The sequence below is a fragment of the Amblyraja radiata genome, chromosome 18 (assembly GCF_010909765.2).
Source record: "Amblyraja radiata isolate CabotCenter1 chromosome 18, sAmbRad1.1.pri, whole genome shotgun sequence".
Taxonomy (NCBI): Eukaryota; Metazoa; Chordata; class Chondrichthyes; order Rajiformes; family Rajidae; genus Amblyraja; species Amblyraja radiata.
Genome location: NC_045973.1, coordinates 9,461,546 through 9,749,903, shown reverse-complemented (window position 1 = coordinate 9,749,903; position 288,358 = coordinate 9,461,546). Strand labels below are relative to the sequence as shown.

Below are 288,358 nucleotides of genomic sequence, written 5' to 3'. Positions count from 1 at the left end.
AGGTGAGGAGGAACTTTTTTAGTCAGAGGGTAGTTAATCTGTGGAACTCATTGCCACAGAGGGCTGTGGAGGCCACGTCAGTGGCTATTATAAAGGCAGAGATAGACAAATTCTTGATTAGAACAGCTGTCAAGGGTGATGGGGAGAAGACAGTAAAATGGAATAAGGAGGCAGAGTTCAGCCATGATTGAATGGCGGAGCAGACTCGATGGGCCGAATGGCCAAATTCTACTCCTAAAACTTGAGAACTTGTGACCTTAGACTGTGGTCCTCCCTTACACAGCCTTGGGGTTGGCTGTAGTTGATGACCTTCCAGCAGCGCTTGAGGTCCGTCTCCGAATGTGTCCCTGGGAACAGTCCGTAAATCAGAGAGTCCTCTGTTGTGAAGCTATTCGGAATAAACCGTGGCTGGGACCCTTGCAAACTTCTCCAGACTCTCTTTGCAAAATGTTCGATTGGGAACTCTGCTGAGCTTTGTTTTGGCCCCAATGATGCGAACAGCACGTGACAGGAAATAAAAGCGGAGATGGGAATGATTGGTGTGAAAAGACAAAGTAAATGTTTGTTAAACTCCTCTTCCATGCTAATTCCCGTGATCGTGTCACCGAAGCCGACCAAGGAAACGATGGTCAAAACAGGAAACAAACAGAAGCAGATGTTCTTTGCAATTATTTTTAAAATAGGCTGGTGGTGGTAAAGTTTCCTTTCTTGCTCAAACGGCTGCTGTCCTCAGCTCTAGAAAGCTGCGTTTATAACAGGTTCAGTGTAACTGCTGGGGAGTAGTCTGAAGAGCTTTGCATTCAAATGGCACAGTTCTCAAGGTGTGGAGGAACAGAGGACATAGTTGCCCATCCAAGTGGTGGCATAGACTCGAGCTTCCAGAATAGGTCCGAACCTTCACCGTAATCCTGACTTGCTAAACTTGATCATCAGCATGTGACAGTTTAAGCAGTGGAACCTTTTTTTTTTTAAAGAAGATATAATTAACAAAGGCGGTACGATATAAGGAAGGTACAAGGAACAATGGAGGATGCAGGAAGGAACTGCAGATGCTGGTTTAAACAGAAGATAGACACACAAAGCGGGACAGGCAACATCTCTGGAGAGAAGGAACAGGCGACGTTTTCTGGTCAAGACCCTTACATGCTCATTCCCTTGATTGTGTCTGAAGAAGGGTCTTGACCCGAAACGTCGCCCGTTCCTTCTCTCCAGAAATACTGCTTGTCCCGCTGAGTTACTCCAATATTTTGTGTTGCAGTAAATCATCTTCGGAACAATGGAGGATCCAGCGTGGGGGGGGGCGCTACCGTGAGGGTGGGGAAGACAATGGACAATGGAGGACACCCTCTGTAGCCACTGGACAGTCAGGCATTTAAAATGGTCCCAGTGCGCGGTGCTCTTTGCATGTTCTTCCCTACGATCATCTGATAAAATGGCTCTCCACTTTTAAATCTCTTTTCCACCTGCAAATCTCCCCTTTGCTCATCTATTGTACTTAGCGTCGCCAACTTTCTCACTCCCAAATAAGGAACAAAAGGTCAAAACAAGGGACAAATTCCCGACGGCAATTCGTTGACCTACTCGGCCGTGGCTGGGTGAATGATGAATTGGCCCGGGTACTGGACTGTACACAAAGCCCAGCCGGCGGGCCAGCTGAGGAGTTTTGGCCCGGGCGCGCAAAGTCCGGCACCCCGTCCAACTCATGAACCGATGATCGGCCATGAGAAGGAGGGGTGGTGGTGGTGTCGGCAGTATGCGAAGGTCCGAAGGTCGGACAGCTGCCGACCGACGGGGCCACGGGCGAGGCGCTGCTGCTGCTACACTCCTTGGGCTGCACTACGTTGGGACGGGTGAGGCGGGGCCGGACGCGGCGCTCCGACCCAACAGTCCCCTCGACCTGAGTAGTAGCAGTCAAACTCGGGGCAAAGCTATTCATTCACTCTACCTCGGTACACGTGACAATAATAAGCCTAAACCTAAACCACGGATGGCAATGATAGCATTTAAACTGCTGTCTTTGCCGACATCAGTTTCATTTCTGCAATCTCCTGACTGTTGTGTCCCTCTGCAAATTGGCTTCCAAGATGGTGCCCAACCCAGGCGACCATTTGTGTGCCAGCCCCAGAAGCAGATCTACAATCGCACATTACAATCGCTCAACACTTTTAAATCTCTACTCCAACAGCACCATTTCTTCCATACACTGTAAATGGCTCGATTGTCTGCTCGATGAGCAGAATTAGGCCATTCGGCCCATCAAGTCTACTCTGCCATTCAAGCATGACTGATCTATCTCTCCCTCCCAACACCATTCTCCTGCCTTATCACCATAACCTCTGACACTCGTACTAATCAAGAATCTATCTATCTATCTATCTGTCTCTGCCTTAAAAATATCCACTGACTGCCTCCACAGCCTTCTGTTGCAAAGAATTCCATAGATTCACCACCCTCTGACTAAAGAAATTCCCCCTCATCTCTTTCCTAAAAGAACACCCTTTAATTGTGAGGCTGTGACCTCTAGCCCTAGACTCTCCCACTAGTGGAAACATCCTTTCCTCTAGCAAATTTATTTTGCTGTGTACCCCCCAAAAGCAAAGATCCTATAGCGAGCAAGACAGTCCACTCGACAAAAAAGACATAGTGCGGTCATGGGCAGATTCATGGGTAATTTAAGGCCCCATTTCCGTAACCGGCTTCCATCTCCGCACCGAAGATCCCGTAGGATATTAGTGCGGAGACAGAACCCGGTTACGGAAACTTCCTCGTAAAAATAAAAGTGAATTGGTAAAAAATCTTCTCCTCATTTTCAGAATTTTATTTTATTAATGCAAACTGTTCCTCCCGCAACGTTGATTACACTGCGGGTCGGGTCCGGTCCGGTTACGGAAATTGGATGGGAAAAAAAGGCCCACGTTCCGTTGCGCACTACACGTCAGCCCATTGCATTTAGCAGGAGTGGTCTATCTTGCTCTGCTATAGGATCTTTGCCCAAAAGCTCCAAAGAATTAGTTTATCTGTCTCCATTGGCCAGACTTGAACACTGACACTGAACACCAAAGATCTTAGAGCAGAGCCGGAGTGGTCTATCTTGCTCTGCTCTAAGATCTTTGCTGAACACAGGGGTGTTGTGTCATCTGTCTTTCCTGACAAACCCTTCTCATGTAAATCAGAAATGCAAAGCTTGGTGCAACAGCCATGCAAATCTTCGGCAGGCTAACGTACTAGTTTGAGCTTCTGCAGCAGCTTGTTCTTTAATCTTCATGGCGTATTCATGGGCAACATTTCAGAAATGTTCGTTTTTTTTAAATCAAAATAAATGTTATTCAAATTTTTTTTTAATGTGTACAAGCCGTGGGGCGGCCACTGTGGCGCAATGGTAGAGTTGCTGCCTGACAGCGCTCGCAGCGCCGGAGACCCGGGTTCGATCCCGACTATGGGTGCTGTCTGAATGGAGTTTGTACATTCTCCCCGTGACCTGCCTGGGTTTTCTCCGAGATCTTCGCTTTCTTCACACGCTCCAAAGATGTACAGGTGTATAGGTTAATTGGCTTGGTGTATGTGTAAATTGTCCCTCGTGTGTGTAGGATAGTGTTAATGTGCGGGGATCGCTGGTCGGTGCGGACTCGGTTGGCCGAAGGGCCTGTTTCCACGCTGTATCTCTAAACTAAACAGAATCTGCAAAAAATTCTACCGACATTCTCGGAGGCTATACATGCTTTCAATTCGTTGTTACGTGATGTTTTCCCAATTTTCACAATCTTTGAGAATTGTCAGTGCGTGTTTGCAGGTGTTGGAGGGTTTATTCTACACTACAACCCACTTCCAACCAAGCATATACACTTGCATCTGAACTTTTACTCATGGGAATGCCGACAAGCCAGCAACTGGTTGTCTATTTTCATTTGAGCTACTGTTGTTGTCTCCCAGGACACCATAAACATTCCTTCCAGTGGGAAATAATTGGTCACTTCATGGCACGATGTTGAATTATTCACCATTTCAACCATTGCACGTTTATTTGCAATAGGAAATGATATGCAATACGCTTAACATGAGTTACGAGGCTGTCTTAACTCTGTAGATGGGGAACAGCCTGGGGAAAATTCAATTGAAATAGACACCAAACGTTGGAGTAACTCAGCGGGCCGGGCAGCATCTTTGGAGAAAAGGAACGGGCGACGTTTCAGGCCGCAAACTCTGAAACGTGGTGCACTCCGAATGCGCTCCCAAAAATATGTTGGGGAAAATCCGAACCTAATTTCAGCATCAGGCTTCATAGAACTGCAGATGCTGGTTTGCACCGAAGATAGACTCAAAGTGCTGGAGTAACTCAGCGGGACAGGCAGTATGTCTGGAGAGAAGGAATGGGTGATGTTTCAGGTCAAACATTGATTTCTCTCATTTCAAGTAACCCCTGCATTCCCTCTACCTTCACCCCTCCCACGCCCTTGTCGTCCTGCCAGTTCCACTGTTCACATCCATGCATCCCTTTGTTATCACCTCTTCCACAGCCAACAATGGACCATTGTGGGCTCCACCTTCCCTTGGTCATCGCTGCTGACTCTAATTTATTCAGAACCTTTTCATACCTCTAGTTTCCCTCTCCCCAGACTCTTAGTCTGAAGAAGGATTTTGACTCGAAACGTCACCTTTTCCTTCTCTTCAGAGATGCTGCCTGACCCGCTGAGTTACTCCAACATTTTGTGCCTATCTTCGGTGTAAACCAACATCTGCCTTTCCTTCCAACACAATACTATACTTGTGTGGAGAAAATGTGGATTTAAGTTTCTGGACCTTAAGTCAAAGAGTTTTGTTCACCTAGAATTACTTGACTCGGTTGTTTCGTAGTTAAATAACACAGAGGGATATTGTCTGTATTTGGCTTTATTGCGTTTAGCAAGTCTGGCAGTAGAGAATGCGACACAGGCTTTGGCATCCCAGACGAAGAATGGAAAACAATCCAAGATCCCTTCCTCCATAGTTGGAACAGTGTGTGTTCTCTGACCAGAGACCGTGGGCTCCGTGACATTATGTCCGCAAACACCCATGGCTGGAGCTTCGAGGTTGATCCCTGGCAAAAAGATCTCTCAAAATCGGTCTCCAGCAAAGACCGGCAACTCCTCGATGTTAAGCCGCAGTGTGAACGAAGATACGATACGGAAAAAAATTGCATCTCCGTCGACGTAAGAGATTAGAAAAAGTTCCCCCCACCTCCCACACAAAACAAGCTAATCACCACTAAAAACATACATTTAACACATACTAATTAAGGATTAAGAAACAAAGAAGGAATGGACAGACAGACTGTTGGCGAGGCAGCCATTGCTGGTGCCACCATTGTGCTCCAAAGCAGAATAAGGAGCCAGATACAACTCCTTGTCTCATCTTGTGTTTGAGGGTTAGCTGATTAGGAATGCACAAGCCGCAGCAGACTCTACCAAAACAGAATGATGCCTTCAAGGAAGGAGGACTTGGTGAATGCAGGCACCAATGAATGCCTGTGTGTGCGGTGTACTCTCTAATACTAGTGATCTGGTTGGTGTTGATGAGTGGAACTGCCAGAGAATCGAGCAGCTGAACACTGAGAGATAAGGTAACCTTTCATCTTCTTACTGGTTGTAACGTACTGCCAATATCTCTATGCTGTACCTGGTTCTGAGACATGGCTATTCTGCTGCTTGTAATGAGCTCAGCTGTGTGTCTGTTTGGATGCCCGATTAGACCTTGGAGATACAGGGCGGAAACAAGGCCTTCAGCCCACCAAGCCCACGCCAACCAACGACCCCAGTTCACAAACACTATCCTACACACTGGGGATAATTTTACCAAAGCCAATTAACCCACAAATCTGCATGTCTTTAGAGTGTGGGAGGAAATCCACGCGGTCACAGGGAGAACGTACAAACTCCATACAGACAGCACCCGTAGTCAGGATCGAACTCGCGTCACTGGTGCTGTGAGGCAGCAACTCTACCGCTGCGCCACTGTGCCCAGCTCTGCGCCAGAATGTATCTCTGCCAGCCATTTCTCCCACTAGATATTCCTCGGCCCCAGATGATATCAATGCAAACACGCATGGCAACAGGAATATAGAATAATGGTGTCTGGAAATTCTTTCCTGATGGTAATATTGGCTCAGCTGTAAACCCTAAGACTGGTGCTGCCAAGGTGTAATGATTCTCTGGATCATTCATGCCAGCATGTTTTTGCTTAAATATGTTTTTCCATGGCCAGAAACTCAAAATAACACAGAATGATCCAACGTATACCTAGTATGCCTGATTTGTGTTTGAGTTGCTGGATGTAAATAAACTTCATACTTGATCATTGGTAACATCAAATCCCTTGGAGTTCATTTAACCTTGCACACCAAGTTGCTGCCTTACAGAGCCAAAGACCCGGGTTCGATCCCGACTATGGGTGCTGTCTGCATGGAGTTTGTACGTTCTCCCCGTGACCTGCGTGGGTTTTCTCCGCGATCTTCGGTTTCCTTGCACACTCCAAACACGTACAGGTTTGTAGGTTAATTGGCATGGTATAATAAACATGTAAATTGTCGCTAATGTGTGTAGGATAGTATTAATGTGCGGGAATCGCTGGTCGGTGCAGACTCGGTGGTCCAAATGGCCTGTTTCCGTGCTGTATCTCTAAACTAAACTTCCTTTGTGGTAGCACAATCCTAACACGCATTTAAAGATTGGTTTGGATTGTATCTCTAAGCTAAACTAAAGTTGGGGAACACCTGTAAATAAATGAAGACTTGATTTTAATTTCCGTGTGCTATCCAGTGTCCAGTTCTGTGTTGGCCAGAGATGTTGCCATCATCAAATGACCAGGGGGAAGCAGTAATATACCAAAACTCAGTGAATGGGACTGGCCAAATCAGTGGCGGGTTTATTAATCTTTGAACTAGCGAGCATTTTTCATGAATGAACAGGCAGCTCCAGCGGAGGTTTGCAATCGATGATTCCACTGTCCGCTGTGAGAATCAAATGATCCCAAAGGGACAGGAATCGATAGACAACGTGCAGCATCTGCGGACTAACGTCCCTCTATCAGATGGAAAACCTGAGAGACAGAGGGAACGATGTTGTGCAAGAATGTATTAAATGTTTCGCTCAGTCAGAAGATCCAACTCCCTCCTCCCATGTGGTTAATTCAACCAGCCGTGGTAATTAGCACAAAGTGTTTAATATGGTAGAATAAATTAGTACATTTTTACGTGAATTTAAGGATCTGTTGCCTATCAGCAACAAAGGGCTATTTCCAGACCTGTGGTAGTTTCTTGATTTTAGGCCCTTGTGCTTAATTCCCTTATCATGCATTTGTACATAGTGGATAATAATAATAATAATGGATGGGATTTATATAGCGCCTTTCTAATACTCAAGGCGCTTTACATCGCATTATTCATTCACTCCTCAGTCACATTCGGTGGTGGTAAGCTACTTCTGTAGCCACAGCTGCCCTGGGGCAGACTGACGGAAGCGTGGCTGCCAATCTGCGCCTACGGCCCCTCCGACCACCACCAGTCACTCGCACACATTCACACACAGGCAAAGGTGGGTGAAGTGTCTTGCCCAAGGACACAACGACAGTATGCACTCCAAGCGGGATTCGAACCGGCTACCTTCCGGTTGCCAGCCGAACACTTAGCCCATTGTGCCATCTGTCGTCCCAGATGGATGGCTCGATTATAATCATGTATCATCTCTCCGCTGACTGGTTGGCACGCAACAAAAGCTTTTCACTGTACCTCGGTGCACGTGACAATAAACAGAACTGAACAGTGCCAGAAAAGACAGGGAAAGCCTTGCACCTGTGTACAAAGTACCAAGTACCTGTGTGCAATGGCCGCCTCCGCTGTTAACATGGGTGTTAATCTTGGCCCTGTTGGTGCGAGGGAAATCGGCTTCCTTGTCCCTTGCTGAGAGGTGTATTTGATTTCTCTGGTACGATGCTTCACACATATTCTGCCATGATGCATTTCGTTGTCTCTGTACTGTACACTGACAATGACAATTAAAATTGAATCTGAATCTGAATCTGAATGATAGAGCAGCGGTAGAGTTGCTGCCGCACAGCGCCAGAGACCCGGGTTCGATCCTGACCACGGGTGCTGTCTGCACGCAGTTTGTACGTTCTCCCTGTGACCACGTGGGTTTTCCCCGGGTGCTCCGGTTTCCTCTCGCCCTCCAAAGGCAAAGTGTTTGCAGGTTAATTGGCTTCAGTAAATTGTAAATTGTCCCTAGTGTGTAGGATCATGCTAGTGTACGGGGGGGGGGGGGATCGCTGGTCGGCGCGGACTCGGTGTACGGGGGGGGGGATCGCTGGTCGGCGCGGACTCGGTGGGATGAAGGGCGTGTTTCCTCGCTGTATCTCAAAACTAAACTAATATATTAATCTGGTTCCAGTCACTTTAGAAATGAAACAGGATTTGCCAGGAAGCAAGAGTAATAATGTTTAATGCAGTCCAAGGGCAAACAACGATAAGGGCATCACCTGCACTGAGCAAACGGTTTGGAACACTTGCAGAAAATAGTAACGATTTTTCTGCTCATTTTAATGCAAGTGCAGACAGACATGAATTGATTTCTCAATGAGAGAATATGAAAATACCTCAAAATTACAAAACGCCATGGGCTTATGAGAATTATAGAAACAATAGACATGATGCAATATTCCTTCCTCCTGCATCGAATAGGATTTAATAAACCCAGTGTCGTACTTTATCCTCCAGTAAAGCACTGAACCCAAACTATGGGATGGATTCTCGTGAGAATAGTCTATTCCCTCATTCAGGTTAAAAACTTTATTGCAAGAGGGCTGGTATTATGGAACCAACGAAGCAATAACTAACTAGCGTTAAATGACATGAAACCATTTGCAAACACTGAATTTTACAGCTTATATACAAACTGGGGGAAATAAGTGAATTTTGAAGTCTTGTGTTGAATACATTTCTCTCAAAATTCTGATTAGAGTGTATAAAATCATAAAATGTATGAAAAGATCGGGTAGGTGCACAGAGTCTCTTGCCCAGAGTAGGTTAATCAAGCACCAGAGGACATAGGTTTAAGGTGAAGAGGAAAAGGTTTAATGGGAATGAATCTGAGGGGTAATGTTTTCATACAAAGGGTGGTGGGTGTATGGAACAAGCAGCCAGAGGAGGTAGTTGAGGCTGGGATCATCCCAACATTTAAGAAACAGTTAGACAAGTACATGGATAGTTGTTTAAGAAGGATCTGCAGATGCTGGAAAAATCGAAGGTAGACAAAAATGCTGGAGAAACTCAACGGGTGCAGCAGCATCTATGGAGCGAAGGAAATAGGCAACGTTTCGGGCCGAAACCCTTCTTCTGGATAGGACAGGTTTGGAGGTTTGTGGACCTAACACGGCCAGCTGGGGCTTGTGTTGCTGGGCCATGTTGGACAAGTTGGGCCTATGACTCTGAGGGAATACAGTAAACGTTGTAACGGACCATAGGGGGAGAATGGTGTCCATTGATGCCGATTTGTCCGCTTGGGTGATCACTGGTCAGCGCGGACTCGGTGGGCCGGAGGGCCTGTTTCCGCGCTGCTTCCAAAACTAAAACGAACTTGAGGACAGCTCAGATTTCCAAGTGTTTTGCTTGAAAACACAGAGAAAAGATAAAGGATAGGTACACAAAAGTGCTGGAGAAACTCAGTGGGTGCAGCAGCATCTATGGAGCGAAGGAAATAGGCAACGTTTCGGGCCAAAACCCTCCTTCGCTCCATAGATGCTGCTGCACCTGCTGAGTTTCTCCGGCACTTTTGTGTACCTTCGATTTTCCAGCATATGCAGTTCCTTCTTAAAAAAGATAAAGGATAAATCTCCTTCCTCCCACCCCCTTTGCTTCCCCTCCCCACCACCCTACTTGTGCCTGGACTGGTTGTATCCATGTCTGAGGATTGGTCCCCTGATTGAGTGCACAAGAAAACAGAACGCAGGCAGTCGAGGTTGGAGGAGGGGGGGCATTCTAATGGTGGACCTGCCCACAATACATTGGATACATTAGACTCCGCAGTTCTAGTCTAGCACCACTCAGCTACCACCAAAGCACACACCTATTCTCCAATTAGTTTAGTTTATTGTCATGTGTACCGAGGTACAGTGAAAAGCTTTTGTTGCGTGCTAACGAGTCAGTAAAAGACAATACATGATTACAATCGAGCCATTTGCCGTGTAGTGATACATGATACTTGTTTTATGAGAGTTGGCAGATCAATTTTCCTTCTGGGATAAATAAAGTTTGACTTATCGTAATAACGTTTTGTGTGCAAGGTAAAACCTGTAAAGTCCAATCAAAGATAGTCCGAGGCTCGTGAGTTGTCCAAGTCTCTTCCTCGCCTTTCTTATCCCTTGCGCTGCAGTCTTGCGCACATCAAATTGCACCTTTTATGCTTTTTGACACCAGTGGACGTGCCCCGGTGCCTCAGGTCCTTAATAGGTTTTCTGAAATGCATAGAAGGTGCTGCATTGTTTGCGGGTGATTAAAAGTTCTCACTTGACTCCCGCTGTAGATTAGCAAAGGATGGAAATGAATGAGGCTGCATTTTCTGTCGAGCTATCAGTAAAATGCAGACTTTGCTTTCCAAAAAAAAAAAAGGCCGTGCTGTTTTTGATTGTTGTGACAGCAGCTGCCTTTCATGGAACGTGACCTAAATTTATCGCAGTTCCCCCAGGGAAAGAATAAATGTGTAGGAAAAGCATTGCTTCATACGGGAACAATAGAACCTCCTGTATTCAAGTCGTCACGTGCCGAACAGACCCGTGTCCCTGGTGGCCATCAACCCCCCTGGACTTTCAGCAGTTTTCCGAGGATCTTCGAAGAATGCTACCGCTTCCACAGAAAGTGATCTAATGAAGGTTCTTCTGCAGTTGTATAGGGCTCTGGTGAGACCACATCTGGAGTATTGCGTACAGTTTGGGTCTCCTAATTTGAGGAAGGGCATCCTCGTGATTGAGGCAGTGCAGCGTAAGTTCACGAGATTGATCCCTGGGATGGCGGGACTGTCATATAAGGAAAGATTGAAAAGACTAGGCTTGTATTCACTGGAGTTTAGAAGGATGAGGGGAGATCTTATAGAAACATATAAAATTATAAAAGGACTGGACAAGCTAGATGCAGGAACAATGTTCCCAATGTTGGGCGAGTCCAGAACCAGGGATCACAGTCTTAGAATAAAGGGGAGGTCATTTAAGACTGAGGTGAGAAATAACGTTTCCACCCAGAGAGTTGTGAATTTATGGAATTCCCTGCCAAAGAGGGCAGTGGAGGCCAAGTCACTGGATGGATTTAAGAGAGAGTTAGATAGAGCTCTAGGGGCTAGTGGAGTCAAGGGATATGGGGAGAAGGCAGGCATGGGTTATTGATAGGGGACGATCAGCCATGATCACAATGAATGGCGGTGCTGGCTCGAAGGGCCGAATGGCCTCCTCCTGCACCTATTTTCTATGTTTCTAATGTGGTATATTTGTTTAAGAAGGAACTGCAAATGCTGAAAAATCGAAGGTAGACATAAATGCTGGAGAAACTCAGCGGGTGAGGCACCATCTATGGAGCGAAGGAAATAGGCGACGTTTTGGGTCCAGACCCTTCTTCAGACTGATCAATGTGGTATATTAATGCTCAAAATAATTCTGGTGGGTTTGAGTTTAGTTTATTGTCATGTGGACCGAGGTACAGTGAGGAGCTTGTGTTGCGTGCTAATCAGTCAACGGAAAGACAATACATGGTTACAATCGAGCTGCCCACAGTGCACAGATGCATGATAAAGGAAACAACATGACTAACATTTAGTGCAAAGTAAAGTCTGGTCAAAGATGGTCTGAAGGTGTCTGATGAGGTGGATAGTTCAGGGCTGCTCTCTAGTTGTGGTAGGATGGTTCAGTTGCTTGATAACAACTGGACAGAAACTGTCCCTGAATCTGAATGTTTTTTTTCAACTCCTATACCTTTCTGCGTGATAGGAGAGGGTAGAAGGAGTGGCCAGGGTGTCACTTCAAGTAGAGAGCCACTAAATTTCCCATTCTGTTACCTTTATAAAATAGCCAGATTCACCTACAGCACAGAAACAGGCTCTTCAGCCCAACTTGTCCACGCTGACCAAGATGCCCCATCTAAGCTAGTCTATGTTTCTATGAAACATAGAAACTTAGTCAATAGATGCAGGAGTAGGCCATTAGCCCCTCGACCCATTCAATATGATCATGGCTGATCCTCCAAAATCAGTACCACGTTCCTGCCTTCTCCCCATATCCCTTGATTCCTTTAGCCCTAAAAGCTAAATGTAACTCTCTCTTGCAAACATCCAGTGAATTGGCCTCCACTGCCTTCTGTGGAAGAGAATTCCATATGGCCCATATCCCTCTAAAACTTGTCTTATCCATGTACTGGTCCAAGTATCTTAAATGCTGTGATAGCAGTTGCCTCAACTGCCAACTCTGGCAAAATGTAGTAACAAAGAACTACAGATGCTGGTTTATAGTGTGAATTCACAGGAGGTCAAATGGTCAGTGTGACCCACGGAGTCTCTCAAGCGTTCTGGAGGACAAGCAAGCCTCCGTCATACACTCGTTACTCACGCAACGCTTACTATTGTACCTGGGAAATACCGGCAAAATTGTCAGTTTTTGTGCTGTTAAAAATACCATGCCCATGCAATTTTGGCGGACATTTGGAAAGCATGTGGCAGTGATTATAGATTGCTTCAAAGTATTTTGTAATAGACCTACGAGTTTAGAGGCTCGTGCCCGGACTTGGTCGAACTATAAACACAATAACACCATCAAATGTTTGATAGGTGTAACACCATGTGGAGTTGTTTAATTTTTATCTGCAGCATGGGGGGGGGGGGGGGGGAGAGGGAGAGGGGGGGGGGAGGGGAGGGGGAGGGGGGGGGCAGAGGGGGGGGGGGGGAGAGGGGGGGCGGGGAAGGGGGGGGGGGGGGGGCAGAGGGCAGAGGCACAGATAAAACAATCACACCTTCATCTAACTTTTTTGACCACATGCTCCCTGGAGATGTCATTTCAGCTGATCGTGGTTTTGACATAAAAGATGTTGCCGGATTTTACGGTTGTGAAGCAGAAATTCCTGCATTTACAAGACGGAAAGCACAACAATCTGTGCTGGATGTGGGAAAAAAACTCGTGAGATTGCACATTTACGCATTCACGTGGAGCGTGTGATTGGTGCTGTCAGGCAAAAATACCTGATTCTAAGTCATACTGTACCACTGGAGTACATGATAACCAACTCTGAAATTCAAGTACCCAAAATTGATAAAAGTGCAAGGTTTTGTTGTGCACTTTTCAACTTAAATGAATCCATACATAGTCTCACAGCAGGTGCAGATGGCTGTGTGTTCGTATAGGGGGCACATACGAACAATCAACACTTACAAAAAAAGTAACTTGGCTCATCAGCGCTTCCTATGAATAAAACTGTAGGCAATTGGCAAATCATTGAATCACAAGCACAGAAGTAAAAGCACACTTTGTAATTTTAAGAAGATAACAAACTCAAATTCCATTCATGTTCAATTAAAATGTTTCATCGTGCAATTTTGGCTGGTGTCTCTTTTATGAGTTCACGGCAAGGCCTGGAAAAAAAACTGCTCAATTCGCTTTGGCAATTTTGACATCAAGCACACTTGAAATAAAGCATTTTTTTCTCCCATTTTTCTGAGAAAGCACACTTATTTTTATATCAATTGACAGTTTGACATTTTTTTCACACACACTTGAAAGAAAGTCCAGTTTGCCTCCACAGCACTCACTTGATAATAATAATAATAATAATGGATAGGATTTATATAGCGCCTTTCTAATACTCAAGGCGCTTTACATCGCATTATTCATTCACTCCTCAGTCACACTCGGTGGTGGTAAGCTACTTCTGTAGCCACAGCTGCCCTGGGGCAGACTGACGGAAGCGTGGCTGCCAATCTGCGCCTACAGCCCCTCCGACCACCACCAATCACTCACACACATTCACACACAGGCAAAGGTGGGTGAAGTGTCTTGCCCAAGGACACAACGACAGTATGCACTCCAAGCGGGATTCGAACCGGCCACCTTCCGGTCGCCAGCCGAACACTTAGCCCATTGTGCCATCTGTTGTCCCGTACTTGATGTACCTTTGGCATAGAGTTTATACTTCAAAGAAAGCACCATTACTCTGCGAATTCAATGAAAGCACACATTCATGTATGATTTTCTTAGGCATACTTCAAAAACACAATCTTTTCTTAAACAACACACTAAAATCAAAGAAAGCACCTTTTTTTATTAAAGAGAGCACGCTCAAATTATTTTGGTATCTCTTTTTGTAATAGCATTATTTGATGTTTAAATTGCAACATAACAGACCCTATGCTAAAAGGGAGCATAGTCATGTTTAACTCTGCACATGATCATTTTCCCACCATCCACTTCCTGACAGTAGAACCATTTTTGTTCGTCCTGGTCATGACATACTCTGACATATTTCTGGGAGGTAAAATGCTTACCAAAAAACTCCAGCGACAATTCAACGGCTGCTGGGACCATCGACGGTCCCGCTGTACTGGCAGCCACAGTAATCAACACACTCGTGCTCGCCTCCAGTACCCCGCTTGTCCACCAGAAGGCGTTGCGTGGCAACAGTACCGGTCAAGTGTCAACCGTGAAATCACTCTATACCGAAGCCCACCCTGCCCGAGGTCATTTGTGGCTGGCCCTGATTTAATCCTGGTCTTTTCTCTTCTCTGCCTGTTCACCCCACCCCATATTTTTAGTCTGGAGAAGGGTCCCGACACGAAACGTCACCAGTCCTTTATCTCCAGAGCTGCTGCCTGACCCGCTAAGTTACTCCAGTACCTTGTGTCTATCTCTACCTCCTCTGACAGCTCATTCCATGTACCCACCAACCTCTGAGTGGAAAAAAAGTTGCCCCTCTGGTTCCTATTTAATGTTGCCCCTCTCACCTTAAACGTGTGTCCTCTAGTTTTTGATTCTCCTACCCTGCCTAAAAGACTCAGCTTTCATGGTTTTATACACACTAAGAATCAGCATTGTATCCATGTCCTAATACTGTTACATTGTGAAAGGAGCGCTACTGAAATAAATTGCAGCGGTTCCTATTTCCATATTCTTTCAATTCTGTTTAAGAATTGCTAATCACACAAACATCCTGTTGGTTTTGAGAAAACCTCACTGCAGACTACTGATAAGTAAGTAAGCATTCAGAGCAGGGAGTCACTCGAAGTTACACATGCAATCTCATCAGGTGCTGGAAAGTCTGCAGATATATGTACATGGAAGTCGATTGTAGTTTTTTTTTTAGCAGTGTGCCTCCTTATTTGATAAACCAGTGCATGCGAGGCAAACTTTAGTTTAGGTTATAGGTACAGTGAAAAGCTTTTGTTGCGTGCTAACCAGCCAGTGGAAGACTGTACACGATTACAATCGAGCCATTCGCGGAGTACAGATACATGATAAGGGAATAACGTTTAGACTAAGGTAAAGTCAGATCTGAAGAAGGGTCTCAACCCGAAACTTCACCCATCCTTTCTCTCCATAGATGCTGGTTGTCCCGCTGAGTTACTCCAGCTTTTGTGTCTAAGTCCGATCAAAGATCGTCCGATAGCAGTTCTGAAACTGCTCTCTGGTTGTGATAGGATGTAGTCTGAAGAAGGGTCTTGACCCGCAATGTCACCCATTCCTTCTCTCCAGAGATGCTGCCTGTCCTGCTGAGTTACTCCAGCTTTTGTGTCTATCTTTGGTTTGAACCAGCATCTTCAGTTCCTTCCTACACAGGATGGTTCAGTTGCCTGGTAACAGCTGGGAAGAAACTATCCCTGAATCTGGAGCTGTGTGTATTCACACTTCTATACCTTTTGCCCGATGGGAGAGGGGAGAAGAGGGAGTGGCCAGGGTGCGACTCGTCCTTGATTATGTTGCTGGCCTTGTAGAGGCAGCGTGAGATATAAACTGGCTTTAAAAAAAATCAAAATAAACTTAATTCACAAAGAAAAATAGATGCAAAACAATATCTGTACAAAAACCCTTCCAACAATCTCAGTGTCATTACGTACATTCATTAGCATTGTATATGGTAGTGTTCACAGAATTATCATTATACTAGGCACCCTTGCTACTCATGTGCCCCCCTGGGGTGATATCCCTTCCCTCACTTCAGGGGTTGGTTCAGGACAAGAAAGAGCCTGTTGGATTAAGAAATGAAGGGTGATAAGTGGGAAGGGAACACCTGCTCACTTAAGCAGTGGCGAGGGAGTTAAGATCCAAAAACACATTCAATGTCACTCCAGTGTTTTTCGAAAGCCAGCCTGGAACAAGCTAGTGTGGTATCAAACTTCACATTATAATCTTCCGGTGGGAAGCTGGGCTCAATTTCCCTGCTACAAGATGGAGAATGAATAAAGACCAGCTCCTTTGCGATTTATATTGTGGGCGCACGGTGGCACAGCGGTAAAGGTGCTGCCTCTACAGCGCCAGGGACCCGGGCTCCACCCTAACTGCGGCTGTTGTCCGGGTACGCAGTTTGTACGTTATCCCCGTGACCTGCGTGGGTTTTCTCCGGGATCTCCGGTTTCCTCCCACACTCCAAAGACGTACGGGTTTGCAGTTTAATTGGCTCCGGTAATGATTGTAAATTGTCCCTTGTATATGTAGGGTATTGATAGTATACGGGGTGATCGCTTGTCGGCATGGACTTGGAAGGCAGAGGGCCTGTTTCCACGCTGTATCTCTAAACTAAATATGTAGTAACAAGAGGGCTTTTTTTCGAAACACAAAATGCCAGAGCATCTCTAAGAGCAGCTTATCTGTTTATGTTTAATATTATTGGAAACCCATTTAACGTAACTGGGATTCATCTTACTGGCTGCGTCTGGTGCATTTGACTGGATGTGCCAGTGTTCAGCCAGGAGCCCAGACCTGCTGTAAATGCAGGTGCTGTGTCAGTGGAGGCCAACGATAGCCCGGTAATTATGCCAGGATATCCCACCGAAGCACAGGCGCAGTCAAAGTGAAGGCTCTATGGAGGACACCCGCAGTCTAGGGTCCTTCCGCTGCTGGGCATTGAGGGGCAGATTTCCACACCGACCGAGCCTTTCATTATTCGGTACGTTTGAACGAGGTCCCCGCTCATTCGTCTAAACTCCAGCGAGTACAGGCCCAGTACCATCAAGCACTTCTTCGGCATCAGTAAAACAAAGTGGCTGGTTAGTGAGTTCACCGAGTTCAAGTACAAGTTACATTTGTTGTCACAAGCACCGATTGGTACAGTGAGATTTGAGTTGCCATACAGCCATACGAATAAAAAGAACACAACACACGATAGATAGATAGATATAATTTATTGCCACACAACCAGGGTTGGTGGAAATTTGGGTTGTCAGCAGCAGTACAATAATAAAGAACACACAATAAAACTGTAACACAAACATCCACCACAGCATTCATCACTGTGGTGGAAGGCACAAAAATTTGGCCAGTCCTCCTCCATTTCCCCCCCGTGTACAGGACCAGAGTCCAGTCAGTCCAGGATCGGCTCTTCCTCACCGGAGACCGCGGCTTTAGATTGTTGTAGGCCGCAGGCCGGCAGTCGAGACCCAAAGTCCCCGCCGCAGCCAGAAGCACCGTAGACTGCAGGGCCGGCGGTCGAAGCTCCCCTCCAGGGGTGATGGTAAGTCCATGCCGCACCCGTGGTAGAAGTTGGCCGCGGCCGGCAGTGATGGCTTCTTCTTCCCCCGGGTCCCCCACGAGGGATGCCGGGCTGTAGACGCCGCACCAGCTGGAGCTCTGCAGACCGCGGCTTCAGGCTGCGACTTCAGGCTGCCGGCTGCCCCGGGCCAGCGAAACGGAGCGCTCCCCTCCGGCGAGCCCCAGCGAGGGCTCACCCGCTCCACGCCGAGAGTCCACGCTGCGCCCGCCGCTGAAGCCCCGGGCGCGTCTCCGGGAAAGGCCGCGTCGATCCTTGATGTTAGGCCACGGGGGAGGCGACCTGGAAAAAGTCGCCTCTCCATGGAGGCGACCAAAGCGGTTTCCCCCTTACCCCCCCTCACCACCCCCCACACAAAACACACGAAGAAACACAAAATACACACTTTAAAACATACTAAAAAATAAAAAAAAAGCTGGAAACACTGACGCGCTGCTGACATGGCTGCACACAGAGGAGCGCCCCCTACAGACATAGAGTTTAACATGAACATCCCCACACAGCGGAATCAACGTTCCCACTGTGAGGGAAGGCGCTAAAGTTCAGTCATCTTCCTCTTTGTTCACCCGTGGTCGGGGCCTTTGAGCCCTCCGCAGTCGCCGCTACGGACGGTCCGATGTTCAGGTCCTCTCGCCGGGATGATCGGAACTCCGGCGTCGGAACGGAAGAACACTCTCCGTTGGGGCGGTGAACAATAATATGACGATTCTACCATCCAATGATCCAAGATTACTTTATTGTCACATGTACCTAGGTACAGTGAAATTCTTTCCTTTGTATACAGCCCGGTAAAACCATTCAACAGACCTTGGCTTAGCTGTACAAGTGTCGCCACGTCTGTAACGCCGGCAAAGTTACAAGAACAAGCGCGTAGTCTGGATTGGTGAAGCTCGAGAGCTTCAAGTTCCTCAGTGTAAATATCACCAACAATGTGCCCTTGTCCAACCTAATGGCCAGGAAAGTACACAAACACCTCTACTTCCTCACAAGACCAAGTTCATTCAGCACGTCTCCAATGACTAATTTCTACAGGTGCACTGTTAAAGCATCCTATTCGATGTATCACAGTTGGGTTTCGCAACTAATCTGCTCAAAACCACAAGATATTTCAGAGACACGAATGCAGTCCTATCCATTACACAAGAAAGTGCACAAACACCTCTATTTTGTTTGCTTAGAAACAGTTGAAATAGGTGCGGGAGTAGGCCATTCGGCCCTTCAAGCCAGCATCGCCATTCAATATGATCATGGCTGATCATCCAAAATCAGTACCCTATTCCTGCTTTCTCCCCATATCCCTTGATTCCATTCTTCCACCCCCCCAACTATACTTCTTGTTGCCAAGGGAAACCAACTATTATGCTCAAGGACCAGTCATGCTCTCTTCTACCCTCTATCATCAGGCAGAAGGTACAAAAAACGCTTGAGAGCACATACCACCTAGTTCAAGTATGGTTTCTTCCCCACTGTTATCAGATGCTTGAAAGGGCCTGTCATCTGTTGGGGATCAATTGCCGATCTTCCAATCTGCCTCATTGCGGCTGTGGCACTTTTTTTATACCTGCACTTCTTCTGCACACTGTTTATTTTCTCTTGCATCACCTACAGTTCTTGTACATGGCGCGATTTGCTTAGTTTAGCATGCAAAATTTATGGTACTTATGAAAATAATAAACCAATACCAATATCCAGTTAGAAAGTGGAAGGAACAGCAAGACAGAAATATTTAAAACAGTTGAAAAAAATTTTTAGTGCTGAAGTTGAAAGATTTTTTGTGGTTACATTTGTTTAGTTTTGTTTAGAGATACAGCTCGGAAACAGGCCCCTCTGGCTCACTGAGTCCGTGCCCACCAGCGATCACTGCACAATAACACTATCTTACACTAGGGACAATTTACATTTATACCAAACCAATTGACCTACAAACCTGTTCAAAAGGGAACTGCAGATGCTGGAATATCGAAGGTACACAAAATTGCTGGGGAAACTCAGCGGGTGCAGCAGCATCTATGGAGCGAAGGAAATAGGCGACGTTTCGGGCCGAAACCCTTCTGGGTTTCGGCCCGAAACGTCGCCTATTTCCTTCGCTCCATAGATGCTGCTGGACCTACAAACCTGTACGTCTTTGGAATGTGTGAGGAAACTGAAGATCTCGGAGAAAACCCATGCAGGTCAGGGGAAGAACGTAGGGATAAGCACCTGTAGTCAGGATCAAACCCAGGTCTCTGGCGCTGTAAGGCAGCAACTCTACCACTGCGCCACCCTGCCGCCCATAAGGAGGACAATTACCCACTGAGCTGCAACTACCAGCGTAAAGCCAGCATCTTTAAACATTAGGAAAATGACCTCTGAGATGCAGCATGTTTCCACGGAGTCAAATTCCACAGCTGGTGACGACCAACAGAGAACCACATAATGGGTGCCTTGCAGAATCCTGTCAAAACCTGTTATCAGTGTCGGCAGCTGGGTATTTGGCTGCAGGGCAAGTATAGGGGGATGGTACACAAAATTGCTGGAGGAACTCAGCGGGTGCAGCAGCATCTATGGAGCGAAGGAAATAGGCGACGTTTCGGGCCGAAACCCTTCTTCAGACTGATAGGGGGTGGGGAAAGAAAGAAGGACAAAGGGAGGAGGAGGAGGAGCCCGAGGGCGGGCGGATGGGAGGAGACAGCTAGAGGGTGAAGGAAGGGGAGGGGGGGAGGGGACAGCACGGGCTAGCCAAATTGGGAGAATTCAATGTTGATGCCAAGGGGACGCAAGGACCCCAGACGGAATATGAGGTGCTGTTCCTCCAATTTCCGCTGTTGCTCACTCTGGCAATGGAGGAGACCCAGGACAGAGAGGTCGGATTGGGAATGGGAGGGGGAGTTGAAGTGCTGAGCCACCGGGAGGTCAGGTAGGTTATTGCGGACTGAGCGGAGGTGTTCGGCGAAACGGTCGCCCAACCTACGCTTGGTCTCACCGATGTAAATCAGCTGACATCTAGAGCAGCGGATGCAGTAGATGAGGTTGGAGGAGATACAGGTGAACCTTTGTCGCACCTGGAACGACTGCTTGGGACCTTGAATGGAGTCGAGGGGGGAGGTGAAGGGACAGGTGTTGCATTTCTTGCGGTTGCAACGGAAAGTGCCCGGGGAGGGGGTGGTGCGGGAGGGAAGTGAAGAATTGACGAGGGAGTTGCGGAGGGAGCGGTCTTTGCGGAAGGCAGACATGGGGGGAGATGGGAAGATGTGGCGAGTGGTGGGGTCACGTTGGAGGTGGCGGAAATGGCGGAGGATTATGGGGGAGCTTGATCACCACAGGTTTAGTTTAGTTTAGAGATACAGCGCGGAAACAGGCCCTTCGGTCCACAGAGCCGCACCGACCAGCGATCCCCGTACATTAACATTATGCTACACACACTAGGGACAATATTGCATTTATACCAAGACAATTAACCTACAAACCTGTACGTCCTTAAGGGCCTGTCGCACGAGCATGCGACTCCATGCAGCAAGCGCGACCTAACGTGGTCGCTTGAGCCATACGGCCTCGCGGGGTCGGTCCCACTTCGATCGCCGGAGCCGTATGGAGTTGTGCGGAGCTGGTCCCGACATCGCGCGGGGCTCCGAAAAACTGACCGTGTTCAAAAATTCCGCGCGGCAATGGCCTGCCGACCCGCAGCCGCCTGGACGGGCGTGCGCAGCGTCTTGCCGCCGTACGTCACTCGCGAACTTCCCACGGACTTCGCTCGAACTTCACGTCACTCACTCGACCTCTGCGCAGCCCCCGCTTCCGGATTGGTCGTGCTCGCCGCATGGTGGGACCGGCCCTGTACGTGGATCACTCGACCTCCGCGCGGCCCCCGCTCCCGGTTTGGTCGCGCTTGCTGCATGCAAGTCGCATGCTCGTGGGACAGGCCCTTTAGCGTGTGGGAGGAAACCAAAGGTCTCAGAGAAAGCCCACGAGGTTACGGGGAGAACGTACAAACTCCGTACAGACAGCACCCGTAGTCAGGATCGAACCCATGTCTCTGGCGCTGTGAGGCAGCAACTCTACCGCTGCGCCACCGTGCTACCCTCGTTGGATTACTCCAGGATGTTCAATAATTCTTTGGGTGCAGGCACTCAGTTTGGTTTTTATGTTTTGGTTCCCCTCTCTTTACTTCCTCTACTTGGGGGCAGCACAGTGACTCAGCGGTAGAGTTGCTGCCTTACAACGCCAGGGACACCAGTTCGATCCTGACTGCGGGTGCTGTCTGTATGGAGTTTGTACATCCTCACTGTGACCTGTGTGGGTTTACTCCGGGTGCTCCAGTTTCCTCCCACAATCCAAAGACGTGCCAATTTGTAGGTTAATTTGGCCTCTGTAAATTGTCCCTAGTGTGTAGAATTCAACTGGTGTACAAGTGATCGCTGGTCGGCCTGTCTCCATGCTGTATCTCTAAACTAAAGAAAACGAAGAGCAAATGTGACCACCTTTGCTGAGTTCAAAGTGAGTCACCATGTTATTAAATCTTCTTCATTTAATTGGCAACACGATTGAGAATTCTTCGACCAAGTGAATCAGCCTCACATTGTATTGTTCCCAACTGGTGACTGGATTAGAAGGAGCTGGATTCCTCTTGGTCTCCCGGCAGAGCGAGATGTCCGTCAGGGAATGTTTCCGACTGGCACGCTCCAGACTGCAGGAGTGTGTGCTGAGGGCACGCACTGAAGTTCGGTGCAGCCAACGCCAAGGCTCTGTGGGGGAGGACCACAGTCTAGGGTCCTTCCGCTGCTGCACATTGAGGGGCTGAGACCCAGTGAGGAAACGGGCCCATCGGCCCGCCAAGTCCGTGCCGACCAGCGACCCCTGCACGCTAGCACTGTCCTACATGCTCGGGACAATTTACAATTCTCACCAAAGCCAATTAACCTACAAATGTCGGTACGTCTGAAGAAGGGTTTCGGCCTGAAACGTTGCCTATTTCCTTCGCTCCAAAGATGCTGCTGCACTCACTGAGTTTCTCCAGCACTTTTGTCTACCTTTGGTACGTCTTGGGAGCGTGGGAGGAAACCGGAGCAGTTGGAGAAAACCCACACGGTCACGGGGAGAATGTACAAACTCCCTGCAGATAGCGCCCATAGTCAGGATGGAACCCTGGTCTCTGCCATTGTGAGGCAACAACTCTACCGCTACACAAAACCCATGTGATCTTCCACAGTACGCAAGTTAGCCGCGGTACATCCACACGAAACATCTCCGAGGCATCGTAATGAAGCCTCCATTCTATTTTTCCCATCGTGTTCTGAAGTAATCCGAGTAGAATTGCAGCTGTGACTGTGAGCAAGATGAATGCCCCAGTCTGAGATTCCATTGCCTGACTATTGCGAGTGCCTGTGAAGGCATCAGCTGTTAGCTGCGAGGACGCACAATGTATGGAGACCAGCAGCTGGCTAACAGAAGGATGCCTGTTGGTCAGGCTGGCCTTCCCATGCACGCCAAGGATATGGTTAGTGAGTGGGATGTGGGCGTGGGAGGAAAGGAAAGCATCGGTGACATTTGGAACTGGGTCCTTTTCATTGTGGTGAAAATCTCCACGCACTATGTTACTGTCTGCAAACCGTACATGGATCACACCATCAAAGTCCAGGACTGCTCTTGATATGGCCGGAGGAACAGAAAATTGCCCTGGTCTTCTCACGAGTCTCTTTGTGTACAGATTGAGAATGTATGAGAGAACAACTTTTCAAAAGCATCTTTAGACTTCAGAGACAACAGTGTGGAAAACAGGCCCTTCGGCCCACCACGTCCGTTCTGGCCAGCGATCGGCCCATACACTGGCACTATCCAACACACTAGGGGCAATTTACATTTTTACCAAAGCTAATTAACTGACAAACCTGTACGTCAATGGGAGGCTGAATCACTTGGTTGAAGCTCCCTCGATCGTGTCAAGTTTATTAATGAAGAAGAGCAAAGGTGGTCACATTTGTTCTCAGTTTAGTTTCACTGAGAGATACAGTGTGGAAGCAGGCCCTTCGGCCTACTGAGTCCGTGGCAACCAATGAACCAAACGTCTGTAGCCTCATTTTGTTCTGGTATTTTATTTCATTCACATGTTTAAACTGTGACGTTTTATTATTAATGTTTTATGTGTCATTCTTAATTGTTACTGTATGTCTTGTTTTTACTTGCGAGCGGAGCACCAAGGCAAATTCCTTGTATGTGTACATACTTGGCCAATAAACTCATTCATACATTCATTCATACACAAGCACTATCCTACACAATAGGGACAATTTACAACTTTACAGAAGCCAATTATCCTACAAACCTGCACGTCTTTGGAGTGTGGGAGGAAACCGGAGAACCCGGAGAAAAGCCACGCAGTCACAGGGAGAACATACAAACTCCATACGGACAGCGCCCATAGTCAGGATTGAACCTGGGTTGCTGGTGCTATAGGGCAATAACTCTACCACTGCCACCCTGTGCCTCCCAAAATCTTGCTTTTAGATCACAGATTTTAGAAACAAAGAACCGCAGATGCTGGTTAATCTACAAAAGGAGACAAAATGCTGGAGTAACTCAGCGGGTCGGGCAGCATCTGTGGAGAACGTGGATAGGTGATGTTTCGGGTCGAGGTCCTTCTTCAGAGTCTAGTCTTCCAACTGTCCATTATGCAGTTAGTGACTCGGTGATACCATTGTGTTAGTTGGCCAACTTGAGAGTCTGCGGAATTAATGCATCTAATCCTTCTCGGTGCTAAAATAATTCAGGAGCGTTGTTGCAGGAGCTTTGGCAAGTTGCAACAAACGTGTTTTGGCGCTGGTTCCTCGCATTGCCAGGTGTGGAGGGAGTGAATGACCAAACTAGACTGCTCCAAAATCATCCTCCATCCAGTCCAGACTTCCCTACTGTGGTTAGTCAACCTATTACTCATTACTTTGTGTATTATGTATTTAAAACATATCATCATTGACATATCTACAATTATTAAAGAGAGCATCAAGATAAAGATGAATTTTTGATGCTCGTAATTTCTGAATCTGGATCAATTGGTTGATGTTGTTTAGTTTAGAGTCAGCCCGCCGAGTCCGCGGCGACCAGCGATCCCCGCACACTAACACTATTCTACACACGCTGGAGGCAATTTACAATTAGAGCAAGCCAATTAGCCTACAAAGCTGTACGTCTTTGGAATGTGGGAGGAAACCGGAGAAAACCCACGCAGGTCACGGGGAGAACGTACTAACTCCACACAGACAGCACCCACAGTTAGGATTGAAGCAGGGTCTCTGTTGATGTAAAAGCCCTGTCCCACGGTACGAGTTCATTTCAAGAGTTCTCCTGAATTTGCCCTGATTCAAACTCGGAGATTTACGGTACTCGGGGCTCTGGTGGACATTTTTCATCATGGTGAAAAATCTTCACGAGTCTTCCCGTGCTTACCTGCCGTTAGCGAGTCCTCCCGAGTACCTGCCGTTAGCGCTAAGAGACGTCCCCGAGCTCCGACGTGCCCGCTACGTTCATTCTCCGTGCTTACCACAAGTTTGATTTTTTTTTTAACTCGGGAGAGCTCTTAGAATGAACTCGTACCGTGGGACAGGGCTATTAGGCTGTAACTCTCCCACTGCACCACCATGCCGCCCCAAACTTGACTTGGGGACATTATTTTAGACTCTGCACTACTATTGTCTGTTTATATGTCTTTATTAATATATACTGAACTTTTTGTTGTTATTTATTATGGGTTTTACAGAGTACTTTGTTTACATATCTGCTGTGCTGCTGCAAGTAAGAATTTCATTGTTCCGTTTCTGGACATATGACAATAAAACACTCTTGGCCCGACATTCCTGATTTAATCAGCTTTGTTGGTCTGCCCTCTAGTGTTCGTTGCCATAAATTATAATATGAAAACAAAATGAACGATTCATAATTGTCTCAATTTGTCTCTGTAATTAATTTAACAGAAACATAGATGCAGGAGTAGGCCATTCAGCCCTTCGAGCCAGCACCGCCATTCAATATGATCATGGCTAATCATCTAAAATCAGTACCCCGTTCCTGCTTTTTCCCCATATCCCTTTAGCCCTGAGAGCTAAATCTAACTCTCTCTTGAAAACATCCAGTGAATTGGCCTCCACTGGCAGAGAATTCCACAGATTCACAACTCTCTGGGTGAAGAGGTTTTTCCTCATCTCAGTCCTAAATTGCCTACCCCTTATTCTTAAACTCTGACCCCTGGTTCTAGACTCCCCCAACACTGGGAACATTTTTCCTGTATCTAGCCTGCCCAATCCTTTGAGAATTTTATATGGTTCTATAAGATTCCCTCTCATCCTTCTAAATTCAAGTGATTACAAGCCCAGTCGACCCATTCTTCAATCATATGTAATTTGTACTTCTGAAGATTGTCCATTATGATGATGGTGTCACTAACAATACTGTGCAATGATGTTGAAGTATAATAATTCATTCAGGAACATAACTGTAGTGATGGCTCAATATTGTTCAGTCTAGGAAGTGTATTTTCCCTAAGAATCAGTTCTGGGTTTTTCTTTCACCTAATTTTTATAAATGACCTAGACTTTGATGCAGAAATCAAAGTGAAATGAATAGCAAATACAGTGCTGAAAGAATTGAACAATGCACTTTGTAGACACTAAGTGCTGGAGTAACTCAGCCAGTCAGGCAGCATCTTTGGAGAAAAAGGATGGGTGACATTTTGGGTCGGGACCCCTGCTGGACAAGTTTTTTTATTTTAACATAATGGTGGGTGCCCAGAACACGCTGCCAGGGGTGGTGGTGGAGGTTGCTATAAGAGGGGAATGTAAGAGGCTTTTAGACAGGCACATGGATATGGAGGGAGATGAATCACGTGTTAGCAGAGGAGCTCAGTTTAACGTGGCATTGTTTCCACACTGACATCGTGGGCCAGTTCGAGTGTTGTATTTTTCCATCTTCTATGCTATGTTCTGAAATAACCAAGATACATTCCATAATAATGCAGTGGGGCATCAGCATGTGTGTGGCCTGACAAACCTTGCAAAATTCTCAAGCCACTGTAGAGTTGTTGCCTTACAGCGCCATAGTCCCCGGTTCGATCCTGACCTCGGGTGCTGTCTGCACAGAGTTTGTGCCAACTCCCTGTGGCACAGGCATTGTGGGCCGAAGGGCCTGTCCCTGTGTTGGACCGTTCTATGTTCTGTGTTCTATTGCTAACTTCGATATCTCTAAGGCATAATGGTCACTCCTGTGCTGTCTGTGTTGGTAATTATTTAATAATGTAAATAGTTTGGGGGAAAGTGAGATAAATTTTAGTTGCTAATTTGGAAAACTTTTGACCAGGGTGATCTTTGAGGCCTGAGATAATGTGACACAGTAGTAGCCCCCCCCCTTGGTCATGACTGACCATGGGTGATGCATCCTGGTCAGATGCAAGCCTGGGCGATGTCATATGGAGGACAGGCTATTGCCCATGCAGCACGTCCCCCCTCTCCACGTCGCTGATCGATCCAAAGGATCAGCAGGGCCATTACAGTTTGGCACCAGCGCCGTCGCAGGAGCTGCCAGAGCGAGGTTGTAGACAACGACGAACTGCCTTAGGGACTCCGACTCCAGATTTTCTTGAGGTTTACTCCTAGAGTCTTTTCCATGACTGGATATGGCCACAAGGCAGTGGCGGTTTTGAATCAGAGTTTTCCCTCTAATAGATGGACTGCCTTCCCAGGCTGACGAGCCCCATCTGGTCATAGTGTTCATGTAATGCCCTGGAATAGCTCTCTAAAGTACAGTGGTGGATGAGCAGTAGACAGAAGAGCCCCCCTCTACTTGGGGGCAGCACAGTGGCTCAGCGGAGCAGTTGCTGCCTCACAGCGCCAGAGCCCCGGGTTCGATCCTGACTGCGGGTGCTCTCTGTACGGCGTTTGCACGTTCTCCCCGTGACCTGCGTGGGTTTTCCCCCGGGACCTCCGGTTTCCCCCCCGCACTCCAAAGACGTGCAGTTTTGTTGTTTAATTGGCTTTGGTAAAATTGTAAATTGTCCCTAGTGTGTGTGGGATAGTGCTGGTGTACAGGGATCGCTGGTCGGTGCGGACTTGGTGGGCCGAAGGGCCTGTTTCCTCGCTGTAACTCTAACCTAAACTTAAAAACGAAAGTATTAGTGTTTTTTTTCCTTAATCCTTGGATTCCAATAAATCTCTCCTGACATTGCTTAAATGGACTTCTCTCTTCAATTGATTCTTGCCGTTCCTAATTATTCTGAGCTACATTTTCTTGATAATTGTTTTTTCGCGCTAAGAAATCTTTTGCCGGTAGCACAGAGTGATTTGCAAAGCGAAGGCTTGGTTTATTTCTGGCCAATTTATCTTTTCATTGCTATTAAAGTAAAATAAAATTATGGAGGTGTAAGATTGACTGTTAAATCACTATCTTTCATTTGGTATTACTATTTGAAGTTTAATTTCACCCTTCATATGTAACGGTTTGTGAATCTTGACAAACATTTTCTTTATCTCCTGATATTTCCATAATTTTTTTTATGTCGTTTCTGCAGGGTTTTGATTGATTTAAAAGATGCACGTGCACACAGGCCCTTCGGCCCACCGAGCCCATGCTGGTCATCGATCACCCATTCACACTCTATCTGCTTTCTCCCACTTTTACATCCACTCATTACGCACTCGGGACAATTTATCTACAAACCCGCACGTCTTTGGGATGTGGGAGGAAACCACAGCATAGAAACATAGAAACATAGAAAATAGGTGCAGGGGTAGGCCATTCGGCCCTTCGAGCCTGCACCGCCATTCAATATGATCATGGCTGATCATCCAACTCAGTATCCTGTACCTGCCTTCTCTCCATACCCCCTGATCCCTTTAGCCACAAGGGCTACATCTAACTCCCTCTTAAATATAGCCAATGAACTGGCCTCAACTACCTTGTGTGGCAGAGAATTCCACAGATTCACCACTCTTTGTGTAAAAAATGATTTTCTCATCTTGGTCCTAAAAGACTTCCCCTTATCCTTAAACTGTGACCCCTTGTTCTGGACTTCCCCAACATCGGGAACAATCTTCCTGCCATCTAGCCTGTCCAACCCCTTAAGAATTTTGTAAGTTTCTATAAGATCCCCCCTCAATCTTCTAAATTCTAGCGAGTACAAGCCGAATCTATCCAGTCTTTCTTCATAAGAAAGTCCTGACATCCCAGGAATCAGTCTGGTGAACCTTCTCTGTACTCCCTCTATGGCAAGCACCTGGAGGAAACCGAGAGAACGTGCAAACTTAAACGCAGCAGCGCCCGAGGTCAGGATCGTACCCGGGTCTCTTGTGCTGCGAGGCAGCAGCTCTCCCAGCTGCGCCAGGGTGCTGCCTTTAATAATGACCAACTTCCACCAACTGTTCAGACTGTAACAGCTACCTGTGTTGGAATGTCAAAAGTTTTATTGTTATATGCCCCAGATAGAACAATGAAATTCTTACTTGCAGCATCACATCAGAATATGTGAACAATATAACACTGTCGTATAATAAACGAGAGAGAGAGAAAAAAGTTCAGTGTGTGTGTGTGTGTGTGTGTGTGTGTGTGTGTGTGTGTGTGTGTATAGATATACATTACACACTTTAAAATGTTTTTTTAATATTTCTCTTCTTTGTCACGGAAGCTTTAAATCTGTCTTTTCTGATTGCTGACATTTCCTCCACTGGAACCACTTTTTTATGTTCGATCAAAACTCTTCATGATTGTAAACGATCTCAAATCTTCCTTTAACCTTCTCTGCCCAGAAGGAGAAGAACCCAGCTGTTTCCCCTCCTCTGGGGAACGGCAGGCAAGCTCTTATCTCTGGTTCCATTCTAGTCAATTACATCAGTATCCTCTCGCGGGATCTGACCTCCCTGCTGAAGTGTGAATGTGGGCCGCAGTCCTGTGCAGTCGGGAGTCAAGAGAGTTTTATTGTCATGTGTCCCAGATAGGACAATGAAATGTGCACGTTTTCCCTTTGTAACCAGTGCCTCCATTTAGAAATCCTCTTCCATCAGACAAGAAGCACAGAAGTGTGAAAATGCGCACCTCCAGATTCAGACAGAGTCTTTTTCCCCAGCTGTTATCAGGCAACTGAACCATCCTCTCACACACACCAGAGATAGACACAAAAAGCTGGAGTAACTCAGCGGGACAAGCAGCATCTCTGGAGTCAAGATAAGGAATGGCTGACTTTTCGGGTCGAGGCCCTTCTTCAGACTGAAGAACTGAAGAAGGAAGACTGAAAAAGGTTCTCGACCCGAAAAGTCAGCCATTCCTTCGCTCCAGAGATGCTGCCTGTCCCGTTGAGTTACTCCAGCTTTTTGTGTCTGTCTTCGATTTAAACCAGCATCTGCAGTTCTTTCCTCTCAAACCAGAGCAGTCCCGACCTCCAGTCTACCTCATTGGAGACTTTCAAACTATTTTTAATCATTCTTTACCGGACTTTATCTTGCACCAAATGTTATACCTTTCATCCTGTATCTGTACACTGTGGATGGATTCATTGTAAACATGGTTTGCCTTTACACTGACTGGATAGCAGGCAACAAAAATCTTTGCACTGTACCTCAGTACACGTGATAATAATTAACTAAACTTAACTAAACATTCCAAATATCTTTATAACAGTATCATCTCCAAGCTTTCGGAATGACCTCATCCCAGACCCTTTCATCCAATAGACAATAGGTGCAGGAGTAGGCCATTTGGCCCTTTGAGCCAGCACCGCCATTCAATGTGATCATGGCTGATCATCCACAATCAGTACCCCGTTCCTGCCTTCTCCCCATATCCCCTGACTCCGCTATCTTTAAGAGCCCTATCTAGCTCTCTCTTGGAAGTAACCAGTGAACCGGCCTCCACCGCACTCTGAGGCAGAGAATTCCACACTCACAACTCACTGTGTGAAAAAGTGTTTCCTCATCTCCGTTCTACTTTTTAAATTGCAGCATTTAGCTTTGTTTTAGCTTCAGGTTCAGAGACGCAGCTTGGAAACAGGCCCTTCGGCCCACCAAGGCCCCGTTGTCCAGCGCCAGTTCACACTAGCTCTATATTAGCCTGCTTTCGCATCCACTTCTTGCCACAATTTTACAGCGGCTGATTAACCTACAAACCCGCACGCCTTTGGGATGTGGATCGAAGCCCACACCTATGGCTTGATAGAACCGGAGAACCCGGGAAGAAACCCCACGGGGTCACAGGGAGAACGTGCAAACTCCGCACAGGCAGCACCTGATGTCAGGGTGGAACCCGGGTCTCTAGAGCTGTGAGGCAACGGGCCTACCAGCTGCGCCACCGTGCCGCTTGGTTAATATTGCTTTTCCTCATTGTTTCACACACACTTACAATAGGATACGATAGGACTTTATTTATCCCAGGAGGGAAATTGCTCCTCGCGATCTCCTTTTTCATCAGCCACCATTCTGCTTCTATCTTCCTGAAGTTTGTTTATTGCTTTCCACATGATTGAGTTTTGCATCATCTGCAAAACCTGGCTGCAGATTCTGGGATCTGATAGTTGAAGGAAAGTTGAAGAGTGGTAGACTAAAAATGTAGAGTGGGGGCAGTTGGGTACAGGGATGTAATGCTGAGTGGCTTTATCTGCTCAGACCGCATTTGGAGTATTGTGAACAGTTTTGGGCCCCATATCTGAGTAAGGTTGTGCTGACTTTGGAGATGATCCCGAGATTGTTCACGCGATTGATCCCAGGCACGGTTGAGTAAATATATGTCGGCACTGGGCCTGCACTCGCTGGAGTTTACAAGGATGAGGAGGGGCCTCATTGAAACTTATTGAATAGTGAACAGTCTGGATGAAGTGGATGTGGAGACGATGTTTCCACAAGTGGGAGAGTCTAGGACCAGAAGTCATAGTCTCAGAAACAAAGGGCGTTCCTTTTGAAAGGAGACGAGGAGGAATATCTTTAGTAAGAGGGTGGTGAATCTGTGGAATTCATTGCCACAGACGGCTGTGGAGGCCAAGTCAATGGATATTTTCATGGCGGAGTTTGACAGATTCTTGATTAGTGAGGGTGTCGGGGGTTATGGGGAGAAGGCAGGAAAATGGGGTTGAGAAGGAAAGATAGATCAGCCATGATTGAATGGCAGAGTAGACTTGATGGGCCGAATGGCCTATTTCTACTCCTATAACAAACTTCTGAACAACAGAGGGAGGAGAGAGGTGAGTATGAGGATCCAGTGAGAGGGGAGTGCACGGAGGGAGGGGGAAGGCACGAAGTGATGGGGAGATGAGGGGATAATGTGTGAAGTACGAGAGGGACCTGGTTAGATAAGAGAAGAGAGGAATGGACTGAGTGGGGTGTGGGTTACCTGAAATTGCAGAGTTCCAGGTGTATGTCCATGGGTTGTAGATTACCCGAGTGGAATACGCGGTGCTGATCCTCAAATTTGTTCCCCCAGTCTCTATGTGCATTTGCTTATTCACAACATAACCTCAGCACTGATCTCCAAAGCTGCTACAGTGATTTAGAGGCCATTAAAACTCTGATGTGCTGGGGGGGGAAAAAATACGTTGTCTTTGAAAAAAACGAGCAAGGAAATAATCCTTTCGCAATCACCATCCAGCAAAGCTTCAATTAAACTTTATGAGGCGCAAACCTCCTGGGGCATCAGAGAAAGAACCAGTAATTTAGCTTGTGTTCACTGCTAAGATCCACTAATATCGTGTAATCAAGTAGCAGGCATTTTGAGAAACCTGAAGGGTTTTGGATGTAGATAGACACAAAATGCTGGAGTAACTACAGCAGCCACGGTGGCGCAGTGGTAGAGTTGCCGCCTTACAGCGCCGGAGACCCGGGTTCGATCCCGACTACGGGTGCTGTCTGTACGGAGTTTATACCTTCTCCCCGTGACCACGTGAGTTTTCTCTGAGAACTTCGGTTTCCTCCCACACTCCAAAGACGTACAGGTATGTAGGTTAATTGGCTTGGTGTATGTGTAAATTGTCCCTAGTGTGTGTAGGATAGTGTTAATGTGCGGGGATCGCTGGTCGGCGCGGACTGGGTGGGCCGAAGGGCCTGTTTCCGCACTGTATCTCTAAACTAAAAAAATATACTAAACTCATAAAGGACAGGCAGCATCTCTGGACAGAAGGAATGTGTGATGTTTCAGGTTGAGTCCTTTCTTTAGACACTGTGGAGCGAAGGAATGGGTGAGGTTTTGGGTCAAGACCCTTCTTTATACGTTGCCTGAAGACAATTCCTCGTCTTCTATTGTGTGAGCCAAAGTGGTTTCAGAATAATTATTATATATTAAATATCACATGACACAAATCATCTGAATCATTTACAGGGGTATAAACTTAAAATATTCTTTAATATTTTCACTGTTTGTTATGTTGTTCTGTCTTAGAACCTTGCCTGATACACAGAAATATTTTTGTATGCTCGTGGGTAATAATCCATTCAACTTGCTAAAAAAATGCAGACCTAATTATCTGTTTTTTAAATGATAATCATGTTAAACTGTATTTCTTATAGTTTATCGTTTAACTGCCTTTACGTGCATGTGCGTGTGTGCGTGCGTGTGTATGTGCAGTTGAGTTTAGTTCATTTTCACGTGTGCCGAGGTATCGTGTAAAACTTTTGTTGCGTGCTAACCAGTCAGCGGAGTGTGTGTGGGTGTGATAACGAGGTGTTTAATTGTGGGTGACATGGCGGCACAGAAGTAGAGTTGCTGTCTCACAGTGCCAGAGACCTGGGTTCGATCCTGACCACGGGTGCTGTCTGTACGGAGTTCGCACGTTCTCCCCGTAATCTGCGTGGGATTTCCCCAGGTGCTCCAGTTTCCTCCCACACTCCAAAGATGTGCAGATTTGTAGGTTAATTGGCTTTGATTAAATTGTCCCTGGTGTGTGTAGGATAGTGTTAATGTGCGGGGATCGCTGGTCGGCGCGGACTCGGTGGCCGAAGGGTCTCAACTAAACCAAATGACATCAGCTTCTTCAGCTTTATTCCCTTCTTTATGCTTTTACATAACTAGATCTGAATAACACATGCTAAAGGCCACAGGACAAATCTAATTACACCTGACTCTTAATTCACGTTAGAAAATGCATGCGCACAGACAGTTGATTAAAAAATCAAGAGACTCAACGAAGCATATTTGTGTAAGAAGGAACTGCAGATGCTGGAATAATCGAAGGTAGACAAAAAAGCTGGAGAAACTCAGCGGGTGAGGCAGCATCTTTGGAGCGAAGGAATAGGCGACGTTTCGGGTTGGTCTCGACCTGAAACGTCGCCTATTCCTTCGCTCCATAGATGCTGCCTCACCCGCTGAGTTTCTCCAGCATTTTTGTCTACCTTCAGCATATTTGTAGGTATTTCAGTGTTAACGGATAAAGTGCAATAATTTCCGTATATGTCCATTTGAACAAAAAGTTCATTTAAAGCTCCCGAGGAAAAAGGTGCAATTAATTAAAATTGGAGATCGGTTATAAGAACTCGGACAAAAAGGAAAATATATTTGGTATTTGTTTATTATCATGTTTACTTAGATACAGTGAAACTTTTCTGTTTCTGTGCTATCAAATATAATCAGGTGGTTGTTACATGAGTATTGCCAAGCCAAACACATGTACATATAACGGTCTGAAGAAGGGTCTCGATCCAAAATGTCACCTATTCCTTTTCTCCAGAGATGCTGCCTGACCCGCTGAGTTACTCCTGCTTTTTGTGTCTTATCTTCGGTTTAAACCAGCATCTGCAGTTCCTTCGTACAGGTAGTGCAAAGAGAAAAAATATCCGAGTATATTTACAGCATTGTAATGTTACAGTTACAGAGGAAAAAGTGCAGCTTCTGCAAATGAAGGTAGGCTGGAAGATTGAGACTACCCTGTAATTTATGGACTGTTCAGTAGACTGATAACAGCCTTAAGTATCCATGGAGCCACAAGGAACCACAGATGCTAGGATCTTGCATAGAACACAAAATGCTGGAGGAACTCAGAGGGTCAGGCAGCATCTCTAGAGGACATGGAAAAGAGTCCCTACCCAAAACATCATCTTACCCTGTATGAATGTTAGTTTAGTTTAGAGATACAGCGCAGAAACAGGCCCTTCAGCCCACCTGGTCTGTGCCAACCAGCGATCACCCAGTATACCAGCACTATCCTACACACTAGGGACAATTTACACTATTAGTAAAGCCGATTAATTTAAGTTTTTGGAGTGTGGGAGAAAACCGGAGCACCCGTAGAAAACCCACGCGGTCACAGGGAGAACGTACAGACTCTGTATAGACAGCACCCTTAGTCAGGAACCCGGGTCTCTGGCGCTGTGAGGCAGGAGCTCTACCGCTGCGCCACAGCGCCCTATTTTACTTATAGATACTGTAATAAATATATTTTGCAAATGTGTAACAAATTTTTGATTGGAACGGGTGTTGAGGGTTATGGGGAGATGGCAGGAAAATTGAATTAGGAGGCAGAGATCAGCCGTGATTGAATGGCGGAGTAGACTCGATGGGCCAAATAGCCTAATTCTACCACTATAACTTGTGAACTTGGGAACATAGTTATTGTACAAAGGGAGCTGTTCTGAAATATAACTTGTTTAAGAAGGAACTGCAGATGCTGGAAAATCGAAGGTAGACAAAAGTGCTGGAGAAACTCAGCGGGTGCAGCAGCATCTATGAAGCGAAGGAAATAGGCAACGTTTCGGGCCGAAACATTGCCTATTTCCTTCGCTCCGTAGAAGCTGCTGCACCCGCTGAGTTTCTCCAGCACTTTTGTCCACCTGAAATATAACTTGACTTTTTCAAACCGATTTCTGTTCTAAATATAAATATTTGCATCATTTATATATCAAATGCCACCATAATGCTGAATGTTAAAGATTACATTGCTCTAAATACAAATGTCAGTTCTGAAACTCTGCTTTAGGAAAGAAAAAGAGTGTTGAAGGGTCACATCAGTTATTTTCCTTGAAACCTGGCCTTGAGTATCAGGTGCGTTGCTGGAGGCCAAGTAAATGGGAGACAAGAATTATTCAATTTCTAGTGAGATATTAAATTAAAATGTTGAGTCTGAATTGTAATTAACTCATTTACTTTTGCAATGGGGAAATCATGTTAATCATACCCCTGCATGAAGCATGGACATCTCATAATGTGAACATCAATTTTATCTAATTCAATGTAATGTTGGACTGACTAATAAGATTATCCAACAGTTCAATGCCCAGAACCCATCCCAATTATATCTCTCGTCTTTGCAAAGTGCCTTTTAAGCCTTTCATCCATACTAAGGGGCAGTTTTTAGTCACCAGATGTGGACAGCACCGTGGCGCAGCGGTAGAGTTGCTGCATTACAGCTCCAGAGACCCGGGTTCGATCCTGACTTCAGGTGGTGTTCGTACGGAGTTTGTACGTTCTCCCCGTGACATAGAAACATAGAAAATAGGTGCAGGAGTAGGCCATTCGGACCTTCGAGCCTGCACCGCCATTCAATATTATCATGGCTGATCATCCAACTCAGTATCTTGTACCTGCCTTCTCTCTATACCCCCTGATCCCTTTAGCCACAAGGACCACATCTAACTCCCTCTCAAATAAAGCCAATGAACTGGCCTCAACTACTTTCTGTGGCAGAGAATTCCACAGATTCACCACTCTCTGTGTGAAAAAAAATAATTCTCATCTCGGTCCTAAAAGATTTCCCCCTTATCCTTAAACTGTGACCCCTTGTTCTAGACTTCCCCAACATCGGGAACAATCTTCTTGCATCTAGCCTGTCCAACCCCTGGAGAATTTTGTAAGATCCCCCCTCAATCTTGTGGGGGGACCTGTGTGGGTTTTCTCTGGGTGCTCCCTCACTCCAAAGATGTACAGGTTTGAAGGTTAATTGGCTTTGGTAAAATTATAAAAAGTTGTCCTCGGTGTGTAGGATAGTGCTAGTGTACGGAGTGATCACCGGTCGGCACGGACTCGGTGGGTCGAAGGATGCAGTCCAGCTAGGTCCAGGTTGCTTGCATGACGGAGGAACAAAGCTTCACAGGCTGCTAAGGGCCCACAACCCGACAGATGTAGGGGAGGACCACAGTCTCGGGTCCTTCTGCTGTGATAGGACTCTTCAGGGGGCCACATGAGTGGCAAGGGTGCGGGTTATGATATTTAATATGATATTAAATGATATTTTATTATAGACTGCAACGACCAGGTTCAGGAATAGCTACTTCCCCACAGCCATCAGGCTATTAAACCTGGCTCGGCCAAAACTCTGAACATTAATAACCCATTATTTGTTATTTGCACTTTATCAGTTTATTTATTCAATGTGTTTTGTAGTCAATGCCTACTATGTTCTGTGTGCTGAAGCAAAGCAAGTATTTCATTGTCCTATCAGGGACACACGACAATAAACTTGAACTTGAACTTGATATTTTTGTGAACACTATGATACAATGCTAATGAATTCAGTCTGAAGAAGGGTCTTGACCAGAAATGTCACCCGTTGCTTATCTCCGGAGATACTGCCTATCCCGCTGAGTTACTCCGGCATTTTGTGTCTAACTTCGATTTAAGCCAGCGTCTGCAGTTCTTTCCTACACAACGCTAATGAATATACGTGTAGCCTCTGAGAATGTGGGAAGAATATGTTTGCACAGTTCTTGTTTAACATTTTTTTTATATTTCGTTTTTAAAAAGTTATCTTTAGATGCATTCTCCCCAGGGAACTTCTATAGAATGAAAATACAAGCTCTCAACTAAGCAAGAAGCAATGTCTCTTGATTAAAATAGCATTATTTTAATAGAACGATTTTGAGACCCAATTTCTAGGGTTGTCTTGCAATCCTCTTTAGATTATGTATTCTGCAGGTGTGAATTTTTTCTTTTGTGCAGAATACTGTGTCAGCATTTTTTCTTTTTTGCCCCCAAAGACTATTAGAGCTTTTGAAGTCAAAATTTGCTAAATATAGAAATCATGTGCCTTAAGCAGATAGAACCTCAAAGGTGATTGTTATGCAAAATACCAGCAACAGGAAACCAGAACTGAACTGGTCATGCAAGTATTTTAATGCCCTGAAGAGGCAGCCAAGTTTCCTCAAAGACATTCTGTCCGATACCAGGATCCAGGTTCGATCCCGACTACGGGTGCTGTCTGCACCAGTTTGTAAGTTCTCCCTGTGACCGCGTGGGTTTTTTCCGGGTGCTCCGGATTCATCCCACATTCCAAAGACGCACAGGTTTGTAGGTCAATTGGCTTCTGTAAAATTGTCCCTAGTGTGTGGGATAGTGCCAGTGGATGGGGTGATCGCTGGTCAACAGGCCTGTTTCTGCACTGCATCTCTAAACTAAACTACAAGAGAAACAAAAACAAATGCTGACACTCAAAATTTGAAGTCTCGACTGAAAATATTCCAAGTGGCTAAAATGGGGGAAATAATTAACTTTTCAAGTCGATCACCTTTAATGTTGATCACAATGTGGTCTTCGACTTTTCGAGTCCTTTTCATCCTCTCTTCTCCTCCCCCCCCCCGCTCCCCACACCCCCTCATCCCCTCATCCATAATGAACTTTTTGTTTTGCCCACCTCAGCAATTGTTCTGTTCTGTGCAGGAAGGAACTGCAGACTTGGACAATGGTGCCAAGCATGGTGCCTCTTGCGTGCGGGCTCAGTAGACCAAAAATAGCTGGTTTACACCAAAAATAGACACAAAATGCTGGAGTAACTCAGCGAGACAGTCCGCAGCATCTCTGGAGAGAAGGAATGGGTGACCTTTCGGGTGGAGACCTTTCTTCAGACTGTCTAGGCGTTCTGTTCTATTCAGCTCACTTTTTCTCCCTCTTGTACCCAGCAACAACAACCCTTTCCAAGGTTTCTCAATTTAAAAGTACTGCAGTAGCTGGCCTTGCAATGCGTGGACTCACTGGCCGGCAATCTTTAATAGAAAAAAGAGCTCTATGGTTACTCTAACATCAAGCAGGCTTTCCTTTGAAGCGGGTTTAATGCGTTCAAATAGAATGGTAGAGGATAGACAAAGGTGCTGGAGAAACTCATCGGGTGCAACAGTGGAAATAGGCAACTTTTCTGGCCGAAACCCTTCTTCAGAGGAAGGTGGTAGAGGAATTTGGTCCCATCAGGATTTATACAAGTAGGACCTAGTGATTCTGTTTACTGGCTAACAATTGCATAGGGGGGGGGGGACAAGCCAGTTGGTGGTGACGTTTACTGTAGAGATACAGTGCGGAAACAGGCCCTTCGGCCTACTTAGTCCGTGCTGATCCCCGCACACTAACACTATCCTACACACACACTGGGGACAATTTAGAATTTTACCAAGCCAATTAGCCTACAAACCTGTACGTCTTTGGAGGTTGGGAGAAGACCAGAGCACCCGGAGAAAACGCACGTGTTCACAGGGAGAACGTGCAAACTCCGTACAGGCAGCACCTGCAGTCAGGATTGAACACGGGTCTCTGGCGCTGTGAGGCAGCGACTCTACCACTGTGCCACCTGTATTCAGAATAAATTGAATGACTGTTGCTGGAGCCAGTGTGTGGTGGCGCTGTTTGTATTCCTGGCATTGATTCCTGACAGCGGTTTGTAGCCCAGAGTTGACGAGCAGGATTTGATGCTCCCACGTGTGAGTCGGCAGCTGTTCGTCACATAGTTGCCGCAAGCAAACAAGAACGGCCTCTGTGTGGCTGGCTCACGCCTGTTTGTGAAATGGTCAGCTGCTGAAGCCTGAAATGACCTGATCAAAGGGATGGAATTCAAGGGATATCTCCAAGAATACGAGGTTTGGGTGTGGAATCCAGGCAGCTGAACACAAGACAGACGTGAAGCTCACCGTTTGACCTGTTTTTACAAAATGTTAAATGGTCAGCTCGACATAGATTACAAGACCTACATCAAACCCAAACCAATTAGGAGCAGACGAGGGCATTCGATCCAATTTGTGATCCCAGCTACAAAGACAGATGTGTACAGCAATTCGTTCTTCCCCCGCACAATTAAAGCATGGAATAATCTCCACCCATCTATAGTTACCCAACCAGATGCAACTAAATCTAAAGTAGCTCTTTTTTCCCCAATAACCCGTTCTGACTTAAGTCCTCCCTTCACCACCTCCAGTTTAAATTCCATTTGGAATATTTTGGAGGACCAAGAAACCAAGAACCAAGAACCAAGAACCATACCAGGCTGATCCCAGGGATGATTGGGAACATATGATGGCTCCACGCCTGGGCTCGCTGGAGTTTTTAGGATGAGGGTGTGTGGGGGGGAGGAATCTCATGGAAACCTACCTGATAATGAAAGGCCTGGATAGAGTGGACTTGGAAAGGATGTTTCCAGTCATGGGAGAATCTGGAACCAGTTAGTTTTATTCTCACATGTCCCAGACAGAACAATGAAATTCGCACAACCTCAGAGTTAAAGGAGGTACTTTTTAAAATGGAGATGAGGAGGAATTTCTTTGGCCAGAGGGCGGCGAATCTGCGGAATTCATTGCCTGTGGAGACCAAAACATTGGGTATTTGGAGGTTGATAGGTTCTTGATTAGTCGGGACGTCAAAGGTTGCAGGGAGAAGGCAGGAGAATGTGGTTGAGGAGGGAAAATCGATCAGCTATGATCAAATGGTGGAACAGCCTCGATGGGCTGAATGGCTTAATTCTGCTCCTCCCGTGTCTTATGGTCATGAATAGTTATGGTCAATCTCTGACCGTGGTGACCAAGAATAACATCTGGCGGTTATCTTTAAGGGATCTGCATAATAGAGTGATAAACCATTGTGGCTCCTAAAGTTACCAGATGTGATCTTTCTATAAACACAGGCACGTTCCAGCTGCTGCTGTGGATAACATTCTGCAGTGTGCATACAATAAATTCAGCTAACTGGCAGGTTTGGAGGGATACGGACCAAATGCTGGCAGGTAGGACGAGTGTAGCTGGGACATTGTTGACCGATGTGGGCAAGTTGGGCTGAAGGGCCTGTTTCCACGCTGTATCACTCTATGAGTCTCTGACTCTAACTCGATACGGGGTCCAAATCAAACAGTGGACCAACTAAACTCTCACCTTGGATAAACATCCCATTGTCTTTATATCATTCCGTTGCTTTTGAGGTCAATGTAGTGGCTTGAACGATGGGAAGAACGCAAAGTGCTAGAGTAACTCAGCAGGTCAGGCAAGATCTCTAGACGACATGGATAGATGACAATTTGGTTTGGGACCTATCTTCAGACTTGCTCAATGAGGAAGGCAATGTAGATCAACAAACACAAGCGTGTTGCATGCTGCCGTTTCTCATAGTTGGATGATTTCTAAGACGGTTTGGTTAATGTCTGGGCCTCTCTTGCCTTTGTTCACTCTGGTATTTTTGATCTCATGAGTGGACTTTTGTTCTCATGTTTGTGCATCGTTATCCTTCGGCACGGTTTTTCAATGGTGCATTACTGTCACATGTGCGAAGTGCAAACGCACAGTGAAATAATTTTGTTACACACTGTCCAGTAGAGTATCACCGTACCACTCCCGATTAGCAGTTGGACGTAAATGGTCTGCTGAGCCGCAAGCAAGAGGCGCCAGGTTTGGCACCATTGTCCAAGTCCAGTCCGTTCTCCGGTTGTTATGAGTGGCGTACGTTTCAGGTAAGCACCAGGCTCCTGCAGGGCCTCTGATCATTGCCTTCCCTCAACAAACGCCCTCGTAGACCAATCTTCAATCTTTGACTCGACTCCTATGACAGAATGGAACACTTGGACTCGCACAAAGCCACAGCATATGCATTAAACCACAGTAACCACTCGTGCCAAAATGGTCATCTATTCCCCCAAGCCATTCATGCCACAAATGCCGACGTACATAAAAGTGGTGGCATCTTACAAGCAGGGCGACACGGTGGTGCAGCTGGTAGAGCCGCTGCCTCGCAACGCAAGAGTACCAGGTTCGATCCTGACTTCGGGTGCTGTCTAAGTGGAGTTTGCACGTTCTCCCTGTCACTGCATGGGTTTCCCCGGGTGCTCCAGTTTCTTCCCACATCTCAAAAACATACGGGTTTGTAAGTGGCCCTCTGTAAATTGCCCAAGTATGTAGGGAGTGGATGCGAAAGAGGGGTAAAATAGAACTAGTATGAATGGCTGATCGATGGTCGGCGTGTATCTGTAAACTAAACAAAATCATCCATTGCCTTGTTGCTTATACTGCAAACATTTAAACGTGGTGCACATTAAACATTTTGTAAATGCCTAAAATCTGCTAACTATATACTAGTGAAACAGCACGCAGTATGCACTATTGAAAGTAATGCCCATATTTCATAGAGATTGCAGCCTTTTGCCCAGATTCATGAATTACGTGCTCCCTTGCTCCACTCAAATCATTCGTAACTTCTTTTGATCGTCCAGGTGTTCAGCACTTGTAGCAACGTGTCACAAAATAAATCTCCTGAAAATCCACAGAGATTTTCTTTATACTCAATAAAATGTGCAGAAAATCTGCAGGGGCAATCCTTCTTTTGTTTAAACTTAGTTTTTATTTTAAATTAGCTGAAGCTAAAACCAGAACAAGTACTTGTGCAGTTAAGCCAGCTATCATCCTGTACCGTACAAACTGAGGTGAGGAGTCCATTTATGTATCAAGCTAGATTTATATAATTGAGCTCGTCATTCACAGTTAGGTTGACTTGAAACAAGTGCCTTTTGTGAACCAAACTGCTTTGATGACCTTCAACAGGCAACTGAACCATTGTAGCAACAGCTAGATAGCAGTTCTGAGCTACTATCTACCTCATTGGAGACCCTCAGACTATCTTTGATCGGACTTTACTGGACTTTACCTTGCACTAAATGTTATTCCCTTTATCATGTATCTGTACTACTATCTCACGAACCAACACTACAGCTTAGGATATTCTTTTCTCCTCTATCTTGACTACTCTCATTTTCTGTTCTATTCTGCTAAATTTGAAAAAAGAAGTTGTACATGAACTGTATTATCTCATTATGGATTAGATACTTATGTACTACATTATTGTGCTTATTTCTAATTTAAAAAAATAATTTAAAAAACAATTTTAAAAAATCACGTATCTGTACACTGTGGATGGCACGATTATCATCATGTATTGTCTTTCCGCGGACAGGTTAGCACGCAACAAAAGCTTTTCACTGTACCCCGTTACACGTGACAACAAACTAAACTAAACTAAATACATGTAAATTGATGTATACTGTAAAATAAATAATTATCTGTATTTAAATATAAACTGCAGAATGTAAATGGAGGATCATGCGATTAAAATATAATTTATTTTATAAAATTGGGAAAGATTTCAAAACAATTATAGACCTGTTTTTTTGTGGTAACTTTAGGCTTTGGACTCTTCCTGGTAAATATGTAGATCAGTTTCTATTGAGAGACTTCCTGATTTCTCTGTCACCTCTGGCTTTTTACTGACCCTGGGCACCAAAACATCATTGAGGCACAAGGAACTGCAGATGCTGGAAACTTGAGCAAAACACAAAAGTGCTGGAGGAATTCAGCTGGTCAGGCAGCACCTGGGGTGGGAGAGGGATGTGGTGTCCAAGGAAAGAGATGGCTGGAAGCCTGCAACAGCCCGGGACTTGCATAGACCAGGCACCGCTCACAAGAACTAGGACAGGGTCTTTGAAGATATGATGATTGACATATGATGAGCGTTTGACAGCACAGGGCCTGAGCTCGCTAGAGTTTAGAAGAATGAGGGGGGGACCTCGTTGAAACATACAGAATAGTGAAAGGCTTGGATAGAGTGGATGTGGAGAGAATGTTTCCACTAGTGGGAGAGTCTAGGACTAGAGGTCATGGACATTCATTTAGGAAGGAGATGAGGAGGAATGTCTTTCATCAGAGGGTGGTGAATCTGAGGAATTCTTTGCCATAGAAGGATGTGGAGGCCAAGTCAGTGGATATATTTAAGGCAGAGATAGACATAATTAGTGCAGGTGTCAGAGGTTATGGGGAGAAGGCAGGAGAATGGGGTTAGGAGGGAGAGATAGATCAGCCATGATTGAATGGCGGAGTGGACTTGATGGTCTGAATGGCCTAATTCTGCTCCTATCACATGATCTTATGATCTCATGAAAATGGTGGCAAAACATGGCGCCTCTTGCATGCAGGCGCAGCAGACATAGAAACATAGAAAATAGGTGCAGGAGTAGGCCATTCGGCCCTTCGGGCTTGCACCGCCATTCAATATGATCATGGCTGATCATCCAACTCACTATCCTGTACCTGCCTTCTCTCCATAACCCCTGATACCTTTAGCCACAAGGGTCACATCTAACTCCCTCATAAATATAGCCAATGAACTGGCCTCAACTACCTGCTAATCGAGGTATGGCAATACTCTGATGGAATGTTTGTTTGAAAAGGAGATTTTCACTGTGTTCGTACTTCATACACGTGACCTTAAAGCACCATTGAATGGACAGGCAATGTTTGGCATCAGGACCTTTTGTTCAAACTGGTGAAGCTGTTCTCACGAGGCACAACAGTCATTAAAAGCTATCCTCCTTCATTGCCCTTCAAAGCCACCCAACCTTCAACATCTATTTATTAGGCACATAAAGTGCTGCTGGTTTTAGTTTATTCCCCATTACTGCCTTTTTGAAGGAACAGTTGCAATTCCTGACGTGGCACCACCACTAATCCAGCCAGATTTGTGCAATCCAAATTGTGTGAGAGCAAGAAATAATATGCATAAACTTGTGCTTTGTATAATACATCCATTTGGAATTTGTACAGCACAGACATCCTGCCCTGAAATGTTATATTGTGGGAAAGAACTGCAAGTGCAGTTTTTTTTACCGAAGATAGACACAAAATGCTGGAGTAACTCAGCGGGTCAGGCAGCAGCTCTGGAGAGAAGGAGTGGGTGACGTTTTGGGTTGTGACTCTTCTTCAGACTGAAAGAAAGAGGTCATAGAGTGAAACAGTGTGGAAACAGGCCCAACTCGCCCACACCAGCCAACAATGTCCCAGCTACCCTAGTCCCACTTGCTGTGCTTGGTCCATAACCCTCCAAACCTGTCCTATCCATGTACCTGTCCAACTGTTTCTTAAACAATGGGATAGTCCCATCCTCAGCTACCTCCTCTGGCAGCTTGTTCCATGCACCCACCACCCTACCCTCTGTGTGAAAAAGTTACCTCTCGGATTCCTATTAAATCTTTTCCCCTTCACTTTGAACCTATGTCCTCTGGCCCTCGATTTCCCTACTCTGGGTAAAAGACTCTTTGAGCATCTACCCGATCGATTCCACTCATGATTTTGGTTGAGGGGGGTGGGGGCGAGGGGAGGAACTGGAGGTGAGAAAAGGCCAGAACAAATCAGTGCCGGCAACAGATGACCTCTGGAAGGGTGGTGTTCACAATGGCCCATTGTAGGGTGGGGAAGAATGGGCCATTATGGACTCCCATCTTCTCCAGCCAACAATGGGCCAAAAGGCCCGAAACGATGCCTATTTCCTTCGCTCCTAGATGCTGCTGCACCCGCTGAGTTTCTCCAGCATTTTTGTGTACCTATTATGGACTCCACCCTTCCTGAGGTCTCTCTCATTAGCATGTCCCATTCATTCCCTCCACACTCCAAAATCCAGTCCTGGAGAATTTTTATTTGATGCTGGCTCTGGATTCATCATACAGCTATCACACCATCTGCGCTACCAGCTGGAGGCCACGCTTTGACAGACTTTTTGAATTCCCTCTAACATCTAATAGGCAACATAATGAGCTGCTCATCTATCTGCTCACACTGAGGAATACCTTGGCCTTTCACAGAATGTATAAAGCTTTTATTTTTTTTAAATATAAACGAATCCCGTGAATGTGGGTTCCATTTTACAGACATGACCTGCTGACTGAGCATTTAGAGTCGCAACTTTACAACATGGCAATGGGCACTTTGGCCCAACTCATCCACACGGTGGCGCAGCGGTGGAGTTGCTGCCTCACAGCGCCAGAGACCTGGGTTCGATCTGTCTGAAGAAGGGACTCGACCCAGTACCTTGCCTATTCCTTTTCTCCAGAGATGCTGCCTGACCCGCTGAGTTACTCCAGCTCTTTGTGTCTGTCTTCGATCCTGACCAGCTGTTTGTCTCTGTGACAACAGCTCACAATGGCCTGAGCTCCCTGTCACGTGCCTGCATGTTTAAGGGCACTGGGGCATTGACAATTGGCTGCTGTGATATTTGTTTGGTGGTGGTGTAATACGGTGCTGTCGAGAGGGCAAGTGTGTTAATGAGTATGATTCAAGCTCATAAGTGATAGGAGCAGAATTAGGCCATTCTGCCCATCAAGTCTATGCCACCATTCAATCATGGCTGATCTATCTCTCCCTCTGAACCCCATTCTCCTGCCTTCTCCCCATTATCCCTGACACCCGTACTATCTATCTCTGCCATAAAGATATCTATTGACTTGGACTCCACAGCCTCTGTGGCAAAGAATTCCACAGATTCACCACCACCCTCTGACTAAAGAAATTCTTCCTCATCTCCTTCATAAAGGAGCGTCCTTTAATTCTGAGGCTATGTTACCTCTAGTCCTAGACTCTCCCACCAGTGGAAACATGTTCTCCACGTCCACTCTTTCCAGGCCTTTCACTATTCGGTAAGTTGCAGGAATAAAAAGGGTGGTGTGTTTGAGTATGTGGATTTGCACGTGGAATTAGAATAAGCCTGATAGTCAATCTGCATGAATGAATGAGTTTATTGGCCAAGTATTCACATACAAGGAATTTGCCTTGGTGCCCCGCCCCCAAGTGACAACATGACATTTCCTGAGACACTGGCATGACCTCTTTGGACTATGTCCGCAGACATTGATCACAGTGGCTGCGTCCTTCGTCCTGCCTTTTTCTCCAGGAATGCCGTGTGACTTGCTCAGTTACTCCAGCAGTTTGTGGGGGGGTTTTCTTCGGTATAAACCAGCATCTGCAGTTCCTTTCTACACAAACCTACAAACCTGTACATCTTTGGAGTGTGGGAGGAAACCATTTAGTTTATAGATACTGCGCGGAAATCAGCGCTTCCGCCCACTGAGCCCGTGCCAACCAGCGATCACCTCGTACACTAACACTCTCCTACACACGCAGGATAATTTATAATTTTACCAATTAACCTACAAACCTGCATGTCTTTGGAGTGTGGGAGGAAACCGGAGCTCCCGGAGAAAACCCATGCAGTCACAGGGAAGAACGTACGAACTCCATACAGACAGCAGCTGTCGTCAGGATCGAACCCGGGTCTCTGGCGCTGTAAGGCAGCAACTCTATCGCTGTACACTCTGCTGCCTCAAAGTTACTCTAGCACTTTGTACTACTTCTTGTAAACCAGCACCTGCAGTTCCCCTTATTTCTGTCAAATCACTGCACTGCCCTCAAACAATGCACTAATAGGTGGCATCCAAAGTATGAAACCCGAGCCTAGTCCCAATGAACTGCTCAGGAGCAACTGCATTAAAATATACTTCATCATAGTTGTGACATTGCAGTCAGCAATGATATGATGCGGAAGAAATGAGGAAGGAATATATATCAAATTGGAAGGGTTGATGGATTTTCCAATATGCATTTCCTTAAAAGCACAACCTTTATAATGTGCAGGATCAGCAAATTTAATGACACCAGATCCAATCTGGAGCAGCCAACAACGAGAAGCAAATGTGACTGCAGAATGGTCTGGTGCCTTCCAAGTGCTCAGGTTAAGGATGCCTTGGAGTGACTGTTGGGCTTTATGAAAGGGGAGGCTGAGACTGGGGTGCATGTTGGTGCCAACAATGTTGGTAGAAGAAGAGATGAGGTCCTAAGTTCATAAGCAATAGGAGCAGTATTGGGTAATTCGGCCCACCGAGTCTACTCCATCATTCAATCATGGCTGATCTATTTTTCCCTCTCAACGCATTCTCCTGCCTTCTCCCCATAACCCCTGACACCCGTACTCATCAAGAATGTGTCAATCTCCACCACAAACATGTCCAATGACCTGGCATCCACAGCCGCCTGTGGTAATAAATTCCACAGGTTCACCACCCCCCTCATTAAAGAACTTCCTCCTTTCTAAAAGCTACATCCTTTTATTCTGAGGCTGTGTCCTCTGGTCCCGGACTCTCCCACCAATGGAACTATCCTCTCCTCATCCACTCTATCCAGACCTTTCACGATTCGGTAAGTTTCAATGAGACCCCCCCCCCATCCTTCTAAACTCCAGCAAGTACAGGCCCAGTGCCGACAAACGCTCATCATATGTTAACCCTGTCTCCTCTGGGAACTGGAACATATAACCATATAACCATATAACAATTACAGCACGGAAACAGGCCATCTCGGCCCTACAAGTCCGTGTCGAACACCTTTTTTCCCTTAGTCCCACCTGCCTGCACTCATACCATAACCCTCCATTCCCTTCTCATCCATATGCCTATCCAATTTATTTTTAAATGATACCAACGAACCTGCCGCCACCACTTCCACTGGAAGCTCATTCCACACCGCTACCACTCTCTTGGTAAAGAAGTTCCCCCTCATGTTACCCCTAAACTTCTGTCCCTTAATTCTGAAGTCATGTCCTCTTGTTTGAATCTTCCCTATTCTCAAAGGGAAAAGCTTGATCACGTCAACTCTGTCTATCCCTCTCATCATTTTAAAGACCTCTATCAAGTCCCCCCTTAACCTACATGAGGGAGCTAGGCAGCTGTTCAATGACCAGGCAGCCCAAGGTTGCTATCCCTAAACTGAAACTGCCAATTTGGACAGAAAATTTGGGCAGATTGGCCCAGTGAGGAATTTATTCCCTGGAACACACGAGTCTGAGGGGTGCATTCACACAGTCTTTTTTTCCCAGAGTTGGGGAATTTGGGTTCAAAATTGGCTTGGGAGTAGAAGTCAGAACATAGCAATGGAAGGTGCTTTTTTCAGAGTGGAGGCCATTGAGTGGTGATGCGCCACAGAGATCGATGTTGTTTGTCATTGATCATAACGATTTGGATGAGGATGTAGTTAGCATGGTGGTAAGCTCGAAGATAACGTCAAGACTGGTGGTATAAGGGTCCACATAGAAACATAGAAAATAGGTGCAGGAGTAGGCCATTCAGCCCTTTGAGCCAGCACTGCCATTCAATCTGATCATGGCTGATCATCCAAAAATCAGCACCCTCTTCCTGATTTTTCCCCATATCCCTTGATTCCGTTAGCCCTCAGAGCTATATCCAACTGTTGTAAACATCCAGTGAATTGGCCTCCACTGCCTTCTGTGGCAGAGAATTCCACCGATTCACAACTCTCTGGGTGAAAAAGTTTTTCCTCATCTCAATCCTAAGAAGAATCTAGATGAACTGGGGAAAGCAGGAAGGGGGTACTGATGTAGGATGATCAGCCATGATCAGATTGAATGGCGGCGCTGGCTCGAAGGGCTGAACGGCCTTCTCCTACACCTATTTTCTATGTTTCTATATTTCTAAGTGCGTCAATGAATGGCAGATGGTATTTAACTTAAACAGGTAGGTAGGTGTGAAGTGTCGCACTTCAGTAAGTGAAACCAGGGCATGACTTTAGACTTTGCTTTTAGATTTTAGAGATACAGCGTAGAAACAGGCCCTTCGGCCCACCGAGTCCGCGCCGACCAGCATTCACCCTGTGCACTAACACTATCCTTCACACTAGGCACATATTACAATTCACAGAAGCCAATTAACCTACAAACCTGCACGTCTTTGGAATGTGGGAGGAAACCGGAGCACCCGGAGTAGGCTCGCGCAGTCTCTGGGAGAACGTGCAAACTCCATAGCGACAGCACCTGTATCCAGGATCGAACCTGTGTCTCTGGCGCGGCAAGGCAGCTGCTCTACCGCTATGATAGCTGTGACCAGCGGTTGTGGTCATCCCTGCTGTAGTAAAAATGGCCTTAAAGAGGAAAGAGTCCAGACAGAATTTACAAGGATGTTGTCAAGATTCGAGGGCCTGAACTCCAGGGAGAGGTTGGGTAAGCGAATACTTTATTCCGTGGAACACAGGAGGTTGAGGGGTATTTTTTCCCCCAAGGTTGGGGGAATCAAGAACCGGAGAGCACAGGTTTAAGGTGGGAGAGGAGAGATTTGATAGGAACCTGAGGGACAACATTTTCCACACAAGAAGGTGTTGGGTATATGGAACAAGCTGCCAGAGGAAATGTTTGAGGCAGGCGACATTTAAAAGACATTTGGACAGATAGAAACATAGAAACATAGAAAATAGGTGCAGGAGTAGGCCATTCGGCCCTTCGAGCCTGCACCGCCATTCAATATGATCATTGCTGATTATCCAACTCAGTATCCTGTACCTGCCTTCTCTCCATACCCCCTGATCCCTTTAGCCACAAGGGCCACATCTAACTCCCTCTTAAATATAGCATAGTATACAGCATTAAAGATACATAGATAAGAAGGGTTTAAAGGGATATGGGTCAAATGGGGGTAAATTGGATTAGCTTAGATGGGGCATCTTGATCGGCATGGAGTCGCAGTCCCAAAGCACGGAAACAGGCTGTGGGCCAAAGGTCACGTTTCCGTGCTGAATGACTGTGACTCTGCCTCTTCAACTGCAGAAAATGCACGAATATCCTAATTGAGTAGGATGAAAGGAAATTTAAATTTGCTAATCTCTTCAATGTCCTCAATTTCCTGCTCTCCACATCTGAACACATGGGCTAAGTGACTTGTTACCTAATCAGCTTGGAGCTGGTTATATTTGAGCGCTGCAGGATGAGGGTTATTAGCGATGAATCATGATTGCCCAGCCTACTCTCGTATTTAAACTGGGCTGAGGCTCATCCTGCAGAGAATGTTCATCAACACCTTTCACGTCATAGCGACTTGGAACCAAAAGTTGGGAGATAACATCTGTTTCCTAAAAATGAAAAACAGCCCCCTTGAGATCACGAGAAAGATCAAGTCTTGAATATCAGCTGTCAAACTGCATGGGAAAGATGCAATTAATGAAAGCTGGAATCCATTTTTTTGTTTCGAGTAATTGGATTCTGGAGTGAAGATAGACACAAAATGCTGGAGTAACTCAGCGGGACAGGCAGCATCTCCGGAGAGAAGGAGTGGGTGATGTTTCGGGTCGAGACCCTTCATCAGGCTAATGTCAGGGGGAGAGAAAGATACATAGATAAGGAAGTGTAAGGTGTGAAAATGGAACAAAGGGAATGGAGCTCAAGGAACGTAGAGAAGATTATTTTTAGCTGGAAGAAGGTAACATCAACAAAGGAAGGATCTCAACCTCACCTTACACTTCCTTCTCTATGTATCTCCCTCACCCCCTGACAAACAGAGCAAGTTACCAGTGGCGCAGCGGTAGAATTGCTGCCCTACAGCGAATGCAGCGCCGGAGACCCGGGTTCGATCCCGACTACGGGTGCCATCTGTACGAAGTTTGTACGTTCTCCCTGTGACCTGCATGGGTCTTCTCCTTCGGTTTCCTCCCACACTCCAAAGCTGTACAGGTTTGTAGGCTAATTGGCTTGGTTAAAATTGTCCCTCGTAGGTGTAGGTGTAGTTAATGTGCGGGGATCGCTGGTCGGCGCGGACCCGGTGGGCCGAAGGGCCTGTTTCCATGCTGTATCCCTAAACTAAACTGAAAGATAACATATAGTCAGAGACAGTAAGTGGTCGGAGAACTGGGAAGGGGGAGGGATGAAGAGAGACGAAAAGAAGTCCTGGAGTGAGTGAAATAAGTGAATATTGTTTTATATGGACTCCATAGAATTGGTCATAATTCCCTTGCTTTGTGAATATTGACTGAATGGCGTTTTGTCACAATAGGTAATTTTCTCAACAGGACTTATGAAATATTGATTGGCAGCACCATCTGTGCCTGTATCACAGCACATTTGAAAAGAAAGTCATTAGTTACAATTTTACACATGATGGGCTCAGTCACACTATTTAGAGGTTGTCAGTCATAGTAATTTAATGTCGCTCCAACAGATTTATATAGAAACGGCTGACATTGGTAAAAAGGTGAATACATTCAATCTGACGACAGGCCCAAAATGCTGGAGTTACTCAGCGGGTCAGGCAGCATCTCTGGAGAAGAGGAATATGTAAGGCAGGGGTCGGCAACCTACGGACCCCGGGGCCGTAACCCGAAATCAACCGGCCCGCAGGCGGATTTTTTTCCTGTAATCATCCGGTGCGCCTAGCACCGGCTGTACCGCATCCTGCGCAAAGCCGCTGGCATGGCCGCGCACCTGCTGTGAACACGTTTAAGAAAGAACTACAGATGCTGGAATAAATCGAAGCTAGACAAGAATGGTGGAGAAACTCAGCGGGCATGACATGCAAGGATTGCACGAGGCTGCCCCACCCGCTGAGTTTCTCCAGCATTTTTGTCTACCTTCTGTGAACACGTGATTTGATGCCTGCTATCCGGGGCGGGATGGGGGCGGGATCCATGTGTACACGTGATAGATGTGGCCCGCCATCCGCTCACAGACATGCGTCCCGGCCCCTATGCAGAACAAGGTCGCCGACCCCTGATGTAAGGCTTCAGGTCGAGACCCTTCCTCAGACTGAGAGTCAGGGGAGAGAGAAGCTAAGGGTATGAATTGAATACTTTGTCTCAAGTGACAAGTTACAGTGAAATTCTTTGTTTGCACACCCAAGGTGTTGCCATAAAGGGCGCTTACAATGTACCCTGCGTCAAGCCCCCCTTTGTTCTCCACCCCCCCCCCCCCCGCATCTTCAAGGTGGTCCCCCCAATGCCAGGTCCCCATTGTTCTCCGCCCTCCCTCACGGCTGTCCCCCCATGCCGGGTCCTCCTTTATTCCTTCCCCCGTCCAGGTTCAGAACAAATCGGAGACGGCACCGATGACCAAGGAAAGTTAGAGCCCACAATGGTCCATTGTTGGCTGTGGGAGAGGTGCTAACGAAGGGGGCGCGTGGATGCCAACAGTTGAACTGGCAGGATAACGCGGGTGGGGGAGGGAATCTCAATCTGTTCTTTTAAGCAACAGTGTAGTTAGCAAGCTGACAAAACTCACTGGGCGGTTGGATTTACAGTCCAGCTGTGGGAGGAGTTTTATTTTCTCTTTTTCAAATCTGGTTGGCTTTCAGGGAAAAGGTCTCGTTTACACTGGAGATTTCCGAAACAGATTTGCAGCTGAGCGAAGGCTTTGTGCCAAAGCTAATATATGCTCTGTTAAAAAAGATCTTTGTGCAGCTTTCCTCAGCCTGGGACAGTGGAAAAGGGGAGCAGTTTACTATTTTATTTTCCAATCAGTTCAGGAAGACCTGGCCTACAGACACGGAAAAAAAACTTAATTAAGCCTCGAACTATTTGTTAGCAGAATCACCTCCAAACCAAGAGTGTAATTGGGTCTGCCACTAAGCAACTTCTGAACTGTGCAACAGATTTAAGATGTTGATTATTTTGGTGTAAAACTCTCAAGTGCTGTCATTAACAGTGATGTGGGAGCACCTTGTATTGTGCTCTTCTGATGAACGTTCTCTATGCTATTGTTCATCAGGCTGCAACAGTAAGCTTTCATAACTGACGTTACATCCCATTTATCTGCCTATGTAGTAATCAGCCGCATAGTTTGGATGAACAGCAAGTTCGCTTTCTTTTCCTGATGCTGCCTAAGTGATTCAAGATGATCCTCAGCAAAATATTTGCCCGCTTGTGTCCATTTCTCACGGAGACACCACCGTTAGACTTGGAAAAACTGCATAATAACATTTTCCTAAACAGGCGGTTTCTGCTCCAGCCCCATTCCAGATCCATGTGGTTTTTTTTTTCTGTCGGCAGGCAGGAAATTAGGAAATGAGCACGTAGCCCGTTTACAGCACTGACTGGGCAGTCGCTGGGGTTAGAATAGATTTTAGTCTATGAGTTGTTAGCTTCGGAGTGAGCAGTGCAGGAGTTTTCTCTGCCACAAAAGACATTGGCCTTGCTTCAAGCAACGCTGGGGCATGCGTTGGAGTCTACCCAGGAAGTGCTCTGAAAGGAGAGCTTGTTTAGAGTCCGACCTGTTTCTCTATATCTCCCCGCACTTTGTGTGGTGCTCCAGTATATGCTGAGGTTACCCTTCAGCCTAACAAGCTCGCAGTTATATTTCCAGCCTGGCTTTAAAGAACCAACTTGCCTTTAACTCCTGAAAGAGGGAATTTTTTATTTTTTTTAAAAAGAGATGGCTTCAACCTTCATGTGTGGAATGGAAGATTTGCTGTATAGTGGCAGTCGTTTTCTGTGGACTCTGACAATAACAGCTTTGAGAAGGTGGTACACAGAGAGAATGCGGTCTTGTGAGCAAATGCTAAGGACTTGGTGCGGACTACGTGAGATTTACCAGGTAAAATAAACCCCCTTATTTTAGCGCATGTGGATATGTATTCAGATTACTAGCAAGGCCTGATGTTCGTTACACTGGTTTTCTTTTACTGTCCATGTCTACCTTCTTCAGTTTATCGGCACGAGTACCGAGGTACAGCGAAAAGCCTTAGTTGCGTGCGTGCTAACCAGTCAGTGGAAAGACAATACATGATTGCAATCGAGCCACCCACAGTGTACAGTCGCATGAATGTATTTTGCTACCACTTGGATCTTGTAAAACTGACCTAATTTTTCTGCTAAGAAAGTTGTTTTGTTAGTTCGTGCAGCTTTGTCATTAGTGAACACATCATTTCTCACTGAAAGGATTTCAAGTTTTACCTAATCGAGAGCTGAATAGCTGATTCATCAGCTGATTAATTGTTCACACCTCAGTTGCTGGATTTAAAAACCTGCGTTAAAATGCCAAAGAAAACACAAGCATGTGATTAAATGATAGGTGAAGCCAGCAGACCAAAAAAAATCACTTCTTTGAATCTCTGATTTCTTTTGAATTATATCCCAAACTGCATCAAAACTTGTGGTTTATAATAGTTTTAACGTATCTTCACTCCAGCTGGTCTTGAATGTGAATGTTATTTATAGAAGACCTAGAACTGAAATAATATTTTCAATAATCATGAGTCAAGTTTATTGTCATATGACCCTAAACGAAACAATGAAATAATAATTGCATAAATTTGTTAAATGAAATAATTTCATAACTTTTTTGCATATCTTTCATTCTCTTGTTCTCTGCCTCTCTCTATATCACCGTCTATATCTCTCGTTTCCCTTTCCCCTGACTCTCAACCTGAAGAAGGGTCTCGACCCGAAATGCCACCTATTCCTTCTCTCCAGAGATGCTGCCTGACCAGCTGAGTTACTCCAGATTTTTGTGTCTTAACTTCAATGAAATTCTTACTTGCAACAGCACGACAGGTAGTAAACACCATAATATACAACAATTAAATAAGTTTATGTATAAAAACTCAGACTAATACATAGACAATGATAGTGTGAAGTCAAAACTAATGTCCCTAAGTCTATCGAGAGATACTGTCTGACCCGCTGAGTCTAATTCTCGAAGGGCCAAATGGCCTCCTCCTGCACCTATTTTCTATGTTTCTATGTTTATATCGAGGTGAGGACTTTCATTTCAAGGCGACTGATTAATGATTTGTACAATGTGTGATATAATGAAAAAATACTTTGATCAGTAGAATGTTGTCATTGGATTAGCGTGCTGACATGCTCTCAGTTTCACACTTGAAGTTGGTGTTACTGAGAAAACATAATTATTGTGGAGTTGTTTATTGATTAGCTTCTGAGTATCAGGATCAGACATTCACCACATCAAAGGGAATAAGGAAGGAATAATCTCGCAAACATCTTGATGGACCACGTGGGTAACGATCAGGAACTCGGGGAGAGCGAAAGCAGGCTGATTTATTTCATCGAGGAGGAGTCTGAAGAAGGGTCTCAACCTAAAAGGTCACCCATTCCTTCTATCCAGAGATGCTGCCTGTGAAGGCTGCGGTACTCCAGCATTTTGTGTCTATCTTCCATCTATTTCATCTCCTTGCTGGGAAATGTTCAACCATGAAGGTGGAGGGAAAGAGATAACACTTAAAAGGTCAGAGTAACAAATAATGTAAATGTCCAGTGTGTGAAATATCCTTACAACTTGCCCAATAATTCAGAACCTTTACAGCTTGTGAAACAATTTTTCCTTTGCCCGTCTCTCCACTCATGTTGGGGATGCTCAGAGATTTACCAAGTTTCCCGTATCCATGGTGGATGGAGGATGTTTCCACTTGTGGGAGAGTCTCGGACCAGAGGGCACAGCCTCAGAATAAAAGGACGCACCATTAGAAAGGAGATGAGGACGGATTTTTTAGCAAAGAAGTTGGTAAATCTGTGAAATTCATGGCCACAGATGTTGGTGGAGGCCAAGTTATTGGGTATTTTTCAAGCGGAGATTGATAGGTTGTTGATTACAATGGTAATGTTATAATGATACTTTATTTGTCATGTGCAGTGAAACTCATTATTGTATATAGTTCAGTACGTATCACTATAAATAAGCACAGATACACCTTAGATAAGCATCTCAGAAACCAAGTATCAGTAGTGCACTGAGACAGTGAACAGTCACCTGATTTTGGCACCATTTTCAATCGCAGTTTGTAAATGCAGGATTCTTGACCTGACCATGAAGGCTCGTTGTCCAGTTGGCATTGCAGGGTTGGCCTGGTAGGAGTGTCAGAGATTGCGGGGTGAGTGGGGTCGAGAGGGAAGATCAGATCAGCCATGATCGAATGGTGCTGCAGCCATGGTGGGCTGAATGGTCTGCTCCTACATCTTATGGTAGAATTTCTGAATGTTTAAAGATGGGTCCTGACCCAAAACATCGCATATACCTTTTCTCGAGAGATGCTGTCTGACCCGCTGAGTTACTCCAGCTGTTTGTGTCAACCTTCGTCTCATGGTCTTATATATCCTGCCCAATCGGAGATACTTCATGTGGGGTTCTTGATAATTAATACATGTGGAGTATTTGAGAGGAACCCCTCCTACATCAGGATTATTATCTGCTGTCCAGCCTAGGCCACTCCTGACCCTGGTTTGAGCATAAACCGTGAGATCTCTTTGCCTTTGAGGTAGGTCAACTGCGTTGTTGGATAACTATTACCTCAGAGTGCCCAATCTATATGCCTCAGAATCAGCTGAGATGACGCACCACCGAGATGTGCAGAGACATTATCTTAGCTGATCTATCATATTGATCTGGAGTAAATAATACAATGAGCATTTCTCCTTGTGGGCATGACATCTTACAGAATCTTTGAAAGGGAAATTGGCCTTAGGTTCTATCAAGAAAAGCAGTCTTGCACTTCAAAGTTGGCTTTGCAAATCAATGCCAATTTTTCTTTTAGATTTTGGTTCACAATATTTATTGCAAATAAAATTCAAATAATATTACTTCAGGTTATTCAAAAATATAATTTGCAATGCTATCAATGCCATGGGCAGCATGATGGCACAGCGGTAGAGTTGCTGCCTTACAGTTCCAGAGACCCGGGTTTGACCCTGCCTACGGAGTTTGTTCATTCTCTCCGTGACCCGCGTGGGTTTTCTCCGGCTGCTCTGGTTTCCTCCTACACTCCAAAGACGTACAGGTTTGGAGGTTAATTGGATTTGGAAAAAACTGTAAATTGGCCCTAGTGTGTAGGAAAGTGCTAGTGTGCGGGGAGATTGCTGGTCAGCGCAGACTCAGTGGGCCGAAGGGCCTGTTTCTGCGCTGTATCTCTAAACTAACTAATATGGATATTGTATGTATGGCAACCCATCTATATGTCCATTGCCAGATGTCTAATGACATAGTGAATCCTTGCTCGCCACAGATTTAATCCACATCATGAGATGCTGAAGGATTTCCTGGCTGATAAATTAATGCTGTAGTTTGAATAATGAGGCAGATAATTTGAGGTGTACTGCCCACTGGTGCTGCCCAATCCCATTGCCCTTGCATGGAGGAGACAGGATGTCACAAGAGTCCGAATGCTCTAATTCCCAATTAATGCAGGGCGATTTACAAACTAGGGAAAGTAACACAACTCGGACAAACCAGCAACATTCAGAGGCAACAATTTAGGTATTGTTGGTATACAGTGGGGAAGTGAGTATCCCTGGGTGCAAGTCCAACCATTTCCCAGCTCTTCTTTCCATTCCCTGCGATCACAATGTTATTTGATGGGACTGCTCTTTCTGTCATTCTCAATAGAAAAGCCTTTTCCCCACTACTGGAGAAAATCGCGTACAGAAAGCAGTGCAGTACAGGAACAGGCTCTTTGTCCCACAATGTTTTATGCTGATCATGATGCCAAATTCAACTAATCTCTCCCTCCATATCCATGTGCCCATGTAAAAGCCTCCCTTGTACGCCTTTATAATATCTGCCTCCACCATCACTTCTGGCAGCACGTTCCAGGCACCCACCACTCTGTGTAGAAAAAAATAAAAACTTACTCCACCCATCTCCTTTCAACTCTGCCCCTCTCATCTTAAAAGTGTGTCATTCAAGTGGTTGGCATATCTACCATGGGGGTTAAACGGTCTGACAGTCTACTCTGTCTATGCCTCTCATAAATTCCTATACATCTATCGGGTCTCTCCTCAGCTTTCAACACTCCAGAGAAAGCAATCCTAGTTAGTCCAACCTCTTCCGTAGCCGAGATCCTTCCTCCCATTCAACAGTCTGGTAAAACAGTTCTAAGCTCTGGAGATATCAGTTGAGAAACGGCAGGGATATAGACATGGGGAGAATCTTTGTGCTAAGTCATGACCATCTCCAACTTGAGGGTATCTAATCGTCTACTCCTGACGTTCAATAGCATTTGCTTTATCAGTTCCTTCAGCATCAACTTCACCTGGACCAGCCTCACACATGGCAGTCTGAAGAAGAGTCTCAACCCGAAACATCACCCCATTCCTTCTCTCCAGAGATGTGGCCTGTCCTGCTGAGTTACTCCAGCAATTTCTGTCTATCTTTGGTGGAAACCAGCAACTGCAATTCCTTCCTGCACACATGGCAACACTACAAGAGCAAGCCAGAAACTAGGTACCCTGTGGCACATGACTTACCCCCAGCGCCAGAGCCCTGGGTTTGATCCTGACTACGGATGTTGTCTGTACGGAGTTTGTAGATTCTCCCTGTGACTGCGTGGGTTTTCTCCGGGTGCTCCGGTTTCCTTCCACCCTCCAAAGGCGTGCAGAATTGTAAGTTAAAGGCTCATCTAAAATTGTCCCTGGTGTGCAAGGATGGTGCTAGTGTATGTGGTGATCGCTGGTTAGTGTGGGCTGAAGGGCCTGTTTCCATGCTGTGTCTCTATAACTAAAACTAAATCTTGTCAAAGATATGGAGAAACGCTTCAGCAACCCTTGACAAAAGTGAAATATCAGTTACATATACTGATGTACAATAATTATATTTGCTGTCTGATTAAGGTTCCCAACCCAAAACATCACCTATCCTTTTTCTCCAGGGATGCTGCCTGACCCGCTGAGTAACTTCAACATTTTGTGTCATTCTTGGGTATAAACCAGCAGCTGTAGATCTATGTTTATGTATATACTAAATACTCATTTAAATCCAGTTTAGTTCAACTAGTTTTGAAAGCTCAAAAAACAGAGGCACTGATCCTCAAAATAATATTTTGAGACTTAAAAAAAAAAAAATCACCTCTTCAAACTCAGTGATATATTTTGAAACTATTTATAAATCAGATCCTTATTTCAGTCCTAACATTATTCTAAATACAACTTAATTATTGTGCCTCCATTCCATCAAGCTTCAGTATATTTCCTCGTTAATGATCATCAGCTGCAGAAGTAAAAAGAGCCACTATTAGCCATTCTCTCCGTCTTCTAAAATATTTGGTCTGACGATGCCTTTTTATTAATAATTTTAAAAAATTCTGACTTTTCATGAGCTTGCCGATGTCCCTGTCCATATTCATTGATCAACTTTCACCGTGATCTATTAATTTTTTACACCTACTTGAGCATCATAACCACTATCTCCCGGTCTTTATTACTATGCTTTAAGGTGAGAGGGACAAAGTTTAAAGGAGATGAGCGGGGCTAGTTTTTTTTTTCTACACAGAGAGTGGTAAGTGCCTAGAATGCCCACAGAATGCATGTCGACCAGCGATCTAGCGACAATCCTTCGCACTAATGACAATTTTACAGAAGCCAATTAACATACGAACAAGTCGTTGTGGGAAGGTGGTGGTTGAAGCAGATACGTTAGTCCCGTTTAAAAGGCCATGAATATAAAAGAACTGGACCAGCTAGATGCAGGAAAAATGTTCCCAATGTTGGGGGAGTCCAGAACGAGGGGCCACAGTCTAAGAATAAAGGGGAGGCCATTTAAAACTAAGATGAGAAAAAATGTTTTCGCCCAGAGAGTTGTGAATTTGTGGAATTCTCTGCCACAGAGGGCAGTGGAGGCCAATTCACTGGATGAATTTAAAAGAGAGTTAGATAGAGCTCTCGGGGATAGCGGAATCAAGGGATATGGGGAGAAGGCAGGCACGGGTTACTGATTGCGGATGATCAGCCATGATCACAATGAATGGCGGTGCTGGCTCGGTGGGCCAAATGGTCTCCTCCTGCACCTATTTTCGATGTTTCTATGTAAAAGATTTTTCGATAGGCATGTGGATGAAAGGATATGGGTTATGTGCAGGTAGATAAGTGATGGTCTTAGCATCATGTTCGGCACAGACATTGTGGGCCGAAGGGCCTGTTCTTGTGCTGCACTGTTCTATTTTCTTTGCTCTACGCACTCAATATCTGTCCCTTCCAAAATTCCTTCCTTGGCTTTAGCGATACACACTAGACCATGCCAGAGGTACACAGCAATACCGTCACTTCTTCCTAGATTCCATTACAGAAGGGGAAAAATAGAAAAATTGCACCTTTTCCTCTCCAATCCAAACTAAAATATTACATTCTGTTTAAAATAACCCATCAATAGTGCCAATATTTTGCCGATAGTGAATCCAATTTTATTCTCATGATTTATTCAGCCACAACCATTGGAAACCAACAGATCGTTAGAAAAGGTAGTGCCTTATAAATAATATAACTCCTGCTACTGAGCAGCCATGCTAAGTCACAGGGAGGAACTATATGTGTTAATCAATGTCATTATAAGAAATGCATTTGCATGGATATCAGGCCACTGTACATCACATACCCGCTGAGTTTCTCCAGCATTTTTGTCTACCTTCGATATTTCCCGCATCTGCAGTTCATTTTTTGTTATTTATTCATGTGTGTGTATATATTTATATAATGGTATATGGACACACTGATCTGTTTTGTAGTAAATGCCTACTATGTTATGTGTGCTGAAGCAAAGCAAGAATTTCATTGTCCTATCAGGGACACATGACAATAAACTCACTTGAACTTGAACTTGAACTTTTAAAAACTCTACATCACATTATTATGTATGATGTACTCAAAGTGTAATTGAAATCAGGGTTTTAATGCAAATGCTGCCAAGTTTAGAACTGCTCATTCCTGTGTAAATGGACTAGGAAGTACATTTGGACACTGCACTTTCCAATGGTAATGGTCAATGGCCAAAGATGCTCTTATTGCCACATGTGCCAAGTGCTAACATGGTGACATTCTTTATCTTGCCAACAGCCCAGTAGAGTATTGCCATACCCTAGAGTAGACACTAAATGCTGGGGTAACTCAGCAGGTCTGGCAGCATCGCTTGAGAAAATGAATAGGTGGCGCTCCTATTCTTCAGACTTGAGAGTCAGGGGATATTGAAACTAGAGGTATCAAAAGGTTCAGAACAAATCAGAGCCGGCACTGATGACCCAGGAGCCCACAATGGTCCATTGTTGGTTGTGGAGGAGGAGATAACAGTGATGTGAACAGTGAACCTGGTAGGATGTCTTGGGTGGGGGAGGGATGGAGAGAAAGGAATGCATAGAAACAACGAAAATAGGTGCAGGAGTAGGCCATTCGGCCCTTCGGGCCAGCACCTCCAATCAATATGATCAAGGCTGATCATCCTAAATCAGTACCCCGTTCCTGCTTTCTCCCCATATCCCTTGATTCTGTTAGCCCTATGAGCTATATCTAACTTACACCATTTTCAAAGTCCACGCTCTTTCCTATGAGCGGTGCCTGCTCCAGGCGAGTCCCCAGCAGTTGTAGGCCTAAAGCCATCTCCTTCCTTGGATGCCGCGTCCATCTCCTCGCCCGTACACCTTTGTTCCCAGGGGGTGCCTCCCGCAGCCAACAACAAGGGCAAAGTAGGCCAGACCCTGGTTCCCTCTCCTCTCCTTCCAGCCTCAATGCTCGTCTGTCATCGCACAAATTCAAAGTACCTGCTCATTGTCCTCCACCCGAACGTCCTACATACCAGGGGCAATTCACAAAAGCCAATTAAACTACAAACTCGCACATCTTTGGAGTGCGGGAGGAAACCGGAGCACCCGGAGAAAACCTTCGCAGTCACGGGGAGAACGTACAAACTCCGCACCCGTAGTCAGGATCGAACCCGGGTCTCAGGTGTGGTGAGACAGCAGCCCTTTTTATTTTGTTCGGAAGGAGTAATAAAATCATCGGTTGCCTTTATCACATGAGGTTTGAAGAACAAATTAATTAGTTTCCTTCCAGCGGTTGAAGTCTGCATTTGTAATGTGGTGGCCGATTAAATTGAATCCGCATTCTAGTTTTTTTGTTAATTCCGGACTGCATTCATGAGGATGGTCGTGTTGCTCATATCAACCTAATAAATATACACTTGGCACATGAAGCCACAAGGCACATGTGTGACTGATTAGCAGACCTTGACGCTGCGTTCTTTGATCTATTGCATTAAACACTGGATGGAACCTGAGTGTTGTCTGAGTCTTTCAAAGGAATCAATATGTCATGCTAATTAATTAAATGCAGCCAGTCCAGGGAATGCTTCACAGATATCTTTTGGTGTATAATTTACGATGCTGTGTTGGCTCAGCTAGTTTAAAATGCTCGGAGTCCAATGCTCGGAGTCCAGTGGGTCCCTGAGTTACTCCAGCTTTCTGTGCCCATTGTCAGCTATGTTTGCCTGGCAGTTACAGATTTGCACTAATTCCAATAGATTTCTCACGTAAAAAAATGGACCCTTTATTTTAAAACTGAGATCGGATTTAATTGCTGCCACTGCCCGTTACCTGATTTAAAGCCAGCAATTACTATCATTCTGTTTTCATGCACATCAACAACAGTGCAAATCAAATATAGCGTTTAGAGTTTAGAGGCACAGAGGTCCTTCGGCCCACCGAGTCCGCGCCGACCAGCGATCACCACATACACTAGCACTATCCGACACTCAAGGGACAATTTGTCAAAGCCAATTAACCTAGCAACCTGGGTGTCGGAGGAAACCCGGAGAAAATCCATGCAGGTCACGGGGAGAACGTGCAAACTCCATGCAGACAATACCTGTAGTCAGGATCGAACCTGGGTCTCTGGCGCTGTGAGGCAGCAACTCTACCGCTGCCCCACTGCACCACATCACAGTTTCAGATATGCCACGAATATTATCTTGCCTGGTAGGCTGGTTTGGAAGGTTAGATCACATGGGATCCAGAGTGAACTAGCTAATGGGATGTAAAAATGGCTTGTGGAAGGAGTCAGAAAGATTTGGAAGGGACCAGTGTGGCAACCTTTTCATACGCAGTGCGGTGCTTAAATTTAGCAAGCTGCCAGAGGAGTCTGGAGAGGCGGATAAAATTATAAAGTTTAAAAGATATTTAGGCGGGTACATTGAAAGTAAAGATTTCAAGATATACAAGCTCAATATGGGCAAATGGGACTAACTGAGGGAGACATTGTGGTTGTCATGGATGAGTTAGGCTGAAGAGGCTAGATCTGTGCTGTATTTCTCTATGTCCCAAGACAGCAATTAGATAATTCTTAGTTTCTCTTATAATGTGGGTGCAGGATAGTGTTAACGTGCGGGGATCGCTGGTCAGTGCGGACCCGGTGGGCCGAATGGCCTGTTTCCGCGCTGTATCTCTAAATTAAACTAAACAAAACTAAATGTAGCTGTTATCCCCCTACATTTGTGTTATATTGAAGTTGAATAGTGTATCATTTCATTGTTCCTTCAATACTTTGTATTGAATTTCTAACTACTTCATGTTCAAGATGAATTTGACACCAGTTTAACATCAGTTTATCAGTAAAGTTTCATTTCCCTGACGTATTTTCCACAGAGCGATGACTTTATTCTAATGTTTTAACCATCACAAAGTAAAAGATGGTTCTATAAAGGGTAATAATGTTGTGATCCATGGCACATTATGAAATGTGTAGGAAGGAACTGCAGATGCTGGTTTAAATCCGAAGATAGACACAAAATGCTGGAGGAATGGGTGAGGATCCGTTCCCTCTCTCCAGAGATGGTACCTTATCCTGCTGAGTTACTCCAGCATTTTGGCTCTATCTTCACATTATGAAATCACAGGTTTTCTATGCAGCACGGATTTGAAGTAGAACTGATGTATCTTTAACCGGCTTGTTATCTGGAGTCATAGAGGCATTGCCTGCGAGTAGGCCCTTCGGCCCAATTTGCCCATGCCAACCACAATGCCCCATCTACACTAGTCCCATCTGTCCACATTTGGCCCAAGTCTATGCTAGCCAGAGAGGTCAGGAACAAGCTGCATTGACAGCAATGCAATATTTTATTGCGATGCATCACAGCATGGCTCTATCCAAGAACACAAGAAACTGCAGAGAATTGTGGGCACGGCCCAGGCCATTACGCAAGCCGAACCCTCCCTTCCATTGACTCCATCTACACTTCACGCTGCCTTGCCAAGGCCACCAGCGTAATCAAGGACCCGTCTCAGCCCGGTCACTCCCTCTTCAGGCAAGAGGGACAGAAGTGTGAAAACGCACACCTCCAAATTCAGGAACAGTTTCTTCCCAGCTGTTATTGGGCAACTGAACCATGCTCTCATCAACTAGAGAATGGGCCTGACCAGTCCGAAGAAAGATCTCGACCCGAAACGTCACCCATTCCTTCTCTACAGAGATGCCGCCTATCCCACGGAGTTACTCCAGCATTTTGTGTCTATCATCGATGTAAACAGCATCTGCAGTTCCTTCCTACTTATTGGAGACCCCGGGACTATCTTTAATTGGACTTTGTTTAACATTATTTTACCCTTAATTCCCATTAATCCTGTATCTGCACACTGTGGGCAGCTTGATTGTAACCATGTATAGTCTTTCTGCTGAATGGAGAACATGCAACAAAAAAGGTTTTTCCACTGTACCTCGGTACATGTGACAAAAACTAAACTCAAACTCAGAATCAGCATCGCAAGGAAGGCTTGATTGTAATAGTCTTTCTGCTGAGCGGAGAGCACGCAACAAAAAAGCTTTTGACGGTACCTTGCTACACGTGAAAATAATAATAAACTAAACTAAATTAAAGGAACATGCGCGTCAGGGAAGATTGAAGAACTTCCAGAGGCAGCAAAGATTTAACAGCCTTGCTATATCACATCTCGTGTGATATAAGTAATTGAATGCAGGCCAGCAAACCAAATGGGCTGCGAGAACAAATTGAATTCCATTTGAACCATTCTTTCGATGAAAGCAATCCTGTAACATAGTTGAAAGTTTCTGCGAAACCGCTGAAAATTGAGCAGTACAGCTGATTTAAAATGTGTCTTGCTGTTTGACGACGGGCCCATTGCTATGCGGTTCAGTCTTGAAAACTTGAATACATTTTAATGTCCATAATTTGTTACCTTGCTTGTCAAGCTACTGAACATATACACTGCTCGAAGATCATGAAACCTTTCCATCAGCAGAATCTATTAAATGTAATAAATGTATCCCAGGCATGCTTGCACTTCTTCTCATCCAAACTTAATGTTAAAGCAATGTTCTGGACACATTTGTCAAGTCCAAGTCTAAGCCTAAGCTTTGAGAAGAGCACAAATCATTCAAGGTTATTTATTTAAGACATTATTATGAACATCTAACTCAAATCAGCTCATCCAAAAAGGGAGGACTGTAGGATCTTAGACAGGTGCATGGATAGGGTGGGTTTGGAGGGATATGGACCAACCGCAGGCAGGTGGAACTAATGTAGATGCGACATCTTGGCTGGTGTGGGCAAGTTGGGCCGAATGGCCTTTTTCAACACTGTATCACTCTATGACTCTATCTTTGTCTTTGAACATACTATAGAGTGTATGGATCCATTGCTGTTTTGATGAAGTGTGGGGGGGAAATTTCACATTGAACACATTTATTTATTGAAATCATATTCTATGTCGCTCTTCCAGGGAGATGCTAACTGCATTTCGTTGTCTCTGTACTGTACACTGACAATGACAATTAAAGTTGAATCTGAATCTGGTGCCTTGGGTCCCTCTTATTAAGGATGGAGTAACTCAGCGGGTCTGACAGCATCTCTGGAGAAACGGAATGTGATGTTTCGGGCTGAGTCTGAACAAGGGTCTCGACCCAAAACGTCACCCATTCCTTCTCTCCAGAAATGCTGCCTGTCCCGCTGAGCTACTCCAGCTTTTTGTGTCTATCTTCGGTTTAAACCAGCATCAGCTGTTCCTTCCTACACATCCCCTCTTATTAAGGTCTTATTTCCTATCCACAGATACAAAACGCTAGCAATATTAAATGGAGCTTCAACCACTTAAATGTTTTCAGTTAGTTTCGATATACAGTGTTGAAACAGGCCCTTCGGCCCACCAAGTCCATGCCGACCATTGATCACCCGTTCACACTCTGAGCAATTTACAGAGGCCAATTAACCTACAAACCCCTGTGTCTTTGGGATGTGGGAGGAAACCGGAGCACCTGGAGGAAACCCACACGGCCACAAGGAGAACGTACAAACTCCACCCAGACAGCACCCAAGGTCAGGATCGAACCTGGGTCTCTGGCGCTGTGAGGCAGTAGCTCCACCACCGTGCCGCCACTGGGCTCGTCTCTTTGTTTTAGGCACAAGGTTCTCCCTCTGGTCCGTACGTTTGTTGGTCACAATTCCTGGTCTCGGAAACGAAAATTCCACGGGCACCAGGATGAATGAGTAGTTGGAAGTATGAAGTCTGCGCTTATTCTCGTAAAATGGTCTAAACATGAATCAGAACTCAGTGTGTTGTTGTCATAATTGGTCAACCCTCTGGTTGAGAGTAACACACGGGGCCTGAATCAGCATAGGATGTAACGTACATACTATTAATTACCGGGGTGTAGCATTTAGACTCGTGAATGTTGCAATGCATTCACCAGGCTTGTAAATACAACATATTTCGTGTAACCACATTTAAAATCAAACAAGTACTGTTTTTTTTTTTTTTAAAGGAAATTATTCTAGAATGAAAGCTCGCAAAACTCCTGTTCAAGCTGTGCAAACTGCCAGCGGTTGTGTTAATGTAAATCAAAGCACAAAATATCATGTATTTGAAAGTCAGAGGCAAATTGTTACTGGTTGAAACTGCAGGGTACTGGACTTTATCTTGCACAAAACATTATTCCCTTTATCCTATATCTGTACACTGTGGATGGCTCAATTGTAATTACGTAGTCATTTCACTGACTGGACAGCATGAAACAAACAAAAGTCTCACTGTACCTCGGTACACGTGTCAATAATAATCTAAGCTGTTTTTTCCCTGTTGACTTAAAAATCTCTTAATGGCCAAACAGAATTTGGGATCTATAAAAAGCAATATAAATCGTTTGAGGTGGCACAATGGCGCAGCAGTAGAGCTGCTGCCTCAAAGCGCCAGAGACCCGGTTCCGATCCAGCCCTCAGTTGCTGTGTGTGTGGAGTTTGCACGGTCTCCCTGTAACCGCGTGGGTTTTCTCCGGGTGCTCCAGTTTCCTCCCACATCCCAAAGATGTGCGGGTTTGTAGGTCAATTGGCTTCTGCAAATTGTCCCTCGTGTTTAGGATAGAACTAGTGATCCCTGGTCAGTGTAGGCCGGACAGCCTGTTTCCACACTACAATCTCAGTTTGAGTTCAGTTTAGTTTATTGTCACGTGTACCGAGCTACAGTGAAAAGCTTTTGGAAAAACTGTATCTCGAAGCTAAACCAAACAGAAAGGCAAAAACTGCTGAACTAATTAAGAGGAGAATGTATTGGATATCAAGGTCCACATTAACAGACTATAAAACCCAAAACGTATTTTAAACAGAGCCGACTTATCCTTAAGCAAACATTTCCACAATACCCTGTGATGAGATGAAAAATCGTTTGTTTATTATTTGTAAAGGCTAATAACTGTACTGAACAAAGAGGACGTGTTGACATGTTAATGCTTCTCAATTTCGGTCCGAGTTTGTGCAATATTTCGGGAGAAGTCACTGAATAAAGGGACTTAGCTGCAATGATAATGACATTAGCAATAAATCTCTCCAAATCTGCAAGCAATTAGTGCACATATGTTATAGTTCTTTTTTGTTTGAAAACTTTGTGAGCTTGATATTTGTGATGAATGAAAGCTGGTAACAATAAAAGGTCGATAACGGACCCGAAAACATCATCCTTCTCGTGTATCTTTTGTGTTTCTGGAATTTATTTTTGAACGGCTTGCAGAATGTAATTGGAAATGAAATGTGTATGCATTCTGGATACCATTGACTCTGGGGTTATTAAAAAGAAAAGGTTCTGTTGCTGAAGCAGAGTTATTTGATGAAGGTTTTTCCTTATTAATAAGGAAGATGATAAGTGCAGTGGTGGGAAATAACCTTGACTTGACAGATCAAAACTTTAAATGTGGTTTGAACTCAGAAATCAAGGACAGTAAAGGCTGGTTTTGCGTGATTTAGTTCAAAGATACAGCGCGGCAAATGGCCCTTCGGCCCACCTGGTCTGTGCCACCCAGCGATCCCCGCACACGAACACTATCCTACACACTTGGGGCAATTTGCATTTATACCGAGCCAATTATACCAGCCTACAAACCTGCACGTCTTTGGAGTGTGGGAGAAAACCGGAGATCTCGGAGAAAGCCCACGCAGGTCGCGGGGAGACCGTACAAACTCCGTACGGACAGCACCCGTAGTCAGGATCGAACCCAGGTCTCTGGCGCTGAAAGGTAGCAACTTTACCACCGCGCCGCCCAATTTACTGCCCGTAAATTGTAGTTGTAATATTGGGCACGGCATAAATCAGAAAATTGGAGCTGCGTGTTACAGAAGGAATACAATAATTATAAGAATCTGGACGAGTCAAATTTGTTGTGATGATGGAATGTATCTGGGAGGATGTCCTTGATCAAGAGTTCTTGCAGAAGAACTTAGAAAGAGGCACAAAAAGCTGGAGTAACGACCGCTAGGAGGTATTGAACATAATATGATGTTTCAAACTGCAATTTGCGAGGGAGAAGGTTAAATCAGAAGTGTCAGTGTTGCAGTTGAACTAAGGGGACTGTGAAGGCATGAGAGAGGAGCTGGCCAAGGTCGACTGGAAAAGGATCCTAGCAGGAATAATGGTGGAACAGCAATGGCAGGAATTTCTGGGCATAATCCAGAAGATGCAGGATCATTTCATTGCAAAGAAGAAGAAAGATTCTAAGGGGAGTAAGAGGCAACCCGTGGCTGACAAGGGAAGTTAGGGATGGTATAAAACTAAAAGAAAAGGTGTATAACACAGCAAAGTAGCAGGAAGCCAGAGGAACTTTCAAATGACAACAGAAGGTAACAAACAGGGCACCTTAAAAGATGAAGTACGAGGGTAAACTGGCAAAGAATATAAAGAAGGATAGTAAATGCTTCTTTAGGTATGGTAAGAGAAAAAGATTAATAAAGTCAAATGTGGGTCCCTTGAAGGCAGAAACAGGTGAAATTATTATGGGGAACAAGGAAATGGCAGGAGAGTTGAACAGGTACTTTGGTTCTGTCTTCACTTAGGAAGCCACAGAGGATAGAGGGTCGAGGGAGACAGAGGAACTGAAATAAATTTGCATTAGGTGAGAAATAGTATTGGGTAGACTGATGGGTCTGAAGTCTAATAAATCCCCAGGGCCTGATGATTTGCATCCCAGGGTACTCAAGGAGGTGGCTCTAGAAATCATGGACGCATTAGTGATGATTTTCCAATGTGGAATATTACAAGAGTCTCTGCTTCTATAAAATCATGAGGGGAATAAATTGGGTAAATGCACTGAGTTCTTTACCCAGAGTAGGGGGTTCAAGAACAAGAAGACATTGATGGTCCATGATTTGAATGTATACACTTAATTGGTAAAAACCATGCTGCCAATATTAAATGTAATACGACGCATCACCGGTGTGTTAACTCATTCAGCTGAGCCAGACTGAAGCTTTGCTGAAATACTTGATAGCTGAGTATCAGAACTTGAGGAGTGGTGTTTAATTTAGTGACACAGTGCGAAAACAGGCCCTACGGCCCACCGAATCCGCACCGACCAATGATCCCCGCACATTAACCCCACTCTCACCATCGACGGCACCACTATCTCCCCATCTCCCCAGGCCCGCAACCTTGGCGTGATCTTTGATTCCACCCTCTCCCTTGAGCCTCACATCCGCCATGTCATTAAAACCTCCTTCTTTCATCTCCGCAACATCGCCAAACTCAGACCCTCTCTCACACCGCCCGCTGCTGAAAGACTCATCCATGCCTTCATCTCCTCCCGACTGGACTATTGCAACTCACTTCTCCTTGGCATCAGCTCCACCTACATCAACCGACTCCAACTGGTCCAGAACGCAGCCACCCGACTCATCACCCACACCAAATCCTGGCATCACATCACTCCAGTCCTCAAACAACTTCACTGGCTTCCCATCTCCCACCGGATCACCTACAAAATCCTGGTCCTCACCTACAAAGCCCTCCACCATCTGGCCCCCCCCATATCTCGCTGACCTCCTCTCCTCCTACCAATCCTCACGGTCCCTCAGATCCACATCAGCCGGTCTCCTCTCCATCCACAAGTCCAACCTCCGCAGTTTTGGGGACAGAGCCTTCTCCAGGGCAGCTCCCAGGCTCTGGAACTCCTTCCCCCAACTGATCCGCAATTCCGTGTCCCTCACCATCTTCCAGTCCCGCCTCAAGACCCATCTCTTCACCTCTGCCTATCCTTAGCCCCACGTCCCCGTCCCTTTTCATCTGTGCATCAATTGCCTCATACTGTGTTTTGTATTGAATTCTGTCTTTACTTTGTGTACTAGTCATGTCTCTACTATTTATTTCATTCCCCTTACATGTTTTTCCTCTACATGCTCAATTTTTGTAAGGTGTCCTTGAGACTCTTGAAAGGCGCCCATAAATAAAATTTATTATTATTATTATTATTAACACCTACCCTTACACACACTGGGGACAATTTTTTTACATTTACACCAAGCCAAATGACCTACAAACCCGTGCGCCTTTGGAGTGTGGGAGGAAACCGAAGGAATCTCGGAGAAAACCTGCGCAGGTCAATGGGCGAATGTACAAACTCTGTGCAGACAAGCACCCATAGTCGGGATCGAACTCGGGTCTCTGGCGCTGTAAGGCAGCAACTCTACCACTGCTCCACCGTGTCTTTTATCACGAGGGTACAGTCGATGTCGCCAGCTGTATTGCCAGACAGGGTGGGGACAGAGACTTCATTCCCTGAAGGACAGGATTTTTACGAAGTCCAGTAGATCATTAATGTTATTGAGGCTAGCTTTAAAAAAAACCCCACCAGATGTGTGTCTCAGCCATAAATGTTCCGTGCCTGCATCCCATTGGCAATATCTTCCCATCTAGGCAAGTAATTGTTCCCAGGCACTTGCTACTGAACGTCCCGAATAATTCCAGTCAGAATCTTTCCTTCCTCTGTTCCACGTGGCACTCAATCCAGCAGCTACGCACAGTCGGCCCTTGGCGTCTCTTGACTTCTCTCTTGAAGCTGGAAAAAACTCACTTCAATAAACTTGGCAGAACTGCGACACTAACATTTGTTTTTTAAAGAATTTCGGACTTGGATAGAGTGGATGTGGAGAGGTTGTTTCCACTTGTGGGAGAGTCTCTCTCGGACCAGAGGCCATAGCTTCAGAATTGAAGGGCGCATCTTTAGAAAGGAGATGAGAAGGAATTTGCTTGGTCAGAGGGTGGTGAATCTGTGGAACTCATTGTCACAGACGGCTGTGGAGACCAAGTCAATGGATATTTTTAAGGTAGTGATAGATAGATTCTTGTGTGTAAGAAGGAACTGCAGATGCTGGAAAATCGATGGTACACAAAAATGCTGGAGAAACTCAGCGGGTGCAGCAGCATCTATGGAGCGAAGGAAATAGGCAACGTTTCAGATGAGAAAATCTGGTCTCTGGAATTCTCTGCCACAGAAGGTAGTTGAGGCCAGTTCATTGGCTATATTTAAGAGGGAGTTAGATGTGGCCCTTGTGGCTAAAGGGATCAGGGGGTATGGAGAGAAGGCAGATACAGGATACTGAGTTGGGTGATCAGCCATGATCATATTGAATGGCGGTGCAGGCTCGAAGGGCCGAATGGCCTACTCCTGCACCTATTTTCTATGTTTCCATGTTTCTATAAAGCTCGGCTTTCATTAAATATGTTGTGTGTATGTGCCTTTTTATGGACGAGGTGCCATGATGGACCATGATGGTCTATGGTTGATTGCCCCCTATTTACAGGTAGCCTTCCATAGGTTTCTCAGGCGGTCAATGTAGCTGGTGTAACCGAACTGCTGTAAAATCAACATAGAATTATTCCTTCCAGCACATCATGCACAAATAGTAGTTCATAGAATAATATTCAGCTGATGCTAGAATCTCAAGAAAAAACACAAAATGCTGAAGTAACTTAATGGTCAGGCAGCTTCTCTGGAGAACATGGATAGGTGACGTTTCGGGTCAGGCCCCTTCTTCAAAACCCACTGAGTTACTCCGGCACTTTTGTTTTTATTTTTATTTTGTTTTGCTCATGAATAGTCATCATTCTGTGGAGAGATTCTGATGTCATCATCTCAGGGAAGAAAATTAGCAAAAAATTTGCTGGAAAAGCTGTTATATTATTTAAACTGTTAAATATTATACAAAGGCAAAGATTTTTCAATTCTTTAATGTGGTTCGCCAGATCTAATCACACTTTTATCCCTTCCTTTGGCAATGGCCTTCAGGACATAGGGTGGCGTAGCGGTAGAGTTGCTGCCTTACAGTGCCAGAGACCAGGGTTCGATCCTGAACACGGGTGCTGTCTGTACGGAGTTTGTACATTCTCACTGTGGGTTTTCTCTGGTCTCCAAAAACGTACAGGTTTGTAGGTTTATTGACACGGTATAATCGTAAATTGTCCCTAGTGTGTGTAAGACAGGGTTAATGTGGGGATCGCTGGTCGGTGCAGACTCGGTGGGCCGAAAGGCCTGTTTCCGCGCTGTATCTCTAAACTAAATAAATTAAACTAAAATCTCGAGCTAATGTATGATAATGGATCCTATATTAGTTTTATATTGCATAGATCATGCATAAATATCTGAGATGTAATAATGGATGTGATATTCAGAGGTGAATCACAAAGACTTGGAATACACATAGGATAGAATTTGGAATTGGAGTTTGAAGAAAGGTCTTGACTCAAAACATCATCCGTTCCTTCTCTCCTGAGATGCTGCCTGTCCTGCTGAGCTACTCCAACATTGTGTGTCTATCTTTGATGTAAACCTGCATCTGCAGCTCCTTCCAACACATATACAAAACACTGCAATTCAGTTTAACCTAAGCTGTAACGATCAATATTTGTTTATGCTATTGTGGTTTAATTTAAGAAATATCTCCCCCAGTGTATAAAATAACTGATTATTCCAGTCCCCCATCTCTGAGACGCAGTTTTTACTCTGATCAATGGAAAGAATGCACTTAAGGAAAATCAAAAATACACACTTCAATTGGAATGTTTTTTCAACAAAAAACGGCTTTCAAAAATGGAAAGGATTCAAGGTTAAATTAAATCCAGCTGTTTGCAGTATTCGGAGATATATTTTGTAAGTGGTTTGAGTACAGTAGTGCCTTTGTAGAAGAGTATAGGTCTGGTGTTTTCCTCCTAAACTCTGTCACTTTAGGTTCAGGAGTCCATTCTCCTTTGCTGCCAATGCTTTAAATGTAGTTATTCTTCAATGATTAAACACCTACAAAAGAATTGCTGGATCGTCAGAAGAATCCATGACTTTAACCTTCTGCAAAGAATGAGTTTTATCAGAACCTTTTGAGTTGAGTTTAGTTTATTGTCACGTGTACCGAGGTACAGTGAAAAGCTTTTGTTGTGTGCTACCCAGTCGGTGGAAAGACAATAGATGATTGCATTCGAGCCGTCCCCAGTGTACAGATACATGGTGACGGGAATAATGTTTAGTGCAAGATAAAGCCAGTAAAGTCCAATCGAAGATAGTCCGAGGGTCTTCAATGAGGTAGATAGTAGCTCAGGACTGTTCAATAGCTGTTGGTAGGATGGTTCAGTTGCCTGATAACTACTGTTCATGCAGCATTGTAAATGCTGAATTATAAAATATGTATTTCTTGTAAAAGGTTAAGGGATTTGTTAGTTTCTGGACAAATTTAGTTGAAGAGGGACTGAATTACACATTAGAAGCAAGGAATTGCTGATGCAGGTTTAGTAAAAGAAAAAGACACAGTGCTGGAGTAACTCAGCGAGTCGGGCTGCCTCTCTGGGGAACATGGATAGGTGATGTTGCGGGTGAAGACTGATGATCATACTACAGGCAGGTCCCGAATGAAACGTCACCTGTCCGTGTTCTCCAGAGATGCTGCCTGACCAGCTGAGCTACTCCAACACTTTGTGTCTGAAGAAAACAGTGCTGTGTCTTGGCATCAGTCAGATCGCCTGCAATTCATTTTTCAGTTGTTCAGTTCAATAGGAAGGTGTGATATTTTTCCATTAAACATTAGACATGTTCTATTTAGTATTACTGGTTTTATCTCCTGCATCATGGCATAAGTTAGCTTTAGTTTAGTTTAGAGACATAGGGCGGAAACAGGCCCTGTGGCCCATGGAGTCCGCACTGACCAGCAATCCCACACACTAGCACTGTCCTACACATACTAGGGACAATTTATCAATTTTACCAAGCCGATTAGCCTACAAACCTGTACGTCTTTGGCGTGTGGGAGGAAACTGAAGCACCCGGAGAAAACCTAGGCAGGTTCACAGGGAGAACGTGCAAACTCCGTGCAGAGAGCACCCATAGTCAGGATCGAACCGGGGTCTCTGGCGCTGTGAGGCGTCAACTCCACCTCTGCGCCACCATGCCGCCCTCATAACTTTTATCCAAAACTCATAATGCTGTTCATAATGCTGTTGCAAACTAAATTGATTTGGGAGAAGCCGAATATCTAGCTCTGACTTATTTAACTGCAATGCCAGAGAAATGGTGTAAAATGAACCCAAAGAATCCACCGCCTTCAGCTGGGTCTGTTGCCAGGGTCTGTAATTTTGTCTCAATGAAATGCTGCCTTGTGTGAGTGTATTTATGTGGCCTGAGACAGCTCTGTGCATTTATTTTCAGTCTGCTTCTGAAACTCTGAGTACAAAATGAAACAAAGTTAGAATTGGTGTGGAATTGTACAAAAACCAGACAGCGTTGCTGAGCCTAACTATAAAACTGTGCCAGCTCTCAATGTTTAAAGGGTTGACTCAAAATAGCACTATGAAGTCAGTGCTCTTAGAAGGAATCGTTGAAGAGAAAGTGCCTTTGAAATGTAGGAAGGGAGAGAAAATTGGTTGGAAATGAAAAAAAAAATCTCCATAGGGTTTGATTGATTGATTGATTGGTTGAAAGATATAGTATGGAACAGGCCCTTCAACCCACCGAGTCCACACTGACCCGTACACTATTTATTTTATCTTGCATCTGCACACTATAGACTATAAGGGCGGTCATGGTGGCGCAGCGGTAGAGATGCTGCCTTACAGCGAATGCAGCGCTGGAGACCCGGGTTCGATCCTGACTATGGGTGCTGTCTGTACGGAGTTTGTACGTTCTCCCCGTGACCTGCGCGGGTTTTCTCCAAGATCGTCGGTTTCCACACACACTCCAAAGACGAACAGGTTTGTAGGATAATTGGCTTGGTAAATGTAAAAATTGTCCCTAGTGGGTGTAGGATAGTGTTAATGGGCGGGGATCGCTGGTCGGCGCGGACCCGCCTGTTTCCGCGCTGTAATTCTAAACTAAAAAACAACTTGATGGAAATTATGTATAGTCTATCCGTCAACTGATTAGCACGCTATTAAAAGCTTTTCACTGTACTTCGGTACACGTGACAATAAACGAAACTAAAACACTAATTCTATGTTATCCCACTTTTGCATCCATTCCCTACATACCAAGGGCAATTTACATAGGCCAGTTAACCTACAAACCTGCATGTCCTTGGGATGTGGGAGGAAACCAGAGCACCCGGAGGAAACCCACACGGTCACAGGGAAAACATGCAAACTTCACACATTCAGCGCCCGAGGTCAGGATCGAACCAGGATCTGGCGCTGTAAGGCAGCAAATCCACCACTGTGACACCGTGCCACCCTCTTGAGAAAATGGATTCTTTAGATCCATGCTGTGGTCCAATTATCAAGGCACCGTATTTGCCCGCTCTCCGCTCTTAGAGTGTATGATTGTGACATTTCCCCAATATTGTGTATTTCATTCGGATGGCCATTTTCACAATTTTCTGACATTAAATTTATTTTTCTGCGCCGTATGTGGTTTATTTACTAATAATTGTTGAAAATGGCTCGCCAAAGATATCCAGATGGTCAGTATCTGGAGCTCAATGCCAGTTCAGCCAAAGGGCTTTGGAACATGGCCATCTTCCAAGATTTCTTTGTGTCAAAAGCTGGTGGTGTAATATAATTTCTAAACTTCAATACTTAACCCTTCCTGCTGATATCTGATTTCAGACTGACCTTGAAAAATGACTGGGGACAGTCAGCATTGAGGCAATCCCCTCTTCATGGACAATAATTCAGCGTTGTCATGACTTGGGTCACGCATCCTGTCATCTAGAGTGCTATTGACCCACAACTAATCAGCCAGGAATCACAGTTAAACTTTCCTTTTGTGGTCCCCACTCTTGACAGTGCAAGGAGTGATGAGAGAGAGAAATGGCAGTGTCAGCATTAGTTGGCAAAACGAGGAAAGTGAAGTCTGAAGCAAGGTCCCGACCTCAAACCGTCACCTATTCATTTTCTCCGGAGATTCCACCTGACCCACTGAGTTAAGGGCCTGTCCCACTTTCACGACCTAATTCACGACCTCTGCCGAGTTTGCCCTTGACTCATACTCGCAGCATAGTCGTAGGAGATCGTAGGTAGGTCGTAGCAGGCGTGATGCTGGTCGTAGGTACTCGTGGCATCAAGTAGGTCGGGGCGTTTTTTCAACATGATGAAAAATGTCCACGAGTAAAAAAGGTTGTGAATTATGTCGTGAAAGTGGGACAGACTCTTTACTCCAGCCCTTTGTGTCTGTCTTCCGAAGAAAGTGAAGTGCTGGTATTAGTAGAGAATGATAGAGAGTCTTTGGATTGAAAGATACAGCATGGAATAACAGGTCCTTCGGCCCCCTGGGTCCATGCTAACCATCCCACTTTCTCATCTGCTCTCTACACACTGCGCCAGAGATCCGGGTTCGATCTTGACCTCGGCTACTGTGTAGAGTTTGCACGTGTCTCTCTGTGACCATGTAGGCTTCCTGCGGGTGCTCCAGTTTTCTTGTACATTCCCAAAGACGTGCAGGTGTGTCAGTTAATTAGTCGGTGTAAACATGGTGTCTAATATGTAGGAAGTGGATGAGAAAGTGAAATAACATGGAACTAGTGTGAACGAGCGATTGATGGTCAGCGTGGACTTGGGGGGTGGGGGGGGTGGGGGGGTTGGGGGCTGTTTCCATGCTGAACTAATCAAAACTAAACTAAAAACCAGGTTGGACACAAAGTGCTGGTGTAACTCAGCGGATCGGGCAGCATCTCTGGAGAAACACGATGGGTGACATTTTAAATGATGAAAGCGTCACCCATCCAGAGATGCTGCCTGACCCGCTGTTACTCCAGCACTTTTGTGTCCATCTTTGGTATACGCGTAGAGGGGATCTTATTGAAACATATAAGATTATTAAGGGTTTGGACACGCTAGAGGCAGGAAACATGTTCCCGATGTTGGGGAAGTCCAGAACCAAGAACCACAGTTTAAGAATAAGGGGTAAGCCATGTAGAACGGAGATGAGGAAACACTTTTTCACCCAGAGAGTTGTGAGTCTGTGGAATTCTCTGCCTCAGAGGGCAGTGGAGGCCGGCTCTCTGGATACTTTCAAGAGAGAGTTAGTTAGGGCTCTTAAAGATAGCGGAGTCAGGATATATGGGGCGAAGGCAGTAATGGGGTACTGATTGGGAATGATCAGCCATGATCACATTGAATGGCGGTGCTGGCTCGAAGAGCCAAATGGCCTACTCCTGCACCTATTGTCTATTGTATATTGTCTGTTGTCTAAGCCAGCATCTGCAGTTCTTCGTTTCTGGAAACCAGGTTGGCTTGAGAAGGTGGGGAGGGAGAAGTTCAGAAGGCGTTGAGGTGGTTGAAAGGGAACCATGTGTATTATCATGAATTGGCTGGAAGGTTGGAGAGGGTACAAGGTTCCATTGATCTGGATCCAACAGGACTATCTCCTTTGCATCGGGCGGGATCGCTGGCGAGGATGAATGACCCTTGGAACAGCTTCTGTGAAGCACTGTATTTGCTTTGCTTTACAAAATCTGCCAACAGCTCCGACCGGAATATTTCAGCGGGCACCAAAGAACAGATGTGGTTCACTATCGACAGAAGGATCCTGAATTAAAAACATCTTTCCATCAGGAATAGATCATCGGCCGCAAATATTGAAACGTGTTTTAAAATATGGCAGAAACCAACTCATTCTCCAGTGGCAACTTTTGAACTGCTTCAGCCTTGAGAAAATGGAATCATAAATTTTAACACGTTGAACAATGCATGGTATGAGGTGTGAAATTGTGTTAGCGTGCTGTTAGATTCCATTGGAAAATAGTACAGTAACTATAACACTTGTATCCATGTTTGACCATTAACTACTGTACCTCGGTACACGTGACAATAAAATAAGCTGAACTGAACTGATAGATACTGCCTTCCTGAGGCAGTGCCTCGTGTAAATGCTTTTGAAGGTGGGGAGGGCTGTGCCAGTGATGGGCTAGGCTGAGTCCACCACTATCTGCAACATTGTGCTTTCCTGTGCATTGGAGTTACCGGACCAGGCTATGATGCTGACAGACTACAGGACCTCTGCAAACGTTTGTTAGACTATTTGGAGACCTTGATGGACATGTCTAATGTGCCTATAAAGCTGGAGCAAGTTAGAATGGAATCGATCCAGTTCACATCCAGTGCATTTGTCAAATAAACATTCTTGATCTTGAACTTGTCTAGAAGGCTAGTGATGTGCCAGCGGGTTTCTAAGGAAAGGAGAATTAACTGTAGGTTTGACAGAAGGGGAAACCATTTGAAGATGAGAAGAAGTGTAGATGGAGATGATAAGGAACCAGTTACACGATCAGCTTGCCCTGGAGCCTAGACAGTAAATTATAAAACATTTAACTTCATAGTCGTTCTACCAATGTGCGTATTTCCCCTTGTTTCCTCTGCCGCTGACGTTGCTTTCAATTAAAATATCCCTGAAAGTTGTTTTGCTCTTTAACGCAAAATCAGACAGGTCTTCCATCCTTTGTTTAATATAAAAGTAGTATTTAAGAATGTAAAATTAATTAAAATATTTTGAACAAATAAAAAATGGTTTCTTCCATTATATGATCAGTTAATGTTGCTCCTACAACATATATTGGAGGTACTATGTCAGAACTGTTGTTGTGCATAATAGAACACTTAATAAATTGCATGTATATATGTGTGTATATATATATATATATATATATATAATATGTGTGTGTATGTGCGCGTGTGTGTATATATAGAGTGTATGTGTATGTTCATATATAAAGATGTCAAGAATGTTTTATTGTCATATCACACAAACACATATATAGATCATATATATATATATAGTACAATAATATTAGTGCAATAATAACAATAACGGTGGTGCAACGGTAGTGTTGCTGCCGTACAGCGAATGCAGCGCCGGAGACCCGGGTTCGATCCCGACTACAGGTGCTGTCTGTACGGAGTTTGTATGTTCTCCCCGTGAACTGCGTGGGTTTTCTCCGAGATCTTCGGTTTCCTCCCACTCTCCAATGACGTACAGGTTTGTAGGTTAATTGGCTTGATAAAGGTAAAAATTGGCGCTAGTTGGTGTAGGATAGTGTTAATATGCGGGGATCGGTGGTCGGCGAGGACCTGGTGGGCTGAAGGGTCTGTTTCCGCGCCGTATCTCTAAATTTAAAAATAATCTATGTAGTTCAGAGCTTATTTGAGGTTGTATTGTTTAATAGCTAAATGGTTGTAGGGAAGAAGCTGTTTCTGAACCTGGACGTTACAGTTTTCAGGCTCCTGTACCTTCTTCCGGATGGCAGGGGTGAAATGAGTGTGTGGCCAGGGATGTGTGTGTCTCAGATGATGCTGGCTGCCTTTTTGAGGCAGCGATCCCTTTGATGGTGGAGAGGTCAGAGCCGGTGATGGGCTGGGCAGTGGTCACAGCTTTTTGCAGTCATCTTCGCACCTGGGCGTTCAAGTTGCCAAACCAGGCCGTGATACAACCAGTCAATATGCTCTCTACCGTACACCTGTAGAAATGTGTGTATGTATATGTATGTTTATGTATATGTGTGTGTGTGTGTGTGTGTGTGTGTGTGTGTGTGTGTGTGTGTACGTGTGTGTATGTATACGTTATGTGTTGTAAGATGTTGTGCATAATGTCTTCACAGAACATATTGCACAGTGTGTGTTCATGTATATGTATGTGTGGAATATATATATGTGTGTGTGTATATATATTTATATATAGTTACTGAATGAATTTTCCAGGCACGATTATATCGATACATCGCAGATTTCCCACACAACTGTCCTGCCCATAAGATCCCAATATAGTTTTGCTCTTAAATACTCACTCAATGTCTATGCATATACATAGACTACAGCTTGAATACTAGCTATGATGTCATTTATCTTTCTGTTGGACCTATGGCATTGTAAACTTGATGGTTTCTGTACAAGAGGAGTGGGCACTTTTATTGTCCGGAAATATTACCATCTGGTTTGGGAATTGCTCTGCCCAGGACAAGAAGGCTCTGCAGAGAATAGTGCGTTCGGCCGAACGCACTATGGGAACTACACTCGCCCCTCTGCAGGAACTATACATCAGGAGGTGCAACTCCAGAGCCAATAAAATCATGGGAGACCCCTTCCACCCCGGCAACGGACTGTTCCAGCTGCTACGGTCAGGCAAACGCCTCCGTTGCCATGCTGTGAGAACGGAGATGTTGAGAAGGAGTTTCTTCCCAGAGGCCATTAGGACTGTAAACTCCTATCTCACCAGGGACTAACTTTACTGAACCACTCTACTACTTTTTTTTAAATTGCTGTTTTTTTTCCCTTTTTCCTTCCGCCCACGATATTTAATATGAAAAAGAATATGTGATTCTGATTGTAGTTTGTTTGGTTGTTTGTTTGTTTGTCTTTTTGCACAAAGTCCGCGAGCATTGCCACTTTTCATTTCACTGCACATCTCGTATGTGTATGTGACGAATAAACTTGACTTGACTTGACTATTTGCGGTTAATCAAAGTGAAAAGTCCAGAGTCAACGTTGTGAATGCTGGATTTTAACAAGGGGGCCATCTGTCAGATGGAAGCCACATGCTGTTAGCCTGGGGGTTATGTTAACTATGCTGCTACCAAGACAGAACCCCTGAAATGTACAAATGTCATTTACAACATACCAACTTGTCAAAGCTATAAATCCATCTGTTCTGCTACATTGGTGCCTTTCCTTAATTCTAATAAGATAATGTGAATAAATAAAATGTTTATTCTTATCTGTATAGTTAGATATTGCTTCTTTATGTTTCTCATCAATTAATAAATTAGCATAGTTTATTTTATCCTAGAGCTTAACTTAGTGTTTAGTTTACCTTAGCTTCAAGATACAGTGTGGGAACAAGCCCTTTGGCCCATCAAATCCACGCCGGCCAGCAATCCCCGCACACTAACGTTATCCCACACACACACACACACACACACACACACACACACACACACACACACACACACACACACACACACACACACACACACACACACACACACACACACACACACACACACACACACACACATTTTTTACCATGCCGGTTAGCCGACAAACCTGTACGTCTTTGGAGTGTGGGAGGAAACTGGAGATCCCAAAGAAAATCCATGCAGGTCACGGGGAGAACGTACAAACTCCACACAGACAGCACCTGTAGTCTGGAGTGAGCCTGGCGCTGTAAGGCAGCAACTCTATCACTGTGCCCCCGTGCAACCTAAAATTTCAGAAGCATAGGCACCACAGAAGACTGTTCAGCCATTCATGGTCATGTCGGCTCTTTGAAAGACCATTCCAATGTCCCGTCCATTTTACCGGCCCCATCCCCACCTTCTTCCCCTTGGCCGAGCAAAGCTCAAATGACGCAGAAAATGTGCTCTTGACAGTTTCTCCTCAGCATTGCATTCTGATTCCTAGAACTAGCTGATGAATATTTTCCCAACTCCCTCTGCTTTAGAATGACGGCCTCTGGTCCTCTCACTGGAAGCAAATCCCACCTTATTTATTCTATCGACCCCTGCTATTCTTGAACAACTCTGCTCTTGTCGGCTTTCCGGAGAACAATTCCAACTGCTTCTGACTCAACTCATAACTGAAATATTCCAATCCTTTGTACCACTAGAATATATCTTCTACATCCTCTCCATTACCAGGGCTGCCAACATTGGGTGAAAGTTGGGAGTGAGAAATTGTGAGAGACCAAACCCGTGGGAGCGCAGCGACTGGGGGGGGGGGGGGGGGGGGGGGGGGGAGAGGGAGAGGGTATGGGAGGGGGTGTGTCCCCTCCCATTGGTACAGAGCTTTTGCCTTTTTCAGCTTGAAATTGTGGAATCTGGTCCATACTGTAGCGAGTCTTTTAACTTGCACTTGAATGCAATATTTATGCTTTAAATTGGATTAGCTATGATAAGGTTAGGCTAAATTACATTCCTAATTACATTCCACAGTCGAGCCAGGCTCTGATCAACAGGTGCAGCACATGAATGATCTTAGTGTATTCATGTATGGAAATCAGATTATAATCAAGCACGTGGCCCATGTTGAGCAACCTGGGTCTCACTTCACACCTGGTACTAATCCTGACCCTGACTCCGGTTGCATACCTTCTCTCATTCCTGACCCCGAGTCCAGCCTTACACCTGGCCCCCTATTCTACCCTGATCATAGCTGCTTACCTGCTTAGGTTCCCAGTGCTGAACACTCCCATTGTCCCAGCTTTGACTGCACAGCTAGTACTATTCCAGACCTTGACTCTGGATGCGCACTTGGCCTTGCTCCTTGCCCCTCTGCACTGACAATATATCTGGCCCACACATAAAGCCCCATACCTGACCCCCTGGACTTAACCTATTACGTTCAAGTCCACAGGTGCTTATCTAATGCGGTAATCTTCAATCAATCAATCAACATCTTGAAACCGTGGTCTGCGGTGCTTCTAGCAGCGGGCTCGGCGTGGACTTGCCAGCCGGAGCGGGATCCCACTCCGGGGATCCCTGGAGAAGATCTCCAACCGCCAGCCTGCGGCCTACATCATCTTGAAGTCGCGGTCTCCGGTAGGGAAGCACTGATTTGGGACTTACCTTCCAGAAGAGAGGACATGTACATCTGGCTGCCTGCAGCGGCGACTGCGGAGGTTTATGGCCCCGACCACGGGGGAACAATGGAGGAGGATTGACTGTACTTTGTGCCTTCCACCACAGTGGAGAATGCTGTGGTGAATGTTTGTGTTAAATTTTATTGTGTATTGTGTGTTCTTTTTATTGTACCGCTGCTGGCAAATTCATTTCACTGCACTTTATTGTGTAGGTGTTGAATAAATCTGATTGATTGATTGATTGGTTAATTGGTATAAGTATTCTGTTACCATTTCCCTCATTTTCCTAACAAACTGTCCTGAAGTCATTTACACCCTAAATTTTTTCCGTAATTTGCTGTCTTCCTCTCAGCTGGGACTTTTCCGAAATGCAAAGTCCAATAACTATATATTTAAGCAATAATATTCTATTTAATGTGATCTTGAGAGTACATAATATTTTCTGTGGTATTCATAACACAACAATAATAAAAAGATCTTTGTTTTGATCGCACCTACCAACATGCATACATTATTATATCTGAAGAAGGGTTTCGGCCCGAAACGTCGCCTATTTCCTTCGCTCCATAGATGCTGCTGCACCCGCTGAGTTCCTCCAGCAATTTTGTGTACCTTCGATATTCCAGCATCTGCAGTTCCCTTTTGAATACATTATTATATTACAGTTAATATGTACCGAGGGCAAATTTTTGTTCCATTGCTCCCCATTCCCAATTACTTTTACATTGAAGTGGTTGAAATCCAAGTGAAGTTTAAATGGCACCAGAAAAATAAAACGTCCGGTTACATTAAGTGAAAATCTAGCAGGCAAGCAGGATGCTTTCTCCAACCACCCCCATTGGAAGGTCACTATCTTCCACTGCTTCTACCCAGTGCTTGGTACCCACTTCCAGCAGCCACAGGTTGTCCTCCAGGATGCACCGAGCCACACCCTGGTCCATGCCGGTCACCAGGGCGAATTCGGCACAGAGACTCTCACAGCAGCGGCGCAAGTGGACGGGACGTTGGACAGCCCTGAGTCTTGCACTGAGGCTGCTCCATGGCCAGTGCTGCAGCGAGCAACTCGCCAGCCCCGCAAACACACGCCAGCCCGGCAAACAATCGCCAGCCCGGCAAACACTCGCCAGCCCCGGCTCCCCATCCTCATCTGCCCCTGCTGCTCCATCCCTCCATCCATCCCGGCTCTCCAACCCCCACGGCCCATGCAGTTAATATTAGTTTTGAAATTCTCGTTGAACACAGAATTTCTCACGACAGAGCGTGAGAATTTTGTGATCAGCGTGAGAGCGTGAGAATTTGACGAAATGCGTGATTCTCACACTCAATGCGTGAGAGTTGGCGGCTCTGCAGTACCTTGATATTTTTCCTGAACTGGGGTGCTTCTATGCTCAGTGTTTTAGTCAAGGCCGGTACAATATTTTTTAAGGAGTTAACAGTTGCCTTGTAAAACCCAGGAACTGCAGATGCTATTATTGCACAAAGGGACACAAAGTGCTGGAGTAACCCAGCAGGTCAGGCAACATACCTGGAGAACATGGATTGGTGATATTTTGGGTCGGGACCCTTTATCAGACTTATGGCGGTGGGCTGAATGGCCTGTTTCCGCGCTTTATCTTTAAACTAAACTAAAATCAAATCAAATGGTTATTCCTCTCATTTGTTCTTTCAGGCCATGCTCTGTATAAATAATGTCTGAATTTCAAGTTAATGTATTGTAAATATTTAGCTTTGAAATTCTCTTCAAGGTAAATAATAATGTGCTAATAGTGCAAATATTTTCCTTCCCCTCTCTCTGCATGTTTGAAGATTGCAACGTCTGAGAAGTTACATTTAAAGAAAAGTTGCAACTTAATCTAATGTTGAAAATAGTAACTGTAACCAAAGGAAATAATGCTGATGGATAAAATAAAGGAAATCCTTGGAGATAGTGAAAGGAAAACGAAACAAATAAGAAGATAAGGAATCCTGTGAAATATGATTGCATCATAACTGAGTGTAAATGGATAATCCTGTGCTAAAGGTCATCCTTAAGGGCCTGTCCCACTGTACGAGCTAGTTCTCCTGAGTTCCCCCCGATTCGAACTCGGAAAATTACGGTAGTAGCCGCTCATAGGTACTCCGGGCTCTCGTGGACATTTTTCAACACGTTGAAAAAACCTCACGAGCTTACTGCGTCTCCCGAGTACCTGCCGTTAGCGTTACGAGCCGCTAAGAGTCGTCCCGAGCTCCAACGTACCCGCTACGTACATTCTACATACTTACCACAAATTTGATTTTTTTTAAAATCTCGGGTGAGCTCTTGGGTAAACTCATGTAGCGGGACAGGCCCTTAAGTAATGTGTACTAACTGCACACACAATACTGTATGCAGATTCAGACAGAAGATGCTGGAATAACCAGGTGGACCGGGCAGCCATTCTGGAGAACATGGATAGGTGAAGATAGGGTCTGAAGAAGGGTCTCGACCCGAACGTCACATTTTCCTTTTCTCACTGCTTGACCCACTCAGTTGCTCCGGCTTTTTGCATCTGTCTTTGGATAGGTGACATTTTGGGTCGGGACCCTTCTTCAGACCAATTATGCTGTGAGGGGCGGAAACTTGAAGAGAGAAGAGGCAGGTCAACACCTGGGCAGTGTATGCACTATTATTCAATCTCGACTCTTGGAATCAAAGTTAAATTTCTATCCTTTAGATGTGGAAGAGGTAGCTTCATGGTTAAATCGCTAAACTAATGTCGTGTAGGCTGGATTATTGATATAGGCGGCATGATGTATGGCTCCACATTCGCTGCTGGGGAGTTTAAATTCAATTCAGTAGAAATCTTTTACATGTTCAGATTGGTTTAGTTTAGAAATACAACGTGGAAACAGGCCCTTCGGCCCGTCGAGCCCGCTCCAACCAGCCATCTCCGTATACTAGCAATATCCTACACACTGGGGGCAATTTACAATTTTTACCGAAGCCATTTAACCTACAAACTTTGAAGTGTGGGAGGAAACCTGAGCACCTGGAGAAAACCCACGTGGTCACAGGGAGAACGTACAGACTCCACACAGACAGTAACCGTAGTCAGGATTGAGTCCATGGCACTGGAAGGCAGCATCTCTACCGCTGTGCCACTGTGGCCACGATGAAGTGAAACTATTTGATAGTTATATAAAACACTGAATTCTAACGTGCATTCTTTTTACTTTTTGTAGATGGCGGAAGGTCGACACTGTCAGGTTAACCTCCTGGATGACAGAAAACTGGACCTACTCGTTCAGGTAGGATATCTCCCTCTGACTTGAATAAGGAGAGAAAACTGCACCAAAAAAGCACAATAACAGTGTAATCAACTATTTCTACTTGTAGAGACAAATAACTCCAGATGTTTTGTGGAGGCCATGTCAGTGGATATTTTTAAGGCAGTGTAAGGTGTGAAAACTACCCCCTGCCCCATCTAGACTCGTACCAATTTCTCCATAGTTACATAGATAAGGCGGTGTAAGGTGTGAAAACAGGACAAAGGGAATGGAGATCAAGGAAAATGTAGAATAGATCATTGTTAGCTGGGGGAAGGTAACAACAAAGCAAACAGAGATAAAATGTAGTAGTAGACAGTAAGAGTGGTCGGAGAACTGGGAAGGGGGAGGGATGGAGAAAGAGGGAAAGCGAGGGTTACTTGAGGTTAGGAAAGTCAATGTTCATACCGCTGGGGTGTAAGCTGTCCAAGCGAAATATGAGGTGTTGTTCCTCCAATTTGCGCTGGGCCTCACTGTGACAATGGAGGAGGCCCAGGACAGAAAGGTCAGTGCGAGAATGGGAGGGGGAGTTAAAGGGTTGAACAACCGGGAGATCAGGTAGGCTTAGGCGGAATGGGCGGAGGTGGTCAGCGAAACGAGCGCAGAGCCTGCGCTTGGTCTCGCCGATATACAGGGGACTTTGATTCTCTGTCCAAAGACGCTGCCCAACTTGCTGAGTGTTTGCAGCATGTTTGGTGGTTTTAAGAGTGTCAGAAGAAACTGCAGTTGCTGGAATCTTGAATAAAGCACAAAGTGCTGGAGGAACTCAGTCAGGCAGCATCTCGGGAGGGAATGGCCAGTGACGTTTCGGGTCGGTGCCCTTCAGAATGATTGTAGTAATGAGGGGGGGGGGAGTAAGGGTCCCAAAACATCATGATTAATCTGAAGAAGGGCCCCGACCCAAAATACCACCTGAACATTCTCTCCACAGTTGCTGCCTGACCCGTCGAGTTCCACCAGTACTTTGTGTTCTGTTATCTTAGTCCACAACCGGGGATTGGCCAGTTGTGGGAAAAGCCTTGAAAGAGACAGCATTTCAAATTTGCCCACTTTCCCTGGCGTGATAACGGGGTTAGGAAGCAAATTCGTTGCACGATTCTGCAGAGGACAAATAATAATTTACAAGTCCTATTAATTTAATGCCTGTGGAATTTTTGTTTTAATTATCGCAATGGACCAGGACTCTGCAGTGACAATGGATCAATATAATGACATGCTTTATCACCAAGCCACAGATAATGTCCTGAGGGTTCATTGCTGTACTGTGTCACGTGGGTGACAGCAACAGCTCACAGAAATGCCTTCATTTCTTGGCATTAAATAGCATAGAGAAATACAGCACGGAAACAGGCCCTTCAGGCCCTTCGGATCAGCATGCCCATGCCGTCCAAGATGTCCCACCTACACTAGTCCCATAGGGCTTTCAAAGTTGATGCTGCAATTGGAAAGTGACATTACAATATAAAACTTGATGAAAAAAAAATAACATAATAAAAAGTTAAATAAAAGGGTCTATCACAAAATGCATATATGCAAACATTGCATGGTTTTATTATTACAAACTTAGACATAGACATAGACATAGAAAATAGATGCAGGGGAGGCCATTCGGCCTTTCGAGCCAGCACCGCCATTCATTGTGATCATGGCTGATCGTCCCCTATCAATAACCCGTGCCTGTCTTCTCCCCATATCGCTTGACTCCACTAGCCCCTAGAGCTCTATCTAACTCTCTCTCAAACTTACATCAAAAGGAACTTTCAGTTGAATAATAATTGCGAGTAATCATTGCAAGTAAAATTTTTACAGATGTGTAAACAGTTTAGTTTAGAGATACAGCATGGAAACAGGCCCTTCGGCCCACCAAGTCCAAGCCGGCCATTGATCACCCGTTCACACTAATTCTATGTAATCCAACTTCATTCATCCGCTCCCTACGCACTAGGGGCAATCTACAGAGGCCAATTAGGGTGTCATGGTGGCACAGAGTAACATTGCTGCCTTACAGCGCTTGCAGCGCCAGAGACCTGCGTTCGATCCCGACTACAGGTGCAGTCTGTACGGAGTTTGTACGTTCCCCCCGTGACCTGCGTGGTTTTTCTCCGAGATCTTCGATTTCCTCCCACACTCCAAAGACGTACAGGCCTGTAGGTTCATTGGCTTGGTATAAATGTAAAATTGTCCCTAGTGTGTGCAGGATAGTGTTAATGTGCGGGGGTCGCTGGTCGGTGCGAACTCGGTGGGCCGAAGAGCCTGTTTCCGCGCTGTATCTGTAAACTAAACTAAAGTAACACTAAAAATTAACCTACCAACCCGCACATCTCTGGGATGTGGGAGGAAACCAGAGCACCTGCAGGGAATGTGCAAACTCCACACAGCCAGCACCCAAAGCCAGGATTGCACCTGGGTCTCTGGCGCTGTGAGGCAGCAGCTCTACCGCTGCTCCACTGTGATGTTGAACCGGGCAGGTTTCTTTCTCCCCAACAAATAACCCTGCACCTTGATCAAAATACTGGAGGAGAATTTATGGATGTGACTGTTTAGGATCATCCCACTGCCCATTTAATTTTCATAAACCTTTGCATGGCAAATAATTCTTGGTAAGAGATAGAAATGGCACATTAATTTGCAATCAGACCCAGTAGAACAGGCCAAACAACTAGTTACAGGGAACTGCAGATGCTAGTTTGCAAAAAAAGACACAAAGTTCTGGAATAACTCAGCAGGTCCAAAGACATACAGGTTTGTAGGTTAATTGGCTTGGTAAATGTAAAAATTGTCCCTAGTGTGTGTAGGATTGTGTTAATGTGCGTGGATCGCTGGTCGGCACAGACCCGGTAGGCCGAATGGCCTGTTTCTGTGCTGTATCTCTAAACTAAACTAAACTAACCTAAACTAAGGTCAGGCAGCATCTGTGGAGGACATGGAGGTCTGAAGACGTGTCCCGATCCAAAACATCACCTATCCGTGTTCTCCAGAGATGCTGCCGAGGTACAGTGAAAACCTTTTGTTGCGTGCTAACCAGTCAGCGGAAAGATAATACATGATTACAATTGAGCCACACACAGTGTACAGATACTGTAACATGATAAGGAAAAATGTTCCCAATGATGGGCGAGTCCAGAACCAGGGGCCACACAGTCTTAGAATAAAGGGGAGGCCATTTAAGACTGAGGTGAGAAAAAAACTTTTTCACCCAGAGAGTTGTGAATTTGTGGAATTCCCTGCCACAGAGGGCAGTGGAGGCCAAATCACTGGATGGATTTAAGAGAGAGTTAGATAGAGCTCTAGGGGCTAGTGGAATCAAGTCATATGGGGAGAAGGCAGGCACGGGTTATTGATTGGGGACGATCAGCCATGATCACAATGAAGGGTTCGAAGGGCCGAATGGCCTCCTCCTGCACCTATTTTCTATGTTTCTATAAAGGACCCGCTGAGTTACTCCAGCATTTTGCGTCCATCTTCGCTATCATCATGTGATGGATCTTCTGTTCCTTCCTCACTCCGAGCGTTTCTCACCTCCCCTAAACCACATCTTTCCAACATGAAAGTACCTCTTTTCCACTTTCTATCACTTCTCAAATTCCTAGTCTCATTTCTTAGCCTTCTCTAAGGACGCTACAGTAGTGGACACGTGACATTTTTTATCCATGGTACAGGATTCTCATCTTCCTCCTTACTTCAATGACGTTGGGCACATTTCTAAACTTCGGGAGATTAATCTGAAACTCCTCATCTTTACTGTTCGGAACACTTAGTTTATTAAGATGATAGACACAAAATGCTGGAATAACTCAACAGGACAGGCAGCATCTCTGGAGAGAAGGAATGGGTGACGTTTCGGGTCAAGAACCTTTTTATGACACCCATTCCTTCTATCCAGAGATGCTGCCTGTCCCGCTGAGTTACTCCAGCATTTTGTATCTATCTTCGGTGTAAACCAGCATCTGCAGTTCCTTCCTACACACTTAAATAATATACTTAATAAACTTGTAGGAAGGAACTGCAGATGGTGTTTAAACTCAATATAGGCACATAATGCTGGAGTAACTCAGCAGGACAGGCAGCATCTCAAGAGAGAAGGGATGGGTGACGTTTTGGGTCGAGACCCTTCTTCAGAATAAACGCTCAAGCATTATGTGCCGATCTTCGATTTAAACCAGTTCCTTCCTACAGTTTATTAAGTTTACAAATGTAATTAATAATAGTTAATAAATGTAAAAGTAAGTTTATTAAAGCAGAAACATAGTTCCTAACAGGCTAACGGGCCAAGATGGAGAAAATGGTTGATGGATGCTTTTGCTTCCTCTTCACATTAGTGGCTTTTCCTGTTAGCCAGTATCTCTGTTTGCTCAGCATTAAACATCTGTCATGGATTCTACCCGATATATGTGAGTTGCATTGGCTTGGAGCCCTATCCAGTTTTCCAACCAACGTCAGTCACTTATCGACCCACCTGTTTGCCTTCTATATCTATGCAGCTGTGGACTTATCTTCCAATTTATATTTGACTGAGCAATGAGCTGTTATCAGCTCTGCAAATGGCGCACAAAATGCTGATTAGTCTCTTCCCATGCTAACAAAATAGAGTGATGACAGTCCCATTTTTAGAACTGGCAGTCATTCAGCTATTAATTCTTTGCGCCCTCTATTCTAAAGACACCAGCGTACATCTTCCTCATTATTCTATTACGTGGAAGGGGGGCCGATAATGCAGCTTAGCAACAGTACAACTTCACTTTTCCGACGCCTCACTCTTCGTATTTGGTTGGTTATATTTGCAGCGTTTGCTACATGTTTGTGATTATTACTTCACTATTTAACGCACGCTTATTTGTGCAAAATTAGGTTAAATTCCAAAAGCGGTGGTATTTCGACTTTAGAGATACTGCACGGAAACAGGCCCTTTGGCCCATCACGTCCACGATGACAAGCGATCATGTCCACGATGACACATACAATAACACTATCCTGCACACTGGGGACTATTTACAATTTAACCAAAGCTGGGCAGTAAACGCAGGCTTTAGCAGCCAGCAACGCCCACATCCCGAATGAAAGAAAGGAAACAAAGGCAGCGATATGTTGCAAACTCCTGGTGGATTTGAACATGAGTGTGTTTCCTATTGGTGTTCTGCAGTCCACACCTACTTTAATGCTGGGAAGCAAAGTTTCTTCTTTTTAATGTTCTTGTAATAATTCAATTTTTATGTTTCTAAATAACCAGAATAATTCAGTGTGAACGTTTTAGGGAACCCTTCAGTTTAGTTCAGTTTAGTCGATTCTCACGTGTACCGAGGTACAGTGTAAACCTTTTTGTTGCGTGCTATCCAGTCAGCAGAAGAGCGTTACATGATTACAATCAAGCCCTCCATGGTGTGCAGATGCAGGATAAAGGGAATCGCATTTTGTGCAAGGTAATGCCCAGTAAAGTCTGATTAAAGATAGTCTGAGGGTCTTCAATGAGCTAGATTGTAGCTCAGGACCACGCTGTAGTAGGTGGTAGGATGGTTTAGTTGCCTGATAACAGAAATTCCTCCTCGTCTCCTTTCTAAAGGTACGTCCTTTTAGTCTGACCCTATACCCTCTGGTCCTCGATTCGCCCACAGGTGGAGGCATCCTCTCCGCAACTTCACCACCCTCTGACTAAATAAATCATTCCAGGATTTTGACCTTTTGCGTGCTACTTTAGAAGTCTTTTCCATGTTGACTAAAATTGTCACCGTAAGGCCCCAAAATTAAGAAACGGCATTGTAACATAAATATATCGAATGAATGAAAAAAGTAGGCGAGTACTTTAGAAATGTACTGTGTGGTAGAAGGGGCAAGTTGGAAATGTGCTTTTTGGTGAGACAAGATGACAATAACTATCAAACTTAATGCAATGAAAATAAAATGACTTATTTTTTTCTTGAACTGCCCATGTTAAACTAATTGTCTTTTTTATATTTTCAGCCTAAGCTTCTGTCAAGGGAGCTGTTAGATCTGGTGGCATCTCATTTCAACCTCAAAGAGAAGGAATATTTTGGAATAACATTTATTGATGACACGTAAGTTAACAATATTAAATACTAGGTAGACACAGAATGCTGGAGTAACTCAGCGGGACAGGCAGCATCTCTGGAGAGAAGGAATGGGTGATGCTTCGGGTCGAGACCCTTCTTCAGTCTGAAGGGTCTCGACCGGAAACATCACCCATTCCTTCTCTCCTGAGAAGGGTCTTGACCCAAAACGTCACCCATTATTTCTCCCCAGAGATGCTGCCTGTCCTGCTGAGTTACTCCAGCATTTTGTGTCTACCTTCGATTTAAACCAGCATCTGCAGTTCCTTCCTACAAATTTTAAATATTAAGCAGCTAAGCTGCGTACCACAGTTGATAGTTTTTTGTTTTGTTTATTGTCATGTGTACCAAGGTACAGTAGAAAGCTCTTTAGATGTTTAGTTTAGTTTTAATTTCGAGATACAGCCCGGAAACAGGCCCTTCGGCCCACCGAGTCTGCACTGACCAGGGATCCCGCACATCAACACTATCCTGTACTGGGGACATTTTTTACATTAATACCAAGCCAATTAACCTACAAACCTGTACGCCTTTGGAGTGTGGGAGGAAACCGAAGTTATCAGAGAAATCCCACGCAGGTCACGGGGAGAACGTACAAACTCTGTACAGACAACACCCGTAGCCAGGATCCATCCTGGTCTCTGGCGCTGAAAGCTCTGTAAGGCAGCAGCTCTACACCGTGCTGCCCATGGCATTGAGAGCATTGCAAATTATATTGCAGGCTATCCAGTCAGCGGAAAGACTGTACATAATCATATGATAGAGACATCCACAGTGTATCCACATCCATAGCAATGTGTTATTGTTGATTATAGATATTACTGTTAAAAATAGTTCATGAGCAATTCAGCAACTTTGAATAAGAATTCTTATCAGCATTCACAGTGTTCATATTGTCACTAAAAGGAACATGTAACCAGTTGCAATCTCAGGACATAGCCATCTTTGCGCGATATATATATATAAAAGTCAGTATTGTTGGTTTGAAACACGATATCCTGCTTTTTCTTCACAGCAGAAAGGATATTGTTTTCATAAGTAGCATTACCTATCTTATAAAACATGTCAAGAAACGACTGCATGTGTAATTTGAGCAACGAAAAAAAACCAGGCTACCTTTAATCTTATCAGCATGTTTATGCAGGGGCTGTCGTTCGTACAGAATCACAGTTAAAAATAGACACAAAAGTTGGAGCAGCGGAGCCAGTCAGGCAGCATCTCTGGAGAAATAGAATAGGCGATATTTCGGGTCTGAAGAAGGACCTCTGATTTCTCCCTCCCCTGACTCTCAGTCTGAAGAAGGGCCTCGACCTGAAACATCACCAATTCCTTCTCTCCACAGATGCTGTCTGACCCGCTGAGTTACTCCAACTTTTTGTGTCTCTCTTGAGTTTTTAGTTTAGTTTATTTCACGTGTACTGAGGTACAGTGAAAAGCTGTTTGTGGTGCATGCCATCCAGTCAGCGGACAGACTGTACATGATTACGATGTGTCTATCGTTGGTGTAAACGAGCAACTGCAGTTCCTTCCTACAAGCGGTCACGGTGGCGCAGCGGTAGAGTTGCTGTCTTACAGTGAATGCAGCCCCGGAGAGCCGGGTTCGATCCCGACTACGGGTGCTGTCTGTACGGCGTTTGTACGTTCTCCCCGTGACCTGCGTGGGTTTTCTCCGAGGTCTTCGGTTTCCTCCCACACTCCAATTGCGTACAGGTATGTAGGTTAATTGGCTTGGTAAATGTAAAAAATGTCCCTAATGTGTTTAGGATAGTGTTAATATGCGGGGATAGCTGGTCGGCGCGGACCTGATAGTCAGGATCGAACCCGGGTCTCTGGTGCTGTAAGGCAGCAACTCTACCGCTGTACCACCGTGCCTGCCGCCTGATTAGTGAGGGTGCAATAGTTATGGGGAGAAGGTGGAGAGAGAACGATAGATCAGCCATGATTGAATGGCGGAGTAGACTCGATGGGCCGAATGGCCTAATTCTGCTCCTATGAACTTAGGAACATGCAATCTCAAGCATCTGGGAAGTAATAGAAACATAGAAAATAGGTGCAGGAGTAGGCCATTCAGCCCTTCGAGCCTGCACCACCATTCAATATAATCATGGCTGATCATCAAAAATCAGTACCTCATTCCTGCTTTCTACCCATATCCCTTGATTCTGTTAGCCCTAAGAGCTATATCTAACTCTCTCTTGAATACATCAATAGTGTGTGAGAATGCTACCACTATCAGGCCTTCCAGCAAACTGCATGGTATCCTGCCTCAGAACAATATTGCCGTTCTGTGATTATGACGGGCTCCAAGTACCAGAGGCCTTTGCCCAAGTGCACTGTGTGACCACCTTTGCAACACATCGCAAGGAGGAGGCAGGTCACCATTACTTTCTCAAACACAATCAGGTCTGGGCAGTAAATGGAGGCTTTAGCAGCTACGCCCACATCCCGAATGAAAGAAAGGAAACAGAGGGCAGCGATATGCTGCAAACTCCGGGTGGATTTCAACATGAGTGTGTTTCCTATCGGTGTTCTGCAGTCCACACCTACTTTAATGCTGGGAAGCAAAGTTTCTTATTTTTCATGTTCTTGTAATAATTCTATTTTTATGTTTCCAAATAACTGTAAACCAGAATAATTCAGTGTGAACGTTTCAGGGAACCCTTTAGTTTAGTTCAGTTTAGTCGATTCTCGCGTGTACCGAGGTACAGTGAAAACCTTTTTGTTGCGTGCTATCCAGTCAGCAGAAGAGCTCGACATGATTACAATCAAGCCCTCCATGGTGTGCAGATGCAGGATAAAGGGAATAACGTTTTGTGCAAGATAATGCCCAGCAACGTCTGATTAAAGATAGTCCGAGAATCTTTAATGAGGAAGATTGTAGCTCAGGACCACGCTGTAGTTGGTGGTAGGATGGTTCAGTTGCCTGATAACAGCTGGGAAGAAACTGTCCCTGAATCTGGAGGTGTGCGTTTTCACACTTCTGTACCTATGGGAGACGGGAGAAGAAGAAGTGTAGATGGAGTCAATTTAAATAATATTGGTTTAACATTTAATAATTTAGTTACGTTTTTTTTAGTTTAGAGAAACAGCATGGAAACAGGCCCTTCGGCCCGCCAACAACACTCTGTCCATCGATCACCCGTTCACAACAGTTCTATGTTATCCTGCGTTCTCATCCACTCCCTACACATTAGGGGCAATTTGATTATTACTTCACTATTTCACTTCAAGTTCAAGTTCAAGTGAGTTTATTGTCATGTGTCCCTGTATAGGACAATGAAATTCTTGCTTTGCTTAAGCACACAGAAAATAGTAGGCATTTACTACAAAACAGATAAATGTGTCCATATACCATGATACATCAAGCTGGAGCCGCTCCCACCACACCAAACTGGTTGACACAGCCCTCAACGACACCTGCCGCATTATCACGGGATGCATAAAGACAACGCCAGTCCCGTGCCTCTAAGCCCTAGCTGGTATTGCCCCCCCCCCCCCATATCAGACGATCCATCGTCGCCCAAGACGAGCGGAGAGCACAGGAGATCGATACCAGGCACCCCCTGCACGGACACACAGCACCTCCACCCCGACTGAAATCCAGAGCCAGTTTCTTGCAGACAGTCCCACCTCTCCAGACAACCAAAGAAACAGCAAGGACCAACATCTGTAAAGATGAATGGAACCAGCTCAACACACGAGCCCACGACTGGATGGAGAGAGGAATCACTCCGACTGAATGCCTCGCCAGCGGGCACGACCTCCCATGGCCAACCTGGAAGACCCTCAACAGATTACGAGTGGAGCAGGGGAGGTGCAAAGCACTTATGAAAGCATGGAACTACCAGGCAGAAGACACATGCAGCTGTGGAGCAGCACAGACAATGTCCCACCTACTGGACCTAGTGTGACCACGCCCCCCAGTGCAGCCCCCAGGACCTGGCTGAACCGACCCGACCAACTGTGACCTGCGCCAGATACTGGCAGAACGACATCTGAGATTGCAACGGACTCGAAGAAGAAGACCATGATATAAATATATACACACATGAATAAATAAACTGATAGTGCAAATAACAGAAAGTGGTTATTAATAATCAGAGTTTTGTCCGAGCCAGGTTTAATAGCCTGATGGCTGTGGGGAAGTAGCTATTCCTGAACCTGGTTGTTGCAGTCTTCAGGCTCCTGTACCTTCTACCTGAAGGTAGCTGGGAGATGAGTGTGTGGCCAGGATGGTGTGGGTCTTTGATGATACTGCCAGCCTTTTTGAGGCAGCGACTGCGATAAATCCCCTCGATGGAAGGAAGGTCAGAGCCGATGATGGACTGGGCAGTGTTTACTACTTTTTGTAGTCTTTTCCTCTCCAGGGCGCTCAAATTGCCGAACCAAGCCACGATACAACCGGTCAGTATGCTCTCGACTGTGCACCTGTAGACGTTAGAGAGAGCTTATTTGTAGTAATTTACAGAGGCAAATTAAGCTACAAATCCGCACATCTTTTGGGATGTGAGAGAAAACCAGAGCACACTCATTTGCAGGGAGGACGTGCAAACACCACACAGACAGCGCCTGACATCATGATTGAACCCAGATCTCCGCTGCAGCTCTCATCGGCTGTGGCATTGTGCTGTTATAATGAAATGAAATGCTATAGTAGATAAAGTAGGTAAATTGCCTTGTCAATTAATCTGCCCCAGTGTAAAAATGAGCATCTGAGATTTTATTCATTCAGTAATTCCATGTTCCAATGGCCTCACATTCAGGGTTCAGTCCTGTTTATACATTTCAGTCTGAGGAAGGGACCCGACCGGAAACATCACCCATCCTTTTTCTCCAGAGTTGCTGCCTGATCCACTGAGTTGCTCCAGTGTTTTGTGTCTATCTGTGCTGTAAACCAGCATCAGCTCCTCTTTGTTTCAACTTATACATTTAATTGTTCTGAAGTGTGAAATAACAACTCGGTTTTCATTGGCTTGATGTGCAGGAAGGAATTGCAGATGCTGCCTTACACCAAAAATAGACACAAAATGCTGGAGTAACTCAGCGGGTCAGGCAGCATCTCTGGAGAAAAGGAATAAGTGACGTTTCAGTCTGAAGGAAACAGTCCAGTCAGCCCACCGAGTCCACTCTGGCCAGCGACCATCCGTACACTAGATAAATCCTACACCATCGGGCCAATTTACTAAATAAAAAAATTAATGTACAAACCTGCACACCTTTGGAATGTGGGAGGAAACCGGATCACCCGGAGAAAACCCTTGCGTCACAGAGAATGTACAAACTCCGTACACACAGCACCCGTAGTCAGGATCGAACCTGGGTCTCTGGCGATGGAAGGCAGCAACTCTGGGTTACACTTGCAGTGGGCTGAGTGCAATTTGGTTTTGGACTTTGACAGCTCTGTGCGAATGTTCACAAAGATTAATAACCTTATTTGAAAAATAAGTAAGCTAAGAGGTGAATAGATTTACTTCTGAATAGAATAGACAGTGTCTGCGAAGTGTTGCATGAAACCATCCCTCATTGTGGGAATAGATCGCTTGCTTCCAGTAGCACCAATTTGCTATAGGCTGGACTGTGTTTATACAATGGGCTTTCCCCTCTATCTTGAGTGAAGTCTTTGTCCTGCCAAGTGTTGGTCTTGGCAAATGAGCATGGGAGAATCCTATTTTACACTCCAAAACTGGAAGGTTATTCCCTAATTTCCTGTAAAATTGAGCAAGTTAACAGTGCTTATTGTACAACTGGTGAACGGGCTGCTTCCCCATCACAGTTCTTTGTTTAAAAAAAACCTTCCTGGATGTCGAGTTGAAAGTCAGGCTGCACTCTGACAACTATGGCACCATTAAAATAATCAGCAAAAATGAGTCAATTATATATTTAATGATGCTGCTTTACAATTTAAATGAGACAAAATTAAAATGCATCATTGAAAATGTTATATTGCCTCTGCATATTGTAATATATTTGGTTTGCACATTGTGGTGTAAATTGTAATTTTGAATCCAGCTAATGTTAACTGTTGAATATCAGTGACATCTATTTACTGCACCACATCAGTAGGGAAAGTAATCTTGCTTTGTTATCGCCAAGATAATTGGCTCTTGTGCACTACTTATTGAATTCTCAAGCAATTAATGTCAGACTAAATCTGCTCAGGAATATTCTGTTGAAATTAAAAGATTGACTTGGAGTCATAGAGTGATGCAGTGTGGAAACAGGCCCTTCGGCCCCACTTGCCCACCGGCCAACATGTCCCAGCTACACTAGTCCCGCCTGCCTGCGTTTGGTCCATATCCCTCCAAACTTGTCTTATCCATGTACCTGTCTAACTGTTTCTGTTGGGATAGTCCCAGCCTCAACGACCTCCTCCAGCAGCTTGTTCAATACACCCACCACCCTTTGTGTGAAAAAGTTACCGCTCAGATTCCTATTAAATCTTTTCCCCTTCACCTTAAACCTATGTCCTCTGGTCCTCGAGTCCCCTACTCTGGGCAAGAGATTCTGTGCATCTACCCAGTTTATTCCTCTCATGATTTTATCTACTTTAGAGATACAGCATGGAAACAGACCCTTCGGCCCACCGAGTCCAGCAACGATCCCTGTTACACTAGGGATAATTTACAATATTTACCAAAGCCAATTAACCTACAAACCTGCACGTCTCTAGAGTGTGGGAGGAAACTGGAGCACACGGAGAAAACCCATGCAGTCACGGGGAGAACGTACAAAATCCGTACAGACAGCACCTGTAGTCAGGATCGAACCGGGGTCTCTGGCACTGTAAGGCAACAACTCTACCGCTGCCCCACCGTGCCATAATTTATCATCCATTTTAAAATCACACCCTTGCTTGTGCTTGCAAGCACATTAGCATGCGGCAAAATACATCACTTTTGTATCGTATAGTTCATATCTCTTGCTTTTGCTAACTCAATACTTATATGTGTAATGTGGGCACGCCATCATTTACAACATAGAAATAGAGCAACACAGCACAAGAACAGGCTCTTCAGCCCACAATGTCTGTGCCAAAAAATGATGCCAAATTAAACTAATCCATAATGCCTGGAAGTCATAAGGTCATAAGTGATAGGAGCAGAATTAGGCCATTCGACCCATCAAGTCTACTCCGCCATTCAATCATGGCTGATCTATCTCTCCCTTCTAACCCCATTCTCCTGCCTTCACCAAACAACCCCTGACACCCGTACTAATCAAGAATCTATCTCTACCTTAAATATACCCACTGACTTGGCCTCCACAGCCTTCTGACGCAAATAATTCAACAGATTCACCACCCTCCGACTAAAGAAATTCCTCCTCATCTCCTTCCTCAAAGAACGTCCTATAATTCCGAGGCTATGGCCTCTAGTCCTAGACTCTCCCACTAGTGGAAGCATCCTCCCCACATCCACTCTATCCAAGCCTTTCACTATTCTAGTGATCCATATTCATCCATTCATACATATCTTCTAAAATCAGTACCCAGTTCCTACTTGCTCCCCATATTCCTTTAGCCCTAAGAGCTAAATCTAACGCTCCCTTGAGAACATGCAGTGAATTGGCCTCCACTGGCTTGTGTGGCAGAGAATTCCACAAATTCACAACTCTGGATGAAAAAGATTTTCCTCATCTCAGTCGTAAATGGCCTGCCGCTTCTTCTTAAACTAGCCCGAAGGAACTCCTCCACCACCTAGTACTGATAATCCAGGCCAAAGAATCAAATTTGACTCGAAGTTATTTTCAATTGGTGACAAGAAAGAGTTAATTCCTTGCTGCAAAATCCATTCATTACAGTCAGTGGAAGCTGTTGGACTGGAGTTGTACTGCATTTTGACGGTTACGAACAAGGTTACTTTGTACTAATAAAACAAATAATATCTTTGCAAATTGGAGGAACAGCATCTCATATTTCGCTTGGCAAGTTTTCAGCCCAGTGGTATGACTTTAGATTTCTCTCCCTTCAGGTAGCCCTGGCATTCCCTCTCTCTCTATCCCTCCCCCACCCAAGTCGCACCAGCTTCTCATTTACACCCTACAAACAGCTAACAATGGCCTGCTTCCTTTTACATCAGTAACTTTTTTTTGCATATCTTTCATTCGTTGTTCTTTATCTCGCTACATCACCGTCTATATCTCTCGTTTCCCTTATCCCTAACCAGCCTGAAGAAGGGTCTCGACCCGAAACATCACCCATTCCTTCTCTCCAGAGATGCTGCCTGTCCCGCTGAGTTACTCCAGCTTTTTGTGTCTATCTTCGGTTTAAACCATCTTATAAATGTCTTTAACACAACAGGTCATTAGCATGGCATATTGTTATCTCTTGAATGAATGAATGAATGAATGAATAAGTTTATTACCCAAGTATTCACATACAAGGAATTTGCCTTGGTGCTCCGCCCGCAAGTGACAACATGACATATAGTGACAGCAAGAATGATACATAAAACATTAAACATTAATAATAAAACATTATTTATTAAACATGTGAATTAAATTAAATATCAGAGCAAAAGGAGGCTACAGATTTTTGGTTATTGACTAGAACTACTACTCATGGAAAAAAGCTGTTTATATGTCTGGCTGTGGCAGCTTTGACAATCCGGAGTCGCCTTCCAAAGGGAAGTGATTCAAAGAGTTTGTGGCCAGGGTGAGAGGGGTCAGAGATTATTTTACCCGCTTGCTTCCTGGCTTTCTTATCATAAGACATCGCTATGACAACCAAATGAGTTAAAATTGACCCCTTATCCATTTAGATATTAACGCCCATTATCGCCCAATTGTTTCAGTTGTCCTATTGAGTTTATTTCATTTGTGAGAAATTTACCACTTAAACACTGGTTGCTATTCATTAAATTCTGAAGACCAGCATTTTCTCTGCATCTCGTTTCATTGCCAGTTTACGTAAGTTTACTTTAGAGATACAGCGCGGGATACAGGCCCTTCGGCCCACCGAGTCCATGCCGACCAGCGATCCCCACACACCTACACTATCCTACACACACTGGGGACAATGTACAACTTTACCAAGCCAATTAACTGACAAATAGATGATGGGGACCCGGTGGGGAGACCGTCGTGAGGGGAGGGGGGGGAGGGAGGGGGACCTAGTGCAGATACTGTGTATACTTTCTCACTTTTTCAGTGCCCTTTACATGGCAACTATGTGCATACCTTGGATACGCAAACAAAGAATTTCACTGTGACTTGTCACATGTGACAATAAAATATTAAATTCAATTCAATTCAAACCTATACGTCTTCGGAGTGTGAGAGGTAACCGGAGAAAACCCATACGGTCACAGGGTGAATGTACTAAGTCTGTACAGACAAGCACCCATAGACAGGATGGAACCCGGGTCGCTGGTCCTGTGAGGCAGCAACTCTACTGCTGCGCCACCGTGCTGCCCCTATTGAGTAACTTGGCTACATTGTTCATCAGCTGTCCATCGCTTGGTGTGAACACGTTACGGCTTTAAGTTCCTGGATGACCTAGTTGGTGTCATTTTCAAGTGATCCTCCAAAATTGTCACCGAAGTGTCTCTGTCTTGGGGGGGCACGATGGCGCGGCGGCAGAGTTGCTGCCTCACAGCGCAGGGACTCGGGTTCGATCCTGTCTAAGGGTGTTTGGCCGTACAGAGTTTGTACGTTCTCCTTGTCGAAAGTGCCGTGAAGGTCGTGAGGATATCAGCCTGAGATGATAATTGTGCGTTGTCGACTCTATCTTGTACGTTCGTGTGAACAGAGAGATTATGACAGTGTCATTGCAATCAGGGAGCAATTCATTCATAAAAACGCCTATCATGTCTCCAAAAAAAAATTTGCTTAATGACACGCCATTATTTATGACCTCCTAACATATCATGTTGTTCTCCACAGAGGTCAGAATAATTGGCTGCAGCTGGATCGCCGAGTATTGGATCATGATTTGCCGAAGAAAACTGAACTGGTGGCCTTATTCTTTTCAGTCAAGTGAGTTGATTCGTGTTTGGGTAAAGCTGAGCTCAGACGAAGCAGCTGAGTGGTGTATTTTTTTGCCTGGGTCGGCACCATGGAGGTGGCGGCGTTAGTGGAGAGGTCGGTGTACGGCCGACGGTGGCGCCGACCGGTGGACGCGTGAAGTAAGGACATCGCTGTCGAGGGAAGGAACAAAGGAGGACCCGGCGTGGGGGGGGGGGGGGTCACCGGGTGGGAGGGGAGGAGGGGGGAGTGGGGGTAGAACAATGGATCTCTTAGGGATAGCGGAGTTAAGGGATATGGGGAGAAGGCAGGAACGGGGCACTGATTGTGGATGATCAGTCATGATGCTAATGCATCAGGCTAGATGCAGGAAGATTGTTCCCGATGTTGGGGAAGTCCAGGACAAGGGGTCACAGCTTAAGGATCGAGGGGAAATCCTTTAGGACCGAGATGAGAAAAACGTTTTTCACACAGAGAGTGGTGAATCTCTGGAACTCTCTGCCACAGAAGGTAGTTGAGGCCAGTTCATTGGCTATATTTAAGAGGGAGTTAGATGTAGCCCTTGTGGCTAAAGGGATCAGGGGGTATGGAGAGAAGGCAGGTACGGGATACTGAGTTGGATGATCAGCCATGATCATATTGAATGGCGGTGCAGGCTCGAAGGGCCGAATGGCCTACTCCTGCACCTATTTTCTATGTTTCAATCCATTGAATGGCGGTGCTGGCTCGAAGAGCTGAATGGCCTACTCCTGCACCTATTATTTATTGTCTAAAATGCTGGCGTAACTCAGCGGGTCAGGCAGCATCTCTGGAGAGAAGGAATAGGTGACGTTTCGGGTCGAGACCCTTCTTCTGACTTCTTCTTCAGTCTGTAGACGGGTCTCGACCCGAAATGTCACCTCTCCAGAGATGCTGCCTGTCCCGCTAAGTCACTCCAGCATTTTGTGTCTATCTTCGATTTAAACCAGCATCTGCAGTTCTTTCCTAGAACAATGGACAATGGGGGTCCGGCATTGACAATAAACTTTTCATACATTAATTCATTCATCATTCCCACTGGGAACTGCCGATAGACACAAAGTGCCGGAGCAATTCAGCGGGTCAGGCAGCATCTCTGGATGACGTGGAGAGGTGATGTTTCAGGCCAGGATCCTGAGTAAAAGCAGGGCCTGTCCTATGGTCAGGATCGAACCCGGGTCTATGACGCTGTGAGGCAGCAACTCTACCGCTGCACCACCGTGACCCCCCCCCCCCCCCTCCCCCCCCCACTTTCTACATTCTACATTAAAGCTACGTTCTCTGATTTTGCTAATCATCGATGCACAGAGGCAGAGACTCTTGGAGTCCAAACTAACTCCATAACTTCAGTTACAGTTAATCGTTGCTTAACGATAAATAAACTTTCAATGTTCCGGTAATGAGAATATTTTCACTGTTTAAGCTTCAGTGAAGCAATTAACTGCTTAGAATTTGATGGCTATGGTGCCTCTAGCAAGCAAGAGAGATTACTAATCAATCAGATAGAACTATAATATGAGAAGCACTGCAGCATATATTCAGTCTGCATGCTTGTTTGAAGTAAATGAATACACTTCATCCTAAAAATCCAATGTGGTTCATGGTATATTATGTAATACCACCACTTTTAGATTTTAATTCTGCCATTCAGAGTGTATCTTTAAAAAAAAATCATTTGTTTGAAGTACATCAAAGAAAAACTGCATCAAATGATCCAGGTTGACCTGTTGAACATGTATATTCTCATCTCATTTCTCATCTATTATTCGGCCCGAAACGTTGCCTATTTCCTTCGCTCCATAGATGCTGCTGCACCCGCTGAGTTTCTCCAGCATTTTTGTGTACCTTCGATTTTCCAGCAGCTGCAGTTCCTTCTTAAAAACTCTCTTCTATTGTTGTCTGTTTTTTATATGTGTGTGCATGTGCGTGTGTTTGTGTGTGCATGTGCGTGTGTGTGTGTGTACGTGTGTGTGCGTGTGTAAATATGTGTATATGTGAGTAGGAATGATTGAATACCTTATAGTCACATGTGACAAGTCACAGTGAAATTCCTTGCTTGCATACCCAAGGTATGCAAATAATCGCCACATAAAGGGCGCTGAGCCCCGCTCGCCAGATCCCCCTTTGTTCTTCCACCCCCCCCTCTCAGGATGGTCTCCCCTCGCCGGATCCCCATCGTCCATTGTTCATCCCCCTTCCCCACCATGCCGGGTCCTCCATTGTTCCTTCCCCCGGCAGCGGCGTCCTCGCTTCCACGTGTCCGTCTACGTGTTCGTCGGTCGGCGCCATCATCGACCGCCGCACCGCCCTCTCCACTAACGCCACCGGGTCCTCTCCAGACGCTTCCGTGGCGCCGTGTGTGAGTGTATGTACACACACTGAACCTTATTTTCTCATTTGTTATATTGTTTACAATGCACTGTGTTGACATATTCTATTGTGCTGCTGCAAGGAAGCATGTCATTGTTCTATCTCGGACATGTGACAATAAAAGTCTCTTGACTCTTAGTCCAATTCTGCAGTACCGAACGCCATAGGAGATCCTTCTTCCCTGTGGCTATCAAACTGTACAACTCCTCCACCTTCTGTCGTAGACTGACTCCCCCCCCTCCCCAATCTATGCACATTCCCAATCTTTTCCACTCATCACTTTAATTTCATGTTTCATGTATCTTGCGTTGGCAAATTTCCCTCCTGGAATAAATAAAGTTCTATCATATCGTTTCGTATCATCCTTTAGACCAGCTTCCTCAGATCTGTAACTGTCCACTAGGTGGTGCATGTGAGCAGCGTAAAACTGCCAACTGCTTTATTTGTCATAGATACATTGAGTTGATGCAAAAATAATATTTTAATGTAATGATAATAAATAACAATAAATGTTGATCACTTTGTTACAAATAAAATGCAGAAATTGTATATGGCAGATGGAGTTTAATCCGCGTAAGTGTGAGTGCACTTTAGGAGATCGAATGGAAGGGGAAAGTTTTCAGCTAGGGGTCAGCAAGACCCTTAACAGCACTGATGTACAGAAGGATCTTGGGGTCCAAGTCCATAGTTCCCTGAAATTGGCAACATAAGTAGAGAGGGTGGTGAAGAGGGCTTGTGGTAAACTTGCTTTCATCGATAGGGGCATTGAGTGTAAGAGTCTGGAAGTCATGTTACACTTTATAGGGCTTTGGTTCGGCCACAGTTGGAGTATTGTGTGCAGTTCTGGTCATGCCGTTACAGAATGGATGTGGGGCCTTTGGAGAAGGTGCAGCAGAGGTTTATCAGAATGCTGTAGGGAGGAACTGCAGATGCTTGTTTAAACCGAAGATAGACACATAACAGCTGGAGAACTCAGCGGGTCAGGCAGCATCTATAAAGATTCCTTTGCTCCAGAGATGCAGGTTGACCCACTGAGTTACTCCAGCTTTTTGCGTCTTTACCAGAATGCTGCCTGGAATAGAGCATATCAGCTTTGAGGAGAGATGGACACATTTGGGTTGTTTTCTCTGCAGCCTCGGAGGTTGAGGAGACCTGATAGCACTTCTAACATTATGAGAGGTATTGACGAACTAGGCTGTCAGAACCTTTTGCCCCAGGGTACAAATGATAAGGACTAGATGGCATAGCTTTAAGGTGAGAGGCACAAAGTTTAAAGGAGATGTGTGGGACATGGTTTTATACAGAGAGTGGTGGTAAGTGCTGGTCTGCCCGAGCTTTGTTGACCTCCCAGCAGAGGTCAGTGCTGAGGGACGCACTGGACATGGGGGGGGGGGGGGGGGTCAGGGTGTGGTGGAGACACCCCTCAAAATAAAGGAAGGGATTCCACACCAGTGGGCCACAAGGGTGGCAAGAGTGGAGGTGTAAATTGTGTAATTTGTGTAAACAGTAGTGAATGTATGTATAGCCTCCGAGAATACATACATACATCTTATAGAAACTTACAAAATTCTTAAGGGGTTGGACAGGCTAGATGCAGGAAGATTGCTCCCGATGTTGGGGAAGTCCAGGACAAGGGGTCACAGCTTAAGGATAAGGGGGAAATCCTTTAAAACCGAGATGAGAAGAACTTTTTTCACACAGAGAGTGGTGAATCTCTGGAACTCTCTGCCACAGAGGGTAGTCGAGGCCAGTTCATTGGCTATATTTAAGAGGGAGTTAGATGTGGCCCTTGTGGCTAAGGGGATCAGAGGGTATGGAGAGAAGGCAGGTACGGGATACTGAGTTGGATGATCAGCCATGATCATATTGAATGGCGGTGCAGGCTCGAAGGGCCGAATGACCTACTCCTGCACCTAATTTCTATGTTTCTATGTTTCTATGTAATGTTGGATGGAGTCTTGTAAGGGTCATGTATTGGATATATTTATTTCTCGAATAAAGTATATTTTGGGGAAAAAAAGGGAAAAAAGGGATGGTGGGAATTAAGAGGCTTTTAGATAGATACTAGACCAAGTGGGACCTGCGACGTCACACACACACTAACCACCCCCCCCCCCCCACACACACACACACACACTAACCACCCCCCCCCCACACACACACTAACCACCCCCCCACACACACACACACTAACCACCCCCCCCACACACACACACACACACTAACCCCCCCCACACACACACTAACCACCCCCCCCCCACACACACACACTAACCACCCCCCCCCCCACACACACACACACACACTAACCACCCCCCCCCCCCACACACACACTAACCACCCCCCACACACACACATTAACCACCCCCCTTGATATTATATTAATATTATTGATATATACATAGATAGGAAGGTATGGAGGCATATGGATGGCGTGCAGGCTGAAGAGATTAGTCCTGCAAGGACATTGTGAAGCATAAGGCCTGTTGAGTGCTGTACTGTTCTATGTAGAATATCTTTCAAGGCAGTTTTGGTGACCTTATTCCATGTTTTTTTTTAACTTTAGGTTTTATATTGAGAACATATCATTTCTAAAGGACATTACCACTGTGGAATTATTCTTTTTGAATGCAAAATCCAGCATTTACAAGGTAAGACTTTTAAGCATAATTTATTGTCAACGTACATTTACAATAAGTTGTTATTAAATAGGAATTATTGTTATTATTTCCATGGAATCTGTACCACCATAGGAGAAAATTGAACAATATATTCCTTGAACTATTATGATTCAAATATAGTTATTGAAGTTGAAAACATGTCAACCTACATTGCATAAGTGAGGTCATGAATTACATTTGGTATTATCAAAACGCATTAACACCTATGGTTGATAGCATTGTAAAAGCTAAACTTTATGTTTGTGTACATGGAAATATTAGGTCTTGTGAATTGTTGTTGCCGTAAGTTTTCATCGAAGATCTCGGAGAAAATCCATGCAGTTCACGGGGGAACCCCACACAAACTCCACACAGACAGCATCCATAGTCAGGATCGAACCCGGGTCTCTGGCGCTGTAAAGCAGTAGCTCTACCACTGTGCCACCGTTATTTTCCAAATTACTTGCTTTCTTCAGAAATTTTCCCATATATCCACCGATTTATGGGATTTAAACAATAATTCTTGAGTGTTGTAAACGGATCCTTACTACAAGGCTAAGTCCAGAGGGCAAATGGAAATAGCTGGTACTTTAGTCAAAGACAATTCTGGAAATAGGCAGATTCTGAACTATGACAACTTATTGAACTGAAATAACTGCCCAAGGCGTAGAACGTTTGATGGCATAATGAAGAGCAAGCTAGTCATAAATTCATACAACATGGAAACAGGCTCTTTGGCCCAACTTGCCCAAGCCGACCAAGGTGCCCCATGTACACTTGTCTCACCTGCCAACGTTTGGCCCATATCCCACCAAACCCTTTCTATGCACGTACCTGTCCAAATTGCTTTTAAATATTAAAATATACCAAACCTGCCTCCTTTGGCAGCTCGTTCCATGTACTCATCACCATAAGAGTACAAAATGTTGCCAATCTCAGATCCTATTAAATGTTTTCCCTCTCACCTTAAGCCTATGTCTCCTGGTTCTTGATTCCCTTATTTCGGGGAGCGTTTGCGCATTTACCCAATCTATTTCACGATTTTATACACCTCTTAAAGATCACCCCTCGTCCTCCTGCACTCCAAGGAATAAAGTCCGAGTCCTCCCAAACTCTGTAGCGTTCAGACCCTCAAATCCTGGCAACATCCTCGTGAATCTTCTCTGCACTCTTTCCAACTTTACTTGGTGATTTTGTTTTTTTAATTCCCAGTTTTAAATACCAGGTGTGTACGTTAGGCCAGTGAAGTGGGAGCATGGTGGCGCAGTGGTAGAGTTGCTGCCTCACAGCGCCAGGGACCCCGGTTTGATGCTGACTACAGGTGCAGGCTGTACAGAGTTTGTACCTTCTCCCCGTGACCGCATGGGTTTTGCCCGGGTGCCCTGGTCTCCACCCACACTCCAAAGACGTACAGGTATTGCAGGTTAATTTGGCTTCGGTAAAAAATTGTCTCTCCTCTGTAGGATAGTGTGGCTGGGGATCACTGGTCAGCGCGGACTCACTCGGTGGGCCGGAGGGCCTGTTTACGCACTGCATCTATAATCTAAAGTAAAAACTAAGCGAGGTAATGGCTTGCTGCAAAATATTCCATTTAAACATTTTCAAAATTATAAGCACATTTCTGTATTGTCAGAACCATGTCAATTACTATGCTGCTAATGGCTTGTTGAACCTGAAGTGCAATCGGCAAAAGCAGCAAAAATTGTGGTTGTCCATGAAATGATGATAAGTCTAGATCTCTCAACAAAATGAGATGCTCAGCAGAATATGCCGCAGAATACAAGGGTCATTCCCAGTCTTCATCTTCCCATCAATAAAGTAATTATTTCCAGCTACATCAATTTCTGAGCTATAAGCAGAAGCTGATTTCAGTGCAGGATTTGGAAAGCCTGCTTATTACAAATTGCTCTTTGCTGTCATTTGTCATTTCGGAGTCAAAGGGGCATCGTGCCACAAAGCTAATATTTCAGCAGCCCCCCCGGTTATGGGAATGGAAAAACAAATTTCATTTACAGGAGAAAAATTCAAAACAGCTTTGACGGTTTGGTGTGTATTTATTAAAATTGTAGAATTGCTGCAGTCCTCCTTTCCTTCTCATCACACATCCCCGACACCACTCCATTTCTAATGTCTAATGGGGTGGCAATCATAATAAACAGGATTTATTCACATGCATGAGCTTACGGTTTGCATATATGAAATTCTCCTCGTGAATCATAAGAATAACCTGCTTATTAAAAATAATTCAGAAGAAACTTTGCAGAATATTGGTTCATTTTCCAGAGCAACACTATATAGATTCATATGTTGATGCATAATTTAGCTATTCATCTCTACTTCAGCTGTAATCATTTTTGACATTTTTCATATCCAATAGAGCTCATTCTATATTATGGTTTTAAATGATTCAATCCCTGAAATTGTAAATAATATCAAGGCAGAAGATTGTGACTGTTCAGCTCCGAAAACCAGTGTTGTTTCTGCAACGTAACACATCTTACTGTTAGACTTTAGCGAAACAGGGCAGAAACAGGCTCTTCAGCCCACCGAGTCTGAGCTGACCAGCGATCACCCTGTACATTAGCACTATCCTACACAACTAGGGACAATTTACAATTATTACAGAAGCCAATTAACCTACAAACCTGTCTGTATTTGGAATGTGGGAGGAAACGGGAGCACCCGGAGAGAACCAACGCGGTCACGTGGAGAATGTACAAACACCGTACAGACAGCAGCCGTAGTCAGGATCGAACCCGGGTCTCTGGCGCTGTGAGGCAGCAGCTCTACCGCTACGCCACCGTGCTGCCCCAAGCAAACAATTAATTTTTCAAAATAGTACCGAATATGACTCACCATCCTCATGCTAATAGTAAAATGCAAAGTACGCCATCATTTCTAATCATCAAAACATGGTCCAGAAGGTCGCCATTAATATATATATCAATTACCCTCATGTTAAAGAAACAGCAGCAACAGTACCAGACTCACTCAATGAAGTGTAACTTTGCTTAATTATTGCTCTCAATTATTTTTCCATCTCCGATTTTCTGGCTGGAGAATTATCTTTGTATGAATTTTTCTCATCGCCAAAACAACCACAACTGTAAGAGTTAGAAACAAGGAACTGCAGATGCTGGTTAATACAAAAAAGGATACAATGTAGTCAGGTAGTACCTCTGGAGAACATGGACAGATGATTTTTCAGATCGGGTATCTTCTTCCAAAGGCCCCAACATGAAGCATGTTCTCCAGAGATGCTGCCTGAGCTGCTGAGTTACTCCAGCACTTTGCATCTACCTTTGGTATAAACCAACGTCCGCAGTTATATCATTGTACAGAATTGATCTTGTTCTTCTCATTGTTGGACCAAGATTGTGACAGGCAAGGAACTGTGTGGACCTGCAAGAACTGGACTAAAAATCAGTTCAAGAATGGAATTAAACAGGGTGGCGATAGTGTTAAATATGCACTTAAATTCTGCACTTAAATATGCAAACTACAACATCTGTAAAGAAAGCAAGTCCATACTCCATTTGCAGAAATCCATTGCAGATGATCAGAGTTTATTGTGTGTGGTTTTATGGTGCTACAAGCCTCTTGTTCGAGAGCACTGTGCTTTTTATTGGTATTACACTTTGTTTTCATGACTCACTTCAGACTTTGACTCAAATATATTTGCTCAGCTCCACCCTAATTACAAATCATTAACAAACCACACTGAGTAACCTGTTCCCCTGACTGTACTGAGTTCAGAAGGCACACCTCTTTCCTTGTGCCTTTTAAATTGCAACTTGTTTCAGTCGCTTTGAGCAGCTGCCAAGATGTCATCTGCATGACTTTCAACCTAAACCATTTCTAGTTTAGTGGTTTGAAGTTTCAAGCCTGCAGTTGTTACAGAGCTCAGTGGCAGTTTGTATTGGCAGAAGAAAGATGATGTCGCTTCTGTTCGTTTTTTTTGTCAAGAAAAGGGCTTTTTATTTCCCTCTGGGATTCCCAGGGATCTGTTCAATGAAAGAAGAACGTGTGCTATTAGACAGTTGGTGTTCTGAGGCTGCTTTGTTTTCCCGACAGTGATTTAAACAACCGTTAGTCTTAAGCAGCAGTAAAAGCTAACAGTATGGCTGCCCTCCAGATCTAAAAATACTTCAACCCATGGGCTCCTCCCAAAGTCTGCACATTCAAAAATCAATAAAGTCCCCTCACTTCGTTTTTAGTTTAGTTTAGTTTAGAGATACAGTGCGGAGAAAGGCCCTTCAGTCGACCGAGTCTGTGCCGACCAGCGATCCCCGTACACTAGCGCCATCCTACACACTGGGGACAATTTGCGATTTTTTTACCGGTCAATTAGCCTACAAACCTGCACGTCTTCAGAGTGTGGGAGGAAACCGGAGCACCCGGGGATAACCCACGTGGTCACAGGGAGAAAGTACAGAATTCAACCAGACAGCATCCATAGTCAGGATCGAACCGGGATCTCTGGCGCTGTAAGGCAGCGAATCTACCGCTGCGCCACCGTGCCGCCCGACTCCATCAAGAAGACTTCTTCTCGACTTCTTCACGAATTTTGATCACTAATAATATCAGGATACAATTGTTTAAAAACTAGAGGTAAGGAGATACGGTTTTCACCATGTTCTTTTCCAAAATAAAACCGAATAGTAAAATTGAGCCCATTCAATGGAAAAATGAGGAGGGGATTGAAAATTTAAACAGGGAGGTGAAAAATTAGCAGCAAGGGAAATGGTAACTTAAAATCCTACATCCTTTCTGCAAATGGAATATGGACTTGCTTTCTTTAAAGATCTTGTATTTTGCATATTGATGTAGAATTTCAGTGCATATTTAACACTATCACCATCCTGTTACATTCTTACACTGATTTTTAGTTGTGTGGAAAACATGATTCACTTTTACTCCCACAGGTTTTTTGTAGTCCCTGGGTTTTTAGGTTTCTCCGGGACTGGAAAGCTTAGATAGCAGTTCTTGCTGTTTGTTCCCTTTCATGGTCCCAGTTTAAGCTCGTAAATCCATGCCTGCTCCGCCTCCAGTCGGGAGAGCTGGCCAGAGACATCTCCGTGAACACCATGAATGATACAGCCGCTGACCTCTTGCGAAGTAATCAGGATGTGTGCAAACAGACCCATCTCTTGAAGAAGGGCCTCGACCTGAAACGTCATCCATTCCTTCTTTCCAGAGATGCTGCCTGTCCCGCTGGGTTACTCCAGCATTGTGTGTCTATCTTCTCCCTCTTTCTCTCCTCCACAAACTAGACGATACTGACACCATCGGCCCTGCTTTGTCTGGCCTTTTCTTGCTTCCAGTTCCCTCCCCCCTAGTTTCAGCCTGAAGAAGGGTCCCGATCCCGAAACATCACCCATCCTTTTTTCTCCGGAGATGCTGGCTGACCCACTGAGTTACTCCAACACTTTGTGTCTTTCTTCGATATAAAGTAGCATCTGCAGTTCCTTTCTACACACTGATAGTATGATTCCTTCTCTTTCTTTCTCTCATAGAGTCATACAGCATGGAAACAGTCTTTCAGCCCAACTTGCCCACGCCAACCAACATGTCCCATCTACACCTGCCTGCATTTGGCCCATATTCCTCTAAACCTGTCCTATCCATGTACCTGTCCAAATGTTTTTTAAATGCTGTGATAGTACCTGCCTCAACTACTTCTTCTGGCAGCTTGTTCAATATACCTACTACCATCTGTGTAAAAAAACATTGCCCCTCAGGTTCCTATTAAACTATCCCCCCTCACCTTAAAACTATGTCCTCTGGTTCTTGATTCCCCTACTCTGGGTAAAAGACTGCATTTATTCTACCTAATCCTCTCATGATCTTATACATTCCCTCCTACATAATCCTGATAGAGATAACTACCAATGGGCTAATGTAAACCTATTCTGTAATGGCTGGGTTTTGAATTCAGCCAACCAGCAAAGAAAAACCATCCTGCCATTTTAGACCACTTCAGACTTCAGAGATACAGCGTGGAAATGGGCCCTTCGGCCCACCGAGTCTGCCCTTTACAGTTTACAGAGGCCAATCAAACTGCAATCCCACATGTCCTTGGAGCTGCTGTGCCAGAGACCTGGGTTCGATCCTGGCCTCAGGTGCTGCCTGTGTGGAGTTTGCACGTTCTCCCTATGAGAACGGGTTTCCTTCGGGTGCTCCAGTTTCCTCCGACATCCCAAAAACGGGCAGATTTGTAGTTTATTTAGGCCCCTTGTATGTAGGGAGTGGATGTGAAAGTGGGATAACATAGAACTAGTGTGAATGGGTGATCGATGGTCGACGTGGACTCGGTGGGCCAAGGAGCTTGTTTCCACGCTGCATCTCTGAACTAAAATAAACACGATTTAGTACTCCCAACCAATTATCTATGTGCTCGATAGTGTTTTTGCAATCAATTTGTTGACTGTATTGGTGAAGTAATCATAGTGAACATCCCTTTCTACACACGAGGGCACTTTCCTTCATGTTGTCTGATAACAATACTTTAGTCATTTGTTGAGCTGGTGTCTCAAAAATGGGTCTCCATCATCAGTGGAATTATGCTTCCCATTGTCTCAAACTTCATGTCCTCTTACTTTACATTAGCCCATTGTAAATCCCTTCCTTTACCACGACTGCTGACCCAGGGACTAACCCTGGTTAGAAGAAGAGCATTGGAACGTGCTGGGAGTAACACGTATAACTTTAGCAAAGTACATTATTTATTTACCGTCCTTAAGCAAATAGTTAAAGGGGTGTTGGCACAGAATCCAAACAGTCACTGGAGGACATGGATAGGTGACGTTTCGGTTCGGGACTTCTTCAGGTGTACATGGATCCAGAGACATTTTGAGTCATACATAGATACATAGAAAATAGGTGCAGGAGTAGGCCATTCGGCCCTTCGAGCCTGCACCGCCATTCAATATGATCATGGCTGATCATCCAACTCAGTATCTCGTACCTGCCTTATCTCCATACCCCCTGATCCCTTTAGCCACAAGGGCCACATCTAACTCCCTCTTAAATATAGCCAATGAACTGGCCTCAACTACCCTCTGTGGCAGAGAGTTCCAGAGATTCACCACTCTCTGTGTGAAAAAGTTTCTTCTCATCTCGGTCCTAAAGGATTTCCCCCTTATCCTTAAGCTGTGACCCCTTGTCCTGGACTTCCCCAACATCGGGAACAATCTTCCTGCATCTAGCCTGTCTAACCCCATAAGAATTTTGTACGTTTCTATAAGATCCCCTCTCAATCTCCTAAATTCTAGCGAGTATAAGCCAAGTCTATCCAGTCTTTCTTCATATGAAAGTCCTGACATCCCAGGATTCAGTCTGGTGAACCTTCTCTGCACTCCCTCTATGGCTATAATGTCCTTCCTCAGATTTGGAGACCAAAACTGTACGCAATACTCCAGGTGTGGTCTCACCAAGACCCTGTACAACTGCAGTAGAACCTCCCTGCTCCTATACTCAAATCCTTTTGCTATGAAAGCTAACATACCATTCACTTTCTTCACTGCCTGCTGCACCTGCATGCCTACTTTCAATGACTGGTGTACCATGACACCCAGGTCTCGCTGCATCTCCCCTTTTCCTAATCGGCCACCATTTAGATAATAGTCTGCTTTCCTGTTTTTGACACCAAAGTGGATAACCTCACATTTATCCACATTATACTGCATCTGCCAAACATTTGCCCACTCACCCAGCCTATCCAAGTCACCTTGCAGTTTCCTAGCATCCTCCTCACAGCTAACACTGCCCCCCCAGCTTAGTGTCATCCGCAAACTTGGAGATGTTGAGTCGGGATGCTTCTTCAGGAGGACTTGGATTGGAGATGCTTTGGATCGGGACCCTTCCTCAGTTGGTGCACAGTGGTGGAAGGACCCACACTTGTGGCACTTTCCCGTGGAACATTGTCAATGACTGTGGTCACCTTCAATGGCTGTGGTCATCTTTCAGCGTAGAGTGTCGGAAGGAACTGCAGATGCTGGTTTGCCAATTACACACCTTGCCCTGCCATATCTCTGTGTCTCCCTCGCCCATGACTCTCAGTCTCGACCCAAAACGTCACCTATTCCTATCCAGAGATGCTGCCTGTGCCGCTGAGCTGAGTTACCCGAGCATTTTGTGTCTACTTTCAGCTGGACCTGAGAGGAGAAGAAGGGTCTTGACCAGAAACATCACCCGTTCCTTCTCTCCAGAGATGCTGCTTGTCCCGCTGAGTTACTCCAGCTCTTTGTGCCTATCTCCCGGACCTGAGAGTGCGGCTGTTTGCAGCTCGCAGTTGTGGCCAGCACTTTGCTCTGGGTTGCCAGTGAGCTTCGGGAAGATGCGAGGAAGTCTTTCACCATGATGGCTGTCCAGCTGCGTTTGGCTCCTGGCCTGTTGTCCACGGGTCCACCATCATGGCAGGCGCCGAGTTGCAGGCAGCCTTGCTCAAGCTAAAACAGGTCAGCCTGGCCAAGGCGAGATACCCTAACATTACACTGTGCTTCTGATACTGCACAATAGAGGCAATTGTTCAACCCATTCACAACGATAGAACAAACAATAGAAAGTCACATCACAATCAGTTTGTTTATTCCAATGTTCTCACAGTCTGCGTGGACATGCCCAGACCTGACGTACCAGTCTTGGATCTGCTCTAACTCCTGACTTCCACTGTGGGAGAAATGGCCCCCACATTGATGGTCAAAGACACAAAGACACGGGAGTAACTCAGTGGGTCAGGCAGCATCTCTGGAGGACATGGTTGGGTGCCATTTCAGTCTGAAGAAGGGTCCTGAACCAAAATGTCACCTATCCATGTTCACCAGGAATGCTGCCTAACGCATTGAGCTAACTCAGCACTTTCTGTCTTTGTGAACCAACATCAAGAAACAGGTTGACAGGTTGAAGAAGGGTTTCGGCCCGAAACGTCGCCTATTTCCTTCGCTCCATAGATGCTGCTGCACCCGCTGAGCTTCCCCAGCAATTTTGTGTACCTTCAAGAAACAGTTTCTTGTTTCAACCAAGTCTTGAGGCAGCATTTGATATTTGTCTCACTCTGTCTCTCAGAACAGCCTTTATTTGCAGCCATTAGGACAAAGCTCGACAAGGGCTCTGGTATTCTTTACAGACCTTCAATGTTAATGCAATCTCCCCAAGGACGTCGGGGCATAAGGCCACGTTGGGGCAGCACAGTGGCGCAGCTGGTGTGGATCTGCTGCCTTGCAGCACCAGAGACCCCGGTTCGATCCTGACCTCGGGTGCTGCTTGCGTGACATTGGCACGTTTTCCCTGTGACCCCGTGGGTTTCCTCCAGGTGCTCCGGTTTCCTCCCACAACCCAGAGACTTGCAGGTTTGCAGGTTAATTGACCCTCTGTAAATTGCTCCGTGTGTGCAGGGAGTGGATGGGAAAGTGGGATATCGAGAAGTAATGTGAATGGGTGATCGATGGTTGGCGTGGACTCGGTGGGCCAAAGGGCCTGTCGCCCTCGTTGCATCTGTCCCAGGGGCGGTGTGCGTTGGGACTGAGACTCCAACTGCACAGGGAGGATCAGACAGGAAGAGCCTCTCTCATTGCCAACCAAGCAAAGGCTTGTTGGTGAGCTCTGCTCATGTGGCATTCTGCCAAATGGTTTTTGACAGTCTACATGGGGAACCATCACGCACGATATCCTGGAACATTGCCTGCAGGCTGACACAATTACCTCAGATCCTATTATTAAAAATTCATTGATAGTGCAGCACGGTGGCACAGCGGGAGAGTTGCTGCCTTACAGCACCAGGGACCTGGGTTCGATCCTGACTACAGATGCTGTCTGTACAGAGTTTGTACATTCTCCCCGTGACTTGCGTGGGTTTTCTCCGGGTGGTCCGATTTCTGCCCACACTCCAAAGACATACAGGTTAATTGGCTTGGTGCAATTGTAAAATTGTCCCCAGTGTGTATAGGATAGTGTTAGTGTGCACGGATCGCTGGTCGGTGCGGACTCAGAGGGCGGTGGAGGCAGGTTCTCTGGATGCTTTCAAGAGAGAGCTTTCAAGAGAGAGCTAGATAGGGCTCGTAAAAATAGCGGAGTTAAGGGATATGGAGTGGAGGCAGGAACGAGGTACTGATTGGGGATGATCAGCCATGATCATATTGAATGGCGGTGCTGGCTCGAAAGGCCGAATGCCCTACTCCTGCACCATATTGTCTATTGACTCGGTGGGACGAAGGGCTTGTTTCCACGTTGTATCTCTAAACTAAACTAAACTAAACTAAACTAAATTACAATTCAACCAGGCTGCCACCAAATCTCCCAAAAATATTTTGGATAAAGAAACAAAAGCAAATCAAAGCCTCTCCCCTGTCCATTCCTGTGTAAGAGCTGTATTCCAACTTGTCCCTGCATTTATCCCTTCATCTCCCCTTTTGCAACCAAGCCTTTTACCCAGTGCTGAGCTCCTTTATCAAAATCTGCTTCTCTCGCCGAGCACTTAAAACCCTCCTCAAACTTTGACGACCTATTTAATTTGAACAAACTCCTTAGGCTCAATGTAAATTTGTTGAATCATTTCCCTTTGTGTGAATTGCTTTATGATGTTTTCCGTGGTGCAGTTACTGTACAAATGCCCTGTCTTCTTATGCACAGAGAAGATAACAAGCATGACCAGAATGATGTAATTGTATGTGGTTAAATAAGGTAATAGGATAATTTGTGTGGCAAGGTTATGTTATATTCCTGTGATTGTGGGCAATTACCATGGCAATGGGAATAATATTATGTCCGGTCCAACCTTCAGTTAACATCCAAATAGAAGCAAGTGGCTAAAGAAATCTTCCAGCCTTTCTGTCCTTATCCCTCCGAATATGCTGTCTCATCCGCTGAGTTATTTTAGTTTAGAGATACAGCGCGGCAACAGGCCCTTCGGCCCATCGAGGCCATGCCGAACAGCGACCCCTGCACATTATCACTACCCTGCACACATCAGAGACAATTTACATTTTATACCAAGCCAATTAACCTACAAACCTGTACGTCTTTTGGAGCGTGGGAGGAAACAGAAGATCTCAGTGAAAACCTATGGGGTCCCGGGGAGAACGAACAAATTCCGTACAGACAGCACCCGTAGTCGGGATTGAACCCAGGTCTCTGGCGCTGTGAGGCAGCAACTCCACCACTACACCACTGTGCCGCCCAAAAATACCGAGCATTTTGTTCACTTTCTATGTATCTATGTGCTCATAGAATTCATTCTAGAATGTATGTCCGTGTGACTTCTTCAGATACTGCTTGATGACCTGTAAGTTAAATTAACAAAGAGCCTTATTAAACAAAACAGGGGGATGGAGCAAGTGTGTGCGTGTGACATCAGACAAGCCACTGCTTTCTGCCAGTTTAATAGCTGCAAAGTATCGATTTCAAGAATCTCAATTCTCTGATCTAAGTCGTTACTAAATAAGTGGATACTTCCTGCTATTGTGATACTATTAGCTTGTTAAATCCCTCAAATTACACTCTCATGGGCTATTTCATCCAAATGGGCAACTTGTGAACCGACGTATAGAATATAATCATGTGGTAGACACAAGGAACTGCAGATGTTGGTTTTCAAAAAAAAGGCACAAAGTGGTGGAGTAATTCAGTGGATCAGGCAGCATTCCCGCAGAACATGGATAGACAATGTTTTAAATCGGGACCGTTTTTCAAACTGATGTAATCATGTTATTTCGTTTAGTTTAGTTTCGAGATACAGCGCGGAAACAGGCCCTTCGGCCCACCAAGTCGGCACCGACCAGCGATTCCCGCACATTGACTCTATTCTACACGCACTAGAGATAATTTTCTATTTCACCAAGCCAATTAACCTACAAATCGGTACGTCTTTGGACTTAGGGAGTATTTAGTTATGGGATAGCAACATGGATCCTGCTCCAATCTGCTTTTGGGATGGGAATAGGACATTTTGGTCAGTTTTTCCCCCATCCTACTGAACAGAGACTGAAGCCAGTTATAGTATCTTGTCTGCTTACTTTAAAGTCCACACATTCAACTCAGATTGTGAATCAAATCTATAACCTGATTATAACTCAATATTCACTGATATCTCTCAGGAGAGGTTTTTACTGTAATCACAATGTAACTATTCAGTAATAAGGCAGATTTTCAACAGTACTTAATGCCCATTAATTAAATGGCGTATTTCAATTTTAAGATTTTTTTTTAGCATTCTTTATTCTTAGAATTTATATTTAAACTGCTTTCCTGGTGCAGTTGAGCTCATACCAAGTACGAGAGCCTGCTAAGATAGACACTCAGAAAGCTGGAGTAACTCAGCGGGTCAGGCAGCATCTCTGGAGAAAAGGAATTGGGGACATTTTGTGTCGAGACCCTTCTTCCATGCCTACTCCTGCACGAGAGCAAGCTAGATCTATTAATAATAGTCTTCCCAAAAGGATCAAACCTCACGGGTTGTTAGTGGAGGTTCGAGGCGAGAATTGGCACGGACTGACCCTCCACATGGTGGGGAGCCTTGGACATCCATGCAGTTTCCTCCCCCATGTCCCAAAGGCGTGCGGATTTGTAGGTTAATTGGCCTTTGGTGAATTGCCCCAAGTGTGCAGAGAGGGGATGCGGAAATGGGATAACAGAATTATTGTGAACGGGTGATCGACATTCATAAGACAGACACAAAATGCTGGAGTAACTCAGCGGGGTGGGCAGCATCTCTGGAGAAAAAGAATGGGTGACGTTTCGGTTCAAGACCTTTCTTCAGACTCAATCTGAAATCAGTCTGAACAAGGATCTCGACCTGAAACATCACCTATTTCTTTTCTCCAGAGATGCTGACTAACCTGCTGAGTTACTCCAGCTTATTGTGTTTATCTTCGGTTTAAACCAGCATCCGTAGTTCCTTCCTACACAAAGATTGTGGATACCTGGGATTTACAGACTGGTGTATTCAGAACTGAGAATGTATCAATGGGCTTCTGTAGGAAGGAACTGCCGATGCCGGTTATACACTGAAGATGGACACAAAATGCTGAAGTAACTCAGCGGGACTTTTGTTTTGTTTTAATTAATTTTATTGTCATGTGTACTAAACTAAATTGTAGTTTTAGTTTAGTTAGCGGGCGGACAAAACATGATTACAATCGAGCCATTTACAGTGTATAGATACTTATTGAGCAGCACGGTGGCGCAGCGGTAGAGTTGCTGCCTTACAGCGTTTGCAGCACCGGAGACCCGAAACGTCGCCCATTCCTTCTCTCCAGAGATGCTGCCTCACCCGCTGAGTTACTCAAACGTTTAGTGTAACGTCTTCTTACGCCAGATCCAGAACGTATTTAATTTCAACGATGACACATAGAGTAAAGGGAAGTTTCTTGAAGTTATTATGCTTCGTTATTTTAGTTTTGTTTCTTATCGTCGCATAAGGCACTGATCTCACACATTTCTTCCAGAAATTCCGCTTCTCGACCTCCTTCCACTAGAATCCTCCTTAAAACTAATCTTTTTAACCCAGCTATTAATCACTTGCCTCATTCCTTTCTGAAATGGCTGTTCGCCAAAGTCTGATTGATAACATTGCATTGAAGTCGGCTTGAATGCCTCATTAAATTGAGGAACACAATATAAATATAATTATTGTTTGTCTTCTCATTTCAAGCTTATATTTATATCGCCTCCTTAATAGTGCTAGATCATAAAGTCTGTCCACAACTAACACCTTTAATTATTTTTTTTAAAGAAACTGCTAACACAATCATAAATGAACATGATATTTTACACAAAGAATTAGTTTGCTCATAGATTTATGATTTGAAAAATCCTGAGCATGGGAATTTTTATCAGTAACTGCTGGCTTGTAATGAACCAATGCAACAGATAATGAAGTGTTATTTAAAAAAACGTGCGTGCTGCATTCCTGAACAGACCTATCAATCCTGCAGCACTGTTCAATAATAAATTGAATTTCCATTCCTTTTGATAAAAGTGTAAATTAAATTGTTTTAGATGTGCTGGTGTCCATTACACAGTGTGTCTCGCTGTTCTACGAATAGTTTAAACTTTTCCATTTTTCAAGAGGACTGATATTTAAACATTTCAAACATCTTCGTATTCCTCTGTTACCACCTCCCCCACAGCCAACAATGGACCATTGTGGGCTCCTTGGCCATCAGCGCCGGCTCTGATTTGTCCTGTACCTCTAGTTTCTCCTCACCCCTGACACTCAGTGTGAAGAAGGGTCTCGACCTGAAACGTCACCTATTCCTTTTCTCCAGAGATGCTGCTTGACCCGCTGAGTTACTCCAGCACTTTGTGTCTATCTCCGCTGTAAACCAGCATTTGCAGTTCTTACTTATTCCTTACACATACTTGTTATATGTCAAGTTCTTTTTTTAATTCCTTCCATCAAAACCTTCAACATGCAGGTTTAAATGATAGAATATAGCCTGAGGGTATGGCCATGTCATAAGTAATAGGAGCAGAATTAGGCCATTTGGCCCATCAAGTCTACTCCCCCATTCAATCATGGCTGATCTATCTCTCCCTCCTAACCCCAAATATACCCTGTGTTAGGGAAAATGCTCTGCTGTAAAATAGTAAGATTAAACGAGAACTTACCAGTTTGAAGTTTGATCTTTATTTTATGAGGAGTAACGTTGAGGGAATACGTGAAGAACCCCGCTAGGACGCATGCGTGTCATTCTTCAAAGCAGCGGTGTGAAATCACAGATAACTGTAATGACTAAACATAGTAAGATTAGAGAAGAGATACCAGTTGAGTACATGATCAAGGGTGGGAGCGGAGGGCACGTATTCCCTCAACGTTACTCCTCATAAAATAAAGATCAAACTTCAAACTGGTAAGTTCTCGTTTAATCTTACTATTTTACTTCGGAGTCACGTGAGTGACTACGTGAAGATTTTAAAGCTCTGTGATTTCATGCCGTGGAAACGAGTCCATGCATCACAGCTGCCTTGATTATGGGGAGAATAGTGTTAACATCATTAGATGTCAATATGATATTAAAATAACAAAATTTTATTAACACCAAATCATAGCCCCTATTTATGGGGTAAAATCATATTACAGAACTTAAAAGTGTTTCTGCAAATGTTCCAGGTTCAATAACTGGTTTATTATAAAATCGTTGGAACGTTCTTTCCGTTGACCATCTGCAGTCTTGAGGATTTGGTCCATAGGAACATCCAACTGTATTGCTGCTGATGTAGCTGCAGCCCTGGTGGAGTGAGATTTTAAAATGTTAGTATCTACTCCTGCCTTTTTTAGGACCTGTTTTAGCCATCTTGAGATGGTCTGGACTGTCACTTTTTTGTGTGGCTGTTTGTGGCTGATTAACAGTGCCATTTCTTTGCCTCTGATGATTCTTGTATGTTCCATATATAATAGTAAGTGAGTTACTATGCAGAGACGATCATCTGTCGGGTAGGCCCGGAACTCTATTTTTTGCCCTGCTGATCCCTGTCTGTTCTGTTTAATTAATTCATGGATATGAAAAGTCAAATTCCCAGATGAAATAGTCAAGTTGTCCAGCCTTAGTTTTTGTAGTGACTGGACCCTTTGTGCCGTGACCAAAGCCATCGGCATGACCGTTTTCATCGTTAGTGTCTGTAGGGACAGAGCTGTAGGTGGAGACCAGTTCCTCAACATGGTCAATACAATGCTCACATCCCAAATTTGGGTGTACCTGGTTCTTGGGGGATTAGTATTGAAAATGCCCCTCATGAGTTTGGTTACCAGGGGGTGTGTCCCTACAGAATGCCGCTCTGTTCCTTGCCACAGGTAGTTTGACAGAGCACTTCTGGCGCAGTTGATGGCACTATAGCTGAGGCCCTCATCATAGTGGAGGCTTGCCAGAAATTCCAGAACAGACGGAATGTTGTTTGATCTGTGGTTGAGGTTGTTGTCGTGACAGTACTTCCCCCATTTCTTGATGTGCAGCAAGTACTGTTTTTTGGTGGACTGTCTGTGGGCCGATGCAATCATATCCATTGTTCGGTCCGTCAGTCCCAGGTGTTGTAGTGGCGCTTTCAAATTCTACAAATTAATAGGTTTGTATGTTTATGACAGGGGTGACTTTCCTGTGTTACCGGATGGACCAGTAAACATGGTCTATGATGGATGGTGATGCATGGTTCTAATACCATGTCTAGTATCACCGGGAACCATGGTTGAGTAGGCCAATCGGGTACTATCAAAATACCAGACGCAGAGTCTTGTTGTATTTTCCTTAATACCCGACTGATGAGGCAGAAAGGAGGGAATGCATAAATAAACAATTTCCCCCAATGCAGCGAAAATGCATCTGTTGCTGCTGTCCCAGGGTCTGGTTCCCATGAAACATAATTTGATAACTGGTGATTGAGCCTGGATGCGAAAAGATCGATATCTGGTGTTCCATACCGTGCTGTAATTTCAGTAAATACATTTTTATCCAACATCCATTCCGTGTTTTCATTGAATTTGCGTGACCTGGTGTCTGCCACTAAATTTAGTTTACCTGGTAAGTAGGTAGCTGATATCCAAATATTTCTCTGGATACACCATTGCCAAATTGTGTTGGCCAGATTGTCACATGATGTCGATTTATTTCCACCCATATGGTTGATATATGCTACCACGGTGGTGTTGTCAATTTGCAGTCTAACATGCTGATGATTTAACCCAGAACAATATGACTTAAGGCCATGGACTCCACTTAACATTTCCAGGTAGTTTATGCCCAGTGTTTTTAATAATGATGCCTCCTGTGCATTCCATCTCCCTCCACAGCTGGAGATGGAATTGGTAGCTCCCCAACCAAGTGCACTGGCATCAGTTTGTAGTACCATAGACGGGTTGCTGATAATTAGTGGATTGGAACAATACTTGATGTTGTGTTCCCACCATTTTAGTTCCATTATGGCCTCTGTTGGTAGCTTCATTGGTCTGTCAAAATGGCCACCATTAATTTTGAGTGCTCTTATTTTTGCTCTCTGTAAATTTTGATAATGTAAAGGTCCAAATTGTGTGGCTGGAAATGCAGCCACTATTTTCCCAATTATTCTAGCTACCAGTCTAATGGATGGTTTGGTGATGTCAATGATTTCGCTGCAAGCCTCTTTTAAGGCTGTTACCTTTTCTTTCGGCAAAGTCACTGACTTGAGAACTGAGTTAATGGTGAACCCCAGATAATCCATTTTTGTTGAAGGCGTTAATTTAGACTTAACTGGATGGATGATAAAGCCCAGTTCTACAAACAATTGTTTTGTGGCTGTTACTGCTTGTTCAGTCAATTCCAAAGTTTTGCCAACAATAAATATGTCATCTAGATATGCCATTACCAAGTGTTTTTGTTTTCGCAGTAACGCTAGGGCTGGTTTCAAAATTTTTGTGAATAACCTGGGGGCTGATGTCAGCCCATTAGGTAGTGCCCTGTATTGCCAGAGCTGACCCATCCAGTTGAATTTTAAATAACATCTGTGGTCACCTCTTATGGGTACTGTATAGTAAGCATCTTTTAGATCGATGCTTGCCATGTAGTAGCCTTCGGAAATCAATTGCTTAGCAGTAACAAAGGTTTCCATCTTGAAATGAATATATTGTACAAAGGTATTTAAAGTAGTCAAATCGATGATGATGCGGCAACCACCATCTTTCTTATTTTTTTTATAAAGATATTGGACACAAATTCCTGTGATTCGTGTTGGGTGTGTTCAATTACTCCTTTTTTATATAGCCGCTGTAGTTCAACTTGTGCTTTAGATTTGTCTATACCTGTGAGCACGAACATTCGGTTCGGTACATGCTGTACTGGTGGGTTATGTTTTTGTATAAATTCTATGGTATGACCCTGGATACTGCTTAGAATGTAAGTGTCGGTAGTTATCTTATTCCATGCATCCAAATAATATCGTAATCTCCCACCAACTTTCATGCTCCCTTTAATTCTTAAGGAACCAGACCCACCTACCTCCATGGTTACCAGTGGTAGGTGTGTTATTTCTTCGGCATCCTCCGTGGACGTTGAGGCGCCGTTGTCTGAGTCTGTTGTTGGGTTTGTATTGAAGGTTTGCGCATTTTCCAGGACGGTCGGTCTGGGCCATGGCCTAAAAAAGACCGATGTTGGGTGTTCCTGGTTTTTGCGCTAACTCCGGTTTGTGTTGGCAGACTGGGGGGTCCGTAGGGGTGATATTTTTGGCCGTAGTAGCTTTTGGTTGCTGGTTTTATGAGCTCTTCATCAAGTTCTTTGACTTGTTTTGGTAGATCCCCTCCAAATAGTAGTATTGGCAGTTTGGAGGTTCCAGGTTTACAGAGGCCGGCAAATTTGGGGTCTAAAGATGGTTGGATAGCACTTTTCCTGATGTTGTTCAACTCATATTGTGAGTTGCAGAGTAAAGCCAGTGCATCTTGGTGGTCTTGGGTCATGTTTTGCTCCTTCAATGTGCGGGCAAAAGCTGTAATTCCTGCCGTTAGGACTTTAAGGACTTTCTGAATTTTCAAGTCCCTGGTTCTAATTGATGTCCCCACATGTTTCCAGATGCACTGGTTTACACTGGGAACATTTAGCGACTTGCAGTTCCCTGGAGGTAAATGTCGTGCCATGGTGTCTGATAGTGCCTGTGCCTGCAGTTAGTTAAATGACATATAGTCAATGCTTGCCGCTATTTTCGGCTCCAGGTCTTGGCCAGTTTGGTCTGGTTGGATAAACTGGGACACCATGTCCAGCATATTTTCTGTCACCCCAGGCATACTGGGGGTATGTTGTCACTGCCCTCTTCAGGGTCAGCCCAGAATTGACCCTCCATGCTCTCCTCTGATGAGGGAGAGACACTGTGCAGCCCCACAAGGGGTACTGCTGTGGGGCTTACTAATTGCCCACTGTGGCTAGCCTCCATCTCCCGGAGCCTGCCACTTTGGAGTATTTCCTCCAGCAGCCGCTCCAACTGGCTCTTATGCTCACGGGCACTGGCCGCTCGCGGCTGCTCCCCATCCTGCAGCCGCTCCAACCGGCCCCGGTGCTCACGGGCACTGGCCGCTCGCGGCTGCTCATCATCCTGCAGCCGCTCCAACCGGCCCCGGTGCTCACGGGCACTGGCCGCTCGCGGCTGCTCCCCATCCTGCAGCCGCTCCAACCGGCCCCGGTGCTCACGGGCACTGGCCGCTCGCGGCTGCTCACAGTCAGACTCATCGGACTCTGGCATTCGGTCCGTTTTTTGCTTCGTCTGGCACAGCTGTTCCCATTTCGGGAGATTGGCGTGCCGTCGGCTGCTGCTGTTGCTGCTGGCTGTCCGCAACTCCGCGGTTCTCCCCCGCCAGCTTTTTCGCAGCCTTCTGTCGCGTGGATCTGTTCATCTTTCCACCTGCAAGGTAAGTGGGAAAACGCAGAGTCTCCTTACCTGCTGTTCCCGGCTTTTAAATTCTGCCGCTAAAGGGGAACGTCCTTCCCCTGCTGTGACTCGTTGCAATGCGTGTAGCGATATGACACGCATGCGTCCTAGCGGGGTTCTTCACGTAGTCACTCACGTGACTCCGAAGTAAAATACAATAAACGTCCCTGTTTCAGTTTAGCTTACAGTCACGTGTACCGAGGTACAGTGAAAAGCTTTTGTTGCGAACTAACCAGACAACAGCCCATGGCTAATATCCTGGGCTCTGGGGCTGGGAATGTCCCAGATTTTCCACAATGTATGCGTAAAGTTAGAAAAAAGTTTTTTTTTGTACTTATCAAAGCTCTTCATGTTGTACACTTTCAAAGTAAAACGGGGTTATTTGCATCTTGCGGTTGCCATCGATATCTAAAGGAATATCAACTAACTTCATATTCTGCATGAATGTAGGTTGCTCTTTGATTTTTATTTAATCCTGCAAACCTGTTTTATCTCCTGGTTCACCATGAAACTTTGCTCTAGGGTATTCTATAACCCTCACACATACATTTATTTATACATTTAGTTCAGTTTCGGGATAACGCGTGGAAACAGGCCCTTCGGCCCACTGAGTCTGTGCCGACCAGCGATTCCCCACATACTAACACTATTCTACACACATTAGGGACAATTTACAATGTATAATTTTACCAAGCCGATTAACCTAGTAAGACTTTCGAGTGTGGGAGAAAACTGGAGAAAGCCCACGCAGGTCACGGGGAGAATGTACAAACCACACACTGACGGCACCCGTAGTCAGGATTGAACCCGGGTCTCTGGCGCTGTGAGGCAGTAACTCTACTGCTGCAGCACCGTCCAGCTCTGTAAACATTTCCAACCATCTGCTTATCAAAACCCCCCTCACCTGTGTCCACCTGCCACACTTTGTCCTGCCTCACCTCTCTTCCAGCTTTCTCCTCCCCCCCCCCCCGCCCTTAGCCCCACCCCCCATTCCCCCAACCTTCAGTTTGAAGAAGGGTCCCGACCCAAAATATCACCTATCCATGTTCTCCCAAGTTGCTGCATGACCCACTGAGTTACTCCAGCACTTTGTGTCCATTTCCGATGGATTGTCCAAAACAAGTTCTCTCCCCCCGGACTCTCAGTCTGAAGAAGGGTCTCGACCGGAAACATCACCCATTCCTTTTCTCCAGAGATGCTGCCCGAACGGCTGAGTTACGCCAGCATTTTGTGTCTATCTTCTGTCCAAAGTAAATATTGATTGAGTGCTGAAGAATTACTGTAAATTGGATCGTCACGTTTCCAGTGTGGTTTTGTGTTACTGTAGGGCTAATGAAAATGTAAAAAGCAGAAACTAATACGTGCAGGCAATTGTGTGAATATAAGGTTTTGTGATTACACGAGCTGACTAAAGGAAAACTGCTTTATTATCACGTGAACATGCTGAGTAATCAGCCATGCTGTTGGTTCTTATCTGATTACAATCGTTTCACTTCCATTACTTGATTTGGACTTCATTCTACGCCTTAATCATTGCACTGGGATGAACTCCCAAATAATCGACCAGAACCTAACATACAGCACAAAATGTTGGAGGAACTCAGCAGGTCAGGCAGCATCTGGGGAGAGGTGATGCTCAAAGACTCATGCCTTTCAGCCCATCACTTCTACTCAACAGAACACTGGAAGAACTTGGAGTAACTCAGCGGGCGGGACAGGCAGCATCTCTGGAGAGTAGGAATGGGGGAGTTTTGGGTCTGAGGAAAAAGTGACTCGACCCGAAATGTCACCCATTCCTTCTCTCCAGAGATGCTGCCTGTCCCGCCCGCTGAGTTACTCCAAGTTCTTCCAGTGTTCTGTTGTATGAAGATACAATGAATAATGCCAGCTTGAAATGATGGCATTTCAGTCACAGTCACAGAGGCCGATGTCAGGAAATCCTTCAGAGGGGTGAACCCCCGAAAAGCACCTGGACCTGATGGTATACCCGGCCGTGTTCTAAAAACCTGTGCGGACCAACTGGTGGGAGTTTTTACGGACATTTTCAACCTCTCACTTCTGAGGTCTGAGGTCCCCACCTGCTTTAAAAGGGCATCAATTATACCGGTGCCCAAGAAGAGTAAGGTGACCTGCCTCAATGACTATCGACCAGTGGCACTAACGCCGGTGGTGATGAAGTGCTTTGAGAGGTTGATCATGGAGCAAATCAACTCCTACATCGACAAAAACCTGGACCCACTGCAGTTCGCGTACCGCCACAACAGATCAACGGTGGATGCGATCTCGCTGGCCCTCCACTCCGCACTGGACCACTTGGACAACAAAAACTCATATGTCAGGCTGTTATTCATTGATTACAGCTCGGCATTTAACACAATCATCCCCTCCAAACTGGTTACCAAACTCGCAGAACTGGGTCTCTGCGCATCCCTCTGCAACTGGATCCTCGACTTCCTCGTCCACAGACCACAGTCTGTTCGTATTGGTGGAAATGTGTCAGCCTCAATAACAATCAGCACGGGAGCACCTCAAGGCTGCGTGCTCAGCCCCCTGCTGTATTCACTCTATACCCATGACTGCGTAGCGAACCACAGTGCGAACTCCATCATCAAGTTCGCTGACGACACCACTATTGTGGGGCGTATCACTGATGGGGATGAGTCAGAGTACAGAAGAGAGATCGAGCAACTGTCCATATGGTGCCAGCGCAATAACCTGGCCCTGAACACCAGCAAAACCAAGGAACTGATTGTGGACTTTGGAAGGAGTAGGAGGGGGACCCACAGCCCCATTTATATCAACGGGTCGATGGTTGAAAGGGTCAAGAACTTCAAATTCCTGGGGGTGCACATCTCTGAAGATCTTTCCTGGTCCGAGAACACTAACGCAATTATCAAAAAAGCTCATCAGCGCCTCTACTTCCTGAGAAGATTACGGAGAGTCGGATTGTCAAGGAAGACTCTCTCTAACTTCTACAGGTGCACAGTCGAGAGCATGCTGACCGGTTGCATCGTGGCTTGGTTTGGAAATTTGAGCGCCCTGGAGAGGAAAAGACTACAAAAAGCAGTAAACACTGCCCAGTCCATCATCGGCTCTGACCTTCCTTCCATCGAGGGGATTTATCGCAGTCGCTGCCTCAAAAAGGCTGGCAGTATCATCAAAGACCCACACCATCCTGGCCACACACTCATCTCCCTGTTACCTTCAGGTAGAAGGTACAGGAGCCTGAAGACTGCAACAACCAGGTTCAGGAATAGCTACTTCCCCTCAGCCATCAGGCTATTAAACCTGGCTCGGACAAAACTCTGATTATTAGCAACCACTTTCTGTTATTTGCACTACCAGTTTATTTATTCATGTGTGTATATATTTATATCATGGTATATGGACACATTTATCTGTTTTGTAGTAAACGCCTACTATTTTCTGTGTGCTTAAGCAAAGCAAGAATTTCATTGTCCTATACAGGGACACATGACAATAAACTCACTTGAACTTGAACTTTAACTTGAACTAGTCACAGTAAAATAATTAAATAACTTAAAAGTGATTTTTTTTTTTTTAAATTGGTTACTTGCTCTTGAATGAAAGCTTAGTTTAGTTTAGTTTTGCGATACAGAGTGAAAGATGCACAATACGTTCACGCTGACCATCAATCACCTGTTCACGTTATTTCTATGTTACTGCACTTTCACCACTACTCCCTGCACATCAAGGTCAATTTTAGAGGCCGATTAACCTACGAACAGCACATCTTTGGCATGTGGGATGGAACCGGAGCACCCGGAGAAAACTCACACGATCATAAGGAGAACATGCAAACTCCACACAGGCAGCACCCGAGGTCAGGATTGAACCAGGGTCTCTGCCGTCGTGCGGCAGTAGCTCTACCAGCTGGGCCATTGTGCCACCCTACCATTGCACTGTGCCACTCAATAGGGTGCTCCACTGTGCCACCCTAGAGCTCTGTTTAACACAACCTCATCATTCCACATTGACTTTCAGAAAAATATTTGCAATATTACAGCAGTCTTTTTGTTTGACTCTGTTGGCTTCAAAAGGAATTGCTGATGAAATAACTGGTATTTGGGAGTTGCTACATTGACCAGCACGAGAGTGGAATGAAAATTTAACTCCCTCGCAGTTCAAACAATCCTCCCAGTCTGGTTCCCTTGATCAGGTTCGCAACTCAATGTATTTCAACAAACGTCAGACTAAAATTAAAATCACGGCATGATGAATTGTACTCGTAATCCCCGCTCACATGGGGATGCACAGTTGCGTTGCAAAATCAATTGAATTCAAGTCTTCAGAGCTTCGACTGAATCTGCACTGTCTGTTCTTTCATGCTGGGTCTCCACACTCCAAGGCAACCTCTGATGTGCTTTGCAAGGTCTGAAGTATTCAACTTGCTCATCTTTCTGCATATGTGAATTTAGATTTGAGTCTTTTACTTTAGACTTTGGACATACGGCTTGGAATCAAGGTTCTCCGGCCCACCGAGTCTGTGCCGACCAGTGATCACCCCGTACACCAGCCTTATCCTACACACTAGGGACTGTTTACAATTTATGGTAGACAATTAGACTACAAACCAGCACGTCTTTGGAGTGTGAGATGAAACCGGGGCACCCGGAGAAAACCCACGCAGGTCACAGGGAGAACGTACAAACTCCGTACAGACAGCATCTGGGGTCAGGATCGAACCCAGGTTTCTGGCACTGTGAGGCAGCAAATCTACCACTGTGATGCCCCTTATCAGCAAAGTATATAATGATAGAAACAAAGGGAAATAATTTTCAGAAAATTACGTTTTCAGAACAAAGGAACTATTATTTATAGAAGGTACACAAAATTGCTGGAGGAACTCAGCGGGTGCAGCAGCATCTATGGAGCGAAGGAAATAGGTGACGTTTCGGGCCGAAACCCTTCTTCAGACTTATTTATAGAATATTATTTATAGAATATTATTTATACCTTTGGAATGTTTCATATAACTTCTTAATTTTTTTCTAAATATCTGCCAACATGATAACCAAATTGCCCCAGTAAATTTAAGATCAGTGTTGATTTTAGAATGTTGAACATTCTTTTGTTACAGAATAAATGCTTAATTTCCTCGTGGTTGAAATTGAGTTATTCAGTTTAGTTTAGTTTAGAGACACAGCATGGAAACAGGCCCTTCTGCCCATCGAGTCCGTACCGTTCATCAATCACCCATTAAACACTTGATCTATGATATTCCACTTTTTCATTCACTTCCTGCACACTCGGGGCAATTTACAGAAGCCAATTAACCTACAAACCCGTACATGTTTGGGATGTGCTAGGAAACCCGTGTACCCAGAGGAAGATCACGTGCAAACTCAACACAGACAGCACTGGAGGTCGGGATTGAACCTGGTCTCTGGCGCCATGAGGCAGCGGCTCCACCAGCTGCACCACTCTGGCTGCCCAACTAACTTCAAGTGGTGTACGGGGATTGCTGGTCGGCATGGACTCAGTGGGCCGAAGGGCCTGTTTCCGGGCTGTATCTCTAAACTAAACTAAAGCTAATATTGACAAACCATCTCAACCACCATGAGTTGTAATGTTGGCAGATATGTAGCATTAATAAATGTTTTAAATATCAGAAGCTGTACAATAGAAATCCAAGGTGTAAATTACTATAAATAATCGGTCTATCATTGTTGGATTTTTAAAGCAGTAGCTGAAGGAGTCTTTTTTTATTTTGCAACTGCCGGCTTCCTTAATTGGGAATGGCTCTAGCAAAATAATACTGGGTTTGTGGCGTTAACAACAGGCAATTAAAACAAAATTAATATAAAAGACGCAATCCTACTGCTCGAGGGCCACTTAAAATGTGATCATGCTGGGCAGATTGCAGCTGCATTTTCCACTTGTAGTCCGATCTCATATTCTGTCAAAGCTTGATATAATAGATTGGCCGTCACATCTGGCATTGCATTTAACCTCGCTTAGCAGAAAGTAGAAGTAAATTGGGGTGAGCCGTTATTTTTTCTATTTGCTTACATTAAAAAGTATGTTATTTTCATTGTGTGTAAAAGCATCCACAGCTGAGGAGCTACGATGTTGTTTAGGGGCAGCACGGTGGCGCAGTGGCAGAGTTACATAGAAACATAGAAACATAGAAATTAGGTGCAGGAGTAGGCCATTCGGCCCTTCGAGTCTGCACTGCCATTCAATATGATCATGGCTGATCATCCAACTCAGTATCCTGTACCTGCCTTCTCTCCACACCCCCTGATCCCTTTAGCCACAAGGGCCACATCTAACTCACTCTTAAATATAGCCAATGAACTGGCCTCAACTACCTTCTGTGGCAGAGAATTCCAGAGATTCACCACTCTCTGTGTAAAAAATGTTTTTCTCATCTCGGTCCTAAAAGATTTCCCCTTTATTCTTAAACTGTGACCCTTTGTTCTGGACTTCCCCAACATCGGGAACAATCTTCCTGCATCTAGCCTGTCCAACCCCTTAAGAATTTTGTAAGTTTCTATAAGATCTCCCCTCAATCTTCTAAATTCTAGCGAGTACAAGCCGAGTCTATCCAGTCTTTCTTCATATTCAGTTGCTGCCTTACAGAGCCAGAGAGCCAGGTTCGATCCTGACTATGGGTGCTGTCTGTTCGAGGTTTGTACGTTCTCCCCTGTGTTTTCTCTGAGAGCTCTGTTTTCATCCCACACTCCAAAGGAGTACAGGTTTGTTGGCTAATTGGCTTCAGTAAAATTATAAATTGTCACTAGTGTATGTGGGATAGTGCTAGTGTGCGGGGATTACTGGTCATCATGGACTCAGTGGGCCAAAGGGCCCGTTTCCACACTGTATTCATAAAATGTCTTGAAATGTCATAAATGTACCGGTAGACTGGACAGAATATGTATGAAACTGAGGCATTATGTCGGGAATATAACTCTTAATATTAAAGAAATACATTCACCCTTAAACATTTTTTAATAACCAATTCAAAATAACAGAGTTAGACACAAAGTGCTGGAGTAACTCAGCAGGTCAGGCAGCATCTCTGGAGAAAATGGATAGGTGATGTTTCTGGTCGAGACCCTTCTTTCGACCCTGCTGAGTCTGATGAAGGGTCCAGATCCAGATTGTCACCTATCCATGTTCCCCAGCCTTTGTGTAAAAGAGTAATCCCTCAGATTCAAGTTCAAGTGAGTTTATTGTCATGTGTCCCTGTATAGGACAATGAAATTCTTGCTTTGCTAAAGCACACATAAAATAGTAGGCATTTACTACAAAACAGATAAATGTGTCCATATACCATGATATAAATATATACACACATGAATAAATAAACTGATAAAGTGCAAATAACAGAAAGTGGTTATTAATAATCAGAGTTTTGTCCGAGCCAGATTCCTATTAAATCTTTCCCCCCTCACCTTAAACCTATGTCCTCTGATTCTCAATTCCCCTACTCTTATTCCAGGCAAGTAAAGGGCCTGTCCCACGATGCGAGTTCACCCAAGAGCTCTCTCGAATTTAAAAAAAAATCAAACTCGTGGTATGTACGTAGCGGGTACGTAGGACCTCGTGGATGTCCAGTAGCGCCTCGTAATGCTAACGGCAGGTACTCGGGATATGCGGTAACTCGTGAAGTTTTTTCAACACTGTTTCCCGAGAGTTACTGCATTTCCCAAGTACCTGCCTTTCGAATTACGAGCCGCTACGGGACATCCACGAGGTCCTACGTACATTCTACGTTCTTACCACGAGTTTGATTTTTTTTTTAAATCGGGTGCTCTTAGGTGAACTCGCATCGTGGGACAGGCCCTAAACTCTGTGTGTTTACACAATCTATTCCATGGGTGTGTGGAACAAGCTGCTGGAGGAGCAATTATCACAACATTTAAGAAACATTTGGACAGGCCCATGGATAGGACAGGTTTAGAGGGATATATAGGCCAAAGTGCCTGTGTGGGCAAGTGGGCCAAAGGGCCTGTTTCCACACTGTTTGACTCCAGAGATGCTGCCTGACCTGCTGAGTTATGCCAGCACTTTTTGTCCTTTTGTGTATTAACCAGCATCTGCAGGTCCCTGTTTCTACACAACAAGCTGATGTTCAAGAGTTGCACATTTTTGCCTAAAGCATGTTGGTGTTTAGGTGGGTTTAGCTCTGGGGGACGGTGGTGTGGAGCAGAGGAGGTCTGGGCTTTCCACAGGGACTATAATCCTCTTCATAGACTTCAGCTCTGCTTTTAACACAATCATTCCGCAGCAGCTGGTGGAGATGTTGGAGCTATTGGGGGTTGATGCTGGCACATGTAACTGGGTCCTGAACTTTCTATCGCAACGGCAGCAGACAGTCAGGGTGGGCAGTAGGACATCAAAAACCATAGCCGTGAGCACTGGCTCGCCCCAAGGCTGTGTCCTAAGCCCCCTGCTGTTTAGTCTGCTTACACACGACTGTACTGCTAGACTCAACAACAACTTCATCAACAAGTTCGCTAATGACACAACAGTGGTGGGTCTCATCAGTGACAATGATGAGTCGGCGTACAGGATGGAGGTGGAGCTGCTCACAGGATGGTGCAAATCCCACAACCTCATTCTCAACGTGGGAAAAACTAAGGAGATGGTGGTTGACTTCAGGAGGGCGGGAAAACAACACCATACACCTCTGCACATCGATGGAGCTGATGTGGAAAGGGTCAGCAGCGTGAAGTTCCTAGGACTCCACCTGTCAGATGACCTGACGTCCACGACCAACACCACAGCACTGGTCAAGAGAGCCCAGCAGCGACTACACCCTCTCCGAAGGCTACGGAAAGCAGGTCTCCCCACTACACACCTACGAACTTTTTATAGGGGGACAATCGAGAGCACATTAACCTACGGCATCACTTCCTGGTTCGGGAGCTGCAAGGCGTACGAACGGCACCAACTAGACAGGATTGCGAAGACCGCCAGCAGGATTATTGGTGCTCCACTCCCTTTCCTGCTGGACATATACAGGAAGAGATGTATCAGCAGAGCCATCTCCGTCATCAAAGACCCCTACCACCCATCGCATCACATATTCTCCATCCTGCCATCTGGGAAGGGGTACAGGAGCATTAGCTGCAAAACCAGCAGGATGCTCCTCAGCTTCTTCCCGCAGGCTATAAGACTGATAAACGAACTTTGCCCCCTGCCAAAGTATCGAGCACCAACCACCAACCTGGACACACTGCAGCAGAGCCACTGTTGTGCCGCTGCCGATTGGAACACCTGTTGATGTTTAGTAGAGAGTAGAGTGTTTAATTTGTCCATGATATATGTATTTTTATTTCTATTTATTTTTTACTGCACACTGAATGGACACTGGTTGAGCAACGTTTTTTTGTTTCCTCTGGGTATGTGAGTACTCAGGAAAATGACAATAAAGATATACTATACTATACTATAATTGCCCAGGGCTAAATGTAAACAAGACTGCTCCAACCTGAAAACAAACACAAATTGCTGGAGTAACTCAGTGGGATAGGCAGCATCTCTGGAGAGAAGGAATGGGTGACGTTTTGGGTCCAGACCATGTGTCAGGGGAGAGGAGGTCTAGAGGAATGGAATGGAATACTTTATTGTCACATGTGACTAAGCACAGTGAAATAAATTCTTTACTTGCAGGCCCAACGTGTACAAATAGAGGGCTAATAATAATAATACAAATGAGGGGGAAGGTGTGAAAAAGACAGGTTTGCAGGGTTGGAGAGCTGGAGGAATCACAGAGGGAGCAGCGAGAGAGGGTGTTACAAAGCTTTTGTCGGAGAGAGGAGGAGAACTTATAAAGTCATAGAGTGATACAGTGTGGAAACAGACCCTTCAGCCCAACTTGCCCACACGGGCCAACATGTCCCAGCTCCACGAAGTCCCACATCCCACCTACACACGTTTGGTCCATATCCCTGCAAACCAGTCCTATCCATGTACCTGTCTAACTGTTTCTGGGATAGCCCCAGCCTCAACTACCTCCTCTGGCAGCTTGGTACATACACCCACCACCATTTGTGTGAAAAAATGTTACCCACTCATGTTCCTATTAAATCTTTTCCCCTTCACCTGAAACCTTTGTCCTGTGGTCCTCGATGCCCCTTCTCTGGCAGGCAAGAGACTCTGTGCATCATGATTTTATACCCCTTCAGTTCTCGCCTAACCTGCCCAGCCAGAGTCTACTGAGGCGGCCGACAGGGGCGCCCTGGTTGCATTGCAACAGCAGCCGGCGCCTCGCTGCCCCAGTGTGTGTGTGTGAGTCGGGACAAGGCGGTCTGTGTGTGCCCGGAGCTGTCGAGTGTCACAGGCACTCCTCTGGCTGGGTGTCTCGGCCCTTTTACCCCATCTCCTACCACCCCTAACGCTTTTGCTTCTCTCCTTCTCCCTCCCTCCCTCTCGCTCTCCCTCCCTCCCTATTCACACAGGGCGACATCGAAGCGGACAGCGAGACAGTGTTCGAGTTGGCTGCTCATGTCTTGCAGGTAAGAGCGGCTCCCGTTCTGCGGGCTTGTCTGTGTGTGTTAGTGTGTGTGTAATAAGCACGGGATCCCCGCTGGTCTCCGGACTCCCCTCTACCGACCCCTCTCCATCCACCCCCGATTTAACTGCCTGTCCCTTTGATAAACCAGTGTGTGTGTGTGTGTGGCCCCGACTCCTTACATCCTGAACAATTGCTGCCAGTCCCCTCTTCAGCCGCCTGTGCGTTCATCTCGTGTCCTTCACACACACACACATGTAAATCTACCATTTACCTGCCGGACCTTTATTTAACAGCCACGCCAGCCTGGAAGTTTTATCATTTTAGTGTGTTTTTTTTCTTAAAGTTCTGCCGAGAAGCTAATCCTTTAAAATTATTTCCCCCTCCAGGAATCGAAGGGCGATTACATCAGGTAAGAAATAAACTGTTGCAGCCATTGTTACATTTTTTGCTGTCGACAACAAGTTGTGGAAATGTTCACGTATTTATTGTGGAAACTCAGTTGGGGGATTGTGAAACTTGAGTAGTTACTCCCCCCTCTCCCCCCCCCCTCGCTCCCCATGTTATTTCAACCCACAGCCCCCGATGCATCATCATGGATGTGCAGCGTTTTGGGCGATGACAGTAGATTTTATCCCCCTCCTCCTGCTCCCATGTTTTACTGTAGGCGGAAGCAATGTGAGATTGTGTCTTGGATCTAGCAAGCTCCCTTTTTTGTGTCAGACTGGGAACAATACAAACCTCTGATGTGTGCTTGCAGCACGACGTTCAAATTCATCAGCTGCTTGGTTTTAGAGCTGGAATTGTATGTGTGTGTGTGTGCAGCTTTCTCTCCCAGTTGCCCTGTTGGGGCCTCACCCTTCATAAACTTGACCTCACGGTTAGTGGGACGCTGCTGTGAGACTGGAAACTGCTGGTGTAACCTGCCCACGCTAAAATGCCAGCATATTTATCCTCGGGGGAGGGAAATAGAAGCTTGGATTGTTGTATTTTACAGTTGATTTTAAAAAGGTTTAACATTTTAGATAAGGATTTTCTATTAAACCGGCCAGTGCATATTAAAAAATAGACACAAATTGCTGGAGTAACTCAGCCGTGACAGGCAGCATCTCTGGAGGGAAGGAATGGGTGACGTTTCGGGTCCAGACCCTTCTTCAGACTGAGAGTCAGGGGAGAGGGAGACAGATAGAGATATGGAAGGGTAAGGTGTGAAAACACAGATCAAAGGGGACGATGATGAAATAAATGTAGAGTGGTTCATTGTTAGCTGAGGGGAGGGTGACAACGAGGCATACAATCATTTAATCAGGAGGACAGTGAAACTATTTGTTTAAGAAGGAACTGCAGATGCTGGAAAATCGAAGGTAGACAAAAATGCTGGAGAAACTCAGCCGGTGCAGCATCATCTATGGAGCGATAGAAATAGGCAACGTTTCGGGCCGAAACCCTTCTTCAGACTATATTTCAGGACAGTGAAACTAGTTGGCGAACTAGGATGGGGGAAGGGACGGAGAGAGAGGGAAAGCAAGGGTAACGGAGAGATCAATATTCAGACCGATGATAGACACAAAAAGCTGGAGTAACTCATTAGACAGCATCTCTGGAGAAAAGGAACAGGTGATGTTTCTGGCCGAGACCCTTCTTCAGACTGAAACGTCACCTATTTCTTTTCTCCAGAGATGCTGTCTGACCCGTTGAGTTACTCCAGCTTTTTGTATCAATCCTCAGTTAAAACCAACATCTGAAGTTCCTACTCAATATTCATACCACTGCCCAAGCGAAATAAAAAATACCTTGTTAAAACAGGATTATTGGTTGTATGAGAAACAAGCCCACTGCCCCATTGAGGCTTGTAACTTTATTTTGCCTTTCCCTGTAAAAATATGCAGCTGTGAATTTAAAAAAAAAGTCTCACCACCAAAGTCTTTGCCCTTAAATAAAACTCTGAATGTCAAACTAAAATAAGCACCATGCAATTTATTTTAAATGTAAGAAACCAAAGGACTTTGTAAAGTAATCTTGGAGGAGCCAAAGGATTGTCACACCCTGTTTGTAATGGAGAGTGATCATAAATTGGGTGTGTATATAGTTCACAAGCTGGTTTAAATTTGGAGTTCATACTCGAATTAATCGTAAATTTGAATTTCCAATTGAATTTAAATAGGTAATTTTTAAGCTTTAGAGTCCTACAGTGTGGAAACAGGACATTCAGCCCAACCTGTCTACGCTGAACAACATATCCCATCTACACTACCACTTGGCTGCTTTTGGCCCGCTTCCCTCTAAATCCATCCTTTAACGCAGCACAAAAATTCTGAAGATTTGGTTTCCTATTCAGAATTTACTTCATCAGACATTAGATTCTAGAGATACAGCACGGAAACAGGCCCTTCAGCCCATCTAGTCCACGCCGACCATCATTTGCCCCGTACACTAGCAATTCTACACACTGGGGACAATTTACCAAAGTCAATTAACCAACATACCTGTACGTCCGGTTTTCTCCCACACTTCGACGATGTGTAGGTTAATTGGCTTTGGTTTAAAAAAAAAAGCAAAATGTCCCTTGTGTGTGTAGGATAGTGCTAGTGTGCGGGGATCGCTGGAGGGGCCGAAGGGCCTGTCTCCACACTGCATCTCTAAACTAAATTAATCGTTATCCCCAAATTCACTTTTAGAATCCAATTATCTGTCATTTACAAACTGATTGTGGGAAATTGGTTACACATCTCAGCATCATCTTGGAGGACTCCTGACATTGAGAAAGGCATAACTCAGATGAAGGTCATTCTTTCCCATTGGTAAAAGTCCCATTAAAATGGCCCTTGCGTTTGGAGTTGAGGAATATTCAAATCACTACAAAATTAGGTCAGGCCCTTACCCTGTAGGATTCAGCAATGCGTTAATGTGTAAATCTGTTTTGCAAGTGTAATTAATAACTAGAAAGGGGACAGTTTCCAGGGAATTTTGAACAAAAGCCTTACCACATGCATGCTATTTTTATCACAGTGATGGGACAGCATTCACAATGTTAATTGTCTGAACAAGGGGAGGACATTGTGGAATATAGATTGATATGACCACTTCTCTCTCTACCTAATCAGCAATTTTGTGGAATTATTGGATAGGTAATGTGTACTTGAAATATTTTAATTATGGCCATTATCTTTTTTTTTATAAAGCGAGTGAATATATGTGGTGTATTGTGCAATTCGTAATACAGGTCCACCACCAATTATTCTGGCAAATGGTGGTCTGGCACCTCCTTAAATCCGGACAGAATTACCAGAGCGCACTTGAAGTCCTCCCGAAAATGTGGTGCCCAGGCCGGGTGAGGCGGCCGATCTCGACCTCATCGGGACTTCCGCGGCCGATTGGTGGGCAGAATTTACCCCCCTCCCCCGCAGCCTGGGCTGTGGAATCCTGACCGGTCGGAGCCAGCAGATCTGTCCCTACAGCCGACTCCCGAGGCTGCCTTTGGTTCCAGTGCCGATGGACTCCTCTCGGAGGCCGTGACCTCTGTTGGACCGGCAAAATGGATGATCCACCAAGCTCTGGAACCAAGGGTGGCAGATAATCAGTGGTGGGCCTGTATCAAATTGTTCATGCCATAAGCATAATGGTATGGATGTGGCTTTGTGTATAATAATTTAAGGTCCAAAATAATACCTAGTTGATGGAATTTATCTTTATAGACTTGCTGGCCTTGGTTTTTGAGGTTTCCTTTACTTTGGTGGCCTGCATCACCCTTGATAATCCTCCCAGTCTTTAACACAAGAGGGATGATGTAATTTCACTGGATGATGTTTGCCGACACCATTCCTGCTCTCTACCACAATCTGCCATCCCAGTTCTTTCCCCTGTCTCGAATTCACCAATGGTAAAGTTGAGACACAAGATAATGCAGATGCTGGAATCACGAGCAAATCACCATGAGCTGGTCAGGCAGCATCTGTGGGCGAAATGGACAGGCGACATTTCGGGTTGGGACCCCTCCTCAGACCCTGTCTGAAAAAGACAATGATGATGAAGAAGGGTCTCGACCTGAAACGTCACCTCGTCCCTTTCTCCAGAGATGCCGCCTGTCCTGCTGAGTTAACCCAGTTTTTTGCGTCTATCTTTATTTTAATCCAACATGTGCAGTTCCTTCCTGCACATGATATGGCATTTTAAGTCTGCAGCAATACTGAAGCATTAGAGGAAAAATAGTGACAATCAATTATTCCTTTCAGTTTCGGTTTTAGTAAAGCTATTTGTAACATGCAAAAATGAATTTGATATTTTCACTTATAACAGTGGGTGGCACAGTGGTAGAGTTGCTGCCTTACAGCGTCAGAGACCCGGGTTCGATCCTGAAAAGGATGTTGTCACACATCAGATGACCTAATTTTCCAGACTGTGTCTGGAGCACAACAATAAGGTTAACATAGAAAACATAGACTGCCTGAAGCTGTGGGACAATAAAATATTGTAGCCTATAGTTTAATAAATGTGTCGGAAGGAACTGCAGTGCTGGTTTACACCAAAGATAGACACAAAATGCTGGAGCAATTCAGTGGGACAGGCAGCATCTCGGGAGAGAAGGAGTGGGTGGCGTTTCGCGTTGAGACCCGAAACGTCAGCGGTAGAGTTGCTGCCTTACAGCGAATAAAGCGCCAGAGACCCGGGTTCGATCCCAACTAAGGGTGCTGTCTGTACGGAGTTTTTGCTTTCTCCCCGTGACCTGCGTGAGTTTTCTCAGAGATCCTCGGTTTCCTCCCACACTCCAAAGATGTACAGGTTAGTAGGTTAATTGGCTTGGTAAATGTAAAAATTGTCCCTAGTGGGTGTAGGATAGAGTTAATGTGTGGGGATAGCTGGTCGGCACGGATCCGGTGGGCCGAAGGGCCTGTTTCCGCACTGTATCTCTAAACTAAACCAACCTTTAGACTGAGAGTCTGGGGAGAGGGTGTCTCGAAATATGGAAGGGTAAGGTGTGAAAACGACAGATCAAACCAGACGATAATAAGGAAATGTAGAATGGTTCATTGTGTAGGAAGGAACTGCAGATGCTGGTTTACACCAATGATAGACACAAAATGCTGGAGTAACGCAGCCATTCCTTCTCTCCAGAGATGCTGCCTGTCCCGCTAAGTCACTCCAGCATATTGGGTCTATCGAGAATGGTTCATTGTTAGCTATGGGGAAGGTGACATGGAGGCATACAATCAGCAAATTACTCAGAAGGACAGTGAAACTACACGGAGAACAGGGTGGGGGACGGACAGGGAGAGAGGGAAAGCAAGGGTTACTTGAAGTTGGAGAAATCATTGTTCATTTCTATAGTAGAGGGGAACTAAGACCCACTTCAGTCTGAGAGTGGCAGTAACTATTTCAGCCAGCCCCTGTCTGGATCTTTCTGAATGAGGATTTTGTTGGAGCCCCTGGCTCCTGTTAACAACTTTGTTTAGAGTTTAGAGACACAGCGCGGAAACAGGCCCTTTGCCCACCGAGTCCGCGCCGACCAACGATCCCCGTACACTAGCACTATCTAGCACACGAGGGATAATTTACAATTTTTACTGGAACCAATTAACCTACAAACCTGTACGTCTTTGGCATGTGGGAGGAAAGCGGGACTCCGGAGAAAACCCACGCAGGTCACGGGGGAGAACGTACAAACTCCGTACAGACAGCACCCGCATTCAGGATCAAACCCGGGTCTCTGGCGCTGTGAGGCAGCAAGTCTACAGCTGCGCCACCGTGCCGACGCTGGTTAGCCCCGTAAGTTAATGTCATTTAACCTAACATTGCATCTGCAAACGAAGTTGGCCAATATCTTCTACAATGAATAATTCTGGCGGCAACTCGACCGCTGGGCCACTGTGCCACCTCTGTGTGCTGTACGTTTGTTTGGGGTGCGTGTAGTGCTGTGTTGCCTGGATCATACTAGTGCTGCTGCTGCTGTTGATGTGCCCTCTGTACTCCTCACTGAACTGGTTTGATCTCTAGCCTGTTAATGGAGTGAGGGACTTGCTGGACCATGAAAGTGTGTGTGTGACCTGACTGTTAATGTCTGCTGTTGCTGATAGTTCACAGCGTGTCGAGGCTACCCATTTCTGAGCTGTTCCACATCCCTCCCATTTAGCATAATTGCAGTGGCTGAACGCACAATAAAGTGGCGGCCCTGTTTGTTTCATACCCTTGGCTCACCCCACCCCCTCCCCTCCCCACTCCCTCTCTAATTTCTAAATTTCAATACTTAACCCTTCCCCGATATCTGATTTCAGATGGACTTTTTAAATTTTTAATCAAAATTTATGTAAAAAATATGTTGCAGGAACAATGCAAAAAAAATATTCCGCCGTTCTCAGAGGCTGTACCTCATACATAAACACACAATTTTATCCCCCGCGACTAGTGGGGACAAACACCGTTGAAGCAGGCCCCTCTTCAAGCCAATAATTTAGTGTCGTCATGACTTGGGTGTCTCATCCTCTCTCACCTCAGCCAGCACGAGAGTGCTATTGATCCACACTAATCAGTCAGGAATCCCAATTAAACGTTCCTATAGCGGTGCCTACACATGACAGTGCAGGAGCGATGAGGGAGAGAGAAAAATGGCAAACAAAGAAAGGGAAGTCTGAAGAAGCGTTACGATCCAAAACGTCATGAATTATTTTTCTCCAGAGATGCTTCCTGGCCCATTGAGTTTAGATTTTTAACTTGGTTTAGACGTACAGTGTAGAAACAGGCCCTTCAGCCCACCGATTCTGCACTGACCAGCGAACCCCGTACACTAGCACTATCCTACTCACTGGAGACAATTTACTTTTATTTTAGCCTAAGCCAATTAACCTACAAACCTGTATGTCTTTGGGGTGTGAGAAGAAGCTGGAGCTCCCGGGGAAACCCACACGGTCACATAGAGAACACACAAGCTATGTACAGACAGGATCCCATAGTCAGGATCGAACCCGGGTGTCTGGCCCTGTCAGGCAACAACTCTACCCCTGCGCCACCGTGCCACCCAGCACTCCAGCACTTTGTGTCTAATGCAATCCCCTTGTAACAATAAAGAATGCCCTTTCTGCCCTCTGAGAAAGAGGTTGTGCAGTGGTCCTTTCAACAAATCTTCGCATTTTATGTGTAATAATCCATTTTGGTTTGTGCTTTTTATATTTGCACAGTGTGGGAGATAATACTATCCTATTGATCATTGCAAATAACTAGCATAAGGCTTTTTTCTATCTTTCTTGGAAAGTCTGCATGGTGAAGGCAGCTGGGGGAAAAAAAGGGGTAATGTGTGCCCAGATGACTTGGAATTGTAAAGATAATAATAATATTTGTCTGCTAAACCACTCAACTTGGTCACTAGTTTAGCTTATTGTCAAGTGTACCGAGGTACAGTCAAAAGCTTTTTCATTGAGTGTTTTCCAGTCAGCAGAAAGACTATCAGAATAGTACTTCATTTGCCAAGTCAGTCATACAAATAAAAAGCAACATGAACACACAAAACACATTTTAACATAAACATCCACCACAGTGACTTCTACACATTCCTCACTGTGATGGAAGGCGAAATAAAGTTCAAGCCCCTTCTCTTTATTCTCCCGCAATCGTGGGCCTCGAGCCCTCCGTTGACGGGATGATCTTAACTCCCGTAGCGGCGGCGGTTGGGCCCTCCGCGTCGAGGCGTTCAGCTCCCGCATCGGGGGGATGTCAGCTCCCCTGCGCCGGGCGGTCGAACCTCGTGTCAGGGCTGGTCGAACCTTCTGCCTCGTTGGAGCTCCCGACTCGGCCTCTCCCGAGACTGCGAGCTCTTGATGGTAAGTCCGCAGGCCACGGTTGGAGCGATCCCAGGCAAGGGATCAGCTCCGATGTTAAGTCCACGCCTCACGTGGGGCTCACGACAGTCCGAGGAGGCTTTCTGCTCCATCGATGGAAGGCCGCAGCGCGCCTGGAGAATGCAATCTGAAAATTAAACACATCTCTGGCAAGGTAAGAACCTTGAAAAAAGGTTTCCCCCGACCCCCCCCCCCCCCCCCCCACATAAGACAAACCGGAGAACTTTTAATAAATATTTAAAAATTTAAAAAGATGAAAAAACGAACAGACTGCTGACGGAGCTGCCATCGTATAACGCCCCTGGTGGTATCCAAGATTACAATCAAGCTGTCCACAGTGTACAGTTGCATGATAAAGGGAATAACGTTTTCGCAAGATAAAGTCTAGAAAGGTCCGATTAAAGATAGTCCGAGGGTCATTAATGAGGTTAATGACCGCTCTCTAGTTGAGCAGTAGTTTAGGACCGCTCGCTAGTTGGTGACAGGATGGTTCCTAGCTGGGAAGAAACTGTCCCTGAATCTGGAATAAAATTGTCCCTGAAAATCCTAGTTTGTCCAAACGCTCCATATAAACAATACCCTCTAATCCAGACAGCTTTCTTGTCAAACACTCCTCCACATACGCCCTGTCATGGGGCAACCAGAACTGCACTCAATTCTTCAAATGCGGCCTCACCAAATTTTTATAAAACTGCAACATAACTTCCTAACTCTTATGCTCAATGCCTGACCAATGAAGGCAAGGCCACCATGGGCCACCTTCACCGTTTCTTCAATCGACACAAAATGCTGGAATAACTCAGCGAGTCAGGCAGCATCTCTGGAGAGTAGGAATAGGTGACGTTTCAGGTCGAGACCCTTCTTCAGACTGGTCTTTTGAGGTTATCACTTCTCTGCTGCATTCACTGATACAGTATCTGCTGCGTTTCACCAAGTGGGGAGCGTGAAAGGAAATATTTCTGAAATGGAGTTAATATTCAATACATACGTTGAAAACAAGCTCAAATGGTTAATTAAATTACAACAGGACCACAGGATAGAATTACTTCCATATTTTAGTTTTAATAATAAATTGCCAATGTATAAAATTGAATTCAATTAAATTCCTCAATAACCCTTTATGTCCCCTCCCCTTTCCTTCACGTTTGCTAAACCACAAAGAAATGCAGTGTACAACTGATTGCAAAGTGATGCACAAAAAGGCCTTAAGCCACATTTGCATTGTGGTTCAACCTGAGATCATGTATCAGAATGTGACCCCCCTCCCCCCCCCCCCCCCCCACATGCCAATCTGCTCCACTGCTCCACAGTTTAGCTCCGCTATTAATATAGAGAGATGGAGAACTAAGCTATGGGACAAGCTTCAACATTTTCCAGACATCCTAGATGCAGATTTTCATCGATGGATTGAAAGATACTACAGGCTTTTCAGCCCACCGAGTCCATGCCGAACATCGATCAATCGATTGAGTCTGAAGAAGGGTCTCGACCCGAAACATCACCCATTCTTTTTCTCCAGAGATACAGACTACCCCCCTGAGTTACTCCAGCATTTTGGGTGTCTTATCTTCTGAACATCGATCACCCGTTCACAATAATTCTATGTTATCCCATTTCTGCGTCCGCTCCCTACACATTGGGGGCGATCCACAGGAGGCCAATTAACCTACAAACCCGCACGTCTTTGGGACATGGGGGAGGAAACCGGGGCACAAGAAGGAAACCCCTGCGGTAGCGGGGAGAGCGTGCAAACTCCACACAGACAGCACCCAGGGTCAGGATTGAACTGGGGTCTCTGGAGCTGTGAGGCACCACAGTCACTGTGTGATCTTCCATTCTTAAGGTGTGAAGCCTACCTCACACTTTATCTACCTCAATGGGGACCCTCGGACTATCTTTGATCAGACTTTACTGGACTTTATCTTGTGCAAAACATTATTTACGCTATTCCCTTTATCATGTGTCCATACACCGTGGTTGGTGCGATTGTAATCATGTATTGTCTTTCCACTGACTGGTTAGCACGCAACAAAAGCTTTTCACTGGGTACACGTAACAATAAACCAAACTCATGTCATCTCTCGCTTCTGGAGAGTACAAGTGTAAATGTTAGATTAATGGCATTTGTTGTCCACCATCCCCATCATTTGATCGCAGGTTTGTTCAATGCAACCTGTTGATTGGGGAAATAGACACAAAATGCTGGAGTATCTCAGCGGGACAGGCAGCATCTCGGGAGAGAAGAAATAGGCGACGTTTTTGGGTTGGGACCCTTCTTCAGACTCGACCCCAAACGTCACCTGTTCCTCTTCTCCACGGATGCTGTCTGGCCCACTGAGTTACGCCAGCATTTTGTGTCTATTTTCAGTGTAAGCCAGCATCTGCAGTTCATTCCTACACCTTCGATTGTGGAATTGCTATAAACGGCAATGCTGTGACGTAGTCTGAGGGCCAGTGTGTGTCGGATATCATGCTGCTAATATCTTCAAAGCAGATCCATGCCACCTGGAACAACAATGGATTGTGCAAACACCATTTTGAACAAGCAGCTCTTCAATCTCGTTTCTTGCAATTTTCCTTCCCTTGGTGCTTGGTACGGGCTGCCCTAGTAAATCAATTTAATGATCATGACAAATAGACCAAGTTACTTATCTCCTTTGTGGCCAGAAAGCAGGGTTATTTTTAACTCTGACACTAGTGTACATATCCTGGCCTTTTCTTACCGCCAATGTCCTCCCCTCTACTTTCAGTCTGACGAAGGATCCCGACCCCAATAGTCACCCATCCTTTTTTCTCCAGAGATGCTGCCAGAGCCGCTGTGTTACCCCAGCACTTTGTGTAAAGCAGCATCTGCGGTTCCTTTCTACACAATTGTGTATATAGGAAATACTAGCACTACCTTTGGATGCATTTACAAACCATGTTCTCGGGGTATCTAAATCTAAATTTTATTAGTTACTTAAGTTATGATATCGGATGGAAGCTGCATACCAAATCTCGTTGCACCTATGTGCAATGGCAATAACAGATATTATTATTATTATTATTATTATTATTTGAAAATATTCCTTTTAATTTGACTTCAATCTTCTGCTGTAGCTTTTTTTTTATTGAATGGTGTCATAAAGACACCAACATAGGGTGCATTGCAGCAAATAAATTATGTTAAAGTTGCCCACGCCGACAAACTTGTCCCATCTACACTAGTCCCACCTGACTGCGTTTGGCCCACATCACTCTAAACCTATCCCATCTGTCTACCTGTCTAAATGTTTCTTAAATATTGCGATAAGACCTGCCTGAACTACCTCCTCTGGCACCTCGTTCCATGCACCCACCAACCTTTGTGTAAAAAAAGTTACCCATCAGGTTCCTGTTAAACATCCCCCCCCCCCCCCCCCCCCACTCATCTTAACCCTATGTCCTCTGCTTCTCGACTCCCCTACTCCCCTACCCAATATATTTCCCTCATGATCTTGTACACCTCTATAAGATCAACCCCTCATCCTCCTGCGCTCCAAGGAATAGAGTCCTAGCTTGCTGAACGTCTCCCTGTAACTCCTGGTAACATCCTCGTAAATCTTCTCTGCAACCTTTCCAGCTTGACCACATCTTTCCTATAACATGCTGCCCAAAAATTCTCTAAATCTTCTTCAAAAAGAACATACCAAAGAGCAAATGATTGCAAGGAGACCTATTTCTACCAGACAACAGCAGTCCTAACTCACTTGGGGAATTCTGAATTTGACCTAGTTTAGAAGTGGCTTCTCATAATGTAAACCAATCCCTCATGTCGGATAGATGAAATAATCTTGGTTTGTGTTTGAATAATTTCCATGTGTAAACCAGTGGTAATTATTCTCTGATAAATGTGGTTCCATGGTTTAGAATGTTCTCGGCTGGTAACATTATTTGGATACAACCCTCTTACATTGATGCTTAAAAAAAACTGTGTGCATCTTTTCAGTGTGGTCTGCAAGGAATGTACTTATCCCTTTTGAGCCTGGGTTTATTTTGAGCTTCCAGCTTGCACCTCCTGTATAATGTAGTGGGATGGCAAGCAATGTTCACACCAGATCATGTCCAAGAAAAGCTTTCAAGAAAAATGAGAGGGGAAAAGTTTAAAGGTGATTTACAAGGCAAGTATTTTTTTACAGAGTGGTAGGTGCCTGGAATGTGCTTCTGGGGAAGTGGTGAAAGCAGATACGATCGCAACATTTAAGAGGCATTTAGACAGAGATAGAGACAGGCAGGCAAATGAGGGATAGAGACCACATGTAGGCAGATTTTTCAGTTTAGTTTAGGGATACAACGCAGTAACAGGCCCTTCGGCCCACCGAGTCTGCACTGGCCAGGGATCCCCGCACATTAACACTACCCGACACACGCTAGGGACAGTTTTTACATTTATACCAAGCCAATTCACCTACAAATCTGTACGTCTTCAGTGCATGGGAGGAAACCGAAGATCTCAGAGAAAACCAACGCGGACACAGGGAGAAGGTACAAACTCCGTAAGATGTGCGGTTGTGGCCCTTGTGGCTAGGGGGATCAGGGGGTATGGAGAGAAGGCAGGTATGGGATACTGAGTTGGATGATCAGCCATGATCATATTGAATGGCGGTGCAGGCTCGAAGGGCCGAATTGCCTACTCCTGCACCTATTTTCTATGTTTCTATGTTTAAATTGGCATCATAGGCTAAAGTGCTTTATTATTATATGTGGTAGAGCATGTCACCTTCCTCCCCCTGAGGTTCATTGCAGTTCCTGTATTCCCCCAAATAGAAACATCCTTGTGGTATCAATAAGGGGCAGGAGGATGCAGCAGTATAGTTGCTGCCTTATGCCCCTGTCCTACTTTGGAACCCTCTGGAGACTTTGCGCCCCACCCAAGGTTTCCGTGCGGTTCCCGGAGGTTTTTGTCAGTCTCCCTAATGGTCGAAAGTGGTTTCTGCTTCTTCTATGTTCCGGCGATTATTTCAAAAAATTCAAAACCGGCCGCGACTAAAAATAGGTTGCCATTTTTTTTAAAATCGGTGATTTTTTAGTCAAAGCCAGTTGCGATGCTTGTTGAAGGTGGTTGCCGGAGGTTGCAGGTAGTGGAAGGTCTTACCTTCCAGTGTTAACAAACAGCAATATTTTGTAGCACATGGGTACTATGTGGAGGATGAAAGGAAAATGGGGGACTATGTGGCTCCTGTCACTGACAGCAGGGCACATTTGCAGTGTAATTCTGGGTATGTACCTCTACAGCAGGGTCGGTGACCTTGTTCTGCATGGGGGCAGGGACGCATGTCTGTGAGCGGCTGGCGGGCCACATCTATCACGAGTACACATGGATCCCGCCCCCATCCCACCCCGGATGGCATGCATCAAATCTCGTGTTCACAGAAGGTGCGCGGCCGTTTCGACGGCTTTGCGCAGGATGTGGTACAGACAGAGCTCGGCCGTGCTCGGGGCAGGCGCTTGGCGGGCCAGATGATTACGGGAAACAAAATCCGCCTGCGGGCTGGATGATTTCGGGTTACGGGCCGCATTCGGCCCGGGGGCCGAATGTTACAAACCCCTGCTCTTCAGGCAAGGGAAACCAGCATGAAAGTGGTTTCCATTGAAATAAATGAAAGGATTCATGTGTAGATTCATTTTCATTTTAAATTTAAATTTATACTAAAATGGTGGCATGCTAATTTTTCTTATGTAATTGAAATACCCTTGCTGTCACTTGCAACGTGTGAAAATTACAATCTGGAATAGATACAGGTATATAACAAACCTATAAATAATGTGTAGGAAGGAACTGCAGATGCTGGTTTACACCGAAGATAGACACAGAATGCTGGAGTAACTCAGCGGGTCACGCAGCACCTCTGGAGAATAGGAATGGGTGAAGTTTTGGGGTCGAGACTCTTCTTCAGACTAACAACATTCCACTATTTAAGCATATCTTTCTTCTTCGAAAGTGGGAGAATTACAAGTGAGAGAGCAAGGTCTTATTTCTCTTGTATGTTCTGTGCACTGATAGTCAAATAAAATAACAGCTGAACAACTATTAAGTAATGAGTCTGATTTCTTTTGACCTTTGCCTCCACGACAGTGACTTTGTTGGTACGAGCATTTACAGTGAAATGCATTTAGACTTTAGACTGTAGAGATACAGCGCGGGAACAGGCCTTTAGTCCACCGAATCCGCGCCAACCAGCGATCACTATCCTCTATACTGAGGACAGAGTATAATTTTACTGAGGCCAATTAACCTACAAACCTGCACGTCTTTGGAGTGTGGGAGGAAACGGGGGCACCCGGAGAAAACCCACGCAGTCACAGGGAGAACGTACAAACTCCATACAGACAACACCCGTAGTCAGGATCGAACCCGGGTCTCTGCCGCTGTCTACTACTGATGCGCCACCGTGCCACCCTTACCTCTTCTTCGGATAAATTGCTATCATATAACTTGAATCCATGCAATTCCTTACACTATATAACCAATCGTTACGTGAACTTTAATTCAGATAGAAGACGGTTTCAACAATGATTGTTGGTGAACAGGCATGCTTGCATTTAGTATAAGCTTCCTGAAAGGTTTAGTTTCAGCTTATTTGAAGTTTTCATGGTGACATATTTCCGAGGGCTTGCAACAGTGTGAACTTCTGGGTGGAAGATAGCAGCTGATTGCCAGGAATATGCAAAGCAGATTGTAAGGACATGGTGTCACGCTGGTGCTCGCTCGGTGTCGAGTTATTACTGTCCTTTTGGCAAATTGAGGAGGTGGGAGCCTGTTTATCTGCCACTGGCATCAAACTATAAAGTGATTACAGTATAAAACATTTATACTCTGCGGCTTTTGATACTGCCTGGTTCTGTTAATAATTCCCTGAACTATCCCCTTCCCTGACAAAACGCAGGTGCACAATGCAATGATATCATTGCACAAAATTGCTATCAAAATAGTTTATTTTTTAAATTAAAAACATGGTGATTATTAGGTTGTGCAGGATAAAGGCAATGTGTTTGATGCAATAGGGCGGCGTGGTGGTTGAGTTGCTGCCTTACAGCACCAGGGGCCCGGGTTCAAACCTGGCTACGGGTGCTGTCTGTACGGAGTTTGCCCGTTCTCTCCGTGACTGCTTGGTTTTCCTCCGAGACTCCAAAGACGTACAGGTTTGTAGGTCAATTGGCTTGGTATAAATGTAAAATTGTCCCTAGTGTGTGTAGGATACTGTTAATGTTCGGGGATCGCTGGTCGGTGTGGACTTGGTGGGGCGAAGGGCCTGTTTCCACACTGTATCTCTAAAACTAGATCTAAGTGACTCGCTATTTCCCCTCTTCTCCATTCATTCACTTTGACAGTAACAAGCTTGGCACCTGTTGGTGGAGGTTTCCTCTAACGCATTAGTTAAATTGTTTGTTCTTTTCATTTAACTTCCTCATTGCTCAGTGATTTGTGCTTGTGCTTGAATTGGAAAGAAAAGCATTTAATCCAGTCGCCATCGGGTATTCTCAGCCGAGACAGACGCATCTCCTTCACGCTTGGCCTGGTGTTTGAGCATAGACATTAAATAAACTTTGATGATATTTGCAGCCCGCGTTTCCTGGATACTCAATAGCCCATTCTAATGCATTGATCTATGATTAGAGTCATTCATACAGCACGGAAACAAGCCCCTCGGCCCAACGCATCCATAACTGAACAAGATGCCCCATCTAGGCTGGTCCCATTTCCTCGCCTTTGGTCCATATCCTGCTAAACCTTTCCTATCCACGTACCTGTCCAAATGTCTTACAAATGTTGTTATTGTACCTGCCTGAACTACTGTACCGCCTCTGATATGCATTCCATACACCCACCACCCATACTGATCATGTGAAAAAGTTGCTCCTAAAGGGCCTGTCCCACTGTACGAGCTAATTCAAGAGCTCTCCTGAGTTTTAAAAACAAATCAAACTCGCGGTAAGCACGTAGAATGTACGTTGCGGGTACGTTGGAGCTCGGGACGTCTCTTAGCGGCTTGTAACGCTAACGGCAGGTACTCGGGAAACGCGGTAAACTCGTGAAGATTTTTCGACATGTTGAAAAATGTCCACGAGAGCCCTGAGTACCTACGAGCGGCTATTACCGTAATTCTCCGAGTTCGAATCAGGGGAAACTCGGGAGAACTCTTGAATTAGCTCGTACAGTGGGACAGCCCCGTCAGGTTCCTAGTAAATCTTTCCCCTTTCACCATAAAACTATATCCTCTGGTTTTTGATCCGGTAACTTTGGATTGAACTGTGTGCATTCATGCTACCAAGCTGTTGTTTTCAATTCAGCATTCCGTGTATAATATTAGTCATAGTGGGTTACTAAGTATTAATTGTCAGTTTAAAGGAACTGCAGATGCAGTATGTATCCAATGAGGAAGATCCTTGGATGCTGACAAAAGGGACATTTCTACTTGTCTAACGAATGAATACAGATCACCAACTCTGCCAGTACTATAATACACAGTAAAATATTGTCTCATGCTTCTGAAAAGCATAACGTTGCACGTGCTGCAAATCTGAAATATAAACCTTTCATTTTCTATCCCCACCTCTTCTCTGCAACCTAAATGCACACCTATTTTCTTGTCGAGACACAGAACTGCAGATGCGGGTTGATACCAAAGATAGACACAAAGTGCTGGAGTAACTCAGCGGGTCAGTCAGTATCTCTGGGGAAAAAGGATGGGTGATGTTTTGGGTCGGGATTATTCCTCAGTCTGAAGAAGGGTCTCAACCTGAAACGTCACCCATCCTTTTACTCCAGAGATGCTGCCTGGCCCACTGAGTTACTCCAGCGCTTTGTGTCCAACTTTCTCATTCCTATTTTCTCACCATTTTTCCTAGTTCTGGTGAAATGTTAACTCCGTTTCTTTCTCCACAAAGATCGTCTAACTTGTGTATCTCCAGTATTTTCTGTTCTTATTTCATTTCCACGGTGCCTATGCATCATTTGCTGTAAGGAACAAAAACCTCCCATCTTCAGTTAGAAAATGTTTAACAGGGCATGTAATATTAATTTAATATTAATTTACGTGCTGATCAATGTGGCTTTAACAAAAAGGGAAACTAATTCTGAAAGAAACACCTCCTGGAATAATTTATACATTATTCCAAAGTTGGCTTCAAGCACAGTATGACATGGAGCCAAATTATCTGATTGTTCTCATTAGTATTTGTGAAACTTTGCTTTATGGCTCCTGCATTTGGACTTTAGACATACAGCGTGCAAACAGACCATTCGGCCCACCAAGTCCGTGCCGACCAGCGATCACCCCATACACTGGCTCTATCCTACACACACTAGGGACCATTTTACAGAAGCCAAATAACCTACAAAAAAAACTGCACGTCTTTATAGTGTCGAGAACCTGGACATAACCAAGCTGTCACAGAGAGAACGTACAAACTCTGTACAGACAGCACCCGTGGTCAGGATTGAACCCGGGTGTCTGGCGCTGTAAGGCAACAACTCTACCGCTGCGCCACCTTCCCACTCAGTCCTTTTCATTTGCTGAATGAAAAACGATTAATGATCAGAAAAGTATTTAAAGTACTTTTAATTCAGTGTTGTTACATTTTTATGATTCATATTATTTTTTATGTTTCATTTTGTCACTAATGATGATTAGTTTCTGGAAATAATCAAGTGTCCCTTTTTGTGTAGGAAGGAACTGCAGATGCTGGTTTAAACCGGAGATAGACACATAATGCTGGAGTAACTCAGCGGGACAGGCAGCATCTCTGGAGAGAAGGAATGGGTGATGTTTCGGGTCGAGACCCTTCTTCAGTCTGAAGAAGGGTCTCGACCCTAAACATCACCCATTCATTCTCTCCAGAGATGCTGCCTGTCCCGCTGAGTTACTCCAGCTTTTTGTGTTTATCTTGTGTTCCTTTTTTTTTCTTCTGTGGGTTATGGGCCTGTCCCACGTAGGCGATTTTTTTTAGGCAACTTCCAGCGACGAGTTTGTCGCCACATGTTCGCCGGTGGTCACCGTGGGAGTCGTCTCTTCAGTCGCACAAAAAGTCGTTGCGTCTTTCTGGTCACCGCTAAATTTTCAATATGTTGAAATTTTTTCGCCAACAGTGGGTTCGATGCCAATGAGCCTAGCTTGACTTCTCCTGACTTAGATTGTCACTGGTTTTTCGGCGACCTGCTACGACTATGACATTTGCCGGCAGTTGCCTTAAAAATCGGCAAGTGGGACAGGCCCGTTAGAATATTCTTGGTACTGCATTTGTTGAACAAGCGTTGAAACATCACGGTGTCAGTTAATTACCACGTCAGTTGATAATTTCCTCTAAAATCATGCAGATAAGGACTATAGAATGATTGTAATGTTTTGTTTTACTTATACCATATGTTGTCCAATGTAAACCCTTGTAGCTGTGATCTGTATATGACTGATGTAAAGTTTGACTCGCACTTTTAGGAATCTCAAATAGTGTGTAGAGGAAGTTTCCCTCTGGTTTATACACATTCAATGCATTGTTGCAAAATAAAGTCCATCAAACTCAAATTACCCTGCAGTTTGCAAAGGACCGCAGTGCTTTCATGGACTTCAAATTCTTTGAGAGATGCTACTTCAATATTGCATTGTTTCCACTGTGCTCACAAATCCAGCAATGGAGAAGTATAAGTGAGTTTAGTTTAGAGATACTGGGCAGGAACAAGCCCTTCGGCCCACTGAGTCCACGCTGACCAGTGATCACCTCATACAGTATCAGTTTCAGCGCTATCCTCCACACTAGGGACAATTTACCAATTTTGACGAATTCAATTAACCTATAAACCTGTTCGTCTTTGGAGTGTGGGAGGGAATCAGAGCACCCGGAGAAAACCCACGCGGTCACGGGAAGAAAGCGCAAACTCTGTAGTCAGGATTGAACCTGTAGTCAGGATTGAACCCGGGTCTCTGGCATTGTAAGGCAGCAACTCTACCAGTGCGCTACTGTGCCAAAGGAGCTAGGAGAATTGCAAATCTCCACACTGAGATCACAGGAACTTGAAGTGATTTATTTCAGATTTAGATTAATTTATTGTTATATATGTCAGGTTGCAATGAAATTCCTGTTCGCTTGAAGCTCACAGAGTAAACAGTACACACACAGTGATGACAAGCACAGCAATAAATCACATGCAAACAGCAGTATGATGCAAGGCTGTAGCGCAGTCTGAAACTGTGGGAAAATAATTGAAGTACATTAACGGAATGACCAAATGAAGTAACCATGGAAACAGAAAATAGGTGCAGGATTGAGGGGGGATCTAATAGAAACTTACAAAATTCTTAAGGGGTTGAACAGGCTAGATGCAGGAAGATTGTTCCCGATGTTGGGGAAGTCCCGAACAAGGGGTCACAGTTTAAGGATAAGGGGGAAGTCTTTTAGGACCGAGATGAGAAAAACATTTTTTACACAGAGAGTGGTGAATCTGTGGAATTCTCTGCCACAGAAGGAAGTTGAGGCCAGTTCATTGGCTATATTTAAGAGGGAGTTAGATGTGGCCCTTGTGGCTAAAGGGATCAGGTGGTATGGAGCGAAGCCAGGTACAGGATACTGAGTTGGATGATCAGCCGTGATCATATTAAATGGCGGTGCAGGCTCGAAGGGCCGAATGGCCTACACCTGCATCGATTTTCTATGTTTCTATGTTTCTAGGAGTAGGCCATTCGGCCTTTCAAGCCAACACCACCTTTCAATATGATCATGGCTGATCATCCAAAATCAGAACCCCGTTCCTGCTTTCTCTCCATATCCCTTGAACAGATCCCTTGAACTAATTTGTTCAGAGGCAATAGTTAAGAATAAGAGCATGTGGCATAATCTCCGGAAAGGGGGATGTGGAAAAAGGTGATTGTTCCAGGAGTTGCATCGCAGCAGGGAAGAAGCTGGTCTGAAGTTTGGATGTCCAAGGTTTATAGCTCCTGGATCTTCTAATGAGAATGATCCCGGCATCTAATTTGTGAGAAGCACTGAAACCAGTGGAGAATGTGTTGATGAGGACATGAAAAGCTTTGTAAAGACTTTATGGTGCTGGTGAAGCATTTGGAATATTCACTCCTGCTAACCTTTCTGATGGGAATGACAGATTATTGCGTTAGCCATTACAAAAAGTCAAACTCGAGGTGTGAAACAATTCACTTACAGAGTTTAAGTCATGCCAAGCAGTTTAATATGCTGTTCCTTCCTACACATTTTGCCGTGCTCCACTGTGAAATCTCCTCAAGGTATGTCTACTTTGAAGAAGTTCTCCACTCTCTGAGTTCTTCAACACCCTCTCTCACTGCTCCACCTCTGATTCTTCCTGCTCTCATTCATGTACCTTTTCATATCTCTGGAAGACACAAAATGCTGGAGTAACTCAGCGGGACAGGGCAGCATCTCAGGAGAGAAGGGATGGGTGACGTTTCAGGTCAAGAACTATGCAGTTTTGGTCTCCAAATTTGAGGAAGGACATTCTTGCTATTGAGGGATGGCGGGATAATAGCAACACCAGTCTTTATTTGCCTGTTTCTGATCCATATCTCTCCATTCCTAGCCTACCTATCCAAAAGTCTCGTAAATGTCACTGTCATAACTGCCTCCACCACCACCCCCGGAAGCTCGGTCCAGGCACCCACCTGTGTCAAAAGGAAACTTGCTTTGCACATCGTTGAACAATGCGTTTCTACCACCGCCCTTTACCTTCTATCAGTAAGGCTGCCTGAATCGACACAGCCAAGTTACTCTTAATCCCGTGCATCTTGATCACCTGGATCAGCCTACCATTGGAGACTATCCAGCACCAAATTAATATTTTTCACCAATATCCTTGCATACAATGTACATTTGTGCTTCACTGAAAGATCTATTCCTGTACTTTAATCTTTGACGTCATTTACTGAACTTTCTAACTCTCCCGTTAGATTTTATTATCTAATTATACTTGTAAAGTTGTTTCCTTTAAAGATCAGAAACTCATAAACTGAGGTCAATAGGCAATAGACAATAGGTGCAGGAGTAGGCCATTCGGCCCATCGAGCCAGCACCGCCATTCAATGTGATCCTGGCTGATCATCCCCAATCAGTACCCCGTTCCTGCCTTCTCCCCATATCCCCTGACTCTGCTATTTTTAAGAGCCCTATCTAGCTATCTATCTAGAATGGCCTACTCCTGCACCTATTGTCTATTGAAACGTCACCCATTCCTTCTCCCAGAGATGCTGCCTATGCCGCTGTGTTACTCCAGTTTTTTGTGTCTGTCTTTGGTTTAAGGCAGCATCGGCAGTTCCTTCCTACACAGTTTGAAACGTCTAATATTTTGCCCGATGAATATGGGTGTATTCCATGCCGTATTAATTCCCGGCAACGCCCAAGCAACCAAGGTGATTCTGCAGTGAGCCGCTGTGTGATACAGTCGATCTTACGACGCATTGTATTGAGAGCAGTCAGCTGCTGCTGTTTGAGTTGGTGGGTAAACAGTCGAGAGCCTGTGCGACTATTTACTTTGCTGGAATGACAATGTCGCTCGGCTTTTCACCATTCCGGGAGTTTCAAGGAATCTACACACCACTCGGGTACATTAGTGTGGATACTTGGAAGGGAACAAAGTAAATGCACAATTATTATATGTGGGCGGGTGGGCAAGAGGAATATGCGTGCCCAGGCCCACACATACAAGCAACATGCTCAGTGGTTGGTGTGTTTTGAAAGGGTGGGGGTAGTTTGGACCTTGTAGATGTGGGGAATGTTACGTCTCTGCTGGCATCCCCACCTCAAAAGGGGGCTGTTGACAAATTTGTACACAATGAATAGTGAGACATACCAGTTGTTTCAAACTGCGTGCATTCAGTCCATAATAGCGGTGTTGGTGGGAAATAGACACACAGAGCTGGAGTAACTCAGCGGGTCAGACAGCATCTCTGGAGAACATGAATAGGTGTTGTTTTGGGTCAGGACCCTTGGTGGAAAATAGTTTGCTTTATACGAAGGCTCTTGCCAATGCTGAATCAGCTGAATGTGTAATCAGAGCTGGCAGGTCTCCTCAGAGAGTAAAATAAAGAGGAACTAAAATAGATTGTGCTTATTAAGTAGCCATTCAGCCCATCTGATTCGTGCTGGCTCCCAAGGAAGGAGTCTCCATTTGCTATATTCTCTTCCTGTACTCCTGCAACTTGTTCAATCTCATGTCATTTAAAGACATTTGGACAGGTACATGACAGGTAGGTTTTTAGAGGGACATGGGCCAAATGCAGGCAGGTGGGACTAGTGTAGATGGGGCATCTTGGCCGGCATCAGCAAGTTGGGCCGAAGGGCCTGTTTCCACGCTGTATGACTCTATGACTATGACCCTAAGCATGTCCATTAGCTTTGCTTTGATTTGATTTTACCATCAACCCACAGTATAATGGACCGTTCAATTAACCTCTCCACACAATATTGGGATGTGGGTGGAAACGCAAGCACCCAGAGAAATTATATATAATGGAGAGAATGTGTAAGTTAGATACCTAACCAAGAATGGATTAATTTAGCATTGTTGCAAAACCTAAAGAACAGCATCAATGTTAAACCTATTGTGTTAATTAATTGAATAATGAATTCCAGATCTTCCTGTATTTTGTTAGTAAATTGGTGTTGATTACAATCTAGACAATGGGTAATCCCCCCCCCCCCCCGCCTTTAAAATCAGTTCTAATATTATTGTAGAAACAGGGAACTGCAGATGTTGGTTTATAGCAAAGGTAGACACCGAGTGCTGGAATAACTCAGCGGGTCAGGCAGCATCTCTGGAGACAATGGGTGAGTGGTGTTTTGGGTCAGGACCATTCTTCAGACCATCTTCATGCTGAAGTAGGGTCCCAATGCAATGAAGTAGACACTGCCTGGCCCTCTTGAGTTACTCCAGCGCTTTGTGGCTATCTCCGATATTCTTGATCAGTTTGTGAGGATGGGACGGGAGAGAAGACTTGATCGTCAAGCAGGGCTTCACATTAGGTGAAGACAATAAAACAAAATTATTCACTACCTGCACCAGTCTCACAGACAATAGGTGCAGGAGTAGGCCATTCGGCCCTTCGAGCCAGCACCGCCATTCAATGTGATCATGGCTGATCTTGTCACGTCTGCCGCAGTTAGCCGTGAATGAACAAGGCAAAACACACAGCGGTCTGAAGAAGTGTCCATTCCTCTCCACAGATGCTGCCCGACGTACTCCTTGATCAGATCCCCTTTGATCTCTCATTTTCACACCTTGCTCGTCCTTATCTCTGTCTCCCTCTCCCCTGACTCTCAGTCCGAAGTAGGGTCTCGAACCGAAACATCACCCATTCGTTCTCTCCAGAGATGCTGCCTGTCCCGCCGAGTTGCCCCAGCATTTTGTGTCTGTCTTCAGTGTAAACCAGCATCTGCAGTTCCTTCCTACACAAGTTCTCCAATACTTTGAGCTTTGCTCAAGATTCCAGCATCTGCAGTTTCTTGCGTCTCAAAGCAAAAAGGCAGATTTGGCAGCGTGAGAAGTCACGATGGAACTGCAAGTGCTGGCTTACAAAAAAAAAAAGGCACAAAGTGTTGGAGTAACTCTGTGGGTCAAGCAGCATCTCTGGAGGACATGAATGGGTGACGTTTTGGATCGGAACCTTTCTTCAGACTGATTGGTGTTCGTGAGCGCTAGTAATCTTTGGATGAAACTAAGAATAACTGGATCATTGATTATTTGGTGCTGTATTATTAACCCCATTGCTTCACGAGAAAGATCACAGTTTTAATTCCCAATCTGTAGAGCAAATGTAAGCCAGGATACCGGAAGTGACTCTTATCTCCCGTGCCATTTGATTGGAAAATGGGGATATCAGTTGCAGTTTCATTTCTGTGCTCTTGCAGGGAATATAAAGACATTTTGATTAAGTGGCAAATGACGTAGCTATTTGACAAATTTTGACCAACTTCCCATGTATTTAGAAAGTTATTTTACATGGCCTTCCAATTCCTTGCCTGGGACTGCTGCATAGACCATTGCCTGGTGCTACAAGAGCCAGGACATGTAACGTTAGTGGATGATGGAGTCTTGCTGCAGGTTAATTGCAAGAGGAGTGACTCACGTCCAACTCTAATAATGAACTCTTGCATTTTACTCCGCTTTCAGCTCTGAGACTGCGAGGGAAGAACTGAAGAAGCTCCCTGCCCTTCCTACCCGAGCATTACAGGAGCACCCATCCCTTGCATATTGGTGAGTTGGTTAAAACTATCGCGGGACAAGAGACAACTGATGGGGAAGCTCAAGACCTCTCGGACGCATACAACACAGCAAATGCATTTATGTGGAGAATTAACAAAGATGACATTTCCAAGTCCAAGTTTAATCCTGCATCATATTGATCATGGAAGATAGACACAAAATGCTGGAGTAACTCAGCGGGTCAGGCAGCACATCTGGAGAAAAGGTCTAGGTGACGTTTCGGGTCGAGACACTTCCCCAGGCCGAAGCCGGCAGGTCCATTCCCAAAGCCGACTTCCGCGGCCAATCGGCGGGTCGAATTTTCCCCCTGCGACCAGGGCCCTGGAACTCCGGCCCGGCTGAAGCCGGATGATCCGTTCCCATAGACGACTTCCGAGGCCAAATTTGTGGGCCGGCATCTCAACTCCTCGGCAGCCCAGGTGGACTGTCCTTGTTCCGTTGGATTCCTCTCGGAGGCCGTGACCTCTGTTGGCCCGGTAACACGAATAATCCAGAAAGGCTCTGGAATCAAGGGTGCCGGAAAATCAGTGGTGGACATGAACCATAATTGTATTTTCCATTTCCAAATCACCTTTTAAATTAAATCATAACATTTCCCTATGTTACACAATGACTAACGATTAAAATGACTATATTGGGAAGATAACATTTTTGTTAAGTCCTCTGTTTATGAGGAGTGTTAAATAAATTCATCTCAGCCTTTGATTTCTTTGGCATTAGTCCAGTGATGATTGCTGGGAAATATCTCCAGCCAGATTATTTATTGAATATGAACAGACTTGTGTGAGCTCAGTAAATTTGTTTAGGAATCAAGGGACTGAAGGATGTCAACATATCCCGTTAAGTTAAAATGACATTGGGCCGGACAGAATTTTCTGCATGGCAGCCATTTGTTTATTGAGCAGGAGATGAACCGTTTTCATTAAATTAACACATAATGCAAATCATACACGATGCGTGGCCCCACGGCTCAACATATTGGCTTGACTGGACGTTTCTCTTTTGTCTGGACTAAAATGTTGTGTTTGTTCTTGCAGTGAAGACCGAGTGATTGATCATTATAAAAAACTGAAAGGACTCAGCAGAGGGCAGGCGATTGTCAAGTAAGCACATATCCATTGCTCGTTTTGACCTGTGTCTACAGCTCATGTGGAGCGAGGAGTTATTAATGTAACGGGGTAAAGGCCAAAGATCTGAGAGTAGAGTGACTTGCACCATGGCGGCTCCCTCTTCTCCCCTCTCCCATCAGGCAAGAGGTATAGATGTGTGAAAACGCACACCTCCAGATTCACACCTTCAGTTTTCTGAAGATCTTCGGTTTCCTCCCACACTCCAAAGACGTACAGGTTTGTAGGTTAATTGGCTTGGTAAATGTGTAAAATGTCCCTAGTGGGTGTAGGATAATGTTAATGTGCGGGGATCGCTGGTCGGCGCGGACCCGATGGGCCGAAGGGCCTGGTTCCACGCTGTATCTCTAAACTAAACTAAACCTCTGATGTCCCTCGGAATATCCTTGAACGGCTTTGCTGGCTTTACCTTGCACTAAACGTTATTCCCTTGTCATGTATCAAAATGCTAAATTGAACTGAAACTGAACTGAACTGATCTCCAATCGCTGTTATTGTGGAGTTTGCACATTATCCCAGCGACCATGAGGTTGTAGTGTGTAATAGCCTGCCGGCTGTAGGGAAGAAGCTGTTCCTGAACCTGGACGTTACAGTTTTCAGGCTCCAGTACCTTCTTCCGATGGCAGGGGTGAAATGAGTGTGTGGCCAGGGTGGTGTGAGTCTCTGATGATGCTGGCTGCCTTTTTGAGGCAGCGACTCCGGTAAATCCCTTCGATGGTGGGGAGGTCAGAGCCGGTGATGGGCTGGGTAGCGTTCACAACTTTTTGCAATTCCATCGGACAATGTTGCAGCCAAGCTTGTAATCAGACGAGACTGTGGCTGAGTTTCGTGGTTCCTTGGTTCTTGCTACCAGTCCAACAACCTAATTTTAGAGATGTGATTATTTTTTAAAACCAAGCAACAAAAATATAGTTTAATGATTGTTACCAACAATAAAGATAATTAATGTCAGGCCGTGCATTTGTTTTTTAGTGGAAGAACGTTACCATGGTGTTCACATCTGGATTTTATTAAAACTCCAGAAGCAACAGCTTAAGCAGATAATTAAAATAGAGTATCTTAATTCACATTCCAATGTAAAGCTTTCATCGGGTACTTGTATGAAGGCATTTGTAACTTGTTTTTATGTCTAGCTTATTTAATTAACAAAATGTCACTTATTGATTTGCTGATTTACTTCTGCTGATTTGCTGATTTACAATTGATGGGGTTTTTTTCAGTTATATGACCGTGGTGGAAGCTCTTCCTACTTATGGTATTCATTACTACGGAGTAAAGGTCAGTTTATTATCTGCTTCACAGCGCATGCTTTTAGCACTGTTCGTCAAAGAGCAGATGATTTTGTTTTAAATTAAGTCACTTCTACCTCTTGCTTCATTCTTTGAGAATCCTGTGGTTTACTTTTTCCTCAAAACTGTAAACTGGGCTCCGTCACTTTCATGCCACGTAGAAGGCATCTGACCCAATACGTCATCCGTCTCTTCCCTCCACAGAGGCTGCCTGACGTGCTGAGTTTATCCAGCACTTTGTGTTATATTCAAGATTCCACCATCTGCAGATTATTTTAGGATTTTAGTTTAGAGATACAGACCCTTTGGCCCACCGAGTCCGCGCTGACCGGCGATCACCCATACACCAGTTCTATCCTACACGCCAAAGACAATTGTACAGAAGAAAATTAACCTACAAACCTGCACATCTTTGGAAAGTGGGAGGGAACTCATGTGGTCGCCGAGAGAATGTCCAAACTCCGCACAGACAGCACCCGAGGCCAGGATTGAACCGGGGTCTCTGACGCAGTAGAGCAGCAGCTCTACCATGTGCAATGCCATCCCAAACATCTTCTTCTACTTGCGTATGGCGTGCACAGCCTAAAGTTGTAGGACAACTTGTGCTATTTGATCTAACTGGATTGTGCACGCCGGGTTGATTGCATTCGTCGAAACAGGGCAGACCACGCAAAGGTTGCAATCTTCCCACCCCATCCCAAACATAATGCCTTGGAAATACCACAATCAAAGATTGAATTGAGATTACAGCTGACTGCAGCAGTTCTTCTGTATTCAAAACTGAAAATAGAACATGACGACATCGTGAAATGTTATTACCTAATCTGTTTTAAAATTGATTTTGCCACATGGCTATTATTTGATCTCACTAACATCAGGCAGTGTGTGGCAGGTAGGAGTACTCCATCTCAAACAGCAATGGTACAGGGTAATTAATGTCAAGGCTGCAATGAATGCGAGCTTCAACTGGTGTAATAATTATGGGAATAGAAAGTGATAGGAATTGAGAAACCAAATCTGAATTTTTTTTATTAAAGCATTCTGAATAATGAAAGGTCAAGTGCAGAAGTAAGCTGAAATATTTGCTATTTTATTGGCTTTATAAGAGTGTTGAAAGACAGTTCTTGGAGTGCTCAATTGTAATCTGAAAGAACATTGTAGGTGAATTCATTACAATGTGACTCCACCTTTAGATGTTAATTCACACACTCTAGTGAAAAGGCTGTATGGTCCCTTAGAATACGTGAAGATAATCATCTCTAGTCCCTGCTACTAAATGGGTGCGATAAATCACTTCCGCATGTTAATGCTCACACTCAATTCTGTTAGTGAACAATAATAATACTCAGGCGCGGCACGGTAGCGCAGCGGTAGAGTTGCTGCCTTACAGCACCAGAGGCCCAGTCATAATGGCGATATGTAAGATTTATATATCATTGTGTGTCGCTGCCTCCGTCCAAGCATCTGCTAATCAAAGCCCGCCGCACGTGTCCACCTATCACTTGCCAAGCTTTGCCCCCCCCACCACCACCGCAACCAGTCTGAAGAATTGTCACAACACAAAACGTCACAGATACATGTCTTCCATACATGCTGCTTGATCCACTGAGTTACTCCAGCACTTTGTGTCTTTTTTGTACCAGCATCTGCAGTTCCTTGTGTCTGCATCTGCTTGTATTGTTGGGTATCACTGAGCAGAATCCATGGTTGGGTCTTGAAGTAGAAAAGCATTCAGAGGTCCATGTAAAAACATATTTCACAGCTTACGCTTCTTTGCTATTTATTTATTTTTTAGGATAAACAAGGGATTCCCTGGTGGCTTGGAATTGGTTGTAAAGGAATTGGGCAATACGACTTTCACGATAAAGTGAAACCAAGAAAGGTAAGAGGCAGCTTTGTACCTCTGTCCCATTGAGGACATTGGACTTTGTCAACAGAACTGATGCGTTACAATGCTGAGAACTGTATCTTACAATCTGTATCCACCCCTTTGCTCTTATCTATTGTACTTGAGTTTGACTTCATTGTCACACATTGGTCATGACTGGCCATGGGTGATGCATACTAATTGTTGGCTGGATAGACTCGGCTTGTACTCGCTAGAATTTAGAAGATTGAGGGGGGATCTTATAGAAACGTACAAAATTCTTAAGGGGTTGGACAGTCTAGATGCAGGAAGATTGTTCCTGATGTTGGGGAAGTCCAGGACAAGGGGTCACAGTTTAAGGATAAAGGGGAAATCCTTTAGGACTGAGATGAGAAAAACATTTTTCACACAGAGAGTGGTGAATCTCTGGAACTCTCTGCCACAGAAGGTAGTTGAGGCCAGTTCATTGGCTATATTTAAGAGGGAGTTAGATGTGGCCCTTGTGGCTAAAGGGATCGGGGGGGTATGGAGAGAAGGCAGGTACAGGATACTGAGTTGGATGATCAGCCATGATCATATTGAATGGCGGTGCAGGCTCGAAGGGCCGAATGGCCTACTCCTGCACCTATTTTCTATGTTTCTATGTTTACTCCAAACCTCGGCTAGAGCAACGTCGCTTGTTGCTGAAGAGACCTATGCAGGAGTGACAGTCTCTGTCGCAAAGGTCACATTTGTGTGTGGTCTCTGGTTTGGTCACACATATAGTATGATATTATGGTCACACATATAGTATGACAATAATATCAATACTCACCAATGTATGGTACATCTGGCCTGTTTGGATAGCATGCAGAAACCAAAGCTTTTCACTCTACCTCGATGCATGTGACAATAATAAACCTATACTAGAGGTACAGGAGTCCAGTGGTCACTGGTTCTTTGTTTAAATAACAGCCCAATGCTCTTGAAATGAGTTTTAACGGGACATTGTTCTCCCGTTTACTGTTTTACAGTCAAACACACACAATACGCTCTTCTGTTGTGAAAACATTTCATGATGTAATATTTATGCATCCCTGCGAAGAAGGATTTCCTTTTAAATCCAGTCCATTTGTGGATCTCAGAAGCTCAGGGCCAGGAAGGAAAAAATGAACTATTGTTCCTAGTCCTGGCAGGCATTCCTGTTTTAAATCAGACCATCGTGCCATTTAAACTTTAAAGATTCTCGGGCTGGAGATTATTTTTGGGTGGAGCAGCTGTTTTCTTTTCTACACAGATTAATTTTATCTGAAACTCTGCTGTGTACTTTGTGCACACTGCTCCAGGCACATGTACAGATGCCACTGGCCTGTACACAACCGTGTAGACACTTTATCTGTGGTAAATGAAATGGTTGCATTGTGTAGCCTGATGTCACGCGCACGTCGCAGTCCTGCGTGTATTCAAGGCTTGCGGAGGGCAAGGCCATATAGAAACATAGAAACATAGAAATTAGGTGCAGGAGTAGGCCATTCGGCCCTTCGAGCCTGCACCGCCATTCAATATGATCATGGCTGATCATCCAACTCAGTATCCCGTACCTGCCTTCTCTCCATACCCTCTGATCCCCTTAGCCACAAGGGCCACATCTAACTCCCTCTTAAATATAGCCAATGAACTGGCCTCGACTACCCTCTGTGGCAGGGAGTTCCAGAGATTCACCACTCTCTGTGTGAAAAAAGTTCTTCTCATCTCGGTTTTAAAGGATTTCCCCCTTATCCGTAAGCTGTGACCCCTTGTCCTGGACTTCCCCAACATCGGGAGCAATCTTCCTGCATCTAGCCTGTCCAACCCCTTAAGAATTTTGTAAGTTTCTATAAGATCCCCTCTCAATCTCCTAAATTCTAGAGAGTATAAACCAAGTCTATCCAGTCTTTCTTCATAAGACAATCCTGACATCCCAGGAATCAGTCTGGTGAACCTTCTCTGCACTCCCTCTATGGCAATAATGTCCTTCCTCAGATTTGGAGACCAAAACTGTACACAATACTCCAGGTGTGGTCTCACCAAGACCCTGTACAACTGCAGTAGAACCTCCCTGCTCCTATACTCAAATCCTTTTGCTATGAAAGCTAACATACCATTCGCTTTCTTCACTGCCTGCTGCACCTGCATGCCCACTTTCAATGACTGGTGTACCATGACACCCAGGTCTCGCTGCATCTCCCCTTTTCCTAGTCGGCCACCATTTAGATAATAGTCTGCTTTCCTGTTTTTGCCACCAAAATGGATAACCTCACATTTATCCACATTATACTGCATCTGCCAAACATTTGCCCACTCACCCAGCCTATCCAAGTCACCTTGCAGTCTCCTAGCATCCTCCTCACAGCTAACACTGCCCCCCAGCTTAGTGTCATCCACAAACTTGGAGATATTGCCTTCAATTCCCTCATCCAGATCATTAATATATATTGTAAATAGCTGGGGTCCCAGCACTGAGCCTTGCGGTACCCCACTAGTCACTGCCTGCCATTGTGAAAAGGACCCGTTTACTCCTACTCTTTGCTTCCTGTTTGCCAGCCAGTTCTCTATCCACATCAATACTGAACCCCCAATGCCGTGTGCTTTAAGTTTGTAAACTAATCTCTTATGTGGGACCTTGTCGAAAGCCTTCTGGAAGTCCAGATACACCACATCCACTGGTTCTCCCCTATCCACGCTACTAGTTACATCCTCGAAAAATTCTATAAGATTCGTCAGACATGATTTACCTTTTGTAAATCCATGCTGACTTTGTCCAATGATTTCACCACTTTCCAAATGTGCTGCTATCCCATCTTTAATAACTGACTCTAGCAGTTTCCCCACTACCGATGTTAGACTAACTGGTCTGTAATTCCCCGTTTTCTCTCTCCCTCCCTTCTTAAAAAGTGGGGTTACGTTTGCTACCCGCCAATCCTCAGGAACTACTCCAGAATCTAAAGAGTTTTGAAAGATTATTACTAATGCATCCACTATTTCTGGAGCTACTTCCTTAAGTACTCTGGGATGCAGCCTATCTGGCCCTGGGGATTTATCGGCCTTTAATCCATTTAATTTACCCAACACCACTTCCCGACTAACCTGGATTTCACTCAATTCCTCCAACTCCTTTGACCCGCGGTCCCCTGCTATTTCCGGCAGATTATTTATGTCTTCCTTAGTGAAGACGGAACCAAAGTAGTTATTCAATTGGTCCGCCATATCCTTGTTCCCCATGATCAACTCACCCGTTTCTGACTGCAAGGGACCTACATTTGTTTTAACTAATCTCTTTCTTTTCACATATCTATAAAAACTTTTGCAGTCAGTTTTTATGTTCCCTGCCAGTTTTCTTTCATAATCTATTTTTCCTTTCCTAATTAAGCCCTTTGTCCTCCTCTGCTGGTCTCTGAATTTCTCCCAGTCCTCCGGTATGCTGCTTTTTCTGGCTAATTTGTACGCATCATCCTTCGCTTTGATACTATCCCTGATTTCCCTTGTTATCCACGGATGCACTACCTTCCCTGATTTATTCTTTTGCCAAACTGGGATGAACAATTTTTGTAGTTCATCCATGCAGTCTTTAAATGTCTTCCATTGCATATCCACCGTCAACCCTTTTAGAATTAATTGCCAGTCAATCTTGGCCAATTCACGTCTCATACCCTCAAAGTTACCTTTCTTTAAGTTCAGAACCATTGTTTCTGAATTAACAATGTCACTTTCCATCCTAATGAAGAACTCAACCATATTATGGTCACTCTTGCCCAAGGGGGCACGTACAACAAGACTGCTAACTAACCCTTCCTCATTACTCAATACCCAGTCTAAAATAGCCTGCTCTCTCGTTGGTTCCTCTACATGTTGATTTAGATAACTATCCCGCATACATTCCAAAAAATCCTCTTCCTCAGCACCCCTGCCAATTTGATTCACCCAATCTATATGTAGATTGAAGTCACCCATTATAACGGTTTTGCCTTTGTCGCACGCATTTCTAATTTCCTGTTTGATACCATCTCCAACTTCACTACTACTGTTAGGTGGCCTGTACACAACACCCACCAGCGTTTTCTGCCCCTTAATGTTTCGCAGCTCTACCCATACCGATTCCACATCCTGCAAACTAATGTCCTTCCTTTCCATTGCGTTAATCTCCTCTCTAATCAGCAACGCTACCCCACCTCCTTTTCCTTTCTCTCTATCCCTCCTGAATATTGAATATCCCTGGATGTTCAGCTCCCAGCCTTGGTCACCCTGGAGCCATGTCTCCGTGATCCCAACTATATCATAGTCATTAATAGCTATCTGCACATTCAACTCATCCACCTTATTACGAATGCTCCTTGCATTGAGACACAAAGCCTTCAGGCTTGTTTTTACAACACTCTTACCCCTTATACAATTTTGTTGAAAAGTGGCCCTTTTTGATTTTTGCCCTGGATTTTCCGGCCTGCCACTTTTACTTTTCACCTTGCTACCTATTGCTTCTACCCTCATTTTACACCCCTCTGTCTCTACGCTCACACATTTAAGAAACTTTTTCCCTTTAACTCCATCCTCCACTAGCCCATTCGACACCCCACCCCCCTTATTCAGCTCTACCCATGGGACATACACTGCATTCGATATACACTGCAACACAGTTGTTCAAGCAACCTGCTCCAATCTGAATGGCAATACCAATCTACTTTGGTGCTCATTGAACCAATCTAATTTGGTACTAGCTATACCAATTACTTTGGTGCTAGTTATACCAATCTACGTTGATATTATTTGTACCAATCTACTATGGTACTAATTATACCAACCTACTTTGGTACTAGTTATTGCCAACCTACTTTGGTACCAGTTACACCAGCCTACTTTGGTCATAGTTTTGCCAATCTACTTTGGTATTAGTTATAGCAAACTACTTTGGTATTAAAGGTACACAAAAATGCTGGAGAAACTCAGCGGGTGCAGCAGCATCTATGGAGCGAAGGAAATAGGCAACGTTTCGGACCGAAACGTTGCCTATTTCCTTCGCTCCATAGATGCTGCTGCACCCGCTGAGTTTCTCCAGCATTTTTGTGTACCTTCGATTTTCCAGCATCTGCAGTTCCTTCTTAAACACTTTGGTATTAAAGTTGCAAGGTTCTTGTGCTAAACTTTATTTTGACTCCAACTTGAGGATTTGATCCTAATGCAGTCAAATGGGATTCCTATCAAGAGGCTAAAAGATGGGCATGGACACGGTGGGCCACAGGGCCCATTTCTGTGCCGTATACTTTGCCAAGCTTTGTCCTGCCTCTCCTCCAACTTTCTTCCGGTTTCCTCCCACACTCCAAAGACGTACAGGTTTGTTGGTTAATTGGCTTGGTGTAACTGTAAATTGTCCCTTGGTGTATGTAGGAGAGCGCCAGTGTGTGCGGAGATCGCTGGTCGGCGTGGACTCGGTCTGTTTTCACGATGTATCTAAAGACTTAGAGCATTGCTTCCTGTTGAGGTTAGCCCCTATCACAATTTTCCCCCACCTCTGATGCATCTTTGGCATTGCCATTAGCATTTCCATTAGCAGTGAGGCTATTTGTTGCCCGTTATATTATATACTGCTTGTTTCCTAAGAGCTCATTGAAGGACTGCTGAGGTATGGGGTGTACCGTGCACCAATGTTAAAAGTACTTTGTTCCCAGATCAAAAGATCAGCATGAATTTAATTATGAAAATCTACGAGCACTGCTGAAACACTAGGCAGCTTTCATAATGTTTGTTCTGATTAAAATAACTGGGACTGTGCTTGAGGATTTGGAGAGTAAAGAACTGGTTGCCGTGACGATCCAGGCATCGAACTTGTAAATTCCTTCATTAAGGAATTCCATTCATCTTCGTTTCTGGATGCAGAAATCAAACAAGACAAGACTCCAATGGCTCTGAGCAGTCTTCATTGGGGAGATGTAATTGAGAAATGCAGCTTTGATTCTGAAAGGACAGTGCATTCAGTGCCACGGTGATGCAGCGGTGGAGTTACTACCTTACAGCGCCAGGGGACCCGGGTTCGATCCTGGCTACGGGTGCTTGACTCTACGGAGTTTGCTTGTTCTCCCTGTAACTGCGTGGGTTTTCCCTGGTGTCTTCCCACACTCCAAATACGCACAGGTTTGTAGATTGTAGGAAGGAACTGCAGATGCCGGTTTAAACCGAAGGTAGACACAAAATGCTGGAGTAACTCAGCGGGACAGGCAGCATCTCTGGAGAGAAGGAATGGGTGACCTCACCCATTCATTCCTTCTATCCAGAGATGCTGCCTTTCCCACTGAGTTACTCCAGCACTTTGTGTCTATCTTCAGGTTTGTAGGTTAATTGGCTTAATATAATTGTAAATTGTCCCTAGTGTGTCGGCTGGTGTTAGTGTACGGGGATCGCTGGCCAGTGCGGACCTGGTGGGCTGAAGGGCCTGTTTCTGTGCTGTATCTGTAAACGATACAACGAGGAAACAGGCCCTTCAGCCCACTGAGTCCGCACTGGCCAGCGATCCCCGTACACTAACACTATCCTACACAAACTAGGGCCAAGCCAATTAACCTGCAAACCTGTACGTCTTTGGAGTGGTGGGAGGAAACCAGGGCGCCTGGAGAAAACCCTCGTAGGTCACGGGGAGAACATACAAATTCCGTACAGACCCCCGTAGTCAGGATCGAACCCGGGTCTCTGGCGCTGTAAGGCAGTAACTCTACCGCTGCGCCACCGTGCCGCTCAAAAGTGAGGAATATGCTATCCATTGAGAAATAGTGATTGTAAAACCAGCAACTCCTATTTTGATAAATGCAACTATTGTCTGGGGAAGTATTGCTCTTTTTTCCCCTTTTGTTGCAGTGAGAACAGCAATAGAGCTACTGCGCCATAGCGCCAGAGACCCAGGTTTCATCCTGTCTGTGTGGAGTTTGCACGTTCTCCCTGCGTTTGGGTTTTCTCCGGATGTTGTGGTTTCCTCCCACAATTCACAGAGGCCAATTAACCTACAAACCCGCACGTCTTTTGAGATGTGGGAGGAAACCGGAGCACCTGGAGAAAGCCTATGCCGTCTTGGGGAGAACGTGCAAACTCCACACAGACAGCACCCGAGGTCAGGATCGAACCGGGGTCCCTGGCACTCTGAGGCAGTATGTGGTGGAGGTTGCCAGATGCCATCAACGCTTTATCAAATCAATGGGCTTACATTGCAGCTTAAAGCTAAGTCAGTAACGCAATCATAAAATTGCAGATTTAAACCACTAACAAAATATAAGCATGTATGTTGAGATCACTTGCCAGCAGTCACCTTTGAAATAAAGATCTGTAACGCAAATTCTAGTCGTTGAGGTGGGATTGAAAACCACACTATATTATCTGCCTCATTGCTCTTGCCAACAAACATTCCCTCTATCATTAAGACTTGGAACAAATAAAAGTGGTTTGACTTTTTTTTTTAACCTTGTATGGGAATTTGCTGTGGAATATCAGTGGCCTCATTTCAAAAACAGTTGACTTGAAGCACACTGTGATCAAGTTCTCCATAAATGCTGCTTCTGGGATGATTATTTCCCTTGCAAGTAAAGGGCCTGTCCCACTTGGCTGTGTTTCGCGCGCTATTTACTCGACCTGCTAGCATGTGGGTAGCACGGGGACGGGCGCATGGAGTGACGTGGCGGAGTGTGGACTTCGTCCTGCACAAAATCTTCGCACGCCACCGGCCTGTCGCGTAACTGACGGCCAAAGTGGGACAGGCCCATTAAGGGCCTGTCCCACTTGGGCCGTCACTTTCGCGACAAGCCAGTAGTGACGGTCGCGCAACGGTCGCGCGCATCATCATGCGCCCGCACAGCCATCTGGAGCACGTGACGTCATTTTAAGATGGACACAAAATGCAGGAGTAACTCAGCGGGACCGGCAGCATCTCTGGAGAGAAGGAATGGATGATGTTTCGGGTCGAGACCCTTCTTCAGTCTGAAAGAAGGGTCTTGACCCGAAACGTCACCCATTGCTTCTCTCCAAAGATGCTGCCGGTCCTGTTGAGTCATCAATGTTCTTGGCCCTGCTCTGGGAGAAGGAGTGGGGGCGGATCTGGATCTGCAACGGCCGTGAGCCCCAGGCCGAGTTCGACGATCGTTTGCCTGCTTCTGCTGCTGTTGGAGGTGAGACGTTACGTCGCGCCAGGGTCTTAAGTGACTTTACTGCAACTTAGATGTGTCAGCCAGCACTGACTTCAAAGTGTTCCTTCCACCCTCCCAGTGCTGATCATTGAGCAGTGGCTTTTATGACCAAGCACAATGCTAACAGATGTCCAATCGAAATGGATTGGCCAGGAGATGTGCCAATACTGTGAGATGTGGGAATTTGTCGACACCATTGATGTAGATGATCCCTACAGCTGCAGTAAGTGTTTGAGGCTAGCGGAACTCGAGCTCCGCATTGATGAGCTGGAGACCCAACTTCATACGCTGCGGAACATCAGGGAGGGGGAGTATTACCTGGATGTTTTGTGCCAGGGGATGGTCACACCGACCAGTTTAACTAATTCAGTAGTTAGTGAGCAAGGTGTGGCCATAAGCGAGGCAGGTAAGGGGAACCAGGAGGAGATGCGGCAGGAGCCACAGCCCTTGTCCCTGACGAGCATGACCGAGGCTCTTACTCAATGTGAGGACGGGATCAGGGGCTGTGGGAGGGATGAGCAACCTGGCTGCAGCACCGTGGATCAGGGGGCCATTCAAGAGGGGGGAGTTAGAAGAAATGCCGTTGTGATAGGGGATAGTATTATTCGGGGGGTAGATAAGGTTCTCTGCGGCCAGCAGAACATGTCCCGAAGGCTGTGTTGCCTACCCGGTGCTAGGGTTAAGGATATCTCTGCGGTGCTGGAGAGAAATTTGCAGAGGGAGGGGGAGGATCCAGTGGTCGTGGTCCATGTGGGGACCAATGACATAGGAAGGACGAGGAAGGAGGATCTGCTGAAGGAGTTTGAGCAGTTAGGGAATAAATTAAAAAGCAGAACCTCGAGGGTACTGATCTCCGGATTGCTACCTGAGCCACGGGCCAAATCGGCGAGGGTCCGTAAAATTAAAAAGCTGAATGCGTGGCTCAAAGACTGGTGTGGGAAAAATGGGTTTGGTTTCTTGGGCCACTGGCACCAGTACTGGGACAGGGGGGATCTGTTCTGTAAGGACGGACTTCACCTGAACGGTGCTGGGACTGGGGTCCTGGCAAATCATATAACTAGGGCAGTAGAGAGGTCTTTAAACTAAGTAGCGGGGGGGAGGTATCAAGGGGGGTAATAACGGCAGGGGTAGAGGAAATAGAGCAGGGTAGCAGTGGGGAAGCGGAAAATCAAAATGTGACAGAAGGATCCAGAATGTGTGAAGATAAAGCTCTAGATGTAAAAGGGGCAAAAACGGAAAGGAAGGGTAGTAAAAATCATCTGAAAGTGCTTTATCTAAATGCACGGAGTATTCGAAATAAGATAAATGAATTAACGGTGCAATTAAGTATATATAGTTATGATATCGTGGCCATTACGGAGACATGGCTGCAAGGGGATCAGGACTGGGAGTTAAATATAGAGGGGTACTCGACAATTAGAAAAGATAGACAGGAAAGAAAGGGAGGAGGGGTGGCCCTTTTAATAAGGGAGGGAATAACGGCAATAGAGAGGAAGGATATTGCGTTGAAGGATCAGGATAGTGAAACAGCTTGGGTACAGATAGAGAATAACAAGGGGAAAAAAACACTAGTGGGTGTAATTTATAGACCTCCAAATAGCTGTGACGCTGTTAGTCAGAACATAAATCTGCAAATAGTTGACGCATGTAAAAAGGGAACTGCTGTAATCATGGGGGACTTCAATTTTCATATTAATTGGGTAAACCAAACTGGGCAGGGTAGACTAGAGGAAGAGTTTATAGAATGTATTAGAGACGGGTTCCTAGAACAGTATGTCGCAGAACCGACAAGGGGGGAGGCAATCTTGGATCTGGTCCTGTGTAATGAAGCAGGATTAATTAAAAATGTCATAGTTAGGGACTCGTTGGGAACAAGTGACCACAATATGGTCGAATTCCATATTCAAATAGAAGGGGAGCAGGTTGAAACTCAGGCTAGGGTGCTTAGTCTAAATAAGGGGGATTATGAAGGTATGAGGACTGAGCTGATCAAAGTTGACTGGGATAGCAGACTCAAGAATAAGACGGTACATGAGCAGTGGTGTACGTTTAAGGATCTACTGTATAACCTTCAAGAAAAATTTATTCCTATGAAGAAAAAAAGGGGTAAGGGTAAGAACAGTCAGCCATGGCTCAGTAAAACTATAAAGGATAGTATTCGGCTGAAGGCAAGGGCATATAAGGTAGCCAGAAATAGTGGGAGGGCAGAGGATTGGGAAGCATTTAAAGGTCAGCAAAAAATAACTAAGAGATTAATTAAGACGGGGAAAATAGACTATGAAAGGAATTTAGCGAACAACATAAAAACTAATAGTAAGAGTTTTTATAGCTATATAAAAAGAAAAAGGGTGGCTAAGGTGAACGTTGGTCCATTGGAGGGTGAGACTGGAGAGTTGTTGGTGGGGAACATGGAAATGGCAAAGGCATTAAACGAGTATTTTGTATCAGTCTTCACCATAGAAGACACAAAAAATATTCCAACGCTGGATAAACAAGGGGCGGTAGGAATGGAGGAGCTAAATACTATTAAGATCACCAAGGAGGTGGTATTAGGGAAATTAATGAGACTGAAGGAGGATAAATCCCCTGGGCCTGATGGATTACATCCAAGGGTCTTGAGGGAGATAGCGGTGGGGATTGTGGATGCATTGGTGATAATTTTCCAAAACTCCCTGGAGGCAGGAACGGTCCCAGTGGATTGGAAAATGGCCAATGTAACACCTATATTTAAAAAAGGAAGTAAACAGAAGGCGGGTAACTATAGACCGGTTAGTCTAACATCGGTGGTGGGTAAAATGTTAGAGACAATTATTAAAGAAACACTAACGGGGCACTTGGATAAACATGACCTCATCGGACAGAACCAGCATGGTTTTGTGAAGGGGAAGTCCTGTTTAACGAATCTGCTCGAATTCTTTGAGGAAGTAACAACCCGGGTGGATAAAGGGGAACCGGTGGATGTGGTATACTTGGACTTCCAAAAGGCTTTTGACAAGGTGCCACATAAGAGACTATTGCTAAAAATAAAAAATTATGGGATTGTGGGTAATATATTAGCATGGGTAGAGGATTGGCTAACAAATAGGAAGCAGAGAGTGGGGATAAATGGTTCATACTCGGGATGGCAACCGGTAACTAGCGGGGTTCCGCAAGGGTCGGTGCTGGGACCCCAGTTGTTCACAATTTATATAAATGATTTGGAGGAGGGAACCAAGTGTAATATATCAAAATTTGCGGACGATACAAAAATGGGAGGAAAAGTAGGGGATGAGGAGGATAGGAAGAGTCTGCAAAAGGATATAGATAAGCTAGGTGAGTGGGCAACAACTTGGCAGATGAAATTTAATACTAATAAATGTGAAGTCATTCACTTTGGGGAAAAAAATGATAGGGCAAGTTATTTTCTAAATGAGGAGGAGCTGCGTTGTAATGCAACGCAAAGGGATCTAGGGGTATTAGTACATGAATCACTAAAAGTTAGTATGCAGGTGCAGCAAGCAATCAGGAAGGCCAATGGAGTTTTGGCCTTTATTGCTAGGGGGATTGAGTATAAAAATACGGAGGTCTTGCTGCAGCTGTACACAGTATTAGTGAGACCACATTTGGAATACTGTGTACAGTTCTGGGGTCCATACTTAAGAAAGGATGTACTAGCCCTGGAGGCAGTGCAGCGAAGGTTTACAAGATTAATTCCTGCAATGAGGGGATTGACATATGAGGAAAGGTTAAGTAGGCTGGAACTCTACTCTTTGGAGTTTAGAAGAATGAGAGGCGATCTCATTGAAACATATAAGATCGTGAGGGGCCTTGATCGGGTGGATGCACCGAGGATGTTCCCAATGATCGGGGAAACTAGAACTAGGGGACATAGTCGCAGAATAAGGGGGGGCTCTTTTAGAACTGAGATGAGGAGGAACTTCTTCACCCAGAGGGTGGTTAATTTATGGAATTCACTGCCCCAGGGAGCAGTGGAAGCAGAAACGTTAAATATATTTAAGTCTAAAATAGATGTTTTTTTAGCTGCCAAGGGGATAAGGGGCTACGGGGAGAGGGCAGGGATATGGACCTAGGTATGGTTAGTATAGTAAGACCTGAGTGATCTCCTGGACAAGTGTCGATCGCCTGGATTGGGGTCGGAGAGGAATTTCCCGGATTTTTTTCCCGAATTGGACCTGGGTTTTTATCCGTTTTTTTGCCTCCCCCAGGAGATCACGCGGTTCTTGGGGTGGAGAGGGGTGATAGCGGTATAAAGGGGAGGGTAGTGTCTTGTGTTCTGTGTCTTGTGTCTACTGTTTGTGGGTAAGTGTGTCTGTTTAGTGTTCAGCCATGAGCGAGTGGCGGTGCGGGCTCGACGGACCTGGTGGTCTACTCTCGCACCTACTTTCTATGTTTCTATGACGGCTATTGTTTTTGCTGTCTTTCAATTAAGGCAAGCGCCAGTTGTTGCAGTTCGAAAAAAGTAGTTAATTCACCACATATTGTTTTTATTTTTATAAATTGAAGGCCAGGTTTCAGGATGGACATTAATATGCAAAATTGACACAAAATGCTGGGCAGGCAGCATCTCTGGAGAGAAGGAATGGGTGACGTTTTGGGTCGAGACCTTTCTTCAGACTGGGAGTCAGGGGGGAGGGAGATACAGAAATATGCAAGGGTAAGGTGTGAAAATGACAGATCAAAGCAGATAAGGGAATGTAGAGTGATTCACAGTTGAGGGGAAGGTGACAAGGAGGCATACAATCAGAAAATTATTCAAAAGGACAGTGAAACTAGTCGGAGAACTAGGGTGGGGGAGGGACAGAGGGGGAGAGAGAGAGAGAGAGAAAGAGAGAGAGAGAGGGAGACAGAGCGAGAGAAAGCAAGGGTTACTTGAAATTAGAGACTTTTAGGTATTTCAGCTCTCTCTCCATATTAAAATGGTCGTGCTGTAGACAAATGCATTTGTCGTGTACAGTTCCAACCATGGTTTCCATTGAGGTGTCTGAACTCGAAGAAGGGTCTCGACCTGAAAAGTCGCCCATTCCTTCTCTCCAGAGATGCTGCCTGTCCTGCTGAGTTCCTCCAGCACTTTGTGTCTATCCAGAGGGAAAATATTGGGCTTGTTCATTTAGTTATGAAGCCATTCGGCCCCTCAAGTCTACTCAGCCATTCAATCATGGCTGACCTATCTCAACCCCATTCTCCTGCCTTCTCCCCATAACCCCTGACACCCGTACTAATCAAGAATCTAGTCATCTCCCTCTTAAAAATATCCATTGACCTCCGAATGACCTCCGAAGCCACCTGTGGCAATGAATTCCACAGATTCACCACCCTCAAACCAAAGAAATTCCTTCTCATCTCCTTTCTAAAGGTATGTCCTTTTATTCTGAGGCTGTGCCCTCTGGTCCTAGATTCTCCACTAGTGGAAACACCCTCTCCACATTCACTCTATCCTGGCCTTTCACTATTTGGTAAGTTTCAATGAGGTCCCCCCCTCATCCTAAATGCCAGAAGAGAGGATGTTTCAAGTTTCATGCATTGTACAGAAGGATTAAAATTGCTTTGGCATCTAACAAACCTTCTGTGTTCACATTTGCATTGGAGTGGTTTGGTTGCAAATTCTGTGAGCAGATACAATTGAACAGCCATCTGTAGGGTTTATTTTCTGGTTTTAATCCAAGATCCCAACAGGCATTATATAAAATGGCAAAGGAGCAATGGTCTGCACAAACTCCTGATATAGTCTAGTTTTGGAAACATCGGATGTCCTTAACTTAAGCTCTACATTTGTATCAGGAAGAACAACGATGATTAGAAAATATGCAGGAGACTTGTTTGAAGGTTATGCGATAGAGTTCATTGAACGTATTAACATCGAGCATGTCTTTAGTACATTTGGTACATAATCAAGGAGCAGTAGCATCACATTCACTCCCTCTTCTCCCCTCACCCTTCAGGCAAGAGGTACAGAAGTGTGAAAACGCACACCTCCAGATTCAGGGACAGTTTCTTCCCGGCTGTTAGCAGGCAACTGAACCATCCTATCACCAACTAGAGAGCGGTCCTCACCCCCTATTTACCTCATTGGAGACTCTCAAACTATCTTTAATCAAACTTTATCTTGAACTAAACGTTATTCCCTTTGTCATGTATCTGCGCACTGTGGATGGGCTGATTGTATTGCCGCTGCCTGGATAGCACACAGCAAAAAGCTTCGCGCTGTATCTCGGTACACGTGGCAATAATCAACTAAACAAAGCTAAAATTGATATAAGGGAGCAAGATCTGCACAATTGAATGGTGGGGGGGGAGAAAGCCTCATTAATATGCAGAAATTGCTCTGTACTACACGACTTACATAAGGGCTACGTTCTGTGAACCCTTGACTAAGTCAGATTTTATGTAAGTTGGACTCGCCATCCCCGACCCCTACCCACAGTAACCTACTGGGGATATTAACTGTCTCAGCTGCATCCAGGGCACTTTCTGTGGCGCACAGCCTTCTGGGTAAGCCGCACCGCCATTGCCGGCTTGTGTCCGATGTAAATTTGAGTGATTGTACAGTGTTGTGGAAATTACAAACTGCCTTGATCGCACCAGGGATTTGGTTTATGTAAGTGCGAGTTTACTCAAGTTGCCTCTTGCATAAGTCGGGGAGTGTCTGTACTAATGCTCCTTGGTCCACATACCATTCATCTTGCCAACAGTCTATCTGTGCCAGCAAGAACAGCATCTGGATCTCCAACAGCAAAGACTATATTAGTAAACAGGAGTTGAGCTACAGTAGGTGTGCCTTGTGAAAATGTCATTCAGTATTTGCAGTTGTTTAGTTTAGAGATACAGCGCGGAAACAGGCCCTTCTGCCCACTGAGTCCGCACCGACCAGCGATCCCCGCACACTAACACTATCCTACACGCACTAGGGACAATTTACAATTCTACCGAAACCAATTAACCTACAAAACCGTTACGTATTTGGAGTGTGGGAGGAAACCGGAGCACCCAAAGAAACCCCACGGGGTCACGGGGAGAACGTACAAGCTGCGTACTGACAGCACCCGTAGTCGGGATCAAACCTGGGTCTCTGGTGCTGTAAGGCAGCAACTCTACCGCTGCGCCACCGTGCCACCCTATCTTGCCAGCTCCATACGTGTAATCAGTAAGAGCATCATACAAATCTCCAGCAGCTCAGATTATTAGAGAACAGGAGTTGAGCTGCAGTAGGTTGCCCTGTGAGGACGTCATTCAGTGTTTGTGGTTGGGAAGCATTGACTGAAGGCAACAGCAACAGTTAGCCCTCTGATTTTCTTCCCTCCCCTGCAGGGAAGCACCTGGCCTCGACTTAAGTTTTTTTTTCCTCAGAGACACAGATGCTGTCAGATTATTTTGATTTATTTTTTTCTTAATTATATAGTAGCTCTTGAAAACTTGCATTCATTTCCACCCCCGTGCCACTTTCCACCCCCTCTACATGTACACACAGCCACACAAGTGATGGTTCATTCCAAGCAAACCTTTGTGTCCTTTCGAAATACCATTCTTTCCAACAAATAAAAACTTTGGAGGCAACATTTGGCGCATTTATCATATTACATATCATCAATAATATACTTTAACAAGTTTAAAAATCAGTCATTATATGGTAAATCTCTGATTAAAGCTTTGAAAAATGATACAATAATTAAATGGAGACAGTTTCATACAAAGTTTATTTTTCTAGTGTAGGAATTTAAATTCAACGAACCAAATTAAAACCACGAGAAATATTTGAAAGTGTTTATCTGCAGAATTTATCCTTCCATTTATGATTGAACGTATTAAACTCTGTGTTGTTTATTCTATTATGAAAGCATACTGAAGATAGCACTGAACTTGTACATCACTTAAATGTAAGAGTTCCCTTTGAGTTTGGGAACATTTTAATTACATTCTTTAATAGGTACAAGTATTAATTCTCATTTTGGAAAAAAGAAAATACTATATGTTTAAAGAAAAAGAATGTCAACTGGTACAGCTGGGAAATAAATTATATAGATGTGTTTGGTTGATTATTCCAATGCAAATTGTTGAAAGATAATTGTTGATATTTAAGTAGAGACACAAGGAACTGCAGGTGCTGGTTTACAAAAAAAAGACACAAAGTGCCGGAGTAGCTCAGCGGGTCAGGCAGCAAATCTGGAGAGAAGGAATAGGTGACGTTTCGGGTCGAGGCCCTTCTCCAGAGATGCAGCCCAACCTGCTAGCACTTTGTGTCTTTCTTTGATTATCAGGTCATGGACATAGATCCTGAATAAAGAATGTAAAATGTGCCGAGCATGTTATCAACGTTCAATGAGTTTCATTTCTTTGTTCCCTCCCAAGATTTGAATGATTCCTGGATATCATTCCTTTTGGTTAATGTGCAATATTTGTATACATGTTTTTAAAAACTGGAGATGCTGGAGACTGGAAAAAATAAAATCAGGAATTGCAGGTTGGACAGGCTGGGTGAGAAGGGGAAGAGAAACAGAAAAGCGTGTTAAGCTGCAGGGAGGGACGTGGGTCTCCTGCAGAGCAAATCTGGTGTGACTGAGAAGGTAAGGCCATCTGGTCAGTGAATGGGAGGAGTAAGAGATTGACAACATAGACCAAAAAATGTAGGCAGTGCTAAATGCAGAGTAGAAAGGCATTGCCCGCAGGTTAAACTGTGCCTGCTCTTCACTCTCACACGGAAAAAACAAAAGAGGGTCATACGCAAACCTAGAAACAGAAATATAGAAAATAGGTGGTACTCAAAAAAGCTGGAGAAACTCAGCAGGTGCAGCAGCATCTATGGAGCGAAGGAAAAAGGCAACGTTTCGGGACGAAACCCTTCAGACGGTATAGAAAATAGGTGTTGGAGTACGCCATTCGGGCCCTTCGAGCCTGCACCGCCATTCAATATGATCATGGTTGATCATCCAAAATCAGTACCTCGTTCCTGCTTTTTAACCCATATCCCTAGATTCCGTTAGCCCTAAGAGAGTTGTAACTCTCTTGAAAACGTCCAATGTAGTGGCCTCCACTGCCCTCTGAGGCAGAGAATTCCACAGATTCATAACTCTCTGGGCGAAAAAGGTTTTTCCTCATCTCAGTCCAAAAATGGCCTACCCCTTATTCTGGACTCCCTCAACATCGGGAACATTTTTCCTACAAACTCGCTAAGCTAATATGATGGTCATGAACACTGAGTTGCAATCGACGATCAGCAACCATCTGAAGAAGGGTTCCCACGCGAAACGTCACCAGTTCCTTTTCTCCAGAGATGCTGCTTGGCCCGCTGAAGATAGAACAAAATTCTGAAGTAACTAAAAGGGCGGCAAGGTGGCGCATCGGTAGAGCTACTGCCTTACAGCGCCGGAGTCCCGGGTTCGATCCCGACTGTGGGTGCTGTCTGTACGGAGTTTGTATGTTCTCCCCGTGACCTGCATGGGTTTTCTCTAAGATCTTTGGTATCGTCCCACACTCCAAAGACGTACAAGTTTGCAGGTTAATCGGCTTGGTAAATTGTCCCTATTGTGTGTAGGATAGTTAAGTGTGCAGGGATCGCTGGTTGGTGCGGTCCCTCAGTGGGCCGAAGGGCCTGTTTCCGCGCTGTATCTCTCAAAACTAAAAAAGAAACTAGACAGTGTAAAAGTGTATGCACATATTAAAGGTTAATATTTGTTTTATTATGACTGTTGGTGAATGATTGAGAGGACATCTATTCTAGAATTCCTCCTTCAAAAACTAATTCCAGTCAAGTGGCCTTATTCACCGAGGCTCAGGCATGTTGATGACTTTCACTACCAACTTACAGACTCACGCCCATCTCTGAAATCCAGTTTCATACTGGTTTAGCAGGTCTCGCTTATCTTTGTTGGGAGCTAGTTGTGATTGAGGTCAAAATTCATGAGGATCGTTATCATGGCTCTGACTCATTGGTGGCTTGGAGGTTGCATACGTAAGACTTATTCAGTGGGAAACCAACAGTGCAGCGAAACCAACTGTTCACAGCTTTCACTTAAATACTTAGTTTTGTTTCTTTCAACATGTTTTGGTTAGAAGAGCTTTCAGTGGAATATCATAGAAACATAGAAAATGGGTGCAGGAGTAGGGCATTCGGCCCTTCGAGCCTGCACCGCCATTCAATATGATCATGGCTGATCATTCAACTCAGTATCCTGTACCTGCTTTCTCTCCATACCCCCTGATCCCTTTAGCCACAAGGGCCACATCTAACTCCCTCTTAAATATAGCCAATGAACTGGCCTCAACTACATTCTGTGGCAGAGAATTCCAGAGATTCACCACTCCCTGTGTAAAAAATGTTTTTCTCATCTCGGTCCTAAAAGATTTCCCCTTTATCCTTAAACTGTGACCCCTTGTTCTGGACTTCCCCAACATCGGGAACAATCTTCCTGCATCTAGCCTGTCCAACCCCTTAAGAATTTTGTAAGTTTCTATAGGATCCCCCCTCAATCTTCTCAATTCTAACGAGTACAAGCCGAGTCTATCCAGCTTTGTGTTTAACATGCAAGAAGGATTGCTTTGTAGTTTAATTTTAGTTTAGCGATGCAGCACGGAAACAGGCCCTTCGGCCCACCGAGTCCATGCCGACCAGCGACCCCTGCACACTATCCTACACACAACACACTCGGGACAATTTACATTTATACCAAGCCGATTTACCGACAACCTGTAAGTCTTTGCAGTGTGGGAGGGAACCGAAGATCTCGGAGAAAACTCGCGCAGGTCACAGGTCACAGGGAGAACCTACAAACTCCATACAGACAGTGCCCGTAGTCAGGATCGAACCCGGGGCTCTGTAAGGCAGCAACCCTACCGTTCTTCCTATTGAGGGAGTACAGTTTAGGTTTACAAGGTTAATTCCCAGGATGGTGGGACTGTCATATGCAGAGAGAATGGAGCCGCTGGGCTTGTACACTCTGGAATTTAGAAGGATGAGAGGCTACCTCATTGAAACAAAAGATTGTTAAGGGCTTGGAGCCACATTGAGGCCGTACGCAGCGCTTCGACGGGCGTTCACACCGTCCCGACGCCGTACGCAGCGTCTTGACGGCATACGCCTAGCGTGTGGCGTTGCGCGATGACGTCACCGCCCAGCGTGCCGTTGCATGATGACGTAACCGCCTCACGCCGTGCGACGTCCAAATTCAGTTTGCCCGCCTCCTGCCCAGCTGATTGGTGAGTATGATGTCGGGACCAGCCCCGCACAACTCCAGACGGCTCCGCGGTTGGAAGTGGGACCGGCCCCACACGACCGTACGCCTCAAGCCACCACGTTTGGTCGCACTAGACACATACAATCGCATTCTGGTGGGACAGGCCCTTAAGCCATTTAGAACGGAGACAAGGAAACACTTTTTCTCACAGAGAGCAGTGAGTCTGTGGAATTCTCTGCATCAGGGTGGTGGAGGCCAGTTCTCTGGATGCTTTCAAGAGAGAGCTAGATAGGGCTCTTAAAAACAGCGGAGTCAGGGGATATGGGGAGAAGGCAGGAACGGGGTACTGATTGGGTATGATCCGCCATGATCACATTGAATGGCGGTGCTGGCTCGAAGGGCCGAATGGCCTACTCCTGCACCTATTGTCTATTGCTGCACCACCGTGCCGCCCTAAATTGCAATAAATCTATGTGTTTGTGCATCTCAATAAGGTTTATTAATGTAAACATCATTCCACTGAATATGATGTCAGTTTCATTTTACATATCATTGTTTTAACAATGCAATCTGAAACTCTATAACTTAATACTTACATAACACTTCTAAACACTAACCGCTTTCATAATTAAACATTAGCCTCTGTATTAAGTAATAAATTTGACCTCTCTACAAATTGAAAAATCAATGTCTCACAGCCCTGAACCTGTAGTTAGTCCTAATCAATCTGAAGAACGATCCCGACCCGAAACTTTATCTGTCCCTTCCATCCGCACATTTTGCCCGACCTGCTGAGTTCCTCCAGCACTTTGTATTTTGCTCAGGATCTCAGTGTCTGCAGTTCCTTGTATTTAGTCTCATTTGATAAAATTGCGTTTGATTTTTATGGGTCATTTTAATATGTTTTTTTAAACTAGATAATAGCGACCAAATATACTTTTAGGATGAAATCATCAATATTAATTTTACATTAAAATTCTAAATTGGCCAAAGTTATCCATAACCAAGCTGACAGATTTGGAAAGGTGGTCAGTATAAGTCTATGGAAGGACCTCAGCAAGAATGATCACCTATCCATGTTCTCCAGTGATTTTGCCTGACCCACTGAGTTATTCCAACACAGTCTTTTTTTTGTTTATCTGCATCTGCAATTCCTTGCTTTCCCTCTCCCTCCATCCCTCCTCCCTTCCCAGTTCTCTGACCAGTCTGACTGTCCTTGATTACATTTTATCTGTTTGTTCTGTTGTTAACTTCTCCTAGCTTACAATTATCTATTCTACATGTTCCTTGATCTGCATCCCCTTTGTCTCGTTTTCACACCCTTCACTTCCTTATCTCTGCATCTCCCTCTCCCCTGGCAGTCTGAAGAATGGTCTCGACCCGAAATGTCACCAATTCCTTCTATCCAGAGATGCTGACTGTCCTGCTGAGTTACTCCAGCATTTTGTGTCTAAACCAGCATCTGCAGTTCCTTCCTACACATCTCGCCTGCAGTTCCTTGTCTCCCCGTCTCCATTTCTACTGCAGGTTGAGAATAGATTTCTATTTTAGGAAAATAGTGATTTTTTTTTTAGACAAATATGTTTCTGAGAAGATTAGATTGTTGGCCAGATGAAAGGAATGTACCAAAATGTTCTGATGTTATACAGAAGTGCGTTATTTGCACACTTCTTTAAGGTTCAAATACAAAGCTGTGAAGAATGAGAATACCAAATATTAGATTGTTTTCATTGATATTGAAGTAGCAATTACCCAAATGGTGACTTTACTGTGATCTGTATTAATGATAGAGAGAAGAGATCCAGTTCCTATCATGACAGATGTGGAAGTTAAATTTAGATTAATAATCAGGATTTTTTTTAAAGGTGGCACAAAACCATGGGATTTTGAGAAAACCCATCTGCTTCAAGAGAGGAAACCCATTGACCTGGTTCAGTCTGGACTATATGTGACTCCCCAGCCATGACCTGTTTGACTGAAATGGCCCAGCAGGCTACTCACTCAGCAATTAGGAAGCGTCAAGGGATTGCAGATGCTGGTTTACAAAATAAAACGAAGTGCTGGAGTAATTTAACAGGTCAGGCAGCATCTCTGGAGAACATGGATAGGTTTTGGGTTGGGACCCTTCTTCAGACTGATTGTAATAGTTGGAGAAAGCTGGAATAAAACAGGTAGGGGTCTGGGTGAGCCTGAACAACAGTCTGGACCTAAAATGTCACATGTTCCCTTTCTCCAGAGATGCTGCCTGACCCGCTGAGTTACTCCAGCATTCTGCATCCATCTTGGGGTGGGTCCAAGCCTGGCAAGTGAAGGGTCAAGAGAAGGCATTGAGGGCTGGAGTAGCTTGGTGGGTCAGGCAGCATCTCAGGAGAACAGGATAGGCAAAGTTTCGAGCTGGGACACAAGAAGGGTCACGGCACGAAACGTCATCCATCCACGTTCTTCTGAGATGATGCCTGACCTGCCGAGCTACACCGGCATCCTGTGTCTTTTTTTTTTGTGTAAACCAGCACCTGCAGTTCCTTGTTTCCACAAGTGACAGGTGAACAGAGGTGAAGGGGGCAGGGGCAGGCAGGTTGATTAAGCAATTCGGAATGAGTGTTAAGAGCCAGTATTGCAAGGAACACACATGCAAAAAATATTCACGACAGAAATATTTCCAGTATCAATGAAACCTTTCTTAGCTTTCAGCGCCTTTTAGCTGAGAACCAGAAGCATATTTACTGAGCTGCAAAGAACGTAATAATTAAACTGGTGTACCATTGAAGATCCTGTAGAACCAGTTTGGTGTGGGGTTTGGTTACAGACAGCTGACTTCAAGTGACACCTCCTTGATAGTGCCTCAAGGAAGAATTTTATGATTGCAAGCGTTCGACAAGGAGAGGAATTTGCGTGTGAGCTGGGAGTAGTCCGCCAATCCTTTGCCGTGTCAATTGTGTTCTGTGTTGTAAATGAAATAGCAGGCGTGTGTTGAAACTTCTGCACTTGAAGAAGAAGCTTAAAATCTCAGTTGAATTCCCACCCCACGCCCCCACACCAGTTCCCGTAGCAGACGGATGGGAGTAGGTGGATTTAGGGAGGTAACTTTATTAATAACAGCATTGGTATGAAGTGCTGGTGGGAGGAGTCAAAGCACAAATGCTGCAAACTTACTCGGAGGGAGCTGGAAGTCGGGTTAAAGATGTCACACGAGGAAGTTCGCGGGATCTTTTTCTAGGAGCAACCGTCCTGTGGAGCTTTGTGTACGTATGAACGTGTGTTAAACTTTAGCCTTTAGCAACTGGCAAGTTTGATCTGGCGGATGCAAATAAGAACACAAGTTCTTTTGTGTATTGGGCGGTGTTTTCATTTAGGAACGGCTGTCTGTGTTAGAAAGTGAAGGCTTTTAAAAATGTAAACATTTAAAAAATAGTTGCCAGTGCCTTTTCCCTTCCAGAGGGGCCTCCGTGTGTTTGCAATAGTCCGTGGAGGAGTTTGTAAAGGTGGTTATTTCCCAAGATGACTAAAGTAGACAGTGAATGGCTCCCAGGCGGTGAATTGAATGGTAACTAGACAACTGCGGAGTGCCTGAACAATGGAGTGTTTTGGAAAGGAAGGTGATGGTAATTGATACAAGGAAGTTATTGTATGCACTCTATAGCAACACAGACAATTTATTGAATGGGGAGTTGTGATAAGGTTAGTTCTGTTTTCAGACTTCCAGCCATTCAATTATTTAAAAGCTGTATCACTTCCCCCCCCCCCCCCCCCCCCCCCCCTAACCCTGCAGACTGCCCTGTGTTAATGCAGCAGGGTTATTATCACTGTAGCGTTGCACATTATGCCCAGTCTTTCCTTTTGTTTTTTTGTAGATTTTCCAGTGGAAACAGCTTGAAAATTTATACTTTCGCGAAAAGAAGTTTGCGGTCGAGGTTCACGACCCTCGCAGGTAAAACTACTTCCTCGTTTGCGATCGAAATTCAAAGACATCCTTTGGTTTCTGCATGTATCACATTCATGAAACTGTTGCCATATTGTATTGTAGATTTTTGTTGCAAATATTTTTATAAAATCTAGCATGCAATGCTAAAGCAATTACAAATGTTTAACAAAAAAAACGCAATCTGTCAAAACTTCCCAGGATTAATTATAACTAGAATAATTATTCATAAATCTGTACGTTAAAGGAGCAGAATTAGGCCATTCTGCCCATTCAATCGTGGCTGGTACTTTTCCCTCTCTTCTTCCCTGTACTTTGCGTTGTTGTAGCATTTATTTTAGCTTTAGTTTTCTCCAGCCCCCCCCCCAATCACCCCATTCCTCAGATTGACCTCCAAGAGGTAATTTACCCCCCAAGAGGGCCAAACTGTGCACAGGTTGATGGTTGGATTTTATCTGCATGTGTCCTGGTCACTAGAGTTGCCTCGGCTCTCTCTCCACCCGCTGACCAAAGAGATGATGAACGTATGAACTTCAGACAGATGAACACTTTATTGTCACATGTCACATACAACATGTGTTATTGTCACATGTCACATACAACTGTGTTCTTGATATGTTTAAGGCGAAGATTGACAGATTTTGATTAGTAGAGGTATTGGAGCTTAAGAGGAGAAGGCAGGAGAATGCGGTTTTAGGAGGGCGAGATAGATTTGCCATGATTGAATGGCAGACTTGATGGGCCGAATGGCCTAATTCTGCTCCTATAACGTGCAAACTAAACCAAGCACGTGGCTTTTTCAGCCCTCTGCTGTGACTTCTTACGTAATATACGAGTAGATTCATTGTGGTGAAGCTATCCAGAGACCTGGACTATCATTCTGGAGGCACAAAACCAATTCTGATGGTGACCATGAGACAACTCTCTCATCGAAGGAACCCATTTGGTTCACTAATGTCCTAATATTATCCTTAACTACTCCAGTGTGTAGAAAGGGACTGCAGATGCAGTTCCGAAGATACACACATAGCAACAAAGAAAATAGGTGCAGGAGTAGCCCATTCGGCCCTTCGAGCCAGTACCCCGTTCCGACTTTTTCCCCATATCCCTTGAATGCTGGAATATCCACAAAATACTGCAGTAACTCAGCGGGTCAGGCAGCATCTCTGGAGAAAAAGGATGGGTGATGTTTCGGGTCGAGACCCTTCCTTGGACTGGACTGTGTGTGACTCAACCTTTATTACGAAGGGTGAAGGCAGCAATGTGGCGCAGCGGTAGAGTTGCTGCCTTACAGCGCCAGAGACCCGACCCTGACTACGGGTGCAGTCTGTGCGGAGTTTGTACGTTCTCCACGTGGGTTTACTCCGGTATCTCCAGTTTCCTCCCATGCTCTAAAGACGTACAGGTTTGCAGGCTAATTGGCTTGGAATAATTGTAAATTGTCCCTAGTGTGTGTTTGTGTAGGATAGTGTTAGTGTGCGGGGATCGCTGGTCGGCATGGACTCGCTGGGCCGAAGGGCCTGTTTCCGCACTGTTACTCTAAACTAAACTAAAAAAGAAACTTAATGGATTTGAACTTTAAGGGAAATATACCACCTGCAATCCCTCCGTGGAACACTATAATCTCACTAACAACTAACTGCTTTTAGAAATAAAATGTAGAGACACCTCCTTCGTGGGTGTATTCCACCCTACTGAACTGTATTGAGGTCTGAAGAAGGGTCTCGACCCGAAACCCTTCACCCGTTCTTTCTCTCCGGAGATGCTACCTGTCCCGCTGAGTTGCTCCAGCTTTTTATGTCCATCTTCGGGTTTAAAACAACACCTGCAGTTCCTTCCTACACAAACAAAATGAATGTTTTCATTCTTGACTCCTAACTGCCCTGGGATTAAGCCTGGAGGCCATTGGGATGAACAATAAGTAGCAGCCTTGTCAGCAGTATGTACATCCTGTAAACACCAGAAAGTTTGTGTTTTACTTGTTCTGCTGCCTCAGTTTGTAGGCCGGCCAAGCAGCTGCAAGGATTTTTTTTCTTCCACATTCTGTCTTCACCGCCAGATTTGTTTTCGGGGAATGTTTCATAACAAATGTACTGGCTTCTGCCCAGTTTAAACTGAACTCCTGAAGAAACCAAACAATCTCAGTGAAGCGTGGTTACTCCGACACTATCCACGGGACTGGAGTAGACGGAGGAGGAGCAGCCAACGCATTCAAGCGAGGTGGCTGGGTAGCGGGGTGGTAGACGCGGGTTCGATCCTGACCACGGCTGCCACCAGCACAGAGTTTGTACGTTCTCCCCGTGATCTTCGTGGGTTTGCTCTAGGTGCTCCCTCACTCCAAAGAGGTGTAGTTTTGAGGGTTAATTGGCTTCGGTAAAATTGCCCCCAGTGTGTGGGATAGTGTTCGTGTACAGGGTGATTGCTGGTCAGTGCGGACTCGGTGGGCTGAAGGGCCTATTGTTATGTGTATCTCTAGAGTAAAAGAAAGGTGACGTTTCAGGTTGTGGCCCTGCTTCAGACTGGGGGAGGGGGGGGAGAAGGAGATGAGTTGGAGGAGATAAAATACTCGGACAAATCAGGGCCTCCAACAGGTAGCGGGGTGTCAGGCAGGTCAATTGTTGACTAGGATGGAGAAAGGGGACGTGGGGGAGGTGGAGGGGATGGATAGTTAGTGCAAGTTACTTAAGATTATTAGACATAAGACATAAGATTGTATGTATTTACCTTTCTTGTACATCAGTGGAGCTGCACACTAAATCTCGTTGCACTGACGTGCAATGACAATAAAAGATATATTATGTTATTATATTATTATTAGAGAATTCAACGTTCATATCGCTGGGTTGTAAGCTACATGTGACCTCACTATAGCAATGGAGGAGGCCCAGGACAGAAAAGTCAATGTGGGAAGGGGAGTCAGATTATGTTGTTGGTCGTATGTTGATTGTTATTAATACTCTCTGGTAACTGGCACAAATTAATCTTAAGATTCTTGTGGCAGTGGATGAGAGAAAGGGAGTTTATTTGCTGAGTAATTTATAAAGGTGCTGCTATCTATGCGTGTAAACCTGCAACTTGCTTGTCCATTATTTATGGTGCGGTTTGGAGGAAATCTACTGCAAGAGACTGTTTTCCTCTGTTGACTATCGTGTGAATAAGTTCCAAGTTTGTAATTTATGTACAGTATTGCACCTTTATAGAACAAACACAGAACAGTACAGGAACAGGCCCTTCGGCCCACAATGTTTGTTCCGAACACGATGCCAAGCTAAACTGATTCATCTGTCTGTCCCTGATCCATGTCCCTCTATTCCTTGCACTTCCTCATGCCTATCTAAATGCCTCTTAAAAGCCACTATCATATCTTGAGGAACCTTCATTCATTTTTGATTAATGTGCACAGCAGGTGAGGTCATAGACCCATAGTGATAGTGTGGAAACAGGCCCTTCGGCCCAACTTGCCCACACCGGCCAACATGTCCCAGCCACACTAGGACCACCTGCCTGCGCTTGGTCCATATCCCTCCAAACTTGTCCTATCCATGTACCTGTCTAACTGTTTTGTAAACATTGGGATAGTCCCAGCCTTGACTACCTCCTCTGGCAGCTTGTTCCATACACCCACCACCCTTTGTGTGAAAAAGTTACCCCTCGGATTCCTATTAAATCTTTTCCCGTTCACCTTGAACCTTTGTCTTTCACTATTTCAAAAACAACCGATTTAAGATTTATTTTTTTTAAGTTCCACAGAGGGAGCACAAGTGGTGTTTTATCTCTTTATGTCCAAATCCAAAGCTGCTTAAGACGCGATTCTAAAGGCAACGTTTGCATGTCCGACTTTTGAAAGCACACTTTCTCCCAGTTAGTCCTTGAAATAACATTGACAGAGCTGTTGGGGAGGGGCCTATCGCCTCAGGCTAACTGCCCATTTCTGTTCAAGGAGTACTTGTACATAGTGTGAAGAGAAATTCACCAGCTCAACAGAATTTAAAAATAATCACACTTCATTTCCAAAGCAACTGAAAACTCACCAAAATGGAATTGCCATTTAAATGAAGGGCGGCACAGTGACACAGCAGTAGAGCTGCTGCCTCACAGCACCAGAGACCCAGGTTCGATCATGACCACGGCTGCTGTTTGTGTGGAGTTTGCACATTCTCCCTGTGACATGTGGGTTTTCTCTGGGTCATTTGGTTTCTTCCCACATTCCAAAGACGTGCAGGTTTGTCGGTTAGTTTTTATTCGTTTTAAAGATACAGCGCGGAAACGGGCCCTTCGGCCCATGCCGACCAACGATCCCCGCACATTAAAACTATCCTACACACATAACACGCTAGGGACAATTTTTACATTTACCAAGCCAATTTACCTACAAACCTGTACGTCTTTGGAGTGTGGGAGGAAACTGAAGATCTCTGAGAAAACCCACGCAGGTCACGGGGAGAACGCGCAAACTCCATACAGACAGCACCCGTAGTCGGGATTGAACCCGGGTCTCCGGCGCTGCATTCGCTGTAAGGCAACAACTCTACCGCTGCGCCACCGTACCGTAATTGGCTTCTGTAAATTATCCCGTGTGTAGGATGTAAAACTGGGATAGCATAGAATTAGTGTGCGAGTGATCCATGGTCGGCATGGGATCGGTGGGCCGAAGGGCCTATTTCCACATTGTATCTCTAAACTAAACGATGATTTATGGAGTTTGTACATTCTCCCTGTGACCACGTGGGTTTTCTCTGGTGGCTCCGGTTTCCTTTCATATCCCAAAGACGTGCGGGTTTGTAGGTTAATTAGCCTCTAAATAGCCCCAAGTAGTGTATAGGTTGCAAAAGTGAGATAACGTGGAATTAACATAAGGGTAGTCGATGGTCAGCATGGACTCAGTGGGCCAAAGGGCCTGTACCCACGTACTATCTCGAAACTAAAGTAAATACATTGACTCTTAAACCTCGTGGATTTTCTCTGGGTGTTCCGGTTTCCCCCCACACGCCAAAGATGTGCGGATTCGTAGGTCAATTGTCTTCAATAAAATTGTAAATTGTCCCTAGCAAGTAGGATAGTGCTAGTGTACGGGGTGATCTGTTAGCATGCAACAAAAACTTTTGTACTGTACCTCGTTACATGTGACAATAAACTGAAACTGATCGCAGGTTGGCGCGGACTTGGTGGGCCGAAGGGCCTGTATCTCCAAAATCTACACAGTTGCTGGATCCGAGGGGCAGAAAAACCGACTGTTCTAACATCCCACCTGTTTCCAGTTTACATTTTAGTTTCTCCGTCCATAAATTCTCTGGTCATTCTTTATTGAAGTTAAAAAGCTATCAAATATAGGCAGCAACTCCTTGGCAGCATTAGAAAATGCTTTCAACTAATTTGATGTTACATCTCCTTTAGGTTCTTTGCAATTTTTTTTTGAAAAGTGCATTTGCTGTAAATCTTTACTTTTAATCCAAATGGCAATAATTCCTATTTTTACAGAGTGCCGTTGTCAAGAAGAACATTTGGACAGCCGAGTCTGGTGGTAAATACCTGGTATGCCAGTACCTCACTGATAAAATCCATTTGGGTGATGGCAATAAGCCAACATCAGTTCTACCTGGACAGAAAACAGAGCAAAGTAAGTTGTTGATCGGAAAGGATTACAAGCTACATTTTGATATGCAAACTGGGACATGTATTAGATATGTAATCTTTAGCAGTCAGTCTCAACTCTGCGTGTGGAGGAATTGCAGATGCTGGCTCAAACCGAAGACAGACATAAAAAGGCTGGAGTTACTCAGCGGATCAGGCAGCATCTCTGGAGAAAATGAATAGGTCTCAGCTATGGGCAGCAGAGTGGCACAGCGGTAGAGCTGCTGCCTTATAGCACCAGAGACCCACCCGGATCGGTTCGATCCCGAGTTTAGAAGAATGAAGGGGGACCTCATTGAAACAAAGAATGGTGAAAGTCCTGGATAGGGTGGATGTGGAGAGGATGTTTCCACTGGTGGGAGAGTCCAGGGCCAGAGGTCATAGCTTCAGAATAAAAGGACGTTTTAAAAGACATTCCTTTAGAAATGCGATGCGGAGGAATTTCTTTAGTCAGAGGGTGGTGATTCTGTGGAATTCATTGCCACAGACGGCTGTTTCTAATGGATGTTTCTAAGACGGAAATTGACAGATTCAGGATTAGGAAGGGTGTCGGGTTAAGGGGAGTAGGCAGGAGAATGGGATTGGGAGGGAGAAATGGATCAGCCATGATTGAATGGCGGAATAAACACGATGGGCCGAATGGCGTAATTCTGCTCCTCAAACTTATGAACATGACTGAGGATGCTGTTAATATGGAGTTTGCACGTTCTTCCTGCGACCGAGTGGGTTTTTCCCAGGTGCTCCGGTTTCCTCCCACATTCCAAAGACGTGCAGGTCTGTCCTCTGCACGTTGCCACTAGCATGTAGGATAGAACTAGTGTACGGGTGATCGCTGGACGGCGCAGACTTGGTGTGCCAAAGGGCCTGTTTCAATGCTGTATCTCTAAACTAAACTATGATCCTTCTGTAACATTTTTGAAATGAATTTCTTTCCGTTTCTGTAGGCAAAGATCCCATCGGCAAGAAGTCTCAGCGATATTGCAATGGACTTGACTGACACTGGAATGCCCAAAGCTTCTAAACAGACAAACGAGGAAAGAAAAATTCCAGTTATAACAGCTAGTAATGGCAGCCTAATTTCCTCAGGTAACCTGTTTACTCTGCATGTTTTCAACATCCCATCAAAAGTGTTTCAATGTTAAAGAAGGATAGTCACTAACTATCTTCTCGCAATGCTTACTCTCACGTCCAAGTTTTCATCAGTTAATCATTCAGTATTATATTTATTAGATGGGTAGCATAGTTCCAGAGTTTAATTTTCTTTGGAGACACAAGAGACCGCAGATATTGGCAACTAGAGCAACAAACCTCTGCTGGAGAAGGCCTAGCATCGGTGGAGGGAAGGATTTAGTTCAGTTTAGTTTATTGTCACGTGTGCCGAGGTATAGCGAAAAGCTTTTGTTGCATGCTAACCAGTCATCGGAAAGACAATACACGATTGCAATTGAGCCATTTACAGTGCATAGATACATGATGAGGGAATAATGTTTGGTGTAAGGTAATGCCAGCAAAGTCAGATCAAAGATAGTACGAGTGTCACCAATGAGTTAGATTGTAGTTCAGAACTGCTCTCTGGTTGTGGTAAGATTATTCAGTTGCCTGATAACAGCTTGAGAGAAACTGTCCCTGAATCTGGAGGTGTATGTTTTCACACTTTTTTCTTGCCTGGTGATAGAGAGGAGAGTGGTCGGTGTTTCAAGTCAAGACTCCAGCGAGGTTGCAAGGATATTAGATATTGGGTGTCTGAAGACCCATACCAAACGGAAATGTTATTTTAATTGTGTTCAATGATTACATGCAGTTCTGCTCACCCCATTACAGGAAGGGTGTGGAGGCTTTGGTGGAGATGGTGCAAATGAGGTTTACTAGAAGGTTCTCTGGGTATTAGCCAGAAGGAGAGGTTGTATAAACTTGTTTTTTAAGGAACGTCGGAGGCTAAGGGAAGATCTGATGGAAGTATATAAAATGATGAGAGGTATAGACAGCCAGAATCTTTTTCCCACGGTGTAAATGTCAAGGACTAGCGAGGCAGAGCTTTAAAATGAGAGGAGCAAAGTTTAAAGGGGATGTGCAGGGCAAATATTTTATACAGTGGTGGGTGCCTGATACGTGCTGCCAGGGGTGGCGGTGGAGGCAGATAAGTGGCATTTAAAAGACTTGTACATAGGTTTATGGATGGACAAGTACTGGAACACAAGGGATATGGAACACATGCAGGCAGAGGAGATTAGTGTAACGGCATCAGGTGCAGCATAAACATTGTGGGCCGAAGGGCCTGTGCTGTATGGTTTAATGGTCCAATGCATACCTGTAAACCTGGTTTATCTCATTGGGATTCTGCTGGCTGCAATAATTCTGAAATCTTGGCCTTTTCTTTGCAACGAGTACCTACGAAGTAAATCTTTTACAGGGTCGGGAAGTTGTACGTGCCGAACATGTACTTTAGGAAGGGGTTAAAGTCATTGAAGGTTTAACTTATTACACGTGGGTGTAAATTCTGTCTTTGCTCTTCCATGTACTGCCGCGTTAATATCGCACATAATGTTAAGAGTGCTATATTTATATAGATTTTATATAATTATGTAGCCAAAAGGCCCCATTGGAACAAAATGCACATAATCAGGTTTTAAAGGATTCGGCAATATTAAAACCAATGTGTTGTATCCAGTGAGTGTGTGTTGGGGTCAGCTGAAACTATTACTGGTTGCATCCAAGCCCTTACAGATGCTCAATCATGTGAAAAATCAATAGCTGGAGACCACTTCAGACGATAATGCACTGTATTGATTTCAAGTTCCAGTTAATGGATTTGTTAGAACACATGAGACTGCAACACTCTATATCCAAACTCATTCTATTTTTGTTTTAAATATACAATTAATTTAAGCATTGCAGCAAGATATACTACAGAGAGAGATTTACTACAGAATGTGTATATACAGAATATGCTCAGAATATGCAAGAATATAATCATCTTCTCATTCTGAAAATATGTAAAATTGAAATTTAAAAAAATATATATATATGTATTCAAATTTTTTTCTGACACAATTCTGAAATGGTTTTTAAAATATATGTATTCTTTAAATGATTTACTATATATGTTTTCTGGAAAGGGATTAATAATAACAGCTCTCTTGCCAAATCCTGCATTCTGTTTCTACTGTTCAAACAGAGATCTGTACAGGTCCTGAGGAGAGTGTGTCTGTTACCACAGCAGTCCTGTATTGTAACTGTTCTGAAACCTGTACATAGTGACCTTTATTGCATGCAATATCTTCATGTAACCGCGATGGCAGTGATAAGCAATGGCGTGTGTCCATGCAGGTTCTCAGGATTCTGAAGTGAGTGATGAACTGAAAAAAGAAAAACGAATTGCACTGAAACTGCGTCAAAGTGCGTTGGAAGATGCCCTCAACCTAAGGACGGAGGAGTTAAAGAAAATCTGTTTGCGAGAAGCCGTAAGTATAACCTTGCAAACATAAGTTCAATGTTTTCTGCACTCTGCCGCTTTAAATAGCCCTCATGGCCACAAATGTTCAATCATTCCTTTGTGTTTCTTGTGTGACTGTAATTTGTGTCAGCTGTGGCTCAGTTGGTAGTATTTCTCCTCTGAGTCAGAAGGTTGCATGTTCAACTCCCACTCTAGGAACTTGAGCATAAGATCAATGTCGACAAGCTCGTACGGGACTGAGGGGGCGAATAATTGAGCAGGTTGAACCTGAATTCTTCAGAATCCAGACGATAAGGAAATGATCGGTTTAAAGCGCAAATTCTGGGGTAGGGGGGTGGGAATTGGTGGCAGCTGAGAAGAGAATGGTTGGGGGAACGGGCGGGGGAGTGGAAATTAGGGCTGAAGGGTTTATCATCCAAGATTTCATTGAACAGCTCAGGACCAGTGGCGGTGCAGTGATCGAGTTGCTGCCTTGCAGCGCCCTAGGCCTGGGTGCGATCCTGACTACAGGTACTGTCTGTATGGAGTTTGTACGTTCTCCCTGTGACCACGTGGGTTTCCTCCCACATCCCAAAGTCGTGTGGATTTGTAGATTAATTGACCTTTGTAGACCACCCTGAGTGTGCAGGGAGTGGATGAAACAGTGACTGAGAACTGGTGTGAATGGGTGAACGATAGTTGGCGTGGCACGGTGGGCTGAAGGGCCTGTTTCTGTACCGTATATCTCGAAACCAAATTAGTGGAGGCATTCACATATAGACACCAAAAGCTGGAGTAACTCAGCGGGCCAGTCAGAAAAGGAATGGGTGACGTTTCGGTGTTGAGGCCCTTCTTCAGACTGAGAGTCAGGGGAGAAGGAAACTAGAGGTATGGAAAGGTTGAGAACAAAACAGAGCCAGCACCGAGGACAGGGGAAAGGTGGAGCCCACAATGGTCCATTGTTGCCTGTGGAAGAGGTGATAATGAAGGGGCAACGAACAAGTGAAACTACCAGAAGGTCTCGGGTGGAGGAGGGACAGAGAGAATTGGGGCTGAAGGGTTCATCATCCAAGAGAGGGTAGTCATGGGGTTATTTGAAATGCAAGGAAAGGCCCTGTTGGTGTGACCTTGTGTGCAAATTGCCCGCTTCACATCCGAAGTTTTAGATTTCCGCAATGCCCTGAAATTGTGGAAAAACTCTGTATAAACGGGGGGTTTTTTTTTTTTGTTTTTTTTTTTTAATTTGCTGTTGACTGGAATCTATTGTACTTTCCATTTTAGGAGTTAACTGGAAAACTACCAAAAGAGTACCCGCAAACCCTGGGTGAAGATCTTCCACGTGTGAGGAGACGGGTGGGAACGGCGTTCAAACTGGAGGACTCCCTACTGCAAAGTGAAGAGGCAAGTATCCATGAGACCAATGACAGGAACCAACCAAGCAAACTTTGCTTTCCAAAAGTCATAGCTGCCTTTAATTCCTATCGGTGCCATGAAGCATTAGTGCTGCGTAGTTCTGAATAAGGCAGTGTATGTTTGGGATAGAAGGATGCAAAGTGACTCAGAGGGTCAGGCAGGTTCTGTGGAGAACAAGAATAGGTGATATTTTGCGTTGAGTTACTCCAGCACTTTGTTTCCTTTTGTTATTAATTGAGTATTCTTCCTAATAGTCTGCCAAATCACCAGATGCAAGGCACAATATGCGTGCCGGCACCGTGTGGCAACACAAAAAAGCACAATAAACCGATGCAAATTTCTCAAAGAGGTCACAAAGTGCTGGAGTAACTCGGCTGGTCAGATAGCATCTCCGGAGAACATGGATTGTTAACGTTGCAGGTCAAGACCCTTTTTCAGACAATGAAGGAAAGTGAAGAAGGGTCTCGACCCAAAGCGTCACCTATCCATGTGCTCCAGAGATGCTGTCGCTGAGCTACTCCAGCACTAGTTTAGTTTAGTTTTGAGAGATACAGCGTGAAACAGGCCCTTCGGCCCGCCAGGTCCGCGCCGACCAGCGATCCCCGCACATTAACACTATCTTACACCCACTAGGGTGTACCATTTACCAAGCCAATTAACCTACAAACCTGTACGTCTTTGGAGTGTGGGAGGAAACCGAAGATCTAGGTGAAAACCCACGCAGGTCACGGGGAGAACGTACAAACTCCGTACAGACAGCACCCGTAGTCGGGATCGAACCAGGGTCTCTACCGCTGCGCCTCCGTGACTGCCCACTTTATATCCTTTAGTGTAAACCAGCATTAGCAGATCCTAATGCCCCTGTCCCACTTAGGAAACTTGAACGGAAACCTCTGGAGGCTTTGCGCCCCACCCAAGGTTTCCGTGCGGTTTCCGGAGGTTTTTGTCAGTCTCCCTACCTGCTTCCACTACCGGCAACCACCTGCAACCTCCGGGAACTGCACGGAAACCTTGGGTGCGGCGCAAAGTCTCCAGAGGTTTCCGTTCAGGTTTCCTAAGTGGGACGGGCATTATTTCTATGTATTCAAAGTCTCTCTAGCCCAGCTTACACCAAATGGCATTCTTTATCCATGAGGCCACACACACTACACTCTTGCTAAAAGATTGGCCTTCCCTAAGCTCCTTCTTCCAGCAAGTTCAACGGATAAACAATCCAGGGTGAGAATTTCAGCTGACTTTTGATTCCCCTGCATTCCCATACAAAGACTATCCAATGCACAGATTCCACTGAACTCATTCTCTGCCAACTTCACATTTATCATTGATACAGTCTGGTAACAGGCTCATGTGGCCATGCCGACCATAGATCACCCATTCGAACGAGTTCTGTATTATCCTGTGGGGATCTTATAGAAACTTAGAAAATTCTTAAGGGATTGGACAGGATAGATGCAGGGAAAATGTTCCCGATGTTGGGGGAGTCCAGAACCAGGGTTCACAGTTTAAGAATAAGGGGCAGGCCATTCAGGACTGAGATGAGGAAAAACTTTTTCACCCAGAGAGTTGTGAATCTGTGGAATTCTCTGCCACAGAAGGCAGTGGAGGCCAATTCACTGGATGTTTTCAAGGGAGCGTTAGATATAGCTCAGGTACACAAAATTGCTGGAGGGCTAACGGAATCTAGGGATATGGGGAGAAAGCGGGTACGGGGTACTGCTTTTGGATGATCAGCCATGATCATATTGAATGGTGGTGGTGGCTCGAAGGGCAGGATGGCCTACTCCTGCACCTTTTTTCTGTGTTTCATACGTATAACTATCATATCCACAAGGTCCCTTTAGTTGGATTTTCCCGTGGCATGTTTATGCCAAGATTTTCCTTGGTTACAGCCACTCCTTCTCCCCTCTCCCATCGGGTAAAAGGTATAGAAGTGTGAAAACACCCACCTCCAGATTCAGGGACAGTTTCTTCCCAGCTGTTTTCAGGCAACTGAACCATCCTACCAACAACTAGAGAGCAGTCCTGAACTACTATCAACCTCATTGAAGACCCTCGGACTATCTTTGATTGGACTTGACTGGCTTTATCTTGCACTAAACATTATTCACGCTATTCATTTTATCATGTATCTGTACACTGTGGATGTGTCATAGAAGATAGGTGCAGGAGGAGGCCATTTGGCCCTTCGAGCCAGCACCACCATTCATTGTGATCATGGGGTACTGCTTTTGGATGATCAGCCATGATCATATTGAATGGTGGTGCTGGCTTGAAGGGCCGAATGGCCTGCTCCTGCACCAATTTTCTGTTTCTATCCCACTTTCACACTAACCCCCTACATACAAGAGGCAATTTACAGAGGCCAATTAACCTAAAAACCCGCACATCTTAAGGATCATTACCTAAACAAACGTAGTGTTTTTGTTGAGCCAAGGCTGGGGTTAAATTTTCACCATGCATACCGGCAGATGATTATGATCTGGAAAGAATGTTCATGTTGCAACTACACTGGCCCTTTGTTAAAGATGTGGGAATTCATCTTGTGAAACTACCTTGAAGCATCAGAAAGAAATAATATTATTTTAATTGGATGATTCGACAAGGTTTACATTTATTGCAAATACTTAATTGCTCATTAGAAGATTTGCTCAAAAGACGGTCCTGCAATAGTTTTCTGTGTGATTTTGTAAATGTCAGTTTAAAGATGGGCCAAGCGCGGGGCAGGTGGGTCTTGTGTAGATGGGGCATCTATGGTCGGGATGGGCAGTTTGGGCTGAACGGCCTGTGTCTGTGCCATGTGGCTATTTAGTTCAATAAACTAAACTTTAAAAAATGGGTTTCTAGAAACCCATTCTAGTCTATAGAACAAATTTTCAGCTTATTTCTGTACCGAGGTACAGTGAAAAGCTTTTGTTGCGTGCTAACCAGTCAGCGGAACAACAATACTACATGATTACAGTCGAGCCATGTACAGTTTATAGATACATGATAAAGGAATAACATTTAGTGCAAGGTAAAGTCTGATCAAAGATAGTCCGAGGGTCACCAATGAGGTAGATAGTAGTTCAGGACTGCTCTCTAGATGTGTTAGGATGGTTCAGTTGCCTGACAACACCTGGGAAGAAACTGTCCCTGGTCAATAACGCTGAAGGTACTGTGCGCTGGGAATACCACACTTCAGACTACCTCCAATGTTATGCCCCAATAACTTAAAAGCATCTTAATTTCAGAGGCATGGTGCAGTGTGTTCCCGCATCCACACACAGCATTCAGTGCCGCCAACCGAGTAAGAATCTGTGGGCAATAATAACAACTAAAGGATTGTGTTTTTTCTTTCCCACCGCGTTGCATTTTAGGATCCGCACTTACAAAACCTGGAAAGCAAATTTGTCATTCAGCAGAAAATAGTGGAAGCTGCAAGGAAACTGGCCAACGATCCCGAAATAGGCAAGAACGTTAAAAGGAAGAGGAAGCAAGACTACATTGAGGCTCTGAAGAAGCTGCAGGATATCGAGAATGCAAGTAACGAGTACAGAATAAAGAGTGGGAGGAAACCAATTCCAAGAGCCTCCCTCATACTTCCTGGTAAGAATCTAATTAATCCTCCAATTGCACTTGAAATCATCATAAGATCATGTTCATGAATGATAGGAGCAGAATTAGGTCATTCGGCCTATCGTCTACTCTGCCATTCAACCATGGCTGATTTATCTCTCCCTCCTAACTCCATTCTCCTGCCTTCTCCCCATATCCTCTGACACCCGTACTAATCAAGAATCTATCTATCTCTGACTTGCCCTCCACCGCTTTCTGTTGCAATGAATTCCACAGTTTCACCACCCTCCTCCTCATCTCCTTCCTAAAATTCTGAGGCTATGACCTCTTGTCCTACACTCTCCCTCTAGTGGAAACATCCTCTCCACATCCACTCTATCCAAGCTTTCACTATTCTGTACATTTCAATGAGGTCCCCCTCATTCTTCTAAACTTCAGCGACTACAGGCCCAGTGCCTTCATACATTAACCTACTCATTCCTGGGATAATTCTTGTAAACCTCTTCTGGACCTTCTCCAGAGCCAGCATATCCTTCCTCAGATATGGTGACCAAAATTGCTCACAATATTCCAAATGCAGCCTGTCCAGGGCCTCAGCATTACATCCCTGTTTTTGTATATAAACCCTCTTGAAATAAATGCTAGCATTGCGTTTGCTTTCTTTACTACATCTTGCCTTCAACTTACCGATTAACTTTTTGGGAATACTGCATCAGCATTCCCAAACGTCCCTTTTAGCCTCCGATTTCTGGATTCTCTCCCCAATTAGACGATTGTATTTATATTTATGGAATCGTGGTATTTCAAAATAAATTGGGTGAATGGGTCACCTTGGTCAGCATGGATAGGTTGGGCTGAAGGGCCTGTTTCAGTGAGGTATGCAGTGTGACTGAGTCTAACTCAACTCAGCAGAAAAACCTTTCTCACCATTCATAATGTTTTGTACTGACATGATTTCCAGTGAATAGAAGAATAATGTTGCCAGTAATCATTTTGTCGACACTTTTGCATTCATGATTTCCTCATTGTGAAACATTTCACTTTTTTCCCCCCCTGTGTAGATGAGATCATACCCTCGGAAACCAGTTCTTTATCGGACACAAACACAGCAGACGATGGTAAGAACTCGAGTTAGAATGCTCTACTTATTAACAGTGCCTGCATGTGCACTTTAATGTTAGGGATTACAGTCGTGCCAAGGCCAGCAGCATAATCAAGGACGGATTGCACCCCGACCGCTCCCTCTTCTCCCCTCCCCCATCAGGCAAGATGTATAGCACTGTGAAAACGCACAACTCCAGATTCTGGGACAGTTTCTTCCCAGCTGTTATCAGGCAACTGAACCATCCTACCAACAACTTGAGAGCAGTTCTGATCCACTATCTACCTCATTGGAGACCCTCGGACTATCTTTGATCGGACTTTACTGGACTTTATCTTGCACTAAACATTATTCCCTTTATCATGTATCTGTACGCTGTGGATGGCCCGGTTGTAATCTTGTATTGTTTTACTGCTGACTGGTTAGCACGCAACAAAAGCTTTCCGCTGTACTGCGTGTCAATAAACTGAACTAAGCTACTAAACTAAAGTAAGTTCCCTACCTCATCCTAACGCACAGTCTCAATCTGAAACATTGACCGTTCCCTTTGCCTCCGCAGATGCTGCCTGACCCACTGACCACCTCCAGCAGTTTGTGTAACACTCCAGAATCTATTCTCTTGGTCAGATCCCATCCAGTTTAACCAGTTTATTAACATGGAAAATTACGCGAGTGATTCCAAAATTCAATTCTTTCCAGGCAGAACAATTGAATTTGAAATATCAGTCCTAAGTAAAATCAGTCCGTGTTCTAACCGTGGTGTTTATCTTTTCAGGGCCTGTCCCACTTGGCAATTTTTTTGGCGACTGCCGGCGTCGTTGACTGACGTATCAGTGTCACCGAAAGATTTTATGCATTTCAATATCCAGTGGCGACAAAAAAAATGTTGCGTCACTTGAGGCGACACCGCGCGTCATACGTCGTCACGCCGCGACTTTATCGGTGACCTGACACGTCAGTCAATGATGCCGACAGTCGCCGAAACAATCGCCAAGTGGGACAGGCCCTTTCGTCCTGCAGGGCATTTTGTTAGTGCTCTTGTCCTCTTGTGGGAAGAGGTGGATGTCTAACCGTGTTCTGATCAAAGTCATTTAGTTTGGACACATCCAGTCTCAGTGCACACAATAAAGAGATGCAGCTAGTGTAAGTGTGTGCGTCAGTAGCCAGATAGTAGAAGTATAGTAGATAGTATTTGAGCCCTAAAATTGATCTAAGAATAAAAGGGGCGGCGCGGTGGTGCAACGGTAAAGTTGCTGCCTTACAATGCCAGTACCCGGGTTTGATCCTGACTACAGGTGCTGTCTGTGCGGAGTTTGCGCATTCACCCTGTGACTGAGTGGGATTTCTCCGGGTGCCCTGGTTTCCTCCCACATTCCATAGACGTGCAAGTTTGTAGGTTAATTGGCTTCTGTAAATTCTCCCTAGTGTGTGAGACTGAACGAGTGTACAAGTGATGGTTGGTGGGCCGAAGGGCCTGTTTCCACGCTGTATCTCTAAATAAAACAATCTGTCTACAGCAACAATTCTCACAACGTATTTTACGATCTAAATGTGAACCATGAGGTGAAATTGTAATTGTGTGTATTATGGTATTTGCAGATGAACTGAAAGGTGTACTGAGTTGCTTACAATTACTAACGTTCTCATTGTTTGTTCTGGCAGATGACGTGCGTGGTGTGCAAAGAAAGCGATCCTTTTCCAGCCAGCAACCACCGAGGCCACTTCCACCGCAGTCTCTCGAGCTCAAACAGAGTCGGCAAAGGAGGAGTTCTGCAAGTGAACAGCTACACGATAAAGGACATCTAGTCCATCCTAGGTAGAGCAATTCCTGATTCTTTAGGATCTGTGTACATCTGTGACTATTTGTATTCTAGACGGGAACCATTTTGTTTGCTTCTTCAAAGTTTGCTGCGTAACATATGTGTGTTTTTATTGTCAACTTCTCCTTTAACAAGTTATCTGAAGCATCTTCAAGCTGGAAAGGGTGCAGAGACACATTCCTTTCCTTTGACTTACACACATAAATTCCCTGCTTTGTGTCGGAAGGAACATCAGATGCTGGTGCCCTGTCTTTGTCCTTGAGTGGACCTACCCTTTCCCTACCCGCTCTCTTGCTCCTAATATTGGTATAACATGCCCTGGGATTCTCATTTATCCTACTTGCTGAGAAAAATTCTTATCCTCTTTGAGCCCCTCTAATTTCTTGTTTTAAGTTTTTCTCCTGCTTTGTTGGACCTTGCCTAATTTCAGCTAAATAAACCTTGTACATGTTTCCTTTTACTTTTTGACTAAACTTGCAATCTCACTTGTCGCCTATGGTTCTCCAACCTCATCTTCCTTATCCTTCATCCCCACAGAAACATGCTGGTCTTGAACTCTAATCGACAGCCTCTAAAATGTCAAACAATTGCCGCAGACGCTTGCTCATTTGTCTGCCACCCAAATGCCTTGGCTTAGAGTGGTCTGTGTGTATCACAGCTGTGTATTTCTGGAGTTATGGTGTAATACTACATGGAAACAGGCCCTTTGGCCCAGCTTGCCCACACCAGCCAGCATGTCCCATCTACACTAGTCCCACCTGCCTGCATTTGGGGACAGGTGTAATCTAAACCTATCCTATCCACGTACTTGTCTAAATGTTTCTTAAACGTTACGATAGTACCTACCTCAACTACCCTCTCTGGCAGCTTGTTCCATACACCTATCACCCTTTGTGTGAAAAAAGGTCCCTAATAAATCTTCCCCCCCCCCTCACGTTAAACCTATGTCCTCTGGTACACAAAAAAGCTGGAGAAACTCAGCGGGTGCAGCAGCATCTATGGAGCGAAGGAAATAGGCAATGTTTGGGGCCGAAACCCTTCTACAGACTTCAATCTATGTCCTCTGGTTGTTGATTCCCCAACTCTGGACAAGGAACTCTGTGCGTCTACTTGATCTAATCCTCATATGATTTTTCAGTGCACCTCTCTACAAGATCGCCCCTCATCCTCCTGCGCTCCAAAGCAGTAGAGTCCTAGCTTGCTCAACCCCTCTCTTTAACTCGGCCCCTCGAGTCCTGGCAACATCCTCTCTTCTCTGCACTCTGCAGTTTTCCCATACAACCTTTGAAAAAAGAAGTTAACTATCATTGGATGACAGTCCCTAAACTCTGTTACATTGACATTAACATTGATTTGTTTGAAAAAGACTTTGGCAGAAACTCATTTTATTTTGTGTTTTTTAAAACTAGTCTCTGGCTGAGATATTGTTGAGCACTATCGACTCACCACATTTAAGTTTGTGTTCAATTTGTTTTATGTTTATCAGGAACCTTTCAGATTATTTATAGAGATGTGATCAAAGAAAGCAAGGGTTGCCTTTGAGAAAAGTACCAACATTTTCCAAATGGAATGTAAAAATAAAAAGCTCTTAAAGTAAATAGGCAAGGATGAGAATTCTTAATCGAGTTCTATTCTGAAGAAGGGTCCCGACCTGAAACGTCACCCATCCTTATTCTCATGGGGAGCTGCCTGACCCGCTGAGTTACTACAGCACTTTTGTTTATCTTGAGTTTTATACCAGTGTGCTGTGGGCAAAATCACTTTATAGTGGTTTCCCAGACTCCAAACAAAATTGGTCTCCAATTATACTTTATCAGTTCGATTTAAAATTAATGCATCAATTTGGAAAACTTAAATCTTATATATTTCAATGCCGGCACGAGTCAATTAGCCAGTGTATGTTTTCAACTCTCAATCTAAACTAAACCAGCAGAATTATTTAGTGAATATGCATGAGTGACATCATGTTTTCCGCTCGACTCTATCCTGGAAGATCCTGAGAGTGTGCCACGCAAGATGATTCAGACTTCTCCACAGTCTTTGATGCACGCATCATTATTGCATAATGTTCTACACAACATTCAATGACAGGTAAAAGCACGCGCACAGAAACGCAAGCGCGTGTCTCATGCGGTGGCCTCTGGCACATCAACACTTGCACAATCAAGTGGTGATCAACAGTGTTTGAAACCTTAACTCTTCTCCGAAAGAGACAGGATGCTTTGGCAGCAGATGGGTCACGATGAAAGAAAGTTACAGACACATTCAAGAAAGAAAACAATGTGTGTGGTGTGCATTTAAAGTTGAGCAAATTTGGCAATCTGATCTAGGAGATTAAATGGCACAAAATTATTTGAAGAAGGTCCCTATCCATATCTTCCAGAGATGCTGCCTGACCCCATTGAGTTACTCCAGCACTTTGTCCTTTTTTGTGTGGTAAACCAGCATCTGCAGTTCCTTGTGTCTACAAATTTGTCTTTGTTACCCTGGCATCTTGTAGTCCAAATTGTAGTAAATATAACCTCATTTACCATATCATAATTCAACCAAATTTGCTATTTGTTATCCCTTCTTTGCACCTTAAAAACAAAAGGTGCTGTGTTATAGTCACGTGTCGTAGTCTCTTTGATGCTATTCTTTTGCACTTTCCGATGTTTTCGAAAAACATCAAAGATGCTACATAATTCCAAGCTGCCGGTCTATTTTGTTATGGAAACAAGAAACTGCAGATGCTGGTTTACCGAGGAACAACACAGAATGCTGGAGTAACTCAATGGGTCAGGCAGCATCTCTGGAGAACATAGATAGGTGACATTTTGGGTCATGACCCTTCTTCAGACTCGATTTTTTAATAGTTTATCTCTGGAGATTTATGCTCCGATCTTTGAACTTCGTTAGAGCATCTGTAAGCCAAGTCATGTTGCTTAATCATTGCCAGACCTGGGGATTTATATTTTGTTCCTCTGATGCAACATGTGGTGCTTATTAACTAATAAATCCTTACACCGAGATATAAACTTGCAAGACTGCAATCTCTAGATAAGGCAGCAATTGCACTAATCAAATCGAAAACCTTGAGCATTAAAAAAAATTAATATGGGAATAATTTACAAACTGGCTTGGATATTCGATTTATCATGGCACAGTTTGCACTGGTGCTTAATGTTTCTTGTTGTTTACAGGCATACAAATATTGACAAAGCCTACGGTAATAGCTCATTTGATAAAAGATCTCTCTTACTCTTAAAGTACCGTATTTCTATTAACAGCCCATGTTTATTGCTGAGACGTTTATGCATTTTGTATAATGAACAGAAAAGTGAAATGTGTAGTGTACAGTATTTTGGCATTATACAATAAACACTAGGTGCAGGAGTAGGCCATTTGGCCCAGCGAGCCATTGCTCAGTTGCAATCTGGAGAAATTCTGTGCAGCACGATGGCGAAGTGGTAGAGTTGCTGCCTCACAGTGACAGAGACCCGAGTTCGATCCTGACTACTCGCAATGTCTGTACAGAGTTTGTACGTTCTGCCTGTGACCACGTGGGTTTGCTCCGGGTGCTCCGGTTTCTTTCCAAGCTCCAAAGATGTGTAGGTTAATTGGCTTCAGTACAATGAAAATTGTAAATTATCCGTAGTGTGCAGGATAGTGTGAGCATATGGGGGTGATCAATGATCGGTGCAGAATCGGTGGGCCGAAGGGCCTGTTTCCGCGCTGCATCTCTGAGCACAAAATATTATCTTGTGATTGCAGATAAGATTCTTTAAGATTGTCACATTCATTGTAACATGACCAATTTTCAAATGGAATTGTTTTGCAGATTCAACAACAATGAAGGTTGCTACTTGCAGGATATTCTGCACGGCCACAGGGAACTGAGCTCCACACACAGCAGCCCTTACAGATCCCAGGGTAGACAATGCCAGGGAGGGAGAAGTATGCCGGCCACGCCAGTACTGACTCGCAATGCTTACAGCAGCAGCCAGCTACGGTATGTTCTTTAAAGGGATTGAATGTTTCTGAAAACAAGACTCCTTAACTTAAATGTACAAGAGTAAGGCTGCTCAAAATCGAAAATGTATTTGGTTGTGTCAATTGTAGAAGGATGTGCAATTAATGTTTTGTGCGTGGGCCACCAGAAGACATTTGCAATTTGATACAATGGATGTGTTATCAAATTTCAAGTCACAGAGCTTTGGATTTAAGGGGTGGTGTCAACAGATACAAAAGTGACTGACGGACAGCTTGTTGGCGGCACGGTGGCGCAGGGGTAGAGTTGCTGCCCGTTACAGCGCCAGAGACCCGGGTTCGATCCTGACGACGGGTGTTGTCTGTATGGAGGTTGTTCGTTCTCCCCGTGACTGTGTGGTTTTTCTCTGGGTGCTCCAAACATCACCCATTCCTTCTCTCCAGAGTTGCTGCCTGTCCCGCTGAGTTACTCCAGCTTTTTGTGTCTATCTTTGGTTTACACCAGCATCTGTAGTTCCTTCCTACACGAGTCCATGCTGACCATCAACCATTAGTTCACACCAGTTCTATGTTCTCCTTCTTGTTGGTGTGGGACTGTTCGGTAAATGTTTGTAACTTTGTCGCTGCCAGGAATGTGGCGACTCTTGTGTACTGCCTGGGGTCTGCTGTATGATTTTACCGGGTTGTCTGCAGAAACAAAGCATGTCACTGTACTTGGGTACATGTGACAATAAAATATAATTGAATCTTACCTATCCACTCCCTACACCCTAGGGGCAATTTACAGAGGGCAATTCAGCCACAAACCCGCACGTTTTTGGGAAGGGGGAGGAAACTGGAGCACCATGGGGGGAAAACCCACGCGGCCACAGGGAGAACTTGCAAACTCCACATGGAGAGCATTCGAGGTCGGGCTCGAACTTGGGAGTGTGGCGCTATGAGGCAGCAGTTCTACCAGCTACATCTCAAAATTCCTATTCCTATTACTACCATGCTAACAGTATGTTTAAATATAGTTTAGAATCCGGCCTAAAGAAATATCATGAATGTCACAGTGACCATTCAAAATGTAGGTATTTATAGATTTTTCACCTAAAGTAATATCACGGATGTAACAATGATCATTCAGAAATCAGATATTTATAGATTTTTCACCTCTGCCAAATGCTTCATATTTCCTTATGACAAAGGACAACCTTTCAACTCATCGAGTCTATGCTGACCTTTAATGCGTCGTCCCATTCCCCCATTGATTTTCTAAGTAATCTAACACCACCCTAGTCCGCAGTCCACACAGCTACAGTAGCCAGTTACGGTGGCGCAGTGGTAGAGTTGTTGGCTTTTACAGCACTTGCAGCGCCGGAGACCCGGGTTCGATCCCGACTACGGGCGCTGTCTGTACGGAGTTTGTACGTTCTTCCCGTGACCTGCGTGCGTTTTCTCCGAGATCTTCGGTTTCCTCCCACACTTCAAATAAGTACAGGTTTGTAGGTTAATTGGCTTCTATAAATTGCAATTTTTTCCTTGTGTAGGTTAGTGGTCACATACAGGGTAATTGCTGGTCAATAGACAATAGGTGCAGGAGTAGGTCATTCGGCCTTTCAAGCCAGCACCGCCATTCAATGTGATCATGGCTGATCATCCCCAATCAGTACCCCGTTCCTGCCTTCTCCCCATATCCCCTGACTCCACTATTTTTAAGAGCCCGATCTAGCTCTCTCTTGAAAGCATCCAGAGAACCTGCCTCCACCGCAGAGACTTCCACAGTCGGCGTGGACTCGGTGGGCCGAAGGGCCTGTTTCTACGCTGTATCTCTAAAGTCTAAAGAAAGGAGAATGGTGGTGAACAGTAGTCAACTGGTCTGCCCAAGATGTATAAAGTACTGCTGCTCCTTTCGATATATAAGTGACTTGTGTTTCGATAAGTGGGCATTACCTCACTTTTTGTAGATAGCATATATCTCAAAAATGTATAAAAAGTGATTGGCGGATTGGGTTGGGGAAGAGCTTGATGAAATTTCTCATCCGAGCAAGTGTGAAGGACTAGATCTCGGCAGGAAGATTGCAGGTTGATAATGTAAATTAATTAGTGCAGTTTTAAAAGGAACGTAAGCATTGAATTACTAATGAGTATGCATGCATAATCTTTGAAGATCACAGGACATCGGGTACTCCGGTTTCCTCCCACACTCCAACGTGCAGGTTTGTAGGTTGACACAAAATGCAGGAGTAACTCAGCAGGTGAGGTAGCATCTATGGAGAGAAGGATTGGGTGACATTTCGGGTCGAGACCCTTCAGTCTGAAGAAGGGTCTCGACCCGAAACGTCGCCCATTCCTTCTCTCCATAGATGCTGCCTCACCTGCTGAGTTACTCCTGCATTTTGTGCCTACCTTCGATTTTACCAGCATCTGCAGTTCTTTCTTACACAGGTTAATTGGCTTCTGTAAATTGTCCCCAGTGTGTAGAATAGAACTAGTGTGCAGGTGATCGCTGGTCATCACGGACTCGGTGGGCCGACGGGCCTGTTTTCGCGTTGTATCACTAAACTCAACTAAATCTCTAAACTAAAGACCATTTGAGAAAGAAGATAGACACAAAAAGCTGGAGTAACTCAGCGGGACAGGCAGCATCTCTGGAGAGAAGGAATGTGTGACGTTTTGGGTCGAGACCCTTCTTCAGACTGGTGAGCTGAGAAAGCTGTTTAAATAGGCACCTGAGATCCGTGGATGCATCGGAAACATTTGAGTACAGAAACAAGGAGGGAACGTTGAACTATGACTAAACAATGGTGAGCCACAGCTGGGGAGACTTCAGGAAGGATGTCTATCCCGGGTGGAGATGCGGAGGAAATGTATTTGGACGATGAAAGAAAGAGGAACTCGCATTTATAAATGCTTTTCACAACATTTACATTAGGTTGCTTACAGCCAATGAGTAACATGCGACTGCAATTGTATGGTAACAGTCGCAGTGAATTTCCATTCAACAAGAACCCACAAACAACAATGTGAATTTGACCAGGTAGTTTTGAAAGAAATTTCTTCAGTCAGTGGGTGGTGAATCTGGGGAATTCAATGTCTCAGACGGCTGTGGAGGCCAAGTCTTTGGGTATTTTTAAGGTGGTGTTTCTTGATTCAGAAGGATGTCAAAGGTTATGAGGAGAATGGGGTTGAGAGGGAAAGATAGATCAGCCATGATTGAATGGTGGAATAGACGTGATGGGCCGAATGGCCTAATTATTATCACGGACTTATGCCTTTAACTTCCCTTTGATACCTCTGCCTTGATCTTGCACCAAGAGGTAACTGTGGTATCCCTGGCGTGGATTGGCTTGAACCATTATCTGGTCACAACCTATTTATGATATTAATTGACGTGTAAGTGGGAATAGTGAGATAAATTGTCTTTGTGGCAAACTAGTATCGGCAGATCCCTGTGTCTAATTGTTTGGCCTGTTCTACTGGGTCTGATTGCAAATTATCGTGCCATTTCGATACAATACGATAGAACTTTATTTATCCCAGGTGGGAAATTGATCTGCCAACAGTCATAAAACACTAAATACATGAAACGTGAAATTCAAGTGATGATGTACAGGTTTGTAGGTTAATTGGCTTCTATAAATTGCAATTTTTTCCTTGTGTAGGTTAGTGGTCACATACAGGGTAATTGCTGGTCAATAGACAATAGGTGCAGGAGTAGGTCATTCGGCCTTTCAAGCCAGCACCGCCATTCAATGTGATCATGGCTGATCATCCCCAATCAGTACCCCGTTCCTGCCTTCTCCCCATATCCCCTGACTCCACTATTTTTAAGAGCCCGATCTAGCTCTCTCTTGAAAGCATCCAGAGAACCTGCCTCCACCGCAGAGACTTCCACAGTCGGCGTGGACTCGGTGGGCCGAAGGGCCTGTTTCTACGCTGTATCTCTAAAGTCTAAAGAAAGGAGAATGGTGGTGAACAGTAGTCAACTGGTCTGCCCAAGATGTATAAAGTACTGCTGCTCCTTTCGATATATAAGTGACTTGTGTTTCGATAAGTGGGCATTACCTCACTTTTTGTAGATAGCATATATCTCAAAAATGTATAAAAAGTGATTGGCGGATTGGGTTGGGGAAGAGCTTGATGAAATTTCTCATCCGAGCAAGTGTGAAGGGCTAGATCTCGGCAGGAAGATTGCAGGTTGATAATGTAAATTAATTAGTGCAGTTTTAAAAGGAACGTAAGCATTGAATTACTAATGAGTATGCATGCATAATCTTTGAAGATCGCAGGACATCGGGTGCTCCGGTTTCCTCCCACAACTCCAACGTGCAGGTTTGTAGGGTTGACACAAAATGCAGGAGTAACTCAGCAGGTGAGGTAGCATCTATGGAGAGAAGGATTGGGTGACCTTTCGGGTCGAGACCCTTCAGTCTGAGAAGAGTCTCGACCCGAAACGTCGCCCATTCTTCTTCTCCCATAGATGCTGCCTCACCTGCTGAGTTACTCCCTGCATTTGTGCCTACCTTCGATTTTACCAGCTCTGCAGTTCTTTCTTACACAGGTTAATTGGCTTCTGTAAATTGTCCCCAGGTGTTAGAATAGAACTAGTGTGCAGGTGATCGCTGGTCATCAATGGACTCGGTGGGCTGACGGGCCGGTTTTCGCGTTGTATCACTAAACTCAACTAAATCTCTAAACTAAAGACCATTTGAGAAAGAAGCTAGACACAAAAAGCTGGAGTAACTCGCGGGACAGGCAGCATCTCTGGAGAGAAGGAATGTGTGATGTTTTGGGTCGAGACCCTTCTTCAGACTGGTGAGCTGAGAAAGCTGTTTAAATAGGCACTGAGATCCGTGGATGCATCGGAAACATTTGAGTACAGAAACAAGGAGGGAACGTTGAACTATGACTAAACAATGGTGAGCCACAGCTGGGGAGACTTCAGGAAGGATGTCTATCCCGGGTGGAGATGCGGAGGAAATGTATTTGGACGATGAAAGAAAGAGGAACTCGCATTTATAAATGCTTTTCACAACATTTACATTAGGTTGCTTACAGCCAATGAGTAACATGCGAGTACAATTGTATGGTAACAGTCGCAGTGAATTTCCATTCAACAAGAACCCACAAACAACAATGTGAATTTGACCAGGTAGTTTTGAAAGAAATTCTTCAGTCAGTGGGTGGTGAATTGGGGATTCAATGTCTCAGACGGCTGTGTGAGGCCAAGTCTTGGTATTTTAAGGTGGTGTTTCTTGATTCAGAAGGATGTCAAAGGTTATGAGGAGAATGGGGTGAGAGGGAAAGATAGATCAGCCATGATTGAATGGTGGAATAGACGTGATGGGCCGAATGGCCTAATTATTATCACGGACTTATGCCTTTAACTTCCCTTTGATACCTCTGCCTTGATCTTGCACCAAGGGGTAACTGTGGTATCCATGGCGTGGATTGGCTTGAACCATTATCTGGTCACAACCTATTTATGATATTAATTGACGTGTAAGTGGGAATAGTGAGATAAATTGTCTTTGTGGCAAACTAGCATCGGCAGATCCCTGTGTCTAATTGTTTGGCCTGTTCTACTGGGTCTGATTGCAAATTATCGTGCCCTTTCGATACAATACGATAGAACTTTATTTATCCCCAGGTGGGAAATTGATCTGCCAACAGTCATAAAACACTAAATACATGAAACGTGAAATTCAAGTGATGAGTGGAAATGATTGGGGTGTGTGCAAAGATTGGGGCAGGGAGTCAGTCTACCCCCACGACCGAAGGGAAAAAAGCTTCTCCTGTGGCATTCTATGCTGCATCTTTGGTGGAACCAGCCTGTTGCTGAAGGTACTCCTCAGGTTGGCCAGTGTGTCAGGGGGTGAGCTGTATTGTCCAAGATGCTCCGCAGTTTGTGGAGCATCCTTTCCCTCCAAGACCATCTCCAGTGAATCCAACTCCGTCCTGGGGACAGAGCCAGCCTTCCTGATGTCCTTGATAATTCTGTTGCTGGCCGCCCCTTCGGATTGAGGATCCGAGGATCTCCCCGCTGTTTTATTGTCCCACCTACGTCCCAAAGATGTGTAGGTTGGTTTAGTTTAGTTTAGAGATACAGTCCGGAAACAGGCCCACCAGGCTCCGCGCCGGCCAGCGATGCCCGCACATTAACACATATCCTACACCCACTAGGGCCAATTTTTACATTTACCAAGCCAATTAACCTACAAACCTGCACGCCTTTGGAGCTGTGGGAGGAAACCGAAGATCTCGGAGAAAATGCACGCAGGTTCACGGGGAGAACGTACAAACTCCGTTACAGACAGCGCCGTGGTCGGGATCTGAACCGGGGTCTCCGGCTCTGCACGTGCTGTAAAAGCCAGGGAACTCTACTGCTGCGCCACCGTAAACTGGCTACTGTAGAGTGTGGACTGCGGACTAGGGTGGTGTTAGATTACTGAGAAATCAATGGGGGGAATTCGCGACGACGCATTAAAGTCCAGCATAGACTCGATGAGTTGAAAGGTCCCTTGCATAGGAAAATATGAATCTATAAATATCTGATTCTGAATGATCATTGTTAAATCCGTGATATTACTTTAGGTGCAAAATCTATAAATACCTACCTTTTGAATGGTCACTGTGACATCATGATATTTCTTAGACCGGATTCTAAACTATATTTAAACATACTGTAGCATAGCATAATAGGAATAGGAATTTTGAGATGTAGCTGGTAGAACTGCTGCCTCACAGCGCCACACTCCCAAGTTCGAGCCTGACCTCGGGTGCTCCCCGTGTGGAGTTTGCAAGTTCTCCCTGTGGCCACGTGGGTTTTCCCCCATGGTGCTCCGGTTTCCTCCCACACCCCAAAGACGTGTGGTTTGTGGCTGAATTGGCCTCTGTAAATTGCCCCCAGTGTGTAGGGAGTGGATAGGTAAGATTCAATGATATTTTATTGTCACATGTACCCAAGTACAGTGACAAGCTTTGTTTCTGCAGACAACCCGGTAAAATCATACAGCAGACCCCAGGCAGTACACAAGAGTCGCCACGTTCCTGGCAGCGACAAAGTTACAAACATTTACCGAACGTCCCACACCAGCCAAGAAGGAGAACATAGAACTGGTGTGACTAATGATTGATGGTCAGCATGGCTCGTGTAGACAGGAACTGCAGATGCTGGTGATAACCAAAGATAGACACAAAAGCTGGAGTAACTCAGTGGGACAGGCAGCAACTCTGGAGAGAAGGAATGGGTGACGTTTCGGGTCGAATCCCTTCTTCAAACTAGTCAGGGAAAAGGGTAACGAGAGATATACATGATGATAAAAGAAACAGGCCATTGACAGTTACCAATGTTTCCTTTATCATCAGTAAATGTTTGCGTGTCGTTCTTTCGTTGTTGTTTATCTTGTACAACATAATCATCTGTATCTCTCGTTTCCCTTTTCCCTGACTATTCTGAAGAAGGGTCTCGACCCGACATATCACCCATTCCTTCTCTCCAGAGATGCTGCCTGTCCCACTGAGTTACTTCAGTATTTTGTGTCTTATCGTCAGCATGGTCTCCATGGGCCTAAGGACCCATTTCCTTGCTGTATCTTTAACGTGGTGTATTCCTGGTGGGTATGGAGTGGATGGGAAAGTAGGATAACATAGAACTAGTTGGCGATGGTCGGCATGGACTCGGTGGGCCGAAGAAGAGCCTGTTTCCTTGCAGTGTTTATTCAATCACTCACCGATACTGAGTGTGTTTTCATATTCCTGTTTTCGCAAGACCCGATCTTTCGCCGGATCACTCAGGCAGACGCTAGGCGGCAGCTTGGAATCCCAGTCCATCTCCTGGAAGAGGTTCCCGGCTAGAGGGCCATTTTCCCCCTCACGGCGGCCGCAGCGCAGCAGCAGCACGGAGTTGCTGGACGATGGCTCGTCCTACACCAGCCAGTCCAGTGCCGAGTACTACAGCGCCCCTATGCAAGCCCCCCCAGTACTACAACACCATTGACGGTGGCTGTCGGTCAAGAGAGAAACGGAGGACACAAAGAAACCGACGATATCTGCCGCTCCGTCGGGATAGCATGCCCAATTCGCACCGAAAGACGTGCGGAATGGAGTTACCAAAACTCTTGCAATCAGCCTTGCTCTGATCTTATATCCCAAGCATATCCTCAGTACAGTGACTATGAGCCTTACGGGATAACGTTCGAGATGACACCGAAGGCCACTATAACGTCAAAGCCCCGCACAGATCGGTGCATTCATACAACGCTGACCGCTACAGTCGAGACTACGGTCGCTTTTACCAGGAGGATTGGAGGCCATGTCTCAGAACCCGTATGCCACGCTGAGGAATATGCGCAGGAGAGGCGCCAAGAGTGAACAATAACCAAAAACATTCAGAAAGCGCTGGTGGCGGAAGCTTGCGGGGATGGTACATAGCGAGCGTCTGACTCACAAGGATCACGGCCTGCAGGCAGGTTTGGACTCCGAGAGAGGCTCACAGCAGAGTCCTGTGCTTCACGTATATGCAAGGTCCGTTCTCGCCGAACAACAGGGCTACGTCTTTCACATCCGGTAAGTGACAGCTCTTCAAGTGTCATCAGGGTCAATGATATTTATGGTCGCACATGCAATTAAACATTACGTAGCAAATTCATTTTGCATATAGTAATGCGCTGCTGCCATGTGTGGTGCCATTTTATCGAGTTCAAAGTTCGGATTTGATGTGGAAGATGATGTTTCCACTGGTGGGAGAGGTCTACGACTAGAGGTCTTAGCCTCAGAATTAAAGGACGTTCTTTTAGGAAGGAGACGAGGAGAAATGTCTAGTTAGAGGGTGGTGAATCTGTGGAATTCATTGCCACAGAAGGCTGCTGAGGCCAAGTCGATGGATATTTGTAAGTCATAGAAACAAAGAACTGCAGATGCTGCTTTATAACCACAGAATAGGCACAAAGTGCTGGAGTAACTCAGCGGATCAGACCGCATCTCTGGAGAAAGAGATGGGTGACGTTTCAGGTCAGGACCCTCTCTAATGAAATGTCCCGACCCAATAAATCACCCATCCATTTTCTCCAGCGATCCTGCCTGACACGCTGAGTTACACCAACACTTTGTGTCCGTTTGTTTTGTAAACCAGCACCTGCAGTACCTTGTGTCTACATTTGCTTTGATGTAGGTCTGCTGTAGACATCCTGCTTTTGAAAAGTTGTCCTTTAATTTCAAACTGATTACTGCTTTCAAAGTACATTAGAAGACTACTCCTTGGTTTGGGAAGCTACTCCTGGGTGCTACTTTCAAAATATGTATAACCCCTAAATATTCCCCAACAGCGGGGTAACAGGAAAGAGTGGGTAAAGTGGCTTTTAATAGGACCATTTAGACTTTTACCTTTGGATAAAGTGGCATTGTTCTATTGTAGAATTGGAGTTCAGGACTACAATATCGCCAATTCAACAAATGGCAAATTATTAGTGAATGGGAATGGCCTCAAAAGTGGGGAGAGAACGTGACAAAACCAAAGTGAAAATAAGAATAACAGAACAGATTTTGCATTAAACATTCCCTATTTTAATAATGCATTGTACTAATTGGAAAGTAATTGGACAGAACCTGTGCAGATCTGTCATTAAATATAATTATGGGAGTTGTTATTTATTTTTTTAAACTTGCGAAGTTTGTGTGCTCATTGATTCAATTGAAGATTGAAGCTGGAGGAGGGACCCAAATGTAGGTCAATATTACTTTAAACATGATTTTTTATGATGTAAACTGCTACAGTAGAATCCAGTTGCATAATACGGCGGAATAAATAACAAGTCGAAACAAAACAGAACCCTGTGTTTTTCCAGTGAATCAAATCCAGAGTGTTCAATTAGTTTAGTTTAGAGTAAAACAGCGCGGAAACAGACCCTTCGGCCCACCAAGTCCGCACCGACTAGCGACCACATGCATGTCAACAACATCCTACACAAACTAGGGACAATTTTACATTTATTAATTTGGAGTGTGGGATGGGAACCGACGATCTCAGGGAAAACCCACGCAGGCACGGGGAGAACGTACAAACTCCGTACAGACAGCACCTGTGGTCAGGTTTCGAATCCGGGTCCCTGGCGCTGTAAGGCAGTGGCTCTACCGCTGTGTCACACTCGAGTTATCTGTAGGAGAATTTTGGAAATTGGCAGCAATGTTATGTAAATCTGTCGAGTGTAAGGAATATTTATTAGAATGGCAAATGATTGGGTAACTGGTAACATAGAATATAGAACAGTACAGAAGATAGGCTCAAAAAGCTGGAGTAGCTCAGCGGGACAGGCAGCATCTCTGAGAGAAGGAATAGGCAACGTTTCGGGGTCGTGACCCTTCTTCAGACTGTCTGACTTCTACTGATCTGAAGAAGGGTCTCAACCAGAAACGTCGCCAATTTCCCGCGTGGGATAAACAAAGTTCTATCGTACCCTTGGAACCCGAGGGCAACGTTTTCACTCACCGGATGGTGGCTATATGGAATGAGCTGCCAGAGGGGGTAGTTGACGCAGATACAATGACAACATTTAAAAGACACTTGGACAGGTACATGGATGGGAGAAGTTTAGAGGGATATTGGCCAAACATGGGCAAATGGGACTAGCTTAGATGTGGCATCTTGGTCGGCATGGACCAGTTGGGCTGAAGGGCCTGTTCATGTGCCGTATGATTCTGACTCTAAATAAGATATTAAGGGGACTGATACATAGGAATGAATTGCAGCAATTTAAAAAAAATGTTTTTCTTTCAATTGCAGTTTCTTCAGCAGCTAGTACTGGAACGTGCGGAGCCAGATCACTGTGGGCGTCCAGGATTTTGATCATTTACCTTATGCAACTCCTTTCAATAACTCCTACAGCAATACAACATTACACACCAGGTGAGTGTCAGTATAACACACCTGTCTGCTTAGCCTTAAACATACTGCCCTTTGAGAAATAGGTTATTTTTCTGTTCAACAACCATTCCATTTCCAGCAGTACGCAACAAATTTCAATTGTAGGTTACTGCATATATTAACAAAGACATGTCTGATAGAAAAGAAAATGCATATATAGTGAAGTAATGGGATTTACAGTACTTAACTGGGGATTGCAGGAGAGTTGCACAAAAGTAATAGCACTTAACATCCGCAAAAGTAAGATTATGTGAACGCAAGAGATGACAGGAAGAAATTGTCCTCAGTTTCTAATGGTAAAAACACGGTTAAATTTGGAAATAGAGAGGAGAGCACGGCATCTACCAAGCTATACCTTTGGCTCCACAGATGCTGTTTGTCTTTTGCTCTAAATTACCTAATTGCACATTCATCACTACACAATATAGATTCATACAGTGATACAGGTGTGGAAACAGGCCCTTCGGCCCAACTTACCCACACCGGCCAACATGTCCCAGCTACACTTAGTCCCACCTGCCTGCATTTGGTCCATATCCCTCCAAACCTGTCCTATTCATGTACTTGTCTAACTGCTTCTTAAAATTTGGGATAGTCCCAGCCTCAACTACCTCTTCTGGCAGCTTGTTCCATACATCCACCATCCTTTGTGTTAAAAAGTTACCCCTTTAGATTCCTATTAATCTTTTCCCCTTCACCTCAAATCTATGTCCCTGGTCATCGATTCATCTGCACTGGGCAAGAGACTGCATACACCCAATCTATTCTCTCATTTTACCCACCTTCTAATGTTTTTGGACAACGTTTCTTGCATTTAAAATACAAAAAAAATTTCAACAACCTCTCAGATCCCCCAAGGAGAGCAGTTAAATGTTTTATAAGGACCTTCGGACATCTAATTTTGCCTTAAGTTGTTCTGTTCTATTGCAGAATTAATTTTCATATTACAATATAGCAAATTGGTCAACTGCAATTTACTAGCCTTATATGACCTTAAAATAATGGGGAAGTCTTAAAGGGACCTTCAGCATTATAATAAGCAATCTATGAATTAAATTGTAAATGTTTGCTAAGGTAGGTTAACCATTAATGCCCTAAAATAGAGGGGGTGTGTTCCTGTAATTTGATCAAATGTGAAGACAACACAAAGTTGTTTGGCCAGTGACCATTGGACATTCTAAGCTTTTCACTGTATATCGGTACACAGATTTGGCAGAACTCTCGCCATGTAATTGGCATTTCAGCTAACCGCGACAGCTGTACCTCACTTATGTCGTCTCCAATATGGACAACCTCCATGTTTGTAGATTCACTGCAGCCAAGGCCAGGAGGGCTAATGTTATTCAGCACCACCGGCCATTAAATTGTCACCGGTTCCAAGGTTCAACGATAGCACAAAGTATATTTTAGCACACCTCCATGTTTGTAGATTCACTGCAGCCAAGATCCGGTGGACTAATGTTATTCAGCACTACCTGCCATTGAATTGTTACAGATTAAGGTTTCAGCAGTTGCATAAAGTAACTTGCAGTGGAGATGAAAACTGCTGGTTTTGCAGAATGGATCAAACTTTAAATGTAACATTGTAAATTGGTTAAGTTGAGCATTCTTGTAATGCTGGTTCAAGATACGTCTACTCACAAGGAAGGAAATGGGTGGAAGCAGTATTGGGCCACATGATGTCTCAGGCTACTTCATCATATAATGGACCAACCATGGTCCTATATTATCAGTCAATTATTCCAAACCATCTCCATATTTCCTCATTCTCTAAATATCCCTTAGTGTTGATGCACTTATTGTCTCTTCCATCCTCTTTATAAGGAGATATTTAGCTTGGTGCTCCAGTCTCCAGCAGAGTATCTCGGATTCATTAACTCAAGTGGAGTATTGAACGTTATGTGGATGTAGACAGCAATTGCCCTTGTAGGCAAGGCGCCATTGGCCATGGTTGCCAATGTACGCTTGTAAAGTGTACAGATGTCCTTGTATGCATTAACACTGTCAAGAGATAAGGAGGGGAGGGGGGGGGGGGGGGAATGGAGAATATAATCTGGAGATTTACTTCTTATTTTGCTTGTCGGTCATTTTTCTTGTAGGCCTAGCTCCTTCCAGTCTTTTGGCGATCCTTTTTCTGCTGCGCGCCACCATTTCCCCACTGTCGGCACAGCTCCTACAAGTCACTCATCTGCTCCTCCACCTCCTCCTCTTCCTCCTCCTCTTTTTCATCCACTTCCACTTTCCCTCACAAAGAAAAGGAAGTGTTTCCCTAAGTGTACTGACTGCCGCCAACATCGCGCCTACAGAAATGAGATATCATTAAATACTCATACGCAAAATGTAGTCAGCGGTAGTAAGTATCTTTGCGTGTTTGTGTGCGTGTGTGTGACTGTTGGTCGTTACGCTTGCTAAAGAGGCTTGACGTTGGCTGAGCTGCTTACGACATAGAACGCTTGCTAATAATGCTTGACATTAAGTTTATCTGCTTCCTACATAGATTGTCTCTCCATGTAATGTTAAGTCATACGTTAAAGCAACAGTAATGTTGTCGTCCTTGTTGCTCTAACAAATAGCCAACAGCTGTTGAACTAAAAGTTTTAGATCTGATAAACTAACAAATGATCCAGCATTCCTCCAAATTACCATTGCAATCTATCTAGATGTATCCAATTTGAAGATATTTGCAGTAGGAAAAAGCCCTTTTTGAATTCTACTCCTTTAATAATCTACACTAAATCATTCTGGATTGATTTGACAATAAGACCTTCTTGGCTTTTCACTAGTTATATAAATCACATTTTAAAAAGTTTCTTCTAACTAGTTCCTCTGTGTTCTAGTAAGCAGAGGCATCGTTGAGGTATTTAGATTCGGGTTCCAATTTGGATTTGTATGGGATCGGCTGAATAATTGGAGTGCTTCAGGCAAATTCGGTATCGCAAATCTAGGAAAAGGGGGGAGGAAAAATTACAGGATTTTTGTTCCTGAGATTTAGGTATCCTGTTGTTTGTCTATTGGAAAGGCACCAATCAGATCAGCATATTAAAAAAATCCATTCCAATAATCTATCCTGAATTGGCTAGTTGAACACGGCTACTCAAAGCTTTTCACTGTACATCGGTACACATGACAATAACCTAAACTCAACACAACTAGACTTGAGGTATTGAGGATGTCTGCAGAATCAAATCTCAGTATAGTTGGCGATTGAATAATTTCGGAAAGTTGGAACATTCCTAATGCAATGGGACTTTCACAATAATACACTCAACCCCAGTTTGCCATTGTTTCACTTTCTACCTGCCAACCTGAACCAATGTTTAAATGTGGGATAGAATTGTGCTAGAGGGAATAATTCAATCCCTCTTAAAAAAAAAAAAAAAAAAAAAAAAAAGCAATTGATCGAAAAATATACCAATCTGTACCAAACATTTCTTTTAACTATTCATATTTGAACCCAGATGTGAATGGCTACAGAAGAAATTGTGGGAAATTAATCTGAAAGTCTGCAACTCTTTGGCAGAAGCTGCATTGGATAAGATGCAACACATGCTCCTGGATCTTCCCTAATTTCACAGAATATCTATTATCAAACGTAACCTCGCAAGCATAGGACATTCCATTTGTAACAGCACAAGGGCACGTGCCCTTTCACCTGACACCATTTACAGTTTTCCATTTCTCAATAAGCATATTGATAACAATATTAGGTTAGTTTAGAGATACTGCGCTGGGAACAGGCTCTTCGGCCTATCGAGTCCACGCCGACCAACGATCCCCACACACTAGGGACAATTTTACAATTATACCAAGCCAATTACCTACAAACCTGTACCTCTTTGGAGTGTGGGAGGAAACCGGAGCACTCGAAGAAAGCCCACGGGGAGAACGTAGAAACTCCGTACAGACAGCAATCGTAGTCAGGATCGAACCCGGGTCTCTAAGGCAAGCCAACTCTACCGCTGCGCCACCGAGCCACCCCTAAAATACCGGAGATTTGATGAGTTATCTTGCCTGTAAATCTGTCTTGAGGTAAAATAAAATTGCATGAATTGGTCAAAGGATAATTCCACCCACTTCACAGCTGGAAAGCCAACAATTGAAATAATCCCCGTATTCACGATAAAACCTGGAGTATGGTGGATTCCAACTAAAATTATGGTTATTAATTGTATCTATGTTAACATTAGAATTCTCGCAGAAACTATTAATGGAATCGTATTGATAAAAGCATTTCAGTCCTCCCACAATTTGAACTTTATGTAATGTTTGGATATGAAATTTCTAAGCACCATTTCAAGAATTAAGTCATTCATAAAATGCCTGTTGCTGAGAGCCTATACAAACAGTAAAAAAGAGGACAGGATCACGATTCTTTGTGGAGTAAATGGATAGATAATGGATTCTCTATCCCACTATCAAAGAACCACGTGACCTTTCTAGCCAGTGTACGTATTTAAACTAAATTACCCAAACCTTTCAAAAGTAAACAGTTGCAATTTGTGATGAATGTTGTGCTAACCCTTCAAACTAATGTCTTTTTTTTCTTCTAAAATGCATGTCCTTTTGGATTGTTGTTTGGAGTCCATTTTCGTAACTCTTATTTTTAAAATGTTTACCAGACCTTATCCAGAAAGAATGTATTCGGACAGTGGAGACACAGTGCAGCTGGAAAATGACTTGTACGAAGATGAGCAAATGTTGCTATGGCATGAAGACTCTAAACCCGGGACTCTGGTTTAGGTGGCGACTAGCTAGCTGACCTTCCACCTTCCCTGTCCAACAAGTGGAAAACGTAATCAGTGTGCCTTGCATCCTTTTCGATCTGTTTGAAATGCTTTATTTCTACTAATAGGAATCACACTCAGAACATTTCAGTGTTGTTCATAAGGTACTCTACCTGGATGCCGGGATGTTCATTGTGCAGAAGAAGTGAAAGTTTTCTAAGTTCTACACTTCACAGTTCAGTAAAGGTTCCCTTAATAACTACAGTACATTCTAAAGACCAACCTCGCAGTAGATTGTGTTTAAATTGAAGCTCGGAAAAATGGCACTTGGAAATCATTTTTTTTTAAACTGAAAATGCACTTTTCAAGATTAAGTTGATGAAAGCAAGGGGCTCCTCATTGAGTCTGGAGCAGAACAAGAGGAACTGTGCTTCACGCACAGGTATGCAAGAGGACAAAGCAGGGTAGGAAGTAAAGGAGTACTTTGCAGATTATTAAATGAAGGATGTCTTGTACTTAGGCAAGAAACTGGTGACTCTCTGATTACTTGGACAGAGTTTAGTGGGCTTATAGATTTTCAAATGATTAGTTGGACACCAGACCAGAAATTAGTGAGAGATGCATTTTGTTAAGGTTTTTATGGTCTTCCTAAAGCACAAAGATTCATCATACTTGTGATCTGAAAACCAATGTTAATTTAGCCCGTCGTTAGACTTGCAAATAGGCTTTTTTTTTTGCATGGGAGGGAGGGGGAGGGGATGGAGTTAATGAACTATTGGTCCATGTAATGTCAATTGTTAGTGGACCAATATTGAGTAGCACAATTTACCAAGTTATGAAATTATGGATCAAATGTAGCTAAACCGCTGGCGTTTCCTAATAAAAAGCACATGGCTTGAGAGAAGCAGGAAAAGACTAAAACGCAATAAAACTTTTTTTAAAACAAAGAGCACAATCCTAAAACTGGCAGTTGAAGTCATAGCACAATCTGGTTTAAATACTTCAGTTTGATTATCTGTTCAAGTTAGGCAAGAGAGCTCTTGATTGAGATGGTACTGTTATGAGACATGTGACTCGGGTAGAGTACTATTCTCTTGCGTCACCAGAATGTATTAAACTTGATTTTAAAAACAAAAATCCCAATCATTTCCGACTATTCAAGAGCTGGCAGATGTATATCAGACAGATTATGTATTTATGGTGATGAATGAATGCTCTGCTGAGATTCGAGAGTCAATGGGTTGGGTGGTAATCTTTTGACAACACCTCATTGTCCTCATTGCAATCTCCATCTCAAGGAGGAAGGTTGGAAAATAATGGTTGTGAAGTGCGGAGGGAAGAATCACCCACAGTTTGGACTTCCACTATTTACTTGTGACTTTTTGAAGAATGACTCAAACCCAGAGATACTGTAGTGGTTGACCCCACGGTCAAATAACATTCCTGTCCACTTTCGCATGGGATCTTTGGGCATTAGGACCCAAGTCCACGAAACAGTCTCTCAGCCATGGATTACCTTTTCAGAAGAGAAAAAAGGGATGAAATTGGTTCCTCGCTCTTTGGCCTCTCGTTATCATGGTGAGGTTCAGAGGAACAGGGCTCAAAACTCGTCTCTTAAAAGAAAAGTGAATTAACAGAAACATGAATACAAAAAGGAACAATCCACAAGTACGACTTCTGCAGGCAACAAAATGAACCTTCGATGTTTTCATTTATACATGAAGTGCTCATGAGGGTCACACTACCTCACTATTTCTTTGAGAATTATATACACGTTCACCAGTTTGGGGGCCAGGCATTCAACTACGATTGCATGAATTTTATATGTTGAATTCCTGGCAATTTTACTCCAAGCTCTTAACTGGTGACTCCATGTTTTCCCTCGCTGGTGATCCATGGAAAGGTGCTGTCATTTTCCTTTGTTTTTTTATTGATAATTGTGTTTATGTAAAGATTTGAATTGACTTTTTTTGTGAGCATTTTTATTATTGTGTTTCCAAAGCATGTAATATATAGTAAAACTAATTTGGTAAGCTGGTTCTAGTCATTTTTTTAATTCAATGAGAAGTTTTCAATTCATGTGGAAAATTTGGAACAAAGCTTTTAACTATTCTTTTGCATATTGTACAGCTTTACCCAGAGATACAGACATTTTTGTGTATGCCCTTACATTATACTCCTGTCTTCCTTGCTTTGATAAAAATGTGCTTTTAAGAAAAAAAAAAACAGGAGACCAGTAAATAAAAGTGTATGGATATCAGTGCATGTTGTTTTGTTGTAATTGTAGACAGTTGTTTCATTTAGAGATGCAACGTGGAAACAGGCCCTTTGGCCCACCGCGTCCGCACCAACCAGCGACCCCTGTACACTTACGCTACCGTATACACACAAGGGACAATTTACAGTTACACAAACCTAATTAACCTACAAACCTGTACATCTTTGGAAGTGTTTGAGAGAACCCATGCAGGTAATGGGGAGAAGGTACAAACTCTGTACAGACAAGCACCTGCAGTCGGGTTCAAACCCAGGTCTCTTTTGCCGTAAGGCAGCAACACTACTGCTTCACCTTCGTGTTCTCCAGGGCTTCTTGCTTCATTGTTGGGCAGATCAACCTTTCCTTCTTCATTTGATATTTTCACTGTTATTAATACACATTTCGGCTCATTGGCCTTCATCAGTCAGATTATTGAGTATAGAATTGGGAGGTCATGATGCAGTTATATAAAGATGCTGGTGAGGCCACATTTAAAGTATTGAGTACAGTTTGAGACACCATCTCATGGGGCAGGTAGTTAAGCTGGAAAGGGTGCAGAGAAGATTTGCGAGGATGTTGCCAGCACTTGAGGGACTGTGCAATTTGGAGAGGTTGATAGGTTGGGACACTATTCCTTGGAGCGCAGGAGGATGTGGATCTTATAGAAATTTAATCGGAGCCTAATGCCCCTGTCCCACTTAGGAAACCTGAATGGAAACCTCTGGCGACTTTGCGCCCCACCCAAGGTTTCCGTGCGGTTCCCGGAGGTTGCAGGTAGTGGAAGCAGGTAGGCAGACTGACAAAAACCTCCGGAACCGCACGGAAACGGGTGGAGCGCAAAGTCTCCAGAGGTTTCCGTTCAGGTTTCCTAAGTGGGACAGGGGCGTAAGGGGTAACCTTTTTTTCCATACAAAGAATGTGGATGTATGGAACAAGGAGGCATTTGAGGCAGGTACTATGACAGTTTAAGAAATATTTAGATAAATACATGGATAGGATAGGTTTGGAGGAATATGGGAGACCATTTGCCTTCTCTCAGCTGAGCACAACGCAACTTTTGGAGCAGTTAATCCACATCGTCAAGGTCAGTGACAAGATTCGAACAGCATCTGCGTGTTGTGTGCTAACCAGTCAGCGGAAAGACTATACATGATTACATGTACAGTTTGAAGATAATTAACCCACAAACCTGTACGTTTATGGAGTGGGAGGAAACCAGAGCACCCGGAGAAAATCCACACGGTCACAGTGATAACGTACAGACTCGGTACAGAGAACACCCATCGTCAGGATCAAACCCGGGTCTCTGGCGCTGTAAATCTGCAACTCTACCGCTGCACCACCCTGTGTCATTTCAACAACTCTCGCCATGACAGCTTGCCAAGGTTGTTGTCATATTATCCTCATTCCTTCACTACTCTTCAGATGTACAATTTAATCTTCCTTCTCCATTTCCTTCCCCCAATGTGATTGTGTTAATGTTTGGCTCCTGGGAATAAGTAGCTCTTGTAAAATAATGTAACAGCAAAATTATAGAGAACAGGCAGTGAGTGCATGATTGCATCGGTTTTCCCAGTGGATCATCCCACAGGATAAAGCAATTGAAATACAGCATTTTACTTTATATTAAAAAAAACGAAACTTTTCACTGAGCCAAGAAGTATTTATTTTCTTTTTGAAATACACTTATCCACTCAAACCCAGCCAATATACTACGAATTGCTGAGTTTCCCCATCACATTTTTCTTTACACGCTTGAAACTTGCATTAAGTGCCACTGCGTTCAACCCAGTAACAACCCCATGATTAAACTTTGTGTCCGTTATGAATCTTGGAAAGAAAAATGCAACTTGCATTTATGGTTAAAAAGATGAATTTTTAACCCAATTATGTAAATCCATTTAAAACATTTTCTACCTCAACAAATTACTGGCCAGGTCCAAGGGATTACAATAGGATCTCGTGTGGATCCAAGCTATCTCAGATTTTTAATTGGAAATGCAAAACAATCTTATTATCCTGATTAGCTACTTCCCCAATCTATTTTTCCACTGAGTCAATGATTGCATTGTTTCTGCTTCCTGCACTCAATTTCCCTTAATTCTGCTGTAATTTTTTCCTTTGTATGATCTATCCAAATCTGGCATACCTTTCCTGCGTCTCTCCGTCTCAGGAGTTAGGATCAAGACAACTATCTTCTTCTTGCGTGTGGCGTGCACAGCCTAAAGTTGTGGGACAACTTGTTCTATTTGATTGTGCCCGCCAGGTTGATTGCAGTCGTTGAAACAGGGCAGACCACGTGAAGGTTGCAATCTCCCATCCCGAGACAACTATCTGTTCAGTGTCTTCAGACTCCTTCAACTCGTGATTACAACTTCTCCCAATACCTCCTGCAGATACTCCACTCCATTCCATCTGTTCCTCCATCTCCAATGTAAACTCTATCTTTCTATAGATAGATAGGAGATATGTATCTATTCGATAGACACAAAATGCTGGAGCAACTCAGCCGGGACAGGCAGCATCTCTGGAGAGAAGGAATGTGTATTTGATGTTGCCTGCCTGACTGAGTGATTCCAGATTTTTCTGATTTTAAAGACAGAGTGAGACAACACAGAAACAGGCCCTTCGGCCCAACACGTGCATGTCAACGAATCCATTTTATTTTGGATTTACAGTATTGCAGTTTTGTTTTAAAAGGACAAAGTGCTGGAGTAACTCAACAGGTCAGGCAACATCTAGCATCTTTGGAGAACAAAGATAGGTGATGTTTCAGGTCGAGACCCTTCTTGAAGAATCCCAACTCAAAACGTCACCTACTCATGTTCTCCAGAGATGCTGAGTTACTCTAGCACTCGTTATTTTTATACCAGCATCTGCTGTTCTTTTTATCTCCTTGACAGGTTTTTTTTTTTTAAGTTTTAATTTATGTGTTTTCCAGTTGATGCTGGAATGCCAAATATCTATGTGGCAGTTCACATGAAAATTACCCGTTAAAATAGGGTATAATTCTGTGTATTTGGCGAGGATTATAATCTGGTCAGGCATCTTGGTTTAGAGTTAAATTGCAAGAATTATCAACCGATATTGAGCTGTGTTAGCTCATTGTTAAAGACAGCCAGCTCTAAGGCTGTATCTGTTTCAGGTTGAAATAAGAGCCTTCTTAAGATAAAAGGCTTATCTAAAACAAAATGGCTTCTGGGCTGATTGCACCAATACACTGCCCTTCAGGAATGCAATCTAATTTGTGCAATTATTTATAAAGAGTGAATGGCGTTAGCTGTGCCACAGTGTAATGTTGCAGTGTAAGTAGTTTTAAGACGTGTTATTTGACCCTTCTGGCACTTAATATCAGTTCAGTTTAGTTTATTGTCACGTGTACCGAGGTACAGTGAAAAGCTTTTGTTGCGTGCTCATCAGCTAGCGGAACGACAATACATGATTGCAATCGAGCCATTCACAGTGTACAGATACATGATCAGAGAATAATGTTTAGTGCAAGGAAAAGCCAGTAAAGTCCGATCAAAGATAGTCCGAAGGTCACCATTGAGGTAGATAATAGTTCAGGACTACACTCTGAATATCTCCCACCTTTCAACCAATGATAAACTTCCTCTTCCCACCCTCTTTCAACCCTTATTCCTCTCTTTCCTTGAAAAATACTTGCTCAACACATGTTTAAGAAGGAACTGCAGATGCTGGAAAATCGAAGGTAGACAAAAATGCTGGAGAAACTCAGCGAGTGAGGCAGCATCTATGGAGCAAAGGAAATAGACAATGTTTCAGGTCGAGACCCTTCTTCAGACACATGTTGTACATTAGAGATACAGCGTGGAAACAGGCCCTTCAGCCCACCGAGTCTGGACCGACCAGCAACCACCCCGTACACTAACAATATCCTACATACTAGGGACAATTCATAACTTTATCGAAGCCATTTACCTTTCAAACCTGAACATCTTTGGAGTGCGGGAGGAAACCGGAGCAGTCGGGGAAAACCCACGCAGGTTACAGGAAGAAAGTACAAACTCTGTACAGACAGCATCCGTAGTCAGGATTGAACCCGAGTCCGCTGCACAACTGTGCCGCACCATGCAATCATACAGTATTGAAATAGGCCCTGTGGCCCACTAAGTCCACAGCTACCAGATTCCCAAGAGTTGATTTCTACTCCAGTCAGAAGCAGGTCAGCTCTTGCTTGGAAGAACAAGGCACGAGACCAGGAGGAGCCCAGCAGACCTTCAAGCATTTCTGCCATTTTTCTCAACCCATGTGTGTTCGAGGGGAGAACATAGAGGAGTGGTCCCACTATAGAACAATCCAGTCTGAAGATGGACAGCTAACGGAATCAATGGATATGGGGAGAAAGCAGGAACGGGGTACTAATTTTGGATGATCAGCCATGATCGTATTGAATGGCGGTGATGGCTCGAAGGGCCGAATGGCCTACTCCTGCTCCTATTTTATATGTATAAAGAATGAAGCATTTTCTATGCATACATACATATGTACATGTATACATATATATCACATTCAAAATACAATGATCTTGATAGCTACCTCATCTCTATCCAATCCTGCTACTTCCTGTCGTTGCAAATTATATAATTTGCATCATGTAACGTTGTGCTTTTAGGTCAGCCAAAAGATTTACATTAAGAGGTCAATAAGATTATTCAGCAGCAATTATTATAAAGAGCGAATGGTGTTGGCTGTGACACCGTGTAAATTTGAATTTTATAATGACGTGATGTCCTTCGGTACTCAGGTTACAAGTGGGGCAATTCAGAGTGGCTCTGAGCGCTGTCGCCTTTTTAAACACTTTACATCTTGACGTTGTATATTCCAATATCCTCAAAACTGGGGCACCAAAATCTAGGCCAACTCCTGCAACTCTCCTTTTTGAAAAACATTGATAAAAGCATTTATACCTGTGGCTGCATGGCTTCCCTCTGGGTGATCCGGTTTCATGCCACATACCAGAGACATGCAGATTTGTAGGTCAATCGGTCTGCTTCCATGCTTTGTCTCTAAACTAACCTAATTTAAAAGCTCCTGCTCTACTCTCAAATGGAATGCAAAAGACCCAGGGACACTATTTAAAGGAGAATTCTACCTGGTATTCTCAGCCAACTTAAGTTGGACACAAACTGCTGAGTCACTCAGCGGGTCAGGCAGCATCTCTGGGGAAAAGGAATAGGCGACGTTTTGGGTCGGAACTAGGGTTGCCAACTGTCCCGTATTAGCCGGGACATCCCGTATATTGGGCTAAATTGGTTTGTCCCATATGGGACCGCCCTTGACACATATTTGACTGCTACCACTCGGGTCGAGGGGACTGTCGGGTCGGAGCACTGCGTCCGGCCCCGCCTCACCTGTCCCGACGTAGTGCAGCCCATGGAGTGCAGCAGCAGCGCCTCGCCCTTGCCAGACCTTTGGACCTGCGCTTACCGCCGACACCACCACCCCTCCTTCTCATGGCCGATCATCGGTTCATGAGTTGGATGGGGTGCCGGATTTTTGCGCGCAACATCACGCGGCCCGGGCCAAAACACCTCAGCTGACTCGCCGGCTGGGCTTTGTGTGCAGTCCAGCACCCGGACCAACTCATCATTCACCCAGCCACGGCCGAGTCGGTCAATTGCCGTCGGGAATATGTCCCTTATTTTGACCTTTTGTTCCTTATTTATGTCCCTTATCCCTGGTCGGAACCCTACTTCAGTCTGAGAGATATCCATCCGTGGAGAGAAACAGAGTTCATGTTTCGGGCCAAAGACTGTTTAATGCAATTGGAAAAGGGAGAAACTTAATTTATTTCCTCACTTTCACAATTTTGATGAAGGGTCCCTGTCTTCCAACAGTAGCTCAGTTTCTCTGTCCATTGATGCTGCCTGACTCGCTGAATGGCCTCAGAATTTTCTGTTTTCATCTAATTATCAGGTTTTTTTTTTAAATGAGAACTTGCTATGTATTATTTGGTTGCTCCATTTCCAACATTAAAACAGTGACTATCCTAGCAAGTAACTTGATTGGCTAAAATTACCTTATGAAACGTAGAATGTATCCTTAATGGGCCTGTCCCACTTGAAGATTTTTTTAGGCAACTGCCGGCGACTGTCATAGTCGTAGTAGGTCGCCGAAAAACCGGCGACAACCCACGTCATCCTGGTGACAACCTACGACAGCACCTACATCAGGAGAAGTCAAGCTGCGCTCATTGGCGTCAGGCCCAATGTCGGCGAAAAATTTTCAACATGTTGAAAATTCAGTGTCGACCAGAAAGACTCTACGACGTTTTGCGTGATTGAGGAGACGACTCCCGGCGACCATGTGGCGACAAACTAGTCGCCTGTAGTTGCCTAAAAAAAAAAATGCCTAAGTGTGACAGTCTCATACAGGATTCCTAATTTGCAGCTCTTCAACCCTTTTATCCCACACCTTGTGTTTTAATCTCTGGCCTTTGTTCTAACCATCTGCCTATGAAGAAAAAGCCGTCACCTGCCTTCACCTATAACCTGTCATGCTTTAGCGTTCACTCTGCCCTCTCCACTTTCCCCCCCCTACAATCAGAAGGGTCTCGACCCATAGCATCACCCATCCATATTCACAAGAGAGATTGAGTTACTCCAGCACTTTTTGTTTTGTAAATCAGCACCTGCAGTTCCTAGTTTCCATATATATAATTTGGGTCTGTCTTACCAATATACCTTCCAAATAAACATTCCCAAATGCTAGTTCTGCATCTATTTAAAGATGGTATGTTTACCTGCATATTTGGCAGGTAACTAACCAACTTTAGAATTTCTGCTTTTTGCTGTGAATTTTATTTGTGTATTGATATTCAGAAAGCATAAGCAGAGTTTTCTGTCGTCTCTCCAGTCCCTGTGTCTGGTCCATTGCAAAATCTCCTCAAGGTTTTTAGTTCTTTAATTTAGAGATACAGCATAGGAAGAGGCCCTTCGGCCCATTAAGTCCGCAACGACCATCATCCCTACAGTAATTCTATCCTACACACTGGGAACAATTGACAGAAGCCAATGAACCTTCTTTGGAATGCAAGGGGAAAGTGGAGCATCCGGAAGAAAACCCACGTGGTCACCGGGAGAACGTACAGATCGCACCTGGAGTCAGGATCGAACCCAGGTCTCTGGCGCTGTGAGGTAGCCATTGCACCACTGTGTCGGGTATTCCTACGGTTGAAGAAATCCAGCATCTCACGTCTGCAGATTTTGATCCATTATTTCACAAGCACAAAAATCACTCCTTGATAACATTTGTCAATGGCACCTGGTTTTTCTTGTCACACAGTTCCGTACCAGCACATTTCATGCAGACATTTGGTCATGATCGAGGGCAGAGGTCAGTAAAACAATCTTTGCGTAACTGCTTGCCAGCTGAAAGTGTTGATGGACATCTGTTCCCAGCCATGCATTACTTCAGTGGACAGGTCTTGCTGGCTCTTCCAGACTGACCCAGGTTCTTTCTGTGCCTGACATTGTCACTATGCTTCATATTACATCTGGAACCTGGTATATAACAAGTCAAAATCTGTAGGAAGGAACTGCAGATGCTGGTTTAAAACCGAAGATAGACACAAAAAGCTGGAGTAACTCAGCAGGACAGACAGCATTTCTGGGGAGAAGGAATGGGTGATGTTTCGGGTTGAGACACCTCTTCAGACTGGTTAGGAATAAGGGAAACAAGAGATATAGACGATGCAGTAGAGAGATAAAGATCAATGAATGAAAGATGTGCAAAAAAGTAACGAAGATTTGTTTGTTAGGTGAAAACCTATTTCTGCAGTTCATTTATTATTACATCCCAAATATTGTACAATGTTTCTTATAGTTCATAGGTTCAAAATTATCCAAAATATTGTGCCACCCTGTGAAGCCACAATGGAGTGTTGATGTCCTTATTCAAAGTGGGATAAGCTTGCAATGAAGGCAAGACAAACATCAGGAGATCAAACTCTGAGCCCAGGAACACACAAGATTATAAAACATGATGAACACTGCCCAGTCCATCACAGCGACTGACCTCCTCACCATCTAAGGGATCTCTAGGACTCGCTGCCTCAAAAGGGCAACCAGCATCATCAAGGACCCACGTCACCCTGGCCATGCTCTCATTTCACTCCTGCCATCGGGAAGGTGGTATAGAAGCCTTTATGTTATGACATCGGATGGAAGCTGCATACCAAATCTCGTTGCGCTTATGTGCAATGACAATAAAATATATTATTATTGTTATTTTTAAATGTATTGAACATCTTTTGTGGTTCATTATATTATCTACTGAGCGTTAAGTTTCCATACCTGTTGTGCTGCAGCAAATGTGAATTTATTTGTTACATTTCGATGTAAAACACTCTCGACTTGACTCCAGGGGGCATAATTTCAGAATGAAGGATTGGCCATTTCAGATGGAGATGAGAAGAAATGTCATCTCCAAAAGGTCATGAATCTTTGAAATTCTCTAATACAGAGTTGTGGAGACAGTTACTCCAGCACTTTGTTTTTTGCTCAAGACATCTCAACGACTAGGCAGTCAAGGAGATATGGGGAAAAAAAGTGGAACAATGATATAGGAATCAATATTGGATCAGGCAAGACCTTATTGCATGATGGATTAAGAAGATGACTGTCCTACTCCTGGTCCTATAGTTGTAGTTAGAAGATGGAAGAATTAGAACATTACAGAGTACATTACATATGATATGAAGTTACTAAATTCAATGAGAATAAACAACCTGGTTGTGCCCGAAGACAGATGAAAGTAGTCAAGAGGTTGAGGCATTTGTGTTCGATGATGGCTTTGGTTGAGATGATATAACTACAGTCAAATATATAATATTACAATCTTGTTATGCACAGAATTGTGGACGGAGTCCAGAGCAGCACACAAGCCAATCTCCCTTCCATTTAAATCTCACGCTGCCTCGGCAAGACCAGCAGCATAATCAAAGGCAAGTCGCACCCCGGCCACTCCCTCTTCTCCCCTCTCCCATCAGGCAAGAAACATAGAAACATAGAAAATAAGTGCAGGAGTAGGCCATTCGGCCCTTCGAGCCTGCACCGCCATTCAATATGATCATGGCTGAGCATCCAACTCAGTATCCTGTACCTGCCTTCTCTCCATACCCCCTGATCCCTTTAGCCACAAGGGCCACATCTAACTCCCTCTTAAATATAGCCAATGAACTGGCCTCAACTACCTTCTGTGGCAGAGAATTCCTGAGCAGTCCTGAGCTACTATCTACCTCTTTGGAGCCCCTCGGGCTATCTTTGATCAGACGTTACTGGACTTTATCTTGCACGAAAAACTTTATCCACTTTATAATGCATCTGTACACTGTGGATGGCTCGATTGTAATCATGTGTTGTCCTTTTGTCCTAGTTAACATGCAAAAGCTTTTCACTGAACTTCAGTACACGTGACAATAAACTAGACTCAACTCAAGAGACTGAGATCGCCATGGGGAAAAGGTAATGTCAGACATGTCAAAGGCCACTGAAGGAGGAAAGCATTTGGGCTGCAATGTGCTTGCAAAGTAAAGATTGTAGGTAGAAAGAAAGGGAAAGAGGGCAGACACTAAAAGAAAGGGATAGAAAGACAACCAATAAATGTTCCAAAAATCAATTAATAGGAAGAGTTCAAACTGATGGCAAAATAATACAAAATTGCTAGATTGATATTCTTTATAGTCTGTTAAGCATCATGAAATTCAGCCCACGCAGGAGAATCACGAGTCTGGAGACCGACACAAAATGCTGGAGTAACTCAGCGGGACAGGCAGCCTCTCTGGAGAGAAGGAATGGGTGCAAAGGAGGGTCTGAACCCGAAATGTCACCCATTCCTTCTCTCCAGAGATGCTGCCTGTCCCACTAAGTTATTCCAGCATTTTGTTTCTATCTTCCGGTTAAAGCAGCAACTGCTGTTCCTTCCTACAGACTCATCAGTCCACTGGCTTTTTTTTAAAATAAATCGCCAATTGTGATTACGTCTCTTCACAAACTCAGACCAAAATGTGAAAATTTGTAAAATGGTGCCACCTTCAGCCTGATGACAGAACAGCAGTTATTGGGCCAGAACAAACATTCAAATGGTTTTTGAACTGGAGCAGAAGAGTGAGCTTAATGAGTCAAGCAGCATCTGTAGAGGTGAAAGGATTCTATACGCTGGCGAATGAAGGGGAATGCCCATGACCACATGTTTGATCTGCAGCGATACCCACACAATCCAGACCACACACTCATCTTGCTGCCACCATTAGTTTTTTAGTTTAGTTTAGAGATACAGCGTGGAAACAGGCCCTTCGGCCCACCAGGTCCGCACCTAGTAGCGATCTCCGCACATTAACACTATCCTACACACACTAGGGACAATTATACACTTGTACAAATCCAATTAACCTGCAAACCTGTACGTCTTTGGAGTGTGGGAGGAAACCGAAGATCTCGGAGTAAACCCATGCGGTCACGGGGAGAACATACAAACTGCTAACGGACAGCACCCGTAGTCGGGATCGTACCCGGGTCTCCAGTACTGAAAGCTCTGTTAGTCAACAACCCTACCGCTGCGCCACCATGCCGCCTATTGAGTATAGAAGTTGGGTGGTCAAGTTGCAGTTGAATAAGACGTTGGTGAGGCCGCATTTAGAGTATTTTGTTCAGTTCTGGGCACCATGTTATAGGAAGGATGTTGCCAAGTTGGAAAGGGTGCAGAGAAGATTTCCGAGGATGTTGCCAGGACTAGAGAGTCTGAGCTATAGGGAGAGGTTGAGTAGGCTGGGACTCTATTCCTTGGATCGCAGGAGGATGAGGGGAGATCTTATAGAGGTGTATAAAATCATGAGAGGAATAGATTGGGTAGATGCACAGAGTCTCTTGCCCAGAGTAGGTGAACCAAGGACCAGAGGGCATAGGTTTAAGGTGAACTGAAAAAGATTTAATAGGAATCTGAGGGGTAACTTTTTCACACAAATTGTGGTGGGTGTATGGAACAAGCTGCCAGAGGAGGTAGCTGAGGCTGGGACTATCCCAATGGTTAACAAACCAAACAGTTAGACAGATCCAGGTTTGGAGGGATATGGATCAAACAGAGCATGTGGGACTAATGTAGCTGGGACGAGTGGACAAGTTGAGCCGAATGGCCCATTTCCTTGCTGTATCACTAGGATTCTATGACTATCGGGAAGGAGGTACAGGAGCCCATGCAGCATTACCTCCAGGTTCAAGAACAACTTCTATCCATTATCCACAGCCACGCTGTCCCATCCTAACCACAACCCCACCTCAGCACTGAGCTACTATGAACTTCAAGGATGGACACAAAATGCTGGAGTTACCCAGCGGGTCAGACAGCAGCATCTCTGGAGAAAAGAAATAGGTGATGTTCCAGGTGGAGACCCTTCCACAGACTGAGAGTCAGGGAAAAGAAAAACACGAGATGTAGACGGTGATATCGAGAGATATAGAGCAAATAAATCAAAAGATATACAAAATAGTAAATGATGATCAAGAAAAAGTGGAGTCCACAATGGTCCATTGTTGGCTGTGGGTTAGGTGTTAAAGTGTTATACAGACAATAAAACTCAACAGGACAACAATTGGGGGACAGGGAAAGAGGGGATGCAAGGGTTACTTGAAGTTGGAAAACTCAATATTCATACCACTGTGTTGTAAGCTGCCCAAGCAAAATTATGAGATGCTGTTCTGTTTTGTTTCACTCTGACCATGGAGGAGGCCTAGGACAGAAAGGTCAGTTTGGGAATGGGAAGGAGAGTTAAAGTGTTTCGCGACTGGGATATCGTAGGCCGGGGCGGAACTTCAAGGGTTGCGCTATCGTCTTTGACTCCGTTGATTCACAGTGAATCATCAGAATGACTGATTGTAATAATTGCTTATCGTTTATCTTTATTTGTTGTGTTGTTGCATTCTTGGGCCTATATAAACTACAGCAAATAAAAATGTAATTGTTCCATTCGTGGTGCACATGAGATTTAAATACCCTCGATCTCTAGTTTAAAAATGCTGCAGGGAAACGACCCAACAAGTGTACGTTGACCATCAATCCACCGCTCACACTACCTCTACGTTAGAACACTTTCACATTCACTCTTTACACACTAGGGGCAATTAACCTACAAACCCACACGTCTTTGGGATGTGGGAGGAATCTGGAGCACCCAGAGGAAACCCACGCGGTCACAGGGAGAACTTGCAAACTCCACACAGACAGTGCCCTAGGTCCTAGGGGCGGCACAGTGGCACTGCGGTAGAGTCGCTGCCTCACAGGGCAAGGGACCTGGGTTTGGTGGGACAAGAGACGGTGCCGTCTGTACGGAGTTTGTGCGTTCCCCCTGTGACCGGGTGGGTTTTCTCCGGGTGCTCCGGTTTCCTCCCACACTCCAGAGATGTCCAAAGGTTTGTACGTTCATTGGCTTCGGTAAAATTGTAAATTGTCCCTAGCGTGTAGGATAGTGCTGGCGTATAGGGATGATCGCTGGTCGGCACGGACTACATGGGGCCGAAGGGCCTGTTTCCGTGCTGTATCTCTAAAGTGTAAAGTTCCTGGTGCTGTGAGACAGCAGCGCTTTGTATGAAAACGGCCCATTTTCTCCTCAGAATCTTCCTTTGTTACATTCAGCTTGTTCGTTTTAACCTCTGGGTTGGCTCATTCTCCACTTGTTTTATTGTACTTCTTACGGCCTTCTGCTGTGCGTCCCCCACCCATCCCACGTAAATGTTTCCATTCAATCTGTTGGCTCTTTTGTTTGCATTTATAGTTTAATTACTGCCTTCTTTGTCCTCCTCCATGTGGATTTTTCTTTATAAACGCTCTTGGTTTAATTCCAGCCGAGAGTTATCCATTTTCTGCCCTGGCTCCTTTCCTATTTACTTTTGTCTTTGACTCCTTTCATTTCTTTGCTTTCCATGTGTTCTCTATTTACTCCACAGTCCTTTGTCTGCCTCGGCTAAAGCAGCCAGCTATTTGCTTCATTTCTTTTGATTCTGCAAAGTAACTTCAGTCGAAGTGTAAACCAAGTAACAGTCTGAAGAAGGGCCATGACCCGAGACGTCACCTATCCATGTTCTCCAGAGATGCTGCCTGACCCGCTGAGTTACTCCCAACACTTTGTGTCTTGTCATTTTTATTATTTGTTCTATAAACCAGCATCTATAGTTTACTTACGATCCGATAGAAAGATTCAAGAGAGTTTATTGTCATGTGTCCCAGATAGGACAATGAAATTCTTGCTTTGCTTCAGCACAACAGAATATATTAGGCATCAATAAATACAGAACAGATCAGTGTGACCATATACCATTGAATATATATATATATACACACACACACACACATAAATAAGCAGATAAAGTGCAATGGGCTATTAATGTTCAGAGTTTTGTTTGAGTTGAGTTTAATAGCCTGATGGCTGTGGGGAAGCAGCTATTCCTGAACCTGGATGTTGCAGATTTCAGGCTCCTATACCTTCTACCTGAAGGCAGCGGGGAGATGAGTGTGAGGGAAATTGATCTGCCAACAGCCATAAAACACAAAATACATGAAACATGAAATTAAAGTGACGAGTGGAAAGGATTGGGGATGTGCAAAGATTGGGGGGATGGGAGGTTATTAACATACAAATCTGTACGCCTTTGGAGTGTGGAAGGAAACCAAAGGTCTCAGAGAAAACCCACGCAGGTCACAGGAAAACGTACAAACTCCGTACAGACAGCACCCATAGTCGGGATCAAACCCGGGTCTCTGGTGCTGTAAGGCAACAACTCTACCGCTGCACCACCGTGCCACCCTTTAAGTGTTTGACTGATTTATCTTCAAGCAACTGTTTTCCCCATCTAGCCTTGACAAATCGCTACTCACAATATTGGAGTTAGCCCAATTAAGAACCTATTTTAACATCATCCTCAGACTAGAGTCTAATTATATTAAGTGCTCACTTGAAAATTTAATCTTGCCGTCTTGATTTCTTGGTAACGGGGTGGTTAGAAACACGGCGTCGGAAGGAAGCCAAGAGTTCCAGGCTGCCCACAGTAGTTGCTTCAAACATTCCTTGGGGACTAACAGAGTAGAGGGCTCCCACCCCACTCTACCCACTGACATGACCTTTCAGTTTTCCAACCCCATTGTCTACCCTCGCCAATATTGACCTTCCTGAGCGAGAGAGAAAACGGGGAATTACAGACCAGTTAGCCTGACTCCGGTGGTGGGAAAGATGCTGGAGTCAATTATTAAAGAGGTAGTAATGGGGCATTTGGATAGCAGTAAAAGTATTAGTCCAAATTAGCATGGATTTATGAAAGGAAAATAATGCTTCTGGCATTTTTTGAGGATGTGACAAGTAAAATGAAAGAAGGGGACCCAGTGTATGTAGTGTATCTAGACTTTCAGAAAGCCTTTGATAAGGTCCCGCACGGGAGACTGGTGACTAAAATTAGATCACACGGTATTGGGGGTAGGGTGTTGACGTGGATAGAAAACGGTTGGCAGACAGGAAGCAAAGAGTAGGAGTGAACGGGCCCTTTTCAGAATGGCAGGCAATGGCGAGTGGAGTGCCGCAAGGCTCGATGTTGGGGCCGCAACTGTTTACCATATATATTAATGATTTGGAAGAGGGAATTAGGAGCAACACTAGCAAGTATGTGAATGACACAAAGCTGGGTGGCAGTGTGAACTGTGAAAAGGATGTTAGGAGGTTGCAGGATGACCTGGACAGGTTGAGTGAGTGGGCAGATGCATGGCAGATGCAGTATAATATAGATAAATGTGAGGTTATCCACTTTGGTGGCAAATGCAAGGGGGGCAGATTGTTATCTCAATTAGGTTAGGTTAGGTAAGAGGGAGGTACAGCGAGACCTGGGTGTCCTTGTACACCAGTCACTGAAAGTTGGCGTGCAGGTACACCAGGCAGTGAAGAAAGCTAATGGAATGTTGGCCTTCATAACAAGAGGATTTCAGTATAGGAGTAGAGAGGTTCTTCTGCAGTTGTATAGGGCTCTGGTAAAACAGCATCTAGAGTATTTTGTAATCTCCTAATTTGATGAAGGACATCCTTGTGATTGAGGCAGTGCAGCGTAAATTCACGAGATTGATCCCTGGGATGGCGGGACCGTCATATGAGGAAAGATTGATAAGACTAGGCTTGTATTCACTGGAGTTTAGAAGGATGAGGGGGAATCTTATAGAAACATATAAAATTATAAAAGGACAGGACAGGCTAGATGCAGGAAAAATGTTCCCAATGTTGGGTGAGTCCAGAACCAGGGGCCACAGTCTTAGAATAAAAGGGGAGGCCTTTTAGGACTGAGGTGAGAAAATACTTTTTCACCCAGAGAGTTGTGAATTTGTGGAATTCATGCCATAGAGGGCAGTGGAGGCCAAATCACTGGATGGATTTATGAGAGAGTTAGATGGAGCTCTATGGGCTAGTGGAATGAAGGGATATGGGGAGAAGGCAGGCACGGGTTATTGATTGGGGACGATCAGCCATGATCACAATGAATGGTGGTGCTGGCTCGAAGGGCCGAATGGCCTCCTCCTGCACCTATTTTCTATGACACATCCACAGTGTACAGATACATGATAAAATGAGTAGCGTGATTAACGTTTAGTGCAAGATAAAGCCAGTCAAGTCCAATCAAAGATAGTCCGAGGGTCTTCAATGAGGTTGATAGTAATTCAGGACTGCTCTCTAGTTGTTGGTAGGATGGTTCAGTTGCCTGAAAACAGCTGGGAAGAAACTGTCCCTGAATCTGGAGGTGGGTGTTTTCACACTTCTATACCTTTTGCCCGATGGGAGAGGGGAGAAGGAGTGGCTGTAACCAAGGAAAATCTTGGCATAAACATGCCACAGGAAAATCCAACTAAAGGGACCTTGTGGATATGATAGTTATATGTATGAAACACAGAAAAAAGGTGCAGGAGTAGGCCATCCTGCCCTTCGAGCCAGCACCACCATTCAATATGATCATGGTTTGATCATCCAAAATCAGTATCCCGTTCCTGCTTTCTCCCTATACCCCTTGATTCCATTAGCCCTAAGAGCTATATCTAACTCTTGAAAACATCCAGTGAATTGGCCTCCACTGCCTTCTGTGGCAGAGAATTCCACAGATTTACAACTCTCTGGGTGAAAACGTTTTTCCTCATCTCAGTCCTAAATGGCCTACCCCTTATTCTTAAACTGTGACCCCTTGTTCTGTACTCGCCCAACTTCTGGAACATTTTTCCTATCCCTTAGGATCCCTTTTATATGTTTCTATAAGATTGCCTCTCATCCTTCTAATTCCCAGTGATTACAAGCCCAGTCGATCCATTCTATGAAGGGAGAATCTCCTGCGTGAACCTGCCAAGCTGTAGTGCAGGGCATGGAGTGTTGGATGTGATCATGTCTATATTAGATGTTACATTGAACCATTTCCCCATTTTGTTTGGTGATGACAGGAAGATAACTCACAAAGGAAATCATGTTGCCGACATGAAGCCTGTTGCCTGGACACTGAATCAGAAGTCATGTGTGGCAGAAAACATAAACCGTTCATGACCCATCTTTGACCTCCTGCTAAAAATATCTGTGGGTTTTATTTGTTCAAATATGACTCCGTGCAATCCCAAGTGACTAATAAAGTAATGACACCATCTTGCGTTTCACTGAGATGCGAGTGACAAACCTGAACATTAAGTTATTTCGCTTACTGTCTTCTATCCATCACAAACAGCATCACGTTACATGTTTTACTGGCACACGGACTACAAGGGATATACGGGACTGTCATCTCCTCATTTAAACGGAAGATTGGGATGTGTACAGCAGTACTCACAACTAGGAGGTCTTGCTCCAAGTCATCTTGATGCAGTAAGCTAAGCATATCTGCATAGTGGAGACATTCAAGCGACCCGAAACGTCACCCATTCCTTCTCTCCAGAGATGCTGCCTGTCCCACTGAGTTACTCCAGCAGTTTGTGTCTACCTTCAGTGTAAACCAGCATCTGCAGTTCCTTCCTACACATTATATTATAGACTTATTGCGTAGCCAACTAGGGTGGCACAGCGGTACGACTGGTAGAGTTGCTGCCTTGCAGCGACAGAGATCCTGGTTCAATCCCGGCTTTGGGTGCTATCTGTGTGGAGTTTGCACGTTCTCCCTGTGACATCATGGGTTTCCTCCAGGTGCTCTGGTTTCAGGGCTGCTAACTCTCATGCTTTGAGCGTGAAAGTCACGCATTTCAGCCAATTCTCACGCTCTCACGCTGATGACAAAATTCTCACACTGTCTTCCGTCCCTGCACAGTTTGTCTCTCTGCGACACATGACAGCGATCTGTGCGGTCTGGGGAAGCGCGTCGGTTGATGGCTGTGAGTGACGTTGCGTTTCTTCTCTTCCCTCTTGGTTCAATGTGCAGCCGCCGACAACATGAAGCGGCCGGAGATGGGACTAACCAGGTGAATCAGTTGTAAAACATGGGGAGGGGGGAAACCACAATGAGGCCAAACATCCAAGGCAGGGTTCGGCAACCTACGGCACACGGGCTGAATCCGGCCCGTAACCCGAAAAACCGCGTTGTTTTTTTTTTCAACACGTTCTCGTAGGGTCGGGGCAGGCGAGCCGACCTGGGAACTGCAGCCATCCATGGGACGCGAGCTGATCTGGGAACTGCAGCCAATCCCGGGGCACGCAGAATGCCAACTTGATCAGAATGGACAAATTGGGCCAGCCATGTACATGTTGTATAACTCTGACTCTCTGCAGACCTGAAAATGGGCTTAGAATTATGATTTAAGCAAAATTGTCCCCACTTTCCCCATGTTGATTCTTGAGATTAATATCCCTTTGCTCTGTTAACAGCGTTAAAGTACTTATGAGGTAGAGTCAGGAAAGGGAAAAAGTTTTTAAAAAAAAATTAGTTTAGAGATACAGCACGGAAACAGACCCTTTGGCCAACCGAGTCCGTACCAACCAGCAATCCCCGCACATTAACACTATCCTACACACACTAGGGACAATTTACACTTATACCAAGCATACAAACCCAAGCCAATTAATCTGCATGCCTTTGGAGTGTGGGAGTAAACCGAAAATCTTGGAAAAACTCACACGGATGACGTACAAACTCCGTACAGACAGCACCCATAGTCGGGATCGTACCTGCGTCTTTGGCACTGTAGACGGTGTAAGGCAGCAACTCCACCGCTGCGCCACCGTGCCACCGAGTTCAGTATTCCGACTGAGCATGCCCAGGTCATAGGTCACTCGCGATAAACATTCTCGGCAGCTGTGCTGCTGCGTGTATACAGACCTGCATTTCATCCGTAGTCAGGATCGAACCATGCTTATTATGTATTACAAGGCCATTACTTACCAATAATATCAAAAATAGTCCCACTGTGATGATTTGAAATATTTTCAAACATAGTTCAAACATTTTTTAAATGAACTATAATGGAATCAAAAGCAGAGAACATTACCCCTCTGACCAAACTACAAGCTAAACATATCAACAACAACAAAAATGATCCACCTGCAATATGTTTGAAAAGATCTTCCACACTTGTGCCTCCAAGTCAAATCAACAACTGCGGTGCCATCTGGGCTGGTTCACATTCCAAACCTCTGAGAACATGGTGCGTAAATACACCAGGTGGCTTTCAGTCATTTACAAGTCTTCAATCTAACCCTGGTGTCATGGAATTTGTATTTTGATACATTATATAAAGTAACTTTCAAATTCAGCACACATTAGAACTCAAATTACTCCTTTAATGTCATTGCTAAATATTTGCCACGCTTCATCTGTTGCAGGTCAATAATTTTTTAATGGTCAATAATAATTTCAAACAAGCACAGTAAAGACAACTAGATAAAAGTAGAAAGCTGATTTGTATTACAGATCCCTTAGCGGTGGGATGCTGAACTCAGTTAGACATGCTAAATAAAAATTGAATTTCTCCTCACAGACACATAATCAAGTACTTCTCCTAACATGGCTAAACTCATCCCAAAACAAGACCTTGAAAACCAGGCCTTACCTGGAATAAGTCTTCAAACACAATCTTCCTCTGCAGAGAGTATTCCACATGATTGGCAAGGAGCTGGCTAGCACATGAGTTTTCAATTAAAGGTGACAAGCCTGCCCCCAGAAGTAACTTGAGTCTGAATTCAATCCACAATTAAGGTTTGCCAACTACAAAATCTGTCAATGGGATTGGCAATAACAAACCTTCCAAAGCTATTAACATCAAAAGTAAATATTAAAATAAAAACATTTAGGATGTTTGGGACTTCTCTTCCTTCCATCATGGACATGGGGTACAAGCGCTGTCTGATTAGAGCTAAGGGCATTACCAGAGCCCCCACACACCCACAATTTGGACTGTTTATACTGCTTAACTCTGGGAGGAGGTACCGCAGCATGAAGAGCGGGACAACCAGGTTCTGCAACAGCTTCATCCCCCAGGCCATAAGATTACTGAACAATCAACAAAACCGAGGCTAGAACTTTTTAAATATCGACACTTTTTAAAAAACTTTTTATATATATTTATTTTACAGAACCATGCACATGAGGCATTTTTATGAACGCACCTAGCACTTTTACTTTTACTATTTACCCGATTGGAGAGTCAAATGCAACGAAATCTCGTTCAAGGTGCACTGTGTCTAGGTGTATATCTGAATGACAATAAAGTTTCATTCATTAAAGTTTCATTCATTAAATTGGTAAAACTTAAGTAAAATTAACATTAAAAAATTTAAATAGGTAAGAAAACTAAGTGACATTAGCATGAAAACTTTTAAATAAGTTTAAAAAAAATTAAAAGTAACATGGATATCAAAATGTTTATAGGTAAATAGGTTAAAAAACTTTAATCCCAAAGGATATAGTTAAAAATAATTAAAATGAACCCAAAATTAAATCATAAAGAGGAAATTATTTGCCACTTAGGGTTTGCTCTTCAAATTTTCATCCATTTAAATAAATTCCTGCCTGCTGGAGCAATGCTAGGTTAATCTAATGCAGCTGCAGTTTCTTCCCAACCTAGTAATATCTGCAGTGGTTTGTGCTCCTCTGCTGGGTTCCATTAGGAATGTGACAGCAGAGGGCAATTGTCCCAAGAGTGGTCAACATCAACTGTGCGAGTGTGAACATTTGTGTTTGAGTTGGCCCCATAGCAGAAGCGTCTAAGTTGCGGGGCAGGAAACTGGAAGTATTCTGAGCTAATTCTGCTATCACCACCATCTATTGCGACAAGGGATGGCTTCCACTGATTGTCGCCGGAAGCTTGCGTACTTTTCAGGGCAGATGATGACAGCGTAGCCAACATTTGTCACAAGATGGACTCGAAAAGTAGAAGAAAAAGTTTGAGTTGAGTTTATTGTCACGTGTAACGAGTTCCAGTGAAAACCTTTTGGCACGTGCTAACCATTCAGCGGAAAGACAATACATGATTACAATCGAGCCATCCGCAGTTTTTTGGGAGAGCTATATATCCACTTGGTATACATGAGCACCCAACTTGCAAGACAAAGTTCATTGGAGCAGACTAGGGCGTGTACTTCACCCCGGTTCCTGAACTCAATGACCAGCTGACATTCAGGGAGAGATTGTGTAGGAAAGAACTGCAGATGCTGGTTTAAACCGAAGATAGACACAAAATGCTTGAGTAACTCAGCGGGACAGGCAGCATCTCTGGAGAGAAGCAATGGGTGACGTTTTGGGTCCAGACCCTTCTTCAGACTGAAAGTCACGGGAAAGGGAAACGAGAGATAGAGACGGTGATGTAGAGCGATATAGAACAAATGAATGAAAGATGCAAAAAAGTAACAATGACAACGGAAGCAGGGCATTGTTAGCTGTTTGCTAGGTGAGAACGAAAAGCTGGTGTGACTTGGATGGGGGAGGGATGGAGAGAGAGGGAATGCAGGGGTTGCTTGAAGTTAGAGAAATCAAATTCATACCCCTGGGTTGTAAGCTGCCCATACAGTTGTTGTCTTGACACCATGTTACTAAGCTCGCTATCTCCCTGACCTCACGTGATTACAGACAGAAAGAAAGAATGAATTAGTTAAAGTGGAAAGATGTGATATTGAATCCTGCATTGTAGATGTCAACCTTGCTGGAATTCTTTGAAGAAGTAAATAACGTCAGACAAAGGCGAGTCAGTAGATAGTGTTTACTTAGATTTTCAGAAATCCTTTGATGAGATGCCACACGTTGGGCTGTTTAAGAAGATGAGAGCCCACAGTAACAAAGCATAGATACTGGCATGGATAGCAGGTTGGCAGGATGGCAGAAGACAAAGAGTGGCAATAAATGGAGCCTTTTCGGGTTGGCTGCCAGTGACTAGTGGGGTTCTGCATGGGTCGGTGCTGGGGCCGCTACTCCTCACGTTGTATATTAATGATTTGGACGAGGGGAATGAAGGCTTTGTGGCAAAGCTTGCGGATGATATGAAAATATGTGGAGGGGCAGGTAGTGTAGAAAAAGCAGTGACTCTGCAGAAGGATTTGGACAACTTTGGATAGTGGGCAGATGGAATATAATGTAGCAAAGTGGGCTTGTATACAAAAACAGGGATGTAATGTTGAGGCTCTATAAGGCGCTGGTAAGGCCGCTATTGGAATATTGTGAGCAATTTTGGGCACCATATCTGAGGAAGGATGTGCTAGGTCTGGAGAGGATCCACAGGAGGTTTGCAAGAATGATCCCAGGAATTAGTAGGTTAACCTATGATGAGCGTTAGTCGGCACTGGGCCTGTACTCACTGGAGTTTAGAAGAATGAGTGGGGACCTAATTGAAGCATACAGAATAGTGAAATGCTTGGATAGAGTGGATGTGGATAGAGTGATGTTTCCACTAGTGGGAGAGTCTAGGACTAGAGGCCATAGCCTCAGAATTAAAGGATGTTCTTTTAGGACGGAGATGAGGAGACATTTCTTTAGAGGGTGCTGAATCTGTAGAATTCATTGCCACAGAAGGTTGTGGAGGCCACGTCAATGGATATTTTTAAGGCAGTGATACATAGATTCTTGACTAGTACATGTGTCAGTAGTTATGGGGAGAAGGCAAGAGAATGGGGTTAGGAGGGAGAGATAAATCAGCCATGATTGAATGGCGGAGTGGACTTGATGGGCTGAATGGCTTAATTCTGCTCCTATTCTTTATGACCTATCCATGTTCTCCAGGGATGTTGCCTGACCTGCTGAGTTACTCCACCACTTTGTGTCCTTTTTAGCCATAAATAAAATATTTATATCTTTGGTATAAACCAGCATCTGCAGTTCCTCTTTATTGCATATTCGTGAATAAAGTTTAATTTTGAAATGTTGAACAAAATACTCTGTACTGTGATCTAAAACTGATTTTCTTATTTGTCTCAGAGCTGGAATTAATCGATTGGAGTGATTAGTACGGGTGTCAGAGGTTATGGGGTGAAGGCAGGAGAATGGGGTTGAGAGGAAAAGATAGATGAGCCATGATTGAATGGTGGAGTAGATTTGGTGGGCCGAATGGTCTAATTCTGCTCCTATAATGTATGAACATGAACCCACTTCATTCATTCCAGCGCTCATGTCGCCCAGCCCCTATAGATGGACGAAATGTGTAGGAAGGAAATGCAGATGCTGGCTTAAACCGAAGATAGACACAAAATGCTGGAGCAACTCAGCAGGACAGGCAGCATCTCTGGAGATGAAGGTAGGGTCACGACCTAACAAAAGGTCGCCTGGTCCTTCTTCTCCAGAGATGCTGCCTGATGAGTGACTCCAGTTGTTTTTTGTTTGTGTCCATCCCACAGTGGAAGCTCCAGGTCGGGTTGAAAACCACTACTGTTTACGTCGTGGTCCATGTCATCCGTCCAGAGTGGTTTTTGCCAACGAATGTTCTCGAAAACCTTTCGTCACCTTTCGTGGAAGGGACGAAAAAGGGAAGGCAGCTGTAGTGAGATGTCAGGGAGGGGAGGGGGGTGGGGGTGACTGGGAGCACTTGGCAAGCGCTGCTGGCTGTCCATAAATACATTAGCGGAGAGCGGCGCTGGAGCCTGGAGCTGGGGCTGGAGACGGAGACCGACCGGTGCTGGGCTGGAGATTCCCCCAACAAGCCACAACCATGTCTGACTGCAGCAACAGCCAGGACTCCGAGGCCGGCTCCTGCTCCGGCGAGGAGATGGACGAGGACGAGATCCTCGCCACCTTGTCCGCCGAGGAACTGAAGCAACTGCAGAGCGACATGGAAGACCTGGAGCCCGACCTACACGTCCCCCTGGGCCACAGGCAGAGGGACCACACGGGCAAAACCCCCACCGGCTCCTTCGACCACCGCTCCCTGGTGGAATACTTGCACTGGGAGAAGGAATCGAACCGGCTGCTGGAGGAAGAGAGGGTCCCGGCCACTCTGCTGGACGGCGAGGTGGGTGTTGTTGCACATGGTGGCAGGCAGCAAGGCTAGGGAGGGGTTGTATCTCAACGAGAAGTCACTGCAGCAGCCATGACAATGCAAAGGCAACTGAATTAACAACATCTGTGGGAAGGAACTGCAGGCGCTGGTTTTTGAACTGAAGGGTCAGGGAGACACAAAAATGCTGGTGTAACTCAGCGGGACAGGCAGCATCTCTGGAGAGAAGGAATGGGGGACGTTTCGCGGTCGAGACCCTTCTTCAGACCTGAAGAGGGAATTATTAAATAACTGTGGAAAGCAACACAAAGTGTTGGAGTGACTCAGCAGGTCAGGAGATTCATGACCAGTTGAGTTACTCCAGCACTTTTGTACCTTTTTTCTTTTCTTAAACCAGCATCTGCAGTTCTTTGTGTGTCTACGTTAAATAATTGGGCTGTTTTTTTCCCCCTTCCTCTCTTCATTATTAGCGTTACACTTTGGTATCTCTTCCCTCGCCACGTTTCAGTCCAGCCCTTCATATGTCAGACATATGGTCAGACATATAAATAGAAAGTCTCCCAGGGAACGAGCTCTACCTATCCAGTGCATGTACAGCAATGTAAATTCATGCCACACATTCAGTTGTCAACGCAGCTCAGCTTGTGATCCCTTGAAATAGAAAACGTTTAGCTAAGGTGCACAGACAGATACAAAATGATTGGTCTGAGACTCAATGGATGGGTTACTTTCAGTTGGAACTGGGTTGTTGGTTAGCTTTACAGCTAACTATGGTGGTGAATCTGTGGAATTCCTTGCCTCAGAAGTCTGTGGAGGCAAAGTCAGTGGATATATAGACAATAGATGCAGGAGTAGGCCATTCGGTCCTTCGAGCCAGCATCGCCATTCAATGTGATCATGGCTGATCATCCCCAATTTGTACCCCGTTCCTGCCTTCTCCCCCATATCCCCTGACTCCATTATCTTTAAGAGCCCTATTTAGCTTATTCTACATCACTGACAAGAAAAACAAAAAAATGTTAAAACTTCTCTCTTCCAAACAGCAAAACGTGGTGAAAAAACTAAATGGAACACAAAGCGAAAAGGACTCTGAGGGAGGGAGGAATGAAAGCGAGGCGGAAAGCAGCGATGAAGGAGAGACAAATTCGGAAAACCTGCCTGGGAATAGTCAGCAGATTCAGCAACTGGATAATGGCGAGCCGGAGAGCAAAAATGTCACGTATAAATCGGAGAGGGAGAAGGAGTTGGTGGAGACGATGAACGAACAGCAAAGCAAAGAACTGCTACCGAATGAACCCGGTCTCAAACTTGAAGGCGAGAGCTGTGATCCTCAGAATGTGGTGGAGGAGATCGTCGCTGATCAGCCACAGGATGAGCAGGAGAAGATTGAGGAGGCCATTCCCTTGTGCAACAAGCCGGATCCAATCTCATCCACTGAAGATCAGGACACAGTCAATGACAGCAAAGAGGAGATCAAGGAAGAGCTTCCCATTCCTACGCTGCTTAAAGAAGACCAAGAAAATACTGAGGCGACAAAGGGCAAGTTAAAAGCAGGGAAGAAACTGGAAATGGACAGCAGTTTCCTCAAACTTAGTGCCAGGCCCTCAGGAAACCCAACGCATTTGGATGACGCACTGGCAAATATTCGCATAAACAAGCCCGATGTGAAAGAGGTTAACCTAAATAATGTGGAAAACATCCCGAAAGAGATGTTGAAAAGCTTTGTGGAAGCTCTGAAGAAGAACAAGCACGTGACCTTGTTCAGCATCACCAATACGGGGGCCGATGATAATATCGCCTTCGCCATAGCCAACATGCTGAGAGAAAACAAGAGAATGGTCACCCTCAACATCGAGTCCAACTTCATCTCAGGCAAGGGTATCGTAGCTATCCTGAGGTGCTTGCAATTCAATGAGGTTCTCACCGAGCTGAGGTTCCACAACCAGAGGCACATGTTAGGGCACCACGCCGAGATGGAGATCGCCCGCCTTCTCAAAGCCAATTCCACCCTGCTGAAGCTGGGCTACCACTTCGAGCTGCCAGGCCCAAGGATGGTGGTGACCAACCTGCTGAGTCGCAACCTGGATCAGCAGAGGCAGCTGAGGAACCTGAAGCAGCAGAGGAACCAGTTTGCACAGGAGCAAGAAGTCATGGTGAACGCCTGTCGGAAAATCTCCCCCGACACGCTGGCGATGTTGGACGCATACATGCCAAGTTTCTCCACCATCTGTGAAGACCATCCCTTCCCTCCGCCCATTGCCTTGCACCGCTCGCCAAGCACTGCCCAGCGAGTTCAACTCAGAAAAGTGACAAAAAAACAGAGCAAAAAAAAAGCAAATCAAGACAGAGTGGATGGGAATGAAACGCCAAACTTAAGGGCAATGATAAGGTCACTAAAACCAGTTCCCAGGGCGAGACAGGCACCTGTGGCAGAAAGCACCCCTCGCGATGACTTGTTAAGTGATATTCGTCAGAGCAATGTGGCCTTTTTAAAATCAGTGAGTAACATTTGCACAACTCCTCCGTAACATATCAGTAGACGTCTTTCTCATGATACTGGTCATCCAGTATGAAAAATTAACTTGTATCAATGAATAAAGCCTGAAACTTATTTTGTAAACTACCTAGAACGTCACCAATTCTGGGTGACATGTTGTCAAGCTGGAAAGGCTACAGAGAGGTTTTACGAGGATATTGCTAGGGGGTCTGAGCTATAGGGAGAGGTTGAGTAGGCTGGGACTCTATTCTGTGGAGTGCAGGAGGTTGAGGGGTGATCTTATTGAGGCTTTTAAAATCATGAAAAGAATAGATTGGGGAGATGCCCAGAGTCTCTTGCCCAGAGTAGGCGAATCGAGGACCAGAGGATACAGGTTCAAGGTGAAGGGGAAAAGATTTAATAGGAATCTGAGGGGTAACTTTTTCACACAAAGGGTGGTGGATGTATGGAACAAGCTGCCAGAGGAGGTAGTTGAGGCAGGGACTGTCCCAACATATAAGAAACAGCTAGACAGGAACATGGAGAGGACATGTTTGGAGGGATATGGACCAAACACGGGCAGGTGGGACTAGTGTAGCTGGGAGATGTTGGCCAGTGTGGGCAAGTTGAGCCGAAGGACCTGTTTCCACGCTGTATCACTCTATGACTCTAAGATCCATGTTATAGTCATAAGGGCCTGTCCCACTTACGCGACCTTTACAGGCGACTGCCAGCACCCGTGATAGGTCACCAAAATTTTCAACATGTTGAAAATTCAGCGGCGATCATAAAGACGCTACGGCTTTGGAGACCTCTCACCTCCATACAGGCGACCCCTCCCCTGGTGACATGTCGCGGGTGACCGACCTCTCACGTCCATTGGAGACCTCTCATGACCATACAGCCTGTATGGTTGTGAGAGATCCCCTATGGTCGTGAGAGGTCTCCAAAGAGTCATAGTGGTCGCCACTGGTCTTTCTGGTCGCCACTGAAGTTTCAACATATTGAAAATTTCGGCGACCTATCATGGGTGCCGGCAGTCGCCTGTAAAGGTCGCGTAAGTGGGACAGGCCCAGTGATAGTGTGGAAACAGGCCATTCTGCCCAACTTGCCCACACTGACCAACATGTCCCATCTACACTAGACCCACCTGCTTACGATTGACCCATATCCCTCCAGACCTGTCCTAACCATGTATCTGTCTAATTGATTCTTAAATGTTGCAATAGTTGCTGTCTCAACTACCTCCTCCGGCAGTTCGTTCCATACACCCACCCCCTTTCCGTGAAAAAGTTACCCGTCAGATTCCTATAAAATCTTTCCCCCCTTCACCTTAAACCTATGCCCTCTGGTTCTCGATTCCCCCGCTCTGGGCAAGAGGCTCTGTGCATCCACCTAATCTATTATTCCCATGATTATATACACCTCCATAAGATCACTCCTCATCCTCCTGTGCTCCATGGAATAGAGACCCAGCCTACTCAACCTCTCCCTATAGCTCAGACCCTCGAGTCCTGGCAACATCCTTGTAAATCCTCTCAGCATGTTCTCCAGAGATGCTGCCTGACCCATTGAGTTATTCCAGCACTTTGTGTCTAACTTTATAAGAAATTAGGTTTGCTGAAAATCTGAAAGAAGAACAGAAATACTTGTTCAGCAGACTTGGGAAGGAGAGAGAAATGTTGATGTTTCAGGTATTAGTTTTCAGCAGAATTGGATGATGGTAGAAAGAATGAATCTTAAGATAAGCAGGAGAGGCTGGTATTTGCCAAACTAATTGCTGAATATGCTTGCACGCTGGCTTTTTTTGTATTTTGCGTCTATCAAATGGAAAATCAGGTTACAAGTGGTCGAATGGAGAGTTCGACACAAGGAATTGCAGGTGCATGAATCTTGAGCGAAAATTACAAAGTGCTGGAGGAGCTCAGCAAGTTAGACAGCTACTCTGGAGGACATGCACAGGGGACATTTCAGATCAGGATCTTGCTTCAGACCTTTTGAGTCGGGATATTCTTGAGAGTTAGCGAGCTTCAAGGCAGAAGAAAGAAAGTAACATTAGGAGTACCAGAAGAAAGAAAGTTGGATTGCTCAAGAACTGGTCCTGAAATCACCGCTGTTTATAGTTTATATTAATGCCTTGGGATCAAAAACATTTCTAAATGTGTCCATGACATATTTAGTCTGAGGGTTAATTGGCCTCTGTAAATTGCCCCTAGTGAGTAGGGAGCAGATGACAAAGTGGGATAGCAAAGAACTAATGTGAACAGCTGATCGATGGTCGGCATGGACTCAGTGGACAGAAGGGCCTGTTTCCATATCGTACCTTTCACTCAATCAAGACCTACTTTGCCATATTGACAATACCAAGGAGAACTACAATAAATCACAGATCGAACCTGTAGTCTTTTTAATAATTAATAGTCTTTTTAATTATGTACAGTTTTCGCCGACTGGATAGCACGCTACAAAAAAAGCTTTTCAGTGTACCTCGGTACATGTGGCAATAATAATACCTGTAACAATTATTATAACACTAGCACTAGCAGTATCCTACACAAACTGAGAACAATTTACAATTATACCAAGCCAATTAACCTACAAACCTGTACGTCTTTGGAGTAAAGATAGCGGAGTCAGGGGATATGGGGAGAAGGAAGGAACAGGATACTGATTGGGGATGATCAGCCATGATCACATCAGCCAGTTCATTGGCTATATTTAAGAGGGAGTTAGTTGTGGCTAAAGGGATCAGGGGATATGGAGAGAAGGCAGGTACAGGATACTGAGTTGGATGTTCAGCCATGATCATATTGAATGGCGGTGCTGGCTCGAAGGGCCGAATGGCCTGCTCCTGCACCTATTGTCTATTGTGTGCGGGAGGAAACTGAAGATCGTGGAGAAAACCCCCTGCAGGTCACAGGGAGAACGTACAAACTCCGTACAGACAGCATCCATAGTCGGGATCGAACCTGGGTCTCTGGTGCTATAAGGTGGCAACTCTACCGCTGTGCTATCGTGCAGCTTCTTCTTTTGAAAAAGCTGAATAATGACTTGATTAAGATCCATAACATTTTGAAAAGTTTTGATGGGACAAGATAGGACATTGATAAGAACAAAAACAATATGAGAAATCAGAGCAGGAGTAATTCATGAGATCCCTTGAACCTGCTCCACTATTCAGTAAGATCACGACTGCTTAGTTTATTGGTTAGATATCACAATTCCACTATGATGCAAAAAAATCTATTTTAACCTAAAATAATTATTCATAATCCACGGCTCCCTCAGCAGCGAATTTCAAAGATGAGACGGAAATGAGAGAATTTATCACGAATAAGGAAATAGCAGTGAATTCTGCCTTTACAGAAAATCTCGCAAAAGTACTAAAGAAACAAGGAACCAGCACAAATGAGGAAATATATTTTAGTTTTTTTTTTTAATTCGGGAAGTTAACATTCCTGAAAACTGATAAATCCCAAGATATGGATGATCTGCATCCAGAGTTTTGAAAGAGGTGGCTGCGGAGATAATAATGCTCTGGCTAGCATCTTCCAAAATTCCATTGATTCTGCTATGATTCCTACAGTTTGGAGGATAACAAAAGAGACCTTATTTTTTAAGAAGCAAAGATGTAGAGAGATTAAACAGGGAACCCTTCACCTGTTAGGTATGTGGAGAGGACAGGTTTAGAGGGATATGGGCCAAATGCCAGGCAGGTGGGACTCGTGTGGATGGGATATGTTGGGCAGTGTGGGCAAGTTGGGCCGAAGGGACTGTTTCCACATTCTATGACTATTATATGACCTTGGTTGCAGGGAAATTGTTTGAATCTACATCAAAGGATATTAAGGCATTTAGAAAATAGTATTGATCGAACAGAGTCAGCATGCATTAATGAAAGAGAAATTATGTTTGACTAATCTACGGGAGCTCTTTGAAGATGTATATAGAAGATAGATCAGGGGGACTAGTGGGTATTAACGATTTTGATTTTCAGATGACTTTTGATAAGGTCCCAAATAAGAGGTTGGTGGACATGGTTAGAATGCAAAATTGTGGTGATAGATTTGTATGGATTGTTGGTTAACAGAGTGGGAATAAGTGGGTTCTGCTCAGGGTGACAGGTTGTGACTGCTGGGGTAGACCCCAGAGATTGGTGCTGGGGTGTTAACTATTCACAATCAACATCAAGGAGATTAGATGAAATGGTTCCAAGTTTACTGATGACTAGCAACAAATTGCAAATGTGAGCAGTAATAAAGATGTAAATGGATTTGAAGGGGATAGAGACAAGATGGATGAGTGGATAGTGAAAAGGTTGATGGAACACAATGTGGAAAAACATGAGGTTATCTATTTTGGTAGAAAAAAAATAGAATTGCTGAGTAATTTTAAGCTGGTAGAGATTGGGAAATGGTGGTGTTAACAAAGGATCTAAGTGGGTTGAAGAAACAAGGAACTTCAAAAAGAGACAAAGTGCTGGAGTAACTCAGTGGGTCAGGCAGCGTCTCTGGAGAACATGGTTAGGTGATTATTGGTTAGGTAATTTTGGGTCGGGTACCTTCTTCAGACTGATAAGGGTGTTACTGGAGGTGAACATGCCAATGCAGCAGGCAATCAGGAACCCAAATGGTAGGTACACAAAAAAAATTTTTTGTCTATTTTAAGTACTGGACGTTTTTTTGGTATTTTTAGTTTTTAGTTTTAGATTGTTTTAGAGATAGTGCCCTTCGACCCACCGAGATCGCGCCAACCAGCGATCTCTGCACATTAACACTATCTCCCACACACACTAGGAACAAATTACAATTTTACCAAATCAATTAACCTACAAAACTGTATGTCTTTTAACTCCGTACCGGCAAGCACCTGTAATCAGGATCGATGTTAGGCCTCTGGCACTGTAAGCTGCAACTATCGTTAAGCCTCTCCTATTTTCTCCACTTTTGTTTAAAATCTTCCACTGTCCTGACAAACTCCTTGTTGCCTGCAGTTTTGTAATGTCCACTTCCTTAATGAAACCAAGTGCAAATTCCAGTGACACAAAGAGCATAATATTTTGGTGCAAAATTCAAAATTATCATTCCCAAAACAGAAGGCAACCTGGCAATTTATTACAACTAACTCTGAAATGGTAATAAAGCAAATTAATCGATCATTGAATTTTAATGAAGTTCTTCAGATTATCCTTAATTCTTAAGTAGAAAGAGATTGTTAGTTTAGTTTAGAGATGCAGCGCGGAAACAGGCCCTTTGGCACCGAGTCAGTGCTGACCAGTGATCCCCGCATATTAACACTATCCGACCCACACAAGGGACAATTTACAATTTTACTAACGCCAATTAACCTACAAAACTAAGTTTTTGGAGTGTGGGAGGAAACCGGAGATCCCGGAGAAAACCCACGCAGGTCACGGGGAGAACGTACAAACACCGTACAGACAGCATCCGTAGTCAGGATCGAACCCGGGTCCCTGGCACTGAAAGGCAGCAACTTTACCGCTGCGCCACCGTGCCGCCCTATTCTCTGCTGAATATTTTGCAATTCAAGCCAATGTCATATGACCGACACTCTGCATTCACAAATGATGCAAGGCCATACTCAGCCACCACGCATTCAGTTAGTTCTTCAAAATGTCAGAAGGCATTTGGCTTCTGATATTCTTACATAAGTGGTTGCAATTTATCCAAATGATGACATTCATTCTTTGTTTTCTCTCTTTAACAGGTTCCACTTCCAAAGCTGTTGGATTAGTCTTGCTAACATGGGGAACGAGTAAAATGGATACTTGGCTAACATTTTAAAACCGTGCAACAATGGAGACGGTGTGTCACAATAAACCTTTTGCAGAACCCTACTGTTTGCATATCTGTGTGGGAACAATTAATAAGAACAGGTTACAGGTGTTTATCTTTTGCATAAACTATATGCATAAAAAGCGTATTGTCTTAGAAAGTTACTTATTCACTTTGATTTGTATCTTGGAATTTGGAATGTATTATAAAATGAAATTATTAAATATTAGCCTCATGTTGATGTCATGGCATGTTTTGACATTTTAGCATGTTTTACCTTACTTTAGTCTTTAGAGATACAGCACGGAAACAGGCCCATCAGCCCTCCGAGTCCGTGCCGACCAGCGATCATCCCGTACACCAGCACTTTACTACAGACTAAGGACAATTAAAAAAATAAATCACTGAAGCCAATTAACCTACAAACGTAAGTCTTTGGAGTGTGGGAGGAAACTGGAGCACCCAGAGAAAACCCACGTGGTCACAGGGAGAACGTACGAACTCTGTACAGATAGCACCCATGGTCAGGATCGAACCTGGATCACTGGCGCTGTAAAGCAGCAACCCGACCGGTGCGCCACCGTGCTGCCCTCTGTGACTTCATTACAAGGGCCTAGAATCCACAGGAACGTTTTCAGGAAAGCACTCACTCCACTCTCGTTTATTAGCGAACCATCAAGTGGTACGTTTTTCCACATGAAAGGATACAAAGTGCTGGAGTAACTCAACACGTCATGCACCATCTCTGGAGAACATGGATGGGATACGTTTTGGGTCGGGACCCTTCTTCAGACTCCACATGTTGGACGAGTATTACCAAATGCATTTATTCTTGTTGGACCTTTTAAGTTTTAAACACACATTTTGTGGAATATCTACAAAGACAAATACCTCCTTTTCTAGACCACTGAAGATTTTGTTTAGTTTTTTAGTTTAGGGATAGAGCGTGGAAACAAATCCTTCGGCCCACTGACTCCGTGCCGACCGGCGATCCCCGCACACTAACACCATCCATCACACACCAGGGACAATTTACAATGTTGCCAAACCAATTGCCATACAAACCTGTACGTCTTTGGGAGAAAACCGGAGCATCCGGTGAAAACCCACACGGTCACAGGGAGAACGTACAAACTCCGTACAGACAGCACCCAGAGTCAGGATCGATCCCAGGTCTCTGGCGTTGTAAGGTAGCAACTCTACTATTGCGCCACTGTGCTGCAATTAAACAGAATGTTATATAGCTAATGGGAGTATTACTGGACATATTACCTGGTGCCTGGAATTAAGAATTGTGTTATTGCACAATCAAAACTAAACTGCCTGTTGGTAATTAACTCAACTCAGTGATAAAGCTAATCTGCAATTAATTGTCATTAGGGGATGCAGGTGCATTGTTTGTTGCTTTTCCATGACTTCAGATGGTGTTCAAAGTTGCATGGGTGACTAATTTACAATTGCTGGGTACAACTAAGTAGTAAGCTGTAAAACTGAAATAGGCTCCTGCAATCTACAATAAAGTGCAAACAGTATTGAAGTATATGTTTCAAGAAAATCTTTATAAAATATGAATTGCAAAAGATTAATCTAGTGACAATTGACAAAAGGCACTTCAGAATTGAATTCATAAAGGCCAATTATATTGAACAGCTTTAATATATTTGCTTAAAGAACATTTATGGGGAACAACCCCCCCCTGCCCCCACCCCCCACTTCTAATAGACTTGTTGTCACATAGGATTAACAACAAAATATGTATCAAGTTATTGCAAAATAGTTATTCTAAATGAGGTTCCTTGTGCAGTGGGAATACAGAATTTATTGCTCATACCTCTGTCCTTACGGCATTAACAATCAGTCAATTGATAGACTGGAGTTGTGTTGCTGGACCTGAATGGACTGCTGGTTTCCTTCCATGAAGGTCAATAGTGTTTTTCCTCTACATGATAGTACAGCAGCTTCAAAAGTTTACGGTCATAAGGTCATGTGATAGGAGTAGAATTAGGCCATTCGGCCCATCAAGTCTACTCCACCATTCAATCATGGCTGGTCTATCTCTTCCTCCTAACCCTATTCTGCTGCCTTCTCCCCATGACACCCGTACTAATCAAGAATCTTATCTATCAGAGCTCAAATTCCCAAAATTTACTTTCATAACTAGCATCAGTGCACATAGACAAATTATTATTTAGCAGAACAAAAAATGTGCTAAGTTAGAAGTGAACTATTTTTAACATGAAAAAATATATATTTGTGCTATGCAACTGGTGGGGCGGCACGGTGGCGCAGCAGTTAAAGTTGCTGCCTTACAGCGCCAGAGACCCGGGATCGAGCCTCACTGTGGGTACTTGTCTGTACGGAGTTTGCACGTTCTCCCCGTAGTTTTCTCCGGGTGCTCCGGTTTACACTCTACACTCCAAAGACTTACAGGTTTGTGGTTTCGGTAAAAATGGTAAATTGTCCCTAGTGTGTGGGATAGTGTACGGGGGGTGGGGGGTTTCCCCACTATATTTCTAAACTAAACCTCTAATTACTTATTTGGATCAACTTAAACGTCCCTCTGATTCGACTACAATTTACACGGTAATCAATGGAAAAAGAAAATGTACATTAACACAAACCTCTGCAGCTGATCTGATTAAGTCCTTTGGAAACCCAGCAGCGAAGTCCACTGATGCAGAGCAAAATATTGCCCTTGTAAAGCCTCAAGCTGTCTGATGTTATTGGTCGAGAAGCTCCATGCTTTACAGCCTGTTCCAAATTAATGCAAGCAGTATACAAGCAAACATGATGAGCACAGTAATTCAAGCAGAAATGTGGGGGTTTTTTTTAGGGAATGGATTTTGCAACAAAAACAAAGCAGGGAAATGCACAAGTAAATATAGCTCAAGACCTAGGAATAATTTCCTGTCATTAAGAGAATATCCAGTAGATGGAGGTAAAAAGCAAGGATAAGATTAATTAAAAACAGACAGACTTAAACTTCTTTCAATGCCCATAATTTGTTCAATGAAAGTTATTCAATTGGCATTTATAATCTTTAAATGAAAAAAAATCATTTCATTATTGAGATTAAAATTCCCTACGAAGATACATCAAAGAATAAGAGATTATCAGCATAATATTTGAAGTGAGTGGATCAGTAAAATGCATTTTTCTGCAAGAGTTTATTCAGGTAATATTTTGAGGGACAATTTTATATCTTTCATAGCCTCTGATTGTCACAGAGCATTTTGCAATCGAGTCACACAGCACGTAAACAGGCCCTTCGGCCCAACTTGCCCACGCCAGCCAGCTGCCTGAATTTGGCCCATATACCTCTCTAAACCTGTTCTGTCCATGTACAACCCCATAAATGCTTCTGAAACACTGCAATAGTACCTGCCTCCAATACCTCCGCTGGCAGCTCGTTCCATACACCCATCACCCTTTGTGTAAAAAAAAGTTACCCCTCAGGTTCCTATTAAATCTTTCCCCCCCCCCCCCCCCCCCCATCACCTTAAACCCATGTCCCCTGTTTCACGATTCACCTACTCTGGGCAAAAAACACTCTGTGCGTTTACTCGATCCATTCCACTCGTGATTTTTTTACACTTCCGAGGCAGAGTCACGAGAGCAGATGTGAATATTGTGGGGTTATATTATGTAATGATAATTTGATCAAGTCACGATGCTGGAGAGATTACTGACCAGGACACTAAGAAGACATCACCAGCTTCTCGAAATAGCAGCTTTACATTAAGATTACCTGGTGGCGGCAAACCTAATCTCTCAATGCCTCGGTGGGGAACCACTCCATCCAAAAAGGGATTTTGTAAATTAAACAAGTGGTGGCCACAATAAATATTTTTTTTTGTATTCACTGGAGAGATTCCTTGAAAATGTGACCGTGAACCAGGGCCAGCAATAAAGTTGCTTGTGTGCAGGACAAATGGTCGGGTCAGATGGATTAACACAGCTAAATAGCATTCTGCCAGTGGAAGCACAAGGTAATGCATTTGCAGAAGGCACACGAGTCGGAAATGGTCTGGAAATACGAGGATACAGAAAAGTGAAGGGAAATAAAGGGTGCACGTCCACAGAATGCTGAAGGTCTGAAGAAGGGTTTTGGCCCGAAACGTTGCCCATCGCTCCATAGATGATGCTGCACCCACTGAGTTTCTCCAGCACTTTTGTCTACCTTCGATTTTCCAGCATCTGCCGTTCCTTCTTAAACAAACTGAAGGTATGACACCCGTCCCTTCACCTCCCCCCTCGACTCCATTCAAGGACCCAAGCAGTCGTTCCAGGTGCGACAAAGGTTCACCTGTATCTCCTCCAACCTCATCTACTGCATCCGCTGCTCTAGATGTCAGCTGATTTACATCGGTGAGACTAAGCGGAGGTTGGGCGATCGTTTCGCCGAACACCTCCGCTCAGTCCGCAATAACCTACCTGAACTCCTGGTGGCTCAGCACTTCAACTCCCCCTCCCATTCCCAATCCGACTTCTCTGTCCTGGGTCTCCTCCATTGCCAGAGTGAGCAACACCGGAAATTGGAGGAACAGCACCTCATATTCCGCCTGGGTTGCTTGCGTCCGCCTGGCATGAACATTGAATTCTCCCAATTTTACTAGCCCCTGCTGTCTCCTTCCCTTCCTTAACCCTCGAGCTGTCTCCTCCCATCCCCCCTGCCCTCGGGCTCCTCCTCCTCCCTTTTTCCTTCCTTCTCCCCCCCCACCCCCCATCAGTCTGAAGAAGGGTTTCGGCCCGAAACGTCACCTATTTCCTTCGTTCCATAGATGCTGCTGCACCCGCTGAGTTTCTCCAGCATTTTTGTGTACCTTTGAAGGTATGACTCTTTGGACGACAGAGGAGACCATACAGGCGACACCCCGGTCGAAAGCCTAGTCGCCTGTAGTCACCTATAAAAATTGCCTAAGTGGGACAGGCCCATAACACTATCCTACACACACCAGGGACAATTTTATCAATTAACCTACAGACATGTATGTCTTTGGAATGTTGGAGGAAGCCGAAGATCTCGGATAAAAACCCACGCAGGTCACGGGAGAACGTGCAAACTATGTACAGTCAGCACCTATAGTCAAAAATCGAATGGCCCAATTCAACGATTTCTGATTTTTTTCTGAAAAATGATAGTCAAAGTAGAATACAACAGTAATTTAAAGTAGTTTTTATTGCATGCAAAAGATGTTGCATATCTTTGGACCTGAAAATAGATAACACAGAAAATAGTTACACCTTATACACAAAATTGAGCTCATACTCCACATTTAACAGCTGTTGGAAAACTTGAAGCATTACATCCGCAGTTTTGTCAATAAAAATAAGCCAAAATCGTCAAGGATGCAAATTTTGTCAAAGCTCACTTTCAGGACTATTCGGTTTTGTAAAAGTTGATATGAATGCCAAGGAAGAACATTGGTCATGAAACATGCTTCTCATTTTGAGAGAATAACACCAGTACTCCTAATGTACTCAACTTTTCAATCACATAGTTAATTTAAAATGATAGCCGTTGTTCTTTTTGTGTTTTGATTTCTCCAATTTCACAACACACCCGAATTTGTTCATCATATTAGGTGGAATTAACAAGTTAAACTGTGTAGGAAGGAACTGCAGATCCTGGTTTAAACCGAAGATGGACACAAAAGGTTGGAGTAACTCAGCGGGACAGGCAGCATCTTCTAAAGAAGGGTCGCGACCCCGAAACATCACCCATGTCTTCTCTCCAGACATGCTGTCTGTCCCGTTGAGTCACTCCAGCTTTTTGTGTCTATTGAGTTAAACTGATCATTCTATTTGCCAAATATCAAACTAATGAAGGCTTTTTAATAGACATTTCTGCGCAAGATCATACTGAACAGGAAGGATATGCAACATGACCTGTTCAAAACTAGTGAAAATGTCAACATAGTGCTATCATATAACCCCACACCAACTCTATATACTCTGGTTCTTTTAGCTATTTGTGAATGAAAATATTTGAATGATAATTTCCTTCAATTCTAAATCAGCCTTTAACCAATTAACAGAAATAAATACAGGTACTAATAACAGAAAGTGCAAGTTTACACGTCATCCAAATAAATTGTTTACATCCCATCGTAGCTGGGATTCGGATAAGAAAAATTCCATAAATGTACACAGACAAAACTGCATATTGTCACTATAATAAGTAGTTAATTTTCCACAATATATCTCACTTTGCAAAAAACATTTCCAGCTGTACTTTGGAATAATCAAGAGTGAAGCATTAATATCAGCTTGGAATACTTGAAAATGAATATTAATACCAGCTTGTTAAGGCTCTTTAAAGAATTGCTAAACCTTATTCCAGGAATACTGCACAACACAACTCTTAAGGAGCTAAATTAAATCAGAACCTGGTTAGTTTTTGCTTTGTGACAAGATATCAGCAATTTTAGAAATGTGCTCCTGCTCTTGACCGAGAGCATTCAATAAGATGCCCATGGGGGTCTTCTTAAGTCCAATCTCTTCCATCTTGTTTTCAAACTTGTTCTGAAGGTTGCGAAGCCGTAGAGAGGAATGCACAAATATTACTAAAATAAAGTGAAATGGTTTTAAGATTAGACAGGGTTTCTCCAACTTCAAGTAACCCCTCTCCCTCCATCCCTCCCCACCCAAGTCGCACCAGCTTCTCGTTCTCAACTAGCAAACAGCTAACAATGGACTGTTTCCTTTATCATCGTTCATTTGTTCTATATCTCTCTCTACATCACCGTCTATTTCTCTCGTTTCCCTTTCCCCCGACTCTAATCCGAAGAAGGGTTTTGACCAGAAACATCACCGAATTGCTTCTCTCCAGGGATGCTGCCTGTCCCGCTGAGTTACTCCAGCATTTTATGGTAGACAAAAATGCTGGAGAAACTCAGCAGGTGAGGCAGCATCTATGTAGCGAAGAAATAGGTGACGTTTCGGGTCGACACCCTTTTTCAGACTTTTATGTCTATCTTTGAATTAAGTAGCACAATTTTCGTTAGCTTTTGGCTTAAGTAAGATGAATAATTATAAGAATTTGTTTAATTTTTATTTATAGCAAATGGTTATTAAGAATTAATATCATTATCAAGCTTCAATTGTTTCTTTATTGTCACATGCACCAGAAACTGAAATACATTTTTTCCATGCAGATCCACAAGGCTATCCCAGTACATAAGCACAATCACCCCAGTGAGTGCAGTATGCACAGGGCAGTCCACCGAGTCCAGGAATGAGTGGATCACCATATGATGTGCGCTTGACCAGGTTAATTCCCGGGATGGCAGGACTGAAATATGATGAAAGAATGGATCGACTGGGAAGTCACTGGAATTTAGAAGGATGAGAGGAGGTATTTTATAGAACATATAAAATTCTTAAGGGATTGGACACGCTAGATGCAGGAAATATGTTCCCGATGTTAGGGGAGTCCAGAACCGGGGGTTCATATTTGAAGAATAAGGGGTAGGCCAATTAGGACTGAGATGAGGGAAAGCTTTTTCATCCAGAGAGTTATGAATCTGTGGAATTCTCTGCCACAGAAGGCAGTGGAGGCCAATTCACTGGATGTTTTCAAGAGCGAGTTAGATTTAGCTCTTAGTACTAACGGAATCAAGGGATATGGGAAAAAGCAGGAAAGGAGTACTGATTTTGGATGATCAGCCATGATCATATTGAATGGCAATGCTGGCTTGGGGCCGAATGGTCTACTCCTGCACCTACTTTCTATGTTTCTATGACATCAATGTGCCTCTAGTCACTGGAGTTTAGAAGGTTGAGGGGGGACCTCATTGAAACTTACAGAATAATGAAAGGAAAAGATAGAGTGGATGTGGAAAGGATGTTTCCACTAGTGGAAGAGTCTAGGACCAGAGGACATAGCCTCAGAATTAAAGGGTGCTCTTTTAGAAAGGAAGTGAAAAGGAACTTCTTTAGTTAGAGTGTAATTAATCTGTGGAACTCATTGCCACAGAGGCCTGTGGAGGCCATGTCGGTGGATATTTTTAAGGCAGAGATAGACAAATTCCTGATTAGAATGGATGTCTAGGGTTAGGAGGAGATGGCGGGAAAATGGGATTAGGAGGCAGAGATCAGCCATGATTGAATGGTGGAGTAGACTCGATGGGCCGAATGGCCTAATTCTACTCTAATAACTTGAGTCCATATGCAAGAGGCGCCATTTTACTTATTACAATATCTAATACCAATACCCAATATCAATATCAAGGAAAGACAGAGCCCACAATGGTCCATTGTTGGCTGTGAGAAAGGTGATAACGAGTGATGCAAACAGTGAAACTAGGCAGGGCGACAGTGAAACTAGTACGACGACCAGGGCGGGGGAAGGACTGAATACTTACAAAGTAACGGCAGTGTGATTCCAAACAGGAAAACCATTACACCTCCGATTATGGAAATCATAAAGTAGCTCATCATTAGAATGGCCATAACAAAGAAAGTTGGGTGCTGCCGTTTGAAATGGCCAATTGCTGCCTTATTTTCAGATGCCCACAGCGAGCCGGTGAATATCACTGTCACCACTGCTCCTCCCAGGACGATTTCCAATGGACTCATAAACCTGTCGATAAAGGAAGATTCATCAGTAACTTAGCCCAACATCATTCGACATTTCATTTTGGATGCCGCTGCAAATCCAGTGTATTGCCCAGAACACAGCAATAGCCGCTTGAACTGGTCTTTAGACTTTACTTTAGACTTTAGCAACACAGCATGGAAACGGGCCCTTCGGCCCACCAATCACCCCGTACACGAGCACTATCCTACAAACTATGGACAATTTACAGTTTAATTACGGAACCCAAATAACCTGCAAGTCTTTGGAGTGTGGTAGGAAACTGGAGAAAGCCCACGTGGTCACGGGGAGAATGTACACACAGAATTTTCTCCACGTTGATCATTTCCTATTTACATTCATGTCACCGAGTCATACAGTGTGGAAACAGCCCCTTCAGCCCAACTTGCCCACACCAGCCAACATGTCCCATCTACACTAGTCCCACATGCCTGTGTTTGGCCCATATCCCTCTAAACCTGTCCTAGCCATGTACCCGTCTAAATGGTTCTTAAATATTGCGTTTGGTAACTGCCTCAACTCCGGCAGCTCGTTCCTTACATTCGACACCTTGTGTAAAAAAGCGACCCCTCAGGTTCCTATTAAATCCTTCCCCCTTCACCTTCGATTCCCTTACTCTAAGCAAGAGGCTCTATATTTCATTTCACATCTCGTATGTGTATGTGACAAATAAACTTAACGTGACTTGTACAGCTACCTGATCAATTCCTCTCATGATTTTGTACACAAAGTTCAAGAATGCTCTCTGGCTCCACACTACTCCAAGTCCCGAATCCCTGCTGCCTTGAGCAAGCTTTCAGTTATCAGTCTGCGGAATGCATTGCCACAGACGGCGGTGGAGACCAAGTCAGTGGGTATTTCTACAGCGGAGATTGTTAGGTTCTTGATTAGCCCGGTTGTCAAAGTTACGGGGAGAGGGTAGGAGAATGGGGTTAAGAGGGAAAAATAGATCAGCCACGATCGAAGAGCTTAAGTCTCATGAACTAATGAACTTGACATCAACATGCCAATGGTTAGATTGTTTTTGATAACTGATTAATTTTTTTTTTTTAAACAGCATAAAGGTACTAAGCAACAACACGTTAGAAGATTAAGTTCTAGATTTCAGCAAGTCACATGTCACACAGCTACAAAATATTTCATAACATCACCCACGAGGTATGTTTTTCTCCAAAGTTCTCCACCCAATAGTAACATGGTTGAGGAGTCATGCGAGAAAGAAAACATCAGCCGCAGAAGTTATTTATATCTACAACTTTGCTGTCACCCGATACACATTCAGCCGTATGGCTTACTCGGTTACATCCGCCGAGAGGGAGCTTAAAGGAGGACCCAGAGTGGGGCGGGAGCCACCATGGACTAAGGGGGAACCACAAATGAAATACTTGTCGGCGCCCTTTATGTGGCGATTCTTTGCATACCTTGGTGTTTGCAGACAGGTGTCAGAGGTTATGGGGAGAAGGCAGGAGAATGGGGTTAGGAGGGAGAGATAGATCAGCCATGATTGAATGGCGGAGTAGAATTGATGGGCCGAATGTCCTAATTCTACTCCCATCCCTTATGACATCATTCATTCATTTGAATAAGCCATTCAAACACAAGACTTGCTTTCAAAGGCTTCGTACCAACAAGAATATTTGAATATCCAACAGGATGTACTTGGGCATGGCAATACTCTACTGGACTGTTTGTGAAAAATAATTTCACTGTGCGTTTGGCACGTGACAATAAAAACACCATTGAACCAGTGGAAGACGGGGGGGGGGGGGAAGGCTGAGCGGACTGAGCATCAGGAAGGGGAGACGGCAGTGATGGAATGGGGGAGCGGATAAAGTGACGGCCGACAGGAAGAAGCAGCAGCTGGTGAGAGGGAGACCCACAGTGACCGAGCGCGTCCTGAAGAGGGCGCTGTCCCCAGGGGCTACAACGAGAGCCGCAACAACTAGACCGTACGGTGGGTGAAGGAGGGTGCACCCTGCCAGTCGGGGGTAGGGCTGGAAGTCGGGGCTGTCGCGGGTGGCGTCGGCACGTCCGTCTGCTATAACGGAAATCAGTTATAAAGCTGTCAAGACCGACTCCCCTCTCCCCCTCCCCCATCTTTGCACATCCCCAATCCTTTCCACTCGTCACTTTAATTTCATGTTTCATGTAGTTTGTGGTTTATGACTGTCGGCAGATCAATTTCCTTCCTGGGATAAATAAAGTTCTATCTTCTCGTATCGTACAAGGTTATAAGTGATAAGAGCAGAATTAGGCCATTCGGCCCATCAAGTCTACTCCATCATTCAATCATGGCTGATCTACCCCATTCTCCTGCCTTCTCCCCATAACCCCCGACACCCGTACTAATCAGGAATCTACCCATCTCTGCCTTAAAATGAGGGATTATTGCACACATCTGCTAGAACGTATTCTCTCTCTCCCTCCCAAACATGTGGCATGTCCCAACCGACCCATTTTAAAATTAACAGGTGAAACATCAATAACTTAAAAGGACAAAGGAAATGAAATTCATTCACTAAAAGAGAGAATTTTTACTGAAGTGGATCATGTAAAGTGTTAATATTTTTTAATGCGGTGCATGAATTATAGATGTTATATAGGTCAAATTGTTTAAAGGCTTTATGTTGATGGAAGCAGAGGTTTAATCAACTCACAAACAACAGTAAGCAGCAATGCGGCAACTAAAATGCTGATACACAGAGTGAATGTTTCATCTGTGTCAGGTGAAGACCAAAAGAATGACGTAAAAGATAGTGGTGGCAGCCTGGAGAGGTCAGTGACACCTTGACAATTAACAGCTGATCAGTGTGGACGAGATGTGAACATCGGGGGGGGGAGAAAATATTTTATTTCCTTGGATCCAACATTTCCCTTCCTTAACAATGTTCTCTGTTCTATTGCAGAAACACGGAACTGCAGATGCTGCTTTACAAAAGGCAGAGTGCTGGAACAGCTCAGCAGAACAGGGTATCTTTGCAGAACGCCACACAGGAGATCCTTTTAACTGTGGCTATCAAACTGTATGACTCCTCCCCTTCGGTCATGGGATGGACTGACTCCCCATCCCAATCATTGCACATCCCCAATCCTTTCCACTCGTCACTTTAACTTCATGTTTCATGTATCTCCTTTTTTATGACTGTTGGCAGATTAATTTCCCTCCTGGAATAAATAAAGTTCTATCGCATCGCAGAGTAAAGGCGGAGATTGACAGATTCTTGATTAGTAGGAGTGTTGAGGGCTTTGGGGAGAAGGCAGCAGAATGGGGTCGAGAGGCAAAAATAGATCAGCCGTCATTGAATAGTACAGTAGACGATGGGCCAAATGGCCTAATTTTGCTTCTATGACGTATGGGCATCTCAGGAGAGAATGGATTGCCAACGTTTTGGGTCAAGATCCTTCTTTGGACTGATTGGAATATAATCTCTCTATTCTATTAACAGGCACCTTGAGGGACAGTCCTTAAACTGTGCTTCTGCTCATCTCACTTACTTTTCCCTTGACACAGCATCCAAATCACCCGCATGAAATGGCACTAAATGCCTGAGATATTACACAAGTGCGAACTGTGTAGAGGAGATGACGCCATCGATCTTCCTAACAACATTTAAAATCATAGTCACAGTTGTACAGCACAGAAACACAGCCCAATTTATCCATGCCGACCATCCACGCTGGTCCCATTTTGCCCACGTTTGGACCATGTCCCTCCAAACCTTTCCCACCATTTACCTGTCCAAATGTATTTAAATATTGGTATTGTACCTGCCTCACCCACTCCCTCTGGCAGCTCATTCCATTTACTCACCAACATCTGCGTAAAATGAGAGTAGGACATTTTTCTCAAGACTCAGCCTCAAGTCTCACAACGTCAAAAGGGATCTGGCCCTGAACATCACCTATTCATGTTCTCCACTGATACTGCCTGACCTGCAGAACTAGTTACTCCAGCAATTTGTGTCCTTCTGTGCCACAAACATTATTTCAGTTTGGCGTTACAAATTGCGAGAGAATATTATTTAAACGGGGCAATTTAACGTTCCAACATCTACAATCGGAAATGCCCGTCAAAATCTCCAGAAGGAGCTCATATGACCAATGGTAAAATGGAAATCCATAGATCTACCCCCAACAAACATGCTTACACCCTGTGAACCTTGTATTCCTCGATGATGTCAGTGGAGAATTAGACGGCTTGGTTTAGTTTAGAGATACAGCGCGATAACCAGCCCTTCGGCCGACCAAGGCCACGCCGACCAGCGATTCCCCCCCCCCCCCGGACACTAACACAATCCTACACACATTAGGGACCATTTTCAATTGTATTACTGAAGCCAATTAACCTCCAAAACTTTATGGAGTGCGGATAGAAACTGGAGATCCCGGAGAAAACCCACACAAGTCACGGGGAGAACATACAAACAAGCACCCGTCGTCAGTATTGAACACAGGTCTCTGACGCTGTAAGGCAGCAGCTCTACCGCTGCGCCACCCTTAGACTTCAGTCACAAAGTGGTGCCCTGTGAAGCTGAATCTGCAAAGCTGTACCAATACGGTCAGACTGCAACGCTGAAAGAATGATAAAGGACCCTAGAAGAACTCCGCGGGTCGAGCAACATCCGAATACAAAAGGTGTAAATTGGGGGCAGGGGGTGTGTGTGTGTGTGTGGGAGAGAGGACGGCAGGTTAAGGCGTTACTGTATGGAAGCCAGTTGCTGGCAGGAAGGTGTAAAGAGAGTGGAAAGATCAACAAAGGGAGAGGTAAAGACAAAATGGAGGAGTAATTCAACAGGTCAAGCAGCATTTCTGGAAGAAATGAATAAGCGAGACTTTTCAGGCTATTGTCACAAGGGGTGTTCACCACTTTTTGTAATCCCCTTCATTCTTGGGCGTGATGCAACCAGTCAATATGCTCTCTACCGTACACCTGTACAAGTTCAAGAGAGCATTCATACCGAATCTCCTCAATCTTCTAAACACAATTCTAAATTAACTTCTTCTAAATTAACAATTATACCAAGCCAATTAACAAACTCCATCTATAAACATTTATTGGAGTGTGGGAGGAAACCGGAGCACCGGGAGAAAAACCACGCAGTTCACGGGGAGAACAGAGTTTTTAAGGAAGGAACTGTAGATGCTGTTTAACACCGAAGAAAGACACAAAATGCTGGAGTAAACCAGCAGGTCAGGCAGCATCTCTGGAGAAAAGGATTAGGTGACGTTTCAGGTTGAGACCTTCTTCAGACTCTTATTTTTACAGAAATTCTGTGACATGGGCAGAGTTTGATGGAGGACAAAAAATATTGGACATCCTGAAAAGTGTGTGCAAGACAAGCTCATTATACCTTGTATATTGTAATTAAAAAAGGAATTGCAGATGCTGGTTTATGTTAAAGATAGACACAAAATGCTGGAGTAACACAAATATCAAATCTATTTTCTCCAGAGATGCTGCTTGACACATTGAATGTTATTTTAAGATACAGCATGGAAACAGGCCCTTTGGCACCTCGGGTCCACGCTGGCCAGCGATCACCTACACACTAGTTCTATCCTACACACTGGGGACAAAATTAAACAGAAGCCAATTAACCTACAAAGGATGTGGGAGGAAACGGCAACACCTGGAGAAATCCCTTGCGGTCACAGGGAGTACATATAAACTCCATCTAGACTGCGCCTGTTGTCAGGATCAAACCTGAGTGTCTGGCGCTGTAACTCTACCGCAGCGCCACCGTGTCGCACTAAATGACTTGATCGACCAAATTGATTGATTGATTATACCTTTAATAATCCTTTACAGGAAATTACAGTGCCACGTCAGCTTCAAGACAGACATAACACCACACATTTCCTCAAATAGCTTCCATACTTAACAAGTTAAAATACAAGTTAAAATACAAGTTAAAATACAATGAATGAAAAAAAGTGCAGTTATTTATCCGCATTATATAACCTTATAGCAGCTGGTAAACAGGACTTCCTATGTCTCTCAGTTTTGCACATTGGTGCAATCAGTCTCTGACTGAAGATGCTGCTCTTGATCACCTTCAGGGCATGGAGTGGGTGAGTGGGGTTGGCCATTATTGAACCCAGTTTGTTCAGAGTTCTGGCCTCTGCCACCTGCTGGACCGTTCGTTGCTCAGCCCCGACCACTGAGCCGGCCTTCCTGATCAGCTTGTCCAGTCTGTTTTTGTCCGCTATGCGGGCGCCATCTCCCCAACAGGCCACAGCAAAAAACAGCACTGGCCACCACTGAATGGTAGACACTACACAGCAGGGGTTGGCAGATGCTAAATGACCTCAGCCTCCTTAAAAAATACAGTCGACTTTGTCCCTTCCTGTACACCGCCTCCATATGACCCTTCCAGTCCAGCTCACTGTCAAGCTGCACCCCAAGGTACCTGTGGTTAGCGACCACCTCCACCTCAGTGCCCTTAATGGTGATTGGTGTTGGTTGAGTCCTCCTCCTCCCCCTCCTGAAGTCCACAACTATCTCCTTGGTTTTTGTGGTGTTAAGATGGAGGTTATTGTGTGCACTCCACTCCACAAAGTTGCTTATTATGTCTCTATACTCCTCCTCATTGCCCCCTTTGATGAGGCCGACAACAGCTGTGTCATCCGAAAATTTCTGCAAAAAGCAGCTGTTGGTGTTGTATTGGAGATCCGCTGTGTAGATGGTAAACAGGAATGGAGCCAGCACAGTTCCTTGTGGAGCCCCTGTGCTGCTCAAGATGGTGCTTGAGACATTGTTCTGTAGGCGCACGTACTGTGGTCTGAGGGAAAGGTAATCCAAACACCACAGTACCAGTGATGGATCCACTTTCATCTTCTCCCCTGGCAGTCGGGGCTGAATTGTGTTAAAGGCGCTTGAGAAGTCAAAAAATGTAATCCTTACAGATGCATCAGTAGTGTCCAAATGTGTGTACACCCTCTGCAGCATGTAAATGAGGGCATCATCAACACTGATGTTAGGCTGATATGCAAACTGTAAAGGATCCATTTGAGTTGACACACTAGTCCTGATGTAGGAGAGGACAAGTCTCTCAAATGTCTTCATAATATGTGAAGTGAGCGCTACTGGTCTGTAGTCATTGTGGTGAGTGGGATGGGTCTTCTTTGGGACAGGTACCAGGCAAGATGTTTTCCACAGCCTTGGAACCTTCTGTAGACGCAAGCTCAGGTTGAACAGGTGTGTTCGAATACCACACAGCTCTGAAGAGCAGGTCTTCAGTAGCCTTGGGCTGGTGTCATCAGGCCCCACTGCTTTCCCTGGCTTCAGTCTGTCCAGCATCATCTTGACCTGAGCAGTATGAAGAGTCATAGGTGGGGCTGCTGGTGGAGTGGGAGGTGGAAAGAGGGGACTCCGTACAGGTGACATCTCAGGAGTGTTGGAGAGAGGGAGGGGAGGTGGAGAGGAAGCAGCAATGGTCAGCAGACCAGGTGGGGGAGGCTGGGGTGGTGTGGGGCAGTCAAATCTGTTGAAAAATCTGTTCAGATCATGCCAGACTCTGTTCACCATCAGGCAGTGTACCACCCTTCTGCTTCATGCCCGTGATCTTTTGCATTCCAGCCCATACCTGCTTCACTCCATCTTGCTGCAGCTGTCGTTTTAATTTGAACCTATAGGCTTCTTTCCCCTCCTTAATCCTCACCTTCAGTTCCTTTTGAAGTTCTTTGATTTTATTCCTGCCGCCCTCCCTGAAAGCCTTTTTCTTCTCATTTAGTAAGGCCTTCAGGCTGCTGGTAATCCATGGTTTGTTATTAGGGTAGCAACGAATTACCCTGGATGGCATGATGTCATCATAACAGAAATTGATGTAATGGGCCTGATGCAAATGACCTGCCACTCCAAATGAGCTACTCCAGCATTTTGTTTCACACTTTGTATTTTGTATAACTGGGCTATACTTTGAATATTTGTACATAATCTTTTCTATAATGTTCCGCTTGCACTGAGATAACATGCTTATTTGAGCAGAAGTCTGGAGAAATTTCCAGTCAGTATTTTTTCACTTTTCCCTCAAGCCATTGTTGCTGCGTTGCGAATATTAAAAACAGGGAATTACAGAAAACAAGATGTGCAGCCTTTAATAATGTAATCAGATATCAGAGTTTGGAAACAAATTAGTCCACCGATAATGCTTATTCGCCGACTGCATTTGGAGCATACTCAAGAATCATTTGCCTAAATTCAGCCAGCACCTGTCATTCCACAGCTCTGAACTCATCATCCATTTTCTGCTGCCAAATTCACTGGAAACTATGAGTGCTTGCCGCCTAGTTTCCCCACAGCCCTTCCATCAATTATGACCAACAGACAATTTAAAAGCTCAACTAACTCCCAAGTTTCCACCCTAGATACTACCATGCAGTCAGAGCATCATAGTTTCCATTTTAAAGGCATACTTCTCAGGCTTTTGTAAATAGTCATTGGCGAGGTACTGGTCGCCAAAATTTGGAAAAGTTAAAGTCACATTGTCAAATTATAAACACCAAGGAAGCAGCAGTGCGAGTGCGGCACGGTGAAGCAGCGATAGAGTTACTGCCTTACAGCATGTGGAGCGCCGGAGACCCAGGTTTGATCCAGACTGCTCTCTGTAGGAGTTTGCACGTTCTCCCCGTGACCACATGGGTTTTCTTCGGGATCTTCGGTTTCCTCCCACATTCCGAAGACAATAGGCAATATGACAATAGACAATAGACGTACAGGTATGTAGGTAAATATTACAAAGTGTTTAAGAAGGAACTGCAGATGCTGGAAAATCGAAGGTACACAAAAAAGCTGGAGAAACTCAGCGGGTGCAGCAGCATCTATGGAGCGAAGTCCGGAGAGAGGAGGAGGACTTCTTCAAGGCAGGCATACCTTGAAGAGATTTCACAGTGGAGTATTACGTCTGAAGAAGGGTCTTGACCCCAAACATCACCCATTCCTTTCCTCCAGAGATGCGGTCTGACCCGCTGAGTTACTCCAGCTTTTTGTGTCTATCTTTGATTTAAACCAGCATCTGCTGCTCCTTCCTACACATGTTGAAAGAATGATTGCTCAAATTGATGCAAATAAGTTCCCTATTATACTACACTGAGCAGGAAATGAATCAATAACTGGCTCATTACAGCATCCTGTCATACTGACACCTCAAATTTCTCCAAACCGCTCTCCAAAATATTTTGGAAAATTAAAGTTGCCTTTTTCCTTCGCTCCATAGATGCTGCTGCACCCGCTGAGTTTCTCCAGCTTTTTTGTGTACCTTAGGTAAATATTACGCTTGGTACAAGTGTAAACTGTCCCTAGTGTGTGTGTAGGATAGTGTTAATGTGCGGGGATCGCTGGTCGGTGCGGACTCGGTGAGCCGAAGAGCCAGTTTCCGCACTGTATCTCTAAAACTAATAAAACGAACATCCTGGTTGCGTACAAATAGGTGTCTAACCAAGGCATTTTGCAATAAGAATCAGACACGCGTTAGGCTAAAAATGCAATTTGAGTATAGTGCTAAACATATTATTTTAGCTATTTATTATCTGCCTCATTTGATAGTCAATTATACCCGTCAATGGAACAGAATAGGACGAGGAGAACTATAATGGTGGGCCTTCTAATATAGCCCAAGATAAAATTTGCACTCTCACCTACATCCCTGGCTGAATGTGTCCTCTCAGTGGGTTGGTTTTTGGAATGAAATGCCAGAGGTGGTTGTAGGAAAACAACATTTAAAAGACACGTGACAGCTACTTGGATAGGAAAGGTTTAGTGTAAAGATACAGTGCAGCAACAGTTCCTTCGGCACACTGAGTCCACGCTGACCAGCGATCACCCAGTGTATGAACACTATCCCACACTCTAGGGACAATTCACAATTTTTACCTCAGCCAATTAACCTGCAAACCTGTACGTCTTTGGAGTGTGGGAGGAAAGCGGAGATCTCGGGAAAACCCATGCGGTCACAGGGAGAACTTACAAACAGCAACTGTAGTCAGGATCGAACCCGGGTCTGTAAGACATCAACTCTACCGCTGCACCACCAAGCCTCCCCTCTAGAGGGATACGAGCCAAACGGGACAAGCTTAGATGGATCATCTTGGTCGGCATGGACGAATTGGGCCGAAGCCCTTGTTTCCATTTTGTAAAACACTGACAACGAGTTCATTGTGGCCACTATTGATAGATCAGGGTATGAGACTTGGGGGGGGGGGGGGCCGGGGGGGGGGGATAAATAAATAAATAAAAACCTGCTTCGGACGTTCCATGTACTACACAAATGAACCCACAGACGGTGGCCTTGATTACACTGTGACTGTTATAAACATCTCAACACCACACGTGGCATTTTGTTATTGTGGATTGAAGCCAAGATTGGCTAATCTATGTTCCCCCTCAACAGCCTGCCATGCAAAGCGAGAGAAATACTACATAATATCAATAATCCTTGCAGCAAGAGAGCTAGGCAAATAATTCCACATTTACAAAACCATTGGCACAGTAAGCAAATCTAAAGGTTCCCCACCCCATCTACATCCCTTCATCTAGCTTCACATTTTAAGCCTCTTCTCTCCTTATCTCACAGCCTTTTGTCTGTACATCTTTGGCCTTTGTCCACCCATATACCAATCAATCTTCCCCCCCCCCCCCAGCATCTGCAGTTCTTTGTGTCTCCTCTCTTATATTGTTGTGATGTGGGAACAGGTTGAGAGAAAGAGTAGCAAGTCATCTGGTATTGATTTACTTTGCTATTCATTCAAGATATTTTCATGGTATTTTCAAGTATTGCTCATTAAAAATTTAACATTTTCTGGAACTGCAGGCCCTTAAATGTGTCTTGCAAGAATGATAGTTTCAGCTCATTCCACTGTGTTACGGGAATTAACCGACTCCCAGCCACTCCTGTCCCTGCTGATTATTACGTAGAGGCAAGATGCATTACTATAAAGATAGACACGAAAAGCTGGCGTGACTCAGCGGGTCAGACAGCATCTCTAGCTTTTTGTGTCCATCTTTGCATCTGCAGTTCCTTCCTAAACATGCATTCATATAAAATCTGGAGGCTACTGGTTGTACTTTGCATCTTACTAAATTTTACCATTTGGCAATAAAACACAATTGATTTCAACATGACTGGCTGCACAGCCAATGACTGTGTCTGAAGAAGTGCCTGACCCAAAATGTCATCAGTCCATTCCCTCCATTGAGCTGCCTTTTTTTTTAAATTTCCAAAAATAAAAAAAAACCTTCATTCAGAATAAAAAATATACAAGAACTGTGCAAAAACTCATCAGATATTCTCAGCTGCTATGCATACATTCGTTTGCGTTGCATTTGGTGGTGTTCACAGAACTAACAATTATACCCAGCACCTTTACCACTCATGTGGCCCCCCTGGGGTGATGTCCCTTCCCTTGTTTGAGGGACGTCTCCACCACACCCTGCCCCCCAATGTCCAGCAGCGGAAGGACCCCAGACTGGGGACCTCCCCCACAGAGCCTTGGCGTTGGCTGCGCCGAGTTTCCGTGCGTCCCTCGGCACGTAATTCTGCAGTCTGGCAAGCGGGTCAGTCGGCAACATTCCCCGACGGACATCTCGCTCCGCTGGGAGGTCAACAGTTCCAGGCAGACAACAGAACAGATGCTGCCTGACCCGTCGAGTTCCTCCAACACTTTGTGCTTTGTTCAATGACAATATTGTTGCTGGTCATTGAAGGTTTCTTCCATAACCAATTGAGAAATATGTTCGATTACTAAAAGCTCAGCCATAAGCAGGTAGTCCAATTGTAGGCCACATTTCCATGACAGAAAAGAAAGACACAGAATGCTGGAGTAACTCAGCTGGACAGGCAGCATCTCTGGAGAGATTGAATGGGTGACGATTCAGATCAAGACCATTTTCTCCAAAGATGCTGCCGGTCCCGCTGAGTTGCACCAGCATTTTGTGTTGATCTTTGGTGTAAACCAGCATCTGAAGTTCCTTCCTATATTTTCCATGACACAAATTAAGGAGCACTAGTTTAGTTTAGAGATACAGTTCAGAAACAGGCCCTTCGGCCCACCGTGTCCACGGCAACCAGCGATCCCAGCACATGAATACCATCCTACACACACTAGGGACAATTTACAATTTTACCAAGCCAATTAACCTACAAACCTGTACGTCTTTGGATTGTGGGTGAAAATCCACGCAGTCACAGGGAGAATGTACAAACTCTGTACAGACAGCACCTGTAGTCAGGATCAAACCCAGGTCTCTGGCGCTGTAAGGCACCAATTCTATGGCTGAGCAACCCTGCTGCCCTAATGCACTATTTTCATTAAGTGGACCAAACTGGTTACAGCATGATTGCAATCGGGAACTAGAAAAACACTTAAGTTATTTTGAAAATTGATAGGCAAAAAAAAAAGCTCTTTGATCTAAACAGCATGGGAAAAATACTTATTTCAATGTGACCTCTGCAGTAATCAGATGCCATTGGCTCTTCAGAACATAGATGCTACTTAAACAGAAGATAGACACAAATAGCTGGAGTAACTCAACGGGTCAGACAGCATTTCTGGAGAGAGAAAAAAAAGTGACGTATTAGGTCAAGACCCTGATAGTCCCGGTCATTAGGTCATGTGATAGGAGAGAATTAGGCCATTTGTTCAATCATGACTGATTTATCTCTCCCTCCTAACCCAATTCTCCTGCCTTCTCCCCATAAACCCTGACACCTGTGCTAATCAAGAATCTATCTCTGCCTTAAAACTATCCACTGACAGCCTCCACAGCCTTCTGTGGCAAAGAAATCCACAGATTCACCACCCTCTGACGAAATAAATTTCTCCTCGTCTCCTTCGAAAGAACGACCTTTAATTCTGAGGCTATGACCTCTAGCCCTCGACTCTCCCACATCCGTTAGATTTAAACAAGACCATCTCATTTACCTTGCCCCTAAATCTCAGTCTGAAGAATGGTCTTGACCCCAAACATCACCCATTCCTTTCCTCCAGAGATGCTGTCTGACCCGCTGAGTTACTCCAGCTTTTTGTGTCTATCTTTGATTTAAACCAGCATCTGCTGCTCCTTCCTACACATGTTGAAAGAATGATTGCTCAAATTGATGCAAATAAGTTCCCTATTATACTACACTGAGCAGGAAATGAATCAATAATTGGCTCATTACAGCATCCTGTCATGCTGACACCTCAAATTTCTCCAAACCGCTCTCCAAAATATTTTGGAAAATTAAAGTCAAGCTCTCATCGTTTTCTTCCATCAGCTTACAGCCAAGGATCACAAGTTAGATATAGCTGTTTGGGCTAATGGGATCAAGGGATATGGGGAGAAAGCAGGAACGGGGTACTGATTTTGGATGATCAGCCATGATCATATTGAATGGCGGTGCTGGCTCAAAGGGCCGAATGGCCTACTCCTTCCTGCACCTATTTTCGGTTTCTAAAAGAAGCATCAAGCCACAATGTATCTCCCAGTCTTCAGGTTCGATTTACCCTTAATACTCACCCGGTTTTAAACAGCTTTTTTTTCTCTCCATACTTCACTTTAAAAGATGTTTAAACTCCACCGAAAGTTAAATATACTGTAGTAAACTACTTGCAAAGTTCACCAAGAGGACCGCAAGTTATACCCTGGCTACTCAATCTCAAACTGTAGAAGACATTCTGCAGGTAGAAGGTGCCCTTTGATTATTTTCCCTTCTCACCTTCCAGTGATGTAAACAGCACTTCCCAGTGACATCAGAACTGACCAGTCTAGAATGAGGTCAAATTGGAATGTCATTTCTCTCTCCACAGAAGCTGCCTGATCTGCTGAGTACTTCCAGCATTTGTTTTTTATTTCAGGACTTCATCATCTGCAATGTTGCCTTTTCCACAACTCAGGGTAGTTCAATATTCTATTCTGAGCACTCTGAATTTTCTGACCTCCGATATGTCACCAATAAGTGGAATAATTGGTCTAAATGGCCTTGATTACTGACAATTGAAGCAGTAATAACAACCCTGATTGTAAAACCCCACATAACCATAAGGTGAGAACAAGGTACTGCTCAGCTGCAAAACACTTACACATTCAAAATTCCTCTACCCTCCCGCTCTGAAGTAAATGAAAATTTCCAAGTAGTAATGGTTATTTGGCAATAAATAGGCATGATCCAAACATCAATTATTGTGCAGAACAGCAAATAAATCAGATACACGATAATGCAGTAATTTGGGTAGAATTAACAATTCATGGTGAACCAATTTCTTATACTTATGGTCTATTTAACCAACAATAAGCACTCAAATACCCAATTACATTAAATCTTTTAAGTAGGAGCAAATTATTTGTGTAGGAAAGAACTGCGGATGCTGGTTTAAATCGAAGGTAGACACAAAATGCTGGAGTAACTCAGCGAGACAGGCAGAATCTCAGGAGAGAAGGAATTGGTGATGTTTATCGGGTCGAGACGCAGAGGCCTGAAGGAGGGTCTCGACCTGAAAAGTCACCCATTCCTGCTCCCCAGAGATGCTGCCTGTCCCGCTGAGTTACTCCAGCATTTTGTGAATTATTGTGCTGGAAACCTTTTCGAGTTTTGCATGATTGCAGAGTTGCAGTCAGATTATACAACTCAACCAATGGAAGTTAAAGGGTAAAGAAATAATGGAGGCAAGAGAGTTAGATACCGGAGGAACTCAGCAGGTACTCGTGTCGTACGGAACATAGAACAGTACAGCACAAGAACAGGCACTTCAGCCCAGTTGAGATGAAGGGTCTCGACACAAAGCACATTCCTCCTCATAGGCTCCAAATCCACACTCAGCAAAATCAATAACCCCACTCTCACCATCGACGGCACCACTGTCTCCCCATCTCCCCAGGCCCGCAACCTTGGCGTGATCTTTGATTCCACCCTCTCCCTTGAGCCTCACATCCGCCATGTCATTAAAACCTCCTTCTTTCACCTCCGCAACATCGCCAAACTCAGACCCTCTCTCACACCTCCCGCTGCTGAAAGACTCATCCATGCCTTCATCTCCTCCCGACTGGACTACTGCAACTCACTTCTCCTTAGCATCAGCTCCACCTACATCAACCGACTCCAACTGGTCCAGAAATCAGCTGCCCGACTCATCACCCACACCAAATCCTGGCATCACATCACTCCAGTCCTCAAACAACTTCACTGGCTTCCCATCTCCCACCGGATCACCTACAAAATCCTGGGCCTCACCTACAAAGCCGTCCACCATCTGGCCCCCCCATATCTCACTGACCTCCTCTCCCCCTACCAACCCTCACGGTCCCTCAGATCCACATCAGCCGGTCTCCTCTCCATCCACAAGTCCAACCTCCGCAGTTTTGGGGACAGAGCCTTCTCCAGGGCAGCTCCCAGGCTCTGGAACTCCCTCCCCCAACTGATCCGCAATTCCGTGTCCCTCACCATCTTCCAGTCCCGCCTCAAGACCCATCTCTTCACCTCTGCCTATCCTTAGCCCCACGTCCCCCTCCCTTTTCATCTGTGCTTGAAATGCCTCATATTGTGTTTTGAATTGAATTCTGTCTTTAATTTGTGTACTAGTCATGTCTCTACTATTTATTTCATTCCCCTTACATGTTTTTCCTCTACCTGCTAAATTTTTGTAAGGTGTCCTTGAGACTCTTGAAAGGCACCCATAAATAAAATTTATTATTATTATTATTATTAAAGCATCAATTCTCCATTTCCCTCCAGATATAGCATCATGTTCAGCACAGTCATTGGTACAGTTTGGTTTATTGTCACGTGTACCGAGATACAACTAAAAGTATTTTTGTTGCCTGTCTTTCCGCTGACCGGTTAGCACGCAACATAAGATTTTCACTGTACCTCATACCCTTGATAATAAACTAAATTGTAACCAACAATATCTGTGCTGAACATGACGCCATACCTGGAAGAAAATGGAGAGTTGATGCTTTGGATTGAGACCATCTCCACCCGATCGACAAGCCCAAGTTAAGAATCTCAACCCAAGACACAGACTATTAATTTCCCTCCACAAATGCTGCCTGACTCACTGAGTTCCTCCAGCACGGTTTTCCTTGCTGGAAACAAATATTGTTTGAATGAAACCTTGAGACCTTAAGTACATCATGCAACTCGGGAAACTGTGTACTGTGCACCGTGAGTTTAATTTGGAACCATCCTGACATCGAATAGGCAAAAATAAAACATCCGCTGCTCTAGGTGTTAGCTGCTCTATATTGGTGAGACCAAGTGTAGGCTTGGCGATCGCTTCGCCCAACACCTCAGCTCGGTTCGCAATAACCAACCTGATCTCACAGTGGCTCAGCACTTCAACTCCCCCTCCCATTCCAAATCTGATCTTTCTGTCCTGGGCCTCCTCCATGGCCAGAGTGAGGACCACCGTAAATTGGAGGAGCAGCACCTCATATTTCGCTTGAGCAGTTTGCATCCCAGCGGTATGAACATTGACATCTCTAATTTCAGTTAGTCCCTACTTTCTCCTCCCTTTCTCAGCTCCCCCTCAGCCCACTTATTCCACCTCTTCCTTTCTTCTTCACCCCCCACATCAGTCTGAATAAGGGTCTCGACCCGAAACGTTGCCCATTTCCTTCGCTCCATAGATGCTGCCTCCCCCGCTGATTTTCTCCAACATTTTTGTCTACCTTCGATTTTCCAGCATCTGCAGTTCCTTCTTAAACAAATTTTATATAGGTGCTTTAACCTAGAGAATCAATTTCCAAACTTGAAAAATTGCCAATGTTGTAATAAGGTGTTGTAATATGGCCTTTAAAATATTTTTAAACAAAGCAAAGAAAACCATCCTGTTCATTTTGTTGCAATCTCAGAATTAAATGTACAAGTAGTATTGTGTAGCTAATACATCAGGTTATGAACTTGTTGTGGAAAACATATGGTAAATCGTATCCAGTATGATTTCCAGCCAATATTCTTAAAATAAATAATCCTCAATAATCATCTAGGGTGTTGGCTACGAGAATGATCCGGATCTGACACAATTGAGTCCAATCTAACAAATATGCATTTGTTACCTTACAGTTTCATTGAAATATTTGGACACAAACTCTCAATAATACACATTCGGGGCTAAATTGTTTCAACGCAGGTACAAAAATAAATGTTACAAGTTCGCTCTCGGGAGACATTGGGGTGTGACAGGGAATAAGATTAAAATAGTGTTATTAGGGAATGGGTGCAACACGAGCTAATTCACTGCATTCTAGGCATCGACTTTGAGCTATGACTGGGCTTACAAAAGGATACTCGGTGCTGAAGCAACTCAGCTGGCCAGGCAGCACCTCTGCAGAACATGGATAGGCGATATTTCAGGCCGAGGCCCTTCTTCAGACTTGGCTTCTCCAGCCAGGGTTGCACTTTTCTGGAGTCCCCTAGGTTTACTTTTCCTACAGCTTTTTCCGAGAACGTCTAAAATTATTTTTGAGTTGGCCTGGGGTATTTTTTTTCCAACATGTACAGACAAAGGAGATTAGTTGAAGTAGGCATCACGTTCAGCACAGACAGAGTGGGCCGAAGGGTGTTGTACTGTTTAATACTCCATGTTCTATGATACCCCCTGCGTTGCAGGGATCCTTGCACCAAACTAGAATTTGCTCACACAAGCATGATAAAATAATGACAGTACATAGACTATTGCAAAGAGGCAGTGGCATTTTCCAAGCTCCATTTAAGCAAACCTGTGAAACAAATGGTTGCAGGCCCTGAGCAGTGAGTCAGCCAGTCGCCTTACCCGATTAGCAAGAAGAGACAGACAGCCACGGCGAGGTAGTTGCTCTGGTAAAACATCAAGTTGCTGACCACCCGATTGTTCCATTTCGTCAAGTCTCGGAAATCTGGCTGGGCGAAACGCGTGGAACCGAGGATAAAATCGTCCCAGGGTCTTAAAGGAGCGAACTTCACTTCCATGTTAATGTTAAGCGGTGGTGGGGGGAGAGAGAGGCCGAGAGGTAAGGAGACCGCAGCAGAAATAACAACAGCAGCAGCTCTCGACAAAGCGTCACTGCCGAGTGTTCCTGCCACCGCCTCTCCTCCAGATCACGTTGTCTGACTCAAGTCTGATGCGCAGGTTGCATCCACACTGGGAGAAAAACAGTGCAAGGCCACTGCACGCAGACATAATCAAATGCCTTTTCCAAAACAAACCACACAGATAAGCCAGCAATCAAAACAAAAGATTCCTGCTTTTTAATAAAAAGCCAATCACAGATTGTTTTAAAAGAAAAACTTACAAGATTTAAATTGTCCAGCCCTTTATCCTTTATCTGAGCACTCCCCCTCCCCCCAAAAAAGAAACTATATTCAGAATAGAAAAAAACCTATACAAAACAAGGACATTGCAAAAACTCTTCAGACATTCTCAGCATTCATACATTCATTAGTGTTATAATCAGTTGTGTTCACAATCTATCATTAGACCATGCATCCTTGCCACTCATGTGACCCACTGGGGTGATAGCCCTTCCCTTCTTTGAGGGGCATCTCCACCGGATCATGTCCCCCCATGTCCAACAGCAGAAGGACCCTAGACTGTGGTCCTCCCCCACAGAGCCTTGGCGTTGGCTGCATCGAGCTTCAGTGCGTCCCTCAGCACGTACTCCTGCAGTCTGCTGGCCTTGCCGAGGCTGAATGAGGTATCAATTGAGTCAATAGAAGGGAGGTTGGTTATGTGAGCCCACAAACCATCCCAAAACAACCTCCCTTCTATTGGCTCCATTTATGCCTCACGCTGCCTCGGCAAGGCCAGCAGCATAATCAAGGATGAGACGCACCCTGGCCACTCCCTCTTCTTCCCTCTCCCATCAGGCAATATATATATATAGAAGTGTGTTTTATAACGCACACCTCCAGATTCAGGGACTTTCTTCCCAACAATTATCAGGCAATTGAATCATCCTACTGCAACCAGAGAGCAGTGCTGAACTACTATTTACCTATTTGGTGAACCCTCAGACTGTCCTTGATTGGGCTTTGCTGGCTTTACCTTGCAGTAGCATAGAAACATAGAAATTAGGTGCAGGAGTAGGCCATTCGGCCCTTCGAGCCTGCACCGCCATTCAATATGATCATGGCTGATCATCCAACTCAGTATCCCGTACCTGCCTTCTCTCCATACCCTCTGATCCCCGTAGCCACAAGGGCCACATCTAACTCCCTCTTAAATATAGCCAATGAACTGGCCTCGACTACCCTCTGTGGCAGAGAGTTCCAGAGATTCACCACTCTCTGTGTGAAAAAATTTCTTCTCATCTCGGTTTTAAAGTATTTCCCCCTTATCCTTAAGCTGTGACCCCTTGTCCTGGACTTCCCCAACATCGGGAGCAATCTTCCTGCATCTAGCCTGTCCAACCCCTTAAGAATTTTGTAAGTTTCTATAAGATCCCCTCTCAATCTCCTAAATTCTAGAGAGTATAAACCAAGTCTATCCAGTCTTTCTTCATAAGACAGTCCTGACATCCCAGGAATCAGTCTGGTGAACCTTCTCTGCACTCCCTCTATGGCAATAATGTCCTTCCTCAGATTTGGAGACCAAAACTGTACGCAATACTCCAGGTGTGGTCTCACCAAGACCCTGTACAATGTTATTCCCTTCATCATGTATCTATACACTGTAAATGGCTCGATTGTAACCATGTATTGTCTTTCTGCTGAGTGGATAGCACGCAACAAAACGTGTTTTGATTGAATAAATAGTTATTTGTGCTCGTCACTACGTGCTTCCTCCATTCATTGATCCGAATCCTTGAATCCTGCAAAGATTTAATTACAACATCTCACTCTGCTGGGAGGTCAACGTCACAGGCAGACCAAAGAGCGTCTGTGCATCGTGAACGCCTTGATTGCATTCATGTATA

General features: G+C 44.6%; 3 protein-coding genes across 3 annotated transcripts; 2 read left to right on the top strand and 1 right to left on the bottom strand.

Annotated features, from left to right (window-relative positions):
- The first annotated feature begins 53,578 nt into the window (after positions 1–53,578).
- On the top strand, positions 53,579–228,203 carry frmd4b (FERM domain containing 4B). Its single transcript, XM_033037349.1, is given in 29 exon segments — positions 53,579–54,082; positions 86,764–86,829; positions 92,803–92,897; positions 102,792–102,884; positions 107,827–107,911; positions 137,731–137,787; positions 138,173–138,195; positions 161,757–161,840; positions 162,887–162,952; positions 164,197–164,254; positions 166,061–166,147; positions 189,323–189,399; positions 194,869–195,007; positions 195,966–196,107; positions 198,349–198,482; positions 199,736–199,855; positions 203,224–203,452; positions 204,484–204,540; positions 206,187–206,340; positions 210,165–210,335; positions 218,096–218,294; positions 218,568–218,673; positions 218,676–218,709; positions 218,711–218,825; positions 218,827–218,866; positions 221,079–221,096; positions 221,099–221,201; positions 223,319–223,572; positions 225,839–228,203. Coding segments are annotated over 29 exon segments (3,108 nt in total). The 5' UTR covers positions 53,579–53,920; the 3' UTR covers positions 225,979–228,203.
- A 23,022-nt stretch (positions 228,204–251,225) lies between these two features.
- Positions 251,226–260,130, top strand: lmod3 (leiomodin 3). Its single transcript, XM_033036689.1, has 3 exons — positions 251,226–251,633; positions 252,662–254,116; positions 259,822–260,130. Exons 1-3 carry the CDS (start codon positions 251,334–251,336, stop codon positions 259,846–259,848), a joined length of 1,782 nt encoding a protein of 593 aa, XP_032892580.1. The 5' UTR covers positions 251,226–251,333; the 3' UTR covers positions 259,849–260,130.
- A 4,919-nt stretch (positions 260,131–265,049) lies between these two features.
- On the bottom strand, positions 265,050–286,569 carry arl6ip5 (ADP ribosylation factor like GTPase 6 interacting protein 5). Its single transcript, XM_033036688.1, has 3 exons — positions 286,237–286,569; positions 268,256–268,473; positions 265,050–266,455 (listed from the first exon to the last, which is right to left on the bottom strand). Exons 1-3 carry the CDS (start codon positions 286,410–286,412, stop codon positions 266,283–266,285), a joined length of 567 nt encoding a protein of 188 aa, XP_032892579.1. The 5' UTR covers positions 286,413–286,569; the 3' UTR covers positions 265,050–266,282.
- Between the last annotated feature and the right edge of the window lie 1,789 nt (positions 286,570–288,358).

What these genes read in the sequence shown, in the direction of transcription:
- lmod3 (XM_033036689.1), top strand. Translation starts at nt 251,334, where the DNA reads ATGTCTGACTGCAGCAACAGCCAGGACTCCGAGGCCGGCTCCTGCTCC. An exon ending in CCACTCTGCTGGACGGCGAG is followed by an intron (nt 251,634 to 252,661) that starts GTGGGTGTTGTT and finishes TCTTCCAAACAG; the next exon opens with CAAAACGTGGTGAAAAAACT. An exon ending in ATGTGGCCTTTTTAAAATCA is followed by an intron (nt 254,117 to 259,821) that starts GTGAGTAACATT and finishes TCTCTTTAACAG; the next exon opens with GTTCCACTTCCAAAGCTGTT.
- arl6ip5 (XM_033036688.1), bottom strand. Translation starts at nt 286,412, where the DNA reads ATGGAAGTGAAGTTCGCTCCTTTAAGACCCTGGGACGATTTTATCCTC. An exon ending in TGTCTCTTCTTGCTAATCGG is followed by an intron (nt 268,474 to 286,236) that starts GTAAGGCGACTG and finishes CTTTATCGACAG; the next exon opens with GTTTATGAGTCCATTGGAAA. An exon ending in AATCACACTGCCGTTACTTT is followed by an intron (nt 266,456 to 268,255) that starts GTAAGTATTCAG and finishes ACTTTATTTTAG; the next exon opens with TAATATTTGTGCATTCCTCT.